The sequence below is a fragment of the Drosophila albomicans genome, chromosome 2R (assembly GCF_009650485.2).
Source record: "Drosophila albomicans strain 15112-1751.03 chromosome 2R, ASM965048v2, whole genome shotgun sequence".
Taxonomy (NCBI): domain Eukaryota; kingdom Metazoa; phylum Arthropoda; class Insecta; order Diptera; family Drosophilidae; genus Drosophila; species Drosophila albomicans.
This window is the reverse complement of record NC_047631.2, coordinates 15,041,745-15,325,106: the sequence shown is the minus strand read 5'-3', so window position 1 is coordinate 15,325,106 and position 283,362 is coordinate 15,041,745. Positions and strand designations below refer to the sequence as shown.

General features: G+C 41.3%; 28 protein-coding genes and 2 long non-coding RNA genes across 47 annotated transcripts; 21 read left to right on the top strand and 9 right to left on the bottom strand.

The window, feature by feature from the left end:
- Nucleotides 1-958: 958 nt before the first annotated feature.
- Nucleotides 959-3,459, bottom strand: LOC117575947 (V-type proton ATPase subunit F). 2 transcript variants are annotated; one of them, XM_034260409.2, is made up of 4 exons: nt 3,300-3,459; nt 3,165-3,246; nt 2,901-3,106; nt 959-1,123 (listed from the first exon to the last, which is right to left on the bottom strand). In XM_034260409.2, the coding sequence occupies exons 1-4, from the start codon at nt 3,351-3,353 to the stop codon at nt 1,088-1,090; spliced, it is 378 nt and encodes a 125-aa protein (XP_034116300.1). In that variant the 5' UTR covers nt 3,354-3,459; the 3' UTR covers nt 959-1,087. The 2 variants fall into 2 exon arrangements, with proteins under 2 accessions (XP_034116300.1, XP_034116301.1); XM_034260410.2 differs by lacking the exon at nt 959-1,123 and adding an exon at nt 1,398-2,826.
- Nucleotides 3,460-12,641: 9,182 nt separating this feature from the next.
- On the top strand, nt 12,642-14,395 carry LOC117574516 (uncharacterized). Of its 2 annotated transcripts, XM_034258376.2 has the most exons (3): nt 12,642-12,796; nt 12,892-13,269; nt 13,646-14,395. In XM_034258376.2, the coding sequence occupies exons 1-3, from the start codon at nt 12,746-12,748 to the stop codon at nt 14,348-14,350; spliced, it is 1,134 nt and encodes a 377-aa protein (XP_034114267.1). In that variant the 5' UTR covers nt 12,642-12,745; the 3' UTR covers nt 14,351-14,395. The 2 variants fall into 2 exon arrangements, with proteins under 2 accessions (XP_034114267.1, XP_034114266.1); XM_034258375.2 differs by lacking the exons at nt 12,642-12,796; nt 12,892-13,269 and adding an exon at nt 13,336-13,578.
- Nucleotide 14,396: 1 nt separating this feature from the next.
- On the bottom strand, nt 14,397-15,485 carry LOC117574517 (uncharacterized). Of its 2 annotated transcripts, none has more exons than XM_034258379.2 (3): nt 15,262-15,485; nt 14,874-15,200; nt 14,397-14,774 (listed from the first exon to the last, which is right to left on the bottom strand). In XM_034258379.2, the coding sequence occupies exons 1-3, from the start codon at nt 15,304-15,306 to the stop codon at nt 14,427-14,429; spliced, it is 720 nt and encodes a 239-aa protein (XP_034114270.1). In that variant the 5' UTR covers nt 15,307-15,485; the 3' UTR covers nt 14,397-14,426. The 2 variants fall into 2 exon arrangements, with proteins under 2 accessions (XP_034114270.1, XP_034114268.1); XM_034258377.2 differs by having other exon boundaries at nt 14,874-15,203; nt 15,262-15,483.
- A 6,285-nt stretch (nt 15,486-21,770) lies between these two features.
- On the top strand, nt 21,771-34,237 carry LOC117574514 (protein obstructor-E). Of its 2 annotated transcripts, none has more exons than XM_034258374.2 (5): nt 21,771-21,990; nt 28,743-28,952; nt 29,014-29,202; nt 29,262-29,472; nt 33,532-34,237. In XM_034258374.2, exons 1-5 carry the CDS (start codon nt 21,948-21,950, stop codon nt 33,584-33,586), a joined length of 708 nt encoding a protein of 235 aa, XP_034114265.1. In that variant the 5' UTR covers nt 21,771-21,947; the 3' UTR covers nt 33,587-34,237. The 2 variants fall into 2 exon arrangements, with proteins under 2 accessions (XP_034114265.1, XP_034114264.1); XM_034258373.2 differs by lacking the exon at nt 33,532-34,237 and adding an exon at nt 29,838-30,124 and having other exon boundaries at nt 21,772-21,990.
- Nucleotides 34,238-87,847: 53,610 nt separating this feature from the next.
- On the top strand, nt 87,848-89,174 carry LOC117573630 (hatching enzyme 1.2). The gene is made up of 2 exons (XM_034256932.2): nt 87,848-88,123; nt 88,188-89,174. The coding sequence occupies exons 1-2, from the start codon at nt 87,973-87,975 to the stop codon at nt 88,991-88,993; spliced, it is 957 nt and encodes a 318-aa protein (XP_034112823.1). The 5' UTR covers nt 87,848-87,972; the 3' UTR covers nt 88,994-89,174.
- Nucleotides 89,175-89,483: 309 nt separating this feature from the next.
- LOC117573629 (ATP-dependent RNA helicase p62) lies at nt 89,484-96,510 on the top strand. 3 transcript variants are annotated; one of them, XR_007955324.1, is made up of 6 exons: nt 89,484-89,572; nt 89,834-90,136; nt 91,706-92,821; nt 92,888-93,126; nt 93,670-94,995; nt 95,322-95,501. XR_007955324.1 is itself a non-coding variant. In XM_052007210.1 (6 exons), the coding sequence occupies exons 1-6, from the start codon at nt 89,499-89,501 to the stop codon at nt 95,783-95,785; spliced, it is 2,133 nt and encodes a 710-aa protein (XP_051863170.1). In that variant the 5' UTR covers nt 89,484-89,498; the 3' UTR covers nt 95,786-96,510. The 3 variants fall into 3 exon arrangements, 2 of the variants coding, with proteins under 2 accessions (XP_051863170.1, XP_034112821.1); XM_052007210.1 differs by lacking the exon at nt 93,670-94,995 and adding an exon at nt 95,564-96,510 and having other exon boundaries at nt 95,322-95,500; XM_034256930.2 differs by lacking the exons at nt 89,484-89,572; nt 93,670-94,995 and adding an exon at nt 95,564-96,510 and having other exon boundaries at nt 89,658-90,136; nt 95,322-95,500.
- Nucleotides 96,511-97,578: 1,068 nt separating this feature from the next.
- On the top strand, nt 97,579-99,172 carry LOC117574535 (CAAX prenyl protease 1 homolog). The gene has a single exon (XM_034258398.2). It carries the CDS (start codon nt 97,670-97,672, stop codon nt 99,128-99,130), a length of 1,461 nt encoding a protein of 486 aa, XP_034114289.2. The 5' UTR covers nt 97,579-97,669; the 3' UTR covers nt 99,131-99,172.
- Nucleotides 99,173-116,076: 16,904 nt separating this feature from the next.
- Nucleotides 116,077-117,298, top strand: LOC117576598 (general odorant-binding protein 83a-like). Of its 2 annotated transcripts, XM_034261492.2 has the most exons (5): nt 116,077-116,176; nt 116,243-116,424; nt 116,571-116,646; nt 116,763-117,019; nt 117,117-117,298. In XM_034261492.2, the coding sequence occupies exons 2-5, from the start codon at nt 116,323-116,325 to the stop codon at nt 117,132-117,134; spliced, it is 453 nt and encodes a 150-aa protein (XP_034117383.1). In that variant the 5' UTR covers nt 116,077-116,176; nt 116,243-116,322; the 3' UTR covers nt 117,135-117,298. The 2 variants fall into 2 exon arrangements, with proteins under 2 accessions (XP_034117383.1, XP_034117382.1); XM_034261491.2 differs by having other exon boundaries at nt 116,080-116,424.
- A 747-nt stretch (nt 117,299-118,045) lies between these two features.
- Nucleotides 118,046-118,989, top strand: LOC117576599 (general odorant-binding protein 83a-like). The gene is made up of 3 exons (XM_052006848.1): nt 118,046-118,108; nt 118,164-118,264; nt 118,325-118,989. The coding sequence occupies exons 1-3, from the start codon at nt 118,046-118,048 to the stop codon at nt 118,578-118,580; spliced, it is 420 nt and encodes a 139-aa protein (XP_051862808.1). The 3' UTR covers nt 118,581-118,989.
- Nucleotides 118,990-119,142: 153 nt separating this feature from the next.
- Nucleotides 119,143-121,307, top strand: LOC117576597 (general odorant-binding protein 83a-like). Of its 2 annotated transcripts, none has more exons than XM_034261490.2 (5): nt 119,143-119,257; nt 120,469-120,608; nt 120,677-120,752; nt 120,814-121,070; nt 121,134-121,307. In XM_034261490.2, exons 2-5 carry the CDS (start codon nt 120,480-120,482, stop codon nt 121,149-121,151), a joined length of 480 nt encoding a protein of 159 aa, XP_034117381.1. In that variant the 5' UTR covers nt 119,143-119,257; nt 120,469-120,479; the 3' UTR covers nt 121,152-121,307. The 2 variants fall into 2 exon arrangements, with proteins under 2 accessions (XP_034117381.1, XP_051863173.1); XM_052007213.1 differs by lacking the exon at nt 119,143-119,257 and adding an exon at nt 119,663-119,683.
- An 11,224-nt stretch (nt 121,308-132,531) lies between these two features.
- On the top strand, nt 132,532-133,010 carry LOC127565993 (uncharacterized). Its single transcript, XM_052007214.1, has 2 exons — nt 132,532-132,799; nt 132,858-133,010. Exons 1-2 carry the CDS (start codon nt 132,656-132,658, stop codon nt 132,879-132,881), a joined length of 168 nt encoding a protein of 55 aa, XP_051863174.1. The 5' UTR covers nt 132,532-132,655; the 3' UTR covers nt 132,882-133,010.
- Nucleotides 133,011-134,253: 1,243 nt separating this feature from the next.
- LOC117576600 (uncharacterized) lies at nt 134,254-216,038 on the top strand. Of its 2 annotated transcripts, XM_052007205.1 has the most exons (18): nt 134,254-134,892; nt 151,117-151,973; nt 182,988-183,120; nt 190,975-191,113; nt 191,223-191,292; nt 191,391-191,501; nt 195,825-196,031; nt 196,099-196,244; nt 196,522-196,672; nt 198,475-198,605; nt 198,680-198,839; nt 202,614-202,862; nt 203,296-203,421; nt 203,551-205,980; nt 207,457-207,591; nt 212,597-212,755; nt 212,831-213,066; nt 213,166-216,038. In XM_052007205.1, exons 2-18 carry the CDS (start codon nt 151,709-151,711, stop codon nt 213,814-213,816), a joined length of 5,499 nt encoding a protein of 1,832 aa, XP_051863165.1. In that variant the 5' UTR covers nt 134,254-134,892; nt 151,117-151,708; the 3' UTR covers nt 213,817-216,038. The 2 variants fall into 2 exon arrangements, with proteins under 2 accessions (XP_051863165.1, XP_051863166.1); XM_052007206.1 differs by lacking the exons at nt 212,597-212,755; nt 212,831-213,066; nt 213,166-216,038 and adding an exon at nt 207,655-207,736.
- LOC127565994 (uncharacterized) lies at nt 197,057-197,408 on the bottom strand. Its single transcript, XR_007955325.1, has 3 exons — nt 197,326-197,408; nt 197,171-197,248; nt 197,057-197,094 (listed from the first exon to the last, which is right to left on the bottom strand). It is a non-coding gene; the product is annotated as an uncharacterized LOC127565994 (long non-coding RNA).
- Nucleotides 216,039-216,579: 541 nt separating the features above from the next.
- LOC117574065 (GILT-like protein 2) lies at nt 216,580-217,537 on the top strand. Its single transcript, XM_034257688.2, has 4 exons — nt 216,580-216,737; nt 216,792-216,962; nt 217,019-217,321; nt 217,388-217,537. The coding sequence occupies exons 1-4, from the start codon at nt 216,672-216,674 to the stop codon at nt 217,490-217,492; spliced, it is 645 nt and encodes a 214-aa protein (XP_034113579.2). The 5' UTR covers nt 216,580-216,671; the 3' UTR covers nt 217,493-217,537.
- Nucleotides 217,538-217,615: 78 nt separating this feature from the next.
- Nucleotides 217,616-218,628, bottom strand: LOC117574066 (uncharacterized). The gene is made up of 2 exons (XM_034257689.2): nt 218,417-218,628; nt 217,616-218,321 (listed from the first exon to the last, which is right to left on the bottom strand). Exons 1-2 carry the CDS (start codon nt 218,518-218,520, stop codon nt 217,616-217,618), a joined length of 810 nt encoding a protein of 269 aa, XP_034113580.2. The 5' UTR covers nt 218,521-218,628.
- A 194-nt stretch (nt 218,629-218,822) lies between these two features.
- Nucleotides 218,823-220,013, top strand: LOC117574067 (phosphoglycerate mutase 2). Its single transcript, XM_034257690.2, has 3 exons — nt 218,823-219,033; nt 219,101-219,598; nt 219,654-220,013. The coding sequence occupies exons 1-3, from the start codon at nt 218,931-218,933 to the stop codon at nt 219,818-219,820; spliced, it is 768 nt and encodes a 255-aa protein (XP_034113581.1). The 5' UTR covers nt 218,823-218,930; the 3' UTR covers nt 219,821-220,013.
- On the bottom strand, nt 219,737-221,983 carry LOC117574064 (eukaryotic translation initiation factor 2D). Its single transcript, XM_034257687.2, has 2 exons — nt 221,380-221,983; nt 219,737-221,315 (listed from the first exon to the last, which is right to left on the bottom strand). The coding sequence occupies exons 1-2, from the start codon at nt 221,777-221,779 to the stop codon at nt 220,042-220,044; spliced, it is 1,674 nt and encodes a 557-aa protein (XP_034113578.2). The 5' UTR covers nt 221,780-221,983; the 3' UTR covers nt 219,737-220,041.
- A 1,182-nt stretch (nt 221,984-223,165) lies between these two features.
- Nucleotides 223,166-249,403, bottom strand: LOC117573513 (putative mediator of RNA polymerase II transcription subunit 26). 5 transcript variants are annotated; one of them, XM_034256744.2, is made up of 8 exons: nt 236,402-236,472; nt 232,464-233,558; nt 229,604-230,535; nt 228,910-229,447; nt 228,669-228,846; nt 224,937-227,585; nt 224,397-224,783; nt 223,166-224,331 (listed from the first exon to the last, which is right to left on the bottom strand). In XM_034256744.2, exons 2-8 carry the CDS (start codon nt 233,116-233,118, stop codon nt 224,310-224,312), a joined length of 5,361 nt encoding a protein of 1,786 aa, XP_034112635.2. In that variant the 5' UTR covers nt 233,119-233,558; nt 236,402-236,472; the 3' UTR covers nt 223,166-224,309. The 5 variants fall into 5 exon arrangements, with proteins under 5 accessions (XP_034112635.2, XP_034112636.2, XP_034112632.2 ...); XM_034256745.2 differs by having other exon boundaries at nt 224,397-224,621; nt 228,910-230,535; nt 236,402-236,474; XM_034256741.2 differs by having other exon boundaries at nt 228,910-230,535; nt 236,402-236,473.
- On the bottom strand, nt 241,192-249,409 carry LOC117573518 (ubiquitin carboxyl-terminal hydrolase 12). The gene is made up of 2 exons (XM_034256751.2): nt 249,356-249,409; nt 241,192-242,964 (listed from the first exon to the last, which is right to left on the bottom strand). The coding sequence occupies exon 2, from the start codon at nt 242,624-242,626 to the stop codon at nt 241,358-241,360; it is 1,269 nt and encodes a 422-aa protein (XP_034112642.2). The 5' UTR covers nt 242,627-242,964; nt 249,356-249,409; the 3' UTR covers nt 241,192-241,357.
- On the top strand, nt 242,971-243,963 carry LOC127565986 (uncharacterized). Its single transcript, XR_007955322.1, has 3 exons — nt 242,971-243,258; nt 243,415-243,576; nt 243,694-243,963. It is a non-coding gene; the product is annotated as an uncharacterized LOC127565986 (long non-coding RNA).
- On the top strand, nt 246,029-247,965 carry LOC117573523 (uncharacterized). 3 transcript variants are annotated; one of them, XR_007955321.1, is made up of 2 exons: nt 246,029-246,079; nt 246,143-246,525. XR_007955321.1 is itself a non-coding variant. In XM_034256758.2 (2 exons), exons 1-2 carry the CDS (start codon nt 246,068-246,070, stop codon nt 247,909-247,911), a joined length of 456 nt encoding a protein of 151 aa, XP_034112649.2. In that variant the 5' UTR covers nt 246,035-246,067; the 3' UTR covers nt 247,912-247,965. The 3 variants fall into 3 exon arrangements, 2 of the variants coding, with proteins under 2 accessions (XP_034112649.2, XP_051863114.1); XM_034256758.2 differs by lacking the exon at nt 246,143-246,525 and adding an exon at nt 247,468-247,965 and having other exon boundaries at nt 246,035-246,079; XM_052007154.1 differs by lacking the exons at nt 246,029-246,079; nt 246,143-246,525 and adding exons at nt 247,337-247,404; nt 247,468-247,965.
- On the top strand, nt 248,440-249,207 carry LOC117573524 (uncharacterized). Its single transcript, XM_034256759.2, has 3 exons — nt 248,440-248,520; nt 248,588-248,664; nt 248,721-249,207. Exons 1-3 carry the CDS (start codon nt 248,503-248,505, stop codon nt 249,031-249,033), a joined length of 408 nt encoding a protein of 135 aa, XP_034112650.1. The 5' UTR covers nt 248,440-248,502; the 3' UTR covers nt 249,034-249,207.
- Nucleotides 249,410-249,952: 543 nt separating the features above from the next.
- Nucleotides 249,953-252,187, top strand: LOC117573515 (phosphate-regulating neutral endopeptidase PHEX). The gene has a single exon (XM_034256749.2). The coding sequence runs from the start codon at nt 250,065-250,067 to the stop codon at nt 252,117-252,119; it is 2,055 nt and encodes a 684-aa protein (XP_034112640.2). The 5' UTR covers nt 249,953-250,064; the 3' UTR covers nt 252,120-252,187.
- Nucleotides 252,188-252,283: 96 nt separating this feature from the next.
- LOC117573516 (neprilysin-4) lies at nt 252,284-254,658 on the top strand. Its single transcript, XM_034256750.2, has one exon. It carries the CDS (start codon nt 252,418-252,420, stop codon nt 254,482-254,484), a length of 2,067 nt encoding a protein of 688 aa, XP_034112641.2. The 5' UTR covers nt 252,284-252,417; the 3' UTR covers nt 254,485-254,658.
- A 372-nt stretch (nt 254,659-255,030) lies between these two features.
- Nucleotides 255,031-258,508, top strand: LOC117573514 (neprilysin-4). The gene has a single exon (XM_034256748.2). The coding sequence runs from the start codon at nt 255,063-255,065 to the stop codon at nt 257,448-257,450; it is 2,388 nt and encodes a 795-aa protein (XP_034112639.1). The 5' UTR covers nt 255,031-255,062; the 3' UTR covers nt 257,451-258,508.
- A 5,078-nt stretch (nt 258,509-263,586) lies between these two features.
- On the top strand, nt 263,587-265,344 carry LOC117573519 (O-glucosyltransferase rumi). Its single transcript, XM_034256752.2, has 2 exons — nt 263,587-263,824; nt 263,890-265,344. The coding sequence occupies exons 1-2, from the start codon at nt 263,686-263,688 to the stop codon at nt 264,981-264,983; spliced, it is 1,233 nt and encodes a 410-aa protein (XP_034112643.1). The 5' UTR covers nt 263,587-263,685; the 3' UTR covers nt 264,984-265,344.
- Nucleotides 265,178-268,044, bottom strand: LOC117573521 (uncharacterized). 3 transcript variants are annotated; one of them, XM_052007151.1, is made up of 4 exons: nt 267,903-268,044; nt 265,965-266,091; nt 265,785-265,907; nt 265,178-265,728 (listed from the first exon to the last, which is right to left on the bottom strand). In XM_052007151.1, exons 1-4 carry the CDS (start codon nt 267,954-267,956, stop codon nt 265,706-265,708), a joined length of 327 nt encoding a protein of 108 aa, XP_051863111.1. In that variant the 5' UTR covers nt 267,957-268,044; the 3' UTR covers nt 265,178-265,705. The 3 variants fall into 3 exon arrangements, with proteins under 3 accessions (XP_051863111.1, XP_034112551.2, XP_034112646.1); XM_034256660.2 differs by lacking the exon at nt 267,903-268,044 and adding an exon at nt 266,167-266,235; XM_034256755.2 differs by lacking the exons at nt 265,178-265,728; nt 265,785-265,907; nt 265,965-266,091 and adding exons at nt 266,800-267,395; nt 267,455-267,577; nt 267,635-267,821 and having other exon boundaries at nt 267,903-268,038.
- A 10-nt stretch (nt 268,045-268,054) lies between these two features.
- LOC117573522 (vesicle transport protein SEC20) lies at nt 268,055-269,099 on the top strand. The gene is made up of 2 exons (XM_034256757.2): nt 268,055-268,286; nt 268,359-269,099. The coding sequence occupies exons 1-2, from the start codon at nt 268,206-268,208 to the stop codon at nt 268,965-268,967; spliced, it is 690 nt and encodes a 229-aa protein (XP_034112648.1). The 5' UTR covers nt 268,055-268,205; the 3' UTR covers nt 268,968-269,099.
- On the bottom strand, nt 269,065-269,405 carry LOC127565985 (uncharacterized). Its single transcript, XM_052007156.1, has one exon. The coding sequence runs from the start codon at nt 269,378-269,380 to the stop codon at nt 269,135-269,137; it is 246 nt and encodes an 81-aa protein (XP_051863116.1). The 5' UTR covers nt 269,381-269,405; the 3' UTR covers nt 269,065-269,134.
- Nucleotides 269,406-269,642: 237 nt separating this feature from the next.
- LOC117573520 (THO complex subunit 3) lies at nt 269,643-270,898 on the top strand. Its single transcript, XM_034256753.2, has 3 exons — nt 269,643-269,826; nt 269,883-270,417; nt 270,473-270,898. Exons 1-3 carry the CDS (start codon nt 269,737-269,739, stop codon nt 270,811-270,813), a joined length of 966 nt encoding a protein of 321 aa, XP_034112644.2. The 5' UTR covers nt 269,643-269,736; the 3' UTR covers nt 270,814-270,898.
- The last annotated feature ends 12,464 nt before the right edge of the window (nt 270,899-283,362 follow it).

Here is a 283,362-nt window from a genome sequence, read left to right as displayed (position 1 = left end):
GTTTTCTTTGACATTCGAGTTACATTTTGGCCAAGTTTCGCACATTTGTCTGTTTGTCAATGTGCGGAGGAGGCAAGGTTGAAAATCCCCAGAGCACGTACATATATGTGTGTGTAAGTGTCGGTTTGTCTTTGTATGTGAGAGGGTGGGTGTCTGTGTCCAGCGAACTGCTCGTGTGTCTTTGCTCATTTCAATTTTGTAATTGAGATTAGCACTTGGGAATAATGGAGATCAGATCATTTAATTAACTTTGTTTTCGAGCACATTCAGTCCTGCAGGTCGTTCTGCCACAGTGTCAAGTGCCTTCAATTGTCTGTCTGTCTGAGTGTGTGTGTGTGTGTGTGTGTGTATGTGTTTGTGGGCGTCTTTTGTGCTGTCTGTGCAACCGATTGATGCTGATGCTACCAACGCCCAAATCCAATAATTTTCCGAGCGTTGCTTTCTCTTGTCTTCTCATTGTACGAATGCGCTCCCATCTGCCTATTAATTTTCCTTGCAGCAATTTCATTTGTTAATTTGCATTCCATGTTGTACTGTATTGCAAACAGTTTTTGGTCAATTTAAGAAGAATGATTTGATGAAAATACCCGTATTATAAACCAAGTTCCATGTTCATTAAAATTGTAATTGAAATCGGAATACCAAAAATGGGGTTGGCATTGTCTTTTGTGCTCCGCTTCCAGTTGTCAGTTTCAATTAGCACTTGATACTACTCTGACAAGCTGTTTTCAGATCCTTTAAAGGCTGTGCATCTCATTTACATTGGTCTAAGAGGCAATGAGCATTTCGAACGTCTTTGTAGTCTCTGTTTCACAGTGTCTTGTTATCGCCAGCGTTTCTTTTATTATCACATTTCATTCTCTCATTTTGAAATTGCATTCAGCTGTTTGTTTTTTAAGCGCTGTCATGAGAATCCAAAACTACTTTTTGAATAATTTTATTTATTTATTTTCTAGACTCCCGTTCGTGCAAAAGTTGTGCTGCTGCACGCAAAGCTACTGGCTCGACTTTTGTCATTCACTTATTTATTTAGTTTTCCTTCTTTCCATCCACCATTTACCATTCTCTTCAGCCTTGTCGTCGTATGTCAAAAGTTCTGCAACATCCTCCTTTTATCCTTCAACTAAAAAAAAAAATAAAAAAAAAAAACAGAAAGACTTTAAAGCGCCCTTCTATCTCCGTCTGAGGCAGCCAATTGATGCTATTTCAAGAATTGTATATGGCTACAACATTACATTGCGTAGCGAGTTGTTCTTGTTTTTTAATTAAAAATGTCTCAGCACCAAATCAAATGTTTACAGCAAAGAAAAACTATTTAAAACCAGACAGCTTCGACTATCAGGCAATAATGTCTTTTCTTTTTAAAAGTTTAAAAAGTTGCGTTTTACTTTTTATTCACGTTATTGGTTTACAAGATACAATAGAAACGAACTTCAATATAAGAAAATCATATTACACTAATGAACTATACCCAATTAAAAATCGAGGATAATTCGTAACTGCATCGTACTTACGAGTACTCGTAGGTTGAAGCCTTACCTTGTAGCTGTCGATCCCTTATGGAACACACTTTGTATCTGTTCACATGTTGGTTAGGTTCGCTGTGGCATTGGTGTGGCGTTTACAGTTGAGTTGTCGAATGCATTTGGCAGATCAAACGAAATGCGATTACGTATACGCATCGTGCACCGCTTTAAAATTCGGCGCAACGACTGTGTCAGGCCCGCGGTTAATTAGGCTCTCCCCAAAAACGTTGCACGCCATTTTGTTGTCAGAATTTGTACCTGCTGTGCTGGTTTTTGACAGCCAGCCAATTCGATGCTCTCAAATTGCATGGCTCATTAAATTTCAATAGGGAAGCTTCAGCAGCGGGCGAATGTGCAATTATTTACAGTGCGATTTATCGTTGCATACTTGCAGGCATCGACTCGCATCGAACGCGTAATGGCGTTGTCTACTTTCGGGCGGCACCATCAACGAGCCACGCCCACAGATCCAGTTACAGCTGCAGCTACAGCTACTGCTACTGCTGAAGCTAGGCATTCTAAAAGGCGAACTTGTCCCAACTTTTTGAATGCCTTTTTGTTAACTTCTTGGCGCGAAAAGTTTGCTGTAAAATACTTTGCGCAAATATTGTTTTCGCATGCTTTTGTTGCGCTAAGCGCTCAAGGAAGGCGTCGCCACACGCCTAATGCCTCATGCTCTATGCCGCATGCCGCATGCCTCAAACTCTGTAAGGTAGTGTCTCAAGCCCTGCAGCGTAAATTGTATCAATGTGCGCTCTCTTTTCAAGAGTTTTCTGTAACTTTTTTGTTGTTGTATCTTGTTGCGTTCTTCTGCTCGTGCTTTTGTTTTCGACTTGCATTTTGCCATGTATTGGCATTTTCAGCGCTTATTTGTATCGTTTTCGCTCACTTTGTTGTTACTTTTGTTATTGGTGGTGCTGTTGTTGCGGCTGTGTTGCCTGTGCAACGTTCAACGCTCAACGTGCAACGCTACTTTTCCACAGATTTTTGTTTTCGTGGCTTATGTTTTGTACCCTTCTTTTACTTTTTTGCAGCAATTTCCTTAAAACGCAAACTTGAAAAGTTGTATGAATATTTGTGGTGCCTGCTATTTTTTTGTATTGTTGCTCTGTTCTGTTCTTTTCTATTTTGCGAAACTTTTCAAATCAATTGTGCCATCAAGTTGGCAACAATGTCAAAAGCATTTCAAAGCTGTCGACATAAGCTATGCAAATTTTATTTTAAAACGCATATAAGTAATGTTAAAGATTGCTGAGAACCCATTGAGTTAACGACGTCGCCCAGCTGGCTTCAAAATGCCCTAGGTAGTAATTTTTTTTTTTGGTGCTTAAATTAACAGAAATGTAATGGAATCCGTTTCGTTGTTTTACTTACTTGAGCACGCTTTAGAATGGAATCCTTGCTGGAGTCGTATGCATGCTGCTTTGAAGGTATTTCCAGCACTGTGGGCACAGGCAGCAAATGCTTATCGAGAGTTGTGCGTATCATGTCTGCGTATATCTGATTGATCATTATGATTGCAATATCTTCGCGTGCTACAAAACGCTTAAAGCACTGGTCAATTTCGGCTTTAGTTGTATCTGCCAAAATAATGAACTAAATAAATACAAATTATAGTTATCAACTTTCGACACTTACCTTTCTCTACAACCATAAAGTTAGATTGGCGCTGCTCATTAATTTCCCCAATGCCGCCAAGCAAAAATCCGACACAAGTATCCTACAAAAACAAAATAGTTAAATTAAAACTTATAACCCAAAACGCAGTTTAACCTCATCGCCTATAACTGCCATCAGTTTTCCATCTTCTATAGATTGATGTGACATTTTATTTGTTGAAATACTTCTATTCGACAGTAAAATGAATAACAATTGAAAGATATGCTTCTTAAAATAAACACAAAGGCAAGCTGATTATTTTAGGAATTAGATACACCTTCAGTGCTTAATCAGATTTCAATTGATAACATTGTCAACTGCATTGTCAATTGATTCATGTGAATTTGATTTAACAGAAATTCTGTAAAATTGTAAGCAACTAGTCAGCAATGATTTGTGAAATGTTTTCCGTAAAACACAAATCAGTTCATTCCCCGAAAAACTCACATATCGAAAATCAGAGTCAAAAAAAGAGCGTCGAGGGGATGTAGCTGCACTTGACAGCTGCGGCGCATTTGATGGCAAATTGTTTGTTGCACTTTGCTGTTGCCATTGCGTTGCAGTTGCTGCAGTTTTTCTTTTTGTTTAATTTTTTGTATAGTTTTGTGAAGCGTAAAACAAGTTTTATAATTGTTTAAAATGTTTGCTGCCAACGTCCATTGCATTGCAATTTTATAACGAATTTTGTCAGTTGGCGCTCCAAACTTAATCGAGAGCAGCAGCAGCAGCAGCAGCAGCGTCAGCGGCAGCAACAACAATTTGTGTGCCAAAATATTTGCTGTTGCCTTATGCCACGCCCATTGTACAATTTACGCAATGTTGCGCTCGGAAACTTTAATGCTGCGACAGCTCCTAATTGGATTAGATAACTTCTCGAAAGGGTTAAACACAACGCAACGCAACACAATACAACGCATACACGCACATGCTCCTATACAAACAAAACCACCCAAAGGCACATATTACGCATACGCAGCGGTGCCCGAATTGTCTGTAGTAAAGTGAATCGTTTCAAATCTAAAGCCAGTTATGTGCACCATTATTGCTTTCCATTTCGTGATGTTGTCGCTGTTGTTGTTGTTAACTCATTTACGTTACGTAGATGCATAACAGCAACAAACAACCGCACACAACAAGCCCTAAAAACCTTTGCGCTACATTTTGCTAATTGTTGTACAAACTTTCAACAATAGCGCATTGCCATGTTGCCACTTAAACTCGACTCGACTCGACTCGACTTGAGCTCATATTTGAACTCGAATCGCCTTTTCAAATCAACTCTAATTGTTTACATATCAATGACCACTTTGGTGTTGCTGTGGTTGTTGATGTTGTTCCTGCTGTTGTTACTCTTGTTGTTGTTGTTGTTGCTGTTGTTCGTGGCTGCTGCTGTCGTGTGGCATAACTAATTATGATTAATGTCTTGAAGTGAGCCCGTGACATTTACAGTTAATTGGCAGCTGATGGCGACTGAAAACAGCTACACATTACAGTTAATGCAGTGCCCTAAGTGCATTGAACTCTTGACTTCGCCACAAAGAAATAAAAAATCAAAATGAAGTCTCCTATGCAGAGTAACGAATGTTTGCAACGCACAAATTGTCGCAAATTGCCGGCGCCATTGCGAATTGAATAGCAGCGTCAGCTTAAACCCAATCAAATACCATCGAAGTCATCTCTGGATGTCTGACCTTTTTTTTCCTGTTATTCAAACAAACGTTGGCTGTTGCAAGTGCTATTTGCCAGAGCCATCCAGTCTTCCAGCTAACTAGCCATGCGCTGCTCGAAGAGCCAGCGGCATTTTATGTTACCGGTTTTAGTTTATTAACTGGCAACGACGCTAGCTAAAAGCTAAGCTAAGCTGAAAAAAAAACAGAAAACAACAAACAATATCAACAACAACAATCTGTGACTTTGCTGGCTTTTGGTTTTTTAAATATGGCCAGGGTGACATCTAATATGGTGCTGCCTAGAAATTTTCACTTATGCCCGGCACGTTTTGCCTATTTTCCTGTTAAGCACTAAATGCTTTGGGTCAAGCTCTCGAAATTGTTGAAAATTGTAGTACTCGTCGCTTGCGGGAAAAGAGGACAGTATGTTATAGACGGTTGGGGGTAACTGCTGGTTTTCTCTTTTTGTCAACGTTTTTTCGATTTAGAAAATAGAAGTGTCAGATTGTTGCTCCACCTTACATGTTTCTAAAGATTACTTTGTGCATTTTAAAATTACAATTGGAAACACAAACAGTATTTTCACCAATACAAAATTCCATTAAATTTTAGAAAATTGCTCCGTTAATTTGAAGACACTCACGCATAGGTAATGCAGCGCATACCTTGTGATTCGCGTATAATACACCCACTAATGACTCCGTTCACCCCATTTACACATTTACCACCTAATCTCGCTCGTTTGTGCCTTTCGCCCTTTCCTTTTTATTATTATAGTTTTAAGACACACACGCTTGTTATTTATATAGTGCTTGAAATACCATAACATTTGCCATGTTATATAATACAAGTACGAGCAACTGTTTTTGTCAGGCATCGCAGTCTTCACCGTATGCACATCACGCAAATCAAGTCGCACAAAATTCGCAATACGCTTTCTTCTTTCACACACATTGAACCTTTGAATGCTGCTCTTGCTGCGCTGCTGTTGCCGCTTCTGCTGCTGCTGCTGCTGCTGCTGCTGATTATTCAACGATTTTTATTGAAAGCTAAACAGGCGTGCAAAAATATCAACAGCACTGGCAAGAAAGCAATGAGCGAAATGTCAAATGCAGGTATCGAGTAGAGAATACATAACAACGATGCGACATTAGCGACAACAACATCATCATCAGCAGCAACCAACAACAACAGCAGCAGCAGCAACAACAGCAACAGAGACAGCCATCTTCATAGAGATGCCTGCCATTCACTTGCCAGCCATCCAATTCATTCCCGTTTAATTTTATTTGTTGTTGTAGTTGTTTTTGTAGTTCGATTCAATCGAACTGTAAAATTAGCATAATGACATTATAATAAAGTAAGCGACAGTGACAGGGATTAAATGCAACATTTGGTGGCAGGAAGAAGCCAATTCTGTACAGTTCAAAATATTATGCGTAGGTGTTTGTGGGAGCTCATGTGTGCCTAAAGTTAACTGTATAAATAATATTTTATTTTTTGTTTTCACTGTTGGGTAGGTGCAGTTCGACATTCTGCATACACAGCTGGCTGGCTGGCCGGCCGTAAGCCAAAAAATGTGTCATTGCATTGGGTTGATAACCTCTGGGCTGTCCGTTAGGCCGCCCAATTTTCCGATTGCCGCGTATTTGTCGATTCCATTGGCGAACTGGGTCAGCATGTGGCATTGGTAAATTGTGGCATTGGTGGCGTTGTGGATTGGCGGCGTTGCCGGCCAAAACTGTTAATAGAAATGCATTAAAGGCATAATATTGAAACGTTTGTTCCAATTCTGGGAGCATGCCGCACATCACTCTTAAGTAATGGTCGTCTGCAAATCACGTTGGGAATCAAAATTTATCAAAAACGTCACGTAATTACTAAACAGCCGTCATCAATTGACAAATGTGTACGCATACACAGCAACAGTAACAGCAACAGATACATATAGAAGGAAACTAGAACCCAAAATGTTTTCGGGGCTTGCGACTTCTTTTGAAATTCCCAGCAGCTGTCTGACGAATTCACCAGCAGATGCGTTTGATTTGTGTTGTTCCCAATGCCCTGTTGCCACTGTGTCTTCCACAGATTCATCGCTATTGTAGTCGACGTCGTCGTCGTCGCACAATATATGTATTGTATCTTATTTTATATTCCAATCACAAAAGGCGTTGTCGATGCGGCGACAGCGACAGCAACGCCAAAACTTGTTGTTGTTGTTCTGAGCAAAAAAAGAGAAAAAACTGTGCCCGTGCCTGTCTCTAACGTACCCAACCAAGCCTTGGCTTGTGTGGGAGAGCAAGAGAATCTAAAGTAGTGATCGCCACGTCACTTGATGTTCGCTTCGACAGCGGGAGGTGGTGGCGGTAACGAGCCCACTTGCCAGGGGCTCAGCTGCTAATGGAGTTTACTTAGTTGTGCTGCGACACGATTTGTTGGCACGTTGACATCACATGCGGCAACAGCAAAATACGCCAGATTGAATGATTGTTAGAGTAAGGAAAGGTTTCGATAGGCATCAATGGGTTTTTTTTCTGAACATTAAGACGTACTCGTACATACAAGTTTCCTGTAGCAAATAACAATTAACAACTACACTTAAAATTCTATGGTTTATTTCTGGCATATTCTTTTTATCTTATTTCTATTTTGTGAAACCGCCATTAATCTTGTGTCTTCACTCTTCGTTGCATCGCTTTTGTTAATTTGTGTCGGCTAGCATTCAATTCCCAGATTTTTCATCTTATTAGGTACTATACCTAAAGCCTCAATCGCATTGACTTTCGATTGGATGACATAGCACAATATTTGCAACAAATGTGGGCGCTGTTTTGAATTTTCGGTATTTCGATTTTTCAATTTTTATAGCCCATCAATGGGAAGTTGGTAAAGGCGCAGCTTATGCTAAACCTTTTCAAATAACTGCCGCTTAATTGCCCATTTAAATTAATATAAATTTCAATTTGTTCACAAGCAGACACACACACACATAACATCGACACACGAGTACACAAGCGTACTCTCTAGCTGGCAGCTGGATTGGCAATATGCAAAGCACATTGCGCATACCACATGTTGCCACGCCACATCCAGCTCACACCGAACAGAGCAGAGCCGCGAGCGCGCGCGACATGTGAGTTGTAAAAGAAATGTGAATATCAGCGCTTATAATACGCATGAAAATGAAATAAAATCGTATTTTTGTGATTGATTGAAGCATGAGTAATGAAAAATTGAACGCGTAGCAGGCGAAAGGTGCTGGCTGTGCAATATGGCCAGGCGAAGCGGTGAGGAGGAGGTAGAGAAGAGGGATGGATGGTGGGGTATGAAATGAATTTGTGTTATGTATATGTCTGCATGACTCTGATTTTATGCACTACATTACCTTTGGATTTCAATTCAATACAAATCAGGCAGCAATTTACCTAAATAAAAAGAAAATATGATAATGCCTCTACTCATACTCCTACTCACATCACAACATTCGCTTTGCATGGGAAAGGCATAAGAAATTTTTTAATAAAACTGAATTGAATTGAATTGAATTAATTCTCTATGCTCTTTCTATCCTATCGCAACGCATTGCAGCTGCTTATCTTATGTACTTGTGTGCATACACATACTATACGGAGTATATCTCAATCTCTATACAAATCACTTTGCACTGGCTGATGACACGAACGTAAGCGGGACCGGCAAAAAAATAAAGGAGGAAAAAAATCAGCACTAACTTCCACATCTAGCTAAACAGCAATGACGACGTCAATACGAAGACACTTGGCGGACAAGTTACTATGAAGGTAGCTGTATAAGGAGAGAAGGGGATGGGAGTTGGGTGTCTAAGCTAAACAAAAGTTACGAGCCATATTAAAATGTCATCGTGTCAATGGTGCAGACGCCTGACCAGCACAGAGAGCTGGCAACTCTGGCAGCAACCAGCAACTAACGACGACATGATGAAGCGTAAACAAACATGTTCAACTTGCAGACAGTGCGACGGATTGCGGGGGATCTAGTAGGAGAGTGTGCGTTAGTGTGTGGGAGATCTAGGAGAGCTATTCTGACCAACTGAAAAGTAAAACAAAATGAAATTTTACTTTGCATTTGAAATGATTTCAACTGCAGTTTCGTCTCGTCCACACATGCTGCAGATTTTTATTTGTATTTCAAATGTTTTGTGAAAGTGCCAGCAGCATTTGAGGCCAGAGTCCATTTACTAAACGGACTGCTCGTACCCCGCTCACACTGACATTACTTCCTGCGCCAACAAGAAGTATTTTTTATATATGTGATTTTTTGCAGGCCCTGAATCCGGCTGCGGCCCAGCCAGACTACCCAAACATACCAAACAAAGTTGAAGAGCCTGAGAAGCAGCCCCCGAAAAAAAATAGCAGAAAAAAAACTGTGAAACTCTCGTTTCGGCAACTGCCACACGGGCGACGCCCAGTGGACACTAGACACAGGACAACGGACAGCGGACACAGGGCGGTGAACGGTGGACAGTAGACGGCGGCACATGACTTTCAAATGCTGCAAGTTGAGGCAGGAACTGGGAAGCTGGTTACTGGGAAGTGTAGCTGAGAGTAGATGACCCGCATGAAAATGCTGGCCCTGGCATATTTTTATGCCGCAAGCATGCAGGACAAATGGCTGAAATTTTTGCTGCTGCGTCGCTGTTGATGATGATGATGATGATGGCAACGACCACCACAACTAGCAGAGCAACAATGCCACTGGGCACAAGCAAAGGCAACGCTACACAGGATCGGTAGTCGTAGTTGGAACTGAGACTCCAACGGGCTGCAGTTACTTCTCGACATGTGTACGTGGCTGGCCTGCATCCAGTATTAGGCACGCGGCAAGAGTTGAACAAAAAACTCAAAAACAACAAAAAAGAAGTGAATGTGGAGGAAAAAAATAGTTACTGCTCCTTAGCCCAGCTCGGACATATTTTCTTGCTGTGGCATTGGTGATGCTGTAGGTCCTGCTTGGTCCAAGGAAAGGCAAAGGGAATCGTACACAGGAAAAATATAGAGAAATTGAACAAGTCGTTTGTCGGCGGCCGTAGAATTTATGTGTGTAACGCGCGCTCTGCCGCTCGAGTTGAAAATTAAACATTGCGTATACGCCTAGGTGCATAATAATTCATGACTGGACCAGGCAGGCAGGCAACTAGGCAACCAGGCTAGCTGGTTGCCTAGGAGACCGCAAGCTCACCAGGCGACTGCAACGAAATTGTGTGTAAAATGTTTTAATATGAGCTCATAATATACGAGCCAAAGACACAGATAGACACAAACACAGAGGGAGAGAGGGCCTTTCGGAATGAAATGGAACAGGAATAGGCGTTTTGGGAAGTAGTGCAGCTCAATTTGTGATTTATAGGCCAGGCATCAATGAAAACAAGCCCAAAAAATATTAGGAAATTCCTCATAGGAGCCTAAGTGTTTTCCCCTGTAAGTGTGATTGTTGTTTGTTGTTGTCTGTTGTTACATTTTGTTTGTTGTTTTTACTGCTGCCATGTAGTTGCGAGTTTCCAGTCAAGAGCCTTGCAATTTTATTGTTTAGTTTCGGCTGTCGCTGCTGGTCAAGGCTCTCGATATGCCTAAAATGGCTGCCAGTCGGATATCCTGTGGCACACAGCCTGCATGCATACGACGTGCAATTGAATTTGCATTTGGTTTCAGCAACCAAAAGAAAAAACAAGAAACAACAAAACAAACAAAACAAAACCGAAGAAAAAAAAACCCTGACATGCAAACAAACACAAAGCACCGTGTAGTTTTGTATGTAACTTTTTGGAATTTGTTTTTTTTTTAATTGCTCTGGGACTTGGTTTTATTTTTAGTTTTTTTTTCGACTATACCATGCAAGTTGTACAATGAAATTCTATGATGTTTACTTTATGCTTCTGGCTGGTTGAGATACATTTACCAAAGTGTAACAAGGTTAAGAGCTTTCGAACTTTAAGAACTACATCTTTAAATTCAATCGGCATGATGGTAAATAATTGAATAGTTTACACAATGCATTGCTGTATTGAGAGTAAATGAACATCAACACATTAAATGTGAAAGTTATTTGCAATGACAGGCACTCGAAAACCAAACATTTTTGTTATTCTATCAGTTATTTTGTCAATGACAACTTTAATATTATTGATTGCATCTCACGTGCTTTCATTTAATTCGGAATATCAGATTTTTCAATAAATACGCACACAAAAAATGCAATTGTGAAGTGTTTTGCAAATATTTCTGAATTGTTATATAAATATTACACACTTCTGTTGGCACGAGCCGGTGACACCAGCAGTTTGTTCAATTTATGGCATCAAAGGTTAAATGCGGACTGAAAATGGTAGCCATTAGAATATATGGAACTGTTAGAGATTGTCGCCACCACTATCCCCACGAAGTGACATTTCAAATCCATATGTATAACGTTTTTATTTTGCATACATGCGAATACTTGATCCCGTTTTGTGGGACAGAACAGAGGCTGCTAAATAAATTAGGTAAAAGGAAAAATATTCTTGACAGATTTCATATTTCAATTGTATTCATTTTTAAGTGTGTTGATTAGCTTGCTAATATTTAAATTTATTTCAAAGGGACTCCTCTATAACTCTACGTCCATGCTTAGTTGCAGTTAGCAGAGAACCGACCCCTGGCCAATGTTACTAGCAGTAAACTGTCACCCTGGACAATTCCGGTATGCTGGCTGGCAATCTGTGCATTTTCACCACCTGCCGTTAATTACACAAATGCAAAAGTCCACTGGGCAACCAAATTGGTCGGTAATAAATAAATTCAATTGAATAATTTATTTAATTTATTTTGGGTCTGCAGTCGCGCGATATAAAAAACAGCAAGTAAACAAACGATATACTCGTATTTTTTTTTTTTTTTTGCTTTTCGCTCTCTTCTCTCTCACTCTCAGTTCTCTTTGACTATCGACGGAGCTTGTGTGGCAGGTAAAAATGGCGACGAGTGAACACGAATCAGGCGAGTATTTTCATTGCGGAAGTGTGCGGCAAACTGCCGCCGACGAGGTGTTAGAATTTGCTGTAGTAAAAAGGCAGAAAAGCCAAAATACAGCACATTTTTCAACGTTGACTTTACACTAACAATTGCAATAAAAAATAGCAAAACAACACAACATCAACATCAACATCAACAATAACAGCAACAACTTGGCGCCAGAAATGTGTGGCACAGGCCAAGTGAATTTGTGGCACAAAAACAAATCGTTTAATTGGCTTAAACAAAACGTAACCACTACGTACTAAATCGTCAGCGTTGTAGACGTCTGCGTCGCCGTCGTCGTCGTCGTCGACATCGATTATATAACCCAAGTAAAACCAACGCAGCCCAACCAACAATGCTGTTGACAGCGAAGCCGTCGACGTCGCCGTTGTCCCAAACCCAAACCCAAACCTAAAAGCCAAAGCCAAACCCGTTTCATCGACGTCGACGACGACGTCGCTGCTTCACTTACTTGTTTTTAAGAGCAAACTGACGCAAGGGTACCAAGCAAGCACCACACACAGAGATATATCGCCACCTCTGCTCTGCCGCACCACTTGCAGCATTGGACAATCCAGCCCAGTCGGCAACGGGTTTGGCGTGTTATTCACTCAGCTTTCCGACTATGACTTGGTTTCGCTTTTTACTTGATTGTTTTTTTTTTTTTTTTCATTTTTTTCTAGCCAGTCTCAGCGCCAACGCCGATTGGCTACATATAAAATTTATGGAAAATCTTGGCGCAACTTGGTCGAATGATGTCGCCTCTTGGCACATTCGCACTCGAGCCCTGCCAGAAGTCAGTCAAGCAGCATCCACGAAGCACAGTTAACGGCAACCATCGATATTAATAATCATAATAATAATGAAACTTTACACCTTTGTGCTGTACGTTGCAGTGGCTGCCGTTTCACAGGTAAATGTTGCAATCTCTCACTTGGTGTCCTTGGTGTCTCTTGTCCATAGGTGACAACTACAACAACAATCCTACCTTCTCGCCTTGTCTCGCAGGTGTTGGCCGCCAAGTTTCAGATTCGCAACCATGATGATGCTGTTGCCGCACACGAGGAGTGCCGTGAAGATTTCTATGTGCCCGATGACATTTACGAGAAATTCCTGAACTACGAGTTCCCCGAACATCGTCGCACTAAATGCTATGTGAAGTGCTTTTTGGAGAAAATGGGTCTGTTCACCGATCGCAACGGCTTCAATGAGAAGGCAATCATTGCGCAGTTCACATCGAACAACTTCAAGGACTTGGAGCCAGTCCGTCACGGTTTGGAGAAGTGCATCGATCACAATGAGGCCGAATCGGACACTTGCACCTGGGCCAATCGTGTCTTCTCCTGCTGGCTGCCCATCAACCGTCATGTGGTGCGCAAGATCTATGCTTAATTGAGTAATTGTTGTTTGTGATAGCATACCAAAATAAACTGTAGCCTCGAACTGAACTAAGCATTGGTTCTTCTGGGTGTCATAAACAATCTTTAAGCGCTCTCTGTGCTGGCTTTAGCATTCATTGAACTCGCGTTCATTGGCTTAATCTCAAGGCGCTGATAAGCCCGGCGAGTTGCATGCAAATGCCTCGGACTGTTTGCTTTCATCGTTTGTCAGCAGTAGAGACTTTGCATTCCGAGTGTCAAGATGCGTCTACGTCTGATTATCAGCTTGCTGGCATTGTGGACAGTGTGTGGCACGGTGTGTTTAACGACAAAGCGTACTAAATTAATTCAATTTGCATTTTCAAATACACAACAATTCACAGACGCGCGCTGATCTAACAGCTGATGCGCAGATACTGGAGAAATGCCTGCACGATCTGAGCAGTCCGGAGCGCATCAACACTGATCTCAAGAAGCTGGAGCGCTATGGTGAGTGGACGAGCGAAGAGGTGCCGTGCCTGATGCACTGTCTGGCCAGCGCAAAGGGCTGGTTCGACGCCGAGGCGAACAAGTGGCACAAGCAGCGATTGGCTGATGAGTTGGGTGCCGATATTTATAACTATTGCCACTACGAGTTGCATCGCAAATCGCGCAACGGCTGCAGCTATGCGTATCGTGGACTGCGCTGTCTGAAGCAGGCCGAGTTGCATGCTGGCACAAGCATTGCTACGTTGCTGCGCTGCACCAGCAAACTGAATGCCACCAATGTGGAGCTGCTGCAGTACAGCAAACTGAAGCCAAGGGAATCGATACCGTGCTTGTTTCAATGCTTCGCCGATGCATTGCATTTCTACGACGATGCGGGCAACTGGCAGTTGCAGAATTGGCAACAGGCTTTTGGACCCAGTCGACAGGATCAGCAGACTGACTACAATGGCTGCCGTTTGAGTCAGGAGCAGCGCAACCAAGCGGCCAATAAGTGTGCCTGGATGTACGACGAATATCTGTGCTGGGAGCAACATAATGGCAATCTACGCATGGAGACATCAACTTCCACGACAACAACAACAACGGCAAAGCCGAATTAGTTTAGGTGACCATCAAACATTGTATGTATTATAACATTAACTATAGACGAATGCTTTACTTTAACTACTGTGAACACTAAACGGCCAACACAAAGCAGGTAAATTGCTGGTACATGGTTGCACAGGGATTGCGACCACGACGCTGGGCACATCCAGCCACATGGGCGCCCAATGCTGGCACGCCCAAAGCCCTGCGCATAGCTGGCACACGCCAGCGGTGAGTGCGCTCATCGAATAATTCTAGCCGAGAGATGAAGCAGCGTGTGAAGCAGGGAATGGGCTCTGTGACGGGGAAGCGTGCATAATCGCTGATGCGATTCCACTCCACTTGATCCACTTGTTGCAGGCATTCCTTCATTGCGGATTTGGCAGCTCGAGTTGCGTTCTGCATGTTCTCAATTAATATGAACGGATCGTTTTCCAGCTGTGAAAAAAATAAAAGTGTAATCCCTAATCAGTTAGCTTTCAGTGCGGTCAGTGGCCCTGATAGAGTTCGCTTATCTCTTAGCTTGGCACAACTCACGCTGACGATGCAGTGAAAGCCCGCATACGCATGCTCACAGCTGCTTTGCCTAAGGTCACCTAACTTCAATCGCTCGCTGCACGCCTCATAGACAGCCTCTCCAAAGTGCTTCTTGATGCGTATGGCATCAAAGCCCGCCTCTTCGTGATAGAAGTCGAACATCTCACGCAGATAGCATTGCGTAAAACACGGCACCTCCTCGTAGCTCTCCGACCATTGTGTATAGCGATCCAGACGTTCGGCATTCGCTGCATTAAGACCTCCATAGTTATTGAGGCATTTCCTGATGCTGCGCTCCTCGCCACTTAACAGAGCCGACCCCTCAAGCTGCTGTTTGATTTATGGATCAGTCACTAACTATGATTTTTTTGCAGACTTTGCAGCTTACCACGACCAGGGAAAGACATGCTGCTAGCATTAGCAGCACACGCATTTTCTGTGAATTTCCTTCTTGCTTCAAGTGTCAACAAATACTAACGAGCTGCCAAAATCGTAGCAACATCATTTTATGAATTCTAGACGTGGTTTCGCTAGTTGCCAGCTGATAACCCAATTCTAGCTGACTCAGGTTCACATTTGTCGATAAGCCCTATCAGCTATCAACTAACTCACAATGTAGTTCAAGTTTAGGCCTCGCTTACGCAAGAGTTAAAAGTCTCAACTTATTCTCAATGTGGGATGTAAGCACATACGCACTCCCAGCTGAGCCCGAACCCAAATCCGAATCTGAAGCTGTTGCTTTAGTTTACGCAATCTGCTCGTCAATAGGCCAAGCCCAAGCTAGTTGCATTTTTTATTGGTATTGATCAACACCTGCCCAATGAGGCCAGCAACAACAACAGCACCAACTACAACTACAACAAAGCAATAACAATATAAAAATGAGAGCTCTGATCATTGGATTGGACGTTTGTTTGCTTGTTGTTAATTGATTTGATGTTATTGTTGTTGCCCCGCTCTTTGATGAAGTTTTGTTTTTGTTTTGGCATTTTGCCCGGCAACTTGTCAGGCATTTAATAATATTACTAAGCGTTGTTATTGCTGTTTGCAAAGGAGCGACATCGTCCCACTTTACGCATTTTTGAGCAACCGGATTTTTGCGCTAAGCGATCAAAACATGTTTAACACGTCGGCAAATGCGAATGCGAATCTTCATCGGCATCTTCAGCAACATCATTATCATCAGCAACAGCAGCAGCCACAGCCGCGTGTGCTACCGTCTCAATAATTGCAAGTTGCAAACATATTTATATGTACTTGTATGCTTACCAGTCTCAAAAAGCCGTTCTGCACAGTCGAATGCAATCCTGAATGGCAGAGAGCAAGCCACGTTTATAGTCGCACAATTATTCCATGATTCCACAATTTCTTTCGACGTCGCAGCTTCGCAGTGACCTTGGCTCGATTTCTTGCGTGTTTGGCCATTGAAATTATAAATCCAGTTTTTTTCTTCATTTTTTTTTTTTTTTTGGCTTGTTTCCTCTCTTCTTTCACTCTCGCACAGCGGCCGTTGTCAATTTGTACAAATTTTCGTTATATAGTTAATTGTCATATGGTGCTTTGTTGTTGTTGCCAAACAGCTTCGAGTCGCCACGCATTCGGTGGATCGTATGAATGCTGTCTATAGTAGTATGTAGCAACAACGATGACAACAACGCAGATGGTGTCGGCACTGATGATGAAGATGATGATGAAGCCTAGTGTTGACATGGCCCAAAGAGTGGGACATTGCCTGGTGTTGGGATGCGCTCGCTGTGCACCGTTATGATGCAGTCAACCAGTCAGCCAGCTGGTCTGACCTTTGGCAATTTCAAATGCAATAATCTAGCAACCAAATAGTAGTATTTCCCGGCCTTTTCGTATATGATTTTTATTTTGAGATGGCATTGCGAAACGACATCTCATACCGACTGCGGACTGCGACTACTATTTAGCATTTTAATGGGGCTTAGCATGGATTTGAATATATTTCGAGTGTTTGTGTGCTCATTGTTTTGTGTGTTTTCTTCTAGTTCGTCGATTTGTGTGGCTTTCTTTTGATGATGTTGATGTGATGGCACCCCTCGCCGCCCTTTTGTGACGCTGCGACATGAATTTATTGATAGCTTTGAAATTTTCAACGTTTCTTTTGTGAATTTCAAGGTTATAACCTAGTTTTTGGCAAGGCGCGTTCAGTTGCCGGCAAAAAAGAAAAAAAAAAACAATGCATATTTTATGGTGAGAAATGAGCTGAAATCGAATTGAATGCGATTCGAATCGATACGATTCGTGCATGTTGAATCCATTAAATGAAACTGCAGGTCTTGTGTGTATGCGTGTGATAAAAAGCCAACACAATTGACAGATAACAATAAACTGTCCTTGGTTTTAAGTTGAGATTGGCAGGAACTGCAGGACGATGACACGCAGCTGCTCCAACTACACATCTGTGCTTGTTGTAATTGCGTTTCCAAATAAATAATTAAAATCACATCAGTTCCGATTTGAAGTAAAGTTTCGTTTTGGACGCAGACACACACACACACACACACACACAGAAATTGAAACTGACGGCTAACACGGCAGGGTTTGTGTTCAAATCCCCGAAAAATTCCGAGCCAAATATCAAGTCCTCAAAATGACCATAATTAAAAATAGATCTGTGTGTGTGTGGCAAATGGTTTTTATGTGGCACCGACGATGTTGAACGGATGTGACAGCTGCTGCCAAGTGCATAAGCCATGGCGCATTGAAACTGAAAGTGGGCTCCCTGAAAATGAGCAGCAGCAGAGTAGCTCTCGACAATGAAGGCATAGGCGAAGGCGAACGCGAACTCGAAGATGAAGATGAAGGTGGAGACGAAGATGGAGATGGAGAAGAAGTCAACAACCTGCGTGTCTGTGTTGCCTTCATTTTGGTGCAAAACATCCATCCAACTCATTAACTCAACATCTTCGTTAGTGGGAATTAATTATGCAGATGTATTCATTGTATTGCGATTTCAAGTGTGGTAAAATGCAGCGCCCCATTGTCGTGATTGGAATGGGTTGGGCTGGGTTTGGTTTTGGTTTTGTTAGCGGGCTTTAGATGGCTAATGGGTATCTATACATACATGCATACAAACGTACCTACTTTGTGGTGTGGGCAGGCATTGATAATGAAGATAATTATAATGACTCTTTCTCTCTCACTTGCTCTCTCGCTTACTCTTCACTTTTAACAAGCTACTCATGTGTCCCAAAAGCTGAGCCACATTACAAAAGATCTTCAAGATACACGATCAGTTTTGTTATTGTTGTTGTTGTTGTTGTTGTTGTATTGGATATTACAAACAAATTAATCTAAATAACGCTTAGGCTTCCGCTCAAGCCGAGCGCTTTTCAGTCAACAGAAACAGAAAAGCTGAAAAGCAGATTTTTTGAAAGTAAATTTCACTGATCATTGACCTCGACTGTGGTTGCGTGTAAACGCCGTCGTTGAGGCTTGAACACTTTGGGAGATTACGTAAATCCGAAATTAGTTAATAAATGAAAACTGTGAACTGTGAAATGAGAAATGGGCAAATAGTATTGTTCAATACATATTAGAAATCATGCCGTTACGTTTGAATAAAACACCACAACACTGCAGATCAAACTGCAGTTTTATATGCTCAAAGCTCAAAGATTTTACGATATTGTTGCAGTTGTTCGGGACTCGATCGATAGGTAAAACAATATAAAACTTACATAAATTGTTGTCGCTAAAATGGTTAATACATTTCAATGTGAGAGGCTAACGAATAGAGAGCATATCAGCTGAATGCTAAGGGTAATTAAATATGATATAGATGCATTTTAAACATTTTACAATTTAATAGTTACATATAAATTTTCATCCTGTAAATTTATCGCAATGCTGAGACCTCGTTGTGAGCATTAACTATTTGCATATAACCTTAATTAGTTGAAATCAATTTAAGTTTAGCCTGACAAATCGCTTTCGCCTCGCACTTGAAATCTCAGGCTTTCAAAGTCATATCCAGAACATTTCCATACAATCAATTATTAAGCGCTTGCAGTAAGCGTCAGTTGAATTGAGTGTGGGCCGTTTTAACGGATCTTAACTGTAGGTTCCAAGCCGAATGACGAACGAAAGATTCCACTCACGAACTTGCGGCAGCTACAGTTAACGACAAATTACCGTTTCGAAATGCACTTGCTAAATACAAGTTAAGAACTTGCAGAAGCCAAATCAGACAGTCGTTTGGTGTTTGCTTAATTGAACACTCACATACACAAAAACACACACTAAAGTAGTTAAAGTATGGGTGTGCGACGAATCAGATAGCATACAAATGGCATGCATTCAACAAGGTATTGCGGCATAAGAGAGGAGGGATGGATGAATGGGAGATGGAAGGGGGGCAAAAGTGAGTAGGCCAGGCCAAACAACTTTTCTTCCGCGTTGCACATACGCTACATACGCTACAGCAATGTTGGTTACAACTTTGAATCTGAATCTGAAGCTGAAACTGAGGCTAACGCCGCACCCACCCACAAATGGGCCGCAAAAGTCAACAATTAAAAACCACTGCTCACAATCTGTGCGCAAAGTGTGCGGCGGCGCTGATGCAATTTTTGCATTTTTCAAATACTTTTAATTTCTTGTCTACAAATTACTACTATGAACCAGCCAACAAGCCAGCAGGCTAGCAGGCTAGCAAGTTAGCCAACCATTTACTACTTAGATTTAAGCAGCGAGTTGGCTGCAAAGAATTTTGACTGCTCTGACACAATTTGGCATTCAATTTTTGGTTGATTGGAACGCCTCGTAGCTGCACAATCCCCGAAATGCCAGGCCAGCAAACCCGACTTTAAGAAACCGAAAATCTATAACAAGCCAGCTAGACGTCTGACAGCTGCATGGCAAACAAGTTTAACAGTTTGGGGCTGGCCACAAAACAAACCCTAAAAATGTTTTAACTCTTTTTAGCTCCTGCGAAGTACGACAATTCTTTTTGTAAGTAAGCAAAACATCCAGACAACGCTCTCAGCGGTCGCAGCCTGGCCTTTTCTTTGTAAGCGAATATGCTATAAGTATGTGTACATATATTTAGAGTATGCATTCGTATACTTAACTAGTCTCACATGCATATTGCATGCAACTAGCAGCAGCGGTAGCAGCAGCAACAGCAGCAGTTATTGAAAGCGAAAGCATAACTGACAAGGTAGCTTAGTTTGTGTTTATTGTTGCTGTTGTTTTTTGCACTTCTAAAACTGGTTCGTTGTCTGGCGTTGTGGGCAGCCTCAAGTTTTCTAGAGACCACTTCAATAACACAGTACAACAAACCTGGCCAAGCCACACCAAGTCGAGCCAACCACTCTCGACTCAGTCTCTGCATGTCAGACTCAGTATCTGTGGCAGCTGTAATTGTTCTGGCCACAATATGCAGCCGACTGACTCTTGGCTCTCTGACTCTGTCTCTGTCTGTAATTTCATATTCTTCCTGCATTCCGAAACCTTGAATCACATTTCTTGCATTTAATTGCACACATTTCCAGCAATTTTTGTTATTTCACATTTTTGTTGTTGCCTTTGCCGTGGTTGTTGTACGACAACGGCGCCGTTGAGTGGCTGCCGTTGACCGCCGTGCTGGGTCAGTTTTAATAGTCGCCAACAACAACAACTGCAACTGCAACTACATGTTCAACTCGCTGGCCTACCTTTTACTTGCTGCACGCATCGACAGTTGACGGCCTGTTTTTAATGTCAGCTAGTTAAGAGAGTGAGAGAGTGTGTGTGAGAGAGAGAGAGAGAGAGAGAGAGAGAGAGAGACCGCAGGCAATGAATGCGTATTTGTTTATGTACGATGGCGGCATTATTTCAATTGCTTACATTGCCGGTCACCGGTTGACCATCACATTGCTTTTACATTAAGAAATCATGTTAATTGCATTGATTAACTTTTAATAAGTCGTCGTCGCTCGGCCAATCGAATCAAAGTAAGAGCAGCACTGTTCTAGACAGACAACGTGGCGTATGCGCAATACGATTATGTGCCTAGAGCAATTGGCACAAATCAAAAGACAAAAAAAATGCCAGCCGCATGACTCAGCCACGAGACACACAGAGTTACACACCCACAAATGCATATATGTACACTGTATGTATACAGCCAATGAGGTGAAGTTCAACTATGAATTTTGGCTTGAATTTTTTTTTTTTTTTTTGGGTAGGTAGAAAGAGCCGTGCCCTCAGGCCGGCACTTGAACGAAATCCCTCGTCATAATTAGCTTGAAGCGTCAGCAATAACACAAATTGGATGCTAGTTGTGAACCGACACACACACACACACACATACACACACCTATATATACACACACGCTCTTATTTAGCTGAACTTTCAGGCAAACATTCCATTTGCAACCCCCGCCTCAAAATGCAAAACGTAATGCCGCTGATCAATTGACGAATGGTTTGGGGCACAACAATGGTAAGATTTTTTGACGCTGGCGTCGCTGTCAACGTCGCTGCCGGGCCACAAACAGTTCGCTGCCTGCATACAAAACAAGCGCGCAACTACAGTTAAAGTGACGCGACGTTTACAATTACAATTACACGCGCACACCCAGCAAAAACGAGCGAGAGCGCTAGCGAAAGGAAAACAGTGCCAGAGAGAGACATGAATAGACGAACGAGAGAGAACGAGAGATAGAGAAAGAGACGGACTAAGTGTGTGTGAGTGTTGTACCAAAGCTGACTGCTATGAGCCTAGGCTCAGCTCAGACTGCGCTCGATACCGTTGCAGTGAACGTCGCCAGCGTCGCTGTCGGCAGCGCAGCGCGCGTCGACGGCGAACGGCGACGCCAACGTCTGTCTGGATTGTTCGCGGCTTGTGCGCGTGCGCAGCGGTATAAAAAGCTCCCGCACCAGCCACAGCCACACACAGTTCAAGTCGTCGGTCCAAGTGGTGCGCAGTCAAGTTTTGTTGTTCAAGTGCTGAACCGTTCGCCCCCCTCTCAAGATTCGGTTACGTTTCGTCGCCACAACGCTAACGCTTTAAATCGCCAAAAACACCCAACAACAACAACAACACAAATAACCGCAAAAACAATGAAGAAATTTTTAGTTGTATTTGTGGCATTATTCGGAGCCGGTATGTATTACTTGATAGTTATTTGATGATACTCAAGAGAAGCAAAGCAACGACAACAACCACAAAGACTATCGTAAAATGAAAAAAAAAAAAACAAAATATGAGAAGACAAAAACGTTTTTCCGCTTACGTAATCAGTGAGCTTGCAACTCTCTGAAGGACACTCGAAAAGCGCTCAACTACAACAGCAAACAGCAGCAGCAACAGCAACGGCAACCGCAACATAAAGAGTAACCAAAACAGCAATGTGAAAATGTGTTAAAATCGAGAGTGTTATAACATTAAGCGCTGCCTGCTTGTGCAACAAATGTGATCAACTATCACCCAGCTTGCCTGTCTGCCCCACTTTTACTTCAATAGAAGGCGGAAAAAAGGCAACATATCCAAATGCAAAGCAAAAACCATAAGCGTAATCGAGCCAGACCTCGACTGCTAGCCAGTTGTTGTGTTTGTTGTGTTGTGTGCAGCAACCCGACACGTTTACTTGCATTTTTAGTGCCCCACACACAAACACACATTCATTCGTCTATCTGTATCTATATCTATATCTATGACTGTAGATGTATCTGTATCTTTTTGGCTCGTTGCGATTTCATTACCTCATCGGGCGACGCCTTTAAGAGTACAAGAAGTTACAACAGCTTCGTCTGTCTGGTTCAGCTTCGTTGCTCTCTACTTTGATTTCACAATCAAAACTTGCTGCTGTCCACTGCTGTAGCTTTAGATCTTGTTGTATTTATTTCGATAATCCTTCAGATTTGCACACAATCCTTTTTTAACCACACATTATGACATTGGCATTGAAAGGTTTCTTGCAAAAAATAAATTACCGGCTAATTGAAAGATAACAGCGAGGGTTAGGCATAAGGAATTTTAAGTATGTCGCCACGCCCAATTACCCATTAATAAAAACTCGTTTCATCTGGGCCATCAAATGTCAGTTGCCGTCATGCTGTTGACGGTTTTGTATTTCAGATTCATTTTATTTTTTCTTTGAATTTTTGGTTTTGGTTATTCAACTCGAACTCAAATCAAAGCTCAACTAGCAAACACAAAAACAACAAAAATTTGCTAGCGCCGCTGGCTAATTGCGTGTTATGCATTTTGTTGTGTTTGGCCGCAAGGCAATTTCGCTGCTTACTTTTAATTGCCAACAATTTTAAAGTTATTAAACTTAACAACAGAGTCGACGACTGCCAGCGCATAAACATTTAATGGGCCTAAACAACGAACGAACGCACGAACGAATGCAGTCCGCATTGTCAAGTTCAAGTTGCTTGTTGTCCGTTGCCACTACTTGTATTATTATTATTGTTGCTGTCGTTTGGTACTGTTTGGCATAAATTATGCAACAGCACTTGTTCGGCTTGAATGGGAACTCAAAGGCTGGCCAAATAAGCAAACACTTGGCCCAAGTGGAGCTGGGTCCCAACAACACACACAATTGTTGCCACAAGCATGCTAATCACAGCAATAAACAATTTAAGCGTTCAAAAGATTTCCGAAAAGCGACGAAAAACACAATAAATTTCCGCATTTGGTTGCGCGTTGCGCGACTTTTTTGCTGCTGCTTCTTTCAAAATAAAAGCAAACATATAGATATATTTTCGTTTTCTGTTTTCTGTCTTTTTTGCATTGGCTGCTGTTGCTGCGGTTTAGTATCAAGCAGAAACAGCAACAGCAACAGCGGCAGCAAAAAGCGTAGCAAATACAAACAATATATGTCTGTGTATATTTTGCCATTTTGTTATTGCCACACCGCAACAATAACAACAGCAACAGCGACAGTGGCAGCAGCAAGTCACGCTTGAAAAGTTTTTATTTTGTGGCAACAAAATCAAATGAAATGGCCAACACATACAGCTGCGCGGCCTGCTATAGGTTGCATTAGCAGTCCAAAAATACATACAAGCACACACTCTTACATTTTGTTTAGCTGGGTATCTGTGCTGATTTATGGGGTCAGACAAGTCTGTGAATGTATTTGTGCATGTGTGTGTGTGTGTGGAGAACAAAACACAACTCTTAAATGCGCTGACGCTTCTCGAAAGTCAATTTGCATTCCACTTTTGGTGGCAGTGGCAACGATTTTGGCGCCTGCTCAGGCTGTCGTCGATGCGGTAAATTTGAAAATAAATCTATAACTTTTACGTCGGCTCATTGCTAAGGCATTTCAGCTAAACGGATTTATTGCTCAATGTGACGCGTCAAAAACTATTGAGGATTCAGCACGATGACGCACAACAACCAAACAACAGTGATAGTAATAGTAACAGCAACAACCAACAACCAAGAATAGGCAAACAATTCAAACGCAGATTAACCTACATACGTTGCATGCCGTCAGCAATGTGGGTAAATATTTAAATATCATTACGGTTTGGTTCTTCAGGGGTTGGCTAGCTAGCAAGCTATAAATGCGAATACGAGCCACAATATGGAAAAACTGTTTTTGGAAAAGACCAAGACAGCAACAACATTTAGCGGAAATGCTGCTAAAGAGTTGGTATTGTTATTGGTGCTGTGTAAATACCAATTCTATATGGCAAAGAGGCTATAGTCGAAGCCAAAAGTAAAATGAAATGGAATGAAATGAAACGTGCTTAAATGTCAGCAATTTTCTTGATTTATATGGCCGGGCGATGTCTTGGCTTTAGTACAGACATACCAACAATGGCAACAACTACAACAACTTCTGCAACAATAACAACAAAATTTGCCACAGGCAAATGATAGATAGTTACAAGTGCCACAGACACCTATTGTGAGTTGGCTTTGTCTAGCAAAAAAAGAAACGAAGAAAAAGCACTGTGATTGCAGCGCTTGCTGCTAACGATTATGAGCCTGAAAACAGAGCTCGCCACTGTAGATAGTTCTTAGATGGATAGATAGTCTAGCAAAGAAGTCCTAGCAGTTGACTCAAGTGTGTGTTTGTGCCTGTTTTTCATTGGAATTGGAAGCCCTTTTACGAGAAAGAAAAGAGAGAGAGAGAGTGTAAGCACTTCTAGTCCGGGGTTCAATGCGCTCGTTGTGCTGTTGATATTCAAATTTATGACTCACTGTAGCGCAGGCTGCATGACATGAAATGCAAATTTGCCATTATTTGTCATGATAGTATTTTTGCAGACACGTACATAGCTAAAAGAGACATGATATGGATATGGATATGGATCCTAGAAAGGAGACAGCATTGATGAATGATCAAGTAGTGCATATACTTAACATATCAATTACATATCACAGACATCGATACAAATTATGCTATTAAAATGTGCACCAGAGCAGCTTTTACTCTCTGGACAATTTGGAATTAATTGGCTGCAGTTTAATAAGCGCTCTGCCATGCGAACGAATATCACATATCATTTTGCATTGTTGTAAATAAATAATGCAACTGCAAATTGTTGTTCAAGTTAAATTATTAATTTATTTTTTATTTGCATCTTGACAATGTCTGTCATTTAGGTGCAACATAAATTAATTCATTTTCTCCTCGTTTTTTGCTCCTTTGCTGCGTTATGAGTCGCTTTATCAACTTTATAATTAGTGTGCGTGTGTGTGTGTGTGTGCGTATACAGTTTTGGTTAATTAAATGATTATGTTAATGGACGACCGGATGAACAGCAGTAGATAAACAGCAACAACAACAACATGAAGCTGAGTAGCAACGATGCTCATTCAACCGACAAGACCAATACAATTGGCGGTTTTACTGTTAAAATGTCAATAAAAATTTATTATTTAAATACACACACACACGCATAAATACATATTTTCACAATCACAGACACCAAGTGTATTGTTTACGCAATGTGGCAGCAAACGTTAAAAAACGTAATTAAGCGCGCAAAATTGATAGATAAAACAATTATTGCAAACAGCAAATTAAACAACATGCAACATGCAACATGCGGCAATCTGTCTAACTATAGTTGTTAATTTATGAGATTGACCATTTGACATGCGAATGCGACACAAAGCAAAAAAAAAAACCCGAGATACTAATAGATAGATCAAGGTGTGCCGGCCGGAACTGTAGCCAACACAGTCAACACTTGCGAAACATTCTCAGCTCAATCTCTGAGTGGGTTAGTAAGTAGTTTTCCCGCATGGTTTCTGGTTCAACCGGTTTCTAGAAATCACAAATACACTTCTAGTCGCTGTGTTATGTCTTTCGCTTTCATTTAGCGGCCCGCTTCTAGAACAGAATAATTAACAGTTAAAATATTCGAGATATTTGCGAATGACATCAGTTTGTTCCAAGGTTGTTTATTATGATTGTCAATTCAAGGAAATAGTCTCTTAACTAATTCAGATCACACGCTCGCTAATCGTGTGTAATATTGATCATTTTTAGTTTCTATTCGACTGGCAGAATTTATTGCGTATACGCCCCGTGTAGCCAGCGGTCAGTGGCAAACTGCACACTTCTGCTGAGAGGTAATTGTTTAGTTAACATGTGGTATTTACAGTGCGCGACAAAATACTCACACACTCACACACAAACAGAGACATACTTATGTACATAACTTAATGTAATCATCACTGTGGGCATCGACTGCAACAGCACAAGCAAACTATGTACGCTACATATGTAAGCGCATTAGTGCTGCGGTCTGCTGCTGCTGCTGCGGCTGCCAGAGTTGCCAGCCGCTGGCAATACATATTCCCATACTAATACCCTTTTAGACTCACATTCCCATTCTCATTTCCACTCGCATTGCGCTTTTTGCGCCGTTGCTTCAGTTGCTGCAACAACAAACTAAATTATTATAACTGTTGGCTTCTGCACTCACAGAGTTCGTTTTGTTTGTTAGTTGTTAAATGTTGTGGCTACGAATATGTGTGTGTGTGTGTTCAGCTTCTAAGTGCACATGAAAGTGCCTGTTTGAAATGTTTATTAGCTGACGCACCTGAGCTTTGCAGCTGAAGCAGCTGCTGCTAACAATACCAAAGATTAACTATTAAACTAACTAAAAGCTGTACTAATAATGAGATGCATTATAATTTGTGCAAATTGCAAAACAATTCAATTCGAAAAATACCAAAAATCTGAAAAACGATGCGTAATAAACAGTAAACAAATGAACACAAAACAATACCAAATATGGAGGAGCAAAAATATGCTGCTATTTTATTACATTCAATTGACTAAAATAGCTTTCAAACTGGCTCGACGAACGAAAGCCAAAATAATATTGTGTGTGTGTGGCAAATTATAGCAAAATATATATGTAAAAAATTATTATGAACTTGTTTACATATTCGTACTCGGTATAACGAGCGTGCGTCTCTATAAATAAATTCCATATAAAAACAAAGTTTTTAATTAAATTCTGCAAATTATTTCATAAACGCCGAACAGTTTTGATTTTCCTGTTCTCTGCATAACATACTCATTTTTGATATTTGATTAGTTTGCACAACATGAAAATTACATGTTGTTTATGCCCAGATTCTTTAGTACACATACATATATATTTTTTTATTTTCCATTATAAATTTTTTTTTGCACCGATGTTGTGGCTGGCAATGATGCGCGCTTAGAAGGCTGATAGGAATGGTAGAAATGGCAGAATTACAGCAATGCAGCTCACTTTTGATTGAGCATTTGAAGTGTGACCGCAGTTTTGCGGCTTTGCAATTAGATTATCACACACACAGATAGAGCGGGATTTGGGGCAGGTCGAAATCGGGGTAGGAAACTCTGTATTTTGTATTTGTTCATTTCAACAGAAATTGTTACTACGTTATACACATGGATAATTATTTGTTGGCGCTGCTGACATTTGATTTCGATTTCAAATGAAACAAAATTAAACGAAATTAAATAAAACGCATTGCATCCCAGTAAAATACCGCATTAGTTAGGTGTATAAATGCAATTTAGTTCGTTACGCTTTGTGGTTGCACTCAGCCCCCCGCTTCTCCGCACTTTGAAAGGGGGACATCTGCTCTGAAGCGAGAGAGAGAGAGAGAGAGGCAGCTATAAGTCCTTGGTGGCGCGTTTCAGGTGCTTCAACTCTGCCACAGGGTTCAGCTTCAGCAGCGGTGTAGATGTCGATATTGTTGGCTGTGGCTGTGGCGGGCGGTGACGGTGTAATTTCATCGCCAAAAAAAAAAACAGAAAAACAAAAAACAAAATCTGTGCAAAAAGTAAATGCAGTTGGCCCTGAGCTGTCAACACTCAAAAGTACATACACATATATATGGTATATTCGTGGGTATCTTGTGAATCTCAGGTCTCTCTTGAGCTGTCTGTTGAAAGTTACCAGCCAACAAGATTTATTGGCAGCCATCGTCTCAGACATTGCGACTTTTTAAAGTGAATGCCTTTTGGCCAAGATGACAAATCATTGTACACCATCCAACATGTATCGAAATAAAGAAGTACCCCCGAAAAAAAACTCGTAAATTGTATATTGAAATGCCATATGTATTGTGATGTTTGTATTCATTAAACAAACAGCCGCCCGTTGGCAATTGTTTGTGCCACGCAATTGCAACACGGCTTCGGCACTGTTACTATTTGCCTGTTTGAGTTTGAGTTATGCCCATTGGCACTGAGGGGCTTATTATGTGCCGCATTTCGCACATTTTTAGCCGCAACCCAACAACTGGGGGGCGATTTGGGTGCCCATAAATGATGCACAATTAGATCAACACATGCGTTGCAATTAATTGGAAAGTGCATTGTGATGTACGAGCTGTACTGTTGTGAATTTACTCATGTGGCCAATTTGCATTTACAGCCGTGGCCCAACAGAGCTTCAAGTGCCCCGATGACTTCGGTTTCTATCCACACGAGACGTCCTGTGACAAATATTGGAAGTGCGATAATGGCGTCTCCGAGCTGAAGACCTGCGGCAATGGTCTTGCCTTTGATGCTACGGACTCGAAATTCCTCACCGAAAACTGTGACTATCTGCACAACGTTGATTGCGGTGAACGCACAGAGTTGGGTAAGTTTCGTCAATAAATGCCACACGGTACAAATAGCTAATTGGGAAATTCATATAACAGAGGCTCCAATTGCCACGCCACACTGCGCTCGTCTGTACGGCATCTTCCCCGATGAGAACAAATGCGATGTGTTCTGGAACTGCTGGAATGGTGAACCATCCAGATATCAGTGCTCGCCCGGTCTTGCTTACGATCGTGATGCTCGCGTCTGCATGTGGGCCGATCAGGTGCCAGAGTGCAAGAACGAAGGTGAGTTTCACGCTACCCAACTTTACTCTCACTCTAACTAATTTGCAATGGCTTTGCAGAGGTTGCTAATGGCTTTGCCTGCCCTGCTGCTGGTGAGCTGGCAAATGCTGGTTCCTTCTCCCGTCACGCTCACCCCGAGGATTGCCGCAAGTACTACATCTGCTTGGAGGGTGTTGCCCGCGAGTATGGTTGCCCCATTGGTACTGTCTTCAAGATTGGCGACAGTGACGGCACTGGCAACTGCGAGGATCCCGAGGATGTTCCCGGCTGGTAAGTTTTCACTATTATTTTTAAAGAATTTTTGTTTGCACTTTGTTTTTTGCTTTGATTGCTTGGAACCGCTCATTTGAGTTTGAGTTATTGCCATGCTTGCACACAACAAAACTGAACACAGAGTTCAGAAAAACGAGAACAGTAGCGTTTATATGTTTTGGTAGCATGTTAAGAGACCCTTCTTCTACTCTGCATATGTGTAGCAACAATCATCAATCATCACTGGCACTGTCTAAATTCTTTGCACACTTTTCACACACTTCAATCTATTCACGACAAATAAAACAAACAGCACACATTTACATACATATCTCTTGGCCTATTTTCACATTTCTCTTTACCTCGTCCCTTTACAATTACAGCGAAGACTACTATGGTGATCTGGATCTGAAGAGCATCCGCAAAAGCGAGCTTCTAGCTGGATTGAACACTGAAGGTCGCACCAAGAGCGCGCCCAAAACCAAAGCTGCCACCTCATAAACATATAATAACAACAATTACTAAACAGCAACAAAAAAATACTATAACAAGATTGAGATGAAAACCAACAACAACAACAACAACATCAACAACAACTACAACAAAACTCAACAATAATATCAACTCAATTCCTTTGCCCAACTTTCCTACTCTCACATCACAAAGTCACCTAACAAGAATACTCAGCCAGCCTCAAATCAACAAAATCAAATCTAAATCATATTCTATTTCAATGCCCTGCAACTTTTCGTATTTCTATTATTTCTATGAGTCAAATTGTTGATATGAATCTCTTGGTTTCTGTTTTCCAAATTGCAAAATCTAAAGACCATGTTTAATTCAGGGCCAAATACGATTTCAAAAATAAGAAAAAGAATTAATTAATGTAATTATTTGTGCGAAAAAACAGAAAAGAACATCGAGGAGAGAGAAAAAATCTTTCGAAAAAGAAGCGTAAGAGAGATTTTTTACATTTAAGTGATCTTTGTTTATAAGCTTATAATTTTATTTTATACATAAAAAACAAAAAATATACACAAAAACCTAAAAAAAAAGCAATACTCATTTATTTGATAGGAAATATGTAGATTCCAGAACTATTTGCTCTTTATTCTATCCTCCACGAAGCTAACACTAAATGCTTTCAATCGTTATCGTCATTTCAACATCATTATTATCACTAAAATGTCTTGAACTGAAAGTAAAAGCAAACATCACCTAGGAAAAGTTGAGCCAAGTCGACGATTTAAAGCTCTATTTATGCAACTAAATGTCAAACAATTTTTGGGGCTTCACGGCTGGCAAAAGTACGCGCAGAAAATAGCAAACTCGTAAACACTCGTAAATTATTTATAAATTTGCCATTGGGGGTTTTTCGGGAGTGGGAGCATTACTGAGAATCGGGATGGGAGGACTGAGAAGGGAGGTGGAAGGAGATAGAAGAAAGAGAGAGAAGTGTGCTCTTGTGCTACTTCTTGGCTCTGACTTTTTGTCTGAAGTCGTAGAGTCTGTAAATAATAAGTAAACAGAAAACTTTGCGACGCCAGCCATATTTGTCGCAAATGAAAAGTTGGCAGCCTTTTCGACCGCCCGGGAAGTCTTTGCCAATGTTGTCGACGTCGTTGACATCTTTTGAAATGCACAAGAACTTTGTTAATTATTCATTAGATTCTATAAACAAAAACGCGATACAAAAACTTTAAATGAATTTTCAAATTATCAACACAATTGCAGGCAGAACCAAGAACTGCACAAACACATGTACGTGTGCACACACACATACATATGAATGAAAGATGGTTGTAGCACGTGGGCAGTGGTACCTTGATAATGGTAGCAGCCAAGCACTATATAGAGGAAGAGAAGGGCAGAATGTGGTCTGATGTCGCTACATCATAAAAGCCGACAAACTTTACTTTTCCTAGTTGCGCGTTGACTTTTCTATGTGCCGCTGCTGTGTGTGTGTGTGTGTGTGAGTGTGTGTGTATAGTATGTGGATACCCACACACCCACATTTTTGAAAAAGTTTTAAAACTAATTAAATAAAAATTATAAAGCTATACAAACTCAAGGCGCAGGCGTTGCACAAGTTGCCTAAGCGTCGAAAGGACATTTCCAGCTACGCTATGTAGCTGCTATGTAGTTCCTCAGTCTATGTCTATGTGTTGGTTTGGTTAAGCTTTTGCTGGCAAATGCATGAAAAGCCGCGCAAAGCAAAGGACTACAACATTTTGGAAAATTAGCACAAAGTGGTCGGCATGCACATAATTCGTACTTGGCGCTCTTGGCTGCTTGTTGCTGTTGGTCTACTTAGACTGCGGTAACAAAAACAGTTTATGTATACACAGCAACAGAGAGAGAGAGAGAGAGAGCGAAAGCGAAAGGGAAAGAGAGAGCATGATGTAAATCCTGGCAACAAACAGAGTAAACCGCTCTCTGTCATCTTTTGCTTTCACCTGTTTTGCTGCTGGTGATGTTGCTGCTACTGCTGCTTCTGCGTTTGCTGTGAGTGAGCAATCTCCAATTAAAAGTTGCTGCAAGCATCTGCAGTTGCAGCGAGTACTTTGGCCCCGTCAACTATGCAAGGAGCTGAGACGGAGGAAACTGAGGTTAGCAGATTTGATCAGAGCTAAGAATGTGAAGAGAGAGAAAGAGCGCAAACCCCAAAGCACATAAAAGTGTTTTATAAACAAAAATGATTAAACAAAGTTATACAACTGTCCATTCAACTTGCCCACTTCCCCCCTCACCATGACTCTCACTCTGACCCCGATGCAGTAGTAGCAACAATAACTGTTTGGAATAAAGATGGAAGCAGCAATGTCCTGAGGTCGACCAGGACGGTTGTTGCTGTTGCTATTGCTGCTGCTGTTGATGGATAATAACCACGCTGAGAGCTGCTAGCTGGCTATGAAAATCCTTTTAACGTTTTGACTCTAATTAATTTTAATGATATAAACGCAGCGAGCAGAACGCAGAGCAGTAAACTAAAAGCTGTAGACTACTTACGCGTCGCGTAAATATAAAACACATCATATTGTATATCTATCATACAGAGCAAGATTATATTCAGCTTCTCTGTTACCAGTTGCACAAAAAAACAACAACAACAACAACATCGAGAATAATTTCTTTTCATATTTCGTATCTTACATGCCACACATTGACTCAATGCCTTGTCATTGGGTTTTTGGCCAATTCCATTTAATTTAATTTAATAGCCTTGCGCTTTTTGTCATTTGCTGGCCTTGCCTGGCAGACCACATCGCGCATTTTGTATGAAGCTCTACAAACATACGAGTATGTCCTGCTGCTACAGCTGCCTGACAGCACGTCCACATCCTTGTCCTTATGTCCTGCTCTGCTGCTGCTTTAAAGGCAATTTGCTGTTGCCCCGCATACGCTATGTGTGTGTGTCAGTTGTGGCCCTAGCTGTTGATATTGTTGCCACTGCGGGATGCCAGGAAACAAAGAGCAGATTCTTTTAATCCTTGATGTCCTGTTGCCTTTCGCTTGCTATTCTATTCAGCCAGCCAGCTAGCCATTGCGCAAAATGCTTGTGTGGTGGTCGCCCTTTCATTAGCCCTCGCCCCACACTCCTTCTCCTCTAACAAGTTTTTAACGAAATTATTTTTAATTATGGTTTTCATAAAAATTTTCTTCTTTTGTTGATTTAGTAGCCCGCAAAGCGCAACATAGCAGAATAAAAATAGCAATCAGTATTGGGTAGCATTCCGGGTAGGAAAGTCGCACAAAAGGATCTCCTAAACAGATTGTCCTTTACGTAATTTAGACTTGATTACGAAAATGTTGTAACTATTTTGTTAGAGCTTCCTCTTTTGTTAGACAAAACATACACAACTCAAACCCAGAGAAACACGCACGTGTCAAGCAAACCGCAAGCAAAGACAAGCAAAATGCAAAACAAAATGAAAAAAGAATTTAATTAAGTAAATCAAAGTAAATTCAAAGTAAAAATCGGTACGCTTTGTTAACATTACGTATACGTACACCGAAAAAAATGAACATTTATTTTTATGCATGTATTTTTTAATATCTTGTATTTCTCGTTTATAGCGAGGATTACTATGGCGATGTAGACCTCAAAGCTTTAAAAAAACTGGGCTTTTAACAACACAAAACCAGCATACAAAAGCCATGGCAGTTGGGATTGCACACAGTCCTGAACGCATGGAGCGCGCCGATGACGACGCCGATGAGAGAGAAAGAGAGCAAAGAGCAAAGAGCGAGATGCTGAAGCTGAAAGCAGATACAGCCGCCATGCCAGCGGGTTGAAAAGGCTTGCCAACACACAAAAACACACACACACACACAGCGTTAAATATGCAACAAAGAATATTAAGAAATACTCGTATATTGTTTAACAGTTGACTTTAAAGACTGAACAAAAGATAGATACAGTGAAAAGAAAGAGAAGCCCTTCAAACATGCCGAAACGAAAACCTTCAACTAACATAAAAATGAAATCAAAGTTTAACAGCCAAAATAGAATGAGTTACCAAGACAATAGACCTTAATGCATACACATAACATATTATCAATGAAAATTCCCTTTAATTATGTAAAATAAGTGCAAACCACAAGCCCTATCCACTCGCAAAATATATTTTAAACTGGCTGTTGACAGCCGAATAGGTATTTGGCTTCGTTAGCATTTACAGAAGCCTCCGCCCCTCCCCTGAAGTCGTTCATGATATAGACCAAATTCAAAGCAGTCAGATTTAACTTATTAACCAAATGCTGAATAAAAAATAAATACATACATAAATACAACAAAGAACATAAACAGCAATAAATACAAATATATGTAATGTAATTGTAAATAAATGAAATATACGTTTTAAGTTTAATAAAATATAAATACAACTGAAAAGCAATTAAATTCAATTCTTCCTGCTAAATAGAATTAAAGTGCAATCGAATATTGTCAAAAAGCCCTTAGAAAACATTTGCATTGTTATTGGACAAAACAATGCAACAATGCATGGAGTAGTGCATGAGCATAAAACAAATATTTTAATCAGTCGAGCAACTTACTTATACTACTGCAGCTGCTAGGCTTAAGGCTCACAGATTTTGGGATTGTCAAAGACTATGTAGGTCCACATTTTATAGCCAACCCCCAACTTTTATGCACAATTTACTGTGAGCAGTGAGAACAAACAGAGCAAACCACAACACAACAGAACAGAACAGAACACAATACAGCACTGCACTGCACTGTTCGGTTCGGTTCTGTTCTAAGGCAACACGCATACGCACTGTTTGCCCAACAAATAGCAGCAAAATGCCCTAAACCAAAAAACAAGTAAATAAACAAAGTATACCAAAATCTATGTACACATACTCACGCGTACACACAAATTGATAATTATTGAAAGAAGAGAAACAGCAGTGACCTCTTGCATCCTCAGCATCTGGTTTCGTTTCAAACGCACACACGCATACGCACATATACAGACACTGCAAAATTGTAACGATGCACAAGTGTAACATTAGCCTACGAAAAGATTGAAAAGCAGCAGACGATGCCAACAGCGACGACATCGAGTAAATGTTGCATGCAGCACGAGCGTACAACAATGCAGCCTCTGCTATGTTATCTATGCTTCTGCGTGTGTGAGTTTTGTGTCTGTGTTTGAGTGTGTGTGCATACTTATACACAAAAGAGACATGCTGTTGCATGTTAATTGAAATCAATAAGTGAAGCAGCCCGGGGGAGGGAGAAGAGGAAGGAGTGGCAAACCAACGACTCGCCTAGGACACACACACACACACAGACATTAGTGTGTTGTGTCCCTTCGATGTGTGTGACAGTGGCTATAATGGCAGCCAGACAGCAGCAGGAGCAACATCACAATGGTTAGTTATCGAAGTCAATGTGGTAAAGTAAATTATTTGCACAACGGCTAATGACAACAGCAACAGCAAATACAACAACAACAACAACAACAATAGGAGGAGCAGCAGCAGCCAATGGCAAGTGAAAAACCTAGAGCAATAAAGGCCTTTGGTCAACACACTCGCATACGCATATCCTTTTCCATCGTGGTCCGTATTTATTATTTTGACAGGCGACAGTTTCTTACAATTTTCCTATCGCCAGCTGTGGTACAGACTTACTTTACTCGTATACATACTATATACTTGACTTGACCTGGCCAAATGTAAATTATTCATTGTTATTTTTAGAAATTTTTACCTAAAACTAACTTGGCCTGGCCCTGGCAACAACACACCAAACGAAACACTAGCAATTACCGTGGCTCTGGCTTCGTTTCTCGTTTCTCGAACGGCAGCAACATCAAAGGCAACAGCAAGTGCCGCAATGCAGTCGCATGTAGTTTCTACTGCAAATGGCTCGTGTAACGTGCAAAAACTGCAATTGCAACAACAACAACAACAGCAGCAACACACACTCGGAAGCTAAAGGAAATTATGCTTGCAATAACATTTACATGCTTGGACGAGTGTGTGTCGGTGTGTATGTCTGTGTGTGCCAAATTTATACACCAATTGCCAGCAGCAGGGTCAAATTTTCATTTCAGCACAATGTGCGGCATTTTAGCATCAAAAACAAACAAGAAGCGAGGAAAAAAGATTGCAGATAGCAATCACTTTAATAGGTTTCATAGATTTAATTGATATTCATTTATGCTATGATATACTATATTTATTTATGCTGTTAGTTGATTTAGCTGTTGTGGGGATTAAAGCTGAAGGCTTTGCTTATCATTGCCTCGTCAGGCAGGCAAGTGATTCGAAGACACTTGAGAGTGATGACGCCTCTTTGCAATAAAAATTGGCCTCTGCTTGGCCATTGTTAAAGGAGGCCACTAATGCGCTGCAATTGGCAAGAGCCTTGCGTATACATAAGTGGCACGAGCAGCAGCTGTAAAAAGAGAGCAAAAAAAAAAAAAAAAACTTGTATTCAACTTGCATGGCTGCTGCTGGGTACTGCTGAATGCTGTCAGCTTTGGCCAAATGCAATGACAATGTTCAGTACTCAGTACTCGGTATTCAGTGTTCGGTGTTCAGTGCTCAGCGTTGGCTGTTCGATGTGCTCCACGATGATGATGATGATCACAAAAAGAACAGCAGCAATAGCAGCAGCAATGACAAAGCGCGGCCAGTCATTGCTTATTTTTATTTGCTTGGCCAGGACTAATGCCCAACACCAGAAGCAGCAGTAGCAGCAGCAGCAGATGATTCAAGTACCAATGCACTCTAACGCCCTTATCCCTTATCCTTGTAACGACTTTGCTCCGGCTCGGTCGCTGCTGACGTTGCTGCTGCTGCTTCTGGTGCGCTTTTGCGGTTGACCGCATTTACTGCGAAAAGAAAAAATCTGTTGCTGCCAAAGTACGTCCACTCTCCGAGCTGCTGTCCTGCCAGCTATTGGCCATTGGCTGTTCACTGTTGCCTGCTGGCTGCTTGCCGGTGCTGCTCTTGACCGAGTGGAGCTATAAATATCTGCGATAGCGAAATGCAATTACGTGGCAACAATGAATACAGCAGCAGCGATTGCTCGCTTGGTCGCCGTTGTTAGTCTCCTTCTCATTCCCGATGCCCGTTGCCCGACGCTCGATTCCCAGTTCCCTACCAGTAGTAGTAACTGGCCCACATCCGGCAATTGACAATGATGATGTGTACGTAGTTTTTTGTCTTCGCTGCCCCAAAGAACGAGGACAGTCGCAGTGGCCAACTCTGAGTACTCGGAGTACAGTGGCATTTCTCAGCTATACAACATTGCTGCATTGTTCAACAACGGCATCTCAAGCAACGCTGTTTCGCGGCAGCTACTCTATTGGCTACATTTTGGTAAATTTATGTGCTTCTTATAGAGAGTTCAATGGTAACCATCATAAAATATTGAAAATGACAAGTGGGGCCTTAGTTGGGGGAATGTGAAATGGATAATGACAAAAGCGGGAATTCAAAATGCCAAGACGAAAGAATAAACGCAGAAACATTCCACAGTTCGTTGTACAAATTAATAGCAACAAAAAGGGATCAAAGATTGCATAAAACTTTTGGTTTTTGGTGTTAATCAGATATGCTAATAATGCTTAAAGATATATATTTATCGTAGAAAGATTAAAATCATCGAGTGTAGTTATTTTAATCGACCTAGGGGGAGTTAATATCGTATATTAGATCTAGAGAATGTGCAAAGCGTAGCGCACAAGGGCAAACAATGGCGCACAAAGTAATTGCCAATGGAATCGCCTGTCCTCCCTTTTTTCTCCACTTGCTGGCAAATAACAAAAGTCTGTTGGCATTTCCACGCTTTGCTATTAACTCAGCGCATACCAAAAATAGTATATAAGCTCCCAGCGTGGACGCATTCCATTTGGGGCGGAGTCCAACCCCATCCACATCGAAACTATGACCATAAAAAGGCAATTTTTCTAGTTGTCAACGGCAATAACGCGGCTTAAATTACGGGTCCAGCTAACGGATGCCGATTGGTTGACAGTTAACACCCCAGGAGCATAATTACAACTCGGTCCTCCACTCGCCAGTCGAAGCAATTCTAAGTCATTTGAAAACAATTTTGATTATATTTTTTCCAAACGATTTCACAAATCCGTTTTATGTTAAAACCTACACACACAGAAGAAGAAAAAAACGAGAAATGAAAATGCGATTTTGCGTATGGGTAGTTAACAACATGCCCCATAATAATAACATACATTTGCCCAATTCCTCCAAATCTCCCACTGCTGCTCGACTCTCCCGCCCAGTGCCCGACGAAATGTTGCTGTAAACGACCTTAAAAAACCGAAGGCATCAGCAACGGAGAGGCGGGCGAAGGGAAAAACAAACAAAACTGCCTGCACATACATACATAGTATAAAATCAGAAGCTGCTTCTATTGTCGGTTGTCGTTGCTGTTGTTGTTTTTGTTGTTGCTGTTGCTGCTGAAGCAAATTGCAAATAACAAGCAAAAGTTCACAGGATCGAGCAAAAAATGTGCGTAGCATTAGCCGTAGTCGACTTGATTTTGATCGCTTCAATGAACATTAATACACTGCCAGAACAGGCAGCCAGGCAGTACGGCAGTCAGCCAGGCAGGCAGGCAGGCAGTCAGAGGGGAAAGGGGCAGGGGTAATGGAGCGATGGCCGGGGCAAGCTGCTTAAGTAGATGCCTGTTTACATGCATATTTATATTTAACTTTGGCAGAAATAACAGCAACAAGAACAAGCACAACAAAAACAACAACAACACTACAACTACAGAGCACAACCTTGCATAGTTAGTCTGGCCATACAGGCTGCCATTTTAATATGCCCTGGGGCAACATTCGAATCGCAGGGTCGATACAACTTACATGCAATACGAATAAAGCAATAAATTCATATTAAGTATACGCAGTGCAGAACAATTTAATATCCGTAAAAGTTAAATTAAATATTGTAATGATTTGCAAACTATTGAGTATCTTGTAGTCGTGCACTCCCCGTAATTGTTGCATTGCTTCGTGTTTTGTTTTTTTCTTTTTTTGGTTTTGCCTTTGCCTCTCGTTTGCCTGGTAAATGAAGCCTACTTATAGGGGATCTTAAATTGGCAGTGTGTAAACACTATGTGCGTACGTTCGTCTCTGCCTGGGTGGGTGCTTCTGTGTCTTTGTGTGTGTGTGTGTTTCGGCTACTATATACGGCGCTTATTTCCGGCGTGGCATATCTCGTTTTAGATGCGTGCCACGGCAATCTCTTTGTGGTACTGTTGTATTTTGGGCTACGCGTTTCGCGTTTTCCTGTCATAAATGTTGCTGAACCTTTGTTATGTTTCCGTTTTACTTTTATTTTAATAATTCATATAGCATTTATGGCATGCACACAGATACTTTTATTTATACCCTCCGCCCACTTACTCACCAACAACCTGTTCCGGCGTCAGCACCTGTAACTGCCTCGTCCTTCTCGTCTCTCCTGCCGCCCTCTTCACTCACTCTCTTACCCATTGTGCACATCATAAATCTCATTTTTCCGCTTCCGTTGGCTGTCCATTTGCCCATCGCCTTCTCGTCTCTCGTTAGCCTTCAAATCCAAAAAAAAAAAAAAATTCGAAACTCATTTTAATTAAATAGCTGTTATTGTAATACAGATCTGATGCACCTTCATTGGCATTTTATTATTGTGCTGGATATTGGCAACAAGTGCAAAGCTGTTGCCAAATTAACTCCTCATCCGTTAAAGCATTTTCAAATTACACAAGTCCCACTCACAAAAAGTCCCACACTTGATTTCCTCTCTCAACTCTTATACGCAACAGCGCTTCCATTCAGCGCACTGCTAAAGAGTAAATTTCCCTCAAGCGTGACTCGCATTGGAATTGCGAGTGCTCAACTCTCGCCATCTGCCGCTCTCGGCAATGTTTGTGTGGTACTTTTACTCTTAGTAGTGGATTACAAGACGTTGTTGTTGCTTTGCCCGCTGGCATCGTTTGTGGCCTACAATTGTTTGAGATTTTGACTTTTTAGTGAGTGGGAATTTTCACAACGCCCCCGACAAATGGGTCGTCGGGCAGCAGCCAGGTGTGCCGCAGCCCCAACACACTGCCTGCGATTTTAAAATATCTTGGCGCTCATTACGACGGCACTCACACTCACACAGACACACGCATAAGCGAATAGAGCTGGCCACAAAGCTGCCAGCTGATAGGCGGAGGCAGCTAAACGATGCCATTTCCGCTAACTGCTCAATGGAATGTGCGCGCACACACACACACACACACACACACACACAGTCCACTCAAACCAAATATGCGTTATAAAAGCAGAATAATAGCTTAAAAATAATAATTGTTTGACAGTTGAAGAAACAATTAAGCATATCGTTTATTTACTTAGAGCGTCACATTCCTTTTGCCCTCAACCCCGTGTTATTTATATATATTGTATATAATTATTGTAAGACTTGCTTATCGATTGAAAAACACTTTTTAGTTCATCCATTAAATCGCAAATAAAAGAGGGTATCTCGCTGGGTACAATTTATCATTCATGGCTGTCGTATTTAGCGGTATTTGCATTTTTTAATTGGCCCTATTTGCTTTTAAACATGACCGATGTGTAATGATGGTCATGTCTATTTTTGGATTTGATTTTTACTTTGTTGTATATATGTATTCCTACTTAGCGACCTTTGGGCGCCCAGCAGATGACAAGTGGATTCGTGGACAGGTGGCACATCGAACAAACGGTCAGAGGGAAAGAACACAATCCCGAACAATTCAAGCGCAACAAAAGAGCAATACAATAAATGATAGGCGCAAGCGATGGTGATGGTAGTATAGGAACAAGAACAAAAAGTTATGACACACCTACAGCATTTAATCTGAGGGCGACGTCAACTGCTGCAAAAGCAGGAAGCAGCAGCAGCAGGAGCAGAAGCAGAAGCAGGAGTCGTCGAGTCCAGTGAGTGATAACCATCAATCAAGCCTGTTGGCTGAAAGGGAGGCGTTACTCGTTGGACGCTGGCTTTTGCCTAAGACCAGACATGACATGGAGTTCATTTCAATCATTAGCGTGCCGAGTCGAGTCGAGTCGAGTTGGGCAGCCCCTGTTGATGCTGTCAAATTAATAAAGAGCCCACGGGCAGCATGCGAATATGGGAATGGGCACTCGAGGCATTGTGACAATGGCAGGATTCGCAGTGCTCCCATGTGCCACAGCCCATGCACTTTGGAGCAGCGCAGCGCAATGTTGCTCATAACGCCCATAAAAAATTTGTCATCATTAGCCGACGACGGCCAGTTGACGGAATGAAAGTGGGGGCGGATGGCCATCGTGTGTCATTGAACAAAGGAGCGAACTTATCTATCACCGTAGGTATGTCTAAAATGTGTGTGTGTGTGTGTGTGTGTGAGAGAGAGAGAGATGGAGAAAGAGCGAGCGAGAGCGAAAGAGTCTTTAAAAGATTGTGCGGCAGTTGCCTTTGCCGCCTGCGTGTATTTGTCAAAAGCTTAAAGCGTTAAATTGATTGATTATGTGCCACTGTGTGAGTGTATGTGTGTGTCTGTGCGTGGGTTTAGAGAGGGTGTAAGTGTGTGTGTTTTGGGGCATTTAAGAGGGTCAGTTAGACTGTGGTTAAGGCTCAAAAGCGCACGTTGGCAGCGTCTTTAAGTCTTAAAGCTGCCCATTAAGGTTATTAAAAATTTGCCCTTTTGTTTGTATTGCTTGGCAGCCGGTGCCACAGTATCTGCGTATGTGTGTGGGTGCTTATGTGTGTATATGGATTGTTATTAGAAACGTAATGGATTGCGAATATTAATTTCTTTGCATGACGAAAGGAATCAGCAAAGAACAATGCGTTTAATCTTTATTGACACGCAGCACAAAGCAGAGCAAACCGAAAGAGATGGCAAGACACTGTGTGTGTGTGAGAGAGCGAAGGAACCGAGTAGCACCAAAAATGATAACCGGAAACCATTAAAGGAAGTCTCAATACAATGGCAACAACAACTGACGCACACACATGCGAATTCAAAGCGCTTTTACAATAGCGTCAGGCGGCAACGTCTGTGGCAAAGAGCTTCTCGCATCAGCAGGCTTCCTTCCTTTTTCTATTTCCCTCTCTCCTCTCTCTCTCTCTCTCTCTTTCTCTCTGTGTAGTCGTGCGTGTGTGCATGTGTTTTGTTGGCCCTGCATTGCAGCGTCAATATTGTAATTTTTATTCCTCTTTCATGCCCCAAGCTTGAGCAAGCGACAACGCCTATGCAAAAGGACGAAGACAAGTCAAGACGAGTCAAGCTGAACGATAGATTTCCATTGAATAGAGTCAAGTTGGGGCGTGGCATCCGCCCCACGTACATAGGTATGTGCAGGTGCCGACAAAGTCAAAGCCGCATACGCACATTGGAATCCGGATAATGTTTTATCCCAAGCCACCTTTAAGATTACCGCACTAGGCTTGCAGTTTGTGCTGGGCAAACAGTCGCTAAATGCGGAAGTCAAGCAGCTCGAACAGCAACAACAACAACAACAACAACCACAGCAACAGCAGCAGGAGGTAAGCTCAGGACTAAGGCCAAACAATTGACTTGATATGCACTAGAACTATATATACATTCATGTGTTGTACGCACACACTCACATATGTGAGATATTTTCAATTGATTACACATCAAATGCAGTGACATACACTTTATTGATATTAATAAACACATACACACGCACATACCTATGTAAGTGTGAGTGTGTTCACACATATTCTTGTGCTTGCAGAGTTTGCCTTGCATTTTTTACGTGCCGCAACGAAAAATGTTTGAGCATATTATACAAAGCATAATGCCAGCTGTGATACACACTCGCACACACACACACACACACGCATAAGTGCTTACATATAGAATGGCGCTATATGAAATTCCATTGCATTTTATGGGCCGAACACGGAGAAGCAAAGAGGAGTGAGTGAGCGAGCGAGCGACACAACACAATGGCAGGCACTAAAAACCTGCGGCAACACCATTGTGCGGCATAAACAAAAGATGCAGTATGGCGACTAAAAGGAAGAGGACTGAGGCGTAGCATCGGTCAGAATAACAAAACACTACAGACACAAAAAAAGCCTGAAAGAAAAAAGAAAGAAACTCCCCAAAAACCCATTGGAGCGTGCAAAAAGGTGAGTGAGTCTAAGCGAACCCAACCGAACCGAGCTGAAGAGAAGAACTTGAACGAAGCCAAGACAGAACCCAGCACTCTGTGTGAGGAATTGGCCTTTAGGAATGTGGCAAAGTGAAATTTATAGCTTGGAAATTAATAATGATGAGCTTCACAATGAAGTAGCTGTAGAAATAAAGTGATGTGTGTGGGCCGAAGGGCTCTACTAAATAATAAAGCGCATTCAATGTGTGTCAACGATGCGTATACGTATTCAACTTTTATGAATTGTCTAGAGCATTTAACGCATATTATGTCTAATCGTTATATTATAGTCATAATTACAACATTTTTGATTGAGTTCATTCCAAAGTTGTGTGTGTTTTTAATTTCATCAGGGTTTAAAACCCTATGCGAGATATAAATGCTATCGCCTCTATAAAGCATACATTAATTGTGCTGCTCATTAAAAGAGTTTTGTGCCATTTCTGGTTTCTTCTTCTGGGCATAACATAAAATTTATCGCACATGCACATAAAATTTTAATTTATATTTGGAATTACCTCCCTTTCCACCCGCCCTTTATCGCACTTCCGTTTCAATCCCCTCTACATTTCTTACTGCTTTTTGTGGCGAGCAACAATTAAAATAGCTGCATCCAAGCCATATTTTAATGCACATTTTAAAAATGCATCGCGTCGACGCTTGGTTAATGTAATAATAACTATTTTAACGTTATAATAATGCAGTCATAATTAAGTGCATTGTTATTCCTTGCGCTGCGTTTAATAAAATCAACAGTCGAAATGAACAGCAACAACGATCAACGACTTTGCTCTCGGCTGTTCTAAAGCCGCATCTCGTAATTTATTAATAGTTCTTTTGTTTTTTAATAATACTTAATTACAATTGCGTATTATACATTTATCGCATTACGTGACATACAATTTAAGTACGATTTTCTAAATAAAATACACATAATAATGGGAAAATCAAAAGTATCAGCTTTTAAATTGCAGCAAATTAAGAAATTATCACAAGAGATTATGGTTCCTTTAGTTGTCCTTGTATGTCGAATCCATATTGCTTGAAGGCCATGAGACAAAGGACAACTGCATTGCAATAATTCCCATTATAATTACACTTTTCAGCAATTATCAACGGCAACAAAAATTAAGTTTTCCACAACAAAGAAATATGTTATAAAAGGATTCTCTGCCTTTCGGGTAAACAGTAAACAGTCAACCATCAACATGAAGCCTTCGAGGAGATTTCAAGAGATCGCAGAAACCATTAACTATTATTCAGGATCTTTGGGAATTCCCATTTTGACGCCTCGCCTAATAATCAACTATCGTTTGGGTATTACAGGCTTCGCCGTCTTAACCTATGCCACATTTAGCGTTTTGTGGATTATCAATAGAGCTGATGAGAGTTGGACAGAGTGCTTGAAGGCCACCATGATGATGGGTGGCATGGTCAGCGGAGGCGCTGAGGTGCTCACAATGGTGCTAAAGCAGTCGGGTATTTGGCGTCTATTGCACAATACGCGTTTGGTCTTTGAGGATTACGAGGAGCGTACCACAAACTATCTACACACTCTCAATGTGGGAATCGATCGATTGGTTTATATACTGAAATGGATTCGCAATGGTTACTTGGTTTCATTCACATTAATGAGCTGTATGCCAATCATATTTCTCATCTACGATGGCAGCCGCATCACAGTTGTTGCTTACGAGATTCCCGGTATGCCTCTGGACACTAATCTTGGCTTTATTCTCACAAATCTGTTGCAAATGCTGTCAATGGTTATTGCTGGCGTCGGATCTTGTGTCGGGGATATGCTTGGCATTCTTTTCTTAACTCAGATACTCACTTTCGCCGACATTTTGGTGATCAAAGTCAATCACTTGAATGAAGCACTGGCGCTCAGAGCGGAAGCTAGAGTCACCACTAAAGTTGGAGCGCCATATGAACAATACGATGAACTCCAAAGACAGCTGGTTGAGACAATCAAATGGCATCAGTTATTTACAGAGTAAGTCAGTTTGTCAAGTTAGTTAACTTATTTAATTGCTGTACAATTTTTGTAGCTATTGCCAACTGGTTGACGACACATATCACATCTTAATTACTGGTCAGGTCCTCGCTTCGGCCTTCTCAATGCTGAGCACATTTTGCGTTAATCTCAGTGAATTTGATTTGATAGGTGCCATCTATTTTTTGGTCAGCACCTACAAAATGGCACTCTACTGCCTTGTGGGCACTAAAATTGAATACGCTGTGAGTTGCTCTCGACTTCAACTCCAAACTGTTTGTGTTTGCTTGGCAAACGAAACACGCTAATTCGATTTGGCTCCTTTTTGCAGTATGATCAGGTTTATGAGAGCATCTGTGGCATTAGTTGGGATGAAATGAACGGGTCGCAGCGCAAAATGTTTGCGTTGATGCTGAAGAAGGCGCAGAGCTCCGAAACGATTCTAATGCTCGGCATTCTGCCGTTGAGCGTACGAACAGCACTGCAGGCAAGTTTTTGGCCCCAGCACCTGGCGAACAACGCACACACACACATACAGCGTCTAATGCAATTTGTTTGCAGATAACAAAACTCATTTACAGCCTGTCCATGATGATGATGCGAAATCGCAACTAGGCAGCACCAGCAGCAACAGCACACCGGCTTTTGCGAGGAGATCACAGCACTTTATATCAAGTGCAGCAGTGGCAGGCAGGCAAGAGGCACCTTCTGCTGGTGCTGCTGCTGCACGATGCAATACATTTTATAATGCTTGTTTTGAATCATATTCAACTTGAATGCGAAACTCTGGTGAGTCGAGAGGAGCAGAGGATGAGACGCGTCTGCGTCGCTTGCTTGCAAATAAAATAAATTAGTTGCAGTTGAAAGGTGGCTCAGACGCAAAAGTCAACACGCGATGTCGTCGACACCGCAAACAAACGCCAGCTGTTGGGCACAGATAAAATGGCAGGCAAACAACCGGGGGACCAAAATGTAAAAGACCGACCTACAGACCTCCTTCCTAGACGGGTAAATGGTTAGAAAGAAGGAGGTGCTTCAGCTCTCTCTCTCTCTCTTTCTGTCTATCTCTTTCTTTCACGCTGGCAAATCAGCTGCCAACGCTGCGCAGCTAACTGGCAAATATTAAAATGCGAATTTTTATACTCGCTGACTTTTGCGCGTTGCCTTTGCCACCGCCTTCTTCTTGTGTCTGCCCTTCCTACACACTCCTCAGCATTTTGAGCATAATTCTCGCTATGAAAACAGGCGAGCAGTGGCTTCTGGCTTCCAGTTTTGCTGCCTCCTGGCAGCGTATCCTTTTCGCCAGCATTTTCTTTGCGGCGTGCGCACATAAATTAGCTGCCAAGCTAAGAAATGGCTCTGGGCAGCAAAGGTTCTACCCATTGTTGCCAGTTGGTGTGTCTCGGTGATATAGCCACCAGCAGCCGCTTCGCGATCCAGCTGCGGTTTGTTGCGCCATGTTTATGCGGGTGGCAAGGTGGCCATGCTGCAATCCTACTTACTGCCTGCCCCGTTGGGTGCATTGAACTAATAAATCAGCGAGCCACTGAAAAACATAGTGTTGTCAGGCTCCTGGATTTTTTTTGCCCCTCTTTTCGTTTTTGTGAGGCACTATCGCTGTCAGCCTGGCGTTGTCCCGTGCCTTTGGGCTTGAGCATTGCATATTTAATCAATAGTCAGTGCGGCATAAGCCATAAATTAATCTGGCGCCCTTTTAAAGTGCTACACATTTTTCTAAAAAAAAACACACACCAAAAAAAGGCATTTTTTAATTTAGAGAAATTCTTGCGGCCATAAAATGCTTGGCGGGCAAATCAATTAAATTTTAAATTGTATCCCATTAGAGGCGCATTAAATGAGTTAAGTCATTTTGGGGCCTCTTGCCACATTCTTACAAAGCGTCGCTCGTTATCATTTTTTATGCCGCTTTGAAAAGGGTACAAATGAATTCATTTTCATTTAATTTTTAAACTCACACAGTTGAGTCGAGTCGAGTCGAGTCGAGTTGGCTGCCTGGCTGGTTGACCAGCGTCAAAGTCGTCGCATTACAAACACAATTAAAATGCCCACGAGCTACTAATTTGCCATAAACCGACGCGACGGACGAACGAACGAACGGACGGGTTCAGGCATCAAGCAAGACCAACAAGAAAATCGTCCAAACGGACAAAAGTTTTTGGCCCCCGAAACTTTGCGAGCTGCGAGTTGATGGCAATTAATTTGTATTATGCATGTTTCTGTTATTTCTATAACAAGTTCTTTTTTGGTACAACATTTAAATTGTGGTTTAATGTGCTTTATATGTAATTGTGGTTGTTAAAAAAACACTGTGACTCACACACAGTTTGTAAACTCCAATTGTTTTCATTAAGTGAGAGAAACTAGCAGGAAAAAAAGTCATTTCATCTCATTTTAGTTGTGGTGATTTATCCCAAGCACATATTCGAGCAACATTTCAAGGCTTAGGCCAAAATTGGCAGCCTCTATTTAGTTGTGCATGTGCTGCCCATAAATAAATTAGAGCAATTTCGTATTTGTCAATGGGCGTGCTCGCTGGTATCATTTATAAGCAACGCCCAAAGCTGCTGCTGCTGCGGATGCTACGAATTCTGCTCTGTCGTTTGCTTGAATCTGTCACACGAGATTTGTGGCAACGACATTTGGATAAAAATCTTTTTGCTTTCCTTGTCCTGCGTCCTATGTCTTGTGTCGTTTGTCCTGAACCCCCCAAAACCGTAGCGTAGCGTAACTTGCTGTCAGCCAATTTCTGCTGATGTCGCACTAGCCAAGTAATTATCGGTATATTCGTGTCGTCTGTGTGTGTTTGTGTGTGAACTGCACTTGGAGTCGAAGTAGCAATCGGTGTCGTAGAAGACGAAGCGTTAATGCTGCGTGTCGAGTGCAAACTTTGATGGTTTAATCACTTTGATAGAAGCACAGCTAAAAGCAAGTTCAATTTGCAGTCTATCTGTTTTCTTATGGGGCGTGTTTACCGTGGAAAAGCCAGAGAAGAAGACTCTGAAACTCTACAGTTTTAACAGTCGACCTCAAAAACGTGTCGTGGGGCAAATTGCCTGAAGGCAACGACAGGAGCAACCATACTGAAAAGCTGCTTAAGGAGCAACTGCGGCCCGGTGAGCGCAGTCAAAGTCATAAAACCATTTAATTATATTAAACTTTTAATTGCATAGACAGCCAAGTAATACACACACACACACACACAGGCGTATGAACGTAGACGGAACTTCAAGCATATGCAGTGACAAGGAAGTTGCCAAGATTCACAAACACACACACACACACACACACAGAATGGCGCTTAAGCAGGCAACTAGCTTGTTGTTTTGGTTGCGCGCAAAAAAGGGGGCGTGGCTTGCATGCCCTGCTTCTATGTAAATGCAATAATAAAGTTATTAAAAGTGTCATAACAACTCAAGTTGAAATAGCAGAAAGTTAACGCCAGCTTCTTGTTTTATAGAGCGAACTGCTGCTGTTGCTGTTGGTGTTGCTTCTTCTCTCTGCACTCTTGAAATTGTTTCAACTGCCACAACCTACCCCAAACCAAGTCAACCAACCATTCAACCAAAGCAGCCCCTATCGCCCTCGACCCCACTTGCAACACGTCGGCCACTAAGTGTGCTTCTGCTGCTGTTGCTGTTGCTGCAGATGAGGGCTGCTGAAAGCGCAGACCCGCAGCTCGGGCAGCCAAGCAATTGATGCTTAATTGATCAATTATTTGGCCTACACAAAAGCCCAATGAGTATCCCACACACACATTTATACACACACACATACCAACACACCCAGATACATATATGGATACGTATGTAACGATTGTAGCAGCAGCCCGTATCTGTCTGTGTGTGTGTGTGTGCGAGTTCTGGAATTGCCCACATCAAAGCGGCATATAAGTATATTGACGCTCATCAATCAAATTGATTTATGCCAACAAATCATTCATGAGCAATTTCCCAAAGTGATTATCTCTCGACGAGCCGAGCGAACCGAACTGCGAGCCTCTGACATTGCCATGCCCATGGCCAACTTGCCCCCGAGAGAGAGATGCAGAAAGAGAGTGCGAGAGAGCGCTGTGAGATGGCAAACGCAAAAGGCATGTTAACTGACAGACAGCAGGACAGTTGGGCAAAGGACATGCGGACATGCAGACAGCTAGCGAGACATAGACTGAACCTGAGCCTTTAGCCAGAGACACAGTCGATGTGCCATGCACAGAAAGAGGAAGGGAAGAGGAGAAACAGCAGCCAGATCCAGAGCGTCTGACTGATTGACGCTTGACTGTCTTCATCACAAGCAATTTGGCCAGCAAACACAGCAGAGAGCAGGAGCCGGAGCCGAAGCAGAGCAATGCTGAGATTGCGTGTCCCTGTCCCAATAACTGTGTGCATGAGTTTCACACAACTTCACAGGCAGCAGTTCATAAAACCAAACCAGCAGCGGTATCAGCACAGCTCAGGGGCCAGACACACCCACCCATACACAAACACACACACACACACAGCATTAGTCACTCAACCGAACATCGACTGTTCAAATAGCTACGTGAACAACGTTTGTCGCACTGCTTGCGACAGCAACAGCATCAGAATGAAGAGCAGGGGATCAGCTTGTGTCATATTAGCAGTTGCTTATGGCCTACAATCAAATAAATTTTCACGGCAAACGGTCAAAGGCAGAGACGCCTCCATCTCCTTCAACACTCCGCGACCTCTTGGCCCAATTTGAAAGCATTTTTCACACATGCAAAGGCCAGCCAGAGAACATCTCTAGACAACCATCACAGTCAGAGCGCCAGCAGCATCAGCAGCAAGCGACAGTCAACGTGCTTAAGTCTTTTGATTGATTTGGTGATAAATTGACGAGGCGGCAATTGAAGCGCCAAACAGATTGCCTGGCATTTGGATGGATGTGCTCTGCTTTGCTTTGCTCTGCGCTGCTGTAAGTCAGCGTTGCCTAATTGCTACATGGGCGTGGCTAGCGCCCCTTCTCTGCGAATGACTAACTAATCATCAAAGCAGCAATAAAAAAGAAGCTGCCACTACTAATACTTTTACATCTAAAACAAGCAAATCAGAATGTGCCTAAAAGTATGCTACACAAAATTATAAAAGGCAGAAATTACGAATATGCGGCAAAGACAAACAGCAGAAAAGAGAGACAGAGAGAGCGAAGCAAGACTAACAGATATGCTCGATATGGCTGCTGTTAAGTAATGATTAATGTTCGCAATTATCTGGCTCCAAGTGTCAAAAATATTTAAATCAAGAGCAGCAGCGGCGGCGAGGCAAATACTCGGCACAAGGCTGCCGAAAAACAAGGCGAGCAGCAACAGAGTAGACGGAAGACAGTCGACAGCAGACAACTGACAACTGACAACAGACAACAGAGCAGACAACAGGGCAGACAGACAGACTGTGGCAGCGAGAAGAGGGTAAGAGAGTGCAAGATGAAACAAGACAAGACAACACAATTCGCGCAAATTGAGCATGATGAAGAGCACAATCTTTTGTTGTTATTTTTGTTGTTGCTGTTGCTGTTCGCTGCTGCTAGTAAGTATTTGTTGCTTTTTGTCAGTAGTCAGCAGTGTCAATGCCAAAGATGCCTTTCGTTATAACCGACTCGACTGAAACTTAAAGCGCCGCGCGATAAAATGACACAAAATGTAAAATTGAATGGGCGCAATGACAGCGGCAACGTGTCAAAAACATATCATTCATTATTTTCTATTATAAGCACACCAACATCGTTCTCCTCCGTACTCCTCCTTGCAGGCAGCCTGTGTGTGCCTGTCAGCAGTTGCATTATGTGAGGCCATCATTTATCATTGCAAGTCAAGTGAACTCAGTTGACTCCATTGCATGCGTACATTCAGCTTCAACTCTATGAGAATACTCGTATATATATACACACACACGTCTCACACAGACGATAAGTATATAAAGTGCTTAAATTGTGCACGAATCAGTTGGCTTTAAGTCTTTAGGCGAGGAAATTGTTAAATAAAAACAAAGTGGGCTTGAAAGCAAGCACTCATATTTAGCGATGCCAAACACTACAGCAACAGTAACGCCAACAGCAACAACAACAATAACAGTGAAAGCAACAACAATGTTGCAGCACAATTATGATATGAAGGAAGCAGCAAGAACATTCAGAAGCTCACGCTTTGTATGCGGCACACACGTCGTATGTGTAACAATGGACTAAAAGTTGCGTGAAACGTTTTAACAAAGATTAATGCCTGCGACGACTGATGATTTTTTGAAGATTAATTATGCGATGATGAGGCGCAAGAACGCAAGACAATGACAGTAGCAGGCACCAGAGCAGCTCTCCCCACAGCCGCCTGTGGAGTCGTGCGCAAAAGCAAATTGCGGAAGTTGTTGGCATCGTTAAAGGATTACAAAAATTTGTAAGCGGCTGCGGCGCCTGCTGCGACGCAAAAGAGTCCCTGAGCGATTGTCTTACCATATGGACCCACAGGCATTCACACATGAGGAAATATGTAGTTGGTTTATCTGTCATCTTATTAAGGCGTCGCACAGTCGATCACACACGTGTAACCAGGCTTAAAGTTACACTCCTTAGTTGTTTATCCCTCAGCTTTGAGTTTCAGTAGCTTTTAAAGTGTGCGCATTTTAATTGTGAGCGCCATAATTTTTCATATTAAGCGCCATGGCAATTTATCTATGAATGGCAGGCAGGCAGGCAGGCAGGCATGGCGTATGCTTAATATTGCATAAACCACTCGACCAGGTGGCCGCCTTCTGCTGCTTCACTGCGTTGTTTATGGTCTGCAAAAGAAGGCAATGCTTTAACTCGACTGGCTCGCTGGTCGAGTCGTTTTGTTGCAATTGCGCGCCCGTTGTTTAATTTATCAGCAAGCAAAACTGTTGCACATGCTTTATTGTTTGGTCCCACTGACCGTCATATGGAAATGCGAAATGTGAATTGCGCTGGAATCACACACACACACACACACTTACCAGCTGTACTGAACTCGACTGCTGAACTCAACTGCACTGTGATTGTGCGCGCGCGTTTTAATGCATTAATTTCGCCAGAATTTTATAGCCAAAGATGTGGCGTGAAAGTGCCGAGCAACGAGCTATGAGGTACGAGCAAAGAGACGGAAGCGAAACTGAACGAAATGCAGCCAGCGTATCCTGGCCATTTTTTAGCAAAAAAGCTTTTAACAATTAAAATTAAAAAGTTCAGCATTTATGCAACATGAAAACACAAGTAAAAAACTGTAAAACAGTGGCAAATGCCAAGCGTGCCATAATCAAATTCTATATACGTGTGTGTGTGTGTATGTGTGCGTGCATAAAAGTTGCACAGACCAAACAGACAGTGTGAGAGAGCTGCCAGATAGAGTCCCCAGTCGTCTAGCTGTCTGTCTGTCTGTTTGGCTGCAGCATTGTGTGCGCTCATTTGCGGTCATAAAGCATAAAGCGCATAAAGTAGCGTTACAATTTTATGGCGTACCAACGTCATATTCGGGCCTAACCATAGAGCCGGCCACTAAAGATGCAACATTTACGTCAGCTCGACCTCTCACATACCCTATAATTGACGCACGCTCTTCTAGAGAGTGAGCTATGCATATTAATGAGATTATTGCGCCAATTAATTGGACTTTTGGTTCGGAATAGTTATACTCTTAATTTGGCAAAAATAGAGAGTATTTGACAAAGTGGAAGTCTGTTCCGATGGCCAACTAAAAAGTGACGATGATGACTGCCGTGCATCTGTCGCTGGCCAAACTGATGTTACTCGATGCCGTTGTGCTGTCTGTGCAGAGTTTTGTTCGCCAGACCATCAAGCGACAATGTAAATTTTTGTGTTGAGCTTTTTAATTGTGAATGCCTGACAGTCGCGCGTGAAGGACGAGGGTAAGGGCGAGAGTGAGAGTGGGAGTCGAGTGTGCCGCTCATACGCGAAATGAACGCAGACCGCAACAAAATTACATCAGCGAGGAAGATGCGGGGGGAAACGCATAAAAAATGAAACCCAATACGAGAAGTGAAGAGGACCCAAGGAGCGGCAGGCAAAATGCAAAAAGTGTAAAGTAGTTGGCAAATAAATTGCATGACAGTGGCAAGCGAAGTCGCCAAGGTTCCCCGTTGGTGTTGTTGATTGGGTGGCATGGGGCATGGGGCATGAGGCAAGCAGTAAGCGGCAAACGCTTTTAATGCAAATGCAGCACAAACGCCGCTCGCTTGGCCAAAAGTGCAAAATTGTGCATTTTAATTAAGGTGACCGTTCCATGCCACGCACAAGTGCCCCTTGCCCCTTGCCACTTGCCCACCTACTTCATGGTCTGAGTTTTGGTTTTGGGTTTGGGTTTTGCATTTGCATTTGCATTTAGTTGCCTCACATCCCTCGTAATTTACAGCTCTTTTAATTAGCCGCATGCCAAGTTTCGTTCTTTTTATGAATATTTACGCGTGCTCTTTAAGCGGCATATTGTTTAACTAAAGAAGCAAGAAAGCAAAACGCTTCGGGCACGCACCCTACATACAAGCTGCACAAACACACACACACACACATAGACAGAGAGCAGCTACAAATGTGTGAGCACAAAGAAGGATATAACAATTGCAAATGGAAATGTGCTAAAGTGCCAAGTGAAAAACGAGTGAGAGACGAGTAAAAGGATCAAGCTAGCTGAGGGGCATGGACAAACGTTGAGCCATCAGCCATGAGAATCACCATCAGCAGCAGTAGCAGCAGCATCAGCAGTCAAAAGTGCAAGTGACTGAAATGCAAATATTGTGTGTGTGTATGTGTGTGTGCATGGAAGTGTGGTGTGTGTGTGTGTGTGTGGGTGTCCGATTGTTTGTCTCTGTCGGTACGAGTGCAACTGTTCAAATGCAAAGCGAAAGCAATGCAAAAACAAGAGAGAAAAATGTAGAGCTGACAGCACAACGGAGAGAGGAGTGGGGGCACATCACATGCAATAAAATGTTTTACACCCTGTTTATTTTAGTTAAATACTCGAAATTATGTGTTTGCCCAAGTATTTGCCAAGTGTGAGTGCATGCATGTTTGAATTAGAGTGGTTTCCACAGTGGAACAACAGCGAGGAGGAAGAGAAGCAGCAAAGCTGAACAAAGCCATTTTCCACATTAGCAATGCGATGCATAAACAGAATCGAGGCCAAAATGTGATGATGGATAGAGAAGGCTGGACTTTTCAGCATATGCTTAACAGCTATTTACAGAGCTTGTCAATCAAAGTTTAACAACATTATGATAGTTGAGAGAGATGAGTTGCCTGCGGCACTCATCAGACAGTTGGACTTGGCCTATGTCAATGTACGTACTTGTACTCCCTTTGGCTGTAACTGGCTAAAAACATTTTTACTTTCAATTTCCTCGCAAACAAGCCTAAGCACTTACCTTTGTCTGGCATACTGCCGGCAAGAAGAACACGTTTCTCTGTTTTGGACATGTGCAAAACGGGGCATTTAATGTCTTCTGTGTGTCTGAGAGAGCGCGTTACTCAAAAGCCTTTGTCAGGAGGTCGTCAAAGGCACACACAAACACACATACCCACGCACACTCACGCTCTCGGGCACATTAAAGCCAAAAAGCCATTTCTTTCTGGCAGCCTGGCAGAGCTTTTGGCTTGGTTGGGCTCTAACCCATTTGTTAAATGTAGCGTAATGGTTCGTTTCGAATTGCGTATAGTTACTTGTAAGTTTTCATAGTTTTTGAGTTTTGGCCGACATTTGCACTAATGAGTGCACACGCCCAGTGAATAAATAAGTAAGTACTATATTCGTACCTATTTAAATACGCTGCTCTAACTAAAAAAAACTACAACTTAATCATTTTGACTAACCCACAAAAAAAAAAAATAAATAAATAAATACAAAAATAGAAGAACGTGGCAACATGTGAAAACTTCATTCAAAAGCAAAATGCAAAACTCAACACAATTTCAATGTGTTCACAAGTGTATTGGTGTATGTGAATGCGTGTGTGATAGTGAAAAATATATGTGTAAATATGTGTGTTTGTAAGTATAAGGAAATAAAAGAAATTCGCACGCAACTGTCAATGGCTGCGTACTTATTTGCAAGCCCCAAACAGCATGTGAACCTCTCTGCTCCCCTCTTTCTTCTTCCCTCCCTTGTCGCAACGCCCACACGAAGTGCTTTCCCCCAGCGACAACGTCTGCTTGACTGTTGGGTCTTGGGTAATATTTTATGCAAATTGCAAGTTAAGTGTGAAAATAGTAGTGATTGGTTTAATTCAGCAATGCCAACCAAATACGAGAGAGAGAGAGAGAGAGGAAAGGCAAAGGAAAGCTAGAAAACTGCACAGACAGCAGAAAATCAGCAGAGCTGGGAATTCCGAATACTAAAATGACAATTTCCAAACGAAGCATCGAAGCGGCAGCAAAGAAAAACAGTCACCCAAATCCAATTGAAGTCCATCGAAGCTAAAATACTCTATGACCGTGGGTTATTAACAAATTAGTCACACAATAAAAAACGTTTTAAGTAAATATGTTTGTTAAATGCAATCTATTTGATCAACAAATTAGTCTCAATTATTAGTAAATAGCATCTATTCATGGCAAATAATAGATGACCGCAAACTAGTCATAAAAACTAAATGATAAACATGTATTTTGTTCACTGAATTATTTTTGTTGAGGAAACATAAGCAACTAAACTGATGGTATTTCATTTAGAAAATATTCCAAAATAAAATATCTTTTGTGAAATGAGGAAATGAATTTGTTGTACATTAAATATGTTGTTAGCCAGAAATATATAAAAATTCTGTAAAATGGAAGAACTCAAAGTGTGAAAGAATTACCTAAACTGCAAAATAATTTGTATTGTTAAATGAGGAAACAATAGATGAATCATCTTCTATTCAATATGTTATATAGAAATAAATATAAATGCAGCAACTAGATATAAATAAAAAAATCCAAGCTTATTTTCCTTTTTTATATATAATATGTTGTTAAATAAAAGTTCAGTTTGATAGCAAATACTTAATGTTAATTTTGTGATGCCGAACTGTCAGAAAGTTAAACTAATGCTGCAGCTTATTACAAAGTTGGGCAAAAACGTAGCAAAGGGCATCAGAAGGCAAGCATAGAAGAGCAATGCAGATTTTCATTGTCATGTAGCAAAGTCAGCGGTCGAAAACGAAGTGAAAGTAAAAAGCGAAGAGTGTAGGAGTGTGAAAGAATAGAATCAGAGAAAGCAACGCCAATGTTACTTCTACGAATGCTTCGAGAGCTGTCGTCGTTCCTGAGTTTTTTTGTAGTCGCCTTTTTTCATTTTGGTGTTTTTCTAAAACTGTAGCCTTTTTTACATTCAGAGTAGTGCGCTTAACCATTTAGCTGATGTAACATCCCTGGCGGGCAAGCGACCACTCAGTCCGGACTCTGGACTCCGGACCCCCGTCTATAGACCGCCAAGCCACGCCCATATGCCCAGTCTCCTACAGTTGCCCAGACGCTTCGTCCTGGCCAAGCGTCAGCATGTTAAGCTCAGTACGGCGGAATGTCCTTGTCAGCATTTTGCGCAGTAAAATTTTTGGTAAAATCTATTTTTCATCTTGGATTATGTGAATACATGAATAGAAAGAAGGAACATTTTATTGTCACAGTTGATGCTCTTTTGTTGCCGTTGCCATTTCTGTTACTGTTGCTGTTGCTGCTGTTGTTTCACGCTTTTGGCAAATGTTTCGCAATCACATTAATCACAAATATCCTCAAAAATTTGTTTGACGCACAATTCTATAACGTCGACGCATGCCCATGTTATGGAATTTAAATTCCAAATATAGCTGATGACAACTCATTCTCATTCTCATTTGTTGCTGCAGCAGCTACTAAAACTCGGGCCAAGGCTCTCGGGCCAGCTTTGTGTTTGGGCTTCATTAGACGTGGATGCCGCAAATGGCAGAGCGAGCACACGTGCCCTCCAAAAGAATGCAATGAAGTATGCAGTGTAACAGGACATGTTTGAATGCTCACATCTGCTGCAGGAGTGTTTGCTCTCTCTTTCTGTGTGTGTGTGTGTGTGTGTTGCCTGCAATCGTAATTTCAATAAAAGTTGTTACGTGTGCACTTGAAATTTTAATTGAAAGCACCAACCACACGCAGTGTGTGCGAGTGTGTGTGCGACCTCGACGTGCGGCAGCTGTGTGACCCTCATCACCGTGTTGAAATTGGAACAAAAGCAGCGTCGAGGACAACACGCATACTATTTCGAATGTCCTGCAACTGAGCGGATTAAATTGTTTCCAGCTCAGATATAGATGTGCGTTACAAGGCAAGTTCGTTAATCACGATTACATAAACTAGATCAAATCGCATCGTACATAACTACTAATACAATCTACTATTTTTGTATAATGCATTCTGAGTGTCAAACAGAAGTTGCAGCTGTCTCGAAAGAGACAGCGATGAGCACTGACCGCAAACGAAGTCGTTAAAACAAAGAATCGTATCAGCTTACCGAAACTTTTGATGCAGCCAAATGAAGGCAGCACGTTTCTCTCTCTCTCTCTCTCTCTCTCTGGCTACTGCTTCCAATTGTAAGTTTTCATGTAAAACGCCAAACTTTATGCTAAACTTTTGCAATTCTATATAAAGCATATACTTGCTTGCTTATATATATGTATATATATGTATAGTAAATATATAGAATACGTATTTATATTCATCTTAATTCCCCCAAAGTGTGCATGCAAATGTTGCCGACAGGCGAAGCCAACTATCGAACAACATTTCGATCGGTTTCTGATGTCGTAAAATTTTATGTGTGGTACCCAGAGCAGAGAGCAGAGCAGAGCATAGCGAAGCATTCCCCATTGACTGGCGGGGCAGAGCATCTGCATAGGAAACAAGTTAAGCACAACGCAATATGAATGAGTTTGCTGCCGGCGAACAAGGTAAACAAGGGTATCGTTTACAAGGGCAAGATGCTGCCTGTCCGCCCGCTGCCTGCTGTCTTGTGCTTAATGCCACTCCATAGCCATTTAATCTATTTATCAAGCACTCCACTGAAGTACTCAGTAAACTGAGCAGGACATTCATTGATGTAGCCATAGCCGTTGAAACTGTAGCTGTAGTTGCTGCTGCTGTTCAAGTGTTCGCCTCACATAATGCAACTGGCCTGGCCAAATATTTGCAAAACTGGCCGATCATTGGTTGACCCTCGTGCTGTACACCTGTTAATGCTTTGCTCACTCTAAAACACTAAAAGCTGAGCATATAGAACCAATAGACTTGTACGCCCGACGCAATCTTTATAATTGATTGCTTAATAAACAAGCTGGCTAAAGCCATAAAACTTGGCCAATATGCAAAAACTTTACGCAGCGCTGCAAATTATGCAAATGCACTTGACTGGCCTGAATGCCTGATAGACTTCGCTTGGATTGGACAACCGACTGGACTGGACACGGCATCTTCTTCTCTCGCTTCGCCATTTGTCTGGTCCTTTTCGTCCTGTGTGCTTAATGGCGCAACACGGCCTGTTCAATGGGCCGAGCACATAATTTTGCGTTGCAACCGTTTGCAGCACACAGAGCAGAGTCAGCTCATCAAAGTTGGGTTCGAACACAAATGAAACTTTTGTGGCGCAAGCCACGAACATTGCAGCAAACTGGCAGCCTGCGGTGCAAAATGCTCTGCGCCTTGTTATAGTTCCGTCTGCTACTGACAAGCGTTTGGCAACGGCAACGGCAACTACAACGGCAACTGTATCCAGGACCAACGCTTTATAAAATCAACTCACCAGAGAAGTCTACACAAAAGAAACTGCCAAAGAGAAAGAGAGAGCGAAGAGGCTGTGAAAGAGAGTGCGAAAAAGCAAGTAGTGTGGTAAATGAGTTGGCCGAATTGCGAAAGCAAAGTTTTAGCCTCTAACCTCTTTTATAGCACAACGTTGTGGAAGGTGCGGCAAAGACGTGTCGCGACCAAAAGTGAAGTTTTTTTTGTTAGGAAAACCTCTGCATGCTCCAAGTTTTTGGCCTACATAACTTTGAAGAGTATCCCGCTCTGTCTCTCTCACACTTCTGATGCTGTTTCACTTTGCGAGGGGCTGGAACAAACGGCAGCTCATAAATTTCAAAAATTTGAAAACAACAACAAATATTTTTCACGCGCTGACCGAAATTATTTTAAATCACCTGCTGCCCAGCATTTATCATTAGAGCCACTCCATGTTCCTTTGGCCGCTGCTGGTTCGTCTCGTCAGCAAGTCAAGGCACAAGGCTCCCTAACGAGCACAGAACACTCTCACACTCTCTCTGTCTCCCTCTCTTCCTCTATGGCAAGCTCAAGATTTGCCAAGAGTACTTTATTTTATCCTGGACAGTGGCACGCCCCACAAAACCACAAACCAGGCATGCTCATAATGCTTCTTGTAGTTGCTCTTGCCGTTGCGCTCCGTTGTTGTGGCTGATGTTATTTTTGCCATTTTCGCGCTCTCGGTCGAGGAAAAACTGTTTTGTTATCACAGTGATAAATGGAAAATTATTTTGAATCGAGCAACTACTTAAAAGAATTCCCAAAGGTTGTAATAAATTCGTGCATACACACAAGGACACCCCATACACTCATACACACTCCACGACAAAGAACGACAAGCGACACACAAAAATATAACACTCGCTTCGTCGTAGAAGGACATGAACATAATGCTAGCAAAGCTCTGCGGTTTGCTTGGTAATGTCCTGCAAGATAAAAAGGTGATTGACGAACCAAAAGCAAAAGTCATGGCCAAAGCTTCTCTTAGCAAATGCATTTGTCGTTGCGCTGTCAAGACTATGTACGTGTGCGAGCGTAAGTCTGTGTGAAATTCGGAATTAAGTTCAAAGTAGATTTTAAATGCACTTTTCAAGCACACATTTCTTAAAGAACAAAAAAAAAACAAACAATTTTATGTATATTGTTCTTTGTAGTTCGCTTTAAGCGAACATCTAAACTTGGAGAAACCAGCGAGCGCTCCAATTTTGCACAGATAACAACGGTATAAGCAGCGGGAACATCTATTTTGATTTCATTAAGTAAAAAAATAGCCTCTCAGGTGAACCTCGTCTAAAGGTGGCGGCATCGCCATCGAAGCAAACGCTGCTCAACAGTCTCGTCCATGGTTCAAATGCTTTAAGCTAGCCACAAAGCGAACAAGAAAACGAAAAAGAAAAGAAACTGTTTTCGTTCTCTCATCTGCCTTTTCTCAATTAGTTTAGCTTAATTTAAATTTGCTTCGAGTGCTTGTTACACATTAACGGCAAATTCTCGAGTAAACGCACGCTTAAAGCGCCTGAATGGGAATTTTTCTTTTTTTCGTTTTTTGAAAAGTGTTTTTATAAATTAGCAGCGTTAAAAAGACTTGTAGGTAATGTACTTATGGCTTATATGGCTTATACGTAATGTGTGTTGCGCATACGTATACGTATACTTAATATGGACAATATGCTGTTTCATGTCGATGCAATGTTAATCATAAAACTAATATCCCCTTGATGTAGTGTAGCTCTAATCTAATTAAGATACGAACATGCTACACTTGCTTTTTCTCTCTCTCTCTCATTATCTTTGTCTATCTATCTGGGGTATATGGAGGAGTTTGGGTCCCAGCAGATTCATTTCAGCTGAAGGTCATTGTAGAGAGCATGATGCTGCTCCCGAATAACCCTATCAACTGCAACAAAGTTGGACAGGTTGCAATTTAAGGAGCGCAGAGCGCAGATTTGGGCAACAGTGTCGTCAGTTTAATACTGTCAACATGGCTGCTAGCTGAGCTACTAGCTCAACTGCTGAGTTGGCAACTGGCCGTAAAACTGGTTAAGATGCCAAAGGAGCGCTGCCTTGTTAACACTGGAACATAAACCCATTAATGCTTCCGTATGTATAGAGATAGAGTGGGAGAGAGTAAGTATAATAAGTATTTTTGGCTTCTGTCCAGAGATTCGCATAGTCACCCATAGTCATCCATCCACATCAGACAAGCCAAGCCAAGCCAGGCCAAGACCGGAGTTCGCTGCTTGCCATTTCGATGCAGGAAATATGGGAAGTATGTAATTCAACTTATCAACGTACCCAGCACAAAACTTTTCTCATCTACTTAACGCAGATAAGCGAGTGCCTTTTTCGCCCGGGTTTACTGACTTCTAATTTGTTGATGCCGTCGCACATTCAACACGCACATTCACATACCAAAAAATCTCCATCTCCTCGCAGGGCAGACAGTGAGAGAGAGAGAAAGAAAGAGTGAGAGCGACACTGGCGAAGTGTTGATGGCGTCAACTTAATTTTCAGCTAGCACTCTACTCTATGCCCGACTGAGCAAAAACTCCAAAAGAGGCGCAACACTAGGCAATGTGGGGCGGTTCAGCTGCTCAGTTTTTCCTGACTTCTCTTGTGTGAAATAAAATTAACTAAATACGCTCATGAGTAACATTCATAATAAACATTAAGCAAGCAAGGCGCTCACACCAAAAAAAAAAAAAAAAAAAAAACGAAAAAAAAGTAACTCGAATAAATATAAAAAATAATATTTGCCAGACTCCTTTTTGCGATTATGCCGCCGCCATCGTCGTTGTCGTCTGTGGCCATCGTTGGTAGCAGCGGCAAATAAAGAATTCGCGCGGGAAGCGCGTTGGCAACGAAATTATGGCATAAGTTACTTAGAAGCAAGTTGCCCCTGTTACTGTTCGTGTTGGTTTTGGTGTTGGTGTTGGTGTTGGGCCCCTTGGCTGCATCAACTTGGCTACACTTTACTTTTATGTGGCGCGCGCGGAATGTACTTGCAGGCGAAATAAAGATACAGAGATACACACAGAGTGCCCAGATACAAGCACATTTGTAGCGATAAGCGTCATAAAGTTATCGTAAGTAAGCGCCAAAACACAAGAAGCCAAAAAAAATGCTGGGAAAAGTGGAAAGCAGTAGAAGCCAAAGTTATAAGGTAAAGCAAGCCATGGCTGACTTGGCTAACACAGCGCCAGAAAACTATGACATGGAAGAAGCGGCGCCCGCTATGGGGCCAGTTCTTTGCCACACTTCTGTCAGGGGAATTGGCCACAGATTGGGTGAAGATAGAGAGCAAAAGTGGAGGAGGGAAAGTCAATGTTGCACAACATCAAGTCAATTACGCAATGCCAACAAAGTTTCGCGCTTTCTTTCCACCAAGTCGGTTTAATCACAGCCACCAACTGCAGCTCATCAATGTATCTGCGTTGGATTTGTATCTGTATCTACTGATTTTGTATTCTGCTTTTAGCTTAATTTAATGTGTATGTATTAATTTGCTGGTGGTAGCCATCTTGCTTAATTGGCTTAACGGTTCGTCTCACCGTTTTAATTACCTGATATTAATAAACAGAACAATTTGGAAGCATTTCACTCACTCATTTGCTGTGCTGTGCGCTGTGCAGCATTCTGCACGAACCGAAAAGCTATTTCAATAATGCGCACTGCTGACTCAACGAAATCAGTAACAACTGAAGCTGGGATTGACAAACAAATATTACAGAGAGACAATACTCAATACTCGTAATATTGGGCGAAAACAAGAGAAATGCTTGCAATTTAATTCACTGGCTATGGACGTTGCCATATGGCATGTGGCATGTGCACCACGTTGGTCACCACTGCGGCGCACATTTGCAAAAATAAAAAAAGTCATAACAACAAAAATGGTAGTAAACAAATCGTTTCATCTTGCTTAATTGGCTTAACGGTTCGTCTCACCGTTTTAATTACCTGATATTAATGAAACAGAGTACTTGTTAAATTTGTTATATTAATTTGAAATAATACATGTTTTTGTCTATATTTTGAAGCAGCTAAGGTTTTTTCACTCACTCAGTTAAATTGTATATCAATGTGTTTGTGCTGTGCTGTGCGCTAACACCGTCTTAACATTTTCAGGGTCAGTTTTGCACTAAAAAAATTTGTTTTCGCTCGTGTGCTTGTTGTGCTGTTGCCCTGTCTTCGTCTTTTGAGTTTGTGTTTACATTTATTAATAGTTTTGATTTTATTTTTGTTTATTCCCTTGCTTTAAACTTTAATATGAGTGTGTATTCTCAAGTTTATATGTTATTAATGTAAGGTGCAGCAAAGAGGTAGCGCCGTTGAAAGGTGAACGTTAAAAGCTATTTCAATAATGCGCACTGCTGACTCAACGAAATCAGTATCAACAACTGAAGCTACCGGATTGACGTTTGTATGGAACTATAATATTACAGAGAGACAGATACTCATATCTCGTAATAATGAAGAAAAAACTCGGGCGAAAACAAGAGAAATGCTTGCAATTTAATTAGCACTGTAACTCCACCGCGGTGCACCGGAAGAATTTTGGCGCACAATCGGCATATGCCATAATAAGGTTATATGGGAGCTATGATATAGTCCTCCGATGTATCCAATTTTTTTACTATATATTCAAAATATTTTTTTAAATTTTTGGGGAAAATTTCATAACGATATCTCAACGGGAAGTATTTTTGGCCGCGGCTTCATACAAGCCCAACCACTGTGCGGCGGTCGGCCGGCCAATCAACCGTCGGATATTAATAGTACTATAAACACGGCGAGTGTGTATGTGAGTGCAGCAGCAGGTAAGTGACAAGTGGACATACATGAGTGACAGTAAAATGTTGCAGCAGCAACAGAAGCTGCTTGTCCTCAAAGAAGAGGAAGGTCAATCGAGCTTATTTAATACCCAGTAAGCAAAAATACCTAGGATGTCAAGTACTCTTGAGCTTAAAGTTGATTACGCTAATGGATGGATAACTCCCTATTAAAGTATGCAGCAAGTATTATTTGTCAACAACATGATGAATGGTGCTATGGGAAAGCTATCGCAGATTCATCGCATTGCATGCCAATTTAATTATTATAGATTTTTCTGCCATCGATTGCCAGAATATGCTTTAAAACTGTTTGCATATTTATTACTTTACTGCGTTGTAAGTTAATTCCCAAGTTAAGGTCATAGTAATTGTACTGAGTTCTCTTCAAATGTCAAGGGAAGCGAATGACAGTCTAAGTGAATTGCAAATGCATTTTATTTCCGCTGGTAAGCAAGCATTTCAAAAAAGTGCAGAATTTAAATGCAACATATTCAATTGATTTAAGTTTCCACTTTAATTCCGTATAACATTCTCTAAACACACTTTCAAATCTAGCTTCAATATCGAAGATACTAGAAAGTAGAGAGTGGCACATTAGCAGCTTTCGACAGAGGCAAAAGTTTTCACGCCAGACAATTAAATAGTTTTCGGTGCCTGCGTGATATAAACTTGGCAAATGAAATGTCAAAAATTAAAAGCATTAAACTATGCGTACAACTATTTGGGTGGGGGAAAAGCTCGAACAAATTCGAAAGAAAACCTCTTCATTGGTCAAACAGGCAAAAGGCAAATCTCCCGAGGGCAAAAGCAACAACAACAACATCAACGGCAATAGCAGCAAACAAACCCAACAAACGAAATGAAAAACGAAAAACGAACCTAACGGACCGGCGTCCAAACAACAAATGGCGGTTAGGAGACGCTTGGAAAGGTTGCTTAAGTGCCAGGACAATGTTGTCGTCCTTGTCGACATCCTCTCAGCGATGCATGCAAGTGACGTCTACATGTAGTTCTATGTGTGTGTGTGTGTGTGTGTGTGTGTGTGTTTCGAACTCGCCACTAACAAAAAGCGTACCAAAAATTTGCAACTTTAGTTTTTGACATCCGCTCCATTTAGTCAATGGACTGAGCGACGACCTGGCAACAATCAGGCGCATGTCCTGCCATTTTTTGTTACTCATTTTCTTCTTATCGTTGTTGTTGCTGGTGTTGTTGTTGGTGCTTTTGCTGGCGCTATTCTTGGTGTTGTTGCTGTTGTCGTGCATTTTAAAGCACTTTCAACAAAAGTTGATTTCTCTTTTGACCCATTATGAAATTGCTCTGGCAATTTTTGCATAAACAAAATACGAAACAAACATAAAAGGCTGACCTTTCCTCACACACACACTCACTCACACACACAGACATGCCTACACCAATACAAAGTAATACATATAGGCAAACGGACTGCTGTTGGCATTTCGCCCAGTGATTCTCAGTCAGTCATCCAGTCAAGACTAGTTTCATTCTGGGCCAACTTTTTCCCTTGCCTGTTTGCATAGGATCAAGGAGAGGTGGCACACGTATCCCTGGGCGCTTTTATTGAGCCCTTTAAGTTTTTAGTAAATACAAAAAAAAAAAACGGAGTGAATGAACGAATGAAACGAAAGACAAATTGCCAATGTACTCGGTACGATTGTAAATGTTGTACGATGCGTAACATTTGGATGATCAATGGTCAAGGGATTGCCCCGAAATCAAACACATACACAGCAATCTAAGAAATTTGATTTCCATTAAGAGCTGTTCTGTTAGCTAACTCTCAAGCGAAGAATTATCAAAGAGTTTTCCCCATGTAAATGTTGCATGAATTTCCAGATTGCAAAATGGTTTAAATGATTATGCAAAAAAGGACTAAACAGACACAAACACTATGAATATAATATGTATGTACATATACATATGTTATATTCTGATGTATTTAGTAAAATGTTGAGAGGTTAGTCAAATGTTGGCTCAACAAATTAATCAATGAAATTAATGCAATCGAAATCGAAATCTATTAAATTGCTTGCTAACCTATTTAGGCTGAAAGGCCGCAAGTTGCAACAACAATCACAAATTGATTTGGTTTAATATGCTAAAATGAAAATGGCATTCGCAAAATACAAAATACCGATAAAGAGAGAGAAAGCATTGGAAATGAACGGAAAACAGCAGCTGAAGCAGCAACTGCAGCAGCCTCAGGTAAATCTAATGGATGAGCAAACTACCAAAAACCGATAGAAACACTAAAATCTAGTTGCTAAAACCAAAGACACTATAGCGTATCTGTCTCTTTGTGTGTGTGTGTTGGAGTATGTTTGTGGTTATGTGTGTTGTAAGCACGTTTTATTGTTGTTAAGTAAAAAGAAAAACGAGAGAAAGCCACTTCAAAAAAAAGCTGGCTAAAAGCATTTTATGCTACGACATATGCATATGCAGAGTCCTGCAGAAGAGGAAAAGGGCGCAGAGAGAACAGAGAGCGAAGGGCTGGACAGAAATTTTGAACTGGCGGACGTACAAAAAGCAAAAGCGGAGCACAAATATTGACCAAAATGTCTGAATGTTTTTCAGGAATGGTCAACAGCCATTGTCATCACAGCGGCTGACAATGTCGGCCAGGTGGTCTGATTTCTGATCCAGTTACTCGTATACACGTAGCATACATATACATATATAGTAGTAGGACAAGTTGTGATACGTTGAGCATTAATCCATATTGCCAGTGGCATTCTTAAGCACTTATAATACAGATAGCTGGAGCTGGAGTTGCAGCTGCAGCTGCCAGATGGCAAAATGTTCAAAGTTCAATGGATTGTGGTGGATTGTTTGCTTGATTTGCAATTTACGCTTTCGTGTTTTGCACTTAGCTATATTAATTTGCCATGTGATGCTTCGATTTGTGCGGCATGCAACCTGCAACCGAGCAACGTTCAACACACACACACAACGAAGCCATATAACGTCGAGTTGTATTGTTGTCAAATGTTGACTGGCAACGATGGCGGCATCAAAACAATACCGGAAACCGGAAACTGCCAGCGGAAATGTACTTTGTCTTTTTGGCGGCAACACGACGCTGTTTCAAAATACTTGAATCAAAGTATGTCGAGCACAGCACAGCACAGCAGAGCAGAGCACACAGCAACAGACTAACAACAAATGCGACACAACTACACACAGTACAATACAACAAAAAGACACTGCCGAAGAAAACTGGTAAACTGGGCTGTGGCTTCGAGGCTTGCCTTCTCCTTCTCCTCCAGTTGTTGGACTGATGCCAAGTCAAAGACTCGCTTGCTGCTCTTGGCTTCCGCTCGCGCTTCGCTTCGATGCTGCATTTATGCCTCTTAACAAGAATATTTGTCATTTACTGTTAGCATTTTGGCTAAATGCGAAATTAAATGAAGTGGATTTACATATTTCGTTGCCTGCCTCCACTTTTAAGTACACATGGCAGTTGCTCCCTCTCTCTCTCTACCACGGCATAGCTATCTCTTTTACTCCTGCCTTTCTTCAGTGTGTGAGCCTTGGCATGTGTAGGATAAGACTTTGAGAATAGCTCAGTGTACGAGTGTGTGTGTGTGTGTGTGTGTATTTGCAGCTGCTGCGGAAAATAACTTTTTAATGAGATAAACTCGTTGATTTCTAGATTCTGTGCGCTGCTGCTGCTGCTTCTGCTGCGGTTGCCTTTGGTGGCCATGGGCGCCCAGCAGCTCGCATTCCCTACGGATTACACAAAGTTGCAAAATTTTCTGTGACAAATTTATTTGTGTGCCGCATTATATTGCACGCTTTGTGTGTGTGTGTGTGTGTGAGTAGGAAAACTTAATGAGCTAGCAGACTGTTAAAGTAGCTCAACAGCTGTTGTCGCCATTGCAGCTGCCTCCTTATTCTTGCTTTCCCCTCTCAGAGAGCGCCTCAAAATTAAATTCAAATATATTTTCTCAGTGTGCGCAGCGGCCGCCATTATAATTTGTCGCAAAGTTTTGCCATTTTGTCAGCTCGCCAAGTACAATTCTCGAAATGTTTACGTATGTGTGTATGTGTGTGTTTTCGCATATTTAAAAATATATGAATGTGTGGGGAAAAGTGTGCTTGTGTGTGTGGTCCCAAAACAGTTTCACATTTCAAAGGAGAAATAATCAAAACTAATCGATATTCGTAGAAAGGAGTACAAGGAATACGAAACAAGTGCCGGAATGCCTCATTAAGTTGCCTTATTTATGTCGCATCAACTTCATCAAAGTAACGTCCACTTAATTTTGAATATCTATTTACATATTCACGCTGCAGCCGTGACCAGGAACCGGGAACGAAGCGATAAGATACGATGCGAGATGAGATGAAACGGTGCCATCCGTCGCATCGCATTATAAACTTTGATAACAAAATTTTACTTGGCAACATTTCGACCCTGTTTCTCTCACTCATTCACTCTCCCTCTCCCTCGTCCCCCTTTCACATTTTGTCGCTCGCCCCGCCAATCGCGCTATGCGTTATACTTTTAATAAGTTGTGACGCGCTGACGACAAAAAAGTTATCATTTATTAAAATTTTTGTCTTTCCAACGTAATTATAATAGTTTGGTAAAACATCGTGCGCGACAAGCAGCCAAACTCCCCCCGTCGACATCTTGCCTCAACCCCAACAGCAGCAGAAGCAGCAGCAGAGGCAAGAGTCGTCACTTTGTGGAACGCTTTTTGCTGTTGCCTCGCTTGTTCTTGCTGTTTGCTGTTGCCGTTGCTCCTTGGCCGTTTTTGACAAGTTTCGCCTTTAATTTCCCTTTATCATGTTTCAAATTATTAAAAATTTATGCTCTCAACTGAAAGTAATTGAAAATGTTCAATAACTGCTGAGCAGGACAAAGAGTTATGGCCATGACTGGACCTGCTTGGACCCACAGAAGCGTTTTATTTATACCAGACAAAGTTACCAAAGTGCCAAGCAAAAGCTATTGCCGATGACGACGTCAACGACGACGACGACGCCAATGTCGATAACCGATGTTGATGCTGAGCTGTTGCTGTTGCTGCTACTGTTGCCATTGCTTATGCTGATGATGACGTAAAACTAGCAATGCACACTAAAAGTGAAGTGCAGCTGCTCAGCTCCATCGTCGTCGTCGTCGTCTGTTGTTGGCTACTTTTTGCAATTTCCGTTTCCTGTTTTCATAATTATGCTCGAAGCACATTTTGTAAATTTGTATTGAGCGTGTGTCTTGGGACACAAAAGAAGGCAAATTGATAGCATTGATGGTAGTATTGAGGGCATTTATAGCTGACAGCAGACAAGCTTAGTAGTTTGCCTGTCAGTGACATCTTGATCTGTGTCTTGTATGAATTTCAATTAACAGCAAAACTAAAGTAAAAGTCAAATGCTGCGACCAGACAGATGTTTGCAGCAGCAGAGAACGTCAAAAAAAAACAAAACCGAGCACCTGACACTGCTCGTGAAGCTTAGCACCAATCAAACATACCAAACACACACACACACAAGCGCACAGAGAGAAAGCACCAACGGACAGCTCAATAACAAAAGTAAACAAATTAAAATAGACAACAAACTGGCGGCAAACGCAAAAACGACAACCACAAGCCCCAAACTGGCAGCACGAAAAACTTTCCGCCATGAAACGACAAAAGTTCAGCAGGTGTTGCTGCTGCCAGGATGAGGATAAAGACTGCTGAAGGGGGGACGGGACAGAGTGACAGAGTGTTGGACCTAGCTATTCGCACGCAGTTTAGCCAGCAAACGCTTAAGCCCACGTCCATGCCCCCCGCCTCCGACTCCCACACCGAGTCTGCCAACCGCCGCGTTGACGTCGACGCGTAAGTCCATAAAATCCGCACTAATCTCACAGGGCGCGTTTCGACAAAACGCCAAACACTTTTTGTCAAATCATCCAAACACCTGATGTCTTCGTCCAGCGGAATATGTGACGGGGAGCAATGGAAGAGAAAGGGGGCGGTGGAAATGCTTTGTTATTATGCACAGACAGATGGGCCTATGCTCAAGCCAATGTCGAGCGGGTTCATAAAAGCGCTTTGTCACCGAGCAATTTCCGCGCGGAAATATAAACGAGTCGCGCTTGTCGATCCGCGACCTCGTCGTGGGCGTGGCAAACAATGCGGACTCGAGGGCTAATAATAGATTTTTAGCGCAGTTGTTGAAATGGGCACTTAGTCGTAAAGTGCGGGGAAGCCCCGACACACACACACTCACACAACTTGGACTTAAATAAGTCGAAAGAAAAACAATTAAGGCAGATAATAATAATATGAGGAACAGGCAGCAAGGAGCGTGGGCAAAAAAAATGCGAAGAAAACTTTCACTTTTTCCCACTTTGCGCTTTCAAAACTTTGCATTTAACTTTCGGCTGCACGCTTTATTATTTTTGTTATCATTCACATTAGCTTCGGCATAAGTAGATTCAATAAAGAACTTTTTTGCTCGCTATTGAATTGTGCACAAAAAAAAAACGTTGTGCAGCATAAAAACTGCCAATATTAAATATAATTGATTTGGTTGAAATATTTACGCAGCTATATTGAGCGTAAAAAATACTGTGTAAAAAAATGCATGAATATTCATAAGACTCGTAAAAATGAATAGAAGTGTGATTTAAATAAATATATAAAAGAAGGCACAGACTATTGTTAAGTTCTTAATTGAATATAGCAAAAGAATAAATAAATGTCAATAGAGTATAATAAAATATACATAAAATAATATTGAATATTCATAAGATTTGTATTAATGAATAGAAATGCGATTTAAATAAAAACATATAAAAAAAAGTAATCTATTAAGAAGTTCTTAATGTTATATAATAAGTAACAACTGACTATTGTTAAGTTCTTAATTGAGTAAAATAAGTAAAAATAATACATAGAAATTGTGCATGATTTAACAGCAGCAAGCTCGTCCTTTCCCCATTAAAGTTTAATTTCTTGTTTTTTTTTTAACAACTCGGCAGCTCTCAAAGTTTTTTCCACAGAAATATACGACGCAAGTAGAAAATTCTGCTGGCCACAGTCGAGCTAATTTCAGGTACCCGACCCCACCCCTCCTAAGCCGCCTCTTTAGCGTCGACAGGAGGCGAGGAGGAGGCCTAAAACCGTAGCTAATTGCTTTAGCTTTCATTCCGCTTTTATTCGCTCCCCCCTAATCGAAATTTAATGTAGACGAACACGTGCCTCAAATAAAAGATGTTTTAAAAATTGCATGTCAAGTGGCTGACAGGTGGCATGATCAGAAACTGATTAGCTAATAAGCTGTTTGCCATGAAGCATCTGGGCTGCTCTTGGGTTTTGAGGGTTGCAAGGATAACGACGACAAAAATGTTCAAGCAATTGCACAAATGCGAGGTAAATAGAAAAGTTGCTCCACTGCTTGTTGAGTGCAAAAACTTTCACCCGTCGCGTTCAGCTTGTCACTATAGTAAAAAGCATTTATTACGCAGAAAGTCTATTCAATTATTCAGGCGTTGCCTCCACGTCGTCTTCCTGCCGACACGCTAAATAATTTACAATTTCCCAGGAAGCGGCTGCTGCAGTAGCAGCAGCAAAAGCAGCAGCAGCATTATATGAAAATGCATGTACTTTTTGCGCCAATTTCAAATGCCATCGTCCGTCCGTCCAAGAAGGCAGCCAGCTGACGTGCGTCTGTGTTGGTCTCTGTTTGTGTCTGCATCTAGAGCTGCAGCTGTGTAGATGTAGCCGTAACTGTAGATGTATCTGTATCTGTGTCCTTGTTCGCGTTCCCGTTCCCGTTCGCATCCAAGATGCGCGACATTCGAGCCTTTGTTTTGGGCAAATGGCAAAGTTTTATTTCCAGCTCTGCACTCAAATGAAAAATAAATATGACAGCAAACGGAGCTGGTTACGCGCACCAAACAAAAGACACTTGCATATTAAATGATCTTAAACAGTGAAGACAATGCAGCCAGCCAGCCCTAGTTGAGGATACAGTTTCCTTGGCAGAGTGCGTGGCAAAAGACTTGGTTGCTGCTGCTGCTGCTGCCTCAGCTACTGTTGCTGCTGCTTTTGCTGCTGCATCAGCACCGCATTAGGTTTATAAATTAGAAATGATGGCGCCCCAAAGCGCCAGTCATAAAAACAGCTCAGTGAAGGGTTGATGGGCAGCGGTCGCGAAGAAGGCACAACTGGAGGTTTAAGTTATGCAAATGCGCTTAGGACGGCGACAAAAGCCGGCCGCAGAGCTCAGCCAAGTGCCGAGAGCAGCGAGTGACTCGTCTCGCCTCTGCTCTCCTCTCCTGGCCCTGCCTGCCAATGGCAATGATTATGAGTTGACTTTGTCGCAACATTCTAATTGCTTTAATTAAGCAATCATAAATTAATGCTTCGCATTGCATCGAATTCCAATAGCAACAGCGGAGACTGTGAAAACGGCTTAGGTCCTAAGCTACTTTACCTAGCAATTGTTTAATGTAATTATGCAACGTTTATTCCACATCCGCCCCGTTGCCATATCACTTGTCTCCTTGAGAGCGAGAAGTGCGTGTGCTTGTAAGTATGTGTGTGTGTTTGTGTGTGAGCTTGTTTGTGGTTGGGTAAGTCAAACCTCAAGTAAATCCTGCGGTCGTTAACTATTCACAAATTAACCTTCGCATTTCGGAAATTTCGCGAGAGATCAACAAAGCATTCTAAACAATTAAATCATAGGCTTGAAGCATGTATAATGTGGCCATTAATTGCTTAACTCTAAATTCGATTTAATTGTAAATTATGCACATTTGTAGGCAGGGCTTAACTAATATTGTACAGCCTGTTATGAAATGATTTCGAAATAAGGATCAACAGCCACAAAAAAAAGGACGCACGACGACAAGCACAAAATGGGTAACGATAATAATCACAGCTAAAAGTCATCAACATAATAAACCCAAGTTTTTATTTTCATATGCACTGTCGCCTCTCGAGTTGCTTGAACAATAGCAACGACAACGGAAATGGTAACGACAACAGAACAAAGAGCAGAAACTATAGCAACATTTAAACATTTATGGCAACATATTTGATCACGTTTTCTCAATCATTGCCCTTACGACCCTAATCAAATTTCACCTGATGGGATGCTGCTGCTGCTGCTTCTGCTGCTATTGCTGTTGCTGTTGCTTCGACTGTTGACTGAAATTTACCAAAAGCCATGGACACATTGTGCACTGATTGCCGCTGCCCCAGAGCCATACTTTTGGCCAATGGTCCGGGCGGACCAAGCGTGGGATGCGTGCATGCGTGCGTGAGTGGGAATGCGGATGGAATGTAAGGCAAAAGGAAAGCAAAATGAAAAGGGAAAGCGGGGTGGAAAGTGGCAGCAACAGCAGTTGAAATGGGCAACCAAAATGTTTTGTTTTGATTACAGCTTGACGTTGGCTGCTTTATTTTATTATGAATCTAATTCCTTATAATTCGTAACATATGTTTCGCCTGCCCGACATAGCGGAGAACCGAAAGCAGCAGGCAAACAGGTTTTGAATTACAAATCAGGCTCCGCTTTTGGGTAAAACGGTCGCACGCCCTCAAACGAAAATTTAAGTTAAGACGTTGCTGATGACGTTTAACGATAATATGTGCGGCTGCTGCTGCTGCTGCCTCGGTAGAAGCGTGCCAGTTGGACCGGCCATTAAGCTAATGCCCAGTGATTTGAGTTTTCAAGCTTTGCATTTTACTTTGGTGTGCCCCTCACAAACTTGGTGACACTTTAAAGACCCCAGCTGGTTGGTGGCAACAGCAGCAGCAGGAGCAGCAAAAACAAAACTAACAACCTGGCAACCAGAGAACGTAGAGAACCCATTCCAATGTGTGCGAGCCAAACATACCGCACATATGAATATTTCATTTCAAACACACGTCATTAGAGATGCGGCGTCAGTCAGTGAGATTTCAATATTTTCTAGTGCTCGAACCCAACCGCAAAGGCAACAAAGCTCTCCCTCTATGCCATGCTAGCTCTATGCGCATCTGCATCGTCGTGTCATGATGATGATGGTTTGGGTGCCGCGTTCGTGCGCGTGGGCGTGTGGCATATGCAACAGCAACTCTGTGTGTGTGTGTGTGTGTGTGTGCGTGCTTGCAACATGACTGAGCCTCATTCTGGGTAGTATGGAGAATGGGGAATGGCATGTGCATGTGCATGTGCATGTAATTTAGCAAACGCCCAATGCGCCGGTAGCCTTAGCTCCAGTTACTACATGCTACATGCTGCACATTGCATGTGTGTGTGTGTGCGGGGGGGTGGGTGTTGCCGTCGTTGCTTCTTCAATAAATGCGGCTGCTGACCTATTCTAGCAGTCAACCATAAATCTGCACTGATGATGTACTTCATGGTATTGTGCTTTGGAATTATATCGCATATTTTTGGTTTCTGTTGCACATTCCTTTCTAGCGTGCACCGTGCACCGCAAAGCACATCGAGAGTTTGAAAGCCAGCAGAAGAGGAAGAAGAAGGCCATATGTATGTGTATGTGTGTGTGTTGCATAGTATAGTATCTGTGGGCACGCCATTTCATCATCATCAAACATCAGCAGGAGCAACAGCAGCGAGCAGCAACTGGATCAACGTCAGGGAAGTGGTTGCAACTTTCGTTAGCTGATGACATGCAGAGCTTCTGCTTCTGCTTTTGCTTCTGCTACTGTCGAGCTGTCAGACGTGGCATGCTTACGCGCAGGAATTTCACCTTACATGTTGCTCTGGCACTGTTACAACTGCATTGGCCTCATGCCATTGCCATCAAGCGATAGCCCATCTCAAGTGCCTCCCCTGCACTTGATCGCCTCGGACAATGCCACAAAATATGAAGTGAAGTAAAGTGAAGCGAGGGTTGGGTAAGCAAATCAGTGCACAGAAACCAAACCCAAAGACTTTGTACAATTTTTAATTACTCTCTAGTGCCAAGACTGCCATGGAAATTTCCAATCAAACAAGGAGGAGAAGCGAAAACGCAAAAGCAACCGGAACAGCAACAGCAACAGAGAGATAAATGCAAATACAAGTGTTGTGCATTGTTTAGCAATTAGTGAATGCGAAGCTTAAATACATTAATACCAAATTGATTGGATTGTTTCGATTTGCGATAGTCAAGTGCTTTACTTTTCTCTATTATTATTATGTTGATTTCGATGGATTTTCATTTGATAACTTTAAGTTCTTTAAACTGCAAATGCATATTTACTGTAGCTGAACCTTGATTCATATTTTTCCGAAAATCAGATGAGCAAACAGGTCTTCTGCTATTTCGCTAAAAATGCCAGGCAATTATGATCTTCCGGTTCGGAATTGTGTCCAGTTCACTTGGCACTCGCAGCGCTTCGATTAGCGTTTTATTTTGTGCTATGTAAATCGCAGTTACACATGCAAATGTGACTAAACCAATAATATGTATGTGTATGTGAGAGGCAGCAGCAGCAGCACCAGCAGCAGCAGCAGCTGCTGTCGCTATTTGTTCAACATGGGAGCACAACTCCCCAGGGTACGAGAGGTAGGAGCGAGGTCGTCAATATGCAACATGACATTTTTAAAGGCAGCCCGATTGCACCCGTTATACCCTGTAAACAATTCGAGTATCTCGCTTTATTTTGAAATATGGATTCAACTTTTTAAATTCAAATGAACGGTTAAGTTAACTTATTACAAGAGTCAACTGCAAATGCGAACTCAAGTTGGTTATTTAATCAGCGAGTCAAGTGCGTGTAATATGGTATTTTTCTGGTCGAGCACGCGGAAAACAAGCTTTCCTCTTTTTTGTTGTTTTTTGTTTTTTTGCATGCCCAGAACCCAGACGAGCCACCCACACGGAAGTTAATTGCCGTGCAATTTTTGTATGCATAAATAACGGTAAATTTGTTATACACATCACTTTGATTGCACACGCTAAATCATCGCAGCAGCAGCAGCATCAGCAGCAACGACAATCGTACCAAAAACATTTACAGTCCGAAAGTAAACGCGCGTTAAAACGTTCAAATGGCGCAAAATATGTTGATACACAAAAAAAGAGGAATTCAAATAAAAATAAAATATAAAAAAGTATACAAATGAATGTATGTGAGAAGCGTATGTACATATTTTATATACATACACATGTGCATATTCGAGGCTCAGTCTCTGCCATACTTTTATATTTAAATCAAATAAATTATTTAAGCAGACAAATGTTTTAGGCCCGGACATTTTTGTGTGATAAATGGATTGTGATATACATGCGTTTGTCTGCATATGCATATAACATATGTATGTATATATCATATATACTCTACATTTTGTTGCTCAATGTTCAATGCAGGTTGGCGGCCAGCTTACACTCGTAAATTTGCGAGATACTTTTTTTGTGTTATTTATTTTACGATAATTTGAATTCCTAAAAATGAATGAAAAAACACAAGCACACACACACACAGAGAGAGTCTTAATCCAATTGATTGATGCCAAGTAACGACGTGTCTCTCGCCAGACAGTCGAGTCAAGTGCAGATTCGCAATCCTTAAAATTGTTTACCAAATGCAGCAGCAGCGAGGAACTCTACTCCTCTTTCTCTTGCTTCTCTAAACATCAAAAAACACACCGCATAGCAGAAGAGTACACACATACATATGTACTCGACACACACACACACACACTCACACATGTTGGCAACTGTGTGAAATTCATCTGTCATCGCGTGTGTTGCGCCAAAGCTTATGACGTTAATCCGTTAAATGCGCCAAATGCATGCAAAACTTGCGAAACTGTAGCGAACTGTAAGTGTGTGTGAGTGTGTATCTGTGTGTTTGTCAAGGCTTCAAACATTCGCTTTCGCAAATATGCAAAAGTGTGCGATTCGCGGCATCTGAGATGCCTTCTTCTAGAGGGTTTTCTTCTTTGGTATCTGCCCGGTAAAATCAGGCAACCGAAAGCGTTCAATCATCGTTAGTTATCATATTCGGTTGCGAGGTAAGTCGATCTGTGCTGTGCTGTGCCACTTAACACAAGCACAAGTATGCCCAACTAGGCAATACCTCGCCTAGTTGCTACTCCAGTCACTGCATAGCAGCTTACACCCCAAGAATTCACATTGATTGCGTGGTATAACTCGAGTTTGCGAAACGAGAAATGACAAAGAAATGCGCATATTTTGTGTGGCGGGATTTTAACTGGGTTAGAGGATTTTGCAAACGCGACTCGCACTTCATACAAATTCATGGCAGCAATTTAATGTAATTAAACATCACTTGGAGGTTTTGCTACGTAATGAAATTCAAATTACGACTTCGAGATAATGCCCAAAAAAAACCAAGAAAAAAACCGAATCACAAATGCCAAACAACTGAGACAGAGAGAGGGAGAGGGAGGTAGAATGCCATTGACTGCAGTCAGTCGTGTGTTAAAACGCAAGTTGACAGCAAGAATTTTTGATTTAACCAAGTGCATGATCTATGACAGCAAATGTGTCCCATACAAAGGCAGCGCCAAGTCCCCAATGCATTGCAGAGCACTGTAGAGAGACACAAGCTGGAGTGGCAGCAGGAGAGCAAGCCAGTCGAAGGACAACTACGAGCCACATTTGCTTGGCATGCTCGTCTATTGCCAGTCAAGAGTTAACACGAATCAATTACGCCACTGCCAGAATGAGAGAAAGACAGTCAGACTTTCAATGAGACTGAGTGTGAGTTAAAGCGAGAGAGAGAGAGTGTGGGGGGGAAATGTGAGATAGAGACAGGAGGAGACACAGTAAGCACTTGGTGGGAACTGCTGTCATATGACATTTGACTTGGCTTCTGACTGAAGGATTTACAATTTAAAGCAAGTGGCCAATAAAGCAGATGAACGACCCAAAAGCAGTCAGAGCAGATAGAATCCACTGCTGCACCTCCTGCTCACATTTACGTTTACGTACATACATATGTACATACATATAGGTTGTCTATATGTAGATATGTTGGCTATGTTATGTGTGTTGGCATGCTCGGATTTGAGTACTCGCATCTAACGCCGGTCATGCCAATATCAATCGACTTTATGGCCCCGCCACTGACAGCAACAGCTGACTACACACATAGACACTCTTATGGCCATATATGTATGTGTGTGTTTTTTGGGGTGTGGCATAAGTAGTGTGGGAGTGTCGATACTGGGCGAGGTAATAAAAACCATAATTACAGCATAAATGACAGCTGTTACGCCCGGCATCATAGGAGTTAGTTGCAGTTAGATTGCGGAATAGATGGACGGGCGCATATTAACAGCAATTTTCTAACCATAAAGCACTAATAGCTGGTTATTATTCTGCGCCACCACAAGGTGATAAAACGTGCTACAACATCGCAGCAATAACGCCGCACAAACTACAAAGGAATGCCAAAAACAAAAACTATCTGCATGTTGTCCTGACTGACTGACAGAGTGAACTATCAGCGCATGGCTTAAATGGTAAAATCTGGGAGGCTGAAATGTGAACCTCCAATTATACCGAGCAATAAAGTTCGGCTTTTCAAAATTTGTACTGCAAAGATTTTCAAAAGTGAATTACAATGAGAATGCAAAGCAACGCTAGGAGCTAGGAGACTGAAATTGTTATCGTGCAACAACGCTGAGTATATAAAAATTCCTACTCGAAAGACTTAAAATAAATCTAAATTGAGTTCGTTTGGAAAAAGTAAAGCTTAAGAAAGCCTCACACATTTTTCATAAAAACGGCGGCAGGACAAATAACAAACTTTTGACATTTTTAATTCTTTTAATTTTGTAATAATAGACATTAAACATCTATTATCGCGACTAAGTGAAGAAACGATTAAAGCACAGACCAAGCTGTAAGAGCAAGGAGGCTGACATTTTTTACATAAAATATTATCACTCCGACGATTTTAAATTAGTATGACAAAAAGTCAAGCTTGGATAAGCATCACGCTTTTTGTATTAAACATCGAGAGCCTGCAAGAACAAGCAAAACGTAAACATTTTTAAGTTTTTAAATGCAATGAAAATAGAAAAATATTAATATCAAAATGCATCGACAGCCAAGACAAGCTTACTTCATTATTGTGTGGCAATCAAAGATGAATTCGAATGCAATTCCCATCAACTCTCAATTAATTAATCACCTCTCTCAATGAGTGAAGTACGTAATCAAGGAAGGTATCAATGATATTGCGAATTGTGCAACAGGAGTTGCAACCATGGCCCACATAATCAATGCAAATGTTCTGTCTACTACTGCCAAGGCATTGCCACAAAATGCAGAGAGATAAAATAGTATCGCATATTGTGTAACTCATCGTAGCATTGCGTCGTTGCTTGGCAATGGCCAAAAGGCAAGAGCGAGAGCATTTTACAGCATTACGATTACCAACATACACTCAGTCAATACGGAGAGATGAGAGACAAGAGAGAGACAGCACAGGATAGGACAGGATTCAGGATGCAGCATTCAACCCATCCCCTCATGCAGAATGCGGAATGCGGAATAGTAGAAACAAGAGCTGCATTTTCCCCAGATAGGCAAAGGCAACGGCAACGGCAGCATGTGCAGCAAATAATAGTGTCCAAGTAGTTGGCGGATGTGGGCGGACGACAAGCGGCAGAGACGGTTGATGGACAGCTATCGACGGCTACCATGGCAGCAATATTTGAGCAGCGTTGCGGGCCACATATCGCGTTTTGAGCTGCCAGTTGCAATCGCCATTGGCGCCTCATCAGCGAGAATGAACCATGCATGTTACTCGTTTGCTACTTTCGCCGTCAAATTGTGGTAAGCTGACAATTGCCTAACCCATCTCCTGTCTCCTCTTTCTCTCTCTTTCCCTACCCAGAACAACCCACGCTTCCTGCGACGACTGTGCATGTGTGTGTGTGTGTATTTAGGTGTGTGCGTGTGTCGCGATTTCCACTTCCGTTACGTGGTTTTGCATGGCCTTTTGTTTAGCAGAGAAAATTGTGCCTGCAGAAAGCCAACTCGGCACAATTCAATTGGAAATTGGAGCGTAAAGAGCGTAAAGTCTGGGCACATATTCAAACACATTTCGCAATGCGGTCAGTGGAGCGTTCGCCGACCGCTAATGTGTTGTTTATAAATCTTGGCCCATAATCAAATATGTGCGTCAATTAATTAACACACATTGTCCACAAAGCTCACACTCTCGCTCACATGCACGCACACAAAATGGCCAAAAGTTTTCATCACATTTCGTGATTAATTTAAATGACACATAAACTAAAGAGACTAACCGAAGGACTCTCTCTCTCTCTTGCACCCTCTCACCACAATCACCGTCCTGCGTTGATTAGCCACAAAACAGTTTCAAGCTCCCACTGAGACGGCTCGTTAACTTGTCTTCTGACTCCAAGTCCCACATCCCAGTCGGAACTCTTCGCCCTCCTCCCAGCGTCTAGCCATTGGCCATGCATTTTGCATGAGCGCATCAAGTTGGGGGGCTAATAGCCGTTTAGTGGACTCAGACCCGAACTCGGACTCGGACTCGAACTCGGAGCTGACAACACGCAACCGCAGCCACAACAAAATGCAATTGACGTCGACTGTCTGATACATACATATTTTATATGGCGTACTCATCAGGTTTCTCTCGAGCAAAAGCTGATTTAGCAGTCTGCAAAAGTTGCTCAATGCGATTTAATGTGTGTTTCCCAATACCAAAAAATATAATTAAAGACAAAATAGAATATACCACTAATAAATCATTAGAATATGTGGAGAAGCTTACTTCAAAAGAAATAAAAAGTATGAAAGCTACAGTCGAGTATGCTCGACCGTAATATACTTGCTACTCACTTTTAATAAAAGTAAAATATACCAAAATATACTACTACATTTGAAATATACCATAGAATAAAAATATACTAATTTGTTAATGTTCCCAATACATAAAAAATATAATTAAAGACAAAATAGAATATACCAATAATAAATCATTAGAATATCTGGAAGAGCTTACTTAAAAAAAAATAAACAGTATGAAAGCTACAGTCGAGTGTGTTCGACCGTGATATACTTGGTACCCACTTTCAATAAAAGTAAAATATACCAAAATATACTACTACATTTGAAATATACTATAGAATACAAAATATACTAATTTGTTAATGTTCCCAATACCAAAAAATATAATTAAAGCAAAAATAGAATATACCAATAATAAATCATTAGAATATCTTGAGGAGCTTACTTCAAAAGAAATAAAAAGTATAAAAGCTAAAGTCGAGTGTGCTCGACCGTTAGATACCTGCTACCCACTTTCAATAAAAGTAAAATATACCAAAATATACTTCTACATTTGAAATATACCATAGAATACAAAATATACTAATTTGTTAATGTTCCCAATACAAAAAAAATATAATTAAAGGCAAAATAGAATATGCCAATATCTGCAAGATAAAAAGAAATAAGAAGTATGAAAGCTACAGTCGAGTGTGCTCGACCGTGATATACTTGGTACCCACTTTCAATAAAAGTAAAATATACCAAAATATATTTCTTCATTTCAAATATAGCATAGAATACAAAATATACTAATTTGTTAACCAATGTCAGACAGACGGACATTGCTTATTGTCTCAGCTATGGGGTTGATCAATAATATACAAGTATATAGTTTTTAGGGTCGGGGACGCTTGCTTTTGTCTGTTTCAAATATTTTCTGCAGGTACAAAGTTAAAATACCTTTCTAACCTATCGGAAGCGGGTATGAGAAGTAAAAACAAAAGAATATAAAGCATTTGTGTATTTTGCACAATTTGAGGTATATTTATAAACTTGTCTATGCTGCAGAACCATTTGTCAAATCTTAAATATATATATTTATCGTATTTATCGCATTTATACGCCTGTCTGCCAGCAACGACTTCTACGACGACGACGATGAAGATGCAACAATAATTTAATAACCCACAATACGAGCTGGAGTACGACAATGAATAACAGCCGGAAGGCAAGTGTTGTATTCTATTTATTATTCAAATTCAATTATTATACAACAAAAAAAAGGCAATAAATAAAAAAATATTTGTATTTATGTATGCAAATGTTGTCTGTATGTATTGTGCTGTTGTATTTGTATGCAAAATAGAAGCAAAGCAAAAGCAAAAGCATCGGAAAACAGCAGCAACAGCAACAGCAGCAACTGGAACAGCAAAAGGAATATTTATCATTTGGCAAATACCTTGAGGGCCAAGCAGCCGAGCGTCGAGAGTTCATAAATAAGATGAAAAATTGGCAAAAATGGAGCGCAAAAATGCACACAGAGGCCAAAAATAAGGAGCCGGCAAATTTGATAAGAGACCCCGACAGACAGTCAGACAGACAAGCCGAGAAGAGAGAAAGAGAAAAGGACAGCCAAACATACAGAGATACAAATAATAATATTAGCAATAATAGTAATCAATGTGTAGTGTAAATAATAAATAACATTTTGATGTACTGCCCACCCGGTCAGCCACAAAACTGCCAATAAATTGATAAAATATGATGAGACCCCCGATTCGAGGAGTCCTTGATGCCCCGATAGAGATTAGCTTGGTTTGCCTCAGTTCGCCCGTTGGCATTGGCACGCAACTGTTCCCCAAAAGGGTGCTTACCCAGTACAAAGGTCAGAGGCAGCCCACTCACACACACACACACCAAACACACTCACACACAAACACGACATGACACAATACACACAACATAAATTTATTTGCTGTTTGCCTAATGTTATTTATACCTTTCAATTACAATAAGAGCCAAAGGGCGACGGCGGCGGCGGTGGCGGGCTGCGACGGGGGCACAAAACAGAGAGTAAATAATAAAGCATGACCCATCAGCAATCAGCCATCCAACCATCCAACCATTCAGGCAGCCAAAGGAAGACGCCACCAATTCACCAACTCACGACCCCCGCGGCTGATGCCCATCACTATCAAGCGTAATGCGTGCGCATAAATAACTCGACCTGAGCCCCAAACAAAAGGTGTGAATATTAAGCCACCTCCTCCCCTCCCCTCCGCTCACAGCTCCCCTCCCCTCCCCGGACACCTTGTGCCGAGGCGAGCGTCAAAAATTTACGGTTGCCCGTAAAAGTGGCGCTTCACTCATAACTCAAATTCATGCCTCCCAAGGGAAAGCGTCGCAGTAGCAGTAGCGCAGCTAACTCATTTGATTTTAGCGTCAAATGCCTTTCAGTCCCTCCCGCCGTTGTCCGGCGAAACCCGGAAGACCTTAGACAAACCCTCCACGACAAATGAAGCAGCAACCGCAGCAACATAATTCACAACAAAGTAAAACCACAGACAAATGCCCAGTATCTAGCTGTGATGTAATTATAGATTGGCAAATTCTAAAATTTTCATTAATTGTGCGGTGCGGCATACAAATGTCAAAAGTGTCCCACTGTCCGGCTGTCTGTCCGACTGTCTGTCTGCTTGCGACGACTGATTGAGCAGCGTATACATTTGGACAATTGATAAAATGTGATAAACGCGCAGCACAAAACACTCTCCAACAACGCACACAAACAGACAAACACATAAACACACACGTAACTCTGTCGAGACACGGAAAAGACAAATGACGGCAGGTTTGTGCATTAGTGTACGTGTGTCCTCAGTTAGCTGCCAAAGAAGTTGGGAGAGCCAACAACAAATTGAATTTATAGCCAACGCTGAAAGCAGTTTCGCTGGCCAAACTTGAACCGGGACGCTTGATTTATTAGCCAGATACAGCGGAACATTTAGTTGCTTTTAATTTCCGACTTAAGCAGTCAGTCTGTGGCAATGTCTTGGCTTCTGATTTTCTGCTAAACTGTTTAGAAAATCTCCCCCTCTCTATTTTGCTTTTGGGTGCTATCTAATTTGCCTAAAAGTAGGCAATGCAAAGTGTTCTTTCTTTGTTGCTATCTAAATGAACATTGCGTGCCTCTCTCAAAGGACTCTTAAGTTCAACCAAACTCCATCACTATCACCATCATCATCATCATCATTGACAGTAAATAATTTATAATTGCCACGCAAGCAAAGCTGAGTCAGGAATCGCAGAACATTCCACATCCGACTCACAGACAACTGCTGCAGAATATTGTGTGTATGCACACACAACCTTTATAATGCAAATTCCTGAATTTTGATGCGTTATCAGCCGATATTCTCGTATATATAATTCTTATGTGGCATTTATTCGCAGTTTCCTACACGCTTTCCGGGTGCCAGGCGTTAAATCGATTTACATACTTCACAAAATGCCTACGTAAGCGATTTCTTTTTTATTATTATTATTTTTCTTTTTTGTTGCCCCCATCTCCCTTTCAGTGTCTTTCTTTGTTTATTCCAACGGGACATTCAACATTTTTGATGCTGTTACTGTGTGTGGATATTGAGAGTGTGTGGAGAGGTGTACGACACGAAGTATGTGTGTGTCAGCGTGAAATTGTGTGCACGTGGCAATGTTGATAATATTCCCAACAAAAGGAACAAGCCAAAGGCAAGAGAGTTGGGGGATAGAGCAGCAACACAAAAACGAGCAAATGGTTGGTGGAGCAGAGCACATCCTTCAAGTTACATCAAATGTCAGCCAACTATAAAAATGTGCATATATATCTCTTATATGGGATTTGGCAATCGTAAACTTCTCTATATATAGATTGAATTGAATATGGCACACAACACAACACAACAACAAAAACTGTTGACACATTGATGTGTGTGGGATGAAAAGAATATGAGTATTCACAAGTTTTTATTGTGAGTCTGTTGCAAAATGGATTAATTGAGAATTTGCGCTGATGTGTAATAAAACTATTACAACAAGTTGCAGTTGATTATACAAACAGTTCAATTTAAATTCCATAAATGCTATTAAATAATTATTTGATTACTATTGATAAAAACAAGTCAGAAAGTTGAGTTTGCTCGACTGCGAGACACCTGCATACCCATTTTTAGAGAAAGCAGTGAGGTATTTTCCTTAAAATAAACTTAATTAATATACCGACTAAATATTCAGATATTCTTCTACGTTCTAAATATACCACAAAGAACAAAATATACTAAATTGGTAAATTAAATTAAATTATAAAACTGTTAAACATCAATATATTCCCTTAATTTAACTTGCAACTATTTCGTAACAAATATTGCTCACTTTGTGTGTCATATTTATGAATATACATATATGCGAGAGTTTATGAAAGGAATATGCTGTCACAGTCAAAAGAGGAATCAGAGAACTTTTCTTTTACCAAAAATATTTAAGTATTTAAGCCGACTTGGACGGATGCAGCTTAACCACCGACACACTCACGTAATTCTCGGTAAGCTTTCTGGGCCATGTAACTAAAAATCGACATTAGCGGCATTAAAACTTTTGGCCTTTCTCTGCATTTTATGCAGCAGCATAGAAATGCTCCATGGCAACACACAGAGCGAGAGAGAGAGAAAGAGAGGAAGAGGGAGAAAAGGAGATCGGAAAAAACTTTGCGTTTTTCCCCTCGCTTTCGCGCCCTCGTATTGAGTGCAAAAGAATAAAAGTTTCATTTCACCAGCGTCATAATTAATACGCAAATCCTTTAGCACTGTTCCGCCCCCTCCTCACATTCCCCTCTGCAGAGAACAAAAGAAGAAAGCAAATTTTAGCTGTTAATATTCGTATAAAAAATTAAGATATTCATTTTGATATGGCAATGGTAAATATTATCTTTGTATTATGCTGATTAAGACAGCTGAGAACCAAGAGGAGAAAGAGGGGGGACAAGGGAAGCCTGTCATGGCTATCAACGCGGCCACAAATCACCAAATGCTTTAATACAATTCAATTAATTCAATTCAAAATCTAATTGGAGATATCGGTTTTGGTGTCAAAACAAACCAAAACAAAACATAAAAAAAAAACAAAAAAAAAAAGCCGAATGACAAACTGCTGCCAAGAAACGCTAGAAGGGGGAGGGTGGTAAAAGGGCGCAAAATTGGGGCATGGCTTGTGGTTGGTGTGTGACGTCATTACGTAATCAAATCAAATAACGATTTGTACGTTGTTCAATTCGTTGTCGTCGCCATCGTCGCACAAAAATGCAAATTTATTTGATTTTTATTATTTTATTTTTGAGGCGATTGTTTCTCGCTTTCAGCGCATTATTTTTATTTCATTTTTTTTTGGGTTTCTGTGTTTTATTACGTGACAACTTTGAATTAGTCGTTTGTCTTGTCTTTGCTTTTTTTTTTGGGTTTGTGTCTTTCTTTAAATTCCCCAAAAGGCAAAAGCAACAAACTCGCAACTAGTCGCGTCTTGACCAGGCCAAAAGGTCAGGCGTTGTGTGTGTTGCAAGAACAAGACACGTCTTGTAATAATTATCATAATAATTGCTGCAGAGTGAAGTCCATTGATATCTTTTAATTGAGCATTTGCATATCTGCAAAGTAATTTCGTTGGCACTATCGAAATGATTTATTCCGCAAACAGCAACGAATTCAAACTTACAATTTACAATTAACAAATGAATTTAATTTTCGAATTTATCGTGATTAAGTTGTTGTTATTGTTGTTGTGCTAATTGAGTCGAAATAGCTTGTAAGTAGTTTCAACTAATTAATGATGAACGATTAAAATGTAAAGCCCAAGTAAACAGAAAGCAAAACACTCTCGACAATCAGTTAGACAGTCTCTACAAATTTTCTCTAGTCTAGCTTATGTTAAAAGACTGCGCCGACAAAGGCAGTGTCAAAGTGTTTAGCTTAAATGTTGCTCTTTGAATAGCGCTTAACCAACAACAACAACAACAACAACAATGACAACTGAACAACAACTTTGGATAGCAAACAGACAGACTAACCCAACACAGCTCGAAAAGTTTACGAAATGCAGCGTGCCGGGCCTCCGGACGTCGAAATCAATTTTGCGAAATTTATTTATTTATAACATTAAAACGTAAACCTGACCAACGACAATAACAACAACACAGCAACGAAACAAAGCTACAAATCTCTCCTAAGCCGAAGCGCTAATGCTCTCTTCCCCCACTAAACGGGATTTATTTGATGAGAGACTTCAAACAAAGCAAACAAATTAACAAGTTTATTAAATACATAGAGTAAACTTCATAAACTTTGTATCTGCATTACTCAATAACTCTCATAACTAAATGACCCACCAGAAAAAAGTTCTGAAAATAAATAGTAGATTATTTCATTGAATCCTCCAAAGCGAATAAAGAGGGAATGATCTATGAGTTAATAATAAATAAATCGAACTTAATCGTCGTATGCTTATTTAGGACATCAGAAAAAGCAATTTAAGCAAGTACTTCAAATCATTTGAAAGTTGTTTAGAAACAGAATCCTAAAGTCTATTATAATCCGTTTGTTTAAGTAATGGAAATTTACTAAAAAACTCTGAATAAGAACTATAACTCCCTTACTTATCGCCTAAGCAAAGTAACTAAAAACCCATCGAACTATTTAAAGAAATAAAATTTGAATGCATTTTGAATCAAATTATTTATCTTATCACCAATAAATATTTCTAAAGGTTGATAAAGCAATTTCTAAGAAAAAAATAAAGAAAAATATATAAGGAAATTGATATATAAGTGATAGTCATATACATATGTATATATTACGCCTCATCAAAAAACAAAATAGATTATTATTAAAATAATATATTTCAAATAGACGCGCAAATGAACTGCTCATTCAGTTATGCTCAAGAGAAGAGTATAAGAAACGTGGGCCATTCACTTGCTCATCGCTTTTTCCATTGCGGCATTAAATTACGAGAGCGCCCAGTGGGACATGTGAGCGCACAGTCGACGCGATCGATGGAGCAGCTGTTAGATTCGACAGCGACAACAACAGCGATAACGACATCGATACCAACTCGACTCCACTTCCACTTCCACCTCCACTTCCACCTCCATCTCCATCTGCCATCATGACCAACATTTATTTAGTTTTCATTTTCGCACATTTTGCATAAATTAAATACAAGCTAGCCAAGTCGCAATGTAAGACGATAGTCGCTCTCAAAAAATAAACCGCTGCCACTTTAGCTGTTACTTGTTAGCGGGTTTAGTTGACGTTTTTATGTGCAGCGATTCGGTTCGGTTTTTCTCGACATGGCGTAGTGGATAAAAAACACGCTCTAACCGCAAAGCAAATTCAAAATCTATTATAACACTTGATTAAATTGAAATTATTTATGATGTGCAAACTATTAAGTTGGCCTCTGATATTGCTATCGATCTTGGCCAATACAGTGCTAAGTTTACCGCCATCCGCCAGAGAAAGTCATCCCTATTATCCGGCTGGTGTGGATTTATTCGAGCACGAATTCACCAGTCTGACATCAGGTTAGACCCAATATACGACTACTCAATAGCAATCCAATCTTAACATTCTTTATCTCGCTTGCAGACGAATACGATCCCTTTGGACCGGATATTGGCAACGATGATCTGGGCATCGATGATCCCGAGACGATGCCACGCCTCTTTCAGGGCGACATCGCTATAGATCCCTACACCTACATCTCCCTCCGCCTGGGGGTGAATCCCATGCGACATCCCAAACGTCTGTGGCCAAATGGCACGATTCCCTTCGAAATCAGTCCGCGATACGTGGACCAGGAACGGGATGCGATTGTACGCGCTTTGAAAACATTTAATTCACTCACCTGCATACGATTTGTGCCCTACGATGGTGAGGTGGAGGATTATCTGCTGATCGAACCGCCCGAGGAGGGGCCCCAAGGCTGTTGGTCGTATGTGGGCAAGCGTGGTGGGGAGCAGGTTGTGGCGCTGCAGCGACCAGATGAGACAAGTGCGCATTGCTTTAGCAGCGAGGGACGCATTATGCATGAGCTGATGCATGCGATTGGCATTTATCACGAACAGTCGCGCGCTGATCGTGATAATTATGTCAAAATATACTGGGACAATATTGTGCCGCGATTTAAGAAAAATTTCAAGCTCGTGTCGCGGAAACGCGGCAAATACACATTCGATTACGATTACAATTCGGTGATGCATTACGGCGAATTCTATTTTAGCAAGAAGAAGGGCGAGAAACCGACAATGACGCCGTTGCAGCCGGGTGTGCGAATTGGACAGCGAAAGACGATTAGTAAAATTGATTGTCTGAAGATTAACGACTTGTATGGCTGTTTGGAGGGAAGACGCGCCAAAATGTACAAAAGCTTTTGTCACTTACTTGGTTTGTAGGTGTTATGTCGTATTTATTGTTATTTGAATCATATTGATTTACTAAATTAATAAATTATATGTCAAAACAATCGTTACTTTCGCCTTTCACAATGTGTGGGAGTTGCCAGATCGCTAAGTGTTGTCAATCTTCCATGCGCGGTATATTTGATTTCTTTGTTTTGTTCCGAAAGATGGCGCCAACTGTCGTTCAAAGAGCACATGTGTGGAAAGTCGCTAGTATATTTATACGCATTGCATATTTACAGTGTGACCAATCCTGGTATTTTTCATTGTTGTGAGTGCCAAAATACTAACAAATGGTTGAATAGTATTTCATTATCAACAACATGTTTGTATTTTTGAATATTAACTTCTTTTATTTTTATTTTTAATCAGGTTTATGAGTACCTTCGAATTGTTTATATTTTGTACATAACCAAGCAACAATCTATTCAAACCGGTATACCTATAAACACATTAGCATTGAATACCAACACACAATTATGGAGTGTAACCAGATTTTATGGCATTAAATAGTATATATTTCGAATTGAACCTGAAGTCTCGCAGTACTGGTTCATTTCCACTTTGGACGAGGTTAGGTAAGAACACGCGCGCATTAGACTGCACGAGTTTTGTGTAATATTTAGTAAAAAAAATTAAATTATTTACAAAAGTATTGTTATTTAAGTTAATAATGTTAAAACTAGTGCAATATGTATCGCGAAAATCATACGAAATGGCTGTACAGCAGCCCATTTGCAGCTGGCGGAACTTATTGATTTCACCTAGCAGCAACAGCAGCGTGGAAAAATGTATAACGCAACGTCGCCATTTTCTTTTTTGCTTGACCAACAGAACAACCAGCAGCAGCAGTTTTGCTTTGTACTGCGGAGAACAACCACAACAGTTCCAAGGGAGCCGGCTTAAGAACAAGGAGTCAGCAACATCTAGAATATTACTTAGTTGCTCTTCACAGCAGTTACAGACACAGCGTGCGTTTCATTTGTCGTCGACTCGACTCGAAACGTCTAAAGCAGTCAGCAACAACGAGCCATTCCCAGCAGACAGGCAGACTACTGTGTCCAGAAGAAGCACGAGGAAATCGCTTTTTATTGACCCAGAAGACAATTCAGAGGAAATCAAAATTGAAGGAATAATGTAAGTAAAGCAAAGAAAATAAAAAACAAATTCCTAGATTTAAGCGCGCGTGTGTGTGTGTGATTTTGTGTAGTTGGTTTTTTTCCGTCGCCATTTTCTTGCCTACGCTTTGAGCTCAGCATTCGTAAATTTCTGTATGCCTTGAAAACAGCACAACGATGAGTAATTAATGGAAGTTACAAACGACGACGAAGAGAAAGCATAAAACACAAACGTTGTGGGGTTAATTTCTTACTTTTTCAGTTATCGATGTTGTTGTAACAACTAATAAAATGAAAAGAGGGGGAGGGGAACTACAGCGTACGTCATAAAAAGAATTGGCTTGATTTGTGAAACGTGTCTTTACTTCGTTTGCTTTTTTATAGCATTTTAATTTGTCTGTATGCCCTAAACACGAACACGCAGACACAGCGTGCTGCTACATGTGTGTGTTTGTATGTATATGTGTTTGCTTGGCGGCATTTTCGCGTGCTTCGGTCGCCTCGTGTATACTACGTATAACAGTTTGTAGCATAGTTTGTGCTTCGCCCACGATTTTGCCTGGGTTTTGTGGGTGCTCTGCCTTTGTCTGGCTGCAGCATTTTGTTAGTTTAAAATGTCAAATGACGCCAATTGATTATGAGAGTCTGTCCGCCCGTTGACTGTATGTCGTGTGTCGTGTTTGCGCACGATTTGCCTTTTTGCATGTCAAAGCGCGACAGGTAGAGAGACAAGCACACATACAGATGTCTACGTATGTATGTGTGTGTGCGAGCGGGAGAGAGGCAGCAAGCGTGTGGTGGTCGAACTGAAGGCAAGACATTTGCTGTCTAATAAAACGTTCAGCGTTTCATTCTGTCAGTTGGCCAAGTTAGCGTGTCTGTTGCTGCTTCTGCTGCTACCTACCAAAAATAAAGGGAGGAACAACCCAATTTTTGTTGTTGTTTTCGCTAGCTGGCAAGCTATTTTATGGGCTGCACTCTTTCTCACATTAAGAGTACAGATATACAATATATACATTTGTATGTATAATTGATTAATGTCAGAGCTGTAACATTTGTGTTTTGGCTGCCACTGCCAGGTGCCGAGTTGTTTAGTTTGAGCAATTGTGGGGCGGATTTATTCTCTTTAAATATGTGTGTGAGTGTATGTTTACATTGGAGATATATGTTGCCATTGCATGTTGCTGTCAATCAAATTTGCCTTACTGTTTGCATTATTCGAAATTTATTTAATTTCCTTAACACGCAATTAGTTTTATTTAAGTTTATTGCGGTTGTATTGCCATCTCCCTCCCTCTTTAGCGTTCTCCATCCGCTTTGATTGTCAGCTTGTTTGGCGTTGCCAGTCAGTTGCAATTCGTTAGCCCAACGAACAGCATGCGTCGAAGATCAAGGTGCGCGCTTAGCTGTCAATTTAAATTTTATCCACAATTAAATTGAAAATATACTTTAAAATATTATGCAATTATCTGTTATTTGAATTTTTGGTGATGAGCTTATAGTGTAACTTAATTTATATGCATTGTATTTATGAACTATTCTTGAATCTACAATTAATTATATATTTCGCATTGTCTTCACTTAACAGGGCACCTCACGACCGCGACTTTGGTTCCGGCTCACGTGGCGGACGCGACCGCGATGACGATCGTCGTGGTGGCGGCGGAGGAGGCGGTGGCGGTGGAGGTCGTTTTGGCGGCGGTGGCGGTGACTACCACGGTGTTCGCAATGGTCGCATTGAAAAACGTCGCGATGATCGCGGCGGTGGCGGTCGTTTTGGCGGTGGTGGCGGCGGCGGCGGTGGCTTCGGTGGTGATCGTCGCGGTGGCGGCAACAGCCAAGATTTGCCTATGCGCCCCGTGGACTTCTCCAATTTGACACCGTTCAAGAAGAACTTCTATCAGGAGCATCCCACGGTCGCCAACCGTTCGCCGTACGAAGTGCAACGCTATCGCGATGAACACGAGATCACAGTGCGCGGCCAGGCGGCCAATCCCATTCAGGACTTCTCGGAGGCTTATCTGCCCGACTATGTGGTAAAGGAGATTCGTCGACAGGGCTACAAGTCGCCAACACCCATCCAGGCACAGGGCTGGCCAATTGCCATGAGTGGTGCCAATTTTGTGGGCATTGCCAAGACTGGTTCAGGCAAGACACTGGGCTACATTCTGCCCGCGATTGTGCACATCAACAACCAGCAGCCGCTGCAGCGTGGAGATGGACCCATCGCATTGGTGCTGGCGCCGACTCGCGAGCTGGCCCAACAGATCCAGCAGGTGGCCACTGAGTTCGGTTCGTCGTCGTATGTGCGCAACACTTGCGTCTTTGGCGGCGCTCCGAAGGGAGGTCAAATGCGTGATCTGCAGCGTGGCTGTGAGATTGTGATTGCCACACCCGGTCGTCTCATTGATTTCCTCTCGGCGGGCTCCACGAATCTGAAGCGTTGCACCTACCTGGTGTTGGATGAGGCCGATCGCATGTTGGACATGGGTTTCGAGCCCCAGATTCGCAAGATTGTGTCACAGATTCGTCCCGATCGTCAGACGCTCATGTGGAGTGCCACCTGGCCCAAGGAGGTAAAACAACTGGCCGAGGATTTCCTGGGCAACTATATTCAGATCAACATTGGCTCGCTGGAGCTTTCGGCCAATCACAACATTCGCCAAGTGGTCGATGTGTGCGATGAATTCAGCAAGGAAGACAAGTAAGAGGAATTTAATTATTCCCAACATGCATTTTTTATTAATTATTATACTTTATCTTGCCATAGATTGAAGACACTGCTTTCGGACATTTATGACACCAGCGAGAATCCCGGCAAAATCATCATATTCGTTGAGACAAAACGTCGCGTGGACAACTTGGTGCGTTTCATTCGCAGCTTCGGTGTTCGCTGTGGCGCCATTCACGGCGACAAATCACAGTCAGAGCGTGACTTTGTTTTACGCGAGTTCCGCTCGGGCAAGTCCAACATTCTCGTGGCCACCGATGTGGCTGCTCGTGGTTTGGGTAAGTTTCAGCTAGACGATCCCCTGCCCTTTAAATACTTTTATAAGTAGTTGTTGATGCGGTGGCTTAGACCTTGTTGCCATTAGCACACACAAACACACACCTAATAGAGACACTCGGATTTTTCTCTCATGCCATAAACATTGCTTAACACGCACGTAACTCACACACATAATCACATCCACCTATACACACATTTACACCCCTAGATACAAATTACCATCCCCGACCTCATCCGCATTTAGTTGTAAAAAACAAATTAGCGTGTGCGAAACCAGTTACAAAATAATATAATACAGAAAAAAAACAGTTTTTAGTCGTAAGTCCAAAAGCCAAACTTTAATAATCAACATCAATTTTTATTCCTACCCCGCCCCAACCCTTGCACCCCTTCCCGACCCGGCCCACCCTGAAAAAAACAAAAAACGAAAAAAATTAATGTAACTTTTGTATATTGTTGCACACCTTTGTCTTGTGTGTGTGTCTCTCTCTGCCTCTTTCTCTCTCTTGTCTCTTCCCACTCCGTTTCTTTCTCGTTTACAGAGGCCGTTTATTGTAGTATGATGGGGAGGATGATAAAAGACAATCGACAAGTTCCAATAATACCTGTACTCGTAACTTGAGCGACTTTTGCTTCTAAAAGTAAACTGACTAAATGAATGAATGATAAATGTGTTGAAGTTTATCAAGAGCAAAAGGTATATACATATACAGTATACAGTTGACATGATCGAGTCGTGTTCGCTTGGCTGCCGCACGGACGCGCGATCAACGTAAACGAAATTCGCATACGAGACGAGATTAACAAATCCCCAACATCATGCATCATACGTGGCCTCTGCACTTCTAATTGAGAAAGAGAGCATTCAATATTGTGTTGTACAGTAAATCGAAACCAAACCGAAAAACCAACCAACCAACCAACCAACCAAATCAACCTGCAAACAAACAAGCAAACGGTCAAAGTCACGTTTTGTCACAAGACGGCATCAAAGCCAAAAAGTTGAAGGCGGCGCTACAAAGCAGGCAAAAAACCATCTCTCTAACTTGGGAGGCTGACATCGTCGGCCGGCCGGCCGGTTGCTAAGCACACAACAACAAACTTCAGCCAGGCAGCAACAGCAACAAAAAGCACACAAAAACCAATTCAGCGGGCGGTTCAATGTAATCCTTGCCCAGAGCGCGTTAACCCGAGGAAGCACAATGCGCGGCGCACCACCCACAACATCTGTCCACACACATGCACACGAAACACAACCACACACACGCCCACACATGCTATGCCACAACCACACGCCAAGCACGCTGAGAAGAGTTGCATGTGGAGCAGAGGACGCTTTCGATCAAGAGCTGTGTGTGGGTTCAAGAAGCAGATGCTACTGGTCATCATGGTTCGTGTTAGTGGTCGTCGTCGTAACCGTATCCATATCATCGTCGGCGTCGTCGTCGCCGCCGTCGCTGCTGCTGCTGCTGATGCTGAGTGCCTAGCTACCAATTGGGCCGACACGCCCATTGCCCGCCCGTCTGCCTGCGCCGCCATCGCCCGTCGTAATTGTCGGTGGCAACTGATCCTGGACACACGCCGCTTGCTTAAAAAGTTCTCTGGTCGACAAATGAATCGCGCCTCCACCCTTTCTGAGCGGAGGAGGATGCGGTTATATCGGTTGGCCTGGGCCCCCTCAGATCTAAATGAGTCGAGTCGAGTTCAGATGAGGCAGGCGCACGCGGCTCAATGCAACAAACTCTCGCCGCGCTCGCTTCGCCATGCGACCATTTGGGGAGAGTTTGGATCACGAGCTGTGCGGCGTCACATAACTTTGAGATTTTGATTGAGAGAAATTGAGTGAAACAATTTGTAGCACCAAGAAGGTAACGTACATTTTGAAACATTTTCTTTTTTTCGTAAAAAAAAAATAAACAGTACAATACAATACCCCAAAACAAAAACAAACAACAAATCTATATAAAAAAAAAAATACAAAAATATCAATATAAACTATTTAAAAGCGAATCAAAAAAGACAAGTGTGTTCAAAGTGTAAAACATCTCGGAAAAACGCTAAAAATTGTTGCAACGAGCACAAAGCAAAGAAAAACCATTTGGCAATTTGAAAAACTGTTCTTGAGATTATAATAAGTTGATTTATATTAAGTATAAAGTATTAACCTATATTTACTCTCTATTCCCACATGCAGACGTCGATGGCATCAAGTATGTTATCAACTTTGACTACCCACAAAACAGCGAGGACTATATCCATCGCATTGGGCGCACAGGACGTTCAAATACCAAAGGCACATCCTTCGCCTTCTTCACGAAAAACAATGCCAAGCAGGCCAAGGCTCTGGTTGATGTGCTGAGAGAGGCTAACCAAGTATGAGTTATTTAACGCTACTAAAAGTTTATTATATTTATTAATTGATTTTCTTAATTGCAGGAAATCAATCCCGCCCTGGAGAATCTTGCCCGCAACTCACGTTACGACGGTGGCGGCGGACGCTCCCGGTATGGAGGTGGTGGTGGTGGCGGTCGCTTTGGCGGCGGCGGCTTCAAGAAGGGCAGCCTGAGCAACGGTCGCGGCTTCGGAGGCGGCGATGGCGGTGGCTTTGGCAACAGAAATGGCGGAGATGGCGGCGGTAGACACACGCGCTTCGATTAAGCTAACCCAAAACCTACTTAGAATCAGTTAATTTGAATAGCAAAAGAAGCGACGCTAGTTTTATAAGTTAATTTAAGTCATTGTACAATTAAGTTTTCGTACAACTTTCATCAATTTGAAAGACATCAGAACCCATTACAGGTTATATGTATTTTCAACTCAAAAACAAACAAAAAAAAACTACCATCAATTTTCAACATAGCATTTTATGTTATCAGATTGTAATTGTAAATTATTTGACGCTGTTTTTTCCACAGCAGCAATTAACCACACTAAAATCTATATATCAAAAAACAAAAATCACTGTTTACTAGATCGCAATTCAATTTTTTAAATATGATGTGATAATCCTTTTAATTTAATACAATATATATCACTTAAAACAAATGCCGAAGCTGAATCGAAGCGCGTCGTGTGTAAACGAAAGAAGAAACGGCTAAATTAAAAAGAGCAAAGGATCATTCCTGTCGTTCCCTTTGAACATAATAATGATGATGATGGTGACAACGAGCAAAGGCTGGCAAAAGAAAGACTTTGTGGGTCTTTGTTTGAAAACTCTTCAATTTACTTTTGGATAACTTTTTATGGCACAACAACAACAAAAAAACAAACTAAACTATACTCATAATACAAAAGAAATCTGTATGTACTTGCAAGGAGAGAATTTCTCACCTTTTATTTAATATTTTGGAAAATAAATGAGTGTATACCTACAATGAACAAAACCATGACTCTTTTTTCATTTTCAATCAAGGACATGTCGCAAGTTTCAATTAAAATTTAAAGCCATTGACTTTCTGTCTGGCTGGCATAGCACATACCATGGGAGTTACAACAAACATCACTTAACCATTAGAGGTTCTAACGCGCCAGTGGAGCGTCATGGCGTCAATGGGGCTTAAATATGGTGAGGCTGAATGGGCTGACAGAAAATATTTCTGCAGACATCATTAAATGTAACTCTTAGCCTTCGTGAAAAGTGTCAGTTCAATTTCAATGGGAAGGACTAGAGGGAAAGGTGAAGGCGGCGGCAGAAGTCGCCCCAGATAAGAAACTTGCTTGGTTGTCGCTGGCGGCAACTGTCGATGTTGGACACCACATTTAGACGCAATGAAGCCAATTCACTTGCGACATTGCCCCTAGTAGACAAGGAGTTTGAGAGTCTGGGTTACTTGGTGGTCATTTTTCGCAAGACGTTCAAAAATTCGAATGACAAGTTTTGTATTGTGGCTGACGGTGACTGCACATCTTACCCCATTACGTCGATAAACGTTGGTAATAAGTCTGCTGGTGACATGATTTGTGGACCATTAGACGGACCCCAGCAGCACAATAGAGTATTGTCAATGTCTATATTAAACAATGTCAAGTTTTGCGATTGGACTGAGAAAGAAGGAATTCACAATTGTTTTATAATTTTAATAACTATATGTTACCTCAAAAGGATTTCCACTTATAGATCTCGTTCACCTATAGATAGAGTATTTCAATTAAAAAACATAAGCTTCATTTTATGTTTTAAGTCCATTGTCAATTATAGAAAAGAAATAATATAAGAAATTCTATTTATTTATTATTCATACACAAAAAAATGAATTTATTATAAGTCATGGGAAAACTTGATAAATAAAATAAAAAAAATATTTTATTTATTTTATTGGTTAAAAATGTTGAAAAGGATAATAAGGTAAGAAATGAATTTAAGAGATTTTTGTTGTTATTGATTTCTGCATTAGCATATCATATGTATGTATGTTATGTTATGCAATCTTTAGATATTATAAGCTATTTAAAAGTACTGTACATTCGAGCACAACTAGAAAAGTAAACTCTGAAATAGCTTTTCGAAATAAAGTCCCTTTAATCTGAGACTCGCTTGCAAAGATGGGTGGTAACTCAAAGATGGGTGGTAACTCGGGATATTCCTTGTATCAATACCCGATGCAAAGTCAGCCAATGGAGATTGTGTACACGGGCATTGGATTTCGAATGGTGCCAGACGCCCTCAGCCTGAATGATCCTGTGTTTTTGCGACATCTTCTGGTCTTGATGTGCGTAGTACGCAACCTATTCCATATGTATCTCTGCTGGCGACAATTGCGTCTCTGCCAGTGGACGAAGACTGTGCCAAGGCAAATGCAGGCAACATTAACCGCAGATGACTTTCGTGCGGCCAGAGCTGAAGAGAGCTTCAACGTGGAGCAGAAACTAATGGCGTATCTTTTCGATGCGATATTCAGTTGCATCGAGTTGTACTTTGGTGTTCTTCCATTTCTCTGGCGCGCCATCATCACCTGCTACAGCATCGTGGACGATCTGGTGTGGCAGAGTCTGGCCTATGTCAGTCTCTTCTCCTGCTACATGATGCTGCGTGGCTTGCCGCAGGTATTCTACACCAAATTGGTGCTGGTCACCTTCTACGAAGTGAGTGACGACAAATCGATTCCTTTGGTGGGACTGCTGTGCTCCTTCACGCTGCTTGTGGTGCTGCTGCAGGTGGGACTCTTTCCACTCACTTTAGTGTTCTTGATAATCGAAGAGAAAGGCGGCACGTACTTTAGTCTTTGGATTTGGGGCTTCCTGTTCGTTACGACACTGATCCCCTTACTGGTTTGCAATCTGTATGGAATGTGGTGTGTAGGCAAGCGAAGCAAATTGCCAGCGGGTGCTTTAAGCAATGCGCTCGCCGATGTGCTGAAACAATTCAAGTTTCCGTCCGACCGCGTTTACGTTTTACGCACATTTCAGACCGTAAACGAGACAGTATTTGCCTTTGGCTGTTGGTGTACCAAACATGTGGTCATACTCGAGAATCTCTTGTTTAATCAAGGCCGACCAGAGTCCGAATTGCATCCCGATGACGTGGGTCGGGGTCTTAAGGATGATCAGGTGGTGGCCTATGTAGCCCATCAGCTCGCTCATTGGCGCTATAAACATACTTGGATCACCTTCTTTTTGGCACATGCTACGCTGCTCATCTATCTCATTTTATTCGGCACCTGCTACAGACACACGGTGTTATATGAGGCAGCGGGATTTCCTCAGAACTTCTATCCACCAATCATTGGCTATTGGCTGGTCTACAAGTATGTGATGCCACTGTATTTGACCATCACCAACTGGATTGTCTTTTACTTTATGCGTCGCTTTGAGTTTATCGCGGATGCTTACACTCATAAAATTGGATATAGTTCAGCGTTTATTTCGGCACTACTCAAACTAGTTATCGATAATCGTGTGTTTCCCTATGTGGATCCTTGGTATCTCATGTGGCATCGCATGAAGCCATCGCCGCTGCAACGTATCAAGCACCTGCTGCGCTTGCAGAACGTCAATAATGTCTAGAATATCAAATATATAAGAAAATTTTTATTAAGTGAATCATTTTGTGATTTTATAAACTGTTTCTTTAAAATGTAATCAACAATTTTTAACTATCTTTGTTTTCTGTTGAGATGTGTTTAGTTAAATATTCATTATTTACAGTAATCAACTTATCTATTACAACCATTATTAAATTTTATAAGTTAAGTTTATATTTTTTATGCGTAAAAAGTAATTATTTTGTTACAATTCTATTCTTTTTAGAGGGAGTTGCATTTCAGAAATTTAGAATTTTGTTTTTCGTGATTCTTTTGCGTTGTTTTCAACAAGATTTTATAACAAATTTAAATCAATTTTTCTTGAAAGTATTCCCTAAATTATTAGATTTGTGTTTTATGTTCAAATTATCATTATTGCGAAATCAAAAGAAATAATATATGTTCTATCTAGGTGATAAATGAAATTTAGCTTCCCATTTTAAGCACAATTAATTTAATAGTACAATTCAATTTCATTCTTTTCTGGGAAATCGTAAACTTATCGTGAGTTCATTATGATTGATACATGAAATGTTTATTGGAAAATGTTTTGCCTTAAAAGGTGATCACAACTCAATCATTATACTACTCAACGCAGCCACAAATGTTATCCGAGTTAATGTCTCTTGGAACGGCATTAAGCAGCCACAGAACATTAGAATGTGTATGTGTGTGTGAGTGTGTGTGGCACACACACACTTATCCAGTTTATAGCATTTCCACCGAAGCCAACTGCTGGCAAATTGCTGTTAGTCCGCAAACCTCCTCACTGCACACACACCGACGCAAACACAGACACAGACATATCTAGATGGCATTCTCATTCGCAGAAAATCCTCATTGTGCCCCCCTTTCAGTTTCCTTCTCTCTGCACTGACTGTGGCATGCCTAGAAGCGAAGCCACTTAACCGAGGACTAAGCAGGTCACTTACATCGCTGCGCGCGCACTCAGATTACAAAAGAGACGCCACCAGCATAAATTCATTAAATTTGCCTAATTTCGTTTTCACCACTCACACACATACGCGCACCCACGCACACATACGCAGACGTAAGCATACACTTGTAGACACACTCGCATGCAATCTGACAATTGCTTCCCAAATACAAAAAAAGACAACAAAAAAATAAAGGGAAGAAAGTAAGAAGTAAATGAGTGGCCGGGTTTATGGGATGCCAAGACAACCAGTTGAAATTCATTGATTGTATTTACAGCACCCGCAACGCCACTGGAAACCTATCCGTGGCACGCCCCCACGCTTCGCCCCTCGCATTTTGATATGTGCAGCTGGAGACGCTTTGGTAATTTGACGCGTTATCACTTGTGCTGAGTTTGTTATCATTAAGCAGGCGCGGGTTGCTCTTTAACCAAAATCAGAGCTCATCCAAGCAGCCCATCGTGAGTATTGCGTTCAAGTTAATAAAATCCAACACAAACACACACACACATACACCTCTCAACGCCCGCACACACACACACACAAACACAGAGCTTTAACAACCAGGATGGAAGCGAGCGTTTAACTACTTTGGAACGATACCGCTGCTGCTGCTGCTTCTTGGAATGAGGGCCGCTTGTTTTTGACAACTTGGGCATAATAAGACATTAACTTCATGCACATCAAATACTTTATTTATGGGCGTCTAGAGTGCGTGTATGCTTAAGCGTGTACGCGTGTGTGTGTGTGTGTGTGTGTGTGCGTTGTTGCTGTGCACACTTCAAAAGGCTGCGGCTGTTGTACTGCTGTACTGCTGTATGCCACGCCCAGTGCCCGGCTCGCCCCAGCAACTGGGAGCTTCTTAGATTTCTCCAGCGTGCTCATAATTTTTGGTCTCCCATCTCCGTTTTGGTCTTTTCGGCATTCTTCTGTCCCTTTCCCACGCGTCCTTTTGCTTTTTAATTTCGTTGTTTTTTTTTTTTTTTTTGTTTTCGTTTCGTTTCACTTTCGCTTTCGTTCTTGCGTTCTTGAATGCTCTGCGTAAATCTTTTCTTTTATATATTTTGAGCGTTCTCCCCTGCTTATTTAGCATCGCCCGCCGCCTGCTTTGGCCGCCTGTTTGGCAAATTAAGTGCAATTGCTTGAATTTAATTTCATGCAAATAAAAGTTTTGATTAGACGCATGCCATTGCTCCCCATCCTTCTCCCTCGCATCACATTCCTCTCCACTTACACACATGTGGCAGTCACGTGGCGCTTTGTTGTAATTAAGCACTTTGCCATAAATGTGCTCAGTCAGTCATCTGACTGTGTGCACACTGTGTGTGTGTGTGTGTGTGTTGCTGTCCTCACCGACAGCTTGTCTTCCGCTTGCCAACACTGCGCCTACGTGTTTAACAAAGTGGCGTATATGTTATATTCGTATGTTATCTGCTAGACGCATAAACTTCAAGCATAATTATTTTTTGGGTGGCTTCACTGAATTGAGGGATTTGCAGTTTGCATTTATAGCTTGTATCAAAGCATAATCAGATAAGAACGAAATCCAAGTAATGCTGAAATGCAAAGAATTGAATTAAATATAATTAGCTTGTCCGTTGCGAACTAAGTTGCGTATACGTTAGTAATATTAAGTTAATATGTATAACAAATATACATCTTTAATTTAATTGCTTGAGGATTTTATTAAAATTGTGGACAATTTACAAATACAAATACAAAAATTAAATTTAATTTATTTAATCAGTTTAAGCAATGTTACGCTCCATTGCAATATCTAAAAATTGTTTCCTAAATATATTTTATTAATACGTTTTATAAACTCTTGTACATTTTACACGTAATGCGGTTTGTAGTTCAGGAATCAATTAATTTGATTTGATTAGAAATAAATTTAATTTAATAGTATGTAAAATTTGACGTATACGTTATATAAGCAAGAAGCATAAGTTCGTTTGAAGGGTAATTATTTTTATTTATTGTTTAAATTTAAGGAGTTGGTTATTGGATTGTCCTGTATATTATTTTATTCTATTCAAAATAATATAATTAACTATCACGCTTTAAGCCATGTGTCGTATACGTTACGTCTGCAATAATCATATTTACAATTAAAACATAACATGCATAAATATTTGCACTTTGTATTAGAGAAATGAAGTGATGACTTTATTAGAATTAATGAGAGTGAAATAGATCTATATTTTAAATTATTCATAGTTTGCATTTCAATATGTTAATTATATCCAATATATAATACAAATGTGTTGCATAGAATATGTTTTTTAATTCCTCATTATATACAATTAAATGTGAATACAAATATTTTACTTATTAAATAAGTTATTTCCCCATCTATCTATGATTTAAATTCCTAACAACTTCGAGCAAGGGTTAAACAATAAAACACTAACAGCGACCGTCTTTAACCATCGCCAGTCGCTTTAAGACTCAATCTTGTAGCATTTTGCGTCATATTTGGGATGCCACTCGGCACCAAAGATAATTCAATAAAGCATCAGAGTTGGGGCTCTTCTCCCTGGCATAATGATGTCACAGCATATTACATATTATGTAAATATAAAATTCAATTGTTTAAGCATTTAGCAGGATGCATAATTTATTAAAATGGCACACCTGACGCATGCCACCAGCCGGCGTATACACAAAGACTTGCTTACTGGCTGGCTGCCTGGCTGCTTGACTGCTTGGCTGGCGTGACGTTTGCCTAGAGTCTGGCTAGGGTTCGCTTGGGGTCTCCCCCTTCGATGGAGGGTGTAGGGTATGGGGGCAGATCTGCTGGGTATATGAGCCCCCAACGGCACGTTGACGGCTATTGGCTTTTGTTGTGTTGATGTCGCTGGGCGGCGATGGGCGATGGCAACGTTGTTGCAGTCAGTGACATGACAAGAATATAAACAGAAGACTGCGTGTGGCACCAGCGGGGGAGGAGGAGGCGGCATTGAAGGAGCATATTGCATGGAGTGGCATGGCGTCGCGTGGCATGCACCACGGGGCTGCACATGCGGTAACGAAATTGATTTTTAAACAGCCAAACGCCTGGACGAAGCTCATGTCGTTAGCAAATCATAAAAGCGTGAAAGTTCTGCTGCTGCTTCTGTAATATTTTGCGCGTAATACTAGTTGTGCCTTTGTCATCGCATAATGAGGCAAGTGCTAGCAGGCAGGCAACACAACGACTCTCGGCTAGCTGCAGTTGACATTAAGTAAGATGGATGGCGTTGGCGTTGGCGTTGGCGTTGCCGTTGCCGTTGCGTGCAACATTTAGCCCTGATCCCTTTTGAGTCAATATTGATGCCGGGCAGCTTGAAGCGAGCGAGCCAGCGAGCGGGCGGTGAATTCAATTTGATGCGTCTTCTGCTGCGACTTCTTGGTCAAGTTAATTTTCTTTCAAGTTTTAATGGTGCGCGGCTGATGACTTGATGGCCTTGCTGCTGCCTTGTCAGATTGCCAGTTTGCCGGATTGCCGGATTGCCAGCTTGCCTTTGCTTGTTTCGCTCTGATCCGTGCACAATCTGCTGACTTGCTGCTAAATTAGCGTTGCAAATATGCGCAGGACTCTGCGTCGTTGTCGTCGTTAGTCGTGGCCAACAGATTTTCATATTAAAGTTGCAGCCAAGTTGCCATCGTTTGCCATTCTCCCATTCTGGACGCTGGCGCGCTTTTATGCAAGATTTATTGCTATTTAAACGACGCATAATGTGTCCTGCTACAGTTGTTGTTCCTTCAGCTCCTGCTCCTGCTCCCTGCTTCAGATTCAGCTCATCCTCTTGCTGTTGTTGGCAGACAGACACACACACACACAAACACACTCTCACAATCTGCAACACCCTGACACACTTGACAACGTGCTCAAGTGCCTGCCCGCCTGTCTGCCAGCTCCTTCGTCTGCCCCACAAAATTGTTCCACCCATACATTGTGCAATATTTTATTTACATTTTTCACTCGTCGTCTGCCTTTACCATATCCTGTTGTTGAATCCTTTTTGCGCCCGCCTGCTGTTTGCTTTTACTACTCCTGCTTCTGCCCCGCAGCTGAATGCTTTTTGCCTTCGCTTCGCCTTTTTTTTATTTACATTTTTGTTTCATTTTTCTAATGAGCTGTAATTTCTGTTTTATTTGCAGGCGTCATGCGTGCACAAACAACAACAAAATAAATAAAAAAACACAACAAAATAAAGGACCCAAGGACTGACTGTCTCTGCTTGCTGTTGGAGGTGTGAAAGCACTTCTAATATTCAAATGGCTTCGCCCCATGCCACATCACAGTCGCACATTGCCAACTTCAAGCAGCTGTCATGGGCCAAGGACACGACGCAGTGTTTTATTTTTTCTAGAAGGAGTGTGATGATTACACGACTCGTCTACTACCTTAAGCCAAAGGAATTTTAATTGCATTCCAATCAGAACACATGCTTTCACTTAACCACAAACTTTCTTCATTCGTGTGCCAGTAAATGAGGAATATTTGCAATTACTGTTCTCATGTCATTTTAGAAAAAAAAAACTAGCTTGTGGATGGCATTTTCTAGTTTTCTATATTTTAATATGCACGCAAATAGTTTGCAGTTTAATTAAGTAAGCAGGCCGCAAAAGAAATGAGAGTGATCTAGATCTGTTTTGCATTTGTTATGCACAAATTCAATTTGCCAAAACATTTCATTGGCAACTTCTGGCGGCACACAGTCGTCAGTCAGCCTTGAGCTGACTTCACTTTGTGAATCATCGGATTCCGTCCAGCATGCTGCAAGCTAACCGAAACCACGAGCTGCCATTGGCTAACTGCCTCATTGCCACACAGACTGGCTGACTGACTAACTGACTAACTGACTAACTGGCTAACTGGCTGAATGGCTGGCTGGCTGACTTGTTGGCTTTGCTGGCCTCGCTTCAGTTGAGTCGGCCAGTCGACTCGGTCGACTACTCCATTAGCCTTTCGAGTGTAAAATTGCGCAAACAATTTCAATTATCCCCGAAGGCGCGTTGCAGGCCAAGCTCAAGCGCAGGCAACGCCAAACGAGATGACAACGAGCTACACAAAAAAAAAAAAAATATATATATACAAGTAAAGCACAGACAACAAGTACAGCAAAATAAAAAAAATATAATAAAATAGAAAATATGAAAATATTTATGTATGCATGTAATAGAGGCAACAGAAACAGGCATAATTATGAGATCTCTCTAGTTGAATTTGCCTTTCTGCTATTTTTTGCATTGCCTTTGTGTACTTTGCATTTTTGTTGCTTTCCTTTTGTTTTCCCTTAGCTGGAGACGCACAAAATTGGCGCAGTTTAAAATTTAGTGGTGAACATTTAGCAATTGACTTGAAGTTTTCCTCGTTTTCCTTTGGTCGGTTGCCACGGTTGCGAAAGGGCCGAAAATTTAATAAAGCAGAGCTCGATGCGAAGTCCGAGCGAAGAATGCACAGCAAATTGGGGCAGACAAGTATGTGTGTGTGTGTGTGTGTGTGTGTGTAAGTGGACTTGAAGTAAAGCGGGGCATACAAATTTTAAGATTATTGTGGCAAGAGGGGGACGAAGAGCGACAATGAATGCAAGACGTTGCCATGGCCATGGCTAGTGGCACATAACTATTGCCAAGCAGCCAGCCAGCCAGCCAGCCAGTCAGCCAGCCAGCTAGCCAGTCAATGCATTGCCGAGGCTGCTGAGCAGCAAGATGCTGCAGAGCAGAGCCGGAAATTGGCGCTGCCAACATTGGTTTTAAAGACGATGACTTGGCCTTTTGCTGTTGGCCACTTTTTTTGTTGTTGTTGCTTGAGTTTTTTGCTTGAGTTTTCGCCTTTTGCCAGCTGGCGGGGTTTTCATTCAATCATCCATTTATTTTTTGACCATTTTCCAAGACAACTTGGTGGTCACGTTGCCCATTCATTGATGATGCCAGAAGAATGCAAAAAGATAGAAAGAGAGAGAGAGAGAGTGCACAGATAGTGAGATAGATAGATACTATATGTTTTCGCTGTCTATGCGAGAGAGTGAGAGAGAGAGAGTGCTAAGAAATGCTTTCAGCCGGAAGCGCTAAGATAACATTGTGTGTGTATTGGTGTGTGTGCTTGGCTGAGGCTTCATACATAAATGCAAGTAATGCGGAAAATATGAAAAATGTTTGGCATGTAATAAAACATACAGCAGACCGAAGGATGAAAGATGCATGCAGCAGCAGCAGCAACAGCAGCAACAACAGAAGCAGCAGCAGCAATAGAAATGGAATCTAAAAAGAATTCCCTTCCCCAATTGCTCTTTGCTATGAAAATATATTCAGTTCAAATAGTGAAACGGCATTGGAAAATGTAATTGAAAATAAATATGACCAAGAGAATCTAAATAAAACAACGTAGCCAACTAATTGATGATTAATCAGAAGAAAACAAAAGTCATCTTTGTCCATTGATCAACACAAAAACTAAATATAATACAATGACTCTTCACATATGGAATGCAACGGCGCTCCTTCTTAAGAGTTGGGGCAAGAGCGAAGGCCAATTGGTTTAGCTCATTATCCTTTTTGGTTGCTGAGGCCCAGAGGCTTAACAATTGGCCAAGCTAATGGTTGCTTACCTAAAACCGGCTTACATAATAAACCAATTACCGCAACGCCTTGGCCGACTTAATTATGCGCCACATTGCAACACTTGACACTTTCGCTCTCACTCAACGTATTTCTCTTTCCTTCTCTCTCTCCCTCTTTCTCAGCTAGCCTTCAGGCGAGGCATTCAACACCAAAAGAAAGACGTGCTGCAAAGAAGCAAAAAATCGAACCCCGAAATACAATTGCTGCCACATAATTCACAAAATTCGGCATAAAAGAAAAATCGCTTTTCAGTTGTGTGTTCGCGATTTCGGAGGTGGAAAAAAAGGCGACAGGAGTAGCGAGGATTGTGTACATAACTGTGACCATATTTTCGGGGCGACGACGCCTTGAGACTTTTCGGGCAACAAGAGAGCAACATCTGTGTGTTTTGTGCTTTCGAGGCGCAACGGCAAATGAAAATTTGAAAATTATTGCAACAGCAGCCGCTGACGACGCCGTTTGAAAGGGAAGGCGATGGCGAAGGCGCGACGGGCACATGAAATCAATGAAATGTTTTTGGCACTTTTGGCGCAAAGTTGTTGCCGTTATGATTATTGTTATTATTGGTAGAAAAGCGACGCCACCCGCGAAGCCCAAGGCTTTTTTTTTCTTCCTGGCCTGCTCATAAAGCAGCAGTCGCTACAACAATGCAAGCCGCAATTCCACAGAAATATTTTCCAAAACCGAAAGCAAAAGAAAAAAACAAATCAAAAGTCGTCAGCAACAAGAACAACAAAAGGAATCATTTTCTTGGCTCTCAACACTTTGGCCATACGTTCAGTTTGTTTATTGCTCTTGTTGCTGTTACTGTTGTTGTTGCATTTGAAATTTATGACTTTTTGGCTATTGGCAACAGATTGTGTGTGCGGCAAGTTCATTATTTTGGCATCGCAAACTTTTGAATTTTAATTCGAAAATTATGCACATTTCGCCATTTTAATGAACTGTTGCAATTATTTGATGGCCTCTCGAGCACGAGTTGTTGTCGGATTGTTGTTTATGTGCTACCAATTAACTCGCTTATGATTATTGGCACATTGTAAAGTAATCAAAAATTGTGTGCCACATTACTCGTTGGATTGTTGTGAGCTACAAAATTGTATTTAATGCCCCGCGGGACTTGTGTGCGACACATGCAGCAATCATAGACTGTGCGGAGGCAGTCAGTGCTTGGGATTTTGAAAAAAAAAAAAAAAAAAACAAAACAACTAACACAACGACAAGTTTTGGTCGACACATGTGAAATACTCTCACTTAGTCTGGCTATCTGGTTACATTCTCAATTTTTTGCCACTCACTTACGCGATTGCAAACAACAAACAGCAGCAATAATGTTGTTGCCATATTTTACAGCAGTAGCAGCAGCAGCCGCAGCAGCATGCAACGCCAGCAACAACAACAACAACAACAACAATCGCGTTAGTTGCCAACATTTATGTGCGTTTCCGGTTGCAATTGTCACGGGATATGGGGGGCCAAGGCACCCGGGACAGAAATAGGATCATGGCGCAGAGATTGCGCACGCCCAACGCAAAGCTGTTGCTGCTGTTTCATTTGTTGTTGGTAGCTGTGGTTGTTGTTGTTGGCACAACATAAACGCTGCGAGGTAGCAACTCCACATAAAATATCAAATTTTATGCATTTAAGCAACTGGGTTGAGTACTGCGAGAAGGCTTACGTGGTAGGTGGTGTTTGGGTGTTTGGCTTTCTGTGCCGGGTTACACAAACTTTTAATTTTATTTCTGGCTCACGGCGGCTAAAAACGTGGTGGCAACAGCAGCCAGAGCAGCCAGAGAAGCGAGCGAAGCCAGCACAGCTTGAGCTCGACCTAGTCCCAGCCAAGTCACAATTCGGGCAACACATTTCGAGCTGTCTATTGAGCATTTTATGAGACGGTGTCCACAGCGTCCCAACCATCCGGCGTCCGTCCGCGTGCTCTAATTATATCAACTGCATTGGCAGCTTGAGACTTTAGTGCAACTTTGTGCTCGGCGGTTATGGTTAGCCATTAATTTTGATTTGCCAGACATAAACGGGACATGAAGAAGGGTTCTTCGCATGCTTTACGATGCTGCTCACTTTGGCATAAGCGAAAAGCCTGATAAGCTGCCGCGCTTAATGCAACTTTTTCCTCTCCCTCTCTCTCTCTCTCTCTCTGTGTGTCTTCCGCACACTTGGGGCAACTGGCCTATCGGTGAGCGAGTATCTTTATAAGCCAGCCAGTCAGCTAGCCAAACAACAATGTGCTGTTCTGGCCGAAAGGGAAAGCGGGAGATGGAGAATGGACTGCAACAATGTTTGGGCCATTGCTTATCGGGCCAAAAACATACTTGTACCACATCGTGTGTTGTTGTTGTTGTTGTTGCTGTGAGTTGCTCAACACTTCTGGTCTGCTGTTGTTGTGCTGTGTTGTGTTGTTCATTAAATTGCAATAACGCGAAAGCCGAAAACGTTATTGTTATTAACGTAAATTGTTTTCTGAACATTAACATGGCCACAAACGTGTTTTTCAATTATCGCCAGGATTATGTTAATGCCAGACGCCGCAACAAACGTAACAAATCGCCAATTTATGTTCGTAAAAAGCATTTAGCTAACAGATTTAACACATGTACCGGAATTATGTGGCGATTAAAAGGTTTATTAAATCACTGTACTCTGTCCAGACCAGACAGCATTCAATGTGGTTGCATTGCGATAAACAACGCGACACACGAACGATATCGAAATGATCAAATGACTGCAAAAAAAAAAGAAGAAAGCCTCTTTCAAAAAGTACAACGAACTGACTGAGAGAGAATATACCAACTGAGAGTAGAATATATAAAGTTTATTTTTATACTTAATAGAAAAGTTCTTATATAATTAGAAGAGTACAAAAGGATTCTAGGCCGGACTTGGGCGGAAAATACATACTACTTACTTATGTAATGCGCGCTTCAGATAACTAAAAGCCCCCACCAAAAAATTCGAATTGAAAGGCTGCTAGCGAACTTTAGGCAAATTAAATTACATAGTTGAGTTGTGATGGCTATCGGTAGGAACCCCGACCCAGATAGTCTCGGACCCAAATTCGAGTTGGAGCTGGAGGTCGTGCCCAAACCAAATCAAAGATGCGCACATGCGTTCAAGGCTTCTTCGAGGCGAAGTTGCGCCGCATTCGAATTAGCAACACAAAATATCTGAAATTATTTCGTTAGCAGTCAGAACTTTACTTCGTATACTTTGACACTTTCCTTTTTGTTGTTGCTACTTGCTGTTGGTGTTGGGGTTGAGGCACGTTGCACGTTGTTGATGCCCCTCGGCGCTGTTGAAACGAACGCTGGACACTTTGGCCATGGCTTGCTGTGCTGGTTGGATTGTTTGATGCTTTTAGCTAAAGGGCCAATATTGATTTCGATCTTAATTAACTTTGGCACATTTGAAAAGCAGTCGCACAGCAGCAGCAACCCACGCCAGTTGGCCAACCAGCCAGGCAGTCAGGCAGCCAATACGCCAACACTCCATGACGCCCACAGTGCCAATGAATAAGAGTTTTATTTGGTCGAGCAATACTCTTGCATCAGGTCGAAGTATTTTTCGATTTGAATTGTCAAAAAATGCAAAATAAATGAGTCAAATTGTTATTCAATATTTTCTAGGCAATATTTATTATTTTGCAGCAATCAATCTCAATTGTAAGACAGCAAATATTTTCTTTTAGAAAACTATATTTGACCACATCATTCTGAACAGCATTAATATTCTAGCATAATAAATAAATATTTCAGTAAGTGAATTTGGAATTCGTCAGCTTTTTGGTGACATCGGTTCCATCTTGTTTTCTTATTTGTGTTGCTCCTTTTACTAATTTGTTTGTGCACCCGATTCGCTCATTCTCTCTTTTCTTCGTTGGGGTTTTTGTATCAGTTTCGTTTTCGCACAGGTTTTCCGGCATATTCGAGAGCCAACTGGGTGTCAACCTGAGATGAAGATGACTGGAAAAGTTTTGTGCTGTGGCTCTGTGGTCCAGTCGGCTTCGGTTTTTCCAATTGTCCAATACTTTTTATTGCTACTTTGCTACATATGTACATACATACATATATTCACACACATGCACACGGTTTTTTGTTGCATGTGTGTGAATGTATCCTTGGCATTATCAGTCTATACCGCTGCCTGGTTTTTCTCGCTTTGCACCGAGAGAGCAACGAGAGAGTATGGAATTTGTTGATTGGTTTTACGTTTTAATTGCGTACTCTGAATGCTCCGTATAAACGTATAAAAGGCAAATATATTGTCTAGGCCTTTGTCTGCCACTCAACAACCAGCAGCCAGTTGTTGAGTCTTTTGAGGGATCAAATACAATCCAATATCTATTGCTGCAGTTTATCGTTGATTTGCTTGCAATACCCAAAGAAAATTTGTAAAGTCCCCCGAATTATTGTGTCATGTTAAAGTGGATTTCCACACAATTTGTGTTTAAGTTTCGTCTGGCTGAACGATCTGGAATTATTAATTATTAATTAAAAAACTGAACAATATACTTTGATGTGTATTTTTTTATTTAATTAAAATCTAAGCACTTTTAACTTGAATGGCTGCCTATTAATAAGCACAAAAGGCCTCGTTCGTAGCAGCAGCTCAATGAAAAGGTATTTAATAATATTAATAGGTTCACTACCAAAAAGACAACGCGACGACGTCCATCGCAACGTGCCACGGCGTGGCATGCCGCGTCGAGTCGAGTCGAGTCGAGTCAAATTAATTAAATCATTTTTAGTTTGCCTACTTTCGGGTTGCAGTGTTTGTTGTGTTTAAGTGTTGCAGGATGAATGGCAAAGCAAAAAAAAACAACCAAGTGAACAAAAATTAAAGTAAAACGAAACTGAGAGCGTGTTCATAAAAAGCACAACAAGAGCGGCACAAAACTTTTAATTAAACAATTTCTGGGCTGGCAACGCCAAAAACTTGTAAAGACAAATTTCCGTGCAGCAAAAAAAATATATATCTGTAAAGAGAGAGAAACAAAGTGTGTGTGAAAAAGAGAGAGAGAGAGAGAAAGCAAAAAAAAAAGAAGAAAAGAACGTCAAGCGGCACATTAGACATCCAAGAATTTAAATCTAATTAAATTTTTGGCTTGCTGCTGCTGTTGTCATGCAAATAAATATATAAATACTACGTAAGACCAAAGCGCAGTGGCTATGGCAACAGCCAAGCTTAAAGACCAAATGGATCGCCAGACTCTCACTCGCTCTCGCTCTCAAGTTGACGAAAAGTTTTAATAAGGCAAATTCTGGCAAATAGAAATCGCAGCAAGTGCGCAGAGCACACTTTGGGGTCCACTGCAAGGCAAGGCAAGGCAAGGCAAGGCAAGGCATGGCAGGTGGCAGGGCGAGAGGAGCAGAGCATTCATTAGGAACACTGTGCTGTCCAGCTATAATTAAAGTTTACTTTTGCACTGCCCGCTGCAGCAGCAGCAGTAACAACAACGACAACTTTCAGAGCAGCTGCAGCTTGCAGATAAAAAACTTCATAGGTAGCCAACAGCAGCAGGAGCCAACTTTGGCTTTCAAAAACACATTACACATTTCACATTTCTCTTAGCCACAACAAGCACAGCAACACCACCTCCACCAACAACAACAACAACAACAATAAAAACAAAAACAACACTATTGTTTTCGCGACTGAACCATTAAATTGCCGTCATTTGCCTTTTATTTGGGTTTTATTACATTTTTTCAGTTTTGTGTTGTGTTGCTAGCCGCTTGACATTTTCGCATAAAAATTCGACAGCTGAAAAATTTCCATACCCACGCCTGACTCCACGCTGCCAAACCCTTTTGATGTAGCCGCCGCGCTTTTGACTTGAAAATCACCACAGCCAAAATGCAAAAACGAAAGCCGAAAACGAAAAAGGGCCAAGCCAAAGATGGCCTGGCCCAGATGCTTGGCTGGGCTAACAAAACAAAGGGCAAACATCACAGCCCGCTTCGCCTTTTTGTTTGTGGCCGTGTCATTTTTACAGACTAAATTAAAATATCTCTGGCACACAGCGCAAAAAATGGCGGTCTAATTTACATTTGTAAAGCGAATACCAGCAGCCTTTTCTTTCTTTTTTTTTTTTTGTATTTGGTTGTGTTGCTCTCTTTTTATTATTATTTTTTTGGTATTCATTTTGTTATTTGGTTTGGGATTTTTTTTTTATTTTTTTTTCGCTTTTGGTGTTTTGGTTAGGACAGTCAAATCTTAATCACTGTCAAGTTCAAACGCCCAGGGCTCATGAATATCAATGACATTGCCAACGGCGGGAGGTCGATGGAATGGGATCCTCAAATGTCGCTAGCCCCATTTTACTTAAGCGTTTACCACTTGTCGATGCGTTTATTATATATATTTTTTGTATATTTTAAAACCCGTTTAACATTTTTGAACGTTTGGCAAAATATTAAATGACTTTTAATGCATTTATTGCTGCTGCAAACGAAATGTTATTTATCACTCGGCTCACTCACAACATTTGTTGCTGTAGCTGTTGCTGTTGTTGAATTCAATATCAAAACTGTAATAAATTTGCGCATGTGTGCTGTATATTTTTCCCTTAATTAATTTTTAATGGCATGCCATTTTATGCATTTATGACCAATTTTATGGGTCATGCATAAAGATGAGAGCGATTGTATTTAAATTTTCAGCAACCCGCCCCGCAATTCACCTGCATTTGCATCCAATTACCAAGTAATCAGAATCAGTCCAAATCGGTCAATTATACGCACTTGCTGTATTTATGGCAATAACAATAATTAACAATAATTTACATATATTTAAAACGAGTAAGGCACAAAAATGGAAATACGCTTGATGTTAGTTTAATGCGAGTTGAATGGGTCTCAAAAGTTAATATTTTGCAAATAGGAAAAACGACCCTAGGTTTTATACTAATCATGTAATGACCTCGATTACTCTTACTAACATCAACATTATACTTTTAGTTGTAGTAAAAGGGAGAGTGATAGATGCAGTAAAGGGGCGGGGCTACGATGGTGATGGAGTGGTCGGGGGGCATTTGGCAGTTCCAGTTCATATACTTGTAGTTATAATGGCACATTTCTAACGCGTACTTGGCCTGCACTTTGGCTTAATGCATTCATTAGACTGGCCGCATGCTCAACTTGCATTTAAGTACAAAACTTTCTAATTATGTTGCCAAAGGCTGAACGGCTGAAACCAACTGCCATCGACAACTTGACTCGAGACTTGAGTGTTGAATGTTGAGTGTTGAGTGCCCGAGTACTGAGTGTCGAGTGTGTTGAGTGTTGCACTGAAAATTAATAGACTGTGAATATGTTAATGATGCAAGTTGCCTGCCTGGCTTTGAGCGGCGCTTTGAGTAGAAAATACAAAAAAAAAAAAAAAAAAAAAAAATACTGAATGCATAATATATAAATATAGCATAACAAACGTAGCATTCGAGTGGCAACCTTATGCTGACCTGATTGTAAATAATAATGCAAATAATAATTACGGGCAATTCTATAATAATAACGAGCAATAAAATGTTGAACGGCAAAACGCTAAATGCATATCAAATGACCATCCTCGAGCAGTGAGCATCCTAAACTGTTGTTGTTGACCTTGCCCAGTTATTTATTGTGTGTATTTATTTGCCTAGTGCTAATTTAAATTTATTGTGCTGAGGCTGAGTCGGCTGCTGGCCGAGCTATAAATTTAAAAGGCTAAGCCATCGCCCAGGCCGCAATCATTAATTATAATTCATTGGAGCTCTCTATCTCTCTCACTCACCCTGAATGGAGTGTTACCCTTTTACGCAGCAGCAGTCCGAGTATTTAGTACTCGAGTGGAAGAGTGTATAAAACAGGATGTTGATGAAATGCGTAGTAACAACAGAACAGAAGACGACTACGGCTACGGCCAGTACAGTAAATCGATTATGTCCGGCATCAACCACAAGAGTCCATACAAATGGCCGCAACAAACGCGCCATTCAAATTTTGCTCCTCAGCTGCTGACAAACTGTGCACAATTCTGCAGTTCGTTTAACGAAGTTGTCCACTGCGTTCCACTATGTGTGAGTGTGTGTGGCACTGACAATGTTGTAACTGGTCGCTGCCACTGCCACTGCCAGTGCCAATGCGGTTTTTCGACTGCCGATCCAAAGAGAGCAGTAGCAGCAACTTTATCATGCAGCTTGGACGAAAAATTACACATGTAAATTGCATGTGCAAACCGCAAACGAGATGTGCGTTCGTTTTGTGAGCGCAAATAAGGTGTCAATAAGTTGTGTTGTGCAACATATGCTGCATGCTGCATGCTGCATTCTGCTGTTGACCATTTGCCTGCCGGCGTCTAATTTGCAAGTGTCAGCTGTCAATACACACACACACAGATATGAACACAAACACGGCTTGCACGGACACAAACGCAAGCTGTTGCCATTGTAGCATTAAACGCCTTCAACACACTGCGCAATTATGGCAAACAGGACGACGACAAGGACAATGATGGAGCAACAACAACGACACCGACAGTCGACACCAGCAACATCCACATATCAAGTTGAATGGTGCAACTTGCCTAAGCCTTTATGCGTATGTATATTTTGGTGGGGAAAGACGTGAATAAAGCGCTGTGTAACGAGGCGAGCCAGAATGACCCCAAACGTGACCCCAACTTTAATTATAATGCACAGGCCCTTAACAGCTGCGCTGCTGTCGAGCGCCATCGTTTAAATCTATTATTTGGCAGCATTCAAACGAAAGTTGGCGACTCTCGGTATGGGTGGCTATTAAAAATTAATTTGACACGTTGCGCTTGCATGTCAAAGTATGCGGCCCCCCCCCAAACCCGAAAACTTTTGCCGAGCGCTTAGCTTGCATAATAATTAATGAATATGAGAACAATAGCGAAATAAAAAACAACAGAAAAAAAATATACTGCAATGTCCGTAATTAACGCGTTTCGTGTGGGACAAATGACGGTCGTCTGGACTTGAAACCTAGAGACTGAGACTTGGAGACTGAGACTAGGTGTACACATTATATTTAATCGTTGTATGCGTGTTGTTTTCGCTATTAACTTGTTGCCGGCAGCTAGCCAGCCAGGCATCTCATGCCACCAGCTCATTTCGGAGCGTGTGTGTGGGCTGGTGTCGCCATCTTGGCAAACATGGCGTATGATTATTGTGGCCCAAACCATCTATTTTCGCGCCTTGCTGATTGCTCTTTCATTGACAAATTATTGACTCCGTTCGCTGTCTTAATTATAGGTAAGACTTTCGGCCGATTAATAACAGCTAATTGCTCAGATCTGTGCTGAACTTGTACCGCGTTTGTTCCACAACTTCAATGCCCTATAAAGGGACCACATGACTAGCACTTGCAGTTGCATTCCGCATTTGACATTTGGGCATTAACTCGCTGGTTGCCTGCGAAAGTCATTCAATTTCGTCTGCTAATACCCTTAGCTACACGTACACAGTAAGCTGGCTGCAGTGCCACTAAATCCTTGATCCTTGATATCCTGCGTCTCACGTGCTTCCGTAGCTTACCGCTAGCTTTCGACCCCGACAGTGTCACGTTGCCAACACGACTTGACCAACGACTCCAGCTGCAGCTGCTGCTCCATGATGTCACTGCGCGCAACTATTAACATTTTTAGCATTTTATTGCTGTCTCTGCTGGCCATTTCAGGCAGCATGTCAGCTGAACTAAGACGAGATGAAACGGTAAGCAAAAAGAGAAAAAGAAAACAGAGCTCTATTTCATCGCTCGATGCGATCTGCGATTAGATATCTAAGTCGCTGCAGCTTAGACTCAATTACAGCCATACATAATATGGCTGCGAAATATTAATGTTATATGCTTTTCACAGTATCCGCCGCCAGAGATGCTGAAGGAGTTGGCGCCGGTGCACGATAGTTGTGTGCAGAAGACAGGCGTCACCGAAGGTAAGCAGATGCAGCTTAATGAGCTCCGCAAAGTGGCGACTTGCCGTGTGCATTTGATTCCGGCTGTGATGTGAACATCTCTCACTGCTTGTGTCTTGTGTCTTGTGTCACTGCAGAAGCAATTAAGGAGTTCAGCGATGGCGAAGTGCATGAGGACGAAAAGCTCAAGTGTTATATGTACTGTGTGTTTGACCAGACGGATGTGTTGCACGAGGATGGCGAGGTGCACCTGGAGAAGCTGCTGGATCGCATTCCCGACTCGATGCACGACATTGCGGTTAACATGGGCAAACGTTGTCTCTATCCCAAGGGCGATAACAAATGCGAGCGCGCTTTCTGGCTGCATCGTTGCTGGAAGCAGGCGGATCCCAAGGTGAGTGTCATTGCACCTGATTAGCACAACGCTGGTTGGTGGCGCTGTTTCTGGTTCTGGTTTGTGGCAGCGTCATCCTAATAAATTACCTTTGCAGCATTACTTTCTCATTTGAGCGATGACGAAGGGCAGCGAATGCGAGACACGGACACAATGAACCCCCCGAACAAGTAAACTCTTCTGGCTTATGATTTATGTTTTTATTTACATGTTTTTTTTCTATATTAGTTGTTTTATATTTAGCATTTTGCACCAGCATTCACCAACAAAAAAATACAAAAAAAATTAAAAACGTATAACAAAAACATTTAATAAATGAATGAAAATAAAATGACGCATGCAGTTTTTAGCCGCAGCTGTTGCCAATTTGGCCTTGAGGTTAAGTCATAAAGTCCTCTGCTCATATTTTGATATATTTGCAGTCATAATTGTCCCGTCTGATGAATTGTGCTCATAAATCCGCTGACTGCTATAGCCTAAAGCATATTTAATTATTTAATTAGCGCTATCTAAAGAGCGCATCTATAATTTTATGCATCGACAAGCATTGGCAACGCAATAAAATTAATGTGCATCTGAGTGCTGCATTAATAATTATAGTGCGTTTTCCTCATTTGCAATTTTCGTTTTCGTTTTGCATAGAATATCAAATTTGAATAATGCTTTTAAATTAAGTGATTGTCAAGCAATAATTCTAAGCTTGTAGAAAACACACATTAATATTTGCAATTGCAATAAAGAAAAATACAGTTGCTAAAACAATTGAAAAATTGGGCGGCGTTAAGTTGATAACTGACAATCGGACATCTAATTCGTACATTGATTTCAGCAATTTTCATGTCAAATCTGGCAATTTGCAAGCAATTGCAGTTGTCACTGCAACCGTAATCCTTAATTTGTTTTCACTTGTCCAAAGATCAGCTTTCTAACAACGGCATTGATATGCAATGGGCGATTCAATAAAAAGGCAAGCGTAATCGTTTTGTCGCGTAATTTAATTAAAACAGTTGTTCAAGTTCAGTCAAAATGGTTAAATTTCTCGTTGTCACGGTTCTCTTGAGTTTTTCTGTGACGAGCTTTGCTGCTGTGGTTTGTATAAAAATGTGAAATATGGTAAACTATTCGATTATCCCTTTTATCCTAGACACTCTCACCGGAGTTTCTTAAAGCGGTTCGTCCTATTCGCGATACTTGTCTCAAAAAATCTGGCAGCTCGGATGGTTTGTTAAAGAAAAGTAAATTTAAGTCGGAATATTCAATCTACTTCACTTCGTCTACAGCGGCAATTGAAAAGTTCATTACCAGTAAGGGACCAGGTGCTGAAGATGCGAAACTCAAGTCGTATATGGGCTGTGTTTTCCTTGAGCTCAATTTAGTCGATGCCAATGGCGATGTGATGCTCGAACAATTATTCCAGATGTTGCCAGCGGAATTAAAGGATGTGATTATGGGCATGGCAAAGGATTGTATGGTCTTGCAGGGTGCCACATTAAATGACAAAGTCTGGTGGTTACATCAATGCTGGAAGAAAGCTGACCCAGCCAATTATTTCATGTTATAAAAAAGAATTGCAAGTTTTTAGTATGGTTTTGGGAATTAGAAATTATAAATGCAAATCACAAATTTAAAATACAATAAAACAAATTCGATTCTGACACACAAATTGCAATTCGAATGCAAAATTAAAATTCTCTACTATTATTTACTATTGCATGTATTTAATATATAGATTTGAATTCAAACGTTTTCAGTAATTGTCGGTTAAGAAGACTCACATATTACTGTGTTTAGCTAGTGAATTAGATTAGCTGCCCTTTTATTAAAATAGGTATTGAATAATGATAAGCTACGAATCAACATTGTGCAGTGAACTGACTTGTACTTGACACAGAAAATACATTTGAATTTCGTTGTGGACAACTAGCAATTGATCTCACGCAGTTGGGCGTGAGGCTTGGCTATGCGATGCATGCACAGAGTTGGAGTAATATAGACTATTACTTAAATATAGACATTTCAAAGGCCAATAGATTAATATTGCATGCAGTTGGGGCATCCAAGCAGAAGGTAACTTGGCCAAAAACGAATATAAAGCACGTCGCTTGAATTGTCAATAAAGCAAATTCAATTGTGACTGCGGTTGTCAAACAATTTCTGTGTCTCGTCTGACGAAAGCATTTTTTGATAGTTTCAAGGGAACGGATCCTACATACATACAACAACAACAACAACAACAAAGTAGGAACAAAAAACAAAAACAAAAAAAAGCAACACGTCAACTTTCAACGGCAATTCACATAACGAAAATTGAAATGGCAATTAAAAAACCATCCATCGTTCATGCCATAGCCAACTGTGATGTCCATACACATGCTAACTGTTGCTGTTATTGTAATTTCATTCGTTCTTTATGAATGCTCGCGTGTGTATGTGTGTGTGTAGGCGAATGTATGTGTGCATGGTGTGTGTGTGTTCGAGTGTGAGGCAACGTCCTTTTGTGGCTTTGTTTCGGTTGTTGCGTTGACATTTGAAGAAACAAAAGTGACATTTGTGCAAAAGTTGACGACTTTGTATTGTATTCCGTATTTCGTATTTTGTATTTTCGTGTTCGGTGCGCGATTTCAAAGGAGAGGAGCCAAGGGCCAATGGCAAATTTTATACCCGGTCTTTATATACGTCGCTTGGGCTTGAGAAGGGAGGCAGGCGTGTCGCACGTGGGCATCTGCTTGTCAAAATTAACACGACGATTGTGCATTGAATGAAAGAACGTTGACAACTGCGCTGAAGCCCCGACGTCTCAGCCACATTTCCGTTTCCGTTTGGCGAGCAGCTTTTTGTTCAGCTGGCGGTTTGGAATTAATTTAGCGTGCGCTGAGCTAGCAAGAAACAAATGATTTTTTGTTGGTTTCCTCTCATGGCTTCCTCAAATAAAAATTACAAAAAAGCCGCACTTAGAAAAACCGTCGCACACTCTCTCACACATACACACACACATACACACTGTCACTCAGATACAAATATACACAAACATACATACATTGTCATTGTCCAGCTGTCACGCGTGGCACGTCGACGTCGTCGTCGCTTCCACTTTCTCTGTCCATTTTCATCCTGCATGTTGAGCTCCTTCCTCATACCCTAACTAAAGATAGGTAGCTGAATTGCTACACTCAATTTGACATATTTTTAGAAGAAATTGTACATTGATTTTATCATGCTTCCGAGATTTGAGTTCAATTGAAATTAATAATAAATATTTTTTGCATTTGGTTTGCAGTGTATTTTCTAGTTCGTTCACCCAACACTTCTTGCCACTTTTTGTTTTCCTTCTTTTTTTTGTTTTATGTTTTTGCTATGCATTGTCGCTTTTGTTTCGCCTTTTCACAACTCGCAAACAAGGCCGAGCGAATATACATGCTTTTTTGTTGTTGTTGTTGTTGTCGTTTCAGAGACGAGCTACATGAAAATGGCTTTGAGTGACTTTGGTCAAAATCGTCGACGTCGTCCTGTTGCAGCATGCCTGTTAATCGTCTTGTCTGTGCTCAGTGGTGCGCTCTTGAGGCCAACCTCAGCACAGCGTGCTGACAACGTGAGTTAATAAAGTGCATGAGACAGAGTCCTTCTGCAGTCGACTTAAGTCACGCATTTTAATTGCAGTATCCACCGTCAAACGTACTCAAAATGGCCAAGCTTTTTCACGACACCTGCGTTGAGCAAACCGGCGTCAGTGAGGGTGAGTTGAAAACCTGAATGCATTCACCTGCAATTAATTTAATGATTGCCAACCCACACAGCGGCTATTAAGGAGTTCAGTGATGGTGAAATACATGAGGATGAGAAACTCAAGTGCTACATGAATTGCTTATTCCATGAATTCGAAGTGGTCGATGATAATGGTGATGTGCATCTGGAGACACTCTTTCACTCCGTTCCTCATTCCATCCGGGACAAACTGATGGGAATGGCGCAGCATTGCATTCATCCTGAGGGCGACACGCTGTGTCACAAAGCTTGGTGGTTCCATCAGTGCTGGAAGAAAGCCGATCCACAAGTAAGCTTTTGCAGTTTGCATTTTTAAAAATGAAAACAACTTTTTCCTTTTCTTTAATAATAGCATTACTTTTTGCCATAAGTGCAAAAGTCTTATGACACCTCGCTGATATATGAAAAAGGAATCTTCAAAACTTCGATATAATTAAATTTAAATGGTGTTGGAAATTAAATAGATTTAACACAACAAAAATGTAGAAACCTTATAAATAGTTTCAATAGTTAATAAATGAAATTGTCAACAATTTGCCGTTCACTGTCTTTCTACTTTTTAGAAATGAATTCGCTAACGTTGTGCATAAAAAATATTTGGAATTTTTAAAATAATTTCACAAGTATATTACTAAAAACCATATCAAGGCTTTTTACGCGATTTATAAACGGATTTAATGTCACAAAGAGAAGTAGAGAGCGAAATTCGTAAAGTTTAATATTTAAGCCTTTTTGTCATGTTGAAAAAGTGACGACACATAAAAAAAAGCGGATATTATGTGCGACGTGTGTATATAGTTAGTTATACCAGTGTAATGCCAAAAAAGGTTTTTGAATGCTGAAAGCATAAATCATGTCAGATCTCGTTGTAGAAAAGCATGAACCACAAATTGCCCGGATTGTGAGTTTAACAAAATAAAACCTAGCAAAAAAATAATAATGCTACCAACTGGTTTTTGGATTCCACCTTTATGGTGCCGCAAAATGTGAAAGTATGATTGGTTTATAATTGTTAAATTGTTTTTTAATTACAGCGAGCGTCAATCCAATCAAATCAATTTAATCTATTGTTATGGAACATGCAATACACGTTGCAAATAGAAAGATGGAATTGATTACCATTGTTAGGTGAATATTGAAAATCACTTTGGATCGTTTATTTAAATAGTCTTAAAGTTTTCTTCTTAGTTTTTTTTTCTTTCAACTTTTTCGCCTTCTTTCATTCGTGAATTCATTCAACAATTTATTAAATAAATTCAAGTTAAATTTTAAACTGCTGAAATTCATACGAGCTCCTTTATTTAATTGGATACTCACAAAGCCGTAAAGTCGCAATCACTTTCCACTCAGTCCCATCCCCAGCAGCTTCCGACCGCTCTACACACTGTGCCAGCCATTAATACTAATATATATTAATTTAGCATGTATTTCTTTTGGGTCGGTCAACCGTCGTTCCACAGCTTCAGCTTCAGCTTGCAACCTCCGACTCCAACTCCAGCTCCGACTCAGACTCAAACTCAGTCTCATGGATTGGGGGTGTGAAATTTGCAGCCATTCGTTTGGTTCGTTGCTTGTGGCTGCTTCTAACGCAGATTTTTATTGTTTCGTCGACTTGTTGCGCAAAGCTTTTCATTTTGCTGCCAATGATTTATGTTGCCTGTTCGCACTTGTTCTCCTGTATTTATGTGTTAATATATATATCCGTTTTGTGCTCTCATTTTTTTGCGTATTGGTTTTATTATTCATCTTTTTACCCGTATTGCTTTTTAAAGAGTTTTGCTTTAAAATATAAATTGCGCTTTAATGTAGGCAATGTTTTTATGTTATTTTTTTTTTTTTTTATGATTGTTAGCAGATTAGCCACGGCTATAGATACACTTGAAGAACCTTTTGTTGGCTAGGAGTATTTCATTATCAGCAGCTGGCGATTCTCATCCGGCCCAGCATCATTACTTTCAACTTAATACTTATTTGGTGTCATTGCTCCACTTCCACTCCTCATTCCATCTGCGTCCATTGGAGCGTATTTAGCTGTTCTTGCTTCAGTTTTTTTTTGCTTGGTCTGCCTGCTAATTTGGTAAATTGAAAATTTTTGACAGTCTTCAATGAAGTGTGACACTGGCGACACTTTAGGTCCTGTGCGTTCGTTGTAGCTACCGGAGGATTGTCCCAATTGGATTTCCACACGAGCAGCTTGGGCCATTGAGTCAACCAATTAGCTGCCCAAATGTTGGTTAATTTCGTTCGGCCCTTATTGTTGGCAGTAATGACACAATCATGTAATTGAATTGCTCAGCTTTTCGGTCGGCTCTCCGCCTCCTCGGCCGTCTCCAGTTCCAGCTCCAGCTCAATTGACAAGCACATTTACAATTGGCCAGCCTCAAATAACTTGCCACAGTTGCGGCAACTGACCTGTTTGCGCAGGCATTTCATGCATTTGAAATTTGAGACTGACACAGTTGGCACGGGAAGCTGACTTCACCCTGCCTCCCCTTGCCATTGCCATTCAGACTGCCCAGACCCAGCTGCAGAGTCGCAGCGCACAATTAATGGAAGTTTAACTGTTCAATTGAAGCAGTTTTTTTTTTCTTCATGATGTCAGTGCTGCTGCTACCTCTGCTGTTTTTTTCTTTCTTTTCTTTTGAATAAGTACATGCTGTACATTGTATGGTACCCCCTCCGTCTTCGCCTCCGCCACCCATCGTCCAATTCCAATCTCATCCCCCGGCCCCGCTCCGTTTACGTTCAGAATGCTTTGCCATTAGGGCACTTTGTTCATTTTTCATTTCGCTGAATTTTCTGCGCTCTCTCAAAGTTTTCCATTTTCTTTTTATGCCGCTGCCAGCCTGCTTTTTGCACTTATTTTACGCTCTATTGTTCGTTTTGTCGGCCACGTCCGGCGCACTCACTTGCTCGACCTTCTGGCTGACCGGCTTGGCTCGGACTGCCAGCCTGCCAGACTGCCAGAGTGTTCGGTCAACCCATTCATATTTTCGGCTCTTTTCCTTTTTGCAAAAGTAATACAAATGGAATTAAATTTCTCTATCGTCTGACTGTGTTGCCAGCGGCTGCTCTCGCGTTTGGCTACTTGCAATCCTCGCATAATTAACAAATAGCCCATCAATTGGCCACAGTTTTGTCTTGTCTTCTTTCAACTGTCGAGTGTCGAGTGTCGATTGTCGACTGTCGAGTGGCAATCCCTGTGGTGCTGCTCGGTAACAGCTAATTCAATATGCGGTAGCTGACTGACAATGTAATTTGCATAAATTGACATTGAATGCAAATTTTACATCGCGATGCGCGCCACTATGGAAGTTATTTCCGTTGCAAGTGAAATCACAAAAAACACAAAAATTCAGTGCAACGCAAAAAAACAACAACAGCAAACTAACTCGAAAATCGGCAAGCTAAGCGTTAACAAACAAAAGTCGATAACGAAATACGAGAACTCCTCTCGATTTGTATAAAAAATCAAATTAGTGTGCAGCAACATCAACAGCAACAGCAACACCAGCACAAGGGCAGCAGCGCATTAACTGTAACTGTAACTGAATTCGGGTAACGATGAAGCATCAAAGGTTTACCTCCCCGCCCCTCTCCACTCCCCATCACCATTTATGTGGCAGTGGGTGGTGTGAAGAAGTGTGCCGCGCATGGACAGCAATCAACCCTTGCTGATGTTGTGCAGTTACGAATGTAGCGCCTTTTGCTGTTCGTTTTTTGCCAAACGATACCCAATTAAAATTCAATCAGATGGGGTATCACAAAGTGACAATATTTTTTTGGCTGGAATTAAAAGCTAAATGCAAAAATATATTACAGCCTCTATAGCTAAGTCACTATTACATCTTCTCAAGTATTTTATTTCACAGATAAGTTTAAAAAACTATTTGAAAATATTTAAACAATTTTTCCATATTATATTTTACCCATATTTCACAGCACAACTTTCAGTCAACCCTTCCCCAACTCAAACAATTTTTTTTGGTTTTTTTTTCGCTCGCCAGTTGATGGCGGCTTGACAAGGCTTTTATCGGATTTGCGTGCTTTGCTCCCCAGGATGGTGAGAAATATTTAAAAATATGTAAAATTGGCGGATTGTAACGGGTTACGTGAGCAAATGAAGGGAAAGCCAAAAAGGACGAATATTTAATCGTAGTTGGCGAATAGATTAAGTTAAATGCAAAAATGTGAGATATCTCAATGAAGTATGACTAATAGAACTATTGACAGACATGACGGGTTATTGACATGACCAACTTAATTGCTAGATAAAAAATACATTAATTGAAGAAGACATCGACGCTTTATTTTACACACTCTCTTTCGTTTTCGCATAGTAGAAATTTGTTTCAATGAGTTGGCACTTTATTTTGGCAGTAATTTTTTATTGCGCAAGCAAATGTTAATGGTATTAACGCCATGACAAAATCGTGTCAAATGGTTGTGAGCAATTACATTGAATTTTGCATTTACATTTAATGCAGCAATGGCAGGCGGTCTCTTATGCAGCATTTAATAATTGCGCATACGCACCGTTGCACTTTAAAGAGGCCGCATTTCAAGTGGAAGACAACTTCACAAAGTGCCATCGTACATTAGACACAACAGTAAAACAACAATGGCAAAATGGCTCAACAATATGTTGGCATGTGTGTGAGTATTTGTTACTTTGCCGTTAGTGTCTTGTGTCCATTGTCTTTTATTCAGATTTTAACTGCAGCGTCGGGTTGCAAGCGGGGGTGGGGGCAATATGAATGTTGTACATGCAGCGAACATGCTTGCGCCTTATTCTGATATTCTGACTTTGTGTCCAAGCCAGCCCGCGGGCACTTCATCTAACTAACAACACAGAACAGAACAGAACAGAGCAGAACAGAAGCACGGCAAACGGCGTTTCTAGTCAAATTAACCTGCATAGCTAAATACTTCTACTATAGAACATTCACATACTTCCCTTCCTATCCATGCCATCTTTATGCTTGCATGCCTTTGTTGCTGCCCGGTGCATTGTTGGCAGCTCTCATTGTTGTTGTCGCTCGGCAACATTAACGAAACTGAGCCAATCTTGCAGAAACACGCAAGAATCTCACTCTCTTGTACTACAACAATCACTCAAGTATTGCCCTCAAGTCATTCACCCATTGGAAGAGTAAATAACATGGATATTTTTTAACATCTAGACAAGACATCTTATTCAAGAGTATTTAGTAATATTGCATATGTCATTAAACAAATTAAAGTTCCTTGTCCTCTTCCTGCTCTTGTTGTGTACACGAAAATTTGCAACTCATGCTATCTTCAGACCTGTCTAACGATTCCCGTCTTGTAATTGTATGCAAACAATGTTACCGACTCCCATGTTCTATGTAAATAAGCTGACAGTGAAATGCTAAACAAAACAGCAACAGAAACAGAAACCTTACCATTTAGGTGTGGAACAGATGGAGGTTGGAGGTAACACACACACGAGTTGGCGAGTTTTGTCCTCATTGAGTTGTACATATCAGGTACACACGGTTACGGGGGAGCAAATGTTAATGAATCAAAGGCAATAATGGCCAACAATTTCTGCCAACTACAAAGGAAAACAGGAAGCGCACGCAGACCTCCTCGACCCCAGGCACCAGAACCGACACCAAACACCAAGCACCAAACACCAAGCACCGACACCATCAACAGCTGTGACTCTGATTCAGCGTTGAAGATTGAGATTGAGGTAGGGATGTGGCACGTGTGCCTGCTGATAACGAGAGAGCGAGCGAGCGTAAGCTACAAAAGTCATGCATAATTAATCATTTGTTAATTATAGACCTGACCAAAAGTGCGAATGTATACACTTCGCATCATCTATGTAATATGCATGTACACACACATATTTGACACCTGCGAAAGTAATTACCTTTGTTAACTTTCGAGTTGTTTAGTTTTTTGCGTGTGTGTGTGTGTGTGTGTGTTTGGAGCTCATTATACGCGATAGGTGGGGAGAAGGAAGTTGACTGTGGTGTAGGGTCGATGTTGGTGCCCACGCTATGACATTAATGTCAGCGACAGTTATATAAATGAACTTTTCGCAATACTCCCACAAGAGCAAACCAGCTGGCTGGCAAAAGTGCCTGTCTGCATGTGTAAGTGTGTGTGTGTGGAGAATATAGTTCAAATGGATGCATCTCGCTGGCTGCTCTGACTCGTCTGTCTTTGCTGCTACAAATGCCAGGATATGCCTGGCCAGCTGCGTAAGTACGTCTCTGTGTCTGTCTCACTATGTGTGTGTTTCAAGTGAGTGTGTGTGTGTGTGTGTGTGCCAATGTACCATGTTTGCTACGGAACAGGAAATGAGCACCTGCTGCTTATTTATATTTTCCGCTCACTTGAATGTAAAATTACATGATATTTTTATTTTTATTTTCACAGTTGCTGCTGCTGCTGTTGCTGTTGCTGCTTGCCACTTGTAGTCTGGCAATTTTTGTGTGAATATATTTTTAGTGGCCCATTTGAAGACAGCTGGGCGCAGCAGCAAGGAACGCACAAAATTAATGCTTGCATTTAAAGAAGCTGCCCTCAGTCTTTGAAATACTTTAATTGCTTTCCGCTAAATGTACATTTAATAACATATTTTGTTTTCTAATTCAATACCAATATTACTTTGTTCAGCATATGCTTAAAATACTCACTGACCGCAATGTGAAAAGGTTGCCAGCAATTGTTAACTGCCAGTAAAACAAACCACTTCACAAAAAGTTCACTATTCGCTGGTTGTTTTGGTGCAATGTGAGAACCACATCGCTTGGTGGAGCGCAGGTCGAGAGTTCGTTGGGAGGGCAAGTGTGGGAAGGATCGCAGCTCAGTGCCAAAAATGTCCATGGTCATTTGTGTTGTAGTTGGGGTCGCGTTTGACTAAAATGTTTTCCCCCCTTTTTGTGTTTTTTTTTGTGCGCACATAAATTGTTGCCATTTTTTGAATTTAAGCCAACAATTTGTTTGCTGGTCAGCCAACACTCGGCCAAACGCTCTGAGCACATAAAATTATGCGCCAGTTAATTGCAGTTGTTATTGCTGTTGTCGTTGTTGCTGCACATGATTGCGCTTATTGGTTAGCAGCATAATCAAATGTGCAACTTTTCTGACTCTGTTGTTGCTGCTGCTGCTGCTGCTGCTGTTGGAACAACCGCATGAAAGTTTAATTACAAATTGCATATTTTTGGCCAACACTGAGCACTGACTACTTACAACACACACGACTGAGCCACATGAGTACGTAAAATGATTCACTGCCAGGCTTCATAAGAGCAAATTTAACTTGAGCCATAATTAAACTGCCAGCAAGTTTTTAATGCACTTTCTTTACTGGAGCTCTCTATTTCTCTACCTGCTGGCAACACTTTCTACAGCTCCTAATCAGGCACTCGTTGTTATTATACCTGCTACCTGTAGGGTAGATGGGCATTATAACTTTGTGCTTTCAGCAAATGTATGCAACAGGCAGAAGACGTGATATCTGACTCTATAAAGTATATATATTCTTGATCATTAGAAGGAAATTTTAGAAATAATTGTATATGGCAAAGAAAGCATCTGTACTTTGTAATCTATGTAATATTTTTAATGTAAGAGTATAATAATACATCAATTAGAACCTTCGTTTCATATTGGTATTTTTTTAATACAAAAACAAGAAGTAAATTAAGAAATAATTTTATATGAAAAAAAGTTTGCTGTAGACGGGAGTTAGCTGCCTTCTTTGACAATCTGGTATATTTTTTACTCTATGCAATATTTTGTATGTTATTATTATTATTATTATTTACATGTTAATTATTATACAAAATAATATAATAATTAAAAAAAGGGAGTGCTAGTAACTAAGGCCATCGACAACAAATATAACATTCGGATTAATTTAGTATTGTTTCTTATACATATATATATTTGGTTTATTTAAGAAATAAAAATGTATTGTGTTGCTTTTAATGAAAATGAGTAGCGGGAATCTTACAGTCGAGCAAACTCGACAGTAGACTTCATACTTGTTTTTTTTTTTTTTGTGGGGTGTGCAAACAGTCAACGCGTAGGACTCATTAAAAATAATACGGCGGTGGATGGAGGTGAGCGGTGCAAGCAAACAAACAAGCGGCTCGTCTTGCAGCACTAAGAAAATTTTTTAAATATAATTTTTTTTTGCTGTACGTATATTTTTATGCTGCTAATCCTTGGGTGGGCCAATTGCACGGAAGCCACTGCGCTAACTTAATTTGCCAGTAGCAGCATAGTAGCGTAATTGCAGCAGCGTCAGAAGTAGCCAACAGACTGAGTTGTTAGCAAAACTTTTGTACATCTAACGTCTAATTGTAGGCGTCATTATTTGCAGAGGGGTTGTCTTCCCCGCCACGAATTCAAGTTAAAGTCAGAGTTCAATGCACGGCAACCCTCTACAGAAGTTTTCTATCTTTATTTGTATTTTTGTGCATTTCCCAACTATTCATAGTCATGGCATAATTACAGTTTAAATTAAAGCTCAAGCTGCTGGAGTTAGCTCATAAGTCGATTTGGGTTTAACATTTCATTTAATATTTAGCCAAGTTAGTCGAACCCATAAATCAATGCCAAACAACATGCTTGGGCTTTGGGGAGCGCCCCATATGAATACTCAAGTGTGTCTCGACACTGACGCACGAGCAACAAATGGGACAAATTTCCATTTCTATCCAATGCCGCATAAATGGCACATAATTTACGATACGATATGAGGCAAAGCAACGCAGCGGCAACAGCTAACCAAATATACAGCTAACCGTCCAAAATGCTGGTAACAATATTAGTTAGCGTGTGAGCAGCAAAAGCAACAACAACGCACAACACTAGCAAAAACAGAAACAGAAACAACAGCAAGTACAACATGAGCTGTGAGTAAAGTTTACATTTAGTGTTGTTGTATGCGTGTGTGTGTGTGTGTGCGTATGGCGTCAATGTGTGAAGTAATTAATTACAAAGCAACTGATGTGAATCTGTGTGTGTGTGTGTGTGCTGTTCCTGCTCCTGCTGCTGCTGTGTATCTCTGTCTCTGTCTGGGAGTGTGCGTGTGAGCTAAGTTTTCGTGTGCTTGGGTGTTGGATTATGATGCATGATCGTGTATACGTTTCGTATTGTCACACGCACACTTACCCAAATCACACACACACACACACACCGGCACACGCACATATTGGTTAAGGTAACGTTATCTAGGTACTTATAAATGTGCGTTTGTTGGCTGTAACCGAAAATTGGATTGATTTACACATCAGGTGAGAAACGAGCGAACGCGTCAATGCCCAAAATGCATTTCATTAATTAGCCACGCCGACAGAGAGAGAGAGAGAGATAGAGAGAGAGTCTGCGATGAGGAATTGTCTCTTCACCAATTTAAAGCCAAGAAAAACACACATTCACACACAGAGCATTATGCTTAAGTCGAGCTGTCATATTTGCAGTAATAACTTAACATAATGCAATCACATTACGCTTAAATCAATTCCATTACATCAATCGAGTTTCGTGCTCCGCTCCGCTCTGCTCATCACTGACATTGTGTCGCGGGGCACAATTCATTAGCACTCGACTCGGCGAGTGGGCGTTGTCTTCTGAGTGCTAATTATATTCATCAGTGTCATGAGCAATTCGATTTAAAATGTATGCATGTAATATGCTGGCTATGCTGGGTTTTGGAGCATATTTATGAGAGTCACACACGTGATGTGTTGTTTCCTCCCCCCAAAAAAAAATACCAGAAAACAAAAGCACAGCGAAAACAGCTGCGGGCTAAACTGCGACGCGTCGGAGGGTTTTTGGGGTGGGAGGGGAAGTACATTTAAATTAATCACAGTAAAAGTGAATTGCCCAAAACAATGTAATATCCCGTTCAAGGGCCCGTGGGAGTAGATGGGCGACAAACAAACAAAAATCTGTAAATGCCTAGCTATAGCTATGGCTATGGCTATGACGATGGCAATGGTAATGGCTGCCACCCCAGAGAACAATGTGCTAGGCCTGAGTCCGTGACGAAACCAAACCAGAACTGTCACAGTGTTGTACGAATGTATGTGTGTTAGTTCATGCATGCTTGCTTTACACTCTCTCTCTATGTGTGTGGGTGGGTGGCTGTGTGTGTGCGTGCGGTTGCTCAAATTAAAACAAAGTGTCGTGCGTTTGATGAAAATGTAACGCGCTTTGCTTCTGCTGCCAATGTCGCTGCCAACGTCGCAGTCAGCGTTTGCTGCTTGCGACGCACATAAATGCTAATTGGCTTAAATGTGCGTGTGCTTGTGTGCATGTGTGGGTGTGCTTATGTGTGTGTGTGGGTGTGTACGTCCTTTGGGTAAGCTTCTGCTACAAGCGGCTGCATATGCGGTTGGCTCGGCATTTTCAGGTGTTCAAACTAAAACATTTTATAGTTTGGTTAATTGTCAAAGCTGCGAGGCCACCAAAAATGTTTCAAATGGTTGACGGAGAAGGGAATGAGCGATGTGGGTAGGACGTTGCCTCAAACCATTTATGACTTAATTATTCGATGGTTTTTGCGGCAACGTAGTAGATGATTATTGAGCACAACATGCAGACAACATGAGCAGGAGCAGACAAGAACAAGCACATGCTGCGCCCTCAAGCAAAAAACTGGCACAAACACAACTAGCTAACGAGTGTTCTATGCGAATGAAGTGGGAAGAGCTGAGCGAAAGAAAGCGGCGGAAAGCGTAAAGAAACGTAAAAATCTTGTGAAAATTGAAAACAAGTGAAATAAAGTGATTTGGCGCAACATTTGTGCGTACGCGTGCGTTTTCTATTCATTCAGCGAGCGAGCGAGCGAATGTTTTTCGCCTTTTGTGTGCCCACAATTCGATGGGATTTTATGTTTATTTGCCTTCACTCCATTACGACTTTATGCTCTTTAGCAGACAATCAACATTGTTGCTGTTGCCTCCTCATCTTCTTGTTGTTTGCTTCCTATTTTGTTGTTGTCTGTTGGACTCGCAACTTGGACGTGGTTCTAAATGTGAATGTGGTTGTGGGGGAGTTGCTTCTCTCGTCTTGTGGCAAGGACAATGCCCGTGCAAAAATGCAAATTACAATTGGAATGGGCGCGAGACTCGAATGACTGAATGAATGATTGTCATTGCGAGAGCAATAGAAAGAATTTGAAGCGTTGCGCATTGCCTTGATAAATAGCGAGCGCTTGGCCTGGCTTTTCTAGTTATCCCCCATATATGCCATAATTTATGCAAATTAATTTATAAAAATAAAATAACAGAAAAAAACAAAAAAAGAGAAAAGGCAGGGCAATCTATGGCCATAGACTCGTAGACATATTTCACGCAAGTGCGACAATTTTCGCGTTTATGGCCAGCGAAAAGTACATAAATATAGTGCGCCTTAAAGTAGACTCATTTATATGGCTTTATGCGCAATTTCAGGCGCTGACATTTATGATGTATTGTTATATACATATGTACACATCTATATGTGTCCATATATGCGTGTATGTATGTGTGTGCACGATATGAATGTGTGAGTCGTCATAGCAACTGACATGCTTCTGACGAATAGCTGTGCCTGACTCTTTGACTGACTGCTTCAGTTGGCTTCTCGGCTACTCTGTCTAAGACCGCCGGGCATTCGAGCAGACTTTTCATATATATATGTACATATGATATTCACCTGTCCGCCGTGACATTATGATACGAACGCTATTGTCTTGTTGAATATGTGTCGCAGTAGGCGGCACATTAAATACTAAACATGTAAGCAAAAGGTATTTCATAAAAAATCAAATTGTATCGTTTTAAGCAACTCTTGAAAGTTTGCTGCTTGTTTTGAATTAAGTAAAAATCAAATATTAAAATGCCTGAGAAGCCAAGCCCATCAAAGACAAGCCCCACCGCCCCAAAGCCTGTGAGTGGTGTCAAGGATGCGAAGCCCAAGGATGCGAGACCCAAGCCACCTCAGCCGGTGTTGCGAACTCCACCGACTATCACACACGACAGGGTAAATGAAAAGTACAATTTAATATTCCGTACTCAACATAATGCTTTACCAAATGCAGATCTGGAAGATTATGAAAATGTAGCGTGAAATAGCAGCAAGATGGCAAGTTAAGTAACGAGTAGTTTTCACATACCGGAAATGTGGAACAAACAAATTTTTATTTACCTTCTTGTATTTTTAAGATGCTATTAAATACGAATTGCCGTTAGAACTTGTTCCCTTTTCATGCGCTGAATAAAGCGCAAAATTCCCACCACACTCTTATATTTCCCTTCGACAGCCTGGAAAGCCGTCTTCGCGCATGTGCGACGAATAAAGAGCACAACGCGCTCTTGGGAAATTTACTCTGCTTGGTCAATATTTGTGGCTTAAAGCGCTGCAAGGCTATATTGCACAAAAAAAACTTATGCCACAAGATATCTTTGTGTTACTGTAAATTGAAATTATCTCAACGAAACACAAAATTAATATCAAGTACTTGTAATTAATAAGAAGTATTTGTAAGTGGGCAAATCTTTTGCTGATTATATGTATAAGTGGAGAGAGGAGAAGGGGCGTACTTAAGCTGTAGAAAACACAAATATCAAAGTACTTGAACTAGTTATTTGTATTTGCATTTGCATTGACTCAAGTGCTGTAAGAATCCTCGGCAAACTCACAAACAAACAGCAGCAAAGCTAAAATAAAAGTGCTTGGGATAGGCCCACTTCTCGGTGCCTCAAGCATCATCAAGTCAATGCAATTTAAACCAAAACAAACTCAAATGCCGAGCCCGACGAGCCACTTCCTACATGGCTGCGACGAGCAAGCGAGCGAGCGAGCGCTCCACAAATGAATTTTACTTTCATTCGGAATTGAGTGAAAACGATGCTGAAACTGACGAGGGCAAACCGACGGAAAATATCCCTAAAAATTGCGCTCGCATCGACCGAGCGAAAGGACATTTCGGGATTCGTGCCAGTTTTTGCCAATAGCGCTGCTCAGTTTCGTATTCGTATCGGAACGTGGCGCTACGCCGTGCTCAAGGATATACGCGCCCAGGACAAACGTCAGGCACCAACACAAAAAAAAAAAAGAAAAAATATATAGAAGAAAATAATAAAAGCACAACCCGACACAACCGCTAACTGTCTCTGTGTCTGTGCCAGTTGTGAGTGCGCGAGTGAGTGTCGCTTTGTTTTTGGCCATTTAATTTTATTAGCGTGCGCGATGCGTCATGAAACGAATTGCAAAATGCAAAATACAAAAACCCAAAAATGCCAAAATGCAAAATACAATAAATGCGAAATTAATTATTTATTAAATTCGGCATATGCATAAACGCATCGTATTATCATATCGTACCGTATCGCATACAACAGAGAGCACCGAGCGAGTGCTGTTGTTTTAACGCTTGATTGAAATGTTAAATAGATATTAAAAATTGATGCTCCTCGGCAAGTTCGCTGTCGTTGTCGTTGCCGTTGTCGTTACCGTTGTTGTTGCTGTGGCTGTTACTGTTGCCGCTGTTGTTTGTTCTTTTCAATTGTAATCTTCAGACCACGCGACGCCAGAGCAGGTCGGAAGCCGGCCCAAGGATCGACCGGTTGACTGAGTCCTCCCCAAGTCTCCCCAGCCGAAGTCGTGCGTGTGTATGACTTTATTAAAATTGTAAATTGTAAATCCACAACGACGGCTAAAAGTATAACGCGCGTGTTCAACTCGAGGTTTTTTGCACATTGTTTGTCGACTTTCATAAATAATTATATTCGCCTCGCCATCGACATTGCTTTCGTTCATGTTCAACTTCTCGATCTCGGTTCTCGGTCTCCGGCTCCGGCTTCGTCTTGTTTTTGTTCTTGTTCTCGCTCTTCGTCTCGTTTGTTGTGCTCCTTATCGCGATTAAAAAAAAAAAAATAATATGCAATTTCATTAAATATTTTCCAATGCACGGTAACGGTAAATCCTAGCTTAACGCGTATGACGGTGTAAAAACAATGCTCGAAAATAATAGTAATAACAAGCATACGACACGTTGCTCTCCTCCACCGTTGGCAATTGTCAATGTTTATTGAGCGGCTTGCATTTAAATCACTTTTTAATGAAGTGTGCATGTAAGTTGCATAATTATTCATCATTCTACCCATTGTTATACACTTTGCCTTCAAACAGAGTCCCACAAATAACGCAATTGTTTCGCGCACTCAAACAAATTGAATAAATCATTTCATTTACTTTCTTTTCAATCGTTTTTCTTTTGATCATGATAGCAAAGTATAAATATATTTTGCATTCAATATGCACAACTTGTAAGCTTTGTCAAGCGTTATATTTTGATTACATTTTATTTGCAATTGACTGTAAATATTGTAGTTAATTGCACAGGCTTAATTTCAGTTATCGGCCAATTATTACACGTGCCTGTAAATTGAGCAACGCTCTAGGTATTTTGGGTGTGCCATAGGCTCAATGTCCATGCCAACGCCCACCTTAATTGCTGGATAATGACCGTTTGCACAGGACGACTCACAGCGTTTACCACATTCCATGACAATAGACTTCATTCAGCTCGAATGAGCGGACAATTCTTGGTATCAGAAAAATGGCAACTTTCGTTTTCAGTAATACATAATATGTATGATTCTGAGTAATTATTATTTGCTTTACTGCAAACAGTTTACTTCATTTAATTTCATTCTGTGAATTTCGAGAGTGCATTAAAAACGAAATACTGCGCACGATTAAACAATTTCTCGTAGTAAATCGTTTTGGAATTCACAAACGGAATTTAGAGCATTTCAAGTTGCAAGTGAAAAATGGGAAGAGTAATATGGATAAGAAGTGTAATCAGTTAGCTGTCGGTGCATATATAAGCGGCCTCTCATAACATTTGCCAAAATTCTAGAGCTAAACTCAACGCTTAGGCTGGCTGAAAAGCAGACAGGCAGATATGCAGTCAAAGGTTGATAGGAGTATTCAACTGGCTTATTTATAAGAGCAGAGGGTAAGCACTTTGGCCACACTCAATGCATAGATTGTGAGGATGTGACGACTGGGAGCAGGAGCAGGAGCTGGAGCTGGAGCGAGTCGTCTCCAAAGCTTCATTCACCTTTTTAGTAAACTGCACGTTTTATAATATTTATGCATGTGCCTGCCAACTGGACCAGCACTCATGAACTGGCTTAGAGTCTGAAAGAGGGGCTGAGAGGCGGCTTGAAAATCGCTGCACCAATGCCGCCAGAGTGTAGTGTGTGTGTTGAGAGAGTACACAGAACGTACCAAGCTCGTATACAACATGCGCATATAGTATGCATGTATATTGCCAAAAGTAACACTCCACACTCTGAAGTGCAGGCAGCCAGCCAGCCAGCCAGCATGCAGGACGGTGCATATTCTAGTGGCAAGCGGCACAGCTTGGTAGGCGCATCTAAAAATTACATTTAAAAGTATTTTGCCTGTCATACTGGAACTGAATAAATACCTAGGCACCTAAGCAAACATGAAAACCAGATCAAAAGTAACAGCCACAGCAGAAGTTGAGCACAGTTCAGGGAATGGGACTGAGAATGGGAGTGGGACTTTGAACAAGCAGCGTCGAGCGATAGCAACAGATGCCACAACAATTGCCATTTAAATGGACAACAAGAAAACAGCAACAGCAACAACTACTACAAAAACAAACTGTGCACAAACAAGTGCTGGGGCAGAGGACACGCATGAAAATGAAATCGCTCAGCCATGATATGAGATAGAATAAAATGTAAATTTCTGTGTATATTCTGTACACAGACATTGTAGATCCAACTACAGCTTACATATTTATGCAGCTCAACAATTTTTGACAGTGTATCATCAGAGAGCTAGATGCGAAGGACAAGCGCACAGTGGGACAAATCTGCACTTAGGGCGTGCATATCTTTCAGCAGAAACAAACAGCAACAACATGAGAAGCAGCTGCACAAATTGATCCATGGCTTGGCATTTTAACTGCTTTCTATTTCTTGGTCGTAAAAAACTTGGTTTTCTTAAACAATTCCCTTGGCCATGCCCAGACTAACGCCCATGACTTTGTGTTGAACTGTTGCAGTGGCCGTTTGTTTTGCTTATTCCCATTTGTTGCTTGCTTACTCTTGTCCAAATTTATTACAGCCACTGGAGAAAGAAACGAAAAACTTTCTATGCCAAGCTGCAGCAACATTCAACGTTCATTTTTTGTTGCTCATGTTTTCGTATTTTTTTCCTAACTTTTTTTTTCCCCATACAGTCTTTTGCATTCGGCGCTTGTATTTGGCCTTTTGTCACAAAGCTTTAACACATAAAAATGTTATTGCCCGATATGTAGTTGTAGCTTATGCTGATTTGTGTTGACCTAGAATTGTTGCACTGCCAAGTGCTGCACAGCAAGTACAACGCAAAAAGAAAAAATGAACGAAAGAAAGAAAAGTCATGAAATGTTATGGCTTTAATGCTGATTTAGGAGTACTTCAAAGTTTCAGTCTATGTCAAACGTGATGGACACAAACTGCCATCATTTAAAACCTTCTATCAGATTGCCAAGCCAAAGAGGCAATAATTATTATTTAGAGTCTAACAAATTTGTTGATTTTTCTTTTCTGATAACATCGCTATCAACTGGGGCACTTAACAATTTTTGTGAACAATTTTCTAATTGCTTAGGAGCGTAACCTTTTCGTGTGAAATTAGCGCCCATTCCCAGCGATTTTAATAGCTGCTTTTAACACTTACTAAGTCCGTTCAAAACGTTTTAGCTGGTTTCCTCTCATCAACATTACACTTAATTTGCCTAACCAAACTGCCCCGAAATAACGATCTACGAACTTTTCAACGCAAATATGCACCCACGCACACACACACACACACACACACAGAGTTTGTACAAAGTTTTAACGGTTATCTGTTGTCTATCAGCAAATTTTATGCGATTTTGTTTACCTATTTTAATGAGTACCAAAAAATACTCGCACAAAAGAGAGAAAACAGAGAGACAGAAAGACGAAAATGAAAACGAAAATGAATACAGTGGGCCGTAAAACCTAACGAAAAACCAGGTCAAAGTAAACAAAATAAAATAGAAGGAAAATTTATGCAAAACTCAAAAAACGCACGAAAAGTGCGATTAAAATCAACTGCAAGTGCCTCATGTATATATGTGTGTGTGTGATGTGTTGTGTGTGAAAATAGCGTGTGTTGTATCAAATTTAAATACACAACAGTAAAATAATGAATTCTTTTGTTTGTGTTTGCCGCTCCGTCGTTGTCCATGTGGGCGTTCCAGAGAGCAACAAAATCAACACAAAACAAAAACCCGACTATACCGAAAACAAAACAAAAACAGAAGCAAAACAATACAAAGTGCGGCAACAAACAAAATGAAAGAAATACGTGCGTGTGTGTGTGTGTGTGAGTGTGTGTAATATAGAATTTTAAAGAACGAGATTTGCAAACCGAAAGGAAAATTATGCATAGTTCTTGCTGTTGTTGCTGGCTTTGACACACAGGAAATGTACTTCAACCGAAATTTAAGATTACTTCACTTTCAACTTGAAAGTTTGAGCTCTCTTGCAGCCCAATAAATTATTAAATGCCTTGGACCTTGCCTTCACTGGCCAACGAGACCATTTGAATGGCTTTCCAAGTTCCTTTTGTTACCCCAGCTAATTGCACGCCTTTGTGTTGAAATACGAAAAAGCAATTAAACTTTTGTGTTCAGCTGTGAAGGCTCACATAATTACATAGCGTACAAAAATGAAAAGCAGCAACAGAAAAGAAAAAATCAAAAAATAAGTAATGTAAAATACACCAAAGGAATTATAATTTCCAGCGCTAATAACGAACACAGCATAAGAGAGCGGCAAACAGAGCAAACTTTTGTTTTCAGCTAAGAAAACGAAGGCGTTTCACAACGTGGGCGTGGCGACGGTCAAGGTGTTTGCTTGAATTTGAAGGTTGAACTCAAGATTCATATACTTGGTACTTATTGGTTCAGTCTGCGTTCAGATTCTGCCAACTGAATGCTAATAGCTTTATGCTCATATATTTCGAGAGAGACACATGCTCCGTATCTGTATCTATCGCCTCCAACCCGCTTCAAGTGGCTATCAATAAAACATTGCCTACCTTCAGAGGCGTGCCTTCAACCCATTACTTTAACTAGCCCGCATTTACAGACACATGCACAGGAATCCGCTCAGATAACGCTTGGCTTGTGCGCGCGTGTGTTTATATTAAGCTTATTCTGAGCATTTTATGTAGCCACAAATGCTGTGTGATAGCTCGACATGAGCTACACCTCTGCTGGCCTCAAATTTGCCGCGCAAATAAAAGTAAAAGCAAATAATGCACAGCAAACATTTCATTTAAACAATCAACGTCAATGATCTGTAAACAGCAATGAAAAGGGTTTTTACTACACACAATCAGACTCACACTCGAAACATTTCGGTGGCAAACAAAAGGCGTGCACACATCCAAGTATGCATACATCATACAAGGCACAACTCAACTCACACACACACACACACCACACACACAAGTAATATGTATATATTTTGTCGTTGGCGGCCATTGTGCATCGCATAAACACACACTTTAAAAACACATCAAGCATACGTAGCGTTGGCTTGGGCGTTGTGTATACGTGTGCAAGACACATTTGATATGAAGGTTGCTCGCGGGTCGCTGCCGGCCCACCAGCCGTGAAAATGTTTTATTCAACGGCAACAAACCAAACTAAATAGAACAGAAAATTGTGTGTCTACAGTCAGGGTAGCCACACACAACCACGTGCACAAATAAACCTACAACAGAACAACACAACTGAACACTACACACAACAAACTCAACGTTTCACATCACAAACGTATAACAGGGGAAGTTCCGCCTCCGAAGTAGCAAAAACCTGCCTCGTTTTATTTTTTCACATCTCTCACAACACACACACACACACAAACATGTAAAAAATAAGAGAAAATAAAATACAAAAAACTAAAAATAAATAAGTCGAGAGCGAGAGCTGGAGCTAAAAGCATTGCCCACGGCAGCTTGTGGAGTGTAAGCCCAAATAGCATTATATAAATAAATCCTAAGCGAAATATTTATGCTAATTATGCAACATAAGCAGCTTGGCTACATTAAAGGAATTTCCGTATGTAGAAATTTTATTTAAAGCTGAAATTAAATCCATTTCACTTCATTAGAGCAGCAGCAGCAGCTGCATCGGCAGCAACAGTCTTGCCCTTAGCTGCATGTTAAATTGCATAAAATTGACATGGAATACTTTTTTGTGTATGTGCCTTTTTTGCTCTTTCTTAGCACTGAAGTAAACACATGTTTACAGTCGAGACTCTCAGCCAGGCTGGCAGAGCAGACGCAAACACTCTGGCGGGTCTTGGGTCTCGTCTTATGACTATATGAAAATGCTCAAGTAATTATTAAGTGCTGCCTCTTTGCGGTGTATCTTGTCAGCTCAGCCACAAACTTGCTTGCCTGCTTTTTTGTGGTTGTCTCAATACTCGTATGCAAAAGTGCCTCAACTGTGGCAACGGCAACGGCAAAGAAGACATGTGCTGCATTTTTTCACAGCCACATCTTGGTAAGTGCTGCTTGCCCTGAGGCGTATGCGCAATATTTTTGAGGCCAAATGTCGCAGCCACTGAGCCACATTGTCAACAAACTTGAGGGATTATCAGAGTCAACAAACTGAGGCAACTTAAGTCCGCTAGCGCTGGCTAACTTGGCCACACTTTCTACTACTATACACATACATATATAGGAGTATATTTAAATATGCATTTACAGGGGCAAACATTTGCTTGGCTAAATCAAATTTGTGGCCAACTGGCAACTGCTTTTTGCTTAACGAGTATTATTGCAGACTTACCACACAGCCTGGCAACTAATAATTTAATTTAATTTTGCCCTGCATCGACATACATATATATATAATATTGTACCTGCGGTCATTTGTGCTGAATTTAAATTTAATTTTGTTAATTTATTTGAGGCAATAAATTGGGCAGTAAAGACACATGTCAAGTCGTCCACCTACGAGTTACATTCATATGCACAGACATGTTAAAAATGCTGTGTATGTGTGTGTGTGAGTTGGCAAAATTAGAGCTCGCTTTAATTGAGTTTGTTAATATTTTAGCAATGGCCAGTGTACAACATTGCAGTGCTCTGCACGTTGGCCAGCCAAATGGCCAAATTGTTGCATGGCAGCTGTCAGCCAATTTTATGGTACAACTATAAGTGTATACGGTTGTGTGCGTGGCAAAAACTAATTAACTAGCTCTTCATACGACTCGTTTTATTTGTGTGTTATTGTGCTTGTGATTAATTTTGAACTATTAATATTTATGCTGCTTTTGCATAGAACAAATGAGCATGCAGCTGAAATCGAGCGACGACGACGACGTCGACGACGGCAACGGCAACGGTGACGGCGACATTTAGTTTTGCTGAGCACCCCAGACAAATGCCAGGCACAAAGCAACGGGGGCATCCCTTTAATGTTTCCGGGTCAGTCACAGCAGTCACTTCCCTTGAGCTCGTTGTCGTCGCTTTTGTTTGTCAGCATGGACGATGACACCGGCAGCCTGGCAGCCAGGCAGCCAACTGCACTGGGCAGGCAAACTCAGCTGGGCTGGGTTGATAGCAAACGCCGCTAGCTGCGCTTTTTACATTGCGACAGCATAGGCAACAGGAGGCAGCAGCAGCAGTAGACAAAGCGGCTGTCTGCTGTGCGTCCATTTGCTGTGCACTTGAGTGACTAAGCTGCTGCCGCCCAGTCTCCCAAGTCTCACTCACAGCCTCACACAATCTCACAGGCATTGCAGCCTGCCCAGCATTTCGCCTACTTCATTGCCATGTCCCGCTTACAAGGCAACAACACAAATAAGCACAAGCTGCCTTTGCGGATCGGACACCCACTCGGGGCGAGGCGAGCCGATGAGAGGCGACAGTGCACATTTGCGTGTAGACAAATTGAGCAGGACATTGAATTGTCAGCAGCCCCGGCTTGCCCTGGCAGCCCCAGCAGCTCCAGCATCACCGGCTACGCAACAGCCCTTGACGGTCTGACGACCACAGTTTTCTCCAGGACTCGCTTGGCTCTGGGATGTCCTTCTATGCAGTCGGTTGATTATATTGTTGACGTTGATGTTGATGAAGCATGATTTGGACTTTCATCTTTATTGCATTATACTTAAAAACTATTAGCGCCTGACTGCGGAAGTTCCTGCAAAATGCCGTTCAACTATGCTCGTGGTCCAGGGTCCTTTTGCATAAAATGACTGCATTAGCTAAAACTGACGTTGATGCGGCTTTGGTTGCCGCTGTCGCTGCACACTAATTTAATCATTCAATGTGCTGGCAGCATTAAATAGTTTAGAGTTTCGTTTTTGTTGCATTTCTACGCAAATTGAGATTATTGCCTTGAGGGCAATGAAATCTAATGTTGAATTTACTACTTAAACGCAAATATTGATTTCCATATTAAAACATTGCGCAAAAGGAAGCTTATCAATTTATTATGCATAATGCTTGACTCAATTTAATGATGCTAATGTCTAACAATATAAATAACAAAGCGCTCGTTAACATGCATTATGCTTGTAAATAAATTTAACCAGCTAGAAAATAATGTTCGCCAGTCAATAGACAAATAGCTTCGGCCAAGGACCCGCTAACAAATCTACCACTAAAATGTTGAAAAGCTCGGCCAGCGTGAATCTTGATAGAGATAATTTATTAATACCATCAACGACAACAATAACAATAAAATGTAAACAAACGACTGACAGCCAGCATAATGCTGGCAGTAGAGAAGGACGAGCTTAGATGGAGGAAGACGATGGCGTAGCCGAAGCAGAAGCAGAAGCAGCTATCATTGTTGTCAAATTTAAAACCCTTTTAACAGAAAAAGGTGTTGCATGTCATTCGAGTTCATTTTGAGCATTTCGTTTGATACGAAATCAAAATCGCGCATTTAAGAAATTTTATTGCAGCTCAAGGCGGCAGAAATTATAAATTGCGACGAACAACTTTCGGGTTGACCGGCTCGTTGACTATTAACAATGGGCATTAGTTCCGGACCTCCTTCCCACTCAAAAAGGAGCCGCATAACAAAGCAACAATTCAAGTGTGTCGTAATCAGCTGTTCTGCATTGGCATCGTATCTATTGCCTGGCTGAACATTTATTGTAAATGTATATGTAGTATATATAGTAGAGTGTGTGTATGTCTTTGGCGAAACTGATGCCAGTGACTCCCACTTCGTCTGCTCCTCAACCCTAAAACGGCATTCTTATTTACAATGAGCTGCCAGCACGCAATGGTAGCCCACATCGTTGCCATTGTTTGATTTTGATTTTCATGCTTAAACTGCCAACAAGCATTGTAAATGATGATTATCATCGTGATGACGACTACGATGATGACTACTACGACGATGATGATGATGATGACGGTGACGATGACGATAGACCACATTCAGTTGTCAGTAATAACTCAATTGTGTGTTGATCTATAGCTTTTGATAAGCAAACAGAGCAATACTATATATGTATATGACGAGCACTAAATACCTTTCTTCTTCCACTTTCGTGACTCGTATTTATGCACCTGTCTAATGGTCACTTCAATTTACCTCGTCGCAGACAGCTGAAAGCTTTTCCAAAACCATTTAACACATGTAGTTGAGAACACATGCATGATAATCAGCATTCTTCTTTCATCGAGCAAGTTCGCTATTTGTTTGGCTCTGGTTCTGGCCCTGACTGCGACTATTTTGAGCCAATTATTGCCTTGGCCAAAAGCAATTTGGGTAAGTGTCAAAAAGTGCACAATTAACTTGTTACTCGTCATTGTCTGACTCGCTATGTCAACAAATCAATCAAATTGACTGAAAATTCATCAGAAGTCTGTGTCCTGCAAACGAACTAACGAACAAACGAACGGGATTCGAGGCTTTTGTCTGTGTGGCTCGAGTGGCAATGAAGTTGAAATTAAACTTTTCCAACTATTTGAATTGTTATTATTTGAATTTAGCTTGCTCTCTCTCTCTCTCTCGCGCTCTTTGGCTTGTTGAATGAAAAATGTTGATGTTGATGTTGGAATTAAATACGAGTAAAAGTTTCCAAATTTAGAAAGTACTTGTAATAAGGTTGTTTTGGCAGAGGCGCAGAATCGAAGTCCATCAGCTTGGTTCGTATTCGTACTAATTAAAATTTTAAAGTTTATTGATGCCTCTGACTTCAGAGCTCGAGCATAATTGCCGCTTTAACTTTTCAGCTCTGGAAATTATATGAAGACGCAACAGAGCAACGCCGTGCCTTGCGTCACAATTCAAAATAATTTAGTTACCACCTTCGAGTGCAGGTGAAGGCGCCTGTCGGAAACTTTGCAACTTTTGGCCCCAACTGTTTGCACAATTTCACACACACACACACACTTGAGAGAGCACACACACAGTTGGCTAGTGAATTGGGACCTGGCTGCGTTGATTTACCATAACTCCAGACGACATTCGGACGTTATATTATTACAACAGCTCATCAAAGTTCAGCGTGAATGTTGAATGTTGAATGGCTCTGGCTCAGGCTTGATGCGTGCTTCAGCCACATCCACAACCTTATACTATATATTCACACACACACATTTTGATATACTTTATACGTATACGTAATACTTTTATATCAGTGACGATGTAGATGTCAGCGTCAGCTTCATAGTCGATGGCTTGGCTGCGGCAGCGACTTCGGCGTCAACGTCGCTAATGTAGATGTAAACGCTGCGCCGGCGTCTGCCCCAAAGCTCCCCAAGGGTATGTGGCAAACGAGCCCTCACTTTTATCAAGCAGCCCGTTGGGTATTTGTGCAGCAGCAGCAGCAGCAGCAGCAGCTATGGTAAACTTTTGCCGAATGCCGTGCTCAGAGCTCTGTGGTCGTGTGTTCTGCTATCGTGCTATCGAGTCCAAAGGCTCGTTGCTCGCAGTTCGAGGACTGGGAGCGCAACTCGCCTGCAACTCACCTGGCATTTAGTCAAAAAGTTTTTGCTTTCGATTTGCTGCTGCTGCCGCTGCGAGCTGGTGTGTGCCGTGCCAGGCCGTGGCCAAAACGCAAATTGTTGAAAGTTTGCACTAAAGTCGTTGATTTCATAGCTGAGAGGTGAGCTCAACTCGTTCAGAAAGTCTACCAAAAGTAGTTGACGTGAATCGAAGGGATGGCTGGGACAATAACTGCGACCAACTTGCCTGCTTGCCTGCCTGCCTGCCTGCCTGCCTGCCTGCCTGGTATGAGAAGCCAACTTAATTGAGTAAAGTTTGTGGCGGTGCGAATGCGAACGAACCACTTGAAAGCGATGGCAAATGTTTCGATATATTGCTGTTGCTATTGTTCTTCGCCCGCCTCTCACTCTCTGGGACTGCACAGCTTTTTCGTTTCCCAGCTATGCGAATAATTTGTATAACGAAAGGCAGCCACAGCGCAGAGCAAGATGCAGCGACTCGTTTGCGTCTGCGGCCGAAAACCAAGCACACTGAATACTAACAATAATTTCATGCAGCTCAGTCTGCCTGGCCAAGAGAATGGACTCTTCGGCCTCTTCCTGGCTCCGCTGGGAGGTAACGAAACTAAAATCATGGCCCAGCCCCAGAGATTTGATAGCACTGCAAATGCAGTCAAACAGTTTGCGTACTCGGGGGCTTTTTAATTGTCTGTTTGTGTGTCGGCTTGTGATAGACACTGTGTGTGTATGTGAATGTGTGTGTGTGTTTCTGAGAGAGGAAGATTGAAACAAAGACGAGTAAGAGAAGAAAAAGAGAGAGAGAGAGAGCGAGGAGGAGAGCGTGCAACTTGATTGTTTTCTTATAGCATAATGGTTTTTGGTTTTGGGCTTATTTTCCAAATTTCTGAATACCCTCTAAACTCATTCCCAAACGGTTAGCCACGTTCATTAAAGCTGTCTAGAAATTCCCACAAGATTGCGGACAAACAGGATAATTTAGTGATTAAATATAAAACACTTGATAGACTATGAGGATATGTGAACAAATGATAACATAAGAGTGACTCGGCTGCGACTTTTATCTGTTGAACTTTTCCATTCTTGTTGTATCCTTTTTTATTGTTCTTGTTGTTATTGTGGTTGTTGTTATTGTTACTGTTACTGTGGCAGCCAGAGCCACCACTCAATTTATGACATTTTGACAGCAGTTGTTGCAGTTGAATCAGAAAGTTGCTCTCCTGAGTAATTGCACAGCTTTTTCACTTACAAACGCGCAATTTAGTGAATTGCGTTTTCTGTCTGTGTGTAAGCGTGTGTGTTCGGCACCCATATACACTCACACCCTAGGCACACGCCCACAAATGTTTGTATAAACAAACATAACAGCATTTAGCTATATGTACATTTAAGCTGCCAGCAAATTGCAATTCAATGCATTTAAAACAGAGATAACTGAAAATGCATTGTGCAAAACTAAATATTGTGTCTAACACTGAGTTTGTTGAATTGAAATTATGTAAGAATTTGTTGTAGCCTAGTAGGCTAAGAACATTAGTTGTATCCTGTTGTTAGTTGAGGGCTTGTTTCAGCAATTACTGTTCGGCATATATAATAACGAAATGAGCCGTGAAAAAGTTTCATAATTCGTTTGTTTTGTAGCAATCCAGCTTTATCCCATGATGTTGCCTTGGCTTTAGTAATCTGTAATAAAAACTTTTCGGAATGGAGCATCATTAATTTCGTTGGAGAGTGCAAAGCCAAAGGCAAAGGCAATGTCAAAATTATAGCAGACATAAGCACACATAAACAGAGTGTGAGTACTTTCGTACTCTGTATCTCTCTCTCTCTCTCTCTGTATATGCGCTGAAATATATGTATATATTTTCGTATATATCCTTGCAAGTATTTGACTTGGCGTCAAAGTGAGCAAAGCACATACAGTCTTGGGGATTGTGAAGTACGCTCCACGCATGTGTGTGAGTGTGTGGGTGTGATATTAATTCAACAAATTGTTGTTTAACAAGATGAGGAGGTACACAGGCAGAGGCAGCCGCTGTGCGTCGCGGCAGTTAAAGTGTGTAGTACCCTCGTGAACTCCCGACCTCTCTCACTACTCGTCAAGTATTCGCCGTGTTAATCGCTTTATGTGCAGCGCGTAGATGTCTTATTTAATGCAGCAACTGTGTGCGTGGTGTGTGTATGTGTGAGTTTGTGTGTGCGTCTTTGTGCGTACAACAACCTAGGGCAATATACGCACAGCTGCCAAAATATCTTACCTTCATTTCATGAAATGAAACAATTAGGACAAAAAGTTGCTTCGTGTCTGCTGCTCGTTGGAGCTAAGGACACTGTTTTGTGTGTGTGTGTGTGTGTGTGTCTGCTTGGGTTTGGCTCTCGGATACGTAACCCTTTTTTATAGCTCGACAAACATGTGTATGCTTGTAAACAAGCCAGCTGTATACGTATAAGCATACTTATGTATCTATCTCTGTGTATGTGTGTGTGTGTTTGCCTGTGTGCGTTTAATGACAAAATAATTAGAAAACTTTTTGTGTACTTTGTAGCTGGAGCTGTGTTGATGTGGCTGCTGCTGCTGCTGCTGTCTGCCCGCACGCCTAGTTGGCTTACCGCCCCCAGTCGCCCCTCGAGTGTCCTCCCCACAGCATTACCCCATCAATGTCACCGCCAATTTGCTACTGGAGCATGCCTCTCGTTCTCTATCCCTGCGAGTGTGTAGGAGTGTGCTTATGTTTCTGCTACTTTCCCTTGGGTCTGTGCAACTAAATGCGATACTTGAATACAGTCGCACACACATTTGCAAATTGTCCTGCACAACAACAATTGTAAGAAGCAAGAAACAGAAGAAGTGGATGCTTTGGCAATTACCTGACGAAGGCTATAGCATTGACACTTAAGTGAAACATCATAGCCATGGAGGAGTTGAGGGGGAAGAAGTGAAGGAGGCAATTCAAATGCTATGTTAATGTTCAATTTTAAGTAACGCTGACATATTTCACTTTGACACTGCGTAAACCTCTTCACGGCGTATGAGTTATTTTTATGTGCGGTTGGGCTCGCTTTTTAAAAGGCAAAGGAAAGCGCTCAAAGAAATCTCAAAAACATCCCCCACACACACACACGCGTTTTATGGCTCTTGCTTTGAGAATCGCTGATTTGCTATCGATTTTTAATTAGCATTGAATTAATGCAATTAATAGTTATTAAAACCGAAGAGTTCAGTCGAGTGTGGCTAATTGCTTAATATGTAAACACACAGGCTGCGATTCTCAATTGCTCTGCTCTGCTCTACTCAGCGCTGGCATTTTATTGAACTTGGCAGCTGGTGATGACAGAGCTACTTGGCATTCAGCTATTAAATACTTGAACATATGCCACGCATAGACTACTTAACTGAGAGCGAAGAAGAGTCGCAAACATTTGATGCAAATGTTGTTGGTAAACAGGTTGCTAGCCAAATTGAATGCTAGGTAAACATAATATATGTCCAAGAGCACGCCACGCCACTCGACTGACGACTGACTCCCGTTCTACTCACACTCTAGCTCTCAGTGGTGTCTGGCAATCCGTGCTGGATGGCATTGCCGTCAGCCGGCCCACATAGCGTATGCGTAACGCAAGAGTTGCTAGTCACGAAACTGGCACACACACACACACATACACAGACAGGCACACAGCATAGCACAACGTGGCAGCTTTCAAATGGCTAAACTTGGGTATTTTCCTGGCTGGGTTGCCGGCTTGCCGCATTGCTTGCCAGCTTGCCTGTGTGCGTGCAGATGTTTTTATTGGAGTGCGTGGCAAAACACTTTAACTTGCTCCAATGCTCAAATAGAAACTAGGCTACGTCGTCGATGTCGACTGAAAGGGCCACTCACTCACCACTGGGATGGGCTAAGAAGGGCAAACAACAAATGGCCAGCAGTTGTTGCCTGAAGTAAAACGAGACAGCCAACTCGTATGCAGATCTAACTGATCTATTTAACTGATTACCAAGACTTAAATTAAGAAACCAGTTCATTTTGTAGCATATTTTGCATGTGTGCTCTGCTTAGTCTCATACACAATGCGGAATTCGTGTACGTTTTATCGATAGACTACTGCAGAGCTAGAGCTAAAAAGCTAAAAATAAGGTAAAGCTAGCCATTAAATGCTTAAAAGGCAGCACCAAAACCCACCCATCCAGTAACAAACCACCGCAACGTCCATATGTTCCTAAGTATTTGCGGTGGGCGGATAGCAACAACAACAACAACAAAAAAAAAAAGAAGAAAAAGTGAAAAGTTGATTGCAAACTTTGTTTGGACCACGTGTACCGACTGTGAGTTTCAGCTTTTAGGTCGCCAGTTGATTTTCAACAGTTGAGTTGAGTTTATTTTGCTGCTCAACGGAGAAAGAGAGAGTGGTAGCGAGAGTTTTGACCAGGTGTGCAGAGCAGCTTCGTAGCTTCCTAGATGCTTATATGCAACATACTATACGCCAAGCAGGGTATGGAACACATTTTTACTGCGTGCCTCTGCGATACCAGTCGTTTCTTCTAGCCATTCTGCTTGGCCAAGTCGAGCGTGAAATGTTGATGAAGTAACCTGCAACTAGTTACATGCCACACACACACACACATTGCTACTGCCTCTGCTAGTGAGTGTTAAGCTTCCAAAAAGTTTTGTTCAGTTCGGTTGGCTTTGTCTAAGCGCAAATTAGTTGTTCTGCAGGTGAACAACAAAGGGACCATGTTTACAACGTTCGGTATTATTTTTTAGTTTTTGCGTACCTTTTTTTTTTTTTATTTTTTTTTGTTTTTTTTGCTGGGCAACAAATGGCCAAAAGTTTATGTTGTGCATAAAACAAATTTATGTATAGTTAGCTGCTTGTTGCACTTTTTTATGCCACTTGTCCCATATGCATATAAATAAAGCGATAAAAAAATTTCACCAAAAATACATAGCAAAAAAAAAAAGAATGTTCAAAATGCAGAAGCAGAACAGCAAAAGTTTTGCAACTAGAGCATGACATGATGCAGAGCCACAGCCACAGGCAGAGCAACAGCAGCAGTAGCAGCTACGGCAATGGCAATGGCAACATCCACAGGCAGCAACATCATCAGCAACAGCAACAGCAACAACTATAGCCACATGGATGCACCGTTACAAGTACAACTAGAATAACTGCCAAACAGGATTCAGTTGCAAGGACAATATAACCATGTTAAACAACAATCAGAGTGGAAATACAAACCACTCGCTGGTAATTTTGCATGCAACGCTTAATGTCTGTGGCTAAAGTGGCGCTGATTTCGGCAGACAACAACATTTTTTTCGTTACTTTTTCAGCTCTTCATTCAATTTTTTTTTTTTTTTTGTTACGTTTCGTTTTCATACCATACTACACCAGCCACCCGACAAAACTTTAGCGACATAGTTTCGCCCGCGGCAAACAGCAACGGCAACAGAAACGGCAGCCAACAACTACAACGGCATCAAATTAAACGAAAACTATACAACATTTGCTGCAGAGCGGCATTGGCGCACTCGAAAATTTGAGTGAGTGGCTGCCTGCATTAAAAATCAGCCAGCCTGCAGTCAAAAGGGGGAGCAGGGAGGAGACCAGGGTGCAGACGAGGCAGGCCGGCATGCCAAAATGAACAACACTGTGGCGGAATCCGAGCTCTTTGGAACAGTTGTTGTTTTTGCAGCTACTGCCGCGTTGTCTAAAGTTTGAAGTGCGCATAATAAGGCAGGCAGCGTCAGGGTGCAGCCAAACTATGGCAAATTAGTCGCTGCGGATAGTGGGCGACAGGGCGTTCACATGCAGGAGCTGGCCAGCAACAAAAGACGCAAAAAAACGAACGCCAAAAAGTAGGCAACACTTTTGCTACAAACGCCCTGAAAGGGATTTCCAAATAGGGGTAGGTCGTCGTTGTTGTTGTTGTTGTATGCTTACTTTTCTGAAAGTGAAACTAGTATCACTTTCATTACCAAATTGTTAATGAGGCCACCGGGCATAGCTTAATTATAAAATAGGTCAAATGCTGATGCTGCTGCGTAATATCGAGAGGAATAATGTGGAATTTAGTTTTCTTTAGGGAGCTTTACAAAAAATTTTACGTATTTCATTGCAACATGCACAGCTAATTACTACAGATCAAGTAATTTATTAAGGCGGTTAATAATATGCTACCGCATTTGCTTTACTGTATTAGTGTAAGTCTCCTATCCACTCGCAAAAGCAACTCGTAATTAACTCTTAATTCTGTATCTCATTCACTCACTATTTTCTTCTTTTTTTTTTTGCAGCTTGTTGAAGGATTATGTGCAACCGCGTTGCGTGGCTGAAAAAAAAGAACCAAATGAAACGCTACGGAAACTGAACAATGCAACAATTTGCGCACAGTACACACCTCAATATGCTGCAGCGTCAGCAGCAACTGCATAAAAGTTATGCTCAAGGCAAAAACTGTACATGAAACAACTTAATTAGTTGTTGTGTGCCGAGTCGAGCAAAAAGCCGCGCGAGCATTGAAACCAGCTGCGAAAAGGGGAGCTGACGGAAAACTGGGCCAACTAGACGGAGTGCATAGAAGAGAGAAGACGGCGAATTACAGCGAATTCCAAGAAATATTTGTTCATTTTGCTTCATTAGTGTTAGCGAGATGTTTGGGGCCAAAAAGGGCAGCGGCTGCAACAGCTCCAGTCCGTCCAAAACTTTGAGCCCAACCGCCCAGTGAATAATTGTGTGAATTGGCTTTTTGTGCATGAAATTGAGTGTGCGTGTGTTTTGTGTGTGCTTTAAGCGCTTAAGAAACAAGTACTACAAAGATAAATAACGCGAAACGTGAAACGAAAAACTGAAAAACAGCAAATACAAATATACGGAGTATATATTCTAATGCTAAACACAATGGATTTGCTGAAATTGAAGGCTGCGCCAGTTGGCGATGCAACTAGAACTGAAAGGAGTTCGCGCACTTCCGACATTGCAAGGACTTCCACTTCCACAATGCACGTAACAACTTCCTATCGTTACTCCTACGGTGCCGAGACTACTTCATTCGCCTGGCAGCGCTATTTGGCGCTATTCACATTGCTCTTACTCGCAGCGCACATCAATATTACTTCCGGTCAAATCGATTGGGATGACGACGATGATCCAGGTGAGTAACTGCCACCATGCAAAATGAGAGTGTAGCTAGTGTAACAAAACATTCATCGCACACATTGGACAACAAAAGCCATGCTCTCGCCATTGAGTACGGGTCGCCACACCTAAAGCGCTTTGATTTGCATAAATTTCAGAAAACTTTTCCCAATGCCAGACAATACCAAATAGTTCAGTGGAAAATAAAGAACGAGAGAAAGAGAAAGCTGTGGATATAAACGGAAGAGAGATAGAGAGAGGGGAAATGTTTGAGCCAAAAACAGACAGCAACAGAAGCGATTTTCAATTGGATTTTGGTTATGTTTTTGTAATTAAGTTATATTGCCATTACGTATACGCCCTGAATACCGTCTATGCTTCCAAGAGAGTCTTTTAATTAATCGCAGATTTATAGCTTGAGGTAGCACGAGTATTTGTAGCTACGTTTATATATGTATGTATGTATGTATAAATGGTATTTTAATTATTCAAAAGCTACAATTTAAATATTTAATGAATTCATAAGTCTGACAGTTTAATTGCAAGAGTTTGCCATAACTTTGTTGTGGGTGCGCCGGAAGTGGGGCGAACGCGGGTACTCGAAACACAAGTGGCAATGCAAAAGAGTGTGTGCGTGGAAGGGGGATCGGGGGACTCTGGCGATACTTTTATTTATTTACATTTCAATTTGTGTGCACCCAGGCACTGAAGTGTGGCAAAAATATGGCTGTAAATCGATAAATGATGCCACAAAGCCGGAATTTAAAATAAAAGACACCATCAATCGATATGATGGCTACAATAGTCAGATTTTAAAATGAGGTCTGCAATCCCTTAAAGAAAATGTGTCAAAGAAGTCTGAGTTAATTAAAAAATCATATAAATGAATTATGTATAATTGCTTATAGTTAATTATTACTAAAACGGCAAAAACAAAAAACTTTTTTTGTTCTTATTCTATTTTACAAATTTAATCAGCGTAAATAAAATCATTGGCCAGATTATAATCTGATATCAAAAACATTGACCTCTTTAACAATGTTACATTTTTGTGGCTCATTCAGAATGTGTTTTTTTTTTTGCTTGTAATTATTGTTGAAATGAAAGTTCTTTGTGTGACAAAATCACGGACATTGTCTCATCTATCGATTTTTCCCCATTGTGCGGAATATAACACACGCTTTTAAGCTAACGATGCAAACTGAAAATGTTGACAACAAACATTTTTCAAGCTGTGCACACGTTGTCCTTTCTGTCGCTTTTTCTGTTGCCATTATTGTTGTTGCTGTTGTTGTCGGTGTTGATGTTGCTGTTGTTGTCTTCGTCGTTCCGTGAGGTAGACCAGCCTTGAACAAATATACAACTGCACACAGCGTGTGCTGTGCCACCATCAAACCGTTGAGTTGATGGCCCGGTGGGCTCTTCGTTTAAATAGAAGCAAAATACGAGGAATGGAGGCGGCGGCCCGCTGTGATTCCATTTTCGCTTGCTGTTTACAACATGGCAACGTTTTTCGTTTGAAAAATATGATTTTGCATAAATTTTGATACGAACACCACGCGGCGTGGCGTGGTGTGGTGTGTGGTGAGTCAAGGCAAAAGATAAGCGAAGGCATTAGTTACGTTCTCTCTTGTGTTTCAAAGCGACATCCCGTAGATTTAAGAATTTGACGGAAGTACAAAAATTATTAATAGCATCAAACCCGTGTCCAGCAACTGAATACTATGAAATACTGTCTGTATAAACAATTGAAGTGAGAGAATATGAAATGCAAATGTAAATGAATTTAGATGCGGAATTTTCGATAAAAGATAACAACGAAAGGAACGGTCTATTTTATTATTACATGGGTAACACTTTGACATATCCGTCCATTGCTCACATTTTATCAGAGCAGAACAGAGCTATAAACAACAACTGACTCGCCACAACCAAAACCGAAACTGTAAAATTATGAAATCATAAAAATATTTTTACGATTACATAAAAACTTGCGAATTCGGAGGCGTGGCTCCGCCAGCCTAGACACCAGCCGTGTCGCATAGCAATTGCGTGATAGCACAAAATTTAACTTTAGACGTACTCGACTCCCCGACTATGACTTCATTAATTATCAAACAGCCGAGCTTGAAAATGGCAAAGAGTCGTTGCGTCTAAATAGTTCTGCCCTACCCAAGCCGCCGTTCTCTGTCCTATAACTGTGTTTTTTTGGCACCGCCGCAGGAGCAAAAACGCCATATATTCGAATTACGCATGCCACCACATGGTGGGGAGAATATTTTTGGGAAGGCAAAACCACATTTGAACGATTCCATTAAAACAGTGTGTGGCACACACATGTGTGTTTATGTGTTTGGCAAAAAGCCCTATTCCCAAAATGTAGTAGATGTGTGGCTTTAACCCTTAGCCGCTTAGCTTCCTTCATAGCCATAATTCATGTTGTTTTCATTTGTTTTGATTAGCAAATGAATGCCGCGCGATCTTGGCTCTCTGCAGTTGAATATTGTTTTCTCCATTGAGGTAGGGAATTACCAGGTAGTACGAATACAAGTATATGAAAATATGAATATATGGACATAGTATATAATCATAACGTGACTCGAGTAGGCCAATAAAATTTGACTATTTTTACACACACTTTGATACTATCTGCTATCTCGTTCTCACTCTGTTGCGCGCACTGTGCGTGTTTCACTTTGCCATGCAAAGCACAACCTGTGAAACGCTCTAACTACTTACACAACACAACACAACATAACAAAACACAGCACAACACACAAAATTTTAATTTATGCCGCGTTGAGTGCGTTATGCCCCAATTCCTGGCGAGGAGTGTGCCACACACTTTAGAATACATACGACTCTCGCAGATATGTGCTGCCTTCTCAGATATGAACGGCGACCCAGCTGTGTGTGCTAATGAGCGTAGGAGTGTGTTTTTGAGTGTGTGTATGTGTGTGCGTTTGTGTCTGTGTCTGTGTATATTGCTGTTATAAGTCAAACCTCAAATCGGCACTTCTGGCGCGCGCTCTATAGCTCATTTTGTTGTCGTTCTCTCGTTCATCGTCGTCGTCGTCGTTGATTGTTGCCACTGTCGCTTCTATGGCGCAACAAAATGTTGGATTTTCCTTAAACACGCGATATTTCTGCCTCTGCTATCAGAAGAGGAGGAGGAAGGAGATGTTTGGTGGGGGAGGGCGAGAAAATGAGGGGCAGCCACACACAGACGCGAATACGCGTATGCACAAATTATAATTCATATTACATATTTGATGAAACACATTCAATCATTCGCCTTTCTTTGCCTGTTTGACTGCCCGCCAGAAGTCAAGCCAATAATTACGCACATTGTTGCCGTGTGGTTATTTTTAATGATAAATGACCTATGCCAAAGTGTTGGTAATTTTTCGGAGCTTACACCAAAAATTTAACTTAAGGGCTGTTTATTTGTTAGCTGGCGCCTCCTTTCGGTTAAAGGGAGTGGGCTGTGTGTGTTTGTGTGCGGTGTCTGTGGGCGTGGCACTAATGTTGTGTCAAAAATACTTGGCATTTCCCCAAGACGTAGTCATACACATACCATACTTGTCGTACACTCGTATGCGTTTATTAATGGCCAAGCAGCAGCAGCAGTGACAGGGTTAGGAGAGGGGGAACTACATATGCTAGCACAATTTGTCATTTGTCAGAACTTAATGCAGTTACATAATAATTAACTCTGCAATTTGAGATATGGCGTTTTGTCTCTTAACACATGTCTTTGCATTGTTCTTACAAATAACTTTGATCTCAAGACATCAACTTAAGCAGTTCACAAATTAATTAGCAATTGTTAGATTTTCAAATTCACTTGGAGAATTTACTCCGTTTAGTTAAAGTTTTTGCCAAAGGAATGAAAGAAGACTTTAAGCTTGAGCAAGCACAACTCTTATTACAAGGAGCACACAAAACATAAAAAAAAGAAAGCAGAAGGAAAGAAACCATTTTGAATGCCATGCAAAATATGATCTCAGGAAATTCGCTTGCTACATTCCATTCGCAGTCGGAGTCGGAGTCGCGACAGACGACGACACGCTGAAACATTTCGTTTTTGTGGAACGTATAAATTTTCTATTGATTTATGCCAAGTTTGCATGACATTTTTTCCGTTTTGCATAATTTCTGCTGTTGGCCAAATTGCAGTGCGCACACAAAGCCTGGATATGTCAGAGCAGATACGGCTTCCATAGCAAAGCGATGGATTCAGCAGAGAGAACTTCAACTAGAGCAAACACTATGGTTGTGCTTTGACACTATGGAGTAGAAGGCCTTTAACGGGAATTTGAATTTGTGCAACAAATATTAATATAAGGAAATGTTAAAACTGTGTAAACATTTCCTTATATACTATAATGTTTAAATTGTGAAAACATTTCCTTATATTAATATTTTTTGACAAATTCTAAATTGAATTATTTGTAATGAATACAATTTAACTTCGTTGGGAATATTTTATATAATTTTATTTTGGTTTTTACCTTTAATTTTTTCGTTTACAGCTTTGACAAATATTAATAAATATGCTGTGCCTCGGCACTATAAAACAGAAAGGTCTTTAACGTGAATTCGAATTTTTTAAATGTAAAGATATGTTAAAACCGTTTACTTTATAGCTAAGCTTAACTTCTTTGCAAATATTCTATATAATTTTCTTATCGTTTTAACCCTTAAAATTCAATATCGTAGACCCATTTCTAAAAACTAAAATTCATTTATCTATTTTCCTTCTCACTTTTGACAAATATTGAATAAAGAAAATATACAATTCGAAAATTACTTTGGAATATTAACTTGCTGCTGTCAAAACTATCTTTAAAAGCTCTAAACGCTAAAGTTCAACTGTCACATTTGTCAATTTAAAAAGTCGAATGTATAAAAAAAGAACATCTCAAGTACAGAGTACTTAACCCATTGTGCAATGCGGCCGGCAGTCTTTTCGCGGCGGACTCTCGACTGCTACTTGCCTCCAAATGCCGAACACGAATACAATTGTGACTGCAACTGTCGTAGTTGCAGCAAACGGCACTTTTAGTGGCCGTGACAGTGGCAGTGGAAGTGGCATGAACTGCGTTGATGGAGTTATCCATTTATGCTGGGGATTTGCATACAGCGAACAGCGTGCATTGTCTGTGATTGCCGCTGCTGCTAGCCGGAAGCGGCCAACGAGACGCTGACACATGACATGGAAAACTGAAAAGGAAGTCCCTCCAGCCAGTCCAGTTCAGTCAGCTGGCCAGCTGGCTTCGGGGGCCAGTTGACAGAACTAGCTCGCTTGTCAGACGCTTTGCTGCGACATTTTCTATATATCACATGTAAATATGACGGCCTACTATTTCCTGCTATGCCAAAAATGCAACACTGCTTAGTCCATGACTAACTGTTCCAGTTGTTGTTGTCGTTGTTGGACAGTAGCGTGCGACGCACAGTTAAAAGTCCAAAAGTCAAAACCATGTTGCACATTCATCATTTAAAGTAAACAATTTTTGATTAATCGCCACCAACGGTCGTGGCACGACAAGCGAGACGCGACCGGCGAACGGGGACTCTACGGTGTGCACTTCATGCAACATTTTTCCAATTGCTGCCAACACAAACGGACAACGCAAAAACAACGAAAAAAAAAAAGGAGACTCCACTCTCGAGCACGTACGATAAAAAGAGTCCCCAAACAGAATCCATGAGCGGAAGAAGAGCTGCACCGAACACAAGGACAGACACAAGAACAGAAGAGTGGTCTTCTCTACACATGTATACAAATTGTAGTTGCAGCTGCGCCCATTGAGAGCGACGACTCTTGGTTTTGACTCTGTTTGCCTTGGTGGCCAACTGGCTGGTTGGAAATTTGTAACATGATTGCTGACCACCATGCTCATACAGTCAGACAGTCAGACAACAGCAATTTCATGGCACAAAAACAAGAACAACAACAACAACAACAGCGGCAGCAGTCAGTGGAGCACTCTGGAAGGTCAGAACGCATTTGACTTTTGCATATTTGACTCTTTTCAAATGTGGTTAGTTTTTGGTGCTGCTGATGGCTAATGCTCTGATGGTCTGATGCTCTGACACTCTGATGCTCTGATGATGCTGCCTTATGTTGGGCCAATTTGTGCCGTCAACCGTTGTTAAACTTGCAACTTATCAAACTTATCATAGAACACAGAGGCGGACCCAAGGCCACTTAATGTGGGTCTCCTTTGTGAATTTCAATACATATTAAACGGGTTATGCCGCAAAAGGATTACAACACTTTGGCCAAAAGCATATCATTATGCTTAAACAATTTTTTGACAACTTTATTAGGTTTCGTTTCGTTTTGTGCTCAGACAAAGTTGACCCAAACACAGACCCAAAAGGGTTCTCTCATCTCAACTTAACTCATCCCATCTCGTCTTTCTCCTTATTCCTTATGTTCGCTGGCGAAACGCAAACGCAAAACCAAACGCACAAGCAAAGGCGTGCGAAAAATTCTAAACAAATAAATAAGACAAGCTTGTTGCAAAGGGGCAGCAGCCAAGAAATTGCTATGCGGCATGCGTTAGCGACAAAGCAAAAGCAAAAGCACAAGCACAAGCCAAGAAAAAAAAAGAAACTATTTTATAGCTGCTTCGTGTTGTCGTCAAGGTTCAGGGCGGCAGCAACATGCACTGGGGAAATGGTTAACAAGGATGCCCGCTGCTCCGCGACTCCTCGACAACTTGGCGAATAAGTCAACGCAGCAAAATGTGTCAAAATGCGCAATTTATTTAATTTTTAGCACACGCTCTGATATAGGATAGACTTAAGCAGCTCCATCTCCGAGTGAAGTCATTTTCATACTTACTTTTTTGTTGTTGTTGGTGTCTTTGTTTTTCGTATTTTCTTTGCTTTTGTTTTTGTGCAAGTGTGTGTGTGTGTGAGTGTGTTTTTATTTCGATTCGACTTGACGCTATTTAAGCGCAAAACTTTTAAGTTGCTGGGGCAAAAGTTTGTGAGGAAAATAAATTGGATTAAACCAAAAAGATGGCACCAGCGCGGCCATAAGGCAACGACACAATGTCCAACAACTTGCCAACTTAGTTTGTTTTTATGCTGCTTTTCAATCCCATTTGCCCATTTGGCCATTTTGCTCAACCCGAAAGGTCTGTAAAGAATATTTTTTTCTTTTTCATTTTTTTGCAGCTTTGTATATTTCGTTATTTTTGTGTGTGCACAAATGTAAAATGGAACTAAAATTGGTAAAATGCACGTGGCTCCCAGAACTTTCAGAGTGCCCTGTGTGTGTGCTCGGGTTCAACTCATTAGACAAATGAAGCCAAACTAAACGTACTAAGCGTATGTTTACCCAAAGTATTGGCCAAAAACTTTATGATGCCAGCAGAGCATAGCACAGGAAAATGTGGCATGAGGATTGAGATTGGCGACAGCGACAGCGACTGCTGGTTGTTGGTTGTTGGTTGCTGGCCCCGATCGCCAAATCAAATAGGGCAACAAAAAAGTTTGTTGGTCTGACCCCAAGCCCGAATAACCATAAATGTCAAAGTCAGCCAAAAGTTTGCATAGTTTTTGACTTTCAGCAGCGGCGGCAGTGACCGAAGCAAGCTCTGCTGTCGCTTCATCTCTCTAGCTGGGACTGGGGCTGGGAAGGGGTCATATGGTTGACATATTTGCTGGGGGGATTATTAATTGAAACAAGTTAATTTGCGCTGAATATTGCCCAACCAGCAGACACAAGACATCGCACACAGACACACACACACACACACAAGTTCGAGTAAAGCCGACAGTGTCAAAGCAGTTTGCCAAAGGCTCTGCCACGCCCTCTCCCCCCGCACAAGAGAGCCAACTAAGGGCTGGCTAACAAGCTGCACAAAAACGACAAACAGCTAAAACTGGCAAACAAAAAGCTGACACAAAGTTATTAAGAGACATCATGGTTTTTCTCTCTCTCTCTCTCTGTTTCTTTCTGTCCTGCTCTGTTCCGAGTTGTTCTGCTCTGCTCTGTTTCGTTATATGCCAAAAGGATAAACTTTTCATATGCTTTTGAATTAAACACTGGCTTGTGTTTTTTTCTTTATTTTTTTGTTGTTCTATATGTTTATTTGGCATATGCATATCTACTGAAGATAAAGTTTTCTCTGTTCGCAACAAAAACAACTTATAATTAGCATTTAAAGACAAGACATTTCGGTCAAAGTTTTTTGCTTGCTACAAAACAAATATACCACGTTAAGACTGTACGGATAACTTGTAGAGCCGACAACACTCCGACATGAGGTCAGTAAGACAGGCAATTAGAGCTAAAGATAATGGGCGCCGAGCTCCAACTCCGACTGTCTGCAAAACCCCGAAAATCTGCCTTAACAAATTTAAACCGAAATGCTGCAAGCTCAGCATACTCTTCTATATACATAACATATATCTGTATGTATAACATTTGCTGTATATAGTTATAGTTTGGTCTCATTATTTATGCTTCAAGTTATGCTGCTAACAGCACATAAACTGCCGACTGCAGCACCAACCAACAGCAACAACAGCAACACCGCCAACACCAACTCGTCTCCTACCTTCTTCGCCTCCTTCTCCTCCTCCACAGCAGCCTTCCTCTCATAAAACCATAGTAATCCACCGCAGCTACGGCAGTCGCTGTAAATAAGTACTAAACTTTACCACGGTTGTCTGTTTTTTGTTGCTGTTGCTGCTGTTGCTGTTGCCGATGCCAAGGCGCAAATGTTTTGTGAAATGCGCTCAAGTCATAAATTTTACACAACACTAGCAGCATAGAGAGGGACCAGGAGGGGAGAACAAAAGAGGGGAGCAGGGCACTTCGCGCCATTGACTTGCATTGACTGGGGTCTGTCTATGTACTTGCCGTCGTTTACTTTCTGTTTCGACTTTTTTGTTGCTTTTGTATTTTGTTTTTTCTATACAAGCAGCCCGCAGCAGCAGCAGCAGCATTGAGATCCTTACTATATAAACAGCAACAGACAACGCTGGAAGCATTTTGCTTTTATAGTTTATTGATGCCGAATGGCGAAATTGCGAGCGTATTGATGCTGAAAATGTTTAAGCTGGCAAATGCGGAGAGCAGGAATAGATCCTCGTCTCTCTCCAAATTGAGGAAAAGTGCTTGCTTGCTTACTGTTTGAGAGCATAGCTACTTATTTATTTAGTTGTTTGTACTTCATCAGGCAGCTCGTAATGTTTGTGATTATCTCTGATGCTGTGGCGTTAAATTTTAAAGCCAAAGCAAGCTGCATGTTGCATGCAGCATACAGCATAGAATGTTGCAACAGCGAAACTTTGCGGACAAGTTGCGGACAGGCTCTTAACCAAAAGCCCCATATGGCGCATTGCACATGGTTGCGGAAATGAATCAAATGGCTGTGTGGCCGGGCAAGTTCTGTGGCATGGTCACAAATATGAATCTCAAAGTTGACACACACACACAAAGAGAGAGAGAGAGGGAGAGATAGAGATAGATGAACACACACGCAGAGTAAAAGTATCTGGTATATGCGCTTTAGAATTTTCCAACTAATCGGATTCTAATGGCAAAATAATTATCAGAAGACTGCATAGTGCCACTCAGACTAATACATATTTAGTGCACACACACACACACACACATTGAGACATACAGACATGCAGTGCATTCATAAATTTGCGAGTGCCATTAGTTTTAGATTTGCGGTTCATGCTGAGGATAACCGCAAAGTGAAAAGCCGCAAAATTTTCAAGTCATACGGAAATGAATGGCTGGCCAGCGACGACGAAAATGGAGTTGAGTCGACTGGAAGCTGATGCCAATGCAGTTACAGCTGACACACACACACACAGAGACACAGTGACCACAGTGGGGTTAAGGGAGTCATTCATGCATGCGCTCGTTCATGTTTCTGTAGTGTGTTTGCGTATTTAAAAGTGTCTGTGTGTGTGCTTAAATCTCAATAACAGTTTTCAATTAATGTAACAACAACGCACGACTCTCTCTCGCTCTCTTAATGATGATGTATTAATCGGAGAGACAGCGGAAGGAAGGCAAGCAGACAAGGAGGTGCCTATAGGCTATCTGCAGCATAAATGAAAAATTGTCAAATGCTCAGGTTATTCGAAAGCTGGCAGCAGACACACACACACACACACAAGTATTGGCAATTAAGCACAGAAACGGAAACGGAAGCAGCAACTGAAAATGAAACAGAAACAGCAAACGAAGCTGCAGCCAAACCAACCTGAGAGCATTGAGCTCACAACTACAACTGCAGAGTTGGAGCCACAGATACAACCACAGCCACAAATACACAATAGCAACAATAATAACAACAACAACAACAACAGACTGTAGCCTGATCAGTTCAATAATATTTAATTAAATATTTAAAACCGCTACATAAATTCAAACATTTGCATTTTGGGCAAACAAGGAGTCAAGTGTAAATAATACTAGCAAAATGCAAACTGCAAACTGAAATTTATGCGCATAGACAAGTCTGATTTCTATATGTGTATCTAATTAATATATGCACTTGTATGAATGCTTGTCAATTGATTGTGTTGAGATTATTTTCGATTTGGGCTGCTTAAATGCCACATCTGATGAAATTTCTGTGTTGCTTGAATTGAAGGAGAAACGAGAGAAGCGGCGGAGAGTGCCAAACAAATACCCTAGAAATTGTAAAAATTGGTTTTGATTAACAAAAATTAAAAATAGTATTTAATTTTTCATGAGAGCATTTGCTTTAATACTATTAAGCAAATTATCTTATTATATATTTTTTATATTGATTTATAAATTTGTTATAGAGTGGGCGACACTTTGTAGAACATCCTCTTCACACATTTTTATGTGTTGTAGGGTATAAAAAATCAATAAGCCTAGCGCAAATGTGGCAACTGAATTAACTCCATTCCGCACGCATGGCACTCAGGCTAGGGGGAAAATAAAGAGGGAGGCAAACAGTCAGGCAGGCAGGCAAAACTCGTCCCATTGCCAAGCCAAAGGCCTCATGCCCCTTGGCGAGCGGTTAATGCGAAAATTCAATTAGTGGCATAATTAGTTGTGGCAAGCATTGAAGTTCAGATTTTTTGGCAGCTTCCAACAGCAGCAGCGGCAGCAGCTAGTGAATGAACAAAATGAACTGAATGGCCATGATGATGGCTTGGCCAGCAAAAAGCTTCTGCAATTCCATTGGACACTGCTGTGCTGAATGCTTTTGTTGATCTTTTGCTGGTGCTGGGGCTGCTGCTATTTTTGTTGCTACTGCTATTCAGTGTAAATTTCCTTCATTCGCAACGCTTGATTAATGCTTCTTAATTAATTCAAGCTAATTTACGAAGCATTTGCTGCCGTAACAAGCTCGAACGCAGCTTGAAGAACACATACTCTCGTTGCTTTAAACCACAGGAAATTTAAGAATCCGTAGCTGAAAATACAGCACCAAAAACCAAACCTAATTCCAGCCCGAACCGAACATTGGCGCATTGGTGTTAATTAACTAAATGCAACAGCAATAAAATTGATTGTTTTCACTTTGTTTGCAATGCAAATTGCTCTGCCGCGTGCTGTGCTAACTACGGCAATGTTCGGCAATGCAGAGAGGATGGGGACTAATCCCAGTGGCAACAACCAAAAACGTTGAGGACACCCAACGGAAATTTCCGAAAATTGTTTAGCCCCAAACGGAGAGCAGAGCAGAGCGACGGCCAATGACGTTTTTACTAAAATATGCGCGGAACTGCGGTTGTGCCAGTTTGGCAATTGCACTACAGCAAATTTAATTATAGTTTAAGCCAGAATACACAAAATACACACACACACATATACAGTACTTGCATATGGCATATATACATATATGGAGAATATCCCATGATAGAAGAGGCAAACAGGAGGCAAGTCGCGAAACAAGTCAAATGGCAAGTCACGTTTCAATGGCTAATGAGGTCATGTGTAAGAGCCAATGGTGGCTGCGGGGCCAAGTGTCTGCCATTCATTGCTGTGTGATGTGATGTGCTCTGCTCTGCAGCTCTCAACTCTCCTCTCTCTCTCTCCTCTCGCCAGACAGTTCAGTAAGTATTGTTGCCATTGTTGACTAGGTACAGTTGTCATTCACTGGCAAGCACGTTATAATAATGAGAACGTGCAGCGCCAAAACAACGTCAGGACCCGATGGGTGGCCGCCCGTCCGTCTGAAGTGCCGGCGACGGATATCTGGCTGAATAACTAAAGTTAACACTAACTTGGCAAACATATAAACATGAAAACGTTCTCTGGCCCGGGTCCAGTTTGACGCCCGCACTTGCCAGCCAAGGTACAATATGTCAACACGCACACACGAGCACACAAGCTTATTCAACATGCATGCCTCTGTGTGTATGTGTGCAATGTATAGGCATATAATTTCAGCTTCCGCCAGCATACACACACATGCACACAAGCAAACACGCACGCACACCTTTGCGTCTGTCCTTAAACTGTTTGCATTATTATTGCGGTGAACATATTCCCGTAGCGTTGTCGTTGTGTTTGCTGTGCCCATTTGGCAGTTGCATTGCAATTACAATTTCCATGCTGTTCTTCTTGTTTGTTATTATTTATTTAGTAATTTTTCAGCACACGATGGATGACAATTTTAATTCGAAATGTGCTCCTCCTTATGCATAACTCTTAATATGTACAGAAATGTTAATTTGCGATTGCATTTGCAATTTATTAGATAATTAAATATCCATTGGCTATCTATATAGTATTAAAACCAAAAATCAATCAGAGAACTTAATTGGAGTTAAAAGCAAGCAAGCCTGTAAATAGAAATCATTGCTAAGTATTAAAATTATAGCAGGACATTTCTTGCACAATGAATTCTTTTAGCTGATTACTATTTGCGATATAAATGCAGTCTCCAAAAGGTTTCAAAATCAGTATATTTGCATTATAAGTTGATTGGAAATATGAAAAGTTTATCTTAAGCCTTAAAAAGTTGTCCTTTAAATTATAAAAAAGTACCTTTATGCTTTATATATACAGAGCTTAGTGCAATCAATGGATAAGACACGCTCGAAGTTCCTGCACATGTGTGCACAACACACACACATACACACTTGAATGCAGAGAAGCTTACAGATAAACACACACACACACATACACAGACACAGAGCATTTGTCCGTAACTCTAAATGCAAATATGGGCCCCCCGGGTCCGTCCGTTTACGGCGCTTGTTACAGTGACGACACAAAATGAGGTTTCACAAGTGCCCTAGGTGCAGGAGTTTGGAGCAGCCCAATAATGGAGTCACGTCGCAGTTATGAAAAATATGCGATAATCCCAAGTATAAGTTACAAGCTCAGCTCTGATAGAGACGCCCGGCCCCCCACTCCACGGCCAACAAGACATTTCAACGTACTTGAAAAGTTTCTTATCAGCGGCCAAACAAGAAATGAAAAGCAGCAAAGCCATTTGAAATGTGTGTGGCATATGTGTTGTTGCAGATAGAAGTCGTTTCATGCCAATGTGAGAGACGGTGAGCGAGAGTGAGTGAGGCAGCATGCTTGGCAATTAGGCAGAAAAGTTTTTAATGTCTGGCCACTGTACTGGGCCATAATTTGATAACGCCAAAAAGTGAACCGAAAGTGTTTGTAGGCAGCAATAAATTTGCATGGCATGGAAAATTCATTCAACCTGCTGCCGGCGAGATAAATTCACGTGCGACGTGTTCAGCACGTGCTTAAAATGCTTAACAATCTCGACGTTTTTTTTCGAAAAAATCGCACTCATTTTTGCGAAAAATATATATTTAAAATATTACGGGCGCAGAAGTGATGGCCGAACAATGAAGGCGGTGGCCCAGATAATCAGGAAGTGGCGGCTTATTGAGCGCACATCAAAAATTGATTTGTGCCTGAAACTCCCAACTTCCCAGCTTCCCCCCCTTGTCACACGCGTTGCGTCTTTCCAGCTCTCGACAATCGATACAAGCTGTGTACGTGATTGTTATTCTCCGTGTGCTGCTGCTTGCATTTTGGAGCCAAACAATAATAATTCATAATAATAATGCGTGTCCTTGTAAAGGCTTAACGCGACACATTTAAGCGAACTTCCTGCAGCTGTAACTGATAGCAGTTGAACCCCCGCACATTCATCCCAAGTGGAAATCCCTCAACCAACAGGCAACCTAGCTTCCTTGCTCTCTTATCAATATGCATACGCCCTAAGTGGCATCATGAAGTGCCTTGGCGATGGCGATGGTGATGGCGTCTGGTTTCTCGTTTCTGCCTCTACGCCCCCACAAAACGAACTGTATGAAGTACATATCCTTTCTGCTTTCTGCTGTTCTCTCAACTATGCGTTTTTCTTTTCATAAATTTTTGAGTGACATTTTTGATGACACCCGAGCTTTGTGCGCCTGTGTTCTCGGCGGGGCCAACCGACTAAAGGCACCTGTCACCATGGCCAAATGTTGCGTGGCATACTTAAGCGCCGAGTGTTTAGATGTCAACACACCGAAGCGGCGGCTTATAAAAGACACCTTTCCGACATACCCTCGACGTCAAAATAAAATACAAAAATAAACATTAAACAAAAAAAAGCACAAAAATCAAAAGTTACATAATTTAAAAAGCAAAATTTGTTAGATTTTCTTAAAGTACAATTAAATAAGTGAAACACTCAAGGTACAAGAATAATGTAATGAGATCGAGGTGGTATACCCTTTCACCTGAACTGCTAAATAGGCAAAAATGTTGAAGGCAATTTTTGACTTCGTCGCTGGTTTTGTGCTGCTTAAGGAGATTATCTGTGAAAAGGTTACGCGTTATGCGTTATCACGTAACATAAAGCGTAATCTCAAGCGCGTGGTTTGTATTTAAGTACATGGCCAAAGTAGATTGCTGTTTAAAATTTGATGCATGCCAACGATGGCATGCGCAAAAATTAAACAGCTCCCCCAATCTCCCAATCCTCCAATCCAGACGCCAACGCTTTAAACTGTGCGTGGGCGGCAACCTTGAAGCCCGCGAAGTTGGAGCAAAAAATCAATTGTGTCTAGGTGCGCGCGAGCTGCGCTTTATTCAATTTTAACAAAGCTAATAAATGGATGTATAGCATGGCGTATGTGGGTTGTTTGGATGGCGGACTGTCATGTTGTCACAGCACAGCACAGCACAGAAGAGGAGAATGGAAACTGCGTGTGGCGTGCTGGGTAAAGCAGACGACGCTGCCACGATTTATGCGCCTTACACGTTAAGCCAAAAAGTATGCTACATAAGCTGCAAGCAGAGGCACCAATGCCGCATATGTTTGGCTCTTCGGTAAGCTGAAATTCAAATTTTTACTTTTGCCTTTAGCAATGGCAATGGCATTGGCTTCAGCTTCGGCTTCGGCTTCAGCCTCGGTGCCTGGCATTGCCTCCGCCTGCGGCACTGCGGTGTGGATGGCAACAAAAGGGGTTGGCTTAAATGCGCCACGCCATTTGTCAGTGTAATAAAATCAAACACAGCGCTCTGAAAACCTCAAAAACCGTACAGTTCGGTAAGCGTTAACACAGCAGCAGGTCGAGGAGAGACGACTGAGCACAAGCTATTGAAAATTTATATTGGCCGCATTTGTAGCTTTTTGGCTTGGGCATTACCTTGAGCGCTTTTTGAAGTTTTCACATTTATTTCACTTGGCCTGGCAGTGGCAGATTTCATCCAATCTTTGTAATTGTATGCACTTCGTTTTAATGCGCTTTCGTGTCACTTTGATGCCGCGCCCACGTTTTACCTCGACCTGTCCGCAGTTCCATTACCAAGCCAAGCAAAGCCAAACCAAACCAAACCAAAGTCACTGCCAACACAAGCAGTATCAGCAACAGCAAGTGGCATGTGGCATGTGGCATGTGGCAAGTAGCAATGGGGCAACACCAATCGACCTTCACTCTCGCATTGGCATTTGCAAAGCACATGTCGATATATTTTTACGGCGCAATTTATTGCGGCAATTTCTCGCGCCCAAATGCAAATGCAGACGCGCTACGCGACCGTCGCTGTTTACATTAGTTATCAGGCTTATTTATGGCCATACGACGGCAACTCACACTGCGAGAGCTCTGAATGCCACTGGCAACCACTTGACTAGAGTGCTTGACGCTTTAAAAATGAGCCAGCGACTGCTGCCAAGTGCCTATTAAATTAAGTTTAGTGCCGCGATATGGCCAAGCCTTTGTCTTAGCCAAAGCTAAAGCCATGCCCAGCAGGCGGCGGGGGAGCAACATTGAGAAATCACCAAATAATTGCGACGCTTACACTTTGTTGCTGCACTGGGTTGACGCTTATCTCTCGTGGCAACATTTGCAACAGCTACAAAACTGTGGCAAGCTCGCTTATTCCTATGGGAACGGAGCGAGGACGGTGACGAGGAAGAGGACGAGGACGAGGATAAAACGAGGCAACGACAAATTACAAATTCAACAAGCGCCAAGTGGACAACCCTCATTAATTTTGGACCCTGTATAGAGCGACCAAGTGAAGGGAGCGGCAAAGTTTTCTATTAAAATTAATAATGTTGCTAAAAACAAAGCAATGACAACACCAACAACAACAGCAACGACGACGACGACGACGACAACCAAAGCAGCAATTACAGCAACAACGAGCTTGTTAAAAAATTGCCGCACAGCATGAGCCAGGCTTGAGACTTTAATAAGTTGCGTGATTTGCTTTTGTGGACCGTTAAAAATTTATCAACAAACAACGTCAATAAAACCTCAAAAGAAAATGACCAAAAGGTGTCTATGCCAACGACGTAAACTGAACCTAGCAAAAAGGTTAATAACAACCAGCAAGCAGAAGCGACAAATTGGAAATTTCCAACAAAAATAATGATCGTCAAATTTAAACGACACGAACTCAAAAGTTTGAGAGTTGATCTATTGATATTATTATCGTGCAATATTTTAAAATGATTATAATTGAAAATGAATTGTTTTGCAGCCACACTTTCTATCAATTAGGCTGCAGCAGACAGATTAGACTGCCACATTAACATGAACATCGGCTGTGGTATTTAACAAGGCGTATGCGTAATATTACTGTGGCAACAGGCAAAAGGCGAGACCACCCACATGTAATTGAAACTGCCAGCAAAGAATAAGGGGAATGAGTAAAGTAAAATAATTAGCGTTATGTTATTTTGTTTGTTTCTGTGTTGCCACAATAGCTTGAGATCTGTACTTTTAGTTAATTAATTGAGTTGCTCGTTATGAATACTTCATAAAGTACGACAGATATCAAGTTGGCCAAACAACCGCAGGTTACCTGCAGAAGAAACTGCCCACTCCTCACATTCCATCTGTATATGTATGCGTGTGTATGTGTGTATATAAGTAGGTAGGTTTGTATGTGGGCAAGTACGCGCTTTAATTTAACTACGCCCAAATATTTGAGTCAATTTTCAAGTGCCTCGAGACTTGGCCTTTGTCTTTGCAAGCGGTGTGTAAATAGCGCCTCGGTAAACAAAAGCAGCAAACAAGCAAAACAAAAAAACAAAAAACAAATAGGAGAGCTCCATCCAAAAGAGATCAACAATAACATACCCTATGAAAACAAAGAAAATATTGACAGGGAAAAAATTGCAATTTATAATAATCATAAATATATTTAACAATTGAAAAATGAATTCATCTGAAAGCCGAACTCTAGCATACCCCTCTCAATCGGTTTTTGATTAGAGGGTATCGCGCGCAGAGACGATGCGAAACGCTGCCAAGGGTCCCAAACTGGAAAAACAATCAAAGAAATTAGCAAACAGCGAGAATAGCAAGCAATAAAAGAACAGAGAAGCGGAAGAACATAACGCAATGCAACTACATAAATAATTTAATATTTCCACTTCACTTGCTGCGCTGCTTTCTGCTCTTTTCTCTTCTTTTGTTCATCTTTTGGTTTTTCGATTTTTTTTTTCTTTCTTTGCACTTCGTTTGGCTCTCAGCGACGCAAGCAAAATAAGCAATCGAATGCTCAGTTAAATGTAAGAAAAATCAATTTTCCAAACAATTTTACTGTGTGACCCGCCCCCCACTCCCATCCATGGCCCTGAGCTGCCATTTTGTTATGGGTTTTTATGCACTTGTCGCCGGCTGCGGGCAATGCTCTTTTTTTCGTTTCGTTTCGTTAGGTTTTTTTTTTTGTTTTACGTTAGTTCTTCTTGTACTCGGGTACTCGTTCCCCTACTTTGGCACATTCTCCCCATTCTTCCCCTTTCGCTTGCGAAGCGTGACAGAGGAGGCAAATCATCAGACACAGAGCAAAATCAATCGCCAAATCACTTCAGTGCGTCGTTCCATACCAACGCAGTCGTCGACGTCGACGTCAACGTCGTCGTCGTCGTCGCCGGCGTTTAGATGAATATTTTCCTTGTTCTCTTCGTTTTTCTTTCTTCTCGCTTGGGTTTTTCGGTGCTTTTTTTACTCAGTTTTGTTTTTGTTGTTGTCTCTAGTTCATTGTTTGCCTTTTCAGCTGCTTCAACTGCGGCTGTTGTTTTGCATTGTTTGCTCACCGAACCACTGTACCCAAAATGGCAGGCTAACGATTCCTCTGGGCCCGATTTGGCGAGCGAGACAGAGAGAGTGAGAGATAAGCGTAGTCGCTCCGCTTCATCCTGCATATTGGGTCCGCATCTCAGGGTTCGGGTTCGGGTCCGGGTCTGGCTCCAGCTCCGGCTCCGACGTTAGGCGCTTCAATTGTGTCACGCATGCACGCACGTTGCTTCCGTTTTTCCGGTTGCCGGGTTTGCTATTTTTTCCTGCTTCCTTTCTCTTTTTTTTTTGCGTCCACTCACTGCTACTTATTTTGTGCTCCTACTCGCAAAATAAAGAAAATGAAAATAAGAGCAAACGCAACGAGGAACAACAACAACAAGAGAAGCGCAACATCAACAGCAAAAAAAAAAAAAAGAAAACAGAGAGAAAGCAGCGGCAGACTGGAAAATTTGCATGTTTAGAATGTTTGGACATGTTGAAATCTTCTTGGGAGTTGCTTGTGTTGCCAACTTTTTTCTCTCTCTTCTTGAAAATGAAATTTGCATCTGACAGTGACGTAGAATTGGAACTGTAACAAGGGAATATTGCTTCGGTGTTACTTTTAAGCACGCAAAAAGATATATTTATATATTCAAATATACACAATCTGGACAGGCGCAAAAAATATGATGTTTTTACCTGGCAGAAAAAACATTTTGTTCGTTCTATTTAAAATAAAATATTCCAAATTTTTCTTTGGCTGCTACCTAAAAATCCTTTATAACTCCGCCCATATCTGTAAAATCGCATTTGTCTGAAGTGTAAACATGCATGTGAAAAAAGCACGAAAGGGTAAAAGAGAGCGAGTTAGGAGCCAAAAAAGAAAAAAAAAGAATTGTTGGCCACGAAACGAAGCAAAGAAAAACATGGGACAGAGGACAGAGTACAAACGAGACACACGCCCAAGAATGTGAGCACGTGTTATTGCATTTTGAGGCGATTTACATATGTATGTACGATGTATGTACATTCGAGTATTTCCAATACTGCTAACAACAGCCAACAACAAAAGCTACAAAAACAGCAGAGAAGAGAACAGTGTTTTAGCCCTTGGCATTATCGATTGTGAGCAGTCAAGAGTAATAAGTGGAAAAGTTGGACTATGACTATTTCTGGATATTCATCTGGAGGCGATTGCCAAGTCATAAGCGGAAGATGCTAAACAAATTTAAAGCACTCGAAGCAGCCCGAAGGTCATGTTGTCATTTCCTTTTTTGTCGCACGCAGCGCTCGGAAAGCTTGGAAGGCAGTTTTGCCACCGCACGCAGCTGCCACCGGATGCTTCGGGAAGCTCATGCTACAGTTAAAAGTTCAATTTGCGGAATGGCAACGGCGGCAGTTACACGCTCAGAAACACACACACACACACGCAAAGGCAAAGGCAGACGCACATGGGCCAATTGAAGCGTAAGAAACAGGAGCAGGACGCAGCTCAGCAAACCACAAGAGCATCGCCAGCATCAGCAACAGCATCAAGGCAAACAGCAAAAGGAAATTTTGCGTTAAATTATTACTTTCCGTTTATGCAAAGCATTTGAGTTCGCCCACTTTGCTTTAACGCTGGCTGCTGCCATGTTTTGTTGTCGCAGCTATCCACAAACAACCATACAAGCAAAGTATAGAGACAGAGAGAGATACAGATACACATACATACACTAGAGAGCACGGCACAAATAAGAGAAGAAGTAGCAAAGGGAGCTGCGGAATGCGGTTGGCTGCCTCTGTGCGAATTAGTATGTGCGACAAGCAAGGAAATTGCAATAGCATCTCATGATGCCACTAAATGCACTGAAAAGGGCGCCAAGGCAACAACAGGAACAACGACAGCAACAACAGCAGCAGCAGCAACAGCAACAACAACTTTAATAGCAACAGCATGAAAGTGAGGGCCTAGGCAAGATTGGAAAACAGAGAGGGTTGGCACAAAAAAAATTCATTTGCTGCATTTGCAAAAATTTTCATGCTGTCAACGGGAGAGAGCGAGCGGAGAGGGAAAAACGGTGCAGAGCAATGGCAAGGGTTAGGTTGAGGGTTTTTTGGCGCTAGTAAGACTGCAGCGGGTTCGCTTTTTGAAAGGACACACACACATATGCACGGGTGAAGAAGGGAGAGGGGAGTGTGGGGAACGTCAGCCTCACTGACTGCCAGCATATTACACAAAAGGAAAGGCGACGGGAGCAGCTGGCACTAACTGAAATGAAACGAAACGTAACGTGGAAATTGCAGGCGCCGCCGACGACGCCGTTGCCGTTGCCGCCGTTGCAGCTGCTGTCTCCACTCCTCTTGTTGCCTCCTCTATGGAAATGCATTTTAAAGAAAACGGCGCGCTTTTGTCATTTTAATTTTGTGGATTTTCTGTTTTCATTTCATGCCAACATGCCACAAGCGACCAAGGTTAGGCAGCAAGAAATGTTTTTTAATTGAAAATGTTCTAGTCAGTTGGTACTCTTAATTGTGGGCGTCGCAGAAGGCACTTAAGTAACTGGAGATTCGCTACTATATTACATATATACAAATATATATATATATATATGTATGGTATATTTGTGCTCAGCAGCAAGCTTAGTTGCAGACAGAGCTCCTCCAGTTGCTAGTTTTGCTACTTGACTGGGAGCAACTACATATACCATACACGCTATGTGGCTTACATTGTGGCCATTTATCTTGCTCAAGGTAATAAAATGTCTATAATTAGTCATTTAATATACAGATTTCCGTTTTGCGTCAAGGGGCGCAAACTTTCGCCAGGGCCCAAGACAAAAAAAAAAAAAAAAAAAATAACACAAGCAGATAAAAGAAGCCAAAGAAAGTTTTTACGTTGAGCTGGGGAGCTTGGGAGAAAGCTTGGCCTGGCCTGGCATATGAAGTGGTCTGTCTAGAGTCTCGTATCTTATGCCTGTGTGGGTAATTTAACCAGAGCAAATGATAAACTACTAAGCAGCAGACTATACTACCATACCATACGAGCCTTATACCCGCCCGAGTGGTGAACCTAAATAAATGTGCAATTAAGAGCTGTTCACTTTACCGTTGGACCGCACAATTTGCTGCCAACTTTTGCTATGAGCTGCGAACGAATAAGCGTTACATATACGATGTGTGTGGGTGTCTTTCTGTGTATGTGTGTTGTGCACTTTTAACGTAATATGCCGTTTGCCTGCCTGAGCTATGAGCATTTTTATAATAAATCTTTGCCGCTTCCGTTTTTGGTTTGCAAACTTCCTGTTGGCAACGGCCAACATCAGAATCTTGGCCAAGACAACGTACTTTCTTTGATAGTCTGCCAACCAGTTCTCCAGCCAGCTGCGGAGACGGGAACAACTGGTCTGCACCGTGATTTGCACGCAACATATGGACTACTATGCTTCATTCTACACTGTACTCTGCACTCTGCAACTCCGGTTGCTCTCTAGTGTTGCGTCAGCATGTGAAACTGTGCAAGGTCTTGGCGTGAAATGGAAGACACAGTTGGCTGGGGAGTTGGAGTTGGAGTTGGCATCGCCTTGTCTTTCTTGGGTGTGCAGTAAGTTGGCCAACTTGCTAAAGAAATAAATCTTGGACTTTTTGCTTTATTGCTGCATGCAGTTGCCCATCTCTCCTGCTGCAAGCTGATCCTTTCACAAGCCGCATACAAGTTATTACGTATACGCGACGTACTTTCGTGCCACAGAATATGCCTTTAAGATTTTTACTTTATTTGATTACACGTGTTTTTCTTAAACATTTACATAATAAACAATGCGTTCTTTTGCCATGACGCACGCACTTCATATTTTATTGGTTATTGTTTGAGTGGCTGACAGTTTAACGAGCACTGAAATAAATTTTAATGTCTTTAAATGATTTCCAAGTTGTGTTATGGCAGCGGCGCTTAATCGATATTGAGGCCAACCCATTGCTTCACTTAAAATTAATCTCCTCCTCCCTCTGCTCGTTAGCCTCCTTATACAATTTCGTAATGGCCAATATTCTACGTGTTTATGATGCGACTTTAAGTCCATAAAATAACTCGCTGCCCTTCACAGCTCACCAAATATCAAGAAAGATGGCAAATTTTTCATCCATTAAATTAAAGAACACTCTCAATGATTAGATAATCAGACGATTGCAATCTATACTACGAATAGAAAAGGTATGTTTTGTAGGAACAATTATCAATAATCTAGCGGCATTTTGTTATTTAAATTCTGCACAGATTAAACATCGTAAGGAAGCCTTTTCATAATCTCACAGCAGTATCCTCGGGATACGACTAGTCCGGAACTTAAAATCTGAGGCCATTCGCAGCCTCTTAGCCGATAGCATGAACATCAAAGCAACAATTTGCTTAGCAATAATATTTTAATTTATTATATGCAGGATTTTGAGAGAAGCAGCATAACTCACAAACGCGCGCACATTCAATGCCTGTTTTATTCATTTTTTCTTTCGCCTCTTTCGCTCTTTGTGCCCTTTTTCCCCAACCTTCGTTGTACGCTGACCAAGCAGACTGATTGTCAACCAGTTCACTTCAGTTCGGTGTTGAGTCTGTCCCGTTTCAAAGTAATGCCTTTAGAGCACGCTCTTGGCTGTTTCTCAAAACAAAATTAGAGGCAAAGGCAACAGAAACAGCAACAACAATAATAAAAGCAGCAACAACAGATAACAGAAAAATTGTAATGCAAATTTAATTAGGTTTTAAGTGCTTCAGCGCAATGGCAAAGTCTAAGACGGCGAAGTTGTTTATTGTTGTTGTTATTGTTGCTGTTGCTGTTGCTCTTGTGTTGTTGTTTGCCTGTTTGTTGTTGCTGTTGGTTCTTGTCAAATATTTACTTTGAAAGCGGCGTAAAATAATCAAAAAGGTTGCCTGCCACCGGCCCTGAATGCAAAAGGTGGTAATGAAATTTTTCGCGCTGTGTTTTAAAACAGTTTAAAGTTATTACGACAGGCTACGTGGACTGGCAAATTGATTTGGCTAAGAAAGTTTAAAGCGTTGGGGCTAAAACAAAAACGAAGGCAAACAGCCAATGTTTGCCAAACGTGGCGTATACATAATATTAGCTTCTAACTTTAGCAAAAAGTCAAAGCTAATTTGCGTGTGACCCGCATCAAAAGTTGCCCATATTGAAATCGAAAATTCCAGCACATCGCAATGCATAAAGCTGAATTGGTTTATTGTCTGTCGACCAAAACTTTGTCAATGAAAGTTTTTAGCGTCCATGCAATATGCAAATATTTGCGCAACTTTATTAAAATTCATTTTTGTCATTCATTGCCAGGCCAAATGCGAATGCGACTGAGTGTGTGTGTGTGTGTGTAATTGTGGCTGTGTGTGTGTGTGTGTGTAGATCTAAAAACTCTTGACAATAGTTTTACCAAGTTGCTACTTTCATGGCGGGAGCGCAAACATGCAAAGAATTTGTGCTAAGCGGCAATAATTGCAAATTCCACGGCAACCACACACACTCACTCACACACACACACACTCACATGCACTCGAACATACATAGATGAGCACCAACTGGTTGAAAACTTTCGCCTTGTCTAACTGTCTACAAATCGCAGAGCTTTGCACAAAATCTTTTGCCAAAATGTTTGCCCATAGACATTTTTGCAGTCAAAAACTTGGGAGCGCACAAAAGTATGCAATAGTTTTTATACGCCCACAATGTATGCGGTCATGTGCGTGTTGCACACATTGTAATCCAGTTCAGCTCCCCTCTCCGACTGTCGATGCATTAATTTAATGAACATGGCATCAAGCTGAGCGCACAGTTTTTTGCTGTGGGGCTGCGATGGCAACAACAAAAAAACACAATAATTAAACCGACACAGTTTTAATTGGCCGAGCAACAACAAACGTGCGCGCACAAAAAAAGGCTGAAACAAATGCTTCAATTTATACGTGTAATCAAAAAATTAAGCAGCTAACTGTTTTGCGTTAAGCTGTTAATTCGTATTATTGTCACTACTCAGCCGTCGCATCGATATGCAAGTGGGCGAGGCACTACACATGTCGTGTATGTGTGTGTGTGTGTGTGTGTCGAAATGGACACTGTCGAATTGGTAAATGCTTGGTCACTCTCTCTCTCTCTATGTCTCTCTCTTCAATTGAACAGCGGAAACATAGCGTATGCTATCCATACGCTGCCAGCGACCATAACTAACAGTTCACTGCACACTGAAGTCTCTCTCTCTCTCTCTCTCTCTCTCTCTCGCTCTGTCGCTCTGTGTGTGTTTTCGAACAGCTGCAGACGGCAGGCAGCAGTTACATTACGAACTTCAACTTGCAATTTGGACGTGACCGAAAAAAGAAAAAAAAAAAAAGATTGCCGTAGGTGTCAATTGTTTGTTGGTGTGTGAGAGCGCACATATGTGTGAATTTATCGGTTGACATGACAATGCGGCTGCAAAATGCTTGCGTCGAACTGCACTTCAATATGCCATGGGCTACAGTCTGCCAAATGCCAAATGCGAACTACTGCTGCTGCTGCTGGCTGCCAGCTCTGGGTCTGGGTCTGACTCTGAATCCTAACTCTTTGCTCTTCGATCCCATGTGTACGAAACTACCATTAGGTAGCATGGCAGTTCAGGGCAAGCTCGCACACTTTATGCCTTCACTGGATCTGGATCTCTCTGTGTTGTCGTGCTCGTTGTCGCGAGGGTAACTTAAGCAGCAGCAACTAGCTGACACTGCATAGAAATGTGCAGGCACGCTTACAACAATGAAATGTGAAAAGATGAACCAACCCTCGACGCCTTAGCTCGGCTTGGCTTTGGCAACTGAGTTGGCTATGGCTGGTGCCAAGCTCTCTAATGTGACCTCAACGTAAAATAATTGCTGACCGAAGTGCACTCAAATGCAGACTCATGGCTACACGTGATGACCAATGCACTTCAGGTCAAATGTTCTCAAATGTGCATGGTTTCCCACCCACCTGGCTGCTCTAATGGCAGACACCATACACACACTCACACACACTATGAATAGGATTCGCACACAAAAACGTGTGTGAATTGGTATTGTTAGGCAGCCGCAAGGTCTTCGTTGGCCGGCTCGTTATTCTTACTTTTTCGGTCAGCTTAGTTGAAGACAAGTCGCTGTAATTGATGTAATTTCTGGGTGCAAAAGGTGCAAGGCAGGCATCAAACTACACACAGAGATAGACATACAGAGGAGATTTTTGCTGAGAAATTGTAGAGAACCCTTTCGGCCTTTCGTGTGCAACAAAAGTCACAAGTTGCAGCTCAAATGTCAGCTAAGGGCCTGGTGTCATTTGAGATGCTATTTTCTACGGTCTCAATACAATTGTGGTTTTCTCCATTTTGTGTGGGGCTGGGTGTGAACGCTAACAAGTTACGGGCTTAAAGCATCAAGGCAGTTGAGCAATTTAAGTATCGATTGAATTTGGCAGTGAGACAAATCAATAACTGAATAACTGTCGACCGCATCGACCTCGTTTTGCCAAGAAGCAGCGAAGGCAGCGACCATTTGAAGGTCGATTATAATGTAACCAACGAGCATGTTGTTACTTTTGCATTTTTATTTTTATTTGTACGAGTATTTTATTGACGTATTTGTTATTGTTGTGTTTACTTTGTGTTTTACTGCTGCTCGCTCAGCCGATCGACTTACTTACTTGCTTACTTACTTAGTTGGCATGACAGTCGACAGTTGTCTTGGCCTGCCATATTATTTATTGTGCCGCAATTGAATTCGAATGTTGTTGATTATGGTTTTGTTGTTTGTTGCCAAACTATAACTACTACTTCGGCCATTTGGCTTTAATTGGGGGCACATGAGATAACAACTAGCGTAACAAGAACAACATCGTCACCAGCAGCAGCAGCAGCAACAACAACGAAGTAAGTGCAAGAAATTTTCTTCTAATTGCAGCTTATGCAAAATATATAAGCTGAAAATGTTCTTGGCTAATTACTTAGAGTGAGTAGGCTAAAAATGGGTTAACACTTGCTAACGGCTGCCGTTAGTGTTGCTGTTGTTTTTAAGTTGCTGTTGCTGTTGCGCCAAGTAGCAGCTGCTTAGCCGCCGGCTGAGTTTCTCTCTATGCTTCATTATTATTCCTCCATCTTGCCTTTTCTCGCTTCACAAGCGTCTCTGTCTCTGTCTTCGTGTGTACTTCAATCTAAAGGCGAAAATTGAACAAAGGACTTTGTTTGTTTTCAACTAAATTAGTGCAAATAGTGCACACACACCTGCAAAGCCTGCACACTTGGAGCGGGCGTGAAACATACAAACCTGCGGCAGAGGCGGCAAAGCGACTTTACCTTGTGCCACTTAAAAACAACAACAGCGCCAAGCAAAAACAACAACAACAACAATGAAACTGCTTTGTTGCTGCCATTCACTTTCTCACACACACAGACACACAATGCATAGGTATGTGTGTGCGGCATTATCTGGCGCATAGTTGGCCCGCGATTTGGGCGCTCGAAAGTATGCTATGCGAGTCATTACCTTTCATCTCAATTATACAAGCACATACAACACGCACATACGAGAAGGAAAATGGAGAGAAATAGAAAGAGAGAGAAAGGGCAGAGCGAAAGACTTTAGCAGCAGATGTACATGCATGCATATGTACATACATATTTATTTAAAGAAATTCTTACGCCCAGGACAACAATAACAACGACAACTGACGCAATGCCTCGTTTATGCCACACGTGACCTGCTTTGCCGTTGGCCAGGGTCGACTACAGTGACTGCCATATAGTCGCACACTATTTTTACAAGTGTCTACAGTTAAGTACTCACACACACGCACGCACACACACAACAAACTTTTGTTGTGCCCATGCGAAAATTACCATGCTCAGAGGACGCATCCAGCTCGACGTCGCCGCTGTCGTCCTCCAACACCAGCGTCTTGCAGCCGTGGCGTGAAACGAGAAGAACAACTTTGGCGCGCTCAACAGCAACAAAAGCAAGATGAAGAAGAAGAAGAAGATGTATAAACAGCAGCAGCAGCTCGAAAGTAGAGCGCGGAATGTGGCAAGCAGCAGGCACCCGGCACCAGGCGCAACGCACTGGGCAACTATCCAAGCAAGTAAACCAACGAAGCAGCCAAGCAAGCCAAGCTAAGAAGCTGACGTAGCCATAGCATTGGATTTCATTATGCGCATTTTCTACCACTTTTTGCAACGCAGCCCGTTTGCATTGCATACTTTTAGGCACTGCTGATGCCGCTTCTGCCTCGCTGCTGCTGTTGCTGCTGCTGTGTTTCTCTGTCGAGTTTGCTATTGCGCAGACACTGAAATGCAATTTGCATAAGTTTCACAGCTTCTTTTCGCTTATATAAAGACGACTTATATAAATATAAATACTATGTGTATAACCCATCTGGGCGCCAGTCAGTGTAAGAGTGTGTATGCTTTTTGTACTATGTGTATTTTAAGTATGTGTTGCCGAGCTGTTGGCAGTTTTCATGCTAAAGCACAAAAAAAAAGCTGCCACGGCAACGCACAACGTCAAGATGAACAAATGAAATTTGTATCTTCCTTCCACTCTATTCTCTTCACTTCGTACAACAACAACAATGAAAAAAAAACTTGAATGCCATTGTGTAATAGAAAGCTTACGTGCCGAGAGGAGGGCACGAAAATCATAAGATAATATAGCTATTAAAACTAAGCGAAACTCGACTCTACTCTACGCTACGCAATTACTTTAAATATTTGTAATAAAATATATGTAGAAAGATTGCGACAACTTCTCATAACTAATTTAAATTTTGATAAGAAAGATGCAGCACTAAGTGGTATTAAATTTAAAATATCATTGTATGCTGGTTATGGGAAAATAAATTATCCTTTATAGTAATTAATAGAATTGTTAAAGATTCAACGCAATATAATTGTTAGCACAAAATGTTGTCAAATATACGATTATCTGGCATAAATATTGCCACTGCAATTAAATTCAACACAATCTCTTGTGATTTACTCGTATAATAAAATATTTTGATGTATTTTAAATATTTAACATAAACAAAGCATCAATTAAGCTTGACCAATTTAACTTGTGCTGTGTATTTTATAGTTATTTACACACACATACACAAGCATAACACACACACACAGATGGCATAGAGTAAACTAGCACAAATTTGTCAAGTCTGTCAACTGTTGCCGGTGCTAGGCTAATCCATGCCACTGACCCCACAAGCAGCTGAGCGCACCTAAGCCGCAGCACGCTCCACTTAGCCAAAATCCAAGCATAGGCAGTTGGTTTTAGCGGCTCGCAGAAATTCTGTGGTCTGGACGAAAGGGCCGAGGACGTGTGTAAGGCAAAACGATTGGCGGCTCTGTCAGCCGCTGTGTGTATGTGAACCTCACGGGCAAATCACTCATTACACACTCATGCCTCGGCTCACAACATCAGCTCACAGCTGAAGGTGGAGGCGGCAGCGTCACAAATTATGTCAATTTGCTGCTGTTGCTGCCGCTGTCAAGAGACGTAGCAGCTTCTGCCTAGACACAGTCTGTGTGGGTGCGAAATGTGTTTGTGTGTGTGTGGATGGATCTTCTGCTCGTTGGGAGTTTGACATCTTACATGGGAATTACAAACGCACCGAAAATTGCTACAATGTTTTGCAACATCCCAACACACACACACATATCTAAATTTGTATGTTTGTCAATTATACTAACAAACACACACATACTATTAAGTATATATAAAATTGAGTTGGCTGCAACGCGAACGCGTGCCTGTGTGTGTGTTCAGTCGGCATTTTCATGTGCAAATTTTTGTAGTGTGCCATAAATTATACGACTGGGAATTGCTTTTCTATAATACGTGCGCATATTAAATAAATGTCAAAAATGTTGCCATCCCTACCCACACCCACACCCACACACACTCACACACATACGCACCCACACGTAGTCAGACATAGACATGAAGATAGACAGTCGTTCACGTACGCGTTTATACTTAGATTCACACACAAGTGCAAACTGAAATTATGCGTGAGGAATTTGTTGCTGGCGGGCGTTCCAAAATTAAATTACGCGTAACATCATTGCGAGGCCCCTTTTTGGGTATTAATGAGCTTTGCGTTGCCTAAGCATGATGGATCTGATCTGCGGAGGGAATCATCATACGAGCGCGCACAATTGAGCAGCTGCTAGGTAAGCGGACTAGCGATAACTTTTTCCCCCTGTTAAATCGTTGTGATGTGTCTTTGAACAATACGAAAAATCAATCAGCTGGCGACATTTTGTGCTTTTCTAAATTCAATAAATGTATTGACAGCGCTCGCTGTGTCTTGAGTCTAGACGCTATACGAAACTTAACAAATTCGGGTTGTTTAATGGATGGAAAGTTCATCCTTTACAACTACATCTCTATCTGCGAAATTTCAATTTGAATTCGACAATTCTGGGTGCATTTAATAGCTCACTTTATATATTCAATATACATATAAGTAGGTAATGCAGCTGCAGCTTAGCAAATTCCAATTGCAATTGCATAGCAGAGAGAGAGCTCGGCAATTATACATATAAATCTAATATCCCGTTAGGCAATTGCCTAGGCTGTCTGTGGTCTCTCGTTTCAGCCATCAGGCAATCACCTTAACCAGCTGAAATCCAGCACTTTAACCACTGTCATTTGCCAGGGATTGACTTTAGAGTTTCGAGCCTGAGGAGCCGCCATCGCGTTGTCTACGCTACATAGATATAGCTACATTCTATATATATTTTCAGTGACATCAATTGGCAGTTTAAATGCAAAAGATGAGGCCGCCGTGAAATCGCAGCTAGTCAACAGGATGGACGAAGCTCATCGTTGGCGTTGCTTTTGCTTTGGCCCCATCATCATTTCATTGTCGTTGTCATTGTCGTTGTCGACGTCATCGTAGTTGTCGCTGTCGTTGTCGTTGTCGTCAATTTAGCATTAATATTCCCACTCACGTACTTGGTTGTGATTATGCGACTACGACGACGATGACGATGGCAACGATTGCGGTTTGGGGTCAGGGTGTGGCGGGCTTTTAGATTGAAGCTAGAAATTGCAGGATTGCTGAGAGGGTCGAGGGCTGAAGGGAGGAGAGAGGGCAGCTGGAGTGTTAGCTGGCTGGCTGGCTGGCTGTCGTGCGGTTTGGTTTTCTGTTAGTGCCTTGCGTGATGTTGGCGTGACAGTTAAAAGGCAGCATTTTGTTGACATTTGTTGATGTTTAAGGAATCGAAGGCAGAAGGAGTCAAGTAATTGCAACGACACAACAACAGCAAACACAGCAAGCAGTACACCAACAACTACAACAACAAGAACAACAAAACAGTTTAATATTGTGTTAATGACTTCGTCAATAGTCGTGTTGTGACATTTAAGGCTACACTTGGAAGCTCCTTTGCATTTGTATTTGTATATGTACACGAGTATATATAGTATTGTATGTTTTCTCCCATAATTGACTTTCTTCTTCACTTTTTGTGTGCTGTGCTCTTTCAGTTTCCACAGTGGCCGTTGAGGCCGTGCTGGGACGCACCGCATCCCTGCCATGTGACATTGAGCCGGAGGCAAAGGACGACCGGGTATACATGGTGCTCTGGTTCCGTGAGAGTGCCGGCAAACCACTTTACAGGTAAGTGAAGTGCAAGCAAGCAAGCTGTTTACTCAAGCCACCACTCAAATGCAAAAATAACACAAGAGAGTTTTAATTTAATTTGTTGCGGTTAGTTGACAAAATAGCATCGCACTACTCGCATCCAATTTCATAGTCTGTTTGAGTCTTTTAGTTGCGAGTGTGTGTATGAGGCAGTTGATATTAAAGCAGCTTTAAATTTAAGTTCTTGCGTCCTTTTGTGATTTATATGTAGGACCGTCACACTGAGAAATGACGCCAGTTCATAATTTTCAAATAATTTATTATTTTAATAACATCATCAATATCAACTCAACTCGACTCGACTCCGACTACGACAACAACTCTACACAAGACTCATGTGCCTAGTCGAGAAGGAGCTCGACCAAAAGACCAAAACAAAAGCGAGGCCAGGGCAAACGGTGCGACATGGACTCATATATTAGCCACAGGGCAAAAGCAAAGGACATCAACGGCAGCAGGCCAGGCACAAGGGCAGCAAAATAATAGCAGCCAAAGTGAAAACTGTTTTGGCGGCAACTTTGATTATTTTGGGGGGAGCAGCAAACACACACACACACACACACACACAGAGAGGATACTAGGCGAGGTGTGTCCTGTGAGGACGCGCTGCTGCTGCTGTTATTTATAGAGCGAACGCTGTGAGCGTGTGCTTAGGTTTAATATGTTGCACATTATAAGCAGACATCGATATCCTTTAGCCTTGTCAATTTTGCTTACATGTGTGCTTCCTTCTCAATATGTTGCCAGCGCCCAGCAGCAGCAATAGCAACAGCAGTCGTGTCTGTGTATCTGTGTGGGGCCAATGGACAAAACTTGGCAACGGAGACTGTGGGGCAGCACACGAGGGACAGAGACATGAACGCACGTGTATATCAAGGACAAGCGCGAACTGTTCACGAGCTGTTGCTGCTGTTGCTGCTGCTGCCGATGCTGCTGCTGCTCCAGCTGTGTCTTTTCACATTGTTGTTGGTGTTGCTGTTGCTGCTTCGTGCACTCAATTGGAAGCAATAAATTTCACTGGTGCACAGACAATGCGCAAAAGAGGGGACAAACCGGTAGACAATGGGACAGAAAGCTGGCAAAAATGTTTGCGAAAAACTAGGAAAATGTCGAAAACAATAATGTCGCAAAAATTTCCGACTTTATAACCAAAATATCCGAAAGTGATTCGAATTCGATTTCCCTTCTACGCCAAGAGAAAGATGAACACAACAACAAAAAACACAACAAAAAAAAACACGAAACGAAACGAGAAAAAATCACAAGCAAATAAATAAAAGACAGTAAACAAGCAACAGTAACAGCAGCGACAACAACAAGGCTAAGCCACAGCAGGTAGTATAAAGCGAAGGGGACAATGTCAGGATAAAGAATGAGGATGCGGAATGAAGGGAGGGCAGATGTGAGAGGAGTGGGGGCATAAAATTGCCAGCGCTGCGTGAAATCGAAGGCAACTCAAGTTTAAAAGAAACGTAAGCCAAGAGCTAAGACCAAAAAGATGCCGAAATTGAAAGCTGTATGCCAACCGTGTTCCCAGCCTTTGTATGTGTGGGTGCTCCATGTGGCATGTGTGTGTGTGTGTGTGCATGTATGTGAGTACATCCGTTTGCCACATTTTGTAAGGATGTCACAGCTTGCAGTCCGGAACCAAGCCTGAGCCTTACCTAGAGCCCTGTCTAGGGCCTCTGCATTTGACAGCTTCACACCCGGGCAACAGCACACAACCAGCACACACAACACATCACCACACACACACACAGAGACAAGCACTCACAGCTCGCTCAACGTGGCCCCACAAGGCCGAAAGGCAAAAATATTAAAAATTATAATGTTAAAATTTGCTTTGTTGTCTGGACCGGCTGAGCTAAGGATCTTTTAGGGTTAGCAACGCTTATACTGCGTTTTTTCTTTTTTTTTTTTTTGGTTATTTGTATTCATTTTTTTTCCTCAACTGAGTTCTTTTTCAGGCTCGGCACATTGACTGGGATTTGTTTTTCGATTTTGACCCTTGAAATGCGATTTTCATAGGATTTCTTTTTTTTTTGTGTATAAATTTAACTGTTGTATGTGATTCTGTTTCGATTTAAAAACACAGAAGACGACTTAAGGTCAAAAAGCATTATTAAAATTAACATTGGGCCTCACCATAACAAAAGAAGTAAGCAATCGAAAGGCAGATTGGGCGTATACGTGATGTGATGTGATGAGGGGGGAAGGAGGGGGCCACCTGTAAAGGGCATTTAGTTACCAACTGTCATGTTCAATATTGCAAGTCATCAATGGCAACGACAACGGCAACGGCAATGGCAATAACAACGATAAAGCTCACATAATAAACAAGGGCAAAGGCAATGAATACGATGTCCTCTCTACTGTACTGTACTGTACTGTTCTGTGCTCTTCTGTCCTTCTGGTCTTGTGATGGTATCCATAATAAAAAGCGTACAAGCCGAGCATCGAGTATGGCTGCAATCAAGGTTAATTGATTTTTAAAGCCCACCGGGGTAGCTTGGTAGCTGGGTTGCCAGGCTGCCAGTGAGCTGCAGCAACCGGGGGCTTAAATAATGAAATTCTCTGTACTGTATACTATAAACGGTGGCAGGCGCTGCTGCGTGTTGGCTCTACCAGCTGTTGTGGCTGTCAAAGGAGCCATAATCCGTGTAACAGCCCACGCTAACTGCCATAATCGTCAGCGGTAGCCAGAGTGCGGTTCAGTTCGGCTTCACCGTGACGTTGCTCATAAATATAGTTAACTTTCTGGCTGGCTGGCTGGCTGGCTGGCTGGCCGTCTGGCTGGTGGCGTCAGCAGCAATCGAAAGTGCATTCACTCCATTTGGATGGGCGTGGGCGGCTGCGCTGCGCTGAGCCGTGCTGAGCTTGAGATGGGGCGTGTGTATGCCATGCACTTGGCGCTCTACTTGAGAATCTGCCGGCCACAAAAGTAATAAACCACGAAATGGTATTCAAAATGGCTGGCAATAAAATCCGGCAACAGCAGTAGCAACAACAACAGCAACAGTTGCAGCCACAGTCGCAGTCACAGTCGCAGCCAGCAACGTACGTTGTTGGTAAGTCGGCCAAAAGTCGAGCCAATGGCAATTAACTCGAGTGCATTTTCGGGGTTTTACGACCAGCAGCAGAAGCAGAAGCAGCGGCAGCAGCAGCAGCAGCAGCAACCACCATCGCCGCCAGCCAACGACAATTGTAACGGCAACGGCGAGGGAAAACGGCAGCAGCCAGCAAAGCCAATTGCAACTGTGCCGCACTTTGCACAAATTCCAGTTAGATGGGTTATTTAAAAGTGTAATTAAGTCGTTGCATGTGTGTGAAGAACGGAAATGCAAAGAGCGCATGCAAATCGATATTCAGCCACTAAACTTTGACTTGCATTAATGCATGGCATTGCTGCATTTGGCTGCTATTTTCGTCGAGTAGTGCTTACGACTGTCATTTTAGAGTTTATAATGGCTTTCGTGGTCTTTTCGAATTATCCGATTCGCAATCTTCAATTAAAATGTCGTCTGTCTTCCAAGTCCAGTTGAACTGATTGAAAGACCCCCATAAATATTTGTTTTTTGTAATCTCGTGTGTGTTTTCATTTCGTTAGATCATTTGGCCATAACTTTTGGGGCGAAATCAACAATCAACAAAAATAAGAATAAAAAAAATAAAAACAACAAAACAAAAGACGCATATCCAAGGAAATAGGCAACCTATGAAGATGAAACTTTTATTTTGAATTTATTGCCGAATTTATTGGGCGACACTGCATAAATTTGAACTTGGCCAACATGAAGGAGTTTTCGCTTGCTTTTTTCCCTCTTTTCTCCCTTTTTTTTTTGGTTCTTTTGTTTGGTTCAGTTTTCATATATTCATATGCTACAAATTATATAGTAAAAGTAAAGAAGAAGAGGCAAAAAAAAAAAAACACAAAAAAACAAACAAAACAAAAACACCAGCGGCAACAATGTGCGGAATGATGCCAACAAATGTCAACACTGTGAGAATGAGATTGGGGAGTGGGCAGTGGTGAGTGGAGCGTGGAGAGTGGAGAAGGGCTGGATATACAAAAGTAGGGACAGGATGGGTAGCAAGTATGTGTGTGGAAAGGGAGCGGGAATTCGGGAAAAACTGTTGTTGGCAATAACAAAAGAAATTTACAGATATTACACAGCATGGCTCCATAATAATACCAATACAGAGACGCATCGCATATTCGCAAAAAAACAAAGGGGCAGTAAAACCATTTGCATATGTATGTATCTCTCTGAGTGTGCATGTGTGTGTGTGTGTGTGTGTGTGTGTATGAGGGCGTGAACAGCTCTTTTTACATTCATATTTCTCGCCTGCTTTCTGTTTGTTTTTGCAAGCGAACCAATTTAAAATTTGTTGCGAGTTTTGTCGAGTTACGTTGCATACTTTTTGGCGTTTCAGTTACACTGTAAGTGTATGTTTATGTGTGGATATGTGTGTGTGTACTCTTACTCCCACACACACATACATATTCATATATCTATCTATGTATGTTTGATTTGCTTTTCTCGTGGTTCTTTTTACATAACTTGATAGGGGCTGCCAGACATAATACCAACCAATTTCCACCTGCTTCATATATGGGAGAAATAACACACTCACACACACCTACAAACTCGTTGGCTGCTGGTGGTTGGACCATGATGTCAAGCCTTTGTACGCCCTCATAGTTTACAGTCATTGTCTGGCGCTGCATAATTGAAGTCAACAGTTTTACCTTTGTCCGTCTCCGTCTCCCTCTCCTACTGCTGAAAACCCAAGAGGTAGCGACATGTGTTTAAACTGTCAAAAAATAGCGTCAGGCAGACGAGCTGAGCAAAGGATACGAATGTAGACACGGCACACGGACACACTGTGACACATATTGTCATAAAATTATTCAATGGTTATTGTCAGCGTCATCAACTCACACAAATGCACACACACACACGAACACCTACGCATCACATGGAGTTAAAAGTTTTTTGGTCCTTTTTTCGTATGTGTGTGCTGCTGTTGTATTTTTCATTCTCCTTCGCTTCAAGCCCTTTTTTGCAATTTTTTGAATAGCATTTCGTAAGCGTGCAAAACAACGAAAAAAAAGAAAGGCAAAAAACATTAAATGGCAATTTGAGAAGGTTGCCTTATATTGGATTAAGGGACGAAGGGCACAAGCGGCCACATATGTGCTTAGACAATGAACGAAGAAAACCGTGTTAACCAGTGCATGGGTGTAACCCCGAAAAAAACAAAAAATAGAAAATGGCGAAGAAACAAAATAGAAGCGAAACGTAATTACCAAGCAATGTCCATAGATATAGCCAAGGTCTTCACGGGATTTGCGCGCTCGTTTTGTTTAAATAACGTAGCTCATTCATTCAGGCAGAAGATAAAGTGCTACCAATTAACGCAAAATAAATAAAACTCAACTAATTGTTGGAAAAAAGAGAGCCACAAAACAAAAGAAATGAACGAGCAAGCATCAGTCTGAGCGAGCGGTTGGCACCCTAGGCAAACTCTTCAAACTGCAGGACACGACGCGAACAGTTGGGTGGAAGGAGAGACGTAGAGGCGAGTCAGGGCGAGTGGGGGCGACACAACGTCCACTTGGCCATTTGGCCACAACTGACGCGTCACGACGTCCGACGACAGTCAACATTTCTGCAATTGCCACAATGTTGTCTTCGTTTTCCTGCCAGTCGCTTGGCCCACTTCTATTTTGCTTCTTCCATTTGCCACCATTTTCTTTACAATTTTTACTGCTCGAGCATTTCGGCGTTCACATTTTATTTTTTTCCCTGCTGTTTTGTATTTTTTTTTCTGGCTTTTGCTTTGCTCATTGTGCAAACTTGGCATTATTGTTTCCTAAGGCCACCGACAAGAAAACACAACACAGCCAGGCCAGGACAGGCCAAGCAAAGCCAAGGCAAACCGAGGAAAGCTAAAGCAAGCCAAGCCAAGCTAAGAATAGAATAGAGCAAAGGATCTCGCTTCTGCTGTCGCAGCTTCGGTCTACAGCAATGCCCGCTTTACCTTATCGCTGCTGTTGTCCCCTTTTGTTGACTATTCGTGCTCTATTGTTTGCGAATACGCAAAATTAAAACTAGCACCAACTGAGGCCCAAAATTTCAACCAACTGAAATATATACTTGCATACCCTGTGCACCTGGGTAAAAGGCAAAAAAGGGTATAAATCGCGCTCACAATGCATAAATATTTTAATAATAAAATGTATTTGTAGGAAAAAGAATAATCATGACTAGCAAGACCAATGAAATTATTTCGATAATATTAGAAGCAGTAGAAGATATCTTCATGTCGAGCACTCTTGACTCTTTTTAGATCTTTATTTTTTTTGTATTTTGTTTTTTAAACTGCAGAGTGCGTAAATTGTTGAACTGTGCGCCTTTTGTTTGCGTATTCCCGCACATATATTTAATTAAGCTAATTAGGGTACGTGCTCTGGGCCAAAAAGCGGCTTAAGCGAGGCTTTGAGAGCGTAATTTATGCGCCGCATGGGTTGCTGCACTTCAACAATAATTAGAAATGGCTGCCTGGTCAACGCATGACACAGAGTCACAGTCGCGCTCACTGTCGCTGTTCGTTCTTTCGCCGTTGTTGTCTTAGCAGTAGTCATAAGGGTGGCGTGTGGCATGCGGCATGTGGCATGTGGGCCGGGTGACTAGAGGGGCCAAAGACGCGTCGTGATAAGCATAAGAAATATGAGCACCGGATATAAATTGTGTCAGCGGCAAAATGATAAAAAACCACTTAAAGGCGCAAACAATACTGCTGGCAGGCAGCCGGCACAATGACAAACCGCTCGACTAACCGCAAGCGCAGCAAAAGCAAAAGCAAGAGGGCAAAAACAACAGTAGCAGCAACACAAACAGCGACAATAACAATGATAGCAATAGCAGCAACAACAACAACAAGAACAACAACAACGACGACAGCGACGGAAACAACAAAAGGACACAACTTGTGCTGTCTGTAAGGGTCTCTGTGTCTTTTGCTTTTGCCAAGTCATTTGCGGCACTCGGCGTCTGGTCTGCTTGACTCCAGCTCCAGGGGGTGGGAACCTGACATTTGGATTGCGAGTGTATTGTGGGGTTATAATGCTGTTGTTGCTGTTGCTGCTGCTGCTATTTGCTGTTTGTTGCCTTCACTCGGACGGACATTAACAAATACAATAAAAGCGCCAAAGATAGCACGTCAGGCTTTTTAATGCGCAAAATTGCAAACGTTGTCGGCCGAGCTGCGAAAATAATGCGAAACGGAAGAAATTAGTTGCGTGCAAATTTATGCTTGGCCTCTTGGCCCAGCCAACAACCAAACAGCTAACAGGAAAAGGGTCATTTGGTAGACGCGTGAAATTTCTGACCCCTCGCTGCAAACACTTTTAAGCATTTTATAACATTTTTTTTATTAGCCCAGCGATGCGACATACACAAGTGCGCAACGAACTCGAATACTATATGCGCTAAGAAAACATATACTCTGCTTGCCGCAGCCACAAAACGTTGAACGTAGAACGTTGAATTGAAAAATGTGCTGAAATTAGGGTGCTTCAAGCATAAGGTCGCCATCTTCACCATTCACCATTTACCACTCACCATTCGCCATCGTCGCAATCGCAATCGCAACTCGAGCAAGACACATTAAAATTTACGACCTTGACAGGGAGCTCTTCTCTGCTCTGCGCTTTGGGGCAACAACTTATCGCCAATACATAAACATATTTAAATATTTGCGTAGACTGCAAACAAACATTTCATTTAAGAATTCGTTTTTCCGTATTACGCTTCCTCATTGCAGCTTTGATGTCCGTGGGCGACCCTTCGAGAAGGCTCTCTACTGGTCAGATACAAAATCATTTGGGCCACGTGCGTACTTTGTGACCGGACAACAGCCAGCCAAATTATCTGTGGAAAATATACAGTTGGATGATGAGGGCGTAAGTAGATAGAGATGGCGTGCTCATAAACTTCTCCTATACTCTATATATATAAAATAACTGAAATAACTGACGCCCCCTAATGCATTTTTGGTATTATTGTCAACAGGTTTACCGCTGTCGTGTCGACTTTCAGAACTCGCCGACGCGTAATCATAGAATTAATTTAACGGTTATTGGTAAGCCAGAAGCAAACTGCAAATGCAATATATATACAGGCATTAAAGGCAACCTCCATTTCTCTGTATTGTGTTCTGTTCTGTTCTTTACTCTCCAGTTCCTCCACATCAAATACTCGTGTACGATGCCTCGGGCCGTGATGTTGCTGGAGCTGTGGGTCCATTGCTAGAGGGCGATAATATTGTGTTGACATGTGAAGTGCGTGGCGGTAAGTAAATCATGATAAACGACACAGACGCGACACACACACACTCACACACACACACACATACACACTCAGTGACTCACTCACGCAGGCAGCTACTTAAATGTAGCACTCAGACAAAAGGCTATCAAGCAAGGATGACAAGCAATGGCACACGCAACTTTCTCACTCCACTCTGACCGCCAGTCTATTTAAAGAATTAAAGATGAGGCGCCCCAGATAGGCGCGCACATGCTGCTGCTGCTGGTGATGCTGATGCTGCTGTTGCTCCATGGCTCATGGTCCAGGCCGAGGCTAAAGCCTGAGAATCGCTAGGTATCTGCGAATGGAGCGGGCTGCGGGGAGTCTAAGTCGTCGTAAATAATAAAAATAAATGTATGTCAGAGTCTGCGGTGACACTGCCGACAAGGCGACTGCCCAGACAGCCAGCCAGCCAGCCAGGCGTTTACGTCTGCTGCGGCTGTTGAGGCTGATGCTGAGGCTGCGGCTACGGCTGCGGCAACAACTGAGACTGAGGCGGAGGCTCCTGATGCTGCTGCTGTCATTGCCACTTTACTTTGAAAAATGCAACAATTTTCAGCGTCTGCCTTTTGTCGCATGGCGCCGTCCGGCCATAGTCACAGCCACAGCCACAGCTTCAGCTACCTATGACCTGTAGGCATATGCGGCATCGTAAATCTTTAAAAAGGTCCCCAAGGTGAAAAGCAAGCACAGCGACAGCGACTGCGTCCATTGCAAACTTTTCACACTGTTTGTTGGCAAGTGTGAAAAATTTGTACAAGTTGCTCGCTTGGTTGAGCTGCTTGCGGGCTGCAGCACATCGACTTGAAGCTGAAGCTCAAGCTCGTGCTCAAACTGAAACTGATGTTGGATGTTGAATGTTTGTGTTGGGGCTTGAGCTTTCCCGCTTGGCTGGTCCTGGTTCTGGTCTTGCTCCTGGTCCTGCAACTGCGACTGCCCTGACACGACCATTATAAATCATTAACTTTCTGACAACAATATTTTTGTTGAAAAAAGTAAACTCCCTCAGCGAAAGTTGGGTAAATTTTCGGGTGTTAGCCCTAATGATTGGAAGGGTGTTTTGTTCACGAAGCTTTAAACCATGATTCGATAAACATGCAATTTGCTGAAAAGTTGCAGCAGCTTAACGAAATTAACAGCATATCGTAGATAGTTCAAATGAATTTCAAAAGCTGTATTATACTATCAATTCGGCTTTAGTGATTAGCATTCATTTATAATCTTCACAAAGGTTATAAAATTAATAGAAAATATCAAACAAAACATTTTCATTTCTTTGTTATGGAAATTTTGCAATAAAAAATTAGCTAAATTTGAAGAGCTTAATAATTTGAATTTAAGCTGTATTGATTGCTATTCTTTAATAATATGCAAAATGAATTTGCTATTTTTTGGGGCAGCTGAATTAAATGACTATGATATTATAAATAGAACAGTACATATTACGTATACGCATCTCATCTGCAGTGATTGGCATGCTTTAATGATTTGCAAAAAGAAATTGCTATGCTTTAGTTCAGCTTCAAGAAATGAAAAGCATAAATAGCTCAGCTACATTTCAATGGGGATGCTTCATTGCTACAAAATTACGTATACGCATGGAGTATCAGCTCAGCTTTAGTGATTGGCATTCTTTAATGATTTACAAACAGTGTTTTTTCAATGCTCTCTACCCACTTTTAAGAATTCTTACCTCTCTTTGGAGCGCACTCACAAAATAGTTGGCTGTTTGACTGTAACACGGTGCCATCAATGGCGCATTGAAGCATTGCTACACTGTGTGTGTGTGTGTGTGTGTGTATGTGTGTGCGGCGCATTGACTTTTGTTTACGTGCCTCACGCTGGGGTTGCATGCAAAGGATTTTCGCTTTTGGTTGCGACTTTGGTCTGTGACTCTTGCTACCTTTTGGTATTTGTTGCCTGATGTGGCTTGTTTTGGTTTGGCTGCTTTTGGCAATGCGTCACGTACTCAAACGCGGCAGCTGCTTTGATTAGCTGCATGTGTCGGAGCTAAGCGAGCCAAGCAAGCAAGCAAGCAGGCAAGCAGGCAACCTCCCACCCAGTGGGTGGCAAGCGCACGTCGACGACATTTGCTATTTTGACACCTGCTGAGCGACAGTCTGCTGGACTGAGTGAGTAACGTTAACAGCTTTAGCAGCAGCAGCAGCAGCAGCAACAACAGTAACAGCGGCATCTTTGAGCCCCTGCAATCGCAGTGATTTGTATGCAACATTTTGTAGCCAAGCTGACGTCTGGCAGTCGTCGTCCGCAATGCATATATTTCATTTCAGCTACTGCAAACTGACGGCGTTGACTTTCCCGCTGTGCGCTTAGTCAAATTAACTAATATTACCTTACGGAGCGCGCCACATGTCGCACGAAGGGAGATGAAGGAAGCCAGTTGCAAATCGAGTTCCTCGGGATCGCTGAGCTGAAAGAGAATGCAAATCTTGACGCTGAATTTTATGGCTGTGGCACTAATCATAGCCCGGCTGGGCGCACAATAAACGCCAAATGCCAAATTGCTTTATCAACTTTATTAACTTCGACTAATAGCAATTAATACCAGCAATAAAAAGCTAATCTAAGCGCGCCATAAAAACCCCGTTGTCGGTCCGTCGGCCCTTGGCCTCATCCATTCTGTCCAAGGCAATTTTATGGCTTGGCCACATCTATGCATATTTTGGTATTTTGTTGGAGCATCCCATCCAACACTCTCCAACAGCAGTGCCATTGTCCAACTGTCCAATTGCCAACACTGGAAGCAGCAGCAGCAGCAGCAGTAGAAGCTAGCAATTGTCGACAACCTTAAGTATGGCTTAGCAACGCGCTGTCTTCATTACTGAAGGGATGTACGAGTAACCGAGCGTGGCATGGGGCAAAGGATAAGAGACATGGGATATGGGATATGGGATACGGAATCCATTTGGGGGAGAAAGAGCGAAACAGAGGACAGGACATACGAGTATAATGCTGCCAGCTAAATGCCACAAGGCAACTGTTATTTGTCTATTATCCCTGCATACTTTTCGTACCGCACTTTCGCCATTTGTTGTTGTCGTGTGAATGTGCGAGTGTGTGTGTGTGTTTGTGTGCCTTGGCTTATTGTCGCCAATGTCGTCGCTGCGTATCCTTTGCAATCAGCAAACATTTGGGCACTGAATTCCCCAAACTGGCGTCCAGAAAGCACCAGCACCAGAAGCAGCAACAGACTCAACTTAACTATCAGCTACTTGCTTCTCTCATTCCATTCCTGTCTTCACTTGCTCGCTGCTCAGCTGCTCAGCTGCTTGTTGCTATTGCTATTGCTGCTCATTTCCGCCACATTCACTTGGCTGACTTAATGGCAAAATCTGCACTAGCTGCGGCAACAATTTCACCCACACTCCCCGCACTTCTTCATTCCTTCAGCCAACTCTCGTTCTGGGGCACTTAAACGGATTAAAAATATTTTGTGCATTTGATATGTGAGCCAGAGGATGAAATGCTTTTACTTTTACTTTCATTTGGCAAGCAAGCCAAACGTACGACTTGTCCAAAAGAGAGCAAGTAAGAAGCTTGCAGAATTTAGATTGCGAAATGATTACCAGCATTTTTGACCAGACAAATACAAAGTAAAAGAAATGAATGAAGAAAGCTAAAAATACTATAAACACTACTTGATGTAGTACTTTATAGAAATCTAATCATTAAATTGTGCATCATAATAATTTGTTAATAGATTTCCATAGCAGACAGAAGAAATGAGGATTAGCATATGTAAGAGACTCGAAGTAAAAAAAAAACAAATGGAATGTTTTTTCGCATTTCGTTTTGAATACCCCAAAAAAGTTGTTAGTTTGCATTTTCAGGCTTATTTAACATTCAGGCTTTTGCGTTTTGTCTATTCAAAGTTTCGGGGGTTGATAGGGTCGGACCCTAGCCATCTGTTCGCTAGTCGCTTGCCGTCGGTCGCTGGTCGCCAACAACTTTGCTAGTTAAGCTGGCTAAGCCTTTTTTAAAAGCCTTGGGTACACACTGCTAAATGCGCATTATCATTAAAATGTGTAAAGTTCTTCTCGGCCATAAATTGTCGAGTGCAGCTCTCTCGCTCTCTCGAAGAGCGTTTCGACTGTTTAATAACTTACTGCCGCTTAATAATGCATGGCCCCAAAAACTTTTGCCGCTGGCAACAAATACATAATTTACGCCAAAAAGACAAAAAAAAAAAATTGAAATATTACATTAAAAAATCATAATTTATTTTAGATTTTAAGTTTCGAACGTAGTTAAGAATTGGTCCATTTGATTCACTATGCATTATAGGTCGCCCGGAACCCACGGTCACATGGCTAAATGGCTCAAGGACATTGGAGGCGGGCAGTGGCGTTTCAATGGGACGTCATGTAACTGTCAATCGATTGGAAGTGCCACAAATAACGCGGGCGGCTCTCAACAATACTTATCGCTGTCAGGCGTCGAACACGAAACTTGTGGCGCCTGTGGAGCGCAGCATACGCATCGAAATGTTACGTGAGTATAAATTAAAGTGGTAACTGCAACTTACTAAACATATTTAATATTTCGCACTCACACGCAGTGAAACCCACATCAGTCAATTTGACCAACAAGTTGAAGGTATTCTCATCGAGCACACAATATAATCTCACCTGCATTGTGGCTGGCTCTGTGCCGGATACGGAAATAAGATGGACACAGAATAATCGACCTTTCAAACGTGGCATGGTAAGCTGATTCCAAACTCAATCAATGGAAGCTCCAAGCGTAGCTCACCAATTGCAATCCCCCCAAAAATCCAGCTCCTACTTCAGGTGTCAAGCAACTGTCATATTTATGACTTTCCATTGACATTTTGATATCTTGCACTTGTACTTACCACCTCGGCAGACACAAACAAAACGCCACACACACACATGGCCAGTCTACTATAAGCAATCAGCGAGCACTTTTCTAATCGATTTCACTCTACTACTTCTTCTATATCTGACTCTCCTCCTTACAGCTGTCAACCATCCAAGGCAATGGACGAGTCATATCCACTTTGTCATTTCACCCGCAACCCGAAGACGATGGCACAATGCTCAAATGCGAGGGCTCAAATCCTCGATTACAAAACTCAGCCATCGAGGACTCGCTCATGCTGAATGTCATGTGTAAGTGGACTATACTTCTTCTTATCCTTCTTCTACTTTGACACACACACACACACACATAAAAAATATGTGGGGCGTTGATATATTGCCAGGCAGATAGGAATCGCATTTTAATTTCCATAAATTGGACGAGCAATGCACAAATCAAAACTGCTTGCGCAAATAAGTCTAAATTATGTAACATTATTTGCGCAGTTGCTGCTCATATGTCAATATTTACATCCTTGACTTTTAGTCAGGCCATAAAAAATACAGACGGCAAATTTTTCGCCAGCGGCGTTTGCTTCGTTTATTTTCGCATGCCAACAAGAAACGCCATAAATTCTACTTTATATGATTATCAATTTAAAATCTACAATTCGTAAATATAAAAAACACACACACACACACATGCAACAACAGCCTCTTCTCCGTTTGTTTTGCTGGGCATGACAAAAAGGTCACAAGGTTCACCGGTTTAGCGAAGCAATAAAATATGAAAAATAAAATTTCTCTTACCAAAGTTTTTGTTCTTTTTTAGATTGAGCCGCTAGTTTGGCTGAACTCGTTCTTTTGTCACTTAGATTTGACTTTCGACTTATTCGCGAGACGAAAATAATCATAAATTTATTGAATTTTTAAGTCGCGCATGACACAAATCCAGACATACTTACTTATTTATATCGATGCATGCATGTCCGACTCGTAAATAATAAATAAGCAACTTTAAGTAATGTGGAATTGTGCGAAAAACCAAATGTGGCGTAAAAATACAATTTAATAGTGTTGGAAATTGCAGTATACATTAAGTGTTGTATATTGCATTGAAAAAGCCACCACTTTTAAATATCGATTAATGATATATCGGAACTGATATTGACTTTAAGATTAATAGTCGGTCCCAAGGTTGGTTTGTGATACGACTGTGAGTGGTAACAATAAAGACAGCGTATAGAACTAAACTACCAAGGTGTTTAATTATTTATTTAGCTCGTCTGGTAAAATACCTAAATGTATTATCACTATCTACTTTAGTCAATAGAATTTAATATAAATAATTGCTGAATAAGCGATATTACAGAGCTTAGTAAATAATTGGATGCTGTACAGAAATGTAGTTGACGAAATACTTTTTGAAGCATATGCTAAAGTCAATCAAACTCTTTGATTTGAGCACCCAAGTTTTTAAAACATACGCCAACTACAAACTTATGCATGGCTTGACGCATATCTTATTTATTATGCCATCAGACTTTTATTCGCCCCCGCTCTATACTCGATGCTACCTTCGATTAATAATCATTATGTTATAAAAATAAAATTGCACTAAACTTTTTATGTGATCCATCATCGGTATTGATGCCACACCAACACGTACAGCGTACAGTGAAGCGCACCACGACGACGACGACAACGACAATTTTAATTTAAAAATTTTTGTCATACTCATTGGTTAAAGGTCTCCCGTTCAGTTCAGGGTTAACCGGGCTTATAAAGCGGTTCAGCCGCCGCGCTGTTAACTTTTACGGCTGTTCCTCGGTTCGCGTTCCTCATTCGTTGCTCGACTAGCAAAACGGACGACATCAGCATCGCAGCGTGTCTCATACAATTTCCCATTTTATTATGCAATAATATTTTTCGATTTTATATTTTATATCACGGTCGACGCTATAAAACCAAACGCACGGCTGCGCGAAAGGCATTTTAATTTAAAGCGTGCAACGCGCGAAATATGTTTATTAAAAAATGCAATTAAACATGTGCATTAATTGTGTACAAATTTATATGTACATACAACTTTTCATCATCTGCCATTTTTACAGACCCACCACAAGTCACCCTCTCGCTGGGCTCCACACTGCGTCCCGATGACATCAAGGAGGGCGACGACGTTTACTTTGAGTGCCACATTAAGGCAAATCCCAAGGAGCATCGCATTACATGGTCCCACGATGTAAGTTTCCGTTTCGGTCATCCGCATGACAATGGCGAGCAATCTCTTAACCCCAAAAACCAAAACATTCGCAGGGTTTGCCAGTCACTCAAAACGTCTCTTGGGGCATCATCATCTCCACTCGCTCCCTGGTGCTGCAGCGTGTGGGACGTGTGCATTCCGGTTATTATGCGTGCTCGGCGGCCAATGATCGCGGTGAGACGCAGAGTGCGTTGGTCAACTTAAGAATACGATGTAAGTGTGAACTTTATCAATGATTTTTAGATAGTTTTTGCCAACTGATATAATACAAATTCCTATAAACCTAGCGTAAATTCCATATATATCGTTAGAAACAATTTGAAATTACCATAATTTGCATTGCAACTGCTTGTTTAAATAACAACAACAAATTTTTGGGCACAACAAAAAAAATAACACTTAATTATTAAATACAATGAAAATGTTGGCAAATGCCGAAATTGTCAAAAACAAAAATTATGCTGACAGTTGGTGTCAGTGGAGCGGAGCATTAAATATACATATGCGTAAATTTATGCACAAATAGACAAAAATTTTGAACAGTCAACCACTGCCCCAAGCCCCCCTCTGACCAACGCACTGTTCACATTGCGGTAGTTCACATCACAAAATCACAAAAACCTCCGACCGATGACAACTGGCTAGAACAGCAACAGCAAGAGCAACAAAAACATAAACTATAACAGCAACATCAACATGAACAACAAAAACAACAACAGAAATATGTTCAAATGATACAAAATATTTGGGTAAAAATATCTAAAATAAGTACGAGAACAGCATACATATATCAACAATATTAACATACAAATAACGAAAACTGGCACAAAAAATTTAAATTTCCATAACGCAAAATATACGAGATTTTCTATTCAATTTCTTGTGAAAATAAATTTCAATTAAATAACTCAGCACTTTATGCTGCGAATAATACATAAAATGTTTATTAAAGTGGAAAATTTGAATGAACAGCAGATATGAAATTCAAAACAGTTTTGTAATATCAACGATAAAAACAATATTCTCTATCAGATTTAATTTAGACTTATTTTTCCTTTCCTAATATGAATAAATGTTCGACTATTTATTCATTAGATTTAGATGAAACTTATCATTAATTTCTTAATGGAAATAAAAGTTTTGTCTATTTGTTAACTTGCTTAATTTGTGTACAATATTTAGATAGCTATACATCAAACAGCTAACGACTGCTATCTCATTGGCCACAAAGGCATATCATAATTAACTGTTTTCAATTTGCTGTTCACACTCTTAAACAAATGCCCATACAATGTTCTCGTATATTATGTAATTATTCACAAGTACAACACACACACACAAACATCCACGACAGTCGTTTAAACATATTACAAAAAGCAATATAATTTTGTAGTCTGACAATGGGCGCATAAAATGATTTCAGGCTTTTGTGTACACACATATTGAAAATGTCTCAATTACCGTTATAGAGCATTTACTTCCGACTGTTTTTCTAAATAATTAATGATGCTTAAATACAAAATGAATGTGTAGACCGTTCGACCTCCGTCGAACACACAAACTAATATTCCTCTGAGTATGTAAGTGTGTGTTTGTGTGTAAGCATAAATAAGCATGCATATTCATATCCTCGTATGTGGAATCGACAAAACGAACTTCGACAGACGCACAACTTAATGTGTCAGCTGGACAGAGCTGCCCTCTGAGTGAGGAGATGGTGCGCTGGGGGCGTGTTGGATAATAAAAATGAATGATATGCTTTTATTATTGAAACACATAGTCATTGTAAAACCATTTATAATTATGGACATAGCAGACGAACAGCGCAATAATAGGTCAGTTCAGTCTATTGATACCAACATAGAACATACATATAGTATATATATTATATAGTACTTATTGCATACAGTTTGTTCGACGAATGAAATTGCCACACAAGCACAAGCTTGTTGTTGTGGAAAATTCAATTTTTATTGTGCATATTTAATGTAGTCGCAAAAAAGGCATTTTATATGCAAATAAGTTTTCCTTCCCGTCGCTGCTAATAGCCAAGTAAAGGCTAGTTATTTAATTAATTGCACTTGGTAGTGGGAAAACGGACACATTTAGATGGCATTTATTGCATTTTGTTTAGTTTAACTAAAAATTTAATTATGCCTGATTTTATGCGGTTGACTGATTCAAATGAAATTGAATTGAATTAAATTCAATTGAACCGCAAAAAAACCGTATGCACAACCCATAAACCATAACCCAAAACCCAAAGCCCACGTAAACAGAGCCGAAGCCAAACAACAATCCAAACGCTATTAACGCAAATTAGCAGCTAAAGGCAAATAAAACAGACAGAGAGACTGAGAGAGTGAGTGAGCCGAACCCAACAATAACAAAAACAAAAAGTGCTGCATCAGCTTGTTGCAAAAGTGAAATGAATAAAATCGAAGACATCAGCAAATGATTGGTCCCAGTTTGCATTGCGTTACCCTTTTCGATAATTGCGATAATTAAAAGCAAATACAATGTAAAGGATACGCCAACCAATCCACGAACTGTAGAGTCCCAGTCCAGACAATCTCTGTTTGCACGAGCTACGAGCACAAGCGTATAACGTATACGCCACGTTTACATTTGCATACCAACGACCAAATATGTGGAATGAGCAAGGCATGGAAGCGAAAACGAGAGAGATAGACAGATAGCGGGGAGCGTAGGGGAAGGGGTACAAAGGGCAAGGGAATGATATTGTGTGCCATGACTATGATTGAGATAAATGGATTTATGACAGTTGGCGCTCGTATCTTGGCAGAAATTAATCAGAAAATGTTAAAAGTGACATTCTACGATTGTGAAATTGACGCAACCATATAAATTTATGAGTATTTTTATGGCATCAGCCCGACAAAAATACACAGACAAACTGTAGATTGGTCGTAAACTTGGTCAAGTTGCAGTTGGTTTGATCTTTTGTAGTGTGCTCTGCAGCTGTGATGCGTCAGCTAAAGCTATTAGTTAAAAGCAAAAGATGAACAAATTTATACTAAATTTTATTTAATTTAATATTTTTATTTGTATTTTTATAGTTTGAATCGGATGACGTATATTGCATTTAAGATGCGACATGGAAAATGCTTTTAACACGCAAACACGAAAACATATAAATAAATATATTTCATATTTGGCTCAAAGTTTTCGAATAATTTTTTTAAAAAGAATTTCAACCACAAAACGTACTTATGTTGGTAGGATTAAAGCTTAGGCTGGCTGTGGGGTTGTGAAGCTGTAGCTGGTAGCTTGGTCTTGTTTATGACATTGTTCGTTGTGGGTAACGTCTGCGAAGGCGAGAACAGTTCTCAAGTTTGTCGGCAAACTTTTTTGCATGTGTGCGTGTGTGTGTGTGGGGGTGTGTGAAAGGTGAGAGCAGATGTGGATGCGGAAGGGAACAATACAATGACAATACTTTGAATAAATCATAAGCCAAGTGCTAAAGTCAAAATAAATGCGAACAACTTTGTGCTGATGAGACATAAAATAATGGCTGGAGAGGAAAGTGGAGGAGCGGAGAAGAGAAGAGAAAAGAAGCGAAACAGCTGAGAGGACGATGAGCATGGCATTTTACTTAAACAGCCATAAAGTTGAATTTAAATTTAATGGAAACCTTTCTCGATGGAGCTGTCCAGTGCTCACACCTGTGCTATTCTCGGCTCTGCTGCTGTGTTCTGAGCTGTCCTTTTTCACTTTCACACCAGCTGCTTCATTTAAATTGAAAATCAAAGCTGTCAATTTTCCTTGCCGCCGCCGTCCACTCTCAGCTGTCAGCTCAATGCTTGCAATATAAATACAATATACTATATACATATATATTTTATAGACATTCGTAAGCTGTCAGAGAATTGCAGCTGCTCATTATTTTGCACTTTACTCGAACTCCATCTCAATCTTACGCTCTCTCTCTCACTCTCTGTCTTTATCTATTTCTACCTTGGACAGATGCGCCAGTTTGCAGCAGCAGCACAGTCGGTGTAATTGGCGCATCCCTGGAGGAAGCAGTGCCCATACCATGCCGTGTCAACTCGGATCCACCCGAAATCGACTTTGAATGGACATTCTCGAGCAGCGGCGAACACTTTGAAGTGCCATCCGGACATTATGCGACCATACAGGATCCCACAATGACCACCAGCAGTGATGTGAGGCGCACCATTGTCGAGTCGAATGATACGCACTTTGAGAGTTATGGTAAGTTTTGTAATAATTTTTGTTGCCTCACAGTATCAATGTATTTTATTGCATCGAGTTTGCATTATCCGTTGGGATGCTCAGACAATTTGAATGCGTTTGCGGTTGAGCTGGCAAATTTCATAAATGAACTGCTAAGGTAGGTCAGTTTAACTGGCTGACTTTCGGTCTCATTTTGGAGTGTATTCATTTTTATTTTTGTGTTCTTTTATCAATATTATGCACATAAATTGAGTTATCTGTGCGTCCCAGTTGGCTTAACCAGTCTGCTCGAGCGAGCAGAATTTATTTAAATTTAACTTTACCTAAGCCTAATGCAAATACAATGTGATTTGATACACATAGAACATCTGCTCCTTGCCAGTCGATTTAAACTTCAATTCCAATTATATGTTGTTGAATCTTTTTCTTCTTCTTTTATTTTTCTGTGCAGTTGAAACGGTTAGCGAACTGATCTATACACCGAAAGGAGAACGCGACTATGGCACGCTGGCTTGCTGGGGGCGAAATGCAATTGGCAAACAGTCGGAGCCATGTTTATTTCAGGTTGTGCCAGCAGGTAAGCATGTGAGCCAATGAGAGCTTTTGTGTGTTTCACCAAATTCATTATTGTAAATTTAAATTAAATTTTCTTTGACATATGCGATTACGTTTTTGCTCTCGTTCTCATTTTTTGCCAATTTCGTAGCCAAGCCCGGAGCATTGCGAAATTGTACGCTGCGACCGTATGTGGTGACCTCAGCGTCGCTGAATTCATCGAATCAAACGACAATGCATGGCAATCAAATGTTGCAAACACAATACGGCAGACACGATGCGAATTATCCGCACATGGAATACGTACGTGAGCGACATGGTAACAACAATAATAACAATAATAATAGCCGGAACAATGCGGCTGCATCAGCAGCTGCCAATAAAATGGCCAACAATAAAAATATGAAGAGCAAAACCAAAATCAATGCGGCTCCTCTTAAATCTAATAATAAGCAACAGCAGCAACAGCAACATCAGCAGCAGCCAGAGCAAAGATATCGCCTGAATCAACAGCAAATGCAACGTCTAAAAAAGCGCACATCATTTACACCATCACAGACATTGGCAGCCATTGAAAGACAGCGACAAAGCAAACAACAGCATCAGCAGCAGCAGCAGCAACAAAAACAACAATCGCATAACAAAGCAGGAGCAGCAGCAGCAGCATCAGCAGCAACAGCGCCTACACCAACATTGGCCTACATCAATAACAAAACTGATGGATCACTGGCCAAGCAGCAGACAAAGCAGTTGAAGTCGCGTGTGCGACGAGCAGCGAATCCAAGAGCAAGTCCAAGTCCAAGTCAAGGCACGATTGCAGAACGCAAGTTGCCTGAGACATCAATAACAAGCAAAAAGCTGCAACGTGCAACAAAATCAAATTTATCATTGTCACATATAGAAACGTCGGGAGTTGTTGCCGGCTCGAATGTCAAAAACAACAACGGCAAACTGCCAGCAAAGTATTTTAATAAGCGACAGAAAAACATGCACAAACAGAAACAGAAGCAAAAGCAAAACCAGAAGCAGAAGCAGCTACAGCCAAAGCAAAAGCTCAAGCTGAGGGAACAACAAAAGCGTAGCGCAGTAAACGAGCACAACATAATCCATCATTTTGCAACATCAAGGCGAAGAAAGCGGCAAGCAGCAAACGACATCACAGCATCACAAGCAGCAGCAGCATCAGCAACAGCATCACAAGGAGCAGCAGCATCGGCATCAGCAACAGCAGCAGCAACGGCAATAGAAGCAGACGCAGCAGCGACAGCAACAATGGGGGCAACAGCAACAACCAAATCATCTGCGGCAACTGAGAAAATAAATGCTGATGCCGATGCTGACATTGATGCTGACGTTGAAGCCGATGTTGTTGGCGATGCTGATGCTGATGCTGAGACGGATGCCAGCAGCAGTGGCAGTAATAGTGGCGGCGACATTGACACAATACTGGGCACATTGCGTGCGATTGGCAATGAGCAAGTCAGCAGCAGCAGCAGCAGTAGCAGTGGCAGTAGCAACAGCAATAGTAGACTAGCATTGCCACCAAATGCGCCACAAATTAGCAACAAACCAGCGGCAGCAGCGCAACAAATGGCAGCAGCAATTAGTGCCAACAATAAGCCAGTCGTAGTAGTTGCAACAGATGCAGTCGCAGCTGCCGCTGACGATGTCAAGACAAACATTGACACAGCAGGCAGTGCAACAACAGTTGAACAGCAAACGGACAACACGAAATTTAAGTTAAACATCATCGAAGACAATGATGAGGACAATGATGGAGATGGCGATGAAGACGAAGATGCTGAGGACGACGATGATGCCAATGGCGACGGTGACGACGATGACGTTGCTAACGAAGATGTTGCCGAACTGCAGACAGACGATGAGTACATGGCAGATGAGCCCACCGACTTGGCCGACTATGACACAGCCGAGGAGCAAGAGCCACAGCAGCAACAGCAGCAGCAACATCGGCAAAATCATGTTGATATTTCATCCCTGGAGCATCAGTTGGACCTCGAATCATTAGAGGATGATGAGGCTGATGCTGATGTTGATGGCGATGGCGATGCCGAACCAGATGCCGATGTCGATGATGATATTTACAATGTTAGCGATGATGATTTTGTGGCTAGCGTTGCACTGTCCACAGCAGAGACAACAACACAGCCACAGTCGCTATCGCTGTCCCAGTCCCAGTCGCATTCGCAGTCGCAGTCACAGGGACAATCGCAATCACAAACACATTCAGAGCCCGCGGCCCTCTCAGCTGAGTGGCAGCAACCTCATTTCGATTACTCACGCATGGAGTACAGCTTCAGCAATGGCGTGGTCACCCAAAGTCTCATCGGTGGCGGTGCCAATGGCTACGATGGCAACTCCGGCACCGGTGGCACCATCAATTTTGACAACTACGACAACATAATATACTCGACCATGGAGCTCGAATGCATGCCCGGCTATGATGGCGGTCTGCAGCAGCAGTTCTTCCTCGAAGCCTACGATTCAAAGACGAAAAAGCTTCGTCTAAATATGAGCAGCACTTATGTGGATGTGCCAGTGTTTCGCATAGATCTGACAGGTAAGGTTGCCCATTTTAATTTCGCATTTTAAAGCTGTGATAAAGTTGCCTGCATTCTTGGCTTATTTGTTATTGTATTTGTGAATGTGGTCGGATTTACAGATTGCTATGCTAAGGCGTTGGCATTAGAGCACTTTGGCGCAATGTTGGCAAAGCCACAGTCTAAAGACTCGACTCTGACTTTCATGCGGCTAACAGCAGCAGCAAAAGCAGCAAAACAAAAACAAATCAAAGTAACAAACTGTGCAAAAAGTTAAGCAAGCCAAATTGCGCGGCGTGTTTGGGTTTCAGGAAAGAGGAATGGGAGAAGGGAAAGCTATCCAACAGTAGCAGCAGCGGCAACAACTACGCTGTACCACGCAGATTAATTAGTTGAGGCTGCCAGGGCCACTTCATCCTCCCATGTCCCATGCCTCAACTACTACATCCAGCTGGCACATGCTCCTGCTGCTGCCTCTGTTTGTTGTAATGAATTTTAGCTAGTCAGCAAAACTTTTATGCCAATGGCGCTGTGTGAGGTGGGTGCCAAAGCGCTGGGGTTGCTCCTGGGGTTTGGGGATTTACGCTCGCCCGCAATCGTCGTCGGTTGCCAAGGGGCAACAGCAACAGTAACAACAACAGAAGCAGCAGCAGCAGCAACAACAAACAGCCGAAAGTGGCAAAAATTTGAATTAAGTTGTTGAAAAACAAGATTTATTTGCCCAACGCCCAACGAGTTGTGAGCGCTGCTATCCAAAAACGTTATCATATTACATTTTTGATTTTTGGCCCCCACGAAATGTGTCAAGCGCTAAAAACCCAAAATGAGCCAAAACTAATGAGCCACATTTGCAGATCATTTAATGGCATTGCAACTCTTGGCCAAATACCAAAAAACGCTCTGCAAATCGCAATCTCTGCTGCACTGGCAGCTTTTTATGTAACCTCTATCGATGACTTGATACCTTCATTTTTGGTTACAAAACTGGGCGAGGGAAAGGAGGCGAGTCTTTGCATTCTGCGATATTTGCAAAGTCAAACGAAGCGTAAAGTCACGATTAGTTAGACAGGCGTGTTAACGACTCTGGCTTTTGGTTTGGCGGCTATACTTCGAGGGAGGAATTTACTCTTAAGCCTCAGGGGAGATGCTGTTAGTTGAAGGAGAGTTTTTGAAAGCTGTCGTTGTTGTTGTTGTTGTTATTGCTGTTATATGGGTATTAGTCCTGCCCTGCTTTGTTGCTAGTAGTTGCCATTTTAATGAGCTGCTATGGGTGCAAAACAAAAACTTTTGATGCAAGCATTAAAATAAAAAAAAAATTGTATAAAAATAAAAGAGAAACTTTTCTTTTAATGCGCGTGGCACAAGTTTCTTTCTGACCAGGACGTGTTAATTAAATGCCTGTTTACCTAATGGAGTTTGCAAACGCAAGTTTTAAATTAATGATCGGGTCAACTAATGGAATTGCTTTGCTCTTCCTCTCTCATTATCCTTCACAGATCTTACGCCCATGGACTATTATCCCGATGCTCATCCAGCGTTGCATTTGGTCGTCTACAGTGTCAACCAAAAGGGACGTTCCGAGCCAATTGTTCTGGAGAATGTGCCCATCAATGAGGCGGACAAGCGTTCAGGTGAGTGACAAAAGATTTTTATTTATATAAAAATGTATAAAAAATATTGTGAAATGAGTGAAGTAACATAAAAGACACAGTAAAAAAGCAGAAAAAGAAACAAACGAGTGTTGCGCTCGCACATACAAAGTTTGCATTTCGCATTGTCCCTGGAGTGTGTTTGAGTTGGCAAAGTGTTGGCGGTCCCTCAAAGTATGCAACACGGCGAAAAGTTACCGCTCCGCAGGACCAGCACAAGGACACGGGAGTGGGAGGAGAGCAACGAGGTGCTTGGGGAGGGGCGGAACAAAGCATTCATTGCTTTTTAAGCACCATTTCACCTTTAAAAAGTCATTCAAGTATTTGCATAGTCTGCTTAACCGTTTTAGTTTTTTGTAAGTACAATTGTTCTTTTATTTAACGAGTTTTGTTTACGTTAGGGCGACAGTTTCCCACAACTTCCTTGTCCCTGACCCGATGCCAAAGCCGAAGCCAGAGCCAAGTAGTGCTGCTAAGATTTCTTATTCATTCCTTCTTGTTCAACTTTGACGTTAATTTTCTTCAAAAGTTGCATTTTTTTCCTCCATTTCCCAGCATTTTGCAATAAAGGAAGCAAAAGAATGTTAAGCTGCATGGGAAAAATAGCATTGAAAGGCTTGTTTTACACTCGCTTACAACACATTCATCAGGATTCTTTTTTTTTAAGAGGTTGGGCAACATGGACATTTGCACAATACACACAGAATATTTGTTGCAACATTATGCAGCTTATCGACTTAGCTGTGGAATGCAAATAGAGAATATTTAAGCATATTAATTAACTTGCAACATTTCTAGAGTAACTAGAGTTTAGCCAAAATGAAGTGCAACTCACACACATCGAATCAATTAAGGCAAATCAAATACAAATGATATACAATAAATGTAACAAAGTGAGCCGCTTAAGCAGATCAGCAGCCACTTATGCACCTGGCCATGGCCATTATGACAGCACATTGATTTATTACGTTATTAAGTATAGTATGCTGGCTATCGAAATGCTGGCAGTCAATGTAATGTTTATCTCTGCATTGGCCATGGGCAAAATGGGATAAGAGTATTAGTTGAGCAGTAGTATTTGTGCTACTGCGACTGAGACTGCGACTGAGACATTCGGCATGAGCAGAGTAAATCCACTCAATCATCTCTATAATACACATTAGAGTGCGACACATTGCCACACAGCTGGTCAGCAACGTCTACGAAATATATTTGATAGTTCTATGTGTGTCAAGTATGCGAGTGTGTGTGTGTGTGTGTGTGAAGTGTATGTATTTAGGAGAATAATACGCAAAAATGCAATATACGTCAGGTGTCAATATTTGCACCTTGGCAAATTTGAAAGCATTTCATTCGACACTTAGCCAAGCAGATCTGCCAGCATTTCATCTCGTCTCATCTTAACGAAGCAAGCAAGCGTTCTGGGAGCAAGCAATTTCGGCAACATTTTACATTGGCAACGCTTGACGCCACCACATTAATGTAAATATAATCAATTTCATGTTTTACCTGAGCCAAAAAAAAAAAAACAACAAAAAAATGTGAAATGTGCAGAGAAAAGAAAGATCTTGTTATGCTAAACTGACACACAGAGATTCCCCAGGAGTTACATTATCCACATCGAGCATGCCAGAACTCACACACACACACAAAGGAGAGAGTGAGAGCGACAGACAGTTACGTATACTTAGCCATAGTCGCATCTGTGGCATCAAGGTAACAACGCATCAGACGACAACGACGGAAACGAAACAGACACTGAGCCTTGAGTCCCTACACCAACACCACCATCACCACCATCACCATCACCACACAGAGCTTCGCTAGCATTCGTTGCTCCTCTCACGTCCTGTCATGCCACACAAAATATAAACGATTACTGTAAGACAAGAAAAATATACATTAAACATGTCTTATCTGAATAAAATATCCCAAAAGACAACGGCGCTGAAAGTAAAGTAAAATAAAATTATATCCTACAAAATACATCGAGTGTATGTACCAACAGCAGATCGAAGTGGTTGCCTGACTGGCTGACTGGATGACTGGCTGCCTGGTTGGCTTGGTTGTGGTGTGGCTGGCTGGCTGGTTTGGATTGGTTTGGTTTGGTTCGACAGGAAATGTGACCGTCCCGTTGCCCCTTTCCGCTTTCATCGCTGCCCCATCATGCCGAAGCGATGATGAAACGCAAGGAGCCCAAGCGATAGGCAAAGATGTTGTGTGTCTGTGTGTGTGTGTGTGTGTGTATTACAAGCATGCGATACAGATACATTGTTTGGCTTGGCTTGGCTCTGGCTTCAGCACATCACACATACGCCCGCATGCACAGGACTACAACATTTTATTTATGCTTACTTTGTGTAAACGTAAATGTAACCGTAAACGCATTCCCAGCCAGGCAGCGAGCGAGCATCGAAGCCAATGGAAGATTCGAGTTCACATGTGAGCGGCATCGCCTCGTAATCCCAATACATTTTAACCAATCCACTTTTTCATCGTTTCATCGAATCATTTATATCACAAACGGGAGCATTAAATCGAATTAAGCTTATAAGAAGACGAAGGCGTAGCATGAAGATGCCGTACCATGATGGTGGCAAAGCAGACGAATTGCTTCGTCCTGCACTCACCAAATGAAACGCATACAAACAATTGGCTTATGAGCGGAACGCAGGACGTTCTGCCAGAGCAATGTTTGTGATGTGGCATGTGAAGTGTGGAGCATGGAAGTGCGGAGTGTGTAGCGTGTGGCGTGTGGCATGTGGCTAGCGGTGAGTGCTCTACTTGGTGGGTGACTCCTCTCTGAGCTCTCCCCAACGTTCCCTATGCTGCTCATACTTTCAAGTCCCCATTGGTGTTGCCTGGCTTATCTGCTTAACTTGGGGCATGTGCATGGTCTTCACTTCGCTTCGGTACGGTTTGGTTTGGTTTGGTTTGGTTCCATTCACCATTTCACCCGCTCCCCAGAGCCTCAAGCTGCCCTACCTTGTGTTGTTGTTTTATTGATAAATATTTGCACAAGTGTGAAAATTTCATTACGCCGCTGTGCTTATATTTAAATTACTTTCTTCTCCTTTTTTTTGCTGCTCTCCTTGGAGCAGGTAGTTCAACTCGTATGCCGCTCGACTGCTATCAGTTTCAAGTGTCTTCGCCGTGTCGAATATATATAAATTTTATTTGGCAAGCAACTGCTTACTTTCGCATTCCTTTATGTCCTTTCTGTTTGTGTTTTTTATTTTTTTTTTTGTTCGTTTTTTTTTTTTTGGTGTATGAAATGAGTTCCGGGCTTGGGGGATTTGTTGTTGGTGTGAGTCGGTGGCAACCTGATGGCAATCTACTATAAAGTAATCCGACTTCATTTACATCTATAAATACGAATATACATACAATCCGAAATCTATCATGCCATCTATCTATTTGTATTTAACTTGAGCAACTTCGCCATGAACAATTCAATTAAAACATTAACTACAAGCAGCCACAGCTGGCGGATTTAGCACGACGCTAATGGAAAATTCCCAATATAAATGTACATATGTATGTACTCTACTTACTATATATATTTTTCAAAAGTCATGTGCCAACAATTACAACACATGTACAATTTGGACATGCACTGAATGTCTGTGTGTGCGTATGTGTGTGGGTGTATGCTTCTAAACGCAGCCATGCATAAATGAGCAATTTCGCTCGCGGCGCAGTTTCGTCAACATTTGGTAGAGCTGCAAAAAATATTTATTGATTTGCAACTTTGGCTGCTGCTGCTACTGCTGTTGCTGTTGCTGCTGTCGACGGCGTCTGGCTGACAGGCACAGGTTTATAAATTAGCAACAGTCTGTCCGTCTACCCTCAATTTCTCCCCCTTCCCTTAATCCCTCACCCAGATGCCAGTTAGACAGCTTTGGTTTTTCGGTTTTGCCTCTGGTTGTTGCCTCTGGTTCTGGTTGTGACTCTCTCCGGTTCTGGGTGCTACTGATTCAGCTGTGTCCTGTGCTGGCTTCGGTTCTGGCTTTTGCCATTTTGCCATGTTTGCTTATTGAAATTCTGTGTTGCATATCCGCAGGCGCGCATGATTTGTTGAATGTTAAACACATTTTGACTACCCGACGAAATGCGCAAATACGAAATAAACGAAATACTTATGGCCTTGTAATGTATATTCAATTACAACAAACACGCCCACTAAGCTCCCTTCAAAAAATGCTTCAAATAAAGCAGATTTTAATTAAAGCGCGTTGGCGATAAATGAAAATAAATTTGCAAACAAAAAAAAAGAAACTACTACATCAAAAGGGTGACTAGACGTATTTTTGCAAGCGAGTACGTATTTTTAAAAAATAACTAACAATTTTTATTACATAACTAAATTAAAAACTAAAGATAATATATATATTAAACACACTTGAAATTACTTATTAGCAGAACCTAAAAAACAGCTTAAAATCAGAACATATTTCACAAGTGATAATACGAAATTAGTAGCATTAGACATATTTTACTAAAGTAAATCTTCTATTATTGTATATATACATACATTTTGAATAGTAATTCAATTCAATACTCAAGAACGATTATAGAAGGAACAGCTGAGACTTTTAGTTGTTTTTCGAATGATAATAAAAAAAAGGAATTTCTATACACATATAGATTTATTTCATTGGAGATTCCATACTACTGAATCGTATTACCATAACATATAGTGTTGCAACTCAAATGTTAATCAAATCTTACGATAGGATTAAACCCTTCACACATTTCGACATAATATAGAAATTCATTAAAAAGCACATATGTAATATTGAAAGCAGGAACGACAAGAAAAGTCCTTAATAAATGCCAAATTCAGTATCTAATCCAAAACCATATTTTAATAGATTAGTGATATTATCGTTAGTAATCCCTAAAAAGCGAACTTTCAACAAATTATGCAAAAGTTAAAAGGAAACTATTCTCGGGGATTACATTATCAATTCATTTCTATTTGCAGATGGACGCATGGGTCTATCCATATTGCCCATTGCCGCTTTGCTCACTGGCACACTCTTCACCGTGGGCATTGCTGTGCTGTTTGTGGTTGTGATTGCGGTGCGTCGTCGTCGCTGTCAAGGCGCACGCAATTTGTGCGACGATAAGGACAAGCATTTGGGTAAAGTCAATGTGCTAATCGTCTGGCGCACAATCCTTGATTTGCTTGTTTTTGTTTTTCTTCTGTTTTGTGCAGGCATGGATGTGACAGTGACGGCGCCTCTGGAAACTGGAGCCGGTCATCAGCGTCTCGTGGTGGCGTACACGCTGAAGCAGGGCATTGAAAAGCAGCCGGACATACTGAGCGCACAAAAAAGCGCAACTGGCAGTGACACATCGTCACCTCTGGGAAATCGACAGAGTGGTTTATTTATGGGCAGCAACAGTGCAGCCGCGCCCAGCAGCGTGGCGAATCATAAAACTGTGGATTATGTAAGTGTGTGAATGTGAATGCACAAGTGCACAAGTGCACAGCAAGTGCAAGAAGGAGTTGGAGTTGGAGAGCAGACATTGTCATTTGCTATATTGCAGGATGTCAATGCGCCGCACCTGAATAGTCCGCCCTCGCAGTCGAGCACCCTCAAACTGGAGAGTGACACAGCCGCCGCGGCCAAATGTTATCAGGCGCCTTCGGCAGCACCAACGCTACTCTACGATGCCATGCCCACGCTCAGTCGCTACGAGCCGCTGGGTCTCAACATGGGCAGCTATGCAGCTGGCGGAGGAGGAGGAGGAGGCGGCGGTGGAGGAGCTGGTGGTGGCAGCAACAGCACACTCAGCTCGGCGGGCAGTGTGGCCAACTCGACGAGCAATGCGCACAGTGTGGGCAGCAGCAGTCATTATGTCCAGCACTTGCACCACACGCTGCCACATGGCATTTCACAGCCATCGGGCAGTTTGCCGCGTGGTAGAGATCCGCTAACCTTAGCCGATTATTTGACCACCAGCAGCCTGATTGACTACAATCTAAGTAAAGCGGCGGCAGCCACCGCGGCTCCGCTGCCCACGCATATGATGACACTACCAAAGGGCATGGGTCACACTGGTCACGCAGTGCTGCCCAACAGCAGCAGCAGTTTGTCGCCATCGCCGTCGCAACTCACCACCATCACCCAGAAATCGAATGCTGGGCGTAATCATATTATCACCGACACGCTTCCCGGTCCCGAGAGCTGCGTCTAAACAGATAATTTTGAGGGGGAGGATAAGAGGGAGAGGGAGAGCGGCAAACCGAATTCCTGGCAAACAACAAACAAAAGACTGGCGCACACACAACAGACAACAAAAATTAGTGAAAGAAACCGAAACAGCAGAACAAAGATTCAGATGAAACGAGCAAAAGATAAAGCTAGAATTATAGAAAGTAAAGAACAGAAGAAAAATAAAAGAATTGTAGCATAGCAAGCTAGGTATAGAGAAACTTATCAGAACTAGTAAACTAATCGTAACTAGCAAAACGTTATACGACGGTGTCTCGGAATCATGAAATTCTTATTGTTAGACCATAACATAAAAAAAACTGTAGATCTCTAAAAACTAGTCAATGTATTTGTAATTGTATTTGTAATTTTAATTGTAATTGTATGTGTAATCGTGTGCATGTGTGTCTGTTTGTTTGTAAATGTTAGTTTGTAAGACAGCCGAATCAATTATTTCTTCGAGGCAAAGGCTTAAAAAAACAACAAAACTACAAAAAATACCCGTCTTGTTAAATTTGCTGTGTACTTAAAAGCAAAAGTGTTGTTGTTAAATCAGTTGTTTTTTCTGTTTTTTGTTTTTTTTTTTCAAACTGCCGGTAAAAAAACATATCCCCAACTAAACACACACATATCCTTTTGCTGTCTAACCGAGCCTATACTCAAATTTAACCACAACTATTTGAACTGCTGCCCAAGATCAAAGCCAAACCAAGCAGCAGTCAGCCAACAAAAAAAAAAGCAAAAAACACAAAAAAAAAAGAACTCGTAGCCGGCCCAGGGGAAAAAGTTATATTGGACACGTCTTGCGCCATTGCCTTGGCCAGCTCTGGCTATTATTTAACTTTTAAACACGCACCAGCCAAAAACAAGCAGCCAGCACAGCCGGCAGAGCTTGTTTGGAGGCACAGCTAAGCCGAGCAGAGCAGTGTAGAGCAGACCCGGCAGATTTGAATTTAATGGGCATGCTCTGGGATGTGAGTGGAAGTGGAAGTGGCAGCAGCAGCAGCAGCAGCAGCAGCCAGTCGTGGTCGTTGCTATTAGCAGCAATGGCACCCAACAAGTGAGCAATAAAGAAAAGTTTAGAAAAATATGCGATAACCACCCCGTGGACCCCATAATAAGCTCACGAACGATTGAATGGGTATGAAACACAATAAAAACTGAATGGGGCGAGGACGACTGACTGTGTGTGAAGAAGGCAATGGCAACGGGAAGGGGAACGGCAACGATTGGGAGAAAAACTGAGCACGGATTTGTGCGCACGATAGCGCAAAATGATGACAATAAATGGAAAAGTTTTTAATAAGCCAATAAAATGATTTATGTAGCAAACATAGAGCACTAAATTGCTCCGCTCTCAGCAGGTTTATTAACGCGACCAGCTCAATGCGTTTCGATTCGATTCGGTTCAACTGTTGATTTACCAGCAAAAGCATAAATTTCATTAGGCAAACATTTTAGACCTGAATACACAACGAACAACAATTACTATTGGCACTTGGTTTGGACTTGGCTCTGGAGCAAATTCAAATAGGGAACATTTTTCCAAATTAGATTACATTATAAACGATTTGAATGTCTTTTGAAAAGATAGTATGCAATTGTTATCAAGGCATGTTTTGCATATCAGAAATGCATATATATATATATATATACAACTCGTAAACTATTAAGCAAGGTGTAAGATGAGCGTAGATGTTCATATGTTTTATTCGAAATGTTGATTTCCGCCTAAGTTCTATCATTAGAATCTACATTCTGCATATCTAACGAAAGTCACAAAACAATATTACTGATTACTTAAGTATATAGCAAATTCGTACATTATATAGTAAGAGGTGTGAATATTATAAATTTTAAGATGCAAAACCAAAAACATAACAACGTTGTATTGAATGCTACTAGTATAAAGAAGAATAACGATCAGAAAATCATAAACTTCCTCAAAGTGTATAAGCCAATGGCCCCCTGCTGTAGATATTCAATACGAATATGAATACGAGAGAGTATGTAGTTGAAATTTTCGAGAACGAAATCATGTAGTTCAACATATTATCATGGCTAAAATGCTAAAAATGTATCTAATGGGCCTCAAGGAGGGCAAAGCATTGTACATATATACATATAGTATATACATAAGCACGACGATTGTAACTATCTATGTAAAAATGCTTAAAATATTTGTGATAAAGTAATAGTGTTAATAATAAGGTAATAAAATATATTATGAAAAATATCAACAAGAGTCTAAATTGTTTTTAAGCTAGAGAACAGTTGGGTTTCTTTTGTGACTAATATTACCTGAATCATTCACGTACAGAGTAAGTGCATTTCAGAAGAGAATAATTATGAGCAATTGTAATTTGAAACGCAGTTGAGTATAATCCCCTCCGAGTTCTCAAAATATCCTTATCAAATGGTTTTTGAACATGTTCCGCACTCATTATCTAAAAATAACTATTGTTTTTTGCACAAACAAAACAGCTTATCACATTGTGCAGAGTAGAGAAAAGGGTATATCAAAGGCGAACTTAGCGACTCTACTGCCCAGATTGCTGATTAACAGCATCACTTTGCACACATGAGGAAATGCTGACTGATTAAGAGCATTCACTCGGCTGTAGATTGCGCTGGAATGGGGGCTTGATTATAAACTGCATATTTTCGTTGCTCGCAATCAGAAAATCGCCCCTTCATCCACGCCACTGAACAACTGGCTATGCCACAAAAAATATAATTAACGATTACAGTTTTCGACTTCAGTTTCAGTTGTCAAGATCAGTGACAAGTGCCGGACGTTGCCTCGCTATTTTCTTAAATAATATATAGAAATTTACAATGAAGTCTGTTGTGTGCTGTGTGATGCTCCTGTTTATTGGTGGGATCGTGGAATGCGCTGCCAAGGCAAGTGTTCGAGGATTCCTTGAAGGAGCATTACAGTCATCATTAATTTTACAGAGGCGTAATCACAATGATCCACCAACTGACAAGCTGCCAATTACGCTGTATTACGAATCACTTTGTCCATATTGTCGAGCATTCGTCACAGAGCAATTGAATCCCTCGATGGTGCGTCAGGATCGTCTTGCCTTCACAGAGTTAACCCTGGTGCCCTATGGCAATGCCCGAGTATGTAGCTTTTTGTGTAATTTACCATGCAACACTACAATATTTTGGCGTTGCAGAAAGACAACACGACGGGCAAGGTGACATGTCAGCACGGCGTACTGGAGTGTGAACTAAATGCCTGGCATGGCTGCATCCTGGAGCATCATAACATCACGGACGCGTTGAAGTTGATTGCCTGCATGATGCGTAGTGGAAAGAATCAGATCGACAAGTGCGCTACCCGTTACAGCATCGATGTGACCGCCGTCAAAGCTTGCATAAAATCGCGCAGCGTTGATGATATATTGGAAAAGTATCGCAAAGAGACGCAAAAAATTGTTCACCTTTATTCTGGTGTTCCTGCAATAGCTGTGGATAATGTAAGTTTCGGAGATTCGTCGTTAAAAGTACAAAAATAATCGAGTGACTTTTCTGTATAATTACAGGTTTATAATCAAGCTGACCAAAACGATCTAACTGATAATTTCGACGATTTCTTTTGTGCCAAATATGAAGCTAAGTTCAACAAGAAATTGAAAAACTGCCTTTAATATGGTCTTAGAGATCTGATCACATTGTTATATTCAATAAAGACCGACACGAATACATATAAACATACAATTTAGAAGCTAGTTGTAAAAAAATAGATAAAATTATATTTACGATTCGATGATTTAGTTGCGCTTTTCGAGCAGTGCCATAATTCTATCCAACTTTTCAGTCTGTTGCAATTGTATTTCATCCAGTCTTTTAGTTATGAGTTGCTCCAATTGTTCGAACTTAAGATTGATATGTTGGTTGATGCTGTTCATATCCATATTGCCCGTAGGAGCCGCTGTTGGCACTTGAGAATGCGATTGGCCTGTAATTCCCTTCATCAACGACATGAACTTTTGCATTTTCTCTTCATTGTCATCGGGCTTGCTTTGACTACTGCTGCTGCTGCTTCCGCCTTTGTGCAGTAATTCTTGTATCTTTTGCAAATCAAATGGCTGCTGCTGCTGTGTGGTGATGCCATTGGGATTAGGTGCAATGTGCAACATGGCACCAAAGATGCAAATCTCTTTACTCGACGTCAGTAGCTTCAAATTAATGTTGGCTATGCCGGAACGATCGATTTCCACATCGTAACGATATGGTCTTATGGGCACATCACCTTCACCTTCATCCTCTTCGATGGCAACGCCATAAATGGTCTCTAAGTATTCTTGGTTGGTGCCCACAAAAAGTTCTACTTTGGGAGCGCTACACACAAGGGTTAAAGCGGCAATTTTGAAACGCGGTGAGATTTCAAAATGTAACTCGCATGGAATGGGAGCGGATTCATTGTTGGCGAACAGCACAGCACGGTCCTCGTTGACAATATCGTCCAAGGCAGGTCTATAATACAGGAAAGTATGTCACTCAAGTAAACCAGTATTTTCTTTGGGCGTCGTTGCAATATGCAATATGCAACTTGTAATTCTTTGTCTTACTTCACAAAGACATCCTCCTCGTAGTGACGTGTCGGTATTAGCTGGGACAGCTCATTGCCCGCCGTTTGTGTCCAGCTACAGCGCGAAATCACTTTTTCTGTCATATTTTGTAGGTTGTTTAAATACAAACACAAAAAAACGTTACCAATTCACTTTTAGTCTGAATTCTTTGTTTATAGTCTTCTTCTTCGCAGGTTCGCATTCACAATGGCCAACTGTTGCGTTAACAGATCTCTCGCCAAAGTGAGCAACCGTTGCGTTAACAGCACATAATTACAGAGTTGTATTTAACATTACAGCAAACACATAACGTAGTGCAAAACGTTACGTCAGAGACTTGCGCGCACTTAACAGAGCCGCCCCATAGACAACAGCGTTGCAATTTGACAAGTACGACCTTGATTGGCCCCCTTGTAGGTCATATTTAAGTAAATCCAAAGGAAAGCGACAGTGCTCTTCTCAGCGCCATCGCAGTTAGTTGAACATAATTCTTCGCAAATTAATCCGCAATAATATGGGTGGCAAATACAAGATTGTGATGGTCCGCCACGGCGAGTCCGAGTGGAATCAGAAGAATCAATTCTGCGGCTGGTTCGATGCCAACCTCAGCGATAAGGGTAAGCAAATTGCTTATCACATAATCATTAACTCAACTCAATCGATAATTGTCTATGTGCGTCGCAGGCAAAGAGGAAGCTCTAGCTGCTGGCAAGGCTGTTAAGGAGGCTGGTCTCGAATTCGATGTGGCTCACACATCGGTGCTGACTCGCGCTCAAGTCACCTTGGCAAGCATTCTCTCGGCCAGCGGCCACAAGGAGATTCCCATCCAGAAGACTTGGCGCCTCAACGAGCGTCACTATGGTGGCCTCACTGGTCTGAACAAGGCCGAGACTGCTGCCAAGTATGGTGAGGCTCAGGTGCAAATCTGGCGTCGCAGCTTCGATACACCACCACCACCAATGGAGCCAGGACATCCATACTATGATACAATTGTCAAGGATCCTCGCTATGCTGAGGGACCCAAACCAGAGGAGTTCCCCCAGTTTGAGTCGCTGAAGCTGACGATTGAGCGCACACTGCCATACTGGAACGATGTGATCATTCCACAGATGAAGGAGGGCAAACGCATCCTGATCGCTGCCCATGGCAACAGTCTGCGTGGCATTGTCAAGCATTTAGATAGTGAGTAGACTACACTATAAGTCTATATTATGTATATTAACACATCAATTTGCAGATCTCTCCGAGGATGCCATCATGGCACTCAACTTGCCCACTGGCATCCCATTCGTTTATGAGCTGGACGAGAACTTCAAGCCCGTGGTCTCGATGCAGTTCCTCGGCGACGAGGAGACCGTCAAGAAGGCCATCGAAGCTGTTGCCGCCCAAGGCAAAGCCAAGTAAACAAACTAAATAGCCACCAAAAAACAAAATGAACTATAGTCAGGCACAAAGTTAAAGAAAATGGCAGAATTGCTTCAGAGGATTGAAGGCGCCTCCCATGTTTGATTCCTTACCCATTTGTTGTTGCAATTAATTGGTTCATCATCCCCTTCCCCACGCTACTGTTAATAAATAATTTATTGTATTACACACACTCAAACAGAAGACATTTATTTTAACATTTACTTTCGCTTCTTCTTACCATCCTTGGCCAACTCCAGACCCAGGATACACTTGGGCGGCACCTTGTACGTTTCCGTTAGCAGCGTGTATATGAAACGTACCTGATTGCCTTGCACCTGCAACTGTTCGTGCTTCTGATGAGGCAACTTGACAATCGTTGTGCTCGCAGCTGCGCCTTGTTTACAGAGTTTGATCAGCTCGGCCATAATGATCCCATAGGCTTCAATGTTGCTCACGAGCGTGACTTTTTTGTTGCCCGATCGTGTGGCTAGCGACATTTGAATCTGTGGCTTGCCACTGGTATCCTTCCCACTGCACATCTGATACGAATGCTCCATTTTGCTAGTAATGATCGAGGTGATTTCGCTCAACGTTGCCTCACGATTGCCGCACAACTCGCGCAAGACTTCATCGGGTTCTACGATTTTGGTTAGAGGATGAATAGCAGCATGTTTGCTCACATATTCGCGAACAATCTTCTTGACCTGAGCCACGGGAATGCCCTCGCCTCGCTTGTAATTCAGCTTGGTAAAGAAGGCAGCCGTCACATCGGTCACCACGTACATTTCCTTGAGCTCGGAGTGAAAGAGTGGTGTCTCAGCAGCTGCGCTAGAATCGTTTGTCTTCACATCTGTGATGAAATTCAGCAGCTCGGGATGTTCTAGGTCTACTGAGATGATTTTGTCCACACCTTTCGTTTCCTCGCGCACCACAATGAAGCCTTGGTCGACCATCTCGGCCAGAAAGTTGGACAACTTCTTGTATCGTGTCTTCTTCAGGTCGATTTGCTCCGCCGCCTCGTTGACCACATAGAGTCTATAGAAATTGCTAGTCAAAAGCGGCAGTGGCAGCTTTTTGCCATTGTTCTTGAGAGCCGCCAGGAATGCGTTCTTAAGCATCGTCTCCGGCGTGGGTTCATTGTCAGCTATTTCTTCGGGCTCGTCGAGATTCAGAGAAGCTGTGCTGGCTTCAATGGCATCCGTAGCTGGCTCTGCTGGAAGTTCAACTGTTTGTTCCGGCTGTACAGGCGTCTTTGGCACCTTGCGCTGTTCAACAGCACCCAAAGCAGGAAAATCATCTGTGGTCAGCGGTTTGGTGCGCATCACTGGAATCTGCTGCAGCAAACTGGGCTCATGTGACCAGAGCTTATCGCCAAACAGATGCAGCACTTTAACAGCAACGCCATGACCACCACACATGTACAATTCATCACTAGAACGCGCCAATTGACCTACAGCGACCGCTGAGCTGTTGTTCGTCAGATTGATGCCCACTAAAAGTGAGTAGTAGGAGTGTAAGTGAAATAGTTCAATAGCTAAATGATATTATCAACTCACCTAGCTGCCCCTTCTTGTAATGGCCGTACATGCTTAATCCCACGCCCAAGGGAACCACGCCAGGAAGCATTAAATCGGCGCCATTCGTCAGTTTGGGCAGCACACCTTCGTGTGTGGTGAAATATGGGATTATCTCCGGCGTTGTCCACAGTGTGTACACTGTGGGCACCAGTTGACCACCATCCAATTCGAAGAACATTGGCTGTTTGTCCACACAATAAACAATGCTCGCTGTCCCGCCATGTGTCAGAATTTTCAGCTGCGTCACATTCGCTTTTGCCGGTAGCAGATTTTCCACGCTAATGTGTGGAAAAGCTAAATCCAAACGTGCGCGCAATTTCTTTGCTTCGGATCCCTTGAGCGCTGCGCTGCTCTTCAGTCTATAGGGCTTTAAAAACATGTGTGTAATTTGATTTTTTTGGTGTGTGCACGTCAACACTAAATTGTTATAGGAAATAACCAAATGCAAACAATTGGTTCACAATAGACACCTGCTATGTTAACAGAACAGCTGTTTTCTTCTTTGTGTTGTGACCCATACCCAGTAGTCAATTTGCTGCAGCATTGATGTGATTGCCAATTTACTGTTAACTTTAAATGTTCACATTAAATCAATCCGTACAAATATATACCGATTTTTATAAGTTAAAACTAATTTAATAAAATCTAAGCTAACGTCAAATAATATAACTTCAAGTCACCTTAGTCACAATTTGACGATTAGTGCAGTGAGCTCGGCTGTGAAATACCCGCTACCCATTTCCAATAAATATATATTTTTTGAAAATATACCAATTTTTCTACCACAAAAATACTGAAATATACCGATATATTGATATAGCAAAATATACCATAGATTTTAAAATATACCATATGGTTAGGAAACGCTGCTAAAACCCAAATGCAGTAAGCGCCTTTTGTCATACAAAAGAATTTCTTAAATAACTTCTACAATTTTTATCTGATCGCAATTAAATTTTTAGGAATAATATATACTGTAGCTATTATAGAATTTTTATTTTCGGGAGCAGAAGTGGGCGTTAATAATAAAAATAATAAATAAATTATGGTCTCTGAGATCTATGTGTTTATACGGAAATACGGTTGTCTCGGTTGTTGACGCTAATCGGATATGCCTCCTTCTGTCTGCTACATACATTTCCCGCAGGCACATAGTCCTAATACCCTTTTACTATGTGGGTAACGGGTATAATTATAGAACTAAAATCTAAACATTTTATACAATATTATCTCGGTTATTGAGCGATCCGCAATTCTTCCGAGATTTTGCGATTCTTGAGCGTTCTTTCGTAGTAGTTCTTTCTCTCGAAAAATTACATTTTTGTTTTACATAACTCTTAACAACTCACCAATGTATCGAGTGGATATTTATTCTTGTGAGTCCTTGGGAGTCCTATCTCAAATAGAGCCTATCGTAGTTTTGTAGTTTTTGAGATACTCTGGTATTTGTGATAATTGGTCATTTCTCTTGGCCCTCCGAGCGAAGTGTTTGATTTGTACGTATATATTTTGTAAATTGGCTTTCTCTACTCATACAAATTCCGTTATAATAAATAAAAATGGCAATTGATTTTGATAATACTTTTTCTTTATTAATATTTTTATTGATTTTTTTTTTTGTGTGTTTTATACATTTTTTGTTGTCTGATTTTGTTGATTTTTTGTTTAGATTTAATATATATATTTTTATGAATATATATAATTATTTTTCCCGCATATCCTTATCGTGATACATCTCACCCGCAAATACAATACAATATGTGTGTGTGTGTGTTGGTTTGTATATATAGAAGATATACAATAAAAATGTCTATACAATTAAGGATACAAAAGTGGTTAAATTTAAGCTTAAAGTATAAATTATGTCTTCCAGTAATTAATAGCAAGAGTTGTTTCCGTTCTAGACACGATAGTTTGTTAGATAGATAGATAGTAGATGGATAGGATTAAAGTACAAATCATAGATAGTAATAGATTAAAGTATATAGTACAATTTGAAATCACTTTTAACTTAAGACTGTGCAGCAAAAGCAGGTAATATAACCACGTCTCGCAAATAAAAACGCCAAATCATAAAAAAGAATCATATTTCGCTGTTGTGTCAAACAATAAAGTCAATAACAAAATCGCAGCTATTCGCAGTTTTGAAGGTCTTTTGGAAATCAATTAATGCAAATCATAATGTCGCGGGGCTTAAACCATTTTCTAATCATTGTTTGAGCTCTTCATATTTCTCGCCTGGTAAATAATTATTTTGTTTATCCATATCATTTTCACTTTTGTTGTTGTCCTGATTCGTATTTACTCACACTATGTATTTCATGTATACGCATATTATATAAATTTTTGTCTCATATATAATATATATTTATGTATTGTTGTCTGTTATTGTATCTTTGATTAGCTAATGGAAATAACGTTTAAGTATGCGCTCGTGTTTCTTTGTGTTTGTGTGAGTGAGTCTCTGTCTGTATATATATACATCAAAATATGTTTTTTAATTGCGGTTTTGTTTGTATAGTAATTATAAAAAAGAAATTTAGCTACCTTCCGCTATTGCAGTTCGCATCTTGCAACTTAAATCAATCAAAAAATACTAGCACTTGCGACTGACCACTGGCCGTTATTCTTCTGCTCCTTCGCTCTTCTCCCTCTGTCTATATCTCTCAGATCTTTCTCTATGTTTGTTGTTATCACTTTTTAGGCTGCCAAGGTCAGGCCAACTAAGCAGAAGAGCCGCACAAAGCCTTATAACTAGTTTTTATACAATGTCTCATTGTTCTTTGTTAATATGTTTTGAGTTTTCTTTTTTTTGTTTTGGGAATTTGGATGTAGATGTGGATTGTGGATCTCGATAGAACGATATTGATCCCTGACTAATGCCAATTGTTGCAACGCCTGTGTTGATCCTAACGCACTCTTGAAGTCGGTCTGCAACAAAGAAAGGGATGTGAATATAGAGTATATAAAAAAGAAATACAATTACATTTACTAACCTGGATGATGGGGCGACACTCTGTCTTTTGGGTGTATTCGGTGCGGTCGCCGCGGATCCAGCTCGACTTATTGGTGTGCGTGCACGACCAGCAGATGTGGGAGTGGTTGCTGTTGGGTTTGCTGAAGGCGGGCCGGCGAGACTATAACGTTTCGGTTGCACAATGCGACTGGGCGATCGAGTGCTGCACTTGCCACTGCTAGCTGCATCCTGTGCGCTGCTGACTCTGCAGATTTGTGGGGAGGAGGAAAGATTAGCGGGCGAATTTTTAGATTTCGTTGTGACAGTCTTTGGTGCACGTGTCGGTGTGACGTTGGCTTTGGCCGCGGCCGTGACTGCGACACGAGCAGGAGAGGGATTCATATTGGTGACACTGGACCGAGGACTTCTGATCATGCCAAATCATCATCAAAATCAAAATAAACATCATGCAGATCAAATGATACAAAATGTCGAAACCGAAAAGAAACAGAATTTAGCAAAAACATATTTCCAAAACCAAGAATTTCAAATAAATCGCAATCGATTCTACGACACTCACCTTCCCGCTGGATAGCTGACTGGTCGTGGTATGCGCGACTTTTGTGCTGAATTGGAACCCGTCGAGTTGGTTGACGTGGGCGTGGAGCCACCGCTTTTGGTTGCCTGCTCACTGGCCAACTCTTTGAGCATGCTGGAATCTTTGCTCATCAGTTCCCATTGGATCTGCAGCCGCTTGAAGCGATTCGTCTCAATCTTGCGCTGCTCCTGCACATCCAATGTCTCGCGTCGCTGCAGCGCCGCAATGGAAATGTTCGGCGAATTGGGCGGCGTTGAGAAACGTTTGGCGTGCTGCTGCTGTTGCAGCTCCGATTCGGTTGCGGCTGCAACGTCGTTAAATGACACCTTCTTCTGCTGGCTAAGCACACGACTGACCTCCTTCTTGAGTGCCGCCGCATCGTATTGCACCTGCTCGCCGGAAGACTCTAGAATCGACGCAATCTCCGCGTAATACTTGAGCTCGGAACGCGGCAATGAAGCGAGGAAATTCTCAGCCCTGGCACGCGCATCGAGATCCTTGCGTGACAATCGCTGCTTCGTTGGCGGCTGTGTCTGCACCGCATGCTCCTCCTCTTCAAAGACCTCGGCCAGCTCGTCCGTGGAGCCGAGCGCATAGTTGTACGGCGGCTCCTGTAGACTGCGACGCTTCTCCAGCTTAGTCAGCTGCTGCGTCTGCTTGGCCTCGATCATAGAGTTGCGCTTGGAACGCGCCTGCGTGGAGTTCGCTTTGCGTAGAATGCTGCGCGGCATGGGATGCGATGGAGTGTGCGGCTGACTCGACTGTCGGCTGGCCGGACTCATCTCTGCTCCCGAATCCATGCGCTGTTGCTCATACTGATACACGTACATTTGCTTGAGCGGATCGGCATCCATTTCGGAGTCGGTGAGCAGCGTGGACGAGCCACGATAGCCGGAGCTTGGGGGTTGACTAGAACCCGAACTGGATGCCTCATCCATGGTCAGTTGGGTCTGCTGCTGCTGCAAGTTCTTGGCACAATCGCATACATTCGACCGATTGCGGCGAATGGGCGGCGACATACAGAAGAGCGGTCGCTGCGACAGCTCCGCATCCAGTTGCCCGGATATCTGTCGCACCTCAGGAATGTGTTGCAATCGCCGGCGATACTCCACGGGCAGCAGCGTGGCCAGAGAATGCCAGTCAGCAATGTGCTTGTAGTCTAATGTCTTGAACATTTCCTGCTCATTGATGCTCTGGCTGCTGCGTTGCTTCTTCAGCGAACCACTCGAGCTGGAAATGCCGCCAGCATTCTCCAGTGTCATCTTATAGTTGAACGGCGAGAAGATGACCTCGGTACTGGTGTTAGTCTTCACAAAGCCGAGATCGGGCAGCGCATAGTTCGGATAGATGACATAGATGGGCGCCTCACGCTGCTCGCCCAGGTTGTGCAGCTTTGCCAGAAACGAGGGCGGCACACACTTGTATCGTTCACTCAGACTGCTGCGTGTGGTGCTCAACGAGCCGCACGATGTCTGCATCGACCGGGTTATCATCTCCGAGCTGGAGGCGCACGACAGTGGACGCCTTGACTTGGCGCCGAGTGGCACCTGAGTCAGTTGCTCCGAATTGCTGGCCTCCGACGAATGTTGGCTGCATTGCGTTGACGTCTGCGTCTGTGTGTTGGCCGCCAGCTGATACAGTTGGGGATTCCGCAGTGGCACGCTGCGTCTCCGATGGGCCGGCGAATTGGTGGCCGTCAACGAACCCGTTGAACTAGAACTGGCGCCATCATCGTAGAACACTGCATCGCAACGTGTGCGCAACTGACGCTTCGGCGTGGACGCTGCCTCCGCCTCATCGTAGTGCTCATCGTCCTCGTGCCGACTCACTGCCGAACCCTTGCCCGAGTCATTCATGCTCTTCTTGCGCAAACGCTTCTCCAGGGAGCTGCTGCTGCAGCTGGAGCCGGCGGCATCGCTGGAGGGCCAACAACCGGAGGAGACGTCCATGCTGGTCAGAGCACAGGCTTGTGCCTCGTCTGGGGCGCCGGTGCTGCTGCTGCTGCTCTTCTGCTTAATGAATAGCTTGACTAGATTGAAGGCGGCCGGATTGGAGTTGCCCGACGACGCCGAGCCGGAGATGTGTGCTTGCGATGCAGCCGACGAGGACAAAGCGCAGCTGCAGCGATGCTTGTGCCGATGCGAGTGATGATGATGATGTTGGTGTTGCTGATGCTGCGACTGTTGTGGCGTTGGCGTCGCTGCATTCGCCAGCTCTTTGTGCTGATCCGACTGATCTGTTGACTGCTGCTGCTGCTCTTGTTGCAAGCGCTCTGATATGGACACACTGATCGAGATGGGCATCTGGCACATGGGCAATAGGTTACGGGAACGCGACGTGCACGACTCCATGGTCGATGTGCTTATGGCCTGCGACACATTCAGTGGTCCCGACTGGTCCTCGTCCTGTTCGCCACTCCCACTCTGTAGCTGTTGTTGCTGCTGCTCGCGCTCTCGCTGCAGACGATCGCTCAACGCAATCGCACGCTGCAGATTCGGCAGGCTATTGCTCTTCCTTACGCTGCATTGCGGCATGTGGCGTGTGAGTGTGATTGTTTCCGTCGTTGTGCCATCGTTGTTGTTGTTGCCCGACGGATACCTGCGAGCGGGCGAAACAAGGAGAAACGAGCGTCTTTACAACACATCGCAGACACATCGAGTGTGTGTTTTTTTCACATTACAAATTGTTGTTGGCGGAAATTTTGCAGGATTAATTTGTTGGGCGGCAGCGCATCGCAGTTGCGGTCTAATCTCTAATTTCGTGACTGCCTGACGGATTTCAGAAGTTAATCCCTTTAGCGCCATATGGCGCTGACTTACAAGCAAACATAAAAATGGGAATTTTACGATAAAGATGGGAAACCGTTTTATATGATCAGAGCTAATAAGTAACTAATCAGAGCTAAACAAGTTGTTTTAGAAAGCTAATCAGAATATTTGCTTATCAACTGCTGAGTCATAAGTATCTAACTAAATATAATATTTACATTTTAGGGAGAAATAGATGCATGTTAAACGCTTTTGAAATCCCTTTGCTTTATCGTAATTTAATTTGAAGCGAAGGAATATTTATAAAGTCAAATATAATGAATTAAGAAACTCAGTATATAAAGTTAATACGGTTAACTAAATATAAGATAAATACGCTAAAACTCATTTAGAAATTTAACTCAAGGAAGAAACAAATCATGTAATGTTTAGATATTTCATGGAATTGATTTCAAAACCTAAGCAGACAAAGTTAATGCATTTAAATGTTTACTAAACGTTAAAGAACAGGAATAATTAACCAAAATTCTATTTTAGCTTGATATCCTCTCTAAAAAATCTACACTTTTCGCTATGCAAATTTGAGCTGGCATAGGAAATGAGAGCTTGAGGTCAATTGTGCCAAATGTGCTGCTTCAGCAAATGCATATTCATATCTAATAAATGCGGTGACAGACCCCTTGTCGAAATTAAGTGAGCGAAGGGGTTGTGTTGGGGGAAAGGGGGTCACAGAACGATGAGCTGCGAGAGCTGTTTCTCATTTTGAGTGTGTGCCACATAAATGAAAGCTAATTGAAATAAATTGAAATGACCTCTCAGTTAGTTGCAGTTTAATCGAGCAACGAGGGAGGAGAGAACATCCGCAATGCGAAGCTGGACAGCCCAAAAACCAATCTCTCTCTTGAGTGAGTGTGTTTTTGTGTGTGTTGGGGAACTTTACACTTACCGCTGCAGCTGGGCTTTATTGGGGGCCCGATTGGGCGACTGGCAGAGCAGCTGAAAGGATTGTGCCGATCGTGACATGGATACCTCCAGGGCCTTGTTACGCTTCACAATGTCATCCAGATTGCTGTGCAGATTGATGCAGTTCTGTTTGTTTCTCGCTGCAATGTCGCATGGATCCGCTGTAAGCATTAAAATTATATTAATGCAAATATACTAGGAATTAATTGCAGGGGCAGACTTACCGTAGAAACTGTCGTCGGAGTAGAGAACGCTGCCCTCGAATGCGATGGTATAGTTGTCCTTATTGCAGGTGAGTATAATATCGCCCTCGTCGGGATACGCATCCATATCTAGAGAGTCCACTGAGATGTGCGACTCCTTGACCGGTGAGAAGAGCAACTCCGATTTGCAGAAGGAGTTGTCGATGAGCTCATTTGTTGATGTTGTTGAGGTTTGCGACATGTTGTGCGACATCTGCTGCATGTTGCACATCATGTTGCTCTGTTGCTGCTGTTGTTGCTGCTGCTGCTGTTGTTGTTGCTGCTGCTGTTGTTGGAATATCAATGATTGCTGCAGACGACTGTTAACACCGCCCAAACTCTTGCAATAAGCGGGCAATTGTGAAAGCAGCGAATGTATGTCCTCAGTCCGGAAACTCTCCATGTCCGCTTCGGCGAGATTGGCATCCAAATTCATTGCCAAATCATCGTAGTAAAGGGAGCTGAGTACACTGCGCTGTAGACCGCCGCAACAATCCCGGTAACCGTAGTCCAGGAACCACTGATAATCGGAATTGTCGTGAGTAAAATCTTGCGACGAGGCCAGCGAACAATTAATATTGTTGCCACCAACATTACCACCACCACCAACAGCTGAGACGCTACCAAGTATACCACCACCACCACCATTGACACCACAAAGCATCATACCACCTACCCCATGCTGCTGCTGCTGGACAGGCTCATTGCTGCGGCCACCAGGCGTTGTTGCATTGCTGTTGTAATCGGATTCGGGTGTTGCCACATTTGTTGCCGCCATTTTTTGTCCCTGTTGTTGCTGCTGCCCAAATTGCTGTTGTTGTTGTTGTTGATGTTGCTGATTGCCGGCGTTCCACACAAAGTTATTGTTGTCCAGCTCGTCGTAATCGCAATCGTCGTCAAGGAACAAACTGTTGCTATTGCTGTGTCTAATCACGCTGCTGATGTTGCTCACCTGCTCGTTTAATATAATGCTACGCAGGGCGCTGTTATAGCGATCCAAATTGCTCAGCACAATGGCCACATTCTGTTTGAGGCTCTCTTCGCTCAGTTCCTCGGCTTCGGAGGCTAAACTGGCATCCCGCTCACCATCATCCTTGAGCTCCTGTTGCAGTTGTTGCAGCTGCTGCTGCTGGCAATATTGCAAGTGTTGCTGCTGCAACAGGCGATCGTTCAGCTGCTGTTGCTGATAGCGTTTGCCAGCCGTTGTTGCATGTGCAGCAAACAGCGAATTGTTGGGGCTATTGAGGGGCTTTCGATAGTGCAGCGGGGACTGTGGTGCCGACCCGGGGCCGCTGACGCTGGCCAAGATTGTGTTGTATGCAGCCGTGTTGCCGTTGTATTGCTTAACACCACCGACTGGCAACAGTTGCTGCTGTTGCTGTTGGGCTAAGTTTAAAAGCAGATGGGGATGCTGTGATGCGGTGTGATTTTTATTCTTATATGGCGTATGAGTTGCGGGTGAGTTTTGTTTAGATAGCGGTTTAGATAGCGATGTATTGTAGTGATGTTCGTTATGGTTGTTGATGTGGCTGCTACTGTTGGTGTTGCTGATGTTGTGGTTGTCGATATTTGTTGAGAATTCTGTCATGCCACGTCGAAGTTTTAATCCTGCAAGGAAATCAAAATGGAAATTCAATCAGATGTTGAAAAGTGGTGAATTTTAATTGGGCTATATATATTTAAAACTTAGATCCAATATATATATAAATTTAGATTATAACATTAAAAATGTATTTTGTTTAGCTCCTCTTTAATTACAGTTTTAACTTTTCTATGTTTTTTTTCCCCAATTAATAACTATAACGACAATTATACGTAAGACTACTTTAAAAATTAAAAAAAAAAAAATAATACTAAAAATGTAAAAATTTAGTATAGGATGCAGTCAATTAGTAAATCAGTCGCAGCAGTCAGTCAACTTGCCACATTTCCATTAAAATTACACACACGTATTTTCTACTAATACGCATTAGCGTGCCGCGCGTTTTTAAGACATAAATGTGACAATTTCTTTTCCGTCTCCATGGAGCATGAAATGTTTCAATTAACTTTTATGATTCGAAAGCAGCGCAGCCTGGAGAACTTGGTACTAAAGTAGCTCACATTATTCTTTATGCCCAGGTATAGGCAATAGGCCCAAGGCTATGGCTATAAGCATTATTTTTATACCCGCGAGATTTTTACGACTCAGACCCCGAAGACTGAGAAGGGACCTGGCACGGCCTATCAGCCCATAAAAATTTCACTACGAGCTGCTCGCACGTTTTCTTTTTTTTTTTTTAACATTGCATCGTCGCGTTGCACATGCAACTGTCTTGGCTTTTGGTCGCCCAATTAAAGGTTAAAGTTTAAGCAGTTACGTTGCAATGTCGTGTCAAGCGCCGGTAACTTTCCCCAAAAAAGAAAGAAATGCAGCTAATAAAATAAACAAATTTCCAAACCGAAAATGCCGCAGTGCCATCGACTGCACACGACTTTACATACAAGAATATCTTTAGACGAGTCTCGGTATCTTTTTTGTCGGGCATTTATAATTAACTTGCTGTGTAAACAAATGTTTGAATTTTGGGGGAGAGAGAACCTCCCAGAAAGTGCGACAGCGTCTCCTGAAAGTTTCTCAACTGTCTTGCATGTCACTAAACCTACTAGAGAGCAGTTTAATTATAGCAAGTGGATTTTTGTTTAAAGACAGACTTTATAATTATTTTGAATCCATTAAAACTTCTCGGAATTGTATTTAAAAAAAAACATAGCTCGATAGCTATTTCATGAGTATCGTAGAGAATAAACTTTATAAAATGCATTTTCATTTGTTGTTTAGAAATTTATATTTGAATTATATTATATTTGGAAGAACTGCAATTTCTCGATTTGTTTTAATTAAATTTACCAAATTTTCATTATTGAGCCTTTTCAAAAAACAAAAATAAATCAAGTGACAAGCTCCTTAAAATATATCTAGGAGATGTCAATCTGGCAGAACTATTTTCATAAATTTATTGTTGTTTTAATATACATAAGAAATACAATTACTTAAGTTGATTTAATGAAATATAGATTATTTTTGTCTGCTTTTATATGCTCACTCTTTTTCAAATAAGTGACAATCCCTATAAAATACTTCCTCACATTCCCCTGCATTTGAGAGCAAGACCAACGCGTGAGCTTATATGCAAATAAAATGCTGAGTAGCCATACAAAAGATACTCTTGGGTGTGTTCGTATGCTTAATAGGGTATTATGAATACAATCACACTCAACACTCGCATGTCTGGCAATTTGAGTTGAAGAGTTGAGTTGAGTCTGTGTTGTGGAGCTCGGTTGGGTTTCATTACGATCAATTATGGACGCAATTGAAGGTTGTTGGAAAGTGGAGCTTAACAAGAGATAATATTGGTAGAGCTTTTTGACAAAGTAAATATTTGAAAGGGGAAGGAGAAGGCGAGGTGGATAAACACACAATTAACTAAATTAAAGTTTACTTTAAGCTTAAACGAAAGACGAAAGTCAAGAGACTTCTTTTTGAAGCTGCCCACCTTGAGTGTTGCTGTTGTTGTTGTTGTTGTTGTTATTGTAATTGTTTCTGTTGTAATTAATGTTGTTTTTGTTGCGATTGTTATTGTTGTTGTTCAAATAATCATTGTCATTATTGTTGTTGACATATTGTTGCTGTTGTTGTTGTTGCTGCAGGCGTTGTTGCATTAAATACTGTTGATTGCAAGTCAAGCCTGCAGTTGTTGTTGTTGCTGCTGCTGTTGTTTTGGGTAACACGACGCCCTGTTCGCGTAATTGCTGTTGTAGGCGTCGTCGCTGCAGCAACTGTTGTTGCAGCAACTGCAATTGATGCTGCTGCATGTGCTGATAGTAACGTATCTGCTGCAATTGCTGCGGTGTTAGACCCATGTTGTTATTGTGCTGTTGTCGCTGCTGTTGTTGTTTATGCTGCTGTTGTTGTTGTTGGGGTGCATAATAGTTCTCCTTAGAAGAACTGCTGCTGTCACAGCCGCTGCTGGTGCTGCTGCTGTTGCTGGTGACAGCAACATGTTGCCAGCAAGGCATTGTGTTGCCGTTGTCATCGATGTGGGGGCAGCAATCAACGCCAGCTGTGGTGCAGGCCGCGCAACGTTGCCGTCGTTGCACTTTGGAAATGTCTACGAATCTCATGATGAACGCTAAAAGAAGCAACAACATCGAGTTGCAAGTGCGACCATCAAATGTTGCTGCAACAAATGTTGCTTGTTGCTGGAACTGACGTCGACGATATTTCTGCTGTTGCTGCTGCGGCTGCTGTTGTTATTTTTGGCCCAATGATTGTTTCGACCAACGCAGTTTGCTGCTGGAAAATCTTTGTTGTTGTTGTTGTTGCTGGTTTCACTTGTTGCCAAGTTGTTGGCGTTTTCGGGGCAATTGTTATTTATATTTATATTTTTGGATATTGTCTTGTTTTTTAAGGGTTCAACTCTATTGATTGTTTCCACATTTTATTTTAGTTGCCGATCGTTTTTGCTTTTCATTTACATTTTCATCTCGATGCACTTTTCATTTTGATTTCAACGTAAAATTTGTCTATTTTTAAATATTGTTTTGCTTTGCTTTATGCGTAAGTTTTCTCTCTTTCTCTGTCTCTCAATCTGTGCGTGTACAGTCACAAAGTTAAGTTTTATAAATACACATGCACATGCACATGTATTTATATTTTTTCTTGTTTTCTCTCTTTTCATGTTGTAGCGCGAACGCATATAAAACTTATTTATGAGTTTTTCTGCAGTCCCAACGAAATGTTTTCATAAGCTAAACACAAATTCTCAATCATTTTTGGGGCTTTTTCCAACAACTATTTGGAATTTGGAAGCAGCGTTCAGATTAAAAACTTTTCAAGGCAATGGGTAAAAATGACACGATTTTGAATGGGTTTCATGCAGAGATAGAATGAATCATTCTGATAGTTAATTTTATTGTTGGCAGTCGAAGCGAAATTTGATTAGCAGATTGTAAAAATCTTGGCAATCCAAGCAAAATTCAATATATAATTCTGAGACAGAATCTCTGAAGATTGTATAAATATATATTTTTTAAATACTTAAAAATGTGAGAAATTATTTTAAATATTTATTGATACACCTCATATATTAAAAGTTTGCAAATTTATAATGTAACTTTCAGCCTTTGTTCACAACTTTTGGGTTTCATCCCAAGGCAAATGCAAATATCGATTCCAGTTTCGTGTGGCAACTGCTGCAAACTGGCCATAGGTGCCACATTTAGGGGCAGTATCCTACTTTCGAGTGGCATAAATTGCGCTAAATCGGCCGGAAAAAGGAAATGTAAATCAGTTGCAGTTGTGGCTCGCCTTGTGGAAACCTTGGCAACCTTGTTGCAACCACAGCCAAGTGATATTAGCCAGTTTATTTGTTTGCTGTGGGCTCGTCTAAAATTAAACCAAAACACTATTTGGCTAAGTTCATTATTAAGCAGACCAGAGGCAACATTTTCGTGTGTGATATATTGTCACAATATTTGGCTTTGCAATTGAAATGTATTTAGAGCATAAGCAGAACGAATGCGAATAAAGCGGCGAGCATAGTCAATGTCGCCAACAAAGACAAGGTGCCAGGTGCTTTGACATTTTTGATGTATGACATCAGCAGGAATATAGAAAAGATATACAGTATACAGTTGATACTATAGTAAGTAGTTATAGATAGATATAGAAGATGCAGACTTGCGTGTGCTTTGCTTGCTTTTGGGGGTGCTTTCAAGGAAAAGAAAATACCGTGGTCCCAGACACGCCCCACATAATTGCCGCACAAAGGAAGCAGCGAAAGTCCTGCCGAGACAAGGAAGCAGACAAAGCAAGTAAGGGAATATCGAGTGGTGGTATCACGACTTAAACGGAGCGCAAACGCAAAAACTGCTTGCAACAAGGAGCTGCCTCATTATATGTAGCTGTGTGTGTGTGTGGCAACAACAATAGAAGTGGCATCAGCAGCAGCAAAATGGCTGCCGATGGCCAAAACGGGTGTGTTGCAAGTGTGAGGTTAAGCTAACTGGCAGCTTGCCAAGAGCAACGCAACGTAATAGCAAAAGCGAGAGCAGAGGATGGGATGGGACACGTTGAAGCATCTTTTGCACACTCAATCGATAAATTCAATGGCTGCCGCCAGGCGTGTTGTTGCAAGTAATCATAAACAGGCAAAACGCATTCGCATTCGCATTCGCCACATTCGCACTCGCAAACCGAAGTGAACTGTACTCGTTTAGCGTTTGGCATTTGGCATTCAGTTTACACCTTGGCTGGAAATAGATGTGGCACGAAGTGCGTGCTACAGTTGCAGCCTCAACTCAAGGTACCGCCTGTTGGCAATTAAAATCGAGTGTGTGTGTGTGCGTTGTTGTTGCCACATGTGCCACGTGAAGTTCAATCACATTTTGAACTTTTTACTCGCTGGACCAAAATGTGCATTTCTACGGCGCGTGCATCGCACAGAGGCAGAACTTTCAGTTACTTTTGGGTTTTCTGGCTGACGTCAGGGCTCGCGAATAAACTGCAAGCTCTCTATCTGTTCTGCGGCATGTGGCATGCTGCGTTTTAGTTCAACGCACTTGTTGGCCTACATTGCAGTTGCAGTTGCAATTGCATCGCTGCCTCCCTTCGTCGTCGTCTCTTTTTTTCAGACACAATTAAATAAGCCAGCTAGAAAATTTATGCATCGATGCAAGTAGAAGTGCCAAAGTTTCTGTAGTTGCAGTTGTTGTTGCATCTATTTTCTAGCAATTGCAATTACGAAATCACTTTGCGTGTAATGCGGAAGTCGTCTAAAAACAAATGAAAACAGTGTCAATTTCTCTGAGCAATAAAACGAAAGCAAATTGCAGCCAACGGCTTATCAGTGTGGCAACATTTTTGATTTCGAGCTGATAAGATAAACTAAAGCGCTCGCTGTCAACTAGTAAAACAGGCACGAGTTTAAACGAAGTATTTGATAATGATAGAAATGTGTAGTAGATATAGTAGCTATAGCAGCTGGCTGAGGTGATTTCATTTCCAAATGCAGCAAATTTATAACAAAATTTGTGACATTTCCAACATTTCTTTCGATTGCAGTCACAAAACAGTTTGTAATCAGCTAAATAAGTTCGTCAACCGGCGACAGTCTGGAGCGATAAGGGGCTGAAAGGGGTCTTTGTTACATTTGCACAGAGCAGATGAGTTGCAAACACACACACACACAGAGAGAGACGCACTAGAGTCGCGAAGATGGTGCGTCATTTTTTTAGCATGGCAATTGTATCTTGCGGATAACAGACTCCGATGTGGCGTGATGTTTGCCAGCACATACGAACGCACGCATTAATTATCCTTCATTAAGAGCACAACGCAAGTTTTTAACTAAAGATACAAATGTATCTGCCATCAAAGTATTTGCTTTGTATATATAAAAAAAGAGCACACTACACACACAGTGAAATATACTTGAAATGAAATCAGTTTTCACAGCGAAACACACGACAACGACGCGCCGCACATTTTCACGGTAGCACAAGCCCAAGGAGACTGATGGAAAATAACGCGAGCGAAATGCGACGACTACAAAGCGACGACCGCTTCGACGATGTGCGCCAGCCAGCCAGCAGCAATCTCTCCCAGCTGCCTGTCTCTCTGGCCTTTGTGCATGTGTTTGTGTGTGTGTGTGTGTGTGGTGTGTGTGTGCTTGGGGCGCCTCCCAGGCCAAATGCAAACGAAAAGAGCCGAAGCAAATGGAGAGTGCTTGCTGTGTGACGTTGCGAGTGGAGCGCATTCGATGCCATGATTATACAATGTGCAACAGAATTAACCCCAAAAATACATTTATTGTAAAAGTTCTTGTGTGTGTTCTTTGCACAGACATGTGTTAAATTAATACACTTGATAGTGAATATGATTTTGGACTCTCCCACAGACAAATGAGGCAAACGATAAACCATTTGCTCAAGTGGCAAAACAAAAAACCCTCATTTAGGTCAGACAAAGAGGGAGAGAGGGAGCGTTTGTTCGGGGGTGTAATGAGTGCAGCCAGTGGCTTCCGGCAGGATATATACCCGACATAAGATCGTGATCTGATAATGCGCATGTGCGCGTGCCATGACTCAATAAACATCTGCGGCGCAGACACTTGAGGGGGCACGAAGTGGGTGCAAGTGCCTCATTAATGATGGGAAGCGAGCGCACAAGACTGACTTTTCCTAATAAAACAATTACAAATGCGCATAAATTGTGAAAAGAAACTCAATAAGGGCAAACACGCACTCTTACTCTCAGTCGACATCGAAGTTGAAGTCAAAGTCGTACGTCATTGGGAAATAAATAAACAACTAGACCCTCCACGATCGACATTATCAGTCACAACGAATAACAAATAGCATAACAGTCAAAGAGCACAAAAATCGAACTAAAACATTCGGCTCGCAACAACTTGTGTGTGTGCAATAGATACAAAAGTATCTCACAGCTACAACATATCAACAAAAAAATTTACAAAGCAACAATAATAATAATTTCAAGAGCGCAAGACTTTGTTTACAATCATAGAAAAATATCTCGCAACTGCGAATAAGAATAAATAATTAAAGAGCAGAAATATGAAAATGAGTTTGCCAGCGAGAGCAAAACTTTGTTTACACAGATAAAAAACAACTCAGAGAGTGAGCTGAAGAACATATCAAAATATCTAGCATAACAACACTTTATTTTGCTATTTTTTTTTCGCTTTTTTCATCGAGAAATAAAAACAATTACAATGCTCTCATTTCATTCCTTCATTCAAATACAACAGAGAGAGAGAGAGAGAGAGGCTGCTACAACGCCAGCAGCTGAGCCCCCAGGGTGAGGTCACTTTCATAATCCATAAATTGATATATATACATATATAATGGATATGGCAGACACAGCAGCCAGACAATAACGAGAGCAACTGACAATTTATTTATGTTAATAAATGATACGCATCTACATTTCAACGAGTGAAAATAGCGAGACGGAGAACAAAGAGAAAAAAACACAGCATGCTTTTAGGTGCTATACAAAAATAAAATGAGAGCAGCAAAACCATACAAGAGTTTAGATTGAAATGGATTAACAAATGTTAAATTCGAATATGAAATGGATTAACAAATTAATATTCCAATATGAAAAATAAACATGAATAAGAAAATTTATGAATACTTAAAAATTAGTTGAGCTTTCAAGTTTTCACTGTATTTAGACACATTTATTGGCTTGGCAACTTGGTGCCTTACTTATAATCGAGTTTCGTTTTCCCCAATTCGATGACTCATCAGCTGCATTTCACAGTCATCTATGAACAATTTCAGTTTCATTTCCCAGATGCCCCTGACACTGTAGCCGCTGTCTTTGCCTCTGCCTCTGTGTTTTAGTAAATGGCGACACAACGAAGGCAAATTAGCGCACAAATTTTCTCGACCACCCTCGGCTTCTGTTGCAGAACATGGAGGCAGGCTTCTGGCCTCCTACTTGCCAGCCAGCGCGTTTTTAATTGCCTCGCACAAAAATAAATTGCTGAAGTAAACAAAAGCAACGCCTGCCACCGCATTCGAATGGTGTTTGCGGTTGGTCAAAGTTTTCACATTGCGCCAACGCCGTCTATAGTTACTAATCCCCAAGAGGTCAGATTGTAAATAAAGAACTGTTCCGTCAGTTTTGTTTCTTCAATCAATGTGCAGTAAATAAATGAATAATCTGTATAAAATAATAGTAGTTTGTATTAAAAATTCATCCCGCATTTTGAGCCTATATAAGTAACATTTAATAGCAACAGAAGTTCGCTGTTTTAAGCACTTCATTAAAATATAATTCATTGCTTAATAATGACTGAAGTGCACTTTTAAGCACTTTATCAAAATATAATTCATTGTTGATATCATTTTCAAAAAAATATGTATTAGTTTCAATCATAAATTTAGTATTATCGAATTTACATTAAAATTTCGCCACGCACTTTACGGAAATAAAGGAAAGTTAAAATTATGTATATCAACATGAAATTTATATATAACTTTTGCGTCAGATGCCAAAGGTTTCGAGTTACAGTCAAGCGGCGGATGATAAATGAGCTAATGCGTTCTGCTCTTAAATATTTTTATGGCGACAGGCGCACTTGAGAAAGATATTTAATGACATATTTAATATCATAACGGATCGTAATGATGTCAGCGCCCAAGAGAAACGAATTCCGCTTACCGCTTTCCCACATTCCCTCTCGCTTTACGACTCTTTGGCGATCAAACAAACAGCCAAAGGGTGATCTGCCCCAGTAGACAACGCCACATGTGGCAAACAAGCTAATTAAGGGCGTGTTGTTAAATTGATGCCTCTGTTTATACTTGCAACATTTTTACATTTGCTCGCCAAGAACTACTCGCTGCTTGTCGGCATTAATAAAATCGTTACCAAATTACTTTGTTGTCCATGCAACATTTCAATTAAATCACAGCTGATAATAGATGCGCTTGTCAATTTGGAAAGTCGAGACAGTGTGGCAAATGTTGCAACATCGCTTGACATATTCCTGTTGGCAGTCAGGGAGACACACACACACAGTTGCCACATGCTGCAGGCAGAAAAAACAACAATATGTTACATGTCAACTGGCATATTGTTGTCGATAGCGTAGCAAACACAACACACGCCGCATATCCCATGTCCCATGCCACATGCCACACAAAATACCAAAGATATTTCCCATAAAGAAATTGCGCAAAGTATTTTTTGTTTGGCATCAAAGTGAAAGTCATTTGCCATCCATCCGCCGACAACTGAAAAGTGCGTAATAACCGGGTACTTACGAGTCTGCGCAAAAGAGCACTCACTCATACCCACAACTCGCACTCACACTCACACTCATATTCAAACCTGCACTCGTCGTCATCGTCATCAATGCGGAATAGTCTAGCCGGTCCATAAGATAAACCTAATCAATCCAGCGCCGCGCCGCGCCGCGGGACCAACGCAACGGGGCGGTGCAATTACGAGGCGACTCAACAACATGACAGGCAACAAACCCAACTGGCAACACATGTCTGCAACTGCAACATCGATTGTCATTTAGCGACAAATATGCATACATGCACTGTGAGAAAATTCCCAATGTAAATTCAATTTATATGAGAAATCATTTCAAAAATAGTTGTCAATTGAATAAATCTATGAATAAATTATGTCCAATAAAAAATTATAATTTCTAGGCTACTAAATAATATGATCATTTTATGTATGAATACATTTCGTATAAATAAATAAAGCATTGAAAACGTTTCATTAAACTGAATATCAATAGTAAACTTAACTTAACTTTGAAGGGTAAGATTATTTTTAAACAAATGAATAAAACGTTGAATGCATTTTCAAACCTATCCTCTTTCTTTTAGTGTAGTTCAACTAATTGGCCGTCATTTTCAATGACTCTTCGAATCCGTGGCAAAAACAAAATACAACCAAAATATTTCAACAGACTTTCGACCAGTTTTTGCAAACATTTTTATTGGAATTTTGACGTGTAATTTGACATAGGAGTTTTAAAGATGAATAATACCAAAAAAACAACAAACAAATAAAAATAGTCATTTATAAAATGGGTAATAAAACGCAAAAAAATATGCAATTACGAAAGCCAAAGTCAATTTCAATTGCTGGCGCAAAAAGTCGTAATTTAATTTAATTCAATTTGCAAACTTCATAGTATAAACAAAATGCACGTAATTGATCAGTTTACTGTAAAAATGCTAATGCAAATGCAACAATAGCATCACACATTGCAGTTACGGTTAAATTGTTTAATTGTTGATAAGAATTTTAATAATAATACAGCTCCATTGAAATGTTTGATGATGTGGCTCGTTAGTGGTTAGTGACATGCTTGAACATGTATCACCATACTTCTTGAGGTTAAACCTGTTGCAATTGATCGTGTGATAAGCACATGATCAGCGGGTGACTCAAGCTGGGAGACCACCTACTAAGGCACACGTAGCACCTTCAACTCTAGTCTATAGTTTTGTAATTTGTCGGATAATTCTATTGAAATGTAAAACTTGTCAATTGCACTGTGAATTATTACTAAGTAGATTATAGACCTGATGCCTGAATGGGAAATTCATTTCGCGTAATGTTCATTTACCTAGTCGCCTACAGACAAGCCCCCAACTGCAAAATAACTGACCTAGCGCAAAAGTGGTGAAATAAATTCCATATATTATATAAGAAACGCCTTTTCTCATAGTCGTTATTTATTATTGAATAGTAATAGTCGTAAAATGATTAGCTTAACATAACATTTTTTGCGTTAAATTGTATAGGAAACATGACAAACAATATTGAGAACTTATAAAAAAATCTTTAAAAATTAAAAACCTATGGGGAGCAAAAGATTCCTTTCTATGCGGCGCAATCGCGCGACTGATAAAACAGTATATAGCCCGTCTCCGATGACTTGTGTATGTCCGAGGTAAGGCCATAGAAATCCTCGATGGTCGATGCCTCAATTTTATCGACCATATCATCATCGAACAGCAGCCACAGTCCATGGCTCTTTACAATGCTAATATAATGACCGCGATTCGGTCCCGATCCACAGTGAATAACTACGGCGGTCAGATCATACAGACGATCCGGATTCACGGCATCATCGGAGGTGTTAAAGAGCCGCAATTCCAACGGAAAGACAACGCGATGCGACACCTTGATGTGACGATTGAATTGCTCCATATACTTGAATCGCTTCAAATGCAGGGCCAAGATCATGGGCAACTTCTTCACGCGCATGCGCTTCTGTGCCTCCTGGTAGCTGCAACAATTGTCACACTTGAATTTGTTGTCCGAACAGAGCGTCTCAGTGTTGCTGAAGCAACGCAAGCAATGCGTAATCGAGGTATTCTGATCCACATCCACCTGTAGATCAAAGAAGTTCTCATCCTTGCTGCTCACAGTCTCACAGTTGAGGCAACGTGTCTCCGATGTCAGAATTCCCTGGAAGATCTCATGCACCCAGGTCGGTTCTGTGTTAGCGCCATTAGTTTGGGTTATTGGCGTGGTTGTGGCTGTAAGGCTGCCATTGCCATCGAGGACACTTGTGGTGGCACTCAATGAGCCGGTCGAGTTGCTGCAATTTCCATTGGTGGCTGTCGAATTCGAGGTCGAGGTTGATGTTGAATGCGATGAATTGGAATTCGAATTGGATTTCGTTGTGGTGGCAGCGTTGGTATTGCTGCTATTTCCTGCTGCAGCTGCTGTTCCGCCATTTGCCGCCTTTCCTGTACGCTCGGCCAGTATGATCTCATTGATGTGATTGATCAGAAAGTTGAGAAATTCGTGGGCATCCTGTTGCATGTAATTGTCAAACTCCTCCTTCTCTTTTCGTAATCGCGTTATGAACTTCTTGGGCGCGATTGAGCCAACTTTCTTCTTTTGCGTGGCAATGCTGTAGAAGAGATCGGCGAGGCACGACAACAGCGTCTCTTTGGGCCGCTTGTTCTTGGCCTTGTATTCGAGCACTTTCTCGCGAAAGGGCTTGCAGAAGTAGAGGGCCTGTAGCACCGAGTTGCTGTAGCACGTGTTCCCAAAGTTAACCAGCCCAAAGTAATGCTCATTCGGCGGAAACAGATCGGAGCCAATTTCGCGCTCCAGCTGCGAGACGTTGGCGCCCATGGTAGCTACAGGGGCTGCCGCGGCACAGCGGTACAGAAAGCCCCACACCGTGTATGGCTTAGTGTCGATAGTTGTTATAGGCAGAGTACGAGAAGTAGAGTGGTTGGTGGTTGTGAACGGTTGTGGTTGCTTGGTGGTTGGTAGTAGTAGTAGTAGTAGTACTAGTTGTATTGATAGTTCTACGATTTACCGAGATATGACTCAATCGACAAGTATCATAGGAGGAGCGATTCGCTCTTCTTGCTTAATCTTTTGCTTTCTGTACTTATGTTTTTGGATTTTCTATAGAGATTCTGAATTATTGGGTTGACAGATGCGCAAAACACTTTTCTATTTGTCTGAAAATAAATAATTTTGAAGAGGGGATACACGTGAGTTTCTTTCGCATAACACAAACGACAAAATTATAAAAATATTCTAATGTTTTTTTTTTTTTTTGCTGTCACTACATTCGCTTTTCTCTTTCGTCTCATGTGTATGTGGCATGTGTGGCGACATTAAAAACTAAGCAATTAAAATAAAATACAACTAAAACAAAATGTTTTTTCTTTCTCGAAAGTAATGCCTCAATTTGATCCCCTCTCCAAATTATTTTCAAACAATTTCCAAAGTGTTTCACCGGCGCACAAAAGGTATTTACACAATTTTAGGATCACTTTCTGCTTGAATTGTTCACAAATTGTATTCAAATGTATTCGTAAATTAAAGAAAATATGTTCTTTGTTTATTTAATTTAATTAATTGAATAAAAATATGTTGAATATCTTGATGATTAATATTGCATTTAGTTAGAAATTGTATTAATCACAACACATTACATTAAAACGCCTATGCAATGCCATCCATAAATGAACTAAAGAGATGTTCAAGTGGTCACGACCCTCTGTTTCAAATGACGTTTTCGAATAAATTTCATATTAGTTAAACGATTAACGAGATCGGATGGACAGGTATACATTTATGCTATATTCATACTACATTTAAATTAATTCTACTGCTTAAGACAATATGATATATTGCCTCTAGTTCGTTCGATCTTAAAGATAACTCTGTTTGTCTTCTTCTAGCTTTTCTTAAAAAGGTACACCCCTTTTTCCCAGCTCATGGCTATATAAATATGAATCACTTTTAACTAGTAGTCAACGTCATTACACCACCCGATTTTGCATGTTTAATTGGACCATTAACAATTGATTGTATCTAGTGGCTAAATATAGTAGTATTTTTATGGCGATCCACGGCTTGACTCGGTAACTTTTCTAAAAAATCTGTTAGAAGTGCGCTGGGAAAATTCCGCAAAGCCACAACGATCCAATGACGTGCGCTGGTCGTGTGCCAATGGCCGACGCTCAACTGCTGTATAAAAGCCGAGGCCGAAGTATTTCCAGACATTCAGAACACAATTGAACGCCAAGACAATAAGAACTTATACAGAAGGTACACGTAAACCCAGCAAAGGATAAGAAACAGTCACTTCAAATAATTTGGATTTAAAATCCGAGAAAGAAACATTAAAAACCAATCAAGGACTAAACATCAACAAAAAGTACTTGATTATCTTCAAGTGAATCACACAGCAAATTAGAAACGCCTTTCTAAACATTTTTTTGGATTGTAATTAAAAAAAAAAAAAAAACCGCCAACACCAGAAAGAGCATCAAAAACTTATAAAGGACTAACAACTTCAACCAACCGTATTTGATTCTTTGTAACTAGTTCACCGACTACACCAAGTTGGAGTACCTTTTTATCACCACTGCTACTGAAAATCTTCAAGCTGTCGCACAGAACGGAACTCGTACTCTTCATGCAAACAAACGATATCCAGTGGAGCCAGTGAATCGCCTATCGGCGAAACTACTTAAGATTCTCACACAGTAATTTTAGAGAACTTCACTATACCAAAGGATGTTTGTTTGCTTCTGTCTAGCCCTATTTTAATTTTAACTATTTATTACATTACTGTTTAATCTAATTGTAAATTGTACAAAAGTTAACCTAAACAGATTTTATGGAAAAATGTCAAGCTTTTAATATTTATTTTACGGATAATTCAATAAAACACTAAAAAACAAAAAAATGCCATATTTTTTATTTACATCAAACTATTTATCTATGAAAAATTATTTTTTTCTTCAGAGCTTATATAAGATGCATTGCTTGGTTATTAAATATTTTATACTTGCTTTAGTGAATACGTTTAAATCCTTATGGATATGAAATCAAAACTATAAAACTTGGAATTTGAGTTTTACAAGATTTTCGCAAATGTTGACTAAAAGGTGATCATTTAAAGAATTTTTAATAATCAAAAAAAAAAAAAAAAACACAATAAAACACTATAATAATTCAATAATTTTATTTATATTTGCGAAATTATATTTTTCTTCAGAACTTATATGAAATGCACTTGTATATATCATATTTTATAGTTGCTTGAAAGGATACGTTTATTTTTACATGGATATTTAGTCAATTCTATAAAAATTTGTTTGTACATTTACAAGAAAATTGTGTCTGGCCACGACGAGATTTGGTTACATTTTCCCTTAATATGTTAAATAAAAGGAGTGGACTAAATGGATTTTTAATAATTAAAAAATTGAAAACAAACAAAGCCATATTAATTTCCAATGATTATTATTCTTTGGGCACATAAATTTGTCTGAAGAAGTTTATATTACTTTTTTTTTACTTGTTATAATGGAAACTCTTTAATCCTTATAATATTAAATGCAAAGCAAATTTTTTAGATAAATGTTTGGTTGAAAGTAAAAGAATTTCAAACATAGTCTTTCCGACAGACAAAATACAATTTTTCAAAAAAGCTAATAAAAAAATTTGCAAGGAACTTGCTTAAGGTCACATGGATATTTGGTTAGATTTTCTTTCCCGAATTCGAATAAAAATGTGTGCTCCCTAAGAATTTTTTAAGGAATAATAACAGCACAAAGACCTAAAATTGTTTTTAAATAGTCAAATTTCAATAATTGTGAAATTCGCTAATGGAAAATTTAGCAAGGTTAGAGAACCTTATTATTTGAGTTTAAAAGAAAATATCGTTGAAAATACTATTACTTAAGTGAATTTTTTTTAAATTGATTTATTTATTTATCACGAAACAAAAAATTTTTAACGCGTCACACTATGATATATCCACAAAATTAGTTGAATTTCGTACAGTATTGAATATAAATGTGCCTCAAAATAGATCAATACTAATCGCTTTTTACCCAATAATCCTAATTAGGATGATGGACTTTTCCACATCACTTCTGTGACAAATCACCCGCTAAAATCGATACAAAACGCCCAAGCATCATTGCGAAATACAAATGCAATAAACACAGATCAGTGGGTAATTTCTCGCATCGATAACTAAGCATCTTTGAGTATAAAGCTCTCGGCAAAGTGAGATTAACAAACAGTACGTTTGTAAAAATGCAATCGATTGTAAGTGGCGGAATGTGAAGTCAACTATGAAGCAAATAATAACAACCAGTTTAATTCCTTTAGATTATCTCTATCTTTCTGCTGGGATTGTCGTCCATCGGGGCACATCCAATACTGGAAACAAATGTCTATCAAAGGATAAATAGCACAACTTATGGACAAGGAAAAGATCAGACAACTGAGAAATACGAAGCGCTACACATAACAACTCTTGAAAAGGCTGCAAAATTAGAGCATAACCACACAATTCAATCAAAAATGTTAATACTGAAAAAGCATTCCACAAAATCAATGAATGATACCGTTGAAATGCCAATCTTCTGCAATTTTACAATATCTCTGATGGGCGCGAATTTGACTAAAGCAGTGCGAATAACTCCTAGTGAAATACCTATAGTGAATATGAATAATAAGAAAAAGGTGCCAACTAATGATACTAATATAATGCCCTGTGGATTTTTAATAATTAAAAAATTGAAAACAAACAAAGCCATATTAATTTCCAATGATTATTATTCTTTGGGCACATAAATTTGTCTGAAGAAGTTTATATTACTTTTTTTTTACTTGTTATAATGGAAACTCTTTAATCCTTATAATATTAAATGCAAAGCAAATTTTTTAGATAAATGTTTGGTTGAAAGTAAAAGAATTTCAAACATAGTCTTTCCGACAGACAAAATACAATTTTTCAAAAAAGCTAATAAAAAAATTTGCAAGGAACTTGCTTAAGGTCACATGGATATTTGGTTAGATTTTCTTTCCCGAATTCGAATAAAAATGTGTGCTCCCTAAGAATTTTTTAAGGAATAATAACAGCACAAAGACCTAAAATTGTTTTTAAATAGTCAAATTTCAATAATTGTGAAATTCGCTAATGGAAAATTTAGCAAGGTTAGAGAACCTTATTATTTGAGTTTAAAAGAAAATATCGTTGAAAATACTATTACTTAAGTGAATTTTTTTTAAATTGATTTATTTATTTATCACGAAACAAAAAATTTTTAACGCGTCACACTATGATATATCCACAAAATTAGTTGAATTTCGTACAGTATTGAATATAAATGTGCCTCAAAATAGATCAATACTAATCGCTTTTTACCCAATAATCCTAATTAGGATGATGGACTTTTCCACATCACTTCTGTGACAAATCACCCGCTAAAATCGATACAAAACGCCCAAGCATCATTGCGAAATACAAATGCAATAAACACAGATCAGTGGGTAATTTCTCGCATCGATAACTAAGCATCTTTGAGTATAAAGCTCTCGGCAAAGTGAGATTAACAAACAGTACGTTTGTAAAAATGCAATCGATTGTAAGTGGCGGAATGTGAAGTCAACTATGAAGCAAATAATAACAACCAGTTTAATTCCTTTAGATTATCTCTATCTTTCTGCTGGGATTGTCGTCCATCGGGGCACATCCAATACTGGAAACAAATGTCTATCAAAGGATAAATAGCACAACTTATGGACAAGGAAAAGATCAGACAACTGAGAAATACGAAGCGCTACACATAACAACTCTTGAAAAGGCTGCAAAATTAGAGCAGAACCACACAATTCAATCAAAAATGTTAATACTGAAAAAGCATTCCACAAAGTCAATGAATGATACCGTTGAAATGCCAATCTTCTGCAATTTTACAATATCTCTGATGGGCGCGAATTTGACTAAAGCAGTGCGAATAACTCCTAGTGAAATACCTATAGTGAATATGAATAATAAGAAAAAGGTGCCAACTAATGATACTAATATAATGCCCTGTGGATTTGACACTAAATTAAGCGCAACAGCTCTAAAGGTGATTGCAGGTGGTTAAGTCTACATTAATTATTGTAATTTAGAGAATTAATTAATAATAAAGTGCACTTTGTAACACACTTCGAGGGGAACTCCCTTGCGAATACGAATTTAATTGATTTCATATCCCAATCCATTAGAGATATAGATTAACAATTGTCGTACTTAATTAGCAACTGTTTGTTTGTTATTTAAAGTTTTTGGAATATTTTGCGAAGTTTTCCAAAACTGCTACACAGATTGAAAATTCCCCGTACATGTTGCACAGCAGTTGGACGGTAATAAAATTGGCAATTAGTGTCAATCATCATTGCCACCGGTTGCATGTAATTATGAATTAAAGTCAATAACAGTATTTGAATAGAAAAGTGTCTGACTGAAAACTGGTTTCTCCGTATAACAAATAAATAGTATGGATTCGTTCATTCAATACTTTCATATAGATTCTCATGTGGGATTCTCAAAGTTCTCAATTGCATTTCTGATACCGGTTAAACTTGTTTCCAGATACGGAATTGCCTAGCGCCAATATATCGTTGACTATATATATATGAAATATAGTTGGGAGTTCTGATGCATTCAACAGTGCACTCTGAGAGCTCAAACTAGAATGATCAAAGTCATCACGGTAAGTAATTTCCTTGGAATAGTGTGAAATATCTTTCGGATTGTTCATCAACTTTAACCTCTTGCAGTTTCTGTGCTTCTTCACAGTGCTATGCATTTCCATAGATTTAAATGATGCAGCAACCAACGTATTCTACGTGTTCCAGTAAGTTTTGAAAGAAAGGGTGTATAAATCATTAGTTAATTGTTTATCCATTTCAGCATTAAAGAAGTACCAAAGGTCCGAAATGTAACAAAAACATCAACAGACAGCCCGTGCAACAGTACCAAGGTCGACGACGTTGAGATCGAGACCAACACGGAGTCATCAACTGAGACCGAAGAGATCATCACTGGCTGGCGAAGTTCGCTCTTTTTTGCACCCAGCAATGACTCTGAAACAGGGGAAACGCTGTTTGAGGAGAGAGCTGATTTCACCCACGATGAAGATGGATATCAAGTTAAATATAATGTCAGCGAAGTACTCGTTGACGATCGTCTGAGTCCAACGCTTCTTAAAGTGATCACGGGCTAAAAAAAAGTATTATTTAATTGAACGAATAATCGTGCAATTTAAATCATTTGTGTAAAACACCAAAAAATATTCATATATTTCTTAAATATCGCCGATGAAGCTGAGAGCGTTTATTATGGATAGTCAGCAACCAAGTTTATTTTATAAAATCATTAAAGAATATTCCCTCTAACATTGACAAACATTTTTATTAAGAATGTGTGACCGTGAGTTCAGGCAGATTATCAACTACGATTCCCCTCCGAAAATCGTTGGAATATTTATTCACTTAATCAGCACAAATAATTTCTATATTAAACAATGAAATTTGCTAATTTCTTACCGTTTGCAAAGTTTCCTTTTGTTGTGCTCTTGTCCAGAAAATTCCTCTTGGTTTAACTTCGCAGTTGATGCTATTTCTAGTCCACACTTTAAGGGCAATTAAAGATGCCAGCAATACAAAGTGTTTTAGAAATGTTGAAGAAGAAGGGTTTCCTGTAAATAGAAAAGAGGAAATTCAAATAAGGGAATTGGTAATTACACGAATAGAGTAAACAACTTAAGTGCGGAAAACACAAATTTTAATTAGGTATGCATACATAAGCCCTCATCTATTGTGCTATATATGCGATGGGGCCAACCTTGGACAACTGAGAATCATTCTAAGCTGAGCAACTGAGAGCGAGAGTGAACATGGGATCTGAGAGTAAGCGAGAGAACCGCAACGTGCAATGCGATGCTACCTTGTGGCTTCGGGTCAAGTGCGCGAGAGGCAAAAATAAAATAACAAACTGAATGATTGTTGAGTAGTTTTGTGGGGAGAATTGGGTCAGACGGTAGAGAAACGTTAATTGAGCTGAGAAGAGAGCGCAAAAAACACAAAATTGTTTGCAATGGTTAATGCGAACAGAATAATTCATTAATTACGCTAGCTAGCGATGACGATAAGCCTCCGCCCCAAGTCAAAAATCGACGCATCGCTCGATTTGAGCTTAGTTTTCTCTCGACATCTAAACGTAACGTATCACAACACACAACGATCGACCGACACAATGAAACTTTTGCTAACGACTTGTCTGCTGGCAAGTCTAACACTTTCCTGGAGCGCAACGCATCCTTATCCTTATGTGAATACCTTCGAGAGGGACATTCTTCGCCTAGCCAAAGCAGCTCACATCAAGGCTTACATGTCCGAAGGTGAGCCGCAGCCATGCGATAATTTCTATAACTTTGCGTGCGGCAATTGGCCACGTCTGCATCCCTCAAAACTATACAACAAGCGAACCAACTATCTGGATGAGCTCCAGGAGCTGTTTGTGCGCAAGAGCGCAGACATGCTAAAGGCAGCAACATCTAACTCGGACAGCAGCGCAGATCGCTTGATCAAGAACTTCTATAACACGTGTAACGCTGAAGCGAATAACACAAGTTCGGCATTATCGACGCTCCTTGAGGTTACTGATTTCCGCGGCGGTTGGCCAGAGATTCGTGTACCCTCCTGGTATTCGTACGAGTACGATTGGCTACTTGTGGTGGCCAACTTAAAACGCAAACTGGGAGTGGACATTCTGATCGGACTGGAGGTTGTGCCCGACTACAAGGAAGGACACCTGCACCGCTTAAAGGTTGGCGCTCCAAAACTGCCGCTGGGACATCGTCGACAATATATGGATGCTGCCTACTATGGCACTCGAGTGCGTTACGAGCGCAACATTGCCGAGAAACTTCACAACTATTTCCCTGATCAGTCGGATCTTTGGTGCAATGAGGTAGCCAGCCAAATTCTCGAGATTGAGCAACAGTTGGCCAAGGGCTTGCCACACAACGCCGCGCTTACCATGGAACAGACAACACGAGAACGCACCCCTTTCGAATTGAAGGCAGCCTATGGCAGCTTTGTCGATGTGAGTCGCTATCTTCGGCAGATCTTTAACGATACTTTGTACGCGGATCTGTACGAGACACCGGAGGACTATCTGTCCAATCTGATGGATGTGATTCGCACCACGCCAAAACTACATTTGGCCAATTATACCATTTGGCGTGCGCTCGACACCTTTGACCAGGCACGCATTCCATCGGGTGTCCAGCCGTCCATTTGGTGTGTGCAAATGGTACGTAAATATTTCCCCCAGCAGCTGGAGAATCTCTTCCATCGCAACTACAACAACATGCAAATGATCAACGAGCTGCAGTCTACCTGGACGGACATCAGGCGCGTGTTTCGCGAGGATCTGCAGGCGTCACCGAATCTACATTGGCTCTCACTCGACACGCGACAAAAGGCCATCAATAAACTGGACAAATTGGAGTTAAAGTTCCGCACCCATGACGAGTCTGAGCTCATACGTCAGCTGTATGGTTTAAGGGTTAATGAGGGACACTTCTATCCCAATCTGGTGAATGTGCTGCAATGGAGCACCAAGCGACAGCTGGCCAAGCTTGTGGAGGAGCCGCAGTTAACGGATAAGGTGTACAAGTTGCCACACTATGAGCTGGAGACCAATAAGATGCAGATTCCCATCACCTTCTTGCAAGCGCGTTTCTTCTGGGACAGCAACTATCCCCAGGCATTGAAGTTCGGAACTCTGGGAGTGCTGCTCGCTCGTCAAATGCTGCATGGTTTCGACGATGTAGGACGTCGCTACGATCGCAATGGCTACAGAAACAACTGGTGGGACTCAACGTCGGAGACTTCGTTTGCAGAGCGTGCCCAATGCTTCCAGGAGCAGTATGCCGTCTTTGTGCAGTTCCAAGAGAAACCTGTGACCGATAAGGGACTCCAGAGTCGCGTTGTTGCTGACAATGGGGCACTAAGCATCGCCTATCGTGCCTACATTCAGTGGCTGAATAACTCACCGGAATCAGGCATTGATTATCGAGGAGAGCGTCTTCCCCTACTCGATCACACGCCCCATCAATTGTTCTTCCTGGCTTATGGCCAGCTCTATTGCAACGATTATCCAGATACTTTGGAGGCGTTTGATGAGATACCCGAACAGCTGCGTGTGAACACAGCGTTGTCCAACTCGGAGAAGTTTATCGAGGCCTTTAGCTGCCCTGTTGGCGCTAAGCTCAATGCTCGCTTCAAGTGTCAAATGTTTTGAATAAGTTAATCGAATTAGAATAATGTTTAACGCATTTGAATAAAACGCCGCACATTGTTTGCACTTTACTCCAATCTTGAGCAGCGAGTCAGAGCGAGACGTGAACTCTTTTTCGCTTCCGGTGAATTAAAATACTGACTGTAATCAGCGCCCGCATATTCTCTCTCTTACTCTCTCTCTGACTCTCTGGTTCTTCTTTTGCGATAACCTCAAGTGAACTGTGCTCTTATCAGAAGAGCGCTTCAGGCTGCAGCCTCTACAATTGGGACAGTTTGCGCCAAGCCAACGTTGATGAAGCATGTCCAATCGACATTTATTGTCGCTCATCCTCTTGCTCGTCGGGCTCCAACTCGTCTGGCCGGGCAATGGCGACAGCGACAGATTTGAGCGTGTCTTCCAAACGGCGGAGTCGGTGCGTCAGAGCAAAGCCCAAGAGATGCGCAAACAACTGAATCAAAGCGCTGATCCCTGCACGGATTTCTACGAATACGCCTGTGGCAATTGGCGGAAAACAGCACAGGAAACCCGAATGTCCCGCCTGTCGCAACGCATCGATAAGGATCTGGTGCGATTGCTGGACGAGGCACCGCATCACAAGGACAATGCTGTGGCACGTCAGGCTAAGGAGTTTTACAAGTCCTGCCTTGTGGCGCATACACGTGGTCAAAATCAGAAACAATTGCAATTCATCAGCGAATTCATACAACAGAACGGCGGATTTCCGGCTGTACCCGGCTCCAATTGGCCAGTGTATCATCAGGGCTACGATTGGCTGCAGGTGATTGGCAATCTGCGTCGGCACTACGGCATGGAGATCCTCATTGGACTGCATATTGGCTACAACTACGCCCAGGTTACGGAGAATAGTATTTACCTTAGTGAGCCAAACACTCTGATTCCCCGCGAGCTCTGCATCACTAACAGATTAGATATACGTGATGAGCCGTATGCCGTCATCGAGCAACGGGTGACCGAACAGCTAAAGACATGGCTAGCCATGGGCAATGAAGAATCGGCTCGATTGGCTGCTGACATCGTCAGCTTTGAGCACGAGCTATGCGGTGGCATGCAACGTCAGCAGCCTTGGGACGATGACATCAATGTCTATAAGGCCAACTACTCACGCAAGACTTTAACTGAACTAACCAGATTGTATGGCATGGACTTTGAGGGTTACATGACCACCAGTTTTGGTCAGGGCATCTATACCCCCGTCTATATGGCTGCGGATAATTATTATCGCCAACTAAAGCGTACGGTGGATGCCCACAACATCACTCAGATAGCCAACTACATAATGTATCGGGCTGTGGCCACACTCACTTTCCCGCTGGAACAAAAGTCCGTCCAGAGGCCAGCGCATTGCTTGGAGACCGTCAAACGTCTGTTGCCATCCGCTCTGGGGGAGCTTTATACGCGACAATTTGCCACCATCGAAGCTGCCCAGCAATTGAATCAAATATATGCCCAGCTCCAGGACGCCCTAAAGCAGAGTCTCAACGCCGACTGGTTGGAGGAGGGCAGTCGTCGCATAGCCCAACAGAAGTTGAGCAACATGCGACTTGCCCTGCCCATCTATGAAAAGCCACTGGTACTCAAGCTACAGCTGGATCACAACAACTATTGGCACAATCTGCGCCAGCTGCAGGATGAGGTGCAGTCCAAGCAAGTGCATCGCCTCTTCGAGGTGGAAGTGCCACTGCCCGCCCACCCCGTGGAAGCCTATGAGTCCCGGGTGGTCTATCGATCTGTGCAGCATCGCCTCGAGCTGGGCTGGGCGTTGTTGCAGCCACCCGACTACGATGCGCGCTATGGATATGCAATACGCTTTGCCACATTGGGCACAACGCTAGCCCAGCAGATGGTGAGGGCATTTGATGAGATTCATTGGTCTGTTCCCTTGCGGGAGCGAGATAATTGGGATGCATTGACTGCCTGGCGGTACCGCAGTCGCAGTGCTTGCTTTATCCGCCATGTGGAGGACTATTTGTGGCACAATGAGAGCGCAACGGAGCAGCTGATTACCAACAGCGCTGGACTAAATGTGGCCTTTCATGCCTACCTCAACTGGCTAAATTTTCAGGAGCCCAACAATGACTTTACACTATTATCAAAGGAGACGTTGCCTGGTCTCAACTATCCGAATACTGCACTTTTCTTTATTGCCTTTGCCCAGCAGCATTGCCATCCGCGGCAGTCTGTCGATAACGAAGAGTCAGGTCGCACCTACAGCGTTAGACAACATCACAGCTGGGAGCGTCTGCAGGTGAATGGACCGTTGCGTAATCTTCCGGACTTCGCCCGGGAATTCCGTTGTGCGGCGGGCACGCCCATGAATCCCGCAGAGAAATGCATCATCTACTAACAGAGCTACCTATTTACAAACTATACATATGAAAACTAAGAAAATTACCGATTACTTGTAGTCGTTGATCTATAATTTATTGTCAGTAACAAAACATATTCTACCAATTAAAAGTGCACCTCTGCATTATAAAGAACTAATTTTATTAATTTCTAATAAAATGTGTTTACGTTTTAAATGTATAGTGAGAATGCAATTATCAACCCATTCTTTTCATTATATTCTGTTTGTCTCTTTCGGCACGCTCTCATCTCTAATTTTTACCTATATTAATTTAATATTTTAATACTCAGAATACAAACAACAAATTGATGGTCGACGCTTGACTTTGTTTACTTCTCTTTCGTTGAAAACAGAGGGAACGAGGGAAGTGAGGTGCAAAAATTAAGTATATGGGAGCGCGAGAGAGCAAGCGGAAAGGAAGCAGGCAGACTTAGGAGATAACCCCAGGGACGTGAGCTGAGCGCATTCTTGACCCAATTCGTCAAGTTCATGAGCGCCAAATGCCAGCCTCGAGCGATTCGAGCTTATCAACAGCGATTCCGCAATTCAGTTTCAGTTTCAATTCCAACGCAAAGATGAGAACTACACGCGCTGTTTGGCTACTCTTAGCGGTCCTCGTGACCCTGCTCCACCTTATTTATGGAGTAGCTGCTGCACGAAACTATAACAACAACAATATCTACATCAACAACAACAACGTAAATCGCATGCCACCAATGGGTCAATCACAAAGAGGTGCAATGAGCATGCCACCAAATCGCTACCAGAATCAAAATCAAAATCCGAATCAGATTCACAATAATAACAATAACAATAACAACAGAGAACATCAGTACGATGTGCCGAAAAGCCGCGAGGAGCTGCGCGTGCGACAAATCATGGCCACGGAGATGGGCAACTACATGGACCCAACTCTCGATCCCTGTGAGGACTTTTTCAACTATGCCTGTGGCAACTGGGCTCAGTATCACACTCGCCAGCTGCGCGACGGAGAACTGGGCACAGTCCAACAGATAGTAGAGTCACGCATTGTGAAGAAACTGGACGAGCTGCTGAAGCTGCCGATGACACCGCAACATCATCCCAACGAATACAGTTCCGCGAGTGCAGCCAATGTGCGCAAAGTGGTAAGCTTCTACGATTCCTGCGTTGCCATCGAGGCAAATGCCCAGGAACGTCAACAATTTATGATTAAAATACTGCAAAAACACGGCGGACTGAGGAACGTGCCGACCTCCAACTATCAGTCTGGATACACTTGGCAGAGGTTGCTTTCCGAGCTGCGAAAAAACTATGGCTTGGATATTTTGATCGGACTGAGTGTAGATCTCAATCTGGAGCAGATGCGTGGCAATAGCATCTACCTAGGTGAACCGAAGCTCACGATAATTCCGCAGGAGCATTGCAATACACTAAGCGTGCAGGAGGCAGAAGTGAACAGCGAGATTTATAATGTGATACAGCAGCAGGTGGCCAACAATCTGCACGACTGGCTGGAGATGGAACACGGCGAGGCTGCTCGCTTTGCCGGCGACATCATACGCTTTGAGTTTGAACTCTGCAAGCGCATGCATGAAAGCGACATCTTGCCTCCACCGCTGGACCAACAGCAGCCTGAGCAGGTGCCCGTCTATACAGCTCGTTCACGGACCGGACAAGACCGTTTACGTCAGCAGTCTGGAAATAATTCGCCGTATCCACGACGCAGCCTGGCTGATGTAGATAACCAATTGGGAGCTAATACGGTCAGTTTTAAGCAGTTCGTGGAGAATATTGTGGACGGCAGTCATGTGGATTACGTATATCTACGCTCCCAAAGCTACCTTAGTCACATGGTGCGCACGATCAAGTCGAACAATCATTTAACCATCTCTGGTTACATTCTATATGTGGCACTCTCGGAGCTCAATTCGCCGCCCGAGGAGGAAGGAATGCTGCGTCCCCAGCAGTGTGTGCGTGTGATGCAACGGCTCTTTCCCCAGGCGCTGGGAGACATGTTCCAGCATCATGTACGCCAGAATGATGCCCAGAATGACATCGATCAGATATTCAACGATGTGATCAAAGCCTTTGAGCAGCAGCTCAAGGTGGAATGGATGACCGAGAACGATAGACGTGCGGCTCGCACCAGACTCGTGCAATATCACACACAATTTCCCGACTACCAAGGCGTTGATCTGTCCGAGCTGCGCTTCGAAAAAGGCGATGATTACTGGCGCAAGCTGGAGATTTCGCTGCGTTTCAATGCGCATCAGCAGCTGAACTCGCTGCGTGGCAACGACTTTAGCCAGCCCGACGATGGTGGTCTGGATGCCTTTGAGGTGCGTGCTGCACTCATGCCACGTAAACACGAGATCCTCGTGGGTTGGGGTCTGCTGCAGTCACCCTACTACAGCTACTACTATCCCAAGGCCTTGAAGTACGCGCTGCTGGGCCAGAGATTGGCCAGTGCCCTACTCTACGCCTTCGATGACGATGGATGGAATAAGTATCCGCAGGCGACGTCACCTTGGTCCGAGGAAACAATGTCAGGCTATCGGAATGTCAGCGAATGTCAACGTGCCCAGTATAGCAACTATCTGACCGATGAGCCCAACGAGTTTCGCAATGCCACCCGCCTCAGGCAGATTATTGCCGAGAGCAGTGCCCTTAATGTGGCCTTCAATGCATATCTCAGCTGGTTGGAGCAACTGGATCCTAAACTGAAGAATCTTCTTTCACGAGAGACGCTGCCCGAGTTGAATTATACCAACACACAGCTGTTCTTCATCTACTTCGCCCAAACCCGCTGCTGGGCTAAACTGGGCGAAGAACCGCCACCAAAGGGTTTGCCTCTCATGTTGCATACTCCTGAGCGCTGGGATGTGAATGGACCGCTAAGCAATTCAGAGGAATTCGGGCGGGAATTCGGCTGTGCCTTGGGTAGTCCAATGAACAGCGGCAACAAGTGTTTGGTTTACTAAGCTGACTATCAACTTTATGATATTCAAATAAACAGGGAAAACAAATTAGTGATGTTTGTTTTGCTACGGACTGGCGACAGACAAGACACCCCAAACGCCAAGGACTTGTAGGAAGTATCTAATTAAGTGATTAGTCAATCTCTAGCCGATTTAACAATTTAATATTCTCCCAGGCTGCTTTTAATCATTTTCCTCATTAAACTACGCCCACATTTTCCCGAAGGGTATAGACAAGAGAAAGTCATTTGAGTATGTATTTGAGAGTAAAACAACAAAGACATCTATAAATAACATAGTTCGAGTTCAGGACAGGCGTTGGGCCATTGTATCCAGTGCGTCAATCGAACCAGTTAAGCGTTGCCTGAGGTTTCTTTTCAAAGCTGAATTAAGCACTTGAACACGAAGCGCCCAGATGCAAAAACAACGGCAGATAAAACAAGAGAAGACAAAACAATACAAAAAAAAAAGAGAAATACATATATACTTCGTATATATACGGGTTGATACAAAGAAACTGCTTATGTAGGTCGTTGTCGACCTTCAACTGCCAATCGATTACTTCGACTGAAACCAACTGAAAACTCACGTATTTCCGCCAATGTAGTTAAGCTAAACCACCATATCCTATATGGCCATTCATAAAAATCGTAGAGTAAATTATCCTATTCCTTTACTGTGCTTAATCTGTAATTCAAAACGTGAAAGATTCTCTAGAAAAAAAAATTAAGAAACGTTTAGAAATAATAATGAAATTAGGTAGCAAAAGAATAATTCATCTGGAACGGAAACGATCGATCGATTGCGAGTTCGTCATTACAGAATAATAATTATGTATACACACACTCGTAATGTATAAATATATCCACACACACTTATGAGTGTTTGCTCTTCGCTTCAGAGAACGTCGAGTCCAGAGTATAGAATTACGCATAAGTATAAACACAATATGGAATACAGTTATTCGAATAACAGAATCGATGATTCAGATTGCAATAGACAAAATAATCAGAGTTTACTTCGCAAGTAGTTTGCATTCATTGAACAAAGCTACCAAAGTGTACACATTATTTATTTATTGTCAGACTGTAGCTGGTTTTATGTTTATGTAATACAATCGAATGTCATCTTTAAATCAGATGCATAATGAATATTTTATCGTTTCAAAAGCAGCTGAGCATGCATTTCCAACCACAATGGATACCATTCGAAGGGCATCCAAATAAACTGGTCTCTAGTCCAGTGTGAAATTGACAGCACACTCGCAAAGCGATTTGATAAATCAACTAGTGAAATCCACCAATAAATCAAACATTCTATAAACTGTAAGAGGGAATCGCCACTCTAAGTAAATGACCCAATTTTCAGCCATCCATCTATCTATCTTACGAGCACCAGACAAACAACTTACGACCAAGGGAGCCTCTGGATCGCCTACAGACAGTCGAGACTGGTTTCTAGTGCTTCTTGGGGTGCTCTTGAGATTGTTGAAGTGCTTCGATGCTGCTGCTGTTGCTGCTCGACTATTTGATTCAAACACTTCTGACCCAAATGCCTAAATGTGTTCACATTATTCTTGGCGACAAACAAACAAGCAGACACTCTTGTTTTTTTACTCGAAAAACACCCAACTCGGTCCCCTATTAATCTTTATAGTAGAGCAGGTGACATGCGATATAACGATGGCTATTTGTAATGTCAAGAAAGATACAAGTAAATCATCTGCTCCATGAATAAACAGTTTCATCTTGGCCTCTTTTTTTGTTCAAAGAGTACCTGTAAGCTATCTGCGCAATTGAGTGAACATTGGATTCGCTTGAAGCACTTGGATGCCGAGTTATTATTATTGTCTTTCTACCAAATAACTTGGCATGTGGGCGACGACGATGTTGACGACGCCTCCGACATCGGTTCATTTATGGCCCGTATATTCAAGTATGAATACTTATCATTCGCCTTTGGCAACGCAATGAATAACGCAATTATTGTTTTCGTATTTTTTCTCTCTTTTTGCTAAAAATATGTAGCCATATTTAGATGTGAGTTCTATTCAATTTTATTTGTCATTGGAAACAGTTTTGTAATTAGGCTGTTGGGAATATAAGACAGGAAACCGCAAATGAATAAAAACCACAAAAATATGATAAGTCTACAACTGCTTTCTTTTCTGAAAATATAATAAGATCTTACATATTCAATCTTTGGGAAGTCAAACGATCTAAACTAAAATTGCATCAGAAAACTTTAACAGGTTGTGATAATTGTCAAGGAAATTGCAAGCATCGCTGAGCCCACAAAAAAAAAACAGCTGGTTCGACAAGGGCAGACGGGGGCTGGGGTAGAAAAAGAAGCAAGAGAGTGCCAAAGAGAGCGCACACTTGCATATATATATATATATAAAAAAAAGTGCTGAGAAAAATCGATTTTTCAAAACAAACTCAACTCACTCAGAAGTAAGCTTCAAGCTTGCACTTAAATCTTATTTTAAGCTACAAACAGTTTTTTCTGATTATCAGTAGCAGCTGCAACTTACGGTGAAAATATGCATATAGCGAACATAAATAAATTCCTTTATGGATAACTGTTGTTTGTAATACACTTGGCCTTTGTTATATTTATACACGCATTTCGCATTTCAATCGATACAAGGCAACACACACGAGTTAATAGAACTATGCGATAAGCGTTGTATTATACATTTGTATTTATATAATTTGTTGAACACAAAGAGAATGAAGTTGAAACACTTGCAAGTAAATCTATTTGCCACACGAATTTCTTTGGTATTTGCCTTAGATTACATTTATCTTGAACTGCACTACGCACTGGAAATGAGATTCAAGTCGAATGGGAGAGCACAAAACGTTAGATTACAGCACTGGGGGTTGCACGAGAGCGAGAGACGTGCGACTTAGACAGTGTGTGGGAGAGAGAGCGAGTGCACGAGAGTGGTGAATTTGGCATAGCGCGCTATTATACTTATTGATTTATCAGTAGCACTGCAAACAAATCATCATTGCTAAAATTATTTTTATATATTTATCAAACAGACATAAACACACTTTAACAATGCTTTAAAAATATGTTTTTACTATACGACGTTGTTACTGACTTTTCTTGCAATTAATCTAAAAGAACAAAAAGCCAACAACGACGAGTCAGCGAGCGAATGAACAACGAATCAAAGAACGAACGAACCCAACGAACGGGCAACGCGAGCGACCGTCGATGTGTGGTGCTGCTTTGTAACTCATCGAGGGGCTCGCTCTCGCTCCACGTTCCACGTTCCTTCCCAACTGCGACGTCGACGTCGCAGTCGACAGCGACGTTGCCTCTCTCACTCAACTGCTTCCAGTCACATAAGTTGACCAACATAAAAAGCATAAGCGCCGCCACAAATAATGCGAGAGAGAGAATGAGAGAAGGCTAGCTCTAGTAGTGGAAATGCAGCACAACTAGAGCAGAGAAAAGAGACGAGTTATAGTACTATGATGACACACCGCCTGACTATCTGATAAGCGGCTACAAAACGTGCAGCAATCAGAAAAGATCGCGAGAGAGCAAGAGCAGCACGTTCTGCTCTTACTACATATTACTTAACTATTTAGAATTAGTAAATAACTTATACATATATATGAAGAGAGAGAAAGATAGTTAATAAATCTAACATGCAATAGGCTCTGGAATGCAATTAAAATAATTACTTCTTATTATTATTGGCATTCCAAAGCAATTGTCGCTCAGATCATTCCAATGAAACGTGGTCAAATTGTTGTAATAACGAACAACTCTAAATTATTTTAATAACTAATAACTCTTTAATTCAAAAAGCCGAATCTGATCAGCTGCAAGGCAGCCCCAAACAAACTCTGCTTTCCAAAGCGCAGCCGCAGTAGAGAAAGTTGTTGAATTAGGTGGGAGTTAAGGGTAGCTCAACATATTAATACAGAATACATAAAAACATGAATATATAAGCATTTACATGTGTCAGGCAGGTAAAATCCACAGAAATTGTGGCATTGTGGCAGCCCTGATGAATCATTTGGTTAGGTTAGGCACGCCATCAAATTTCACTTCCACGAGGGGTAAAATGAGGGGGAGGCGGACAGGCGGGTGGCAGGAGTTTGACTCACTTCCTGTTCGCCGCAGGAATATTCGCCAGACTGCATGACTGCGAATAGGGAACAAGAGGGACCAAAATAAATTGTTACTAGGGATACTGGAGCCTAACCTCTAAAGTTTTTTTCCCCCGAAATGTAAACATTCTTGTTGTTTGGAAATTTACTATGTAGAATAAGTAGCAAACTCTTAAAAAGACATTAAATGAACATATACTTTGACCTTTCCCTAAATATTTTGGCTACACGTATTGCACTCAACATCTGTTGTTACGTTTGAATGGGCAACAACTCACTTAGCTAAAGTATATACTTATGTATATGTATAGGAAGTTACTCATCAACTTCGTAGGGATCGTCGCCATATGATTTTATACTTCATGAGCTGTAATTATTATTTATTATTGTCGTTAACAAATTGTGTTTACCTAATAATTAAAATGATCTTATTTTTTTGTAATTGAATGGTCAACGGTATCCAATAAAGTTTGTATTAATCAGCGAAGCTCTCTGTTTATAAATTCGTCAGAAATGTTCATTTTTTGTGTACACTTTTCGCACTAGGCAATTATCGTTAATTAGTCAGAGGTGCGTGTGAGTGACTGACTAGAAGAAGAAGAAACGTCATAGGTCACGGTTGTCAAATTAAATAGCAGGCAAAGGCAATAATTTAATGTATTTCACAGAAACACATGAGTAGAGATAGTAATGAGAGAAATGAAAGCCAGATGCAAAATGAGCTAAAGATAACGATATATTTTGAAAGGGAAAAAGCGAATTGAAAGAGTACAAATGGAAATAAGATAAACAGAGATGTGATAAAAACAAAAGCGCTTGGGAAACCAACACTGAAAATTGAGCAGAAGAGAGGGAGAGAGACGCCAAAGGCTAACGAAACAAAGCGGAACGGAAGCTGAGCTCAAAAGCAAAGCAAATGCGAGAGCGAGTTAAATTAAATCACAGCGGCAGCAGCAACAACAAATCAACTTAATGACGGACAACTGTTCGTATAGTTTTATTTATCAGGCGATCACAGTGAGAAAGAGAGAGACAGCTGCAGAGAAGATGCAGCGACGGCGACCAATATGAAAGTTCAAATGTTTGTATCAATAAAAAAAAAGTTTACAAGCACTAAAAAAAATAAAAATGTATCGAAAAGCTTTTGGCTCAATCAATTAACACTCCAGTCACACACACACACACAAATACAAATGGAAACCTCTACACTCGCACAAACACACATACAGACTTGAAAATGTGCACCTACAGGTTGATGGAATTTACCTCTTTTGCATTTGAATCGTATTGGGCAATTATCTCAACAAACATCTGGTATGGTGCGCTGCGCCAACGCCTTGCCTTTGCCTCCCACTTTGTTGCAAAAAGTGCCACTCCTCTCCGCTTCTTGCAGTTTTCCAATGGGGCGCGCGCACACACACAACTTTCGTTGCCAAAATTACGTTTTTTTGTTTTTCTTATTTTCTCTCCTTCTTTGCTTGCTGTGCTCCTCCTCCCGCTGTTCGATAATTTACTTTTGAATATATACAAACATCCGTAATATGTATTTGCAAGCGTTTGTATGTGTTTGCAGTTATGTCAACTTTGGTTGCTTTTTAATCTTCGATTCGCTGCTTCAGTTTTTTTGTTGTTGCAAAATTCGTGTATAAATTATGGACAATGGGGAATGAGTGTACACCCGCGTTTAATTCATTTGACGTGCTTTCGATTTGCACATTGTGCCACACGTTTAATTAAGCGATTTGCAAATGATTGGAATATTCGTTCAATTGTGTTTTTTCGTCCGTAATTTGGCGTATAAAATTAAAATTAAAATATACGGAAACTTTCGACGTCGTGTTGGTTGGTTTCTTACAATTTAATCGTGGCCAGTGTGTACACACTTTGCCAGCGCTAAAAGGTAACTCTATGCAATAACTGCTACCAAATTAGGGTGACCAGATGTGTCCAATACCACAGATATATCGGCACAGCGGCAGCATTGTGGCGAACGATGTGTAAAGCAGCGCAACAGTTGAGTGCCAGAGAACGCTTGTCGGTTTGTTGACACGCAGTTATCGATATTTTTGCTGCAAGCAGCAGGTTTTTTGTTTATTCGAAGAATGCACCGAAATGTTTTATTATTCATAATTGCATTAACCCTAAGTCAAGCGAATATTTCCATAACTGAAGAGCAATGTAGCACCTCATCACATGCGACTTGCACGGGAACCGAGGGCAGCGACCCAACTCTATTGGAAAGTATGTATCGCTCACACTTTAGGGACGTAAACAACTTATAATAAGAGCACATTTTCCTTTTTTAGGTGACGTTAAGATATCACGTCGCATAGAGCAGGCATTGGCCAACTATGCGGCATGTAGCAACGATGCCACGGACGCCAACTGCACTTGCCATATTGGAGTACTCAAACGCGATCTGGCGCCCTACAAATCAACAGGTTTCACTCGACAAATGCTTAAGGATGCAGCAAAATATGGCACTCGCTATAAGATCTATGAAAAGCAACTTTATCGCGACGCTAGCTGCATGTTTCCCACCCGTTGCCAGGGCATTGAGCACTTCCTGCTGTCGCTGCTCCCTCAGCTGCCCAACATGGACCTGGTGATCAACACACGTGACTATCCACAGCTCCATAAGAGCTGGACTCGCGAAGGTCCAGTGCTCTCCTTCTCGAAAACCAGCGAGTATCGCGATATTATGTATCCTGCGTGGACGTTTTGGGCGGGTGGTCCTGCCACCAAATTACATCCCACTGGGATTGGGCGCTGGGACTTGATGCGTGAGAAGCTGGAGCGGCATGCTGCAAAAATAACTTGGCAAGAGAAGCGGCAAGTCGGTTTCTTTCGCGGTTCTCGCACTTCCGACGAACGTGATACATTGATTTTGCTGTCACGGCGAAAGCCAGAGCTTGTTGAGGCGCAATACACAAAAAACCAGGCCTGGAAGTCACCCAAGGACACGTTGGATGCACCACCCGCAGATGAAGTGTCCTTTGAGGATCACTGCAAATACAAATACTTGTTCAATTTTCGAGGCGTCGCCGCCAGTTTTCGCCTAAAGCATCTGTTCATGTGTCAATCGCTTGTCTTTCATGTGGGTGACGAGTGGCAGGAGTTTTTCTATGATCAATTAAAGCCCTGGGTGCATTACGTACCGCTGCCAAGTTACCCTAGCCAACAGCAGTACGAAGAATTACTGAGCTATTTTAAAAGGCACGATGATGTGGCCCAGCAAATTGCTCAGCGTGGACACGACTTCATCGTGCAGCATCTGCGCATGGAAGATGTCGAATGTTATTGGCGCAAGATGCTCAAACGGTACAAGAAGCTGCTAAAATACGAGGTGCAGCCAGATAATGAACTGATTCGCATTGGCGGTCGCAAGGACGAACTGTAGATGCAAATGAATCTCAAAACACGTAATCATTCCATTGTGATTTCCATTAATTGCATTGTCACTTCAATAAGTATTAAAAATGCCTTATTTTATGCAATTTAAACTGCATTTGGAATGAGGGAAACATCAGTGTTGAATTTGTCATACAGTTCAATCTTTTTCCACGCTCTCTTTCGAACAAGAAAAACAACGAATTATGATAATTTAAACACTATATTTATCGAAGTACATGTCCATACAACGATCAGCGATTTGGTAATCTCTTTAATGCTTAAGTTAACGGCCAATGGAACTTTAATTCTGGTGCAAAAAATATTTAATTACCGTGTAATTTATTTATAAATATACACGTGTTAATTGACGTATCCCTATTTTTTTTCTACACAATGGACATTTTCGTGTCGAACGCACAGCTCCCTCAATACACTCTTTACAAAATACGTGGCCGCAGCGGGTTGTGCACGGCTCCCGCTGCCGCACTGACTCAAAGCAAACCGGACATTTGTATAAATCCTCCGGAACAGATGTGTTTGCATTATCCCTTGCCGTGTTACATGACTGTTTCGGGGGCGATTCGGTCAAGTCAATCGGCTCTGCGTCATTCCCTTGCACAATTGGCCGACGAGCGCCACGTCGATTGACGCGCACCGGCGGCTCATAAGAATCAACCAGATTTATGATACCCTCGACACGACGCGGCGCTTCAGGAGTACAGAGATTGCTTATAGGAAAAGACCAATCACAACTAAACAAATATATAGAATTAAAATGATTCCAACAGCAAATGAATGATGAACTCACTGAAATCAGCGCAATTGGGAATTACTTGCCGGCTGACAACTCTGGGCGTCGATGAGTCTCCGCTCGATTGCCCCAAGCCAATGTCATTCAAGTTGCGCTCAGCAGTGGCAATAAAATTTTTAACTAAAATAATACCATTAGTAAAAAGAATAGAAATTGTTGTTGTTTTTGGTTGCTCACTGTTGGCTAGTTTATCACGAGTCTCCTGCAAACTGAGCTGAGCGTCGGAACTCTCACGATTGTTGCTACTGTCACTGTGTGTGCTCGACATATTTTCCATTTCTGAGGACTCGTTGTTTGTGCCGACCTGGAAATAGAGAAATGTTTGAATACAAACACTGACACAATTAAACTTATAGTATTTATTGCATGGCCAACTTACACGATAGGAGGCAGATGTGTCCCAAGGGTTACTTGTGCTGGCAAAACTGAACATTAGTTTAAAAAATATATTGAAGTATCAAACAAATATTGGCATTTAACGCGCGTCGCGAACAAAATGGACTCTTGAATTAACTATTGACAAACAGCAAAGGATTAAGCTGCAAATGGCAGGCGAAATGAATAATGTTGAAAGCTCATAAGACCGCTGGACCATGTTGCGACTTCCAGTGCAGCAAGCAAAAAAAAGAACAAAAAAACAAATTGCCAGTAGAAGTACTACCAATTATACTACTTATAAAAAAAAGATAACCGAGAAAAACAAAAACACAGTCCGGAAGTTCTTCGCTCTGCACACTTCCCCCACATTAACACACACACACACTCACAAAAACACCCGCAACTCCTCGTTGCAATGAAGCAGCGCAAATGAACTGTCTTTATTTTCATCTCTCACTGGTAATTATTTAAAATTAAACTGGATACAACTTTTGCGCTAGATGCTTCTAGAATGGTGCACTACAGTGGGGCCAGCACACAAACCTTCCTTCATTTTTAATTGAAATTTTCAATTCATTTGGATTGAGGGAAACATCAATGTTGAATTTGTCTTTCGAACAAGAAAAACAACGAATTATGATAATTTAAAAACTATATTTATCGCAGTACATGTCCATGCAAGGATCAGCGATTTGGTAATCTCTTTAATGCTTAAGTCTTATGTAAACGGTCAATGGAACTTTGATTCAGGTGGTAATTAAACATTAATTAAACATGGTAATTAAACTTATAAGTAAATGCGTAGTAACTGACGGATAGATAGTTTTTTATTACATAGTGGACATTTTCGTGTCGAACGCACAGCTGCTTCGATGCAATCCTTGCAGAAGATGTGGCCGCAGCGGGTTGTGCACGGCTCCCGCTGCCGCACAGATTCCAAACAAACGGGACATTTGTATAAATGCTCCGAAACGGATGTGTTTGTATCGTCCTTTGCCGTGCTACGTGAACGTTTCGGTGGCGATGGTGTCAAGTCGATTAGCTCTGCATCATCAGCTGGGACAAATGAGCGACGAGCGCCACGTCGATTGACGCGCACCGGCGGCTCATAAGAATCCTCAAGATTTATGAAACCCTCGACACGACGCGGCGCTTCAGGAGTGCAGAGATCGATGACCGAATCGCTTATAGGAAAACGACCAATCACAACACTAGGTCCGTCTTCAAAGCCTGACAAACAAATATATAGAATTAAAATGATTCCAACAGCAAGTGAATGATGAACTCACTGTAATCAACGCGATTGGGAATTACTTGCCGGCTGACAACTCTGGGCGTCGATGAGTCTCCGCTCGATTGCCCCAAGCCAATGTCATTCAAGTTGCGCTCGGCAGTGGCAATAAAATTGTTAACTAAAATAATACCATTAGTAAAAAGAATTGAAATTGTTGTTGTTTTTGGTTGCTCACTGTTGGCAAGTTCATCACGAGTCTCCTGCAAACTGAGCTGCAGTTGCAATGAAGATGATGATTCATTTCGTGAGATATTGAATGTGTTCGATTCGTTATGGACGTCGGAACTCTCGCTATTGTTGCTACTGTCACTGTGTGTGCTCGACATATTTCCCATTTCTGAGGACTCGTTGTTTGTGCCGACCTGGAAATAGAGACATTATTGAATTAACATCGAAATTTTGACACAATTAAACTTATAGTATTTATCGCATGGCAAATTTACACGATAGGAGGCAGATGTGTCCCAAGGGTTACTTGTGCTGGCAAAACTGAACATTAGTTTACAAAAAAAGTTAATGAAGTATCAAACAAATATTGGCATTTAACGCGCGTCGCGAACAAAATGGACTCTTGAATTAACTATTGACAAACAGCTGTTTGCCTATCGAAATGGAGGACAGTGTTGTATTTTGTTATCATTATAATTGGCAATATCGATATATCCCACGTCACATCAAAACAAGAAATTGTGCCCACAAGAAAATAAATAAGAACAATAGAAGAAGAAAAACAATCGTTAATAGACATGGACAAGGATAAATTTACCCTGCAAACCATACGGCAAGACTTGATTGATAACAATCTGCAGGCCAAGGCGATTATACAGGTGAGTTCTGCAGCTTTTACCAATAAATGCGGCGAATATGCAAATCATCGCCGATTTGTTTTATTGCCACAGGATATACTCAATAGTAGGTCGTCAATCGCTGAGCTGGAGGAGCTCAATGAGGCGGGACGAGCTAAACTATCGGCGATACGCAAGAATATCGAACGATTAGATGATTGGGCACGCGATATGGCGGACCCGGCATTGGCCAATGAGGTGGATACGCACCGCGATCAATTCTCGAAAACACTTCAGGCATTTCGCAAGGCTAACGTCTCCACAATGCTGGAGATTGAGAAGGCCAATCGCGAGGAACTCATGGCCATAACGGGAGAGAGTGATTTGAGGCATCGCAACACTTCGGCGGGGGGTGCGCGGCACAATCGCGGTAGTCTTGTGTCACAGGAGAACGATGTGACGGAGAAAATGTTGGCCATATCGCGACATCTGTCCGAGACGACACAAAAGAGCGCTGTCACCTTGGAGACCCTCGTCGCCTCCTCCCAGAACGTGGAGGCCACGCAGGATGAGTTGCACAACACAGCGGGCAGCATTACGCAGTCGGGCAAGTTGTTGAAGAAATACGGCAGACGCGAGTGTACGGACAAGATGCTGTTGTTCTTTGCTTTCTCGCTGTTCCTCGCCTGTGTATTCTACATTGTGCAGAAGCGTCTGTTTTAGATCTGTGGTATCTCTATATTTGTTAATTTAAATAGTCGTTAGGCTTCTAATCGTGTGTCTCTGTAATATTGTGTAAAACGCTTGGCTACTTTAAGAATTATAAATTATATAGGCGCAATTTATTTAATGTTATCGAAACTTTTTGCTATAAAATACAAGAATGTTTGTTAGTAAGGACATCTTGGCACATTGCCCGGATTTGTGAAACCATTTGTGTTGACGACGCGGCAAATATCTTTATAAGAACGCTGCTGCTCCTGTGGGCGACGAGGTCTAGAATGTTCATACTGTTGTGGATCCTGATAGTAGTATCCTCCATTACTTGGGCCAAAGAGTTGACCAAATAGTGTCCTGCCGCTGACAACACCGATCATCAGCAGACTGAGAATTAAGCACACCAATTGTATTTGCATAATGAAACGATGTGAAATACGCAAATTTAATGATCTTAACTTGCCGTTTGTGCCCTACTTATGAGATTTTTATTTCCGCAACCTTGTGAGCGGTGTGAAAGTGTCATGGACACACAACTGATAACAGTCATTTGAAATAAAAATAAAAATGCGCGCACATTTCTCGTGTACTTTGCAGCACTGCAATGCCGGCTTATGTTTGGTTTTCTTTGCGCACTTGACAACACTGCTGCTCACTGAAATGCCGGCAAGCAACAGCTGACATTAAACGCTTGCCAACACTGCCACAATTTGTTTGGTTCTGCTTGTGTGAAAATTGCGGCATACGTTAAATAAATCAACAAATTGTAAAAACAATGCACCGCACCGAGCAAACTTTCGAGGACCTTAAGTCATATTTCCGTTCGCACAGCAAAATACGCGAACAGCGTCCACATGTGTCCAAGGTAAACCAAAGTGTGGCTATGTTATACGACTCTATTCACTCACACTCAACTTTTAGGTGCATTCAGTTTGCTGGAACGCCAATGGCTGCAATTTGGCATCGGGCTCATTTGACAAAACAGTTGCTGTGTACACACTAGAGCGCGATCGTTTCGTCAAGAGCAATGTGTATAGGGGTCACACTGCTTCTGTGGATCAATTGTGCTGGCACAAAACGAATCCGGATCAATTTGCCACAGCGAGTGGCGATAAAACTGTGCGCATTTGGGACATTCGAGTGGGAAAATGCGTTTCGGTTACGAATACCAAAGGCGAAAATATAAATATTGCCTGGTCATCGGATGGCAAAACAATTGCAGTAGGCAACAAGGAGGATCTAATCACATTCATTGACACGCGCACCAACAAAATCCGGGTTGAGGAACCGTTTAGCTTTGAGGTCAACGAGATCTCGTGGAACAACACCAATGATTTGTTCTTTTTGACCAATGGCATGGGTTGCATGCACATTCTTAACTATCCGAGTCTGGAGCATCAGATTACGCTTAAGGCGCATCCAGCTAACTGTATCTGCATCGAATTCGGACCTACAGGTAAGTTTGATATGTTTTGTTTCGCATATGAGCTAAATTTTGTTAATTGGCACAGGTAAATATTTTGCCACTGGCTCGGCGGATGCTCAAGTCTCACTCTGGGATGCCAATGAGCTGGCCTGCCTGCGTATGATCAGTCGCCTGGAATGGCCCGTGCGCACCATATCCTTCAGCCATGATGAGCGTCTGATAGCCTCGGCCAGCGAGGATCTGGTCATTGACATTGCCTACACGGAAACGGGCGAAAGGGTTACCGATATCCATGTGGATGCATCCACATTTACGGTAGCGTGGCATCCCAAACAATATCTACTGGCCTATGCCTGCGACGAGAAGGATGTGGGCGACAGGCGTCGGGATATGGGCAACGTTAAGATATTTGGGTTTCCAGAGTAAGACTTATTATCAAGACAGCACACTTTTGTAGCTAAATAACGTACCATAGTTTTTAAATAAACATTTATATATGTATATGTCACGATAATAGTTAAATTTCAATTTTATTATCGTTGTTTATGATTTAGCGAATTAAATCGGTTATCGATATGCCTAGTAGGCAATTGCTGAATAGCCAGTGTTGATAAATCGATAACTAACCCAAACAATTGTCGCTTTAATCAAAACGAGCCGACAATAAAAGTTATTGGTTATACTACTTACATCTTGTAAAGTAGTGCTTCTAGTGAAATTAATTTAGTTGCCTTAAATAACAATTTGCAACTAGTAAACTAGATAAATGGTGGAATATTTAAAAAATGAGCTGCATAATCTCTGGCACATCAATAACAAGCACACGTCCCACTGAATTTAAACTCTCATTAATTAGAAGCAACATTAATTGAAAGGCACTTATAACAAAACTTATATGCTACTGCCTGCGGTTTGTAAAATTCCCAGGGTTATAGTTCAGTTGGTCTGTTGAGAGTTTTCCCCCTTTTGTTGAGCTGCCAAATACATGGAGAGCAGACGGCTTTCAGATGTTAAAGGGCAAAGGATTAAGCTGCATAAAGGCAGGCGAAATGAATAATGTTGAAAGCTCATAAGACCGCTGACCATGCTGCTACTTCCAGTGCAAGCAAAAATGGTCAAGAAAAAGAAAAAAGTAGGAGTATTACCAATTATATTACTTATAAAAAAAAGAGAACCGAGAAAAACAAAAACCAAAGACCATTAATAATACAATTGTGCTTCGCCGGGAGTGCATTCAATTGAACGAATGGTGTGTTAATGATGGCCATAAATAATGCGGAAGAAAGCCCAAAGGAATTCGCCAGGAAAATATGTGTCGGTCTGGCAAATGAGTAAAGCCATCGAGTCGAGTCCTTCCCGAGTGCGACTGCGAGTGCGAGTGCCAGTGCATTTATATGTCTGTGTCTGGCTGACCAAGTCATTTTGCAGTTGCATTCGACACACAAACACAGTCCGGAAGTTCTTCGCTCTGCACATTTCACCATTTCCCCCACATTAACACACACTCACAAAAACACCCACAACTCGTTGTTGCAATGAAGCAGCGCAAATGAACTGTCTCATTAATTATGCACCTTTATTTTCATCTCTCACTGGTAATTATTTAAAATTAAACTGGATACAACTTTTGCGCTAGATGCTTCTAGAATGGTGCACTAAATAATTAGAAGCAGCGACCTTGTAGAGCGTACAGTGGGGCTAGCACGCAAACCTACCTACAAAAAGGTCATAATAAGTTTTAATTGAAATTTTCAATTCAAATTGCAAGTTAATTATTCTATAGTTATGCATTACCATTTTGGTTGGCTGTCTATATAGATCCAAAGGCAAAAACATTTTCAGCCAAACAAGCAAACAGCAAGCAAAACCACTGCAACCACTGGACAGCGGCAGCACACCGCAACAGCAACCACAACAGAGGCAGCGACCGCTATAAAGAGGATTCTAGAGTCTGGGCTTGTAATTAAAAAGCATTGCATATGACTAGACACAAGATTACAAAAACTTAAAAAGATTCAAACTGAATGCTCTTTCAATCCAAATCAAAACTCAAAAGTCTCGCATTCAGTTGAAAGCTGAATAGAATTAACAACAATCTTCTTCTTTGGATCACATAAAATATATTGATTTTTTAAGTTTAACAACTTTTAATGAAAATGCAAAATTGGTTAAGTGTCTTAATACAACATTTAGTACAAAGTTTGCGAAATATTTTAAAGTTGGAAATTCATCTCAGAGTATTTTCTGGTCGAGTGGTGCTCCACTTTAGCGCTGGCTCTTTCATCTTTCCGGTTCCTCTTTATGCTTTTTAATTAATAAGCCAGTAAAAAAGGTCATCACAAGTGGGAAAGTGCGTTCGACTTGTGAATACCGACATTGTGTTAAGCAATAAACTAAAATCGGATAGAGAACAACAAATAATTTTCTAAACAATTTTTTCATAATTTAAAATTCCAAGTCGAAAATAAATTTTATTTTATTTGTTCATTAAATGTCATTCAACTCGAATATTATCTCAAAAAAATGTTTTCAAAATAAAAATTTTAGAAAAAATGTTTATTGCAAAAAGCGGATTCTAATTTCGGGTATTAGCTGCTTGGGGTGATAATATGGCATATTTTGTTCTCTTTGGTACGTTTTAAATAAAATTTTATATAGCCAATATACCCTTGGGTATATTTTTGTATTTCGTTCAGTATAGAATACGGATTACGTTGTTGTTTCTTACTGTTGTTTTCTTACTTGTTTTTGTAATTTTTTTTACTTTATTTGTTTTTAGTTTTTAACATGTGGTGTAGTTAAATTTTGACACACACTGATTTGCCATTATATATTATTATATTTCTTCGTTCTACTCGATAAAGAATCTGAGATATATGCTTTTATGCAGACGGTCAGACAGATGAATAAATTTTCTTTATCGCCTCTGTTGGCACATAAATTTGATGTCTTCCTCTGCCTGCTACATGATATTTTCACTGAGTTATGATACCCTCTCAGTCGATGCGCGACGGGTATAAAAACTTATTGCTTGACTTAAAGTGAGAAAGAAAACGGCAGCAAACAGTTTAAAGTTTAAATCGCAATATACTTTAATGCATTGTCGGTTTCCATAATTGGAATGCATTTTGTAGATCTTTAGAGGATATTATGCGCACGAGTTGCGTTGGGGAAAAATGAAAAGTGCACAAATCACTCAAGTTGTATTTTTAGAGGTATCAAGGACATTTCGATTAATGTTTCTAGAGCAATCGACAGGCGACAGCAAACGTCACTCGGCCCAACGCTGAAGGTAACGACAACAGACACATTCTGGCAGAGAGAGAGCTTTTTTTTGGTTTGTTGCACTTTGCAATGTGTAGATTGGAAATGAATGAAGTGTGAAACAACTGATGGTGTTGCAAGACATCCTGTACGCTTCTTCGTTTAGCAGAAGGAAGGAGGCATGAAAACAGTTTGATTCTATAAAATGTGTAAAATGCTTGAATATAATATATATATATAATATGTATATAATTTATTTTAGAATCTTTGTTTTTGAGTTATACTTTACTTGATTTTCCTTTAATCTATTTCTGTAATTCTTTATTTTATTTGAAAATAAATCACTTTTGTTATTTAAAATTAAGGAATAAATTTGAGACTTTGCAATTCATTTAAAATTGAAGAATTTCACTGGACTGCAATATTAATAAAATATTTGTTAACTATACGCTTAAAAAATTAGAAAAAAGTAATTGATATTTTTATTTATTTTGCAATTGTGCCCAAGTGTAAGATAGATTAAGTTGATTTTGTTAATTATAAAACATAATAATAACTTTCTTAAATATTTTTTAGAATAGTGTGATTATTTTGTTTTCTTTCTTTTTTAACTATTTGTTTAAAGTCTTGCAATTATCAAAGAATACTACATTATTTTTTGTCTCATCTTTACACCCCTTCAGTTGTCATTAAACTACAGGGTATACAGACTTGTGGCAGCCGCGACGTCAGGCAGCGCTTCTAGTTGTCTAAGCGAATTAATTTTTGGCTAAGACGGCGTCGGCGGCGACGTCCTCCATGGCGCGCGTTGGCCATGAGATGGCCATGGCCAATTCGTCAGTGGGCTATGGGGTTTTTATGGGGCACCTTCAATCCACTTTGTAAGCCATTCTACGGCAATAAAGGCTCAAGTGAGTGCCTCTAATATAAAATTGAATTTAAATAAATGGAGTCTCGAGTCGAGTCGAGTCGGCCGTAAAAGCCAAAAGCACGACCCGCTGCCACACGTTTCGAATCTGATTTGATTTGTTTGCCAGGCATTGCCTCTTCTTCTCTCCCTCTCTTTCTCTGCATGTATACCCCTCTCTTGCACACATACACACACACACACTCTCCCTCTCACTTTGAGTTAAGCGTACGCCCAGCACTTAGGCAGAATTTAATATGCAACAATCTTTGGCAGACGCCAAAAAAAGAAAGAAAGAAAGAAATGTGTAGGGAAGACGCATAATCAACAATCAGCAGCCAAGAGGCGGGGGAAGTAGAGAAGCAAGAGCAGCAAAGTGAAGTGAAGTCGAAGTCGAAGTTGAAGCATCGACGAGACGAAGACGAAGATGTCGAAGTATTGTAATAAATCGCTGGCTAAAAATGTGGCACGAAATAGCTTTAATTTATTCATGCCACGCGCGCGTGTTGCAAGCCAATGTCTTGGCGTTTTACAACATGATAGCGGGAGAGGAGGGGTTAGGGGTTAGGGGTTAACGTGTGTGGGTGGCATTGATTAAAAATGCAAAAGACTGCACTGCGCCGATCTGTCTGCACTTAAGTATGCAACAGTGTTTTTTTTTTGTTTTATGTCCATTGTCGTTGTTGTCTACAGCATGTGGCAAGCAGACTCGTGCCACATTATGCAAATGTGGATGCCACCAGTTGGCTGGCTGGCTGGCTGGCTGTTTGTTGATCTGAAAGGCTTTGAGTGAAGCCGCTGCTTCGGCTAATTGGATGACAGCTAATTAAAGCAGACAGTCGACAAATTGGCAGCTTGTCTAGGTAACCATTTGGGATAGATTTGAGCAATTAGGCTTGGATACTCGACCGTGTGTGTATGTGTGTGTGTGTGTTGTCTGTGTAATAATATTGTAAGCTCATCTAATGGCAGCAGCTTTTTAATGTTCTTTATGGCCAAGGGTTGCCGCCAGCTGTTGCTTGTAATTTTCCAGTTGTGTTTATAATATCGCGCTACACAAGCGTTGACAACACTGCTTGTGAGAGTCTATTCAAAATAAATTACACTTCAGGTATATTCCCCAAGTCGCAGCTTGTGCCCCAGAAAAATGTTGTGTGTGTGACATGAATTTCAATTGTTATCTTTAATGTGCTACCCTGTAATGTGCCTCAAGCAGTGGGGTGTCTTCAACCTACCCTATTGTAATCATAATTATACGGAGAAATTCTGCAGATTTTCTAGGAAATTGCGTGCTCATAAAACACCGGACAGCCCGGAGAGGAAGAATAAGATTGAGAATGAGAATCGGCTTAGCCAGTGAAGCATTTGCATAAAACCAAATTAATTATTATAAAAATGTCTGGCACCGTGGGCAAAAAGTGTTTGCAAAATGCAGAGCTGCATTCGCTAAATATATATTTTAAATTTATTGCTTGTAAGCTTGGCAAATAGTTTTCGTTTTTCGTTTTTTTCGCTTTGCAATAAATAAAAATACTTTCATTGAATGCAAGTACCAAGAATATTCAGCTTACTTGCACAACTTTCGAGGGAGTGTAAGAGAAAGATAAAAAGAAGAGTGAAAGAGAGCGTCTGTGTTTGTGTGTGTGTGTGTGTGTGAGTGCCTTGTGGCTGTTAGCATTTTAAGTGTACAACGTGTTGTTGAGACTCAGCACACACACGAACACATGAGCTTATACAGCCACTTACGCGTATGTCTTTGTATATATTTGTGTGTGGGTGAGTGTTTGTGTGTATGTATGTATGTGTTGAAATTGACTCACTTCAGTGGCAACATCTTGCGACTGGAATCTGTTGGCAAATGTACATTGAGAAAAGCAAGAGTAGAGAGAGAGGGAGAGAGAGAGAGAGAGAGATAGAGACGCAAGGAGCAAGCAAAGAAATATTGCATGTTTATTTATACACACAACATTCCATTTTTCATATTCTCTGCAATTTCGCAGTCAAGAATTTGTCTTAATTATAAATTAATTCAATTTTATTTTCGATCTGTAAGTTATTAAATCAAGCGATTTTCATTCTACAAACTCTGCTGTGTTTTGGAGTCTTAAATTTCGCATATTCTCTGCAATTTCGTAGCCAAGAATTTGTTTAAACAATGAATGAATTTCACTTAATTTTTGCTCTCAAAACTTTGTTGGAAAATTGTTTGCTTATCTGGCTTATATTTGCTTGCATACAAAACCTTTTATTTTATTCATTTTTTTTTGTAATTTTATACTTGATTTTCGCTCTCTAAATTATGTTTAAATAAAACTGAAATTCACTTTACATATACTTAAAGCGTTTCGCTTTTCTTCTTTAATTTCTCATTTAGAAATTTGAATCACATTTAATTAAATATCTCTTAACTTTTGGCATTTTACTAGATTAACACTCTATAAATTCTTATCAATTATATTTTTGATATTAGAACTTTGCTATGTTTTGCCAGTGAAATCTTTGCGAAATTACTTTTAGGAATGCCAATCTAATATTCAAATTTCTATTACCAAAATATGTACATGCATATTTGTTAAGCAATAAATTCAACCAACCAGATTGCTGCCTGTCGAAATATGAGAATAAAACGTAAACTTGAACAATGGGGATTTCATAATAATAATTGCAATTATGTTACAACCACGCTTTTATACTATATTGTGTAATTATTTAAAAAAAAAAAGTTTTCCATTATTCGCAGCGTTAAATTTGTTATTTCTATTACATCAACGTGTCAGGGAAATTGCTTTTTGTGAAGTTTAGCACGAGTTGATTGCAATTTGTTTGTTTTGCAAAAGTTTACAGCAAAGTTTTTCGTTTCGTATGCTGAAATTTTTCGATTAACTGTACACGAGTGTAAACTGTCGAAGGAGGAGAAGGAGAAGGAGAAACTGCTCTGGAGGAAACTCATTTTGTGGGTGTCAACGGATTAAATTAAGCGTAGCATACTTTTTGGGGCCAAATCGCGACTCTGACAGCTAACGAGGGTCATCAAGAAGTTAACGTTCATCACACGTGACGGCAGACACCGGAAAGTAAGCCGAATAAAAAAACGAAGAGAAGAAAAGCTCTTAAAGTATATTAAAGACATTTGCCTCCGGTATCTATATCCTAAGTATCTTCGATATCAGCGAATGATGTTCGAACATCACACACGCAAAAAAAAAAAAAGAAAAAACTCTTTCTCTCACTTTGCCAGCTAAGTTATGTAATGTCAATCGGCTTCTTAAGGCGTTTCCATAAAAATGTAAGTCGTGTTATCCTGTTTTCGGCATGTGTGTGGGTGTTGTTAGTATCTGTGTGCGTGTGTGTGTGGGTGTGTGGGTGAGCTGATGTTATCGCACACATCTCGTCTGATTATCGTGTGACAATGTGCGCACAAAATAAAATCAGCATTTTCGCTTTTCCTTCCAAGTCAAGTGTTTGCCCCGCCTCAGCATCTGAATTTCTCTATGTGTGTGTATGTGTCTGTCTGTCTGTCAGTAGTTGTAACTGTACAAGTGTGTGTGTGTGTGCTGTAATAGCCTGCAGCAAAACACAAGTTTTGTTTTCAACTGTTTAACACGCATACGAGTACAGCACGCCTTTGGCTCGCAATGAAGTCTGTGCTGTGTGTTCACGGTGTCATTTGGACAGCCTCGTCATGCCACACGCCACTCGCAGCACTTTAGTTTGGTCGAGCCTTTAAAGAGATCCTTAACTACAAGTTGATGCCATCTGCATGGAAATTACCCAAACGTTGTTTTTGCTTTGCGCCTGGATTTGTAATTGGATAAGCAAGAGCAACTACGACTAAGTCGTGAATGAGGTGCGGCAACACACACTTAAATTTAATGCCATCTTACAGTCATATATAAATCCATTATTCTCATGCCACAAAACAACCAACCAAACAACTGGATGCTGGCTGCTGGCTGCTGCTGGATCCAGCATACGATTGCTTGCAACATTTCGTGCCCAAATCCAATTTCGCTTATTTATGTGCTGGGTTAATTCAAATACAAAGATAAGGCACAACACGGCGTCGCTACAATAGATAGATACGCGCACTTCAACACGTTCCGCTCCGCGTCGCACCAACGCACACTTTCCACTTTCCTCCATTCCCCACATTCTACTCCCCTGTTGCGCTTCCCTTGGCACCTGTATAAAAAAGTTTTCTATTTACAGCCCATCAAGTGGGCTTCATTTTCGTGTGTCTTTTATACCCGCTACCCATTGTTAAAGTATGAAAAGGGAAGTTTAAAATGTTGTAAATACTGTCGATAGTCGGTAGCAGTTAGTTGTTGTTTTTTAAATTATTTAAGATTTGTATTTTATTATGTTTAAATGGAGTTGTGTTTTGCATGTATGCTGTCTAATAGACAGTGTCTATGCAGTTGAGCAAGCAGTGCATTATAATGTGCGTTTACTGCACTGCTTGCAGTCTCTAGAATTCAGGCAAGCAGTATTTCCGCTTCGTTCGCTTGATTTTTAGGGTATCGTTTGTTTTGTTTTTCTCGCTTAAGCGTGCTGCCTTCCCTCATGCTCTGCATCTCTGCTCCACACTTTCTGCTTTCTCCGTCTTTTCAAGTATGTGCATCTACTCACTCGTAGGCGTGTGAACCTTTGTCTATTTATTTCTTATTTGTTTGCTGGTTTTGTCACTTTTGGAGCATTTTATGCGCTTTTTACAGCACGTATCCTTTTTCGCAAGTCGACTTACCGCCCATGTCCTTTTATTGCATTAACAAAAGGTAAGTTGAGCACGTGCAAATCGAGTCTAGAGCATTCAATGCATCGTGTATGAAAGACATCGTTTGGGCCTGTCTGTTATAGTGCGATGGATTTCTTGTACCCTTTTCTTTTTGTGTGTTGGCAAAGGACCTGCGCAACTTCTGTTTAATTCACACTTCAATTACCAGCTTCCACTTCGACCAGCTGTTGGCCAAGCGCCTCGGCCCAAGCCTGACCCCAGGTCCGAGGGGCTTATGGCAGACAATACATTATGAGCACGTACAAAAATGTATGGGGATTGGGATTAGAGAGCAAGAGGGAACAGGACGAAATGGATTGTCCGAATTGGAGCTCATTCTTAGCTTTAGCTTTTGCCGGCGCACAAAAAATTGTGTAGAAATTTATTTAGCTGCGCTTCCAAAAGTGTCCTTGTGGGATTTACACATTTGCTCCGGATTTGACAGTTTGCACTTCATTTAGTCCTGCGTCCAGCATTCTGCAAGTTATTCGCACACACTCATAAATACCCCAACATACAACATACACAGAAATTGGCCATTGCTTCGTTGTTGCTTTCTGCTTTCTTGCTGTTTTTTTTTTTTTTGTTTTCTTTGAATGCCCCGTAAGGCATGGGAATACTCCGCCTTCGTTCTAGGCCGACGTTCTGATAAAATGTTCAAGCTGACCACGAGTTCAATTCATTTGCCAGTGCTTTTGGGGCACTGGCCATCGTCCACATCCTCCACACCGCCCGCAGCTCTGACCCCGACCCGGAGTCTGTTTTCATGCGAATTTATTGGTTTTCCTAACATCTAAGTGGATCAGCTTTCAGAATGTAATACGCCGCAGATATACGGCTCTTAAAATTGCTTTTCTTTTTTGGCCTTTGTTAACCGAAAAATATTGTGAGAATGTCTCGAACAAAAGTGCTCGACACACAAATACTTCGTACATGTTTTTGTAGAAAACTGTAAATTTCTTTAAAGGTATGAATTATTTAAGAATTTTTAAATTTTTAGCATTTAAAGTATCTGATCTTAAAGTTTTCTTTTTGGCTCATATAGTTGCTGTATTTATTGAATCATCTTCTTAATTCATTAAATTAATTATAAGTGAATCGAATTTAATTTTTATGTCTGTACATTTTTTGTCCATATGATGTCAAGTCTTGTAATCTTAATCTGCAATCTTAGAAACTCCTCTTTTCAAATATTTCAAAGTTCTTTGATCGATGACTTTGCCGCCAAGTTGCGAAGTGTCACAGCAGGCAATGTCAGTTACATTTTAAAACAACTAATTGCATTTTAATTTCCATTATCGTCCAGCCGCGACAATGTCAACAATTATAGAAGCTTCAAAGTTTTGCGCAAAGTTTTTCTTTTAATTAAAAATTCACACGTTCATTGAACAGCGCTAATGAGCTAAAGACTCGTACTCGACCTTTAAATGAGAGCAAATAATTGAATTTGTTGCTTTGACAAACTTGATGACAAGGTCTGCAGCGGAGGCAACAAAAAGTGTCTCAACTGAGTCTAAACATAGATATTTAATTCAGCAGTTAATGAGCCTCAAGTATTTATTAATTTATCCATTATTTGTTCTAGTTTTGCTACACATTAATTCATCAAAACTGACGCATCAAATTACCTGAGCAGGGCAAAGTTAAATGAGTTTTGTTTATGTGCTTTGAGGGGCTTAACAAATTAAATTACTATTCCGAAATCCAAGTAATTAGGTATTCTTATAGCCTAATACAGAGAATTCAGAGGCGGAATTAAAGTATGCACAATGATGATTCAATTTGTAAGCATAATGAACAAATTAGGAAAGATTTATGCGCAGTCAGTCAGAATGGGAAACAGGCTCGAAATTTTCCATTTTGCTATTTTGTATTTTCGACACTTTTATCTATGGCATAAATATTTATGCGAATTTGTGATTTATGGCTGCAATAGGCTAAAAACACGTTGTTGTACCAAGCGATGCTCACCTTCAAAGCCATTAAGCACCATCAGCATGCACGATTTATTTGCCCACATAACGTGGCCTTTAAAGGCCATGGTGGGATAAACAAGAACGTTTAAGAATAGTGCGGCAATAAAATAGGAATATTTACATAGTATCTGTGCTTGCAAACATTTAAAAGACAGTTCGATAGATGTGCTTATAATCCAAATGGTTATAGGAAATTCGAGATGGTTCATGCTAGAAAAGAGAAGCCACAACGACAAAACAGATACATTTGGTGGTAGTAGAGACTTGAGTGTCCTTCCCCCTCCCCCAGTCCAGTTTAAGTATCTGTAGAGTTTGACAGTTCGTGAAATCAAAGTTGGTGTCCCGCAACTGTAATAGGTTTTTATTGCCGCTGGCGGCGCAACCCACATGGATGGACGAAGGCGAAGACGAAGACGAACCAATGACTTCCCAGCTTTCTTTTGTGCGCCCCTCCACGAAACTTTTGCTGGAAATGCTTTTAATCTAACAACAAAGTTGCCAGTTGCCAGTTGCCGGTTGAGAGCTGAAAGCTGTGAAACCCGAGAAATAAGAGACGGGAAACTGACAACTGGGAGCCGAGAACTTGGGAGTGCTTAGCCAACTAGCAGTTAAAATTTGTGAAATGTTTTTTGCCCTTTTTTTTGCGGCACAAAAATTTAAGTTGTCCTTGACATGCTTCGTCAGGAAAACGGAAAAAGGATGTCTACTCTTTTATGCATGTTGTATGTATTGTGTGTTTGTGTGTGTTTTGTAAAATGTACATTTCAAACGAAATCCAATTTCACATTTTGTTGTGTTTCTTTTAACAATGTAAAAACAACTATGCAGTTTCCATCCAACTTTTTTTTTTATTTTTTTTTAGGGAAACTGGAGTTCTTTTGCTAAAGTATAAGTAGTGTGTAAAGTATTCACTTAGTATTCATATTGCTTCAAAGGTTTTGCGCTGCTGCTTGAATAAATCTTCTTGAGCTTTCAGTTTCAGTTTTACATTTCGCTTCATTTTCCGCTTAAGGTATTAAAGTCGAAAAATGTATTTACAAATTCTTGGCCCAAGCTGAATTAATTAAATGCCTGTCTTTATTGCTTGGTTTTCATTATTCTTTCTGTGTGTGTGTGTGTTTTTACTTTTTTTAATTTCAATAAAAATTAATTAGCGTAGCGAGTGGCCTTAATTATAACGCCAGACCCCCTAAAAAGTGTAGCTCCCAAAAAAATCAATAAAGCAGTTAAGCCTTCTCAGAGGACCCGAAAAAATTCCAAACTGCCAACTGCCAAGAGCCAAGGGTGATAAAACGCGTTCAAAACATTAAATGACAGATTGTCGGATTTAAAGTGCTTTGGGATTAGCCAAATGGGTCTAAGAACTTCGGATTTGTAAGTCCCTGATGTTTAGCCAACACAAATATAAGCTCCTGCACTTAAAGAGAACTTTCTTTAAAAAGTTCAGTTTTGGATTTGTATTTCGAAACAAGGAAGTAATAAATTGTTTGTTTATCTTTCCCTGATCCTATTGACGGGTTTTCTGTTCGAATTGCAAATTAACTTGACAAGCAACTTTTCTTTATGGCTAATTAAAAATTGGAAATAAACAAAATCTATTAAGTAAATCCCTTAAGGAAAATGAGAGTCAAAATAAATCATTTTTGAAGGCAGATCTGTTGTTTGAAAAAAGGCAAAAGCACATTCATCAAATGTATTAATGGAATGCCATATGAAAAAGGCATAAAATACACATTTTTTGTACACAAAACCTTTCTTAATTGCCCACATTAAAATTTGAAATACAACAGAAAATGGACATCAAATAAATATTTTTGTATAAGCCGAATCGTATCCACTATTTACTAAATTTAAGTTAACAAAAATGAAAAGGTTTAAACAACAAATGTAAGTAAATTGTATTAATTAAAGTAAAATGCCAACAACTAATGAAATGTTTGATTAATATAATTTAATAAAAAACATAAAAAAACAGTAAAATAATTTCTTTTCATTTTTTAATTAAAAATGTGAAGTAAATCAAGAAAAAAAGAGACACACAATAATTTTTTTTT

Bases quoted from the DNA above. Each gene is read 5' to 3' on its own strand.
- LOC117573522 (XM_034256757.2), top strand. From the start codon at position 268,206: ATGGACAAGGATAAATTTACCCTGCAAACCATACGGCAAGACTTGATT. The intron at 268,287-268,358 runs GTGAGTTCTGCA...TTATTGCCACAG, and splicing joins AGGCCAAGGCGATTATACAG to GATATACTCAATAGTAGGTC.
- LOC117573514 (XM_034256748.2), top strand. From the start codon at position 255,063: ATGAGAACTACACGCGCTGTTTGGCTACTCTTAGCGGTCCTCGTGACC.
- LOC117576600 (XM_052007205.1), top strand. From the start codon at position 151,709: ATGCTAAACACAATGGATTTGCTGAAATTGAAGGCTGCGCCAGTTGGC. The intron at 207,592-212,596 runs GTGAGTGACAAA...TTCTATTTGCAG, and splicing joins TGAGGCGGACAAGCGTTCAG to ATGGACGCATGGGTCTATCC. The intron at 212,756-212,830 runs GTAAAGTCAATG...TGTTTTGTGCAG, and splicing joins CGATAAGGACAAGCATTTGG to GCATGGATGTGACAGTGACG.
- LOC117576599 (XM_052006848.1), top strand. From the start codon at position 118,046: ATGGTTAAATTTCTCGTTGTCACGGTTCTCTTGAGTTTTTCTGTGACG. The intron at 118,109-118,163 runs GTTTGTATAAAA...CTTTTATCCTAG, and splicing joins TGACGAGCTTTGCTGCTGTG to ACACTCTCACCGGAGTTTCT. The intron at 118,265-118,324 runs GTCGGAATATTC...GTTCATTACCAG, and splicing joins TTAAAGAAAAGTAAATTTAA to TAAGGGACCAGGTGCTGAAG.
- LOC117574535 (XM_034258398.2), top strand. From the start codon at position 97,670: ATGGGTGGTAACTCAAAGATGGGTGGTAACTCGGGATATTCCTTGTAT.
- LOC117573520 (XM_034256753.2), top strand. From the start codon at position 269,737: ATGCACCGCACCGAGCAAACTTTCGAGGACCTTAAGTCATATTTCCGT. The intron at 269,827-269,882 runs GTAAACCAAAGT...CTCAACTTTTAG, and splicing joins AGCGTCCACATGTGTCCAAG to GTGCATTCAGTTTGCTGGAA. The intron at 270,418-270,472 runs GTAAGTTTGATA...TAATTGGCACAG, and splicing joins CATCGAATTCGGACCTACAG to GTAAATATTTTGCCACTGGC.
- LOC117573630 (XM_034256932.2), top strand. From the start codon at position 87,973: ATGATGTGCAAACTATTAAGTTGGCCTCTGATATTGCTATCGATCTTG. The intron at 88,124-88,187 runs GTTAGACCCAAT...TCTCGCTTGCAG, and splicing joins ATTCACCAGTCTGACATCAG to ACGAATACGATCCCTTTGGA.
- LOC117573519 (XM_034256752.2), top strand. From the start codon at position 263,686: ATGCACCGAAATGTTTTATTATTCATAATTGCATTAACCCTAAGTCAA. The intron at 263,825-263,889 runs GTATGTATCGCT...TTCCTTTTTTAG, and splicing joins CGACCCAACTCTATTGGAAA to GTGACGTTAAGATATCACGT.
- LOC117574516 (XM_034258376.2), top strand. From the start codon at position 12,746: ATGAAACTTTACACCTTTGTGCTGTACGTTGCAGTGGCTGCCGTTTCA. The intron at 12,797-12,891 runs GTAAATGTTGCA...CTTGTCTCGCAG, and splicing joins CAGTGGCTGCCGTTTCACAG to GTGTTGGCCGCCAAGTTTCA. The intron at 13,270-13,645 runs GCTTAATTGAGT...AACAATTCACAG, and splicing joins ATGTGGTGCGCAAGATCTAT to ACGCGCGCTGATCTAACAGC.
- LOC127565985 (XM_052007156.1), bottom strand. From the start codon at position 269,380: ATGCAAATACAATTGGTGTGCTTAATTCTCAGTCTGCTGATGATCGGT.
- LOC117573521 (XM_034256755.2), bottom strand. From the start codon at position 267,956: ATGTTCAGTTTTGCCAGCACAAGTAACCCTTGGGACACATCTGCCTCC. The intron at 267,822-267,902 runs GTAAATTTGCCA...CTCTATTTCCAG, and splicing joins ACACATCTGCCTCCTATCGT to GTCGGCACAAACAACGAGTC. The intron at 267,396-267,454 runs GTGAGTTCATCA...TTTGTTTGTCAG, and splicing joins TCCCAATCGCGTTGATTACA to GCTTTGAAGACGGACCTAGT.
- LOC117573515 (XM_034256749.2), top strand. From the start codon at position 250,065: ATGAAACTTTTGCTAACGACTTGTCTGCTGGCAAGTCTAACACTTTCC.
- LOC117574065 (XM_034257688.2), top strand. From the start codon at position 216,672: ATGAAGTCTGTTGTGTGCTGTGTGATGCTCCTGTTTATTGGTGGGATC. The intron at 216,738-216,791 runs GCAAGTGTTCGA...TTAATTTTACAG, and splicing joins TCGTGGAATGCGCTGCCAAG to AGGCGTAATCACAATGATCC. The intron at 217,322-217,387 runs GTAAGTTTCGGA...GTATAATTACAG, and splicing joins CTGCAATAGCTGTGGATAAT to GTTTATAATCAAGCTGACCA.
- LOC117573516 (XM_034256750.2), top strand. From the start codon at position 252,418: ATGTCCAATCGACATTTATTGTCGCTCATCCTCTTGCTCGTCGGGCTC.
- LOC127565993 (XM_052007214.1), top strand. From the start codon at position 132,656: ATGCCTGAGAAGCCAAGCCCATCAAAGACAAGCCCCACCGCCCCAAAG. The intron at 132,800-132,857 runs GTAAATGAAAAG...TACCAAATGCAG, and splicing joins CGACTATCACACACGACAGG to ATCTGGAAGATTATGAAAAT.
- LOC117573524 (XM_034256759.2), top strand. The intron at 248,665-248,720 runs GTAAGTTTTGAA...TATCCATTTCAG, and splicing joins AACGTATTCTACGTGTTCCA to CATTAAAGAAGTACCAAAGG.
- LOC117574514 (XM_034258373.2), top strand. From the start codon at position 21,948: ATGAAGAAATTTTTAGTTGTATTTGTGGCATTATTCGGAGCCG. The intron at 21,991-28,742 runs GTATGTATTACT...TTGCATTTACAG, and splicing joins TGTGGCATTATTCGGAGCCG to CCGTGGCCCAACAGAGCTTC. The intron at 28,953-29,013 runs GTAAGTTTCGTC...TTCATATAACAG, and splicing joins CGGTGAACGCACAGAGTTGG to AGGCTCCAATTGCCACGCCA.
- LOC117576598 (XM_034261492.2), top strand. From the start codon at position 116,323: ATGATGTCACTGCGCGCAACTATTAACATTTTTAGCATTTTATTGCTG. The intron at 116,425-116,570 runs GTAAGCAAAAAG...TGCTTTTCACAG, and splicing joins AACTAAGACGAGATGAAACG to TATCCGCCGCCAGAGATGCT. The intron at 116,647-116,762 runs GTAAGCAGATGC...GTGTCACTGCAG, and splicing joins GAAGACAGGCGTCACCGAAG to AAGCAATTAAGGAGTTCAGC.
- LOC117574067 (XM_034257690.2), top strand. From the start codon at position 218,931: ATGGGTGGCAAATACAAGATTGTGATGGTCCGCCACGGCGAGTCCGAG. The intron at 219,034-219,100 runs GTAAGCAAATTG...TGTGCGTCGCAG, and splicing joins TGCCAACCTCAGCGATAAGG to GCAAAGAGGAAGCTCTAGCT. The intron at 219,599-219,653 runs GTGAGTAGACTA...ATCAATTTGCAG, and splicing joins CATTGTCAAGCATTTAGATA to ATCTCTCCGAGGATGCCATC.
- LOC117573629 (XM_034256930.2), top strand. From the start codon at position 89,673: ATGTTAAAACTAGTGCAATATGTATCGCGAAAATCATACGAAATGGCT. The intron at 90,137-91,705 runs GTAAGTAAAGCA...TTCACTTAACAG, and splicing joins ATCAAAATTGAAGGAATAAT to GGCACCTCACGACCGCGACT. The intron at 93,127-95,321 runs GTAAGTTTCAGC...TCCCACATGCAG, and splicing joins TGTGGCTGCTCGTGGTTTGG to ACGTCGATGGCATCAAGTAT.
- LOC117573518 (XM_034256751.2), bottom strand. From the start codon at position 242,626: ATGGGCGCCAACGTCTCGCAGCTGGAGCGCGAAATTGGCTCCGATCTG.
- LOC117574064 (XM_034257687.2), bottom strand. From the start codon at position 221,779: ATGTTTTTAAAGCCCTATAGACTGAAGAGCAGCGCAGCGCTCAAGGGA. The intron at 221,316-221,379 runs GTGAGTTGATAA...ACTCACTTTTAG, and splicing joins TTACAAGAAGGGGCAGCTAG to TGGGCATCAATCTGACGAAC.
- LOC117574517 (XM_034258377.2), bottom strand. From the start codon at position 15,306: ATGCGTGTGCTGCTAATGCTAGCAGCATGTCTTTCCCTGGTCGTG. The intron at 15,204-15,261 runs GTAAGCTGCAAA...TAAATCAAACAG, and splicing joins CATGTCTTTCCCTGGTCGTG to CAGCTTGAGGGGTCGGCTCT. The intron at 14,775-14,873 runs GTGAGTTGTGCC...TTTTTTTCACAG, and splicing joins GCTTTCACTGCATCGTCAGC to CTGGAAAACGATCCGTTCAT.
- LOC117574066 (XM_034257689.2), bottom strand. From the start codon at position 218,520: ATGACAGAAAAAGTGATTTCGCGCTGTAGCTGGACACAAACGGCGGGC. The intron at 218,322-218,416 runs GTAAGACAAAGA...CCTGTATTATAG, and splicing joins GAGGAGGATGTCTTTGTGAA to ACCTGCCTTGGACGATATTG.
- LOC117573513 (XM_034256741.2), bottom strand. From the start codon at position 233,118: ATGTTGTTGCTTCTTTTAGCGTTCATCATGAGATTCGTAGACATTTCC. The intron at 230,536-232,463 runs GTGGGCAGCTTC...ATTTCCTTGCAG, and splicing joins CAACAACAGCAACACTCAAG to GATTAAAACTTCGACGTGGC. The intron at 224,332-224,396 runs GTTAGTAAATGT...TCTTTGTTGCAG, and splicing joins AGTGTCGCCCCATCATCCAG to ACCGACTTCAAGAGTGCGTT.
- LOC117576597 (XM_052007213.1), top strand. The intron at 120,609-120,676 runs GTGAGTTAATAA...TTTTAATTGCAG, and splicing joins CAGCACAGCGTGCTGACAAC to TATCCACCGTCAAACGTACT. The intron at 120,753-120,813 runs GTGAGTTGAAAA...CAACCCACACAG, and splicing joins GCAAACCGGCGTCAGTGAGG to CGGCTATTAAGGAGTTCAGT.
- LOC117575947 (XM_034260409.2), bottom strand. From the start codon at position 3,353: ATGTCACATCAATCTATAGAAGATGGAAAACTGATGGCAGTTATAGGC. The intron at 3,247-3,299 runs GTTAAACTGCGT...TTGTTTTTGTAG, and splicing joins TGGCAGTTATAGGCGATGAG to GATACTTGTGTCGGATTTTT. The intron at 1,124-2,900 runs GTAAGTAAAACA...TTTTTTTTTTAG, and splicing joins CCATTCTAAAGCGTGCTCAA to TTGAAGGATAAAAGGAGGAT.